At 40.4% G+C, this 220,594-nt stretch overlaps 13 protein-coding genes across 24 annotated transcripts; 5 read left to right on the top strand and 8 right to left on the bottom strand.

The window, feature by feature from the left end:
* Positions 1 to 3,077: 3,077 nt before the first annotated feature.
* slc25a18 (solute carrier family 25 member 18) lies at positions 3,078 to 10,119 on the top strand. Of its 2 annotated transcripts, none has more exons than XM_054619964.1 (10): positions 3,078 to 3,171; positions 4,287 to 4,614; positions 4,858 to 4,980; positions 6,045 to 6,100; positions 6,332 to 6,422; positions 6,566 to 6,681; positions 6,972 to 7,158; positions 7,683 to 7,846; positions 8,536 to 8,611; positions 8,706 to 10,119. In XM_054619964.1, the coding sequence occupies exons 2-10, from the start codon at positions 4,595 to 4,597 to the stop codon at positions 8,845 to 8,847; spliced, it is 975 nt and encodes a 324-aa protein (XP_054475939.1). In that variant the 5' UTR covers positions 3,078 to 3,171; positions 4,287 to 4,594; the 3' UTR covers positions 8,848 to 10,119. The 2 variants fall into 2 exon arrangements, with proteins under 2 accessions (XP_054475939.1, XP_054475938.1); XM_054619963.1 differs by having other exon boundaries at positions 4,855 to 4,980.
* Positions 10,120 to 10,167: 48 nt separating this feature from the next.
* atp6v1e1a (ATPase H+ transporting V1 subunit E1a) lies at positions 10,168 to 14,789 on the bottom strand. The gene is made up of 9 exons (XM_054619965.1): positions 14,612 to 14,789; positions 14,110 to 14,175; positions 13,905 to 14,014; positions 12,835 to 12,901; positions 12,308 to 12,397; positions 12,145 to 12,213; positions 11,896 to 11,990; positions 11,660 to 11,747; positions 10,168 to 10,621 (listed from the first exon to the last, which is right to left on the bottom strand). Exons 1-9 carry the CDS (start codon positions 14,642 to 14,644, stop codon positions 10,559 to 10,561), a joined length of 681 nt encoding a protein of 226 aa, XP_054475940.1. The 5' UTR covers positions 14,645 to 14,789; the 3' UTR covers positions 10,168 to 10,558.
* Positions 14,790 to 15,718: 929 nt separating this feature from the next.
* On the top strand, positions 15,719 to 31,303 carry bcl2l13 (BCL2 like 13). 2 transcript variants are annotated; one of them, XM_054620008.1, is made up of 7 exons: positions 15,719 to 15,867; positions 16,835 to 17,040; positions 18,887 to 18,964; positions 19,769 to 19,925; positions 20,946 to 21,018; positions 21,168 to 21,296; positions 28,506 to 31,303. In XM_054620008.1, the coding sequence occupies exons 2-7, from the start codon at positions 16,899 to 16,901 to the stop codon at positions 29,517 to 29,519; spliced, it is 1,593 nt and encodes a 530-aa protein (XP_054475983.1). In that variant the 5' UTR covers positions 15,719 to 15,867; positions 16,835 to 16,898; the 3' UTR covers positions 29,520 to 31,303. The 2 variants fall into 2 exon arrangements, with proteins under 2 accessions (XP_054475983.1, XP_054475984.1); XM_054620009.1 differs by lacking the exon at positions 15,719 to 15,867 and adding an exon at positions 16,337 to 16,445.
* A 142-nt stretch (positions 31,304 to 31,445) lies between these two features.
* bida (BH3 interacting domain death agonist) lies at positions 31,446 to 35,039 on the bottom strand. Of its 3 annotated transcripts, none has more exons than XM_054620580.1 (4): positions 34,962 to 35,039; positions 34,306 to 34,572; positions 33,076 to 33,209; positions 31,446 to 32,008 (listed from the first exon to the last, which is right to left on the bottom strand). In XM_054620580.1, the coding sequence occupies exons 2-4, from the start codon at positions 34,553 to 34,555 to the stop codon at positions 31,790 to 31,792; spliced, it is 603 nt and encodes a 200-aa protein (XP_054476555.1). In that variant the 5' UTR covers positions 34,556 to 34,572; positions 34,962 to 35,039; the 3' UTR covers positions 31,446 to 31,789. The 3 variants fall into 3 exon arrangements, with proteins under 3 accessions (XP_054476555.1, XP_054476556.1, XP_054476557.1); XM_054620581.1 differs by lacking the exon at positions 34,962 to 35,039 and adding an exon at positions 34,769 to 34,944; XM_054620582.1 differs by lacking the exon at positions 34,962 to 35,039 and adding an exon at positions 34,774 to 34,944.
* Positions 35,040 to 35,642: 603 nt separating this feature from the next.
* Positions 35,643 to 40,021, bottom strand: wee2 (WEE2 oocyte meiosis inhibiting kinase). Its single transcript, XM_054620144.1, is given in 13 exon segments — positions 35,643 to 36,117; positions 36,264 to 36,412; positions 36,561 to 36,731; positions 37,124 to 37,209; positions 37,286 to 37,390; positions 37,496 to 37,609; positions 37,612 to 37,641; positions 37,766 to 37,887; positions 38,012 to 38,181; positions 38,527 to 38,584; positions 38,898 to 39,106; positions 39,204 to 39,488; positions 39,934 to 40,021. Coding segments are annotated over 12 exon segments (1,656 nt in total). The 5' UTR covers positions 39,480 to 39,488; positions 39,934 to 40,021; the 3' UTR covers positions 35,643 to 35,951.
* A 72-nt stretch (positions 40,022 to 40,093) lies between these two features.
* Positions 40,094 to 46,544, top strand: dennd11 (DENN domain containing 11). Its single transcript, XM_054620145.1, has 9 exons — positions 40,094 to 41,010; positions 41,517 to 41,616; positions 41,757 to 41,915; positions 42,826 to 42,979; positions 43,082 to 43,220; positions 43,358 to 43,489; positions 43,587 to 43,737; positions 43,909 to 43,977; positions 44,131 to 46,544. Exons 1-9 carry the CDS (start codon positions 40,626 to 40,628, stop codon positions 44,324 to 44,326), a joined length of 1,485 nt encoding a protein of 494 aa, XP_054476120.1. The 5' UTR covers positions 40,094 to 40,625; the 3' UTR covers positions 44,327 to 46,544.
* A 1,506-nt stretch (positions 46,545 to 48,050) lies between these two features.
* Positions 48,051 to 51,995, bottom strand: agk (acylglycerol kinase). Its single transcript, XM_054619333.1, has 14 exons — positions 51,720 to 51,995; positions 51,576 to 51,615; positions 51,397 to 51,476; positions 51,204 to 51,279; positions 50,984 to 51,109; positions 50,795 to 50,889; positions 50,564 to 50,633; positions 50,209 to 50,288; positions 50,067 to 50,124; positions 49,284 to 49,431; positions 49,071 to 49,168; positions 48,861 to 48,931; positions 48,667 to 48,751; positions 48,051 to 48,529 (listed from the first exon to the last, which is right to left on the bottom strand). The coding sequence occupies exons 1-14, from the start codon at positions 51,827 to 51,829 to the stop codon at positions 48,395 to 48,397; spliced, it is 1,272 nt and encodes a 423-aa protein (XP_054475308.1). The 5' UTR covers positions 51,830 to 51,995; the 3' UTR covers positions 48,051 to 48,394.
* A 390-nt stretch (positions 51,996 to 52,385) lies between these two features.
* nup205 (nucleoporin 205) lies at positions 52,386 to 68,581 on the top strand. Its single transcript, XM_054619332.1, has 42 exons — positions 52,386 to 52,445; positions 53,601 to 53,743; positions 53,910 to 54,081; positions 54,325 to 54,469; positions 54,593 to 54,752; positions 54,925 to 55,153; positions 55,316 to 55,480; positions 55,610 to 55,785; positions 55,935 to 56,051; positions 56,204 to 56,341; positions 56,502 to 56,652; positions 57,018 to 57,223; positions 57,346 to 57,528; positions 57,859 to 57,909; positions 58,297 to 58,506; positions 58,637 to 58,874; positions 58,965 to 59,154; positions 59,374 to 59,494; positions 59,953 to 60,034; positions 60,211 to 60,375; positions 60,476 to 60,600; positions 60,724 to 60,838; positions 61,129 to 61,278; positions 61,629 to 61,700; positions 61,881 to 62,038; positions 62,145 to 62,225; positions 62,569 to 62,760; positions 63,075 to 63,276; positions 63,376 to 63,474; positions 63,645 to 63,793; positions 64,360 to 64,551; positions 64,671 to 64,792; positions 65,119 to 65,251; positions 65,622 to 65,748; positions 65,891 to 65,964; positions 66,085 to 66,213; positions 66,477 to 66,603; positions 66,879 to 67,051; positions 67,252 to 67,381; positions 67,561 to 67,689; positions 67,849 to 67,925; positions 68,075 to 68,581. The coding sequence occupies exons 1-42, from the start codon at positions 52,418 to 52,420 to the stop codon at positions 68,225 to 68,227; spliced, it is 5,979 nt and encodes a 1,992-aa protein (XP_054475307.1). The 5' UTR covers positions 52,386 to 52,417; the 3' UTR covers positions 68,228 to 68,581.
* Positions 68,582 to 69,169: 588 nt separating this feature from the next.
* On the bottom strand, positions 69,170 to 117,470 carry fgd4a (FYVE, RhoGEF and PH domain containing 4a). 5 transcript variants are annotated; one of them, XM_054620104.1, is made up of 19 exons: positions 111,908 to 112,008; positions 94,368 to 94,447; positions 90,321 to 90,401; positions 81,624 to 81,776; positions 80,837 to 81,041; positions 77,864 to 78,281; positions 75,344 to 75,433; positions 75,055 to 75,200; positions 74,667 to 74,823; positions 74,242 to 74,380; positions 74,103 to 74,161; positions 73,855 to 74,001; positions 73,312 to 73,484; positions 72,934 to 72,964; positions 72,745 to 72,825; positions 72,533 to 72,658; positions 71,824 to 71,961; positions 71,555 to 71,695; positions 69,170 to 71,452 (listed from the first exon to the last, which is right to left on the bottom strand). In XM_054620104.1, exons 1-19 carry the CDS (start codon positions 111,931 to 111,933, stop codon positions 71,183 to 71,185), a joined length of 2,661 nt encoding a protein of 886 aa, XP_054476079.1. In that variant the 5' UTR covers positions 111,934 to 112,008; the 3' UTR covers positions 69,170 to 71,182. The 5 variants fall into 5 exon arrangements, with proteins under 5 accessions (XP_054476079.1, XP_054476080.1, XP_054476081.1 ...); XM_054620105.1 differs by lacking the exons at positions 94,368 to 94,447; positions 111,908 to 112,008 and adding an exon at positions 117,345 to 117,470; XM_054620106.1 differs by lacking the exons at positions 94,368 to 94,447; positions 111,908 to 112,008 and adding an exon at positions 111,735 to 111,779.
* Positions 117,471 to 121,848: 4,378 nt separating this feature from the next.
* On the bottom strand, positions 121,849 to 150,639 carry bicd1a (bicaudal D homolog 1a). Of its 4 annotated transcripts, none has more exons than XM_054620003.1 (9): positions 150,424 to 150,639; positions 132,205 to 132,417; positions 128,997 to 129,149; positions 127,721 to 128,218; positions 125,290 to 125,682; positions 124,387 to 125,142; positions 124,096 to 124,247; positions 123,743 to 123,953; positions 121,849 to 121,896 (listed from the first exon to the last, which is right to left on the bottom strand). In XM_054620003.1, exons 1-9 carry the CDS (start codon positions 150,637 to 150,639, stop codon positions 121,849 to 121,851), a joined length of 2,640 nt encoding a protein of 879 aa, XP_054475978.1. The 4 variants fall into 4 exon arrangements, with proteins under 4 accessions (XP_054475978.1, XP_054475979.1, XP_054475981.1 ...); XM_054620004.1 differs by having other exon boundaries at positions 124,387 to 125,139; XM_054620006.1 differs by lacking the exon at positions 127,721 to 128,218 and having other exon boundaries at positions 124,387 to 125,139.
* A 2,416-nt stretch (positions 150,640 to 153,055) lies between these two features.
* On the bottom strand, positions 153,056 to 155,152 carry LOC129107922 (intestine-specific homeobox). The gene is made up of 5 exons (XM_054619532.1): positions 154,939 to 155,152; positions 154,776 to 154,832; positions 154,525 to 154,673; positions 153,733 to 153,846; positions 153,056 to 153,324 (listed from the first exon to the last, which is right to left on the bottom strand). Exons 1-5 carry the CDS (start codon positions 155,150 to 155,152, stop codon positions 153,157 to 153,159), a joined length of 702 nt encoding a protein of 233 aa, XP_054475507.1. The 3' UTR covers positions 153,056 to 153,156.
* Positions 155,153 to 159,681: 4,529 nt separating this feature from the next.
* slc23a4 (solute carrier family 23 member 4) lies at positions 159,682 to 167,921 on the top strand. Its single transcript, XM_054620461.1, has 12 exons — positions 159,682 to 159,770; positions 160,557 to 160,697; positions 161,249 to 161,406; positions 162,998 to 163,157; positions 164,853 to 165,034; positions 165,553 to 165,673; positions 165,756 to 165,912; positions 166,041 to 166,294; positions 166,415 to 166,579; positions 166,676 to 166,784; positions 166,882 to 166,977; positions 167,203 to 167,921. The coding sequence occupies exons 1-12, from the start codon at positions 159,723 to 159,725 to the stop codon at positions 167,469 to 167,471; spliced, it is 1,860 nt and encodes a 619-aa protein (XP_054476436.1). The 5' UTR covers positions 159,682 to 159,722; the 3' UTR covers positions 167,472 to 167,921.
* Positions 167,922 to 168,180: 259 nt separating this feature from the next.
* On the bottom strand, positions 168,181 to 173,112 carry LOC129108882 (protein FAM180A-like). Its single transcript, XM_054620805.1, has 3 exons — positions 173,034 to 173,112; positions 168,609 to 168,706; positions 168,181 to 168,510 (listed from the first exon to the last, which is right to left on the bottom strand). The coding sequence occupies exons 1-3, from the start codon at positions 173,110 to 173,112 to the stop codon at positions 168,181 to 168,183; spliced, it is 507 nt and encodes a 168-aa protein (XP_054476780.1).
* Between the last annotated feature and the right edge of the window lie 47,482 nt (positions 173,113 to 220,594).

Here is a 220,594-nt window from a genome sequence, read left to right as displayed (position 1 = left end):
TTCAAGGGCCCCACCCCGAGATGATGTCACTTAATTTACACCCATTATATTTAACCCAAAACTGAGGCAAAAATTGTAATGCTGGCGCTCAGGGTGGCACTAGAGGAAGGGCCGTGAGCTTTGTTAGATCACAAGGTTTTATGTTCTTGGAGGCATGTGATCAACAAATTTAATGGCATTAAATTAAATGATCAGATTCATGAGATATCTTGTGTACAAGTTTGGGCCTAAAGGTGGTGCTAGAGGAAAGCTTATGATTTCTCTAAAACACACACACACACACACACACACACACACACACACACACACACACACACACACACACACACACACACACACACACACAAACACTCTCATTTACTTTTGGTCTTTTGGTCTTTACTTGTGGATTCACAGCATGTCACTGTTTCATAGAAATGCATCATAAATGCTTGTTTCTGTAGCAGCGTTTACTGTCAACAACTGAACCTGGACCCAAGCCGTTTCCATCGTAACACAGTTGTGTAGAGTTTAAAGCTTTAAAAGGTCAATATAAGAAAGAACAATGAACAGCAGCTTTCATGATTCTTGACAGTTACAATCACATCTACACCCTTGTAATACATATGGGTGACAAATCAAAATGACCTTGACATATATTTTACAGTTCTCTGAACTCCATTCTTCTAAAATATATTCATTTTATGTTTTCAAAGTTGGCGGTGAAAGGCGCTGTCTAGCAGGTTGTTCTGGGTTGAGACGTGGTGACCAAACAGGTGCTTCTAAAGATGGATTTTGGTGCAATCTAACTAAATACATTTATTTCTATGCTGGACTATAGTACAATTTTGACATACTATACATGCTATCTTATACTCATACATAAAATATAAGATCATTTCATTAAGTTTGATGCACTTTACGCTATCTAATTGTATAATAAGTCATTAGAATTTGCTCCACCTCAAGCAGCTACATTTAAATGCTGTTTATACATCTGAATATTAACAGTTCAATAGCCTAATATTCAAAAATAAAACACAGAGAGGTTCCACTCTGTATCATGAGTACTTTGACTTTTGATACTTTATGTACATTTTCCTAATAATGCTTCTGTATTTTAATCAACGTAAAATTTGCAATGCAGAACTTTTATTTTTACACTTTGGTATTGTTACTTTAACCTGAGTAAAGCATCTGAACACTTCCTCAACTACTTCAGGACACCACAATTATCAGGTTTAGGTTTTATTTCCCAATAGAGCTTTTCATTTAAAAAGTGTGCCCTCCTGGTTTTGTAACACATACAATCGGGGATGGAATAGTATGTGTGTTTGCACATGGGACTGGGAAAGTTGGTCTGTCTACATGTTAAGCTTTACACTATCTATTAACTTATGGGCTACTTTTTGCCTATTAAACTTAAAATAAATGAATTGTCCTCCAGACGTCCTTCTCCCCAGCAACACTTTCCAGCTCCTCCTGGGGAACCCCGAGACGTTCCCAGGCCAGACGAGATATATAATCTCTCCAGCGTGTTCTGGGTCTACCCCGGGGCCTCTTACCAGTTGGAGGTGCCTGGAAAACCTCTAAAGGGAGGCGTCCAGGAGGCATCCTGATCAGATGCCCGAGCCACCTCAGCTGGCGAAGGAGCAGCGGCTCTACTCCGAGCTCCCTCCGGATGTCTGAGCTCCTCACCCTATCTCTAAGGCTGAGCCCAGCCACCCTACGAAGGAAGCTCATTTCGGCCGCTTGTATTCGCGATCTCATTCTTTCGGTCACTACCCAAAGCTCATGACCATAGGTGTGGGTTGGAACGTAGATGGACTGGTAAATCGAGAGCTTTGCCTTGCGGCTCAGCTCCTTCTTCACCAAAAACGGTCCGGTCCCAACCCAGAGTACACAGGACTCCCCGAGGGACACGGTCGAAGGCCTTCTCCAAGTCCACAAAACACATGTAGACTGGATGAGCAAACTCCCATGCACCCTCCAACAGACCTGCAAGGGTAAAGAGTTGGTCCGCTGTTCCACATCCAGGACGGAATGGATATTTTAATATGCTAAGGTATTGTATAATGAAAGGAGATAACTTGTATCTCTGATCCACCTATCTATATATAGTATAAAATAGTTATTGCTTATGTTTCATGCATTTTTTAATTACAATTTCACAATTTCATTCCTCTGTATTTTTCCAGTTGTCAATTAGAAACCATTAATCATTTTATCCTTTAATAAAGACTTATTTTCTTTATTCTCAGTCTAGATAGTCTTCTAATGCAAAAGTGGCATGGACAATCCTGTACTGACTGCTGACCCATTTGCTTGGAAACAGAGGCTGGCACTCTTTCGCCAAGGTAAATGCTACATATTGATACATAGGCCACGAGCAGTTTTCCTTTTTTCACCACAAATAATCATAAAATAAATTTTTTATATAACAGTGCATGGTGTTACCAAATTCTTCAAATATGAAAAAGAACCTAGAAAATAGCACCTTTAATGAAAGTTTTCCCAGCTGATGAGTGACATGATCACTGATAGTAATTGTTTTTCCATCAACAGGAATCAATACATCAATCAATGCTCATGAAAAATGCTGTGGCAGTCACATGCTCTTTTTGTTGATGTCCTTACATAACTTTCTTGTTCTTTAATAATTACCTAACTTAACATATTTCCCAATATAAATAAATGAAATGTCCCAGACAGTTATAATCATATTGTTATATCACTGTAACTTTGGTAGTGTTTGTAAGTCTGTTAACATTTGTGGAATTCAATGTGCCTAGAGGTGTTATGTAACACCAGGATTGTTGAATAGAGCGCTCATTACTGATGCTGCTTTTTTGTTGCTGTTCATGCTGTATATTAGCATATATTCTTAGAAAAATACAGACAGAGCTATATCTTCCCTAACCTTGTCTGTTGCGTGCTTTGTGCCAGAAGCAAGAGTTTATGTCGAGTTGTGTTAGTGTCGAGCTGTGTTGCTGGGGCTGTGTCACACAGAAGGGAGTCACCACAAGGGGGAGGGACTTAGGCAGCAGGACAATGCTGGTGTTTGTGCAACAGCCCCTGAGTGGCGGCTGGCTCTCTCAGATCGCTCTCGCTTGACTACCATTGCTGCACACATTGTTGAAATGAAAGGAAAGTGGACAGCTTGATCCTGTCTGTGGGGATGCACCGACAGAGGTAAGACCCACTATTCCCCACTGCTATATCTCTGTGATGGTAGAACATTTAGTTTTTTGAAAGATGTCACATGGGGACTTATGCTGTGTGAACTGTGTGAGCCGAGTGTTCCAGTGCAGTTTTTTGATGGAAAAAGGGGTCTGAGAGCTGGAGGTTGGCTTGGGGTGAGGCAATCTTGTCTGTGTTTTGGCAGGGTCACTACTGTGTGTGAATGGAGCTGAGCTGAAAGAAAGTTTCACAGAAAGAGGCTCAGTGAAAGGCATGTGTAGAATGTGACCAGGATCCAGCAATGGAAAAGACAGTGTATGAAGGGGACATATAGAAACAAAAATGATGAGATGAAAAAGTTGAGGTGATGGAAAATTATACAAATCAAGACGAGAAGATGAACAAAGCAAAAGAAAAACAAGATAGTTTCGGTTACTCCAAGAGGAGAAGACAGACGGGGATAGAGTGGAGGTTTACAGTGGTAAAAATAGAGAGGGTATGGAGGTGGGGAGATTAAGAGAGAGATTAATTAAGGAGCTGAGGGAAGGGGGAAGTCAGGAGGAGAAAAGGCAGAAAAAGAATGGAAGAAACAGAAAACATATTAAAGGAAAGCAATTGCTGTGAAACCAAGATAAGGTTTAAACGGCCTCCAGATCATATCCCTGGGGCTAACAGACAAATATCGTCCTTCCAGGATGAACACAGAAAGCATTATGTCAAACTAGTTTTTCCAACTTCTTTTCAAATCTCCTTTTCAGTCCTTTGTTAAATGCTGGATTCCAAATGTGGTAAATGAATACCGTTAAGCCCCTCATTTTCAGTTCGGCCCACCTCGCTAGATCAAATACTCTTATCCCTTTTAGCTGGCAGATTAGAGAGACTCAAGATGTTCTGTCTCAGTGTGGTAGTCCTGGTATATGCCGCTATTCACATTAATGAATGACTAAATCTGGATTTGATAGGGTCTTACAGTTAATGTGAGGTGTGTCAATCGCCATCACAAAGATACACTCATACACAGGGCTTTGAGAAAGACAAGAGTCATATAGAAAAGAGAAACATTGGTCTCACTTGTACTCTTTCAAATGATTTAATCCTTAATAATTGCATATGTTTTGTGTTTCCAGGTAGGTGGAGATTCAAGAGTGGGTTTTGTTGTGAGGTACAACAAAGCAGAAAGGCTTGCCAGAAGACACAGATTCAACATTGGTGGTTTTGGCCACAACAGAAAAAAGGACGTCCACACCCGCCGATCCAGGCAGTCCGTTGCTGCCACATTAGAAGAAGCAGTGAGCTGTGGTGACAACATTTGGCAGCGTGCCGAAGTGTTGGAGGAAAGAGGAAGAGGAAAAAGGAAGAGAAAGAGGAGGGGTAGGTGGAGGAGGAGGACGAGGAGGAGTAGTGGTCCTGGGCCTGGAGCTCAAACACAAGCAGGATGGCGGAGAAGAAAGTTAGGTAGGTATCTTTGCCATGTTTGTTTAGCTTAATGAAGGTGGATCAAAATGCATTCATATTGTGGAAGCAGCAGCTGGGTTAACATTGGGCATTTACATTCTCTTTGTGTGTCTGGTTGGTGTGCTTGCTTTATTTGTTTTTTTGTCCATGAATGGATATGTCTTTTGCATGGCTTGTGTTGGTGACTATGTTTAAATTGGTCCATGGATGTATGTGTGCCTGTCTATGTTGATCCCTCAGCAGCCTCCCTGCTAAGCTGATTAATGGGGGCGTGGCAGGCCTGGTTGGTGTGACATGTGTATTTCCTATTGACCTGGCCAAGACCCGCCTACAGAACCAGCAGGGAGTCCAAGTCTACAAAGGAATGTGAGTAAGGCTCCTCTGGCCTGAGTTAACCCGATACATGTATGCATTTTGTCTGAGCATCCCTAAACAATACTTTTTCATAGTTGTTGTTGAGAAAAGCCTTTATCTGTAAGTTAGGGAAGAAAGACTAATCTCTCTTTCTGCATTCGTATCTAACCAATGCCAACTTTTCTGAATTGTAAAACCATAGCAAAATATTTTCTGGTGATAAATGATAGCTAAATATGCTCTCTGCTAAACATCACTCTCTAATTTGAACTTCAAACAAGTCAGAATTATTTACATGATGCCAACATACTTTTCTACTGAATCTCAGAGGGTGGAGCAGAACAGATAAACACACCCTTCCCATATTTGGCCCAGTGTTTTTGTGAGTTTGCACAAAACTCCCTCATGGGGTCATATGAGTTGAGGGAAAGACTGTATACAGTGTGTGTTTTGATGGCCAGCCATGGTAACTTCACCAAAACCAGACAAAAGTTCAAACGAATGCACTAAAACTATTTCACATTCAATTACTTGAGTTTGTGATTATGTTTTCAAACAGACACAAAATCAAGACATGCAGAGCAAAATACAGATGCTGTGTCCTTAAAAGACACACCAACCCTGAATTTTGAACTGCGCACATCTGGTGGGCATTCTTTTTTGCTACTTTATTGGGTGTGGCCATCCTGTGTTAGCCACGTTCAGACTGCGGTCTTCCACTGTGAGTCAGACATGGAAAAATAGCTTGGATAACTTCCCTTCAAGGCCCAGTCACAAGATTGGGTTTTCATGTGCTCTTTGCAAGTAAAAGGAAGAGAATTTCAACAGAACTAATACAGAACATTGGCAGCACTGGTCTCTGTCCCGTTTGTTGTTGTGACAGAATAGAGGGTCCTGAGGTATTTGGGTGAAGGCCAGACTCGTGATGATGCTTGTAAATAAAGCATATTATTGACTTGACCTAAATGTCTGTCAGTAGAATTAATAGTGAAATATACGAATATTGTTATCGTTTATTCCATGACCTTATGAAAAAACAGACAAGATATAAATTGCCTTCTTTTTGGTCTTTAAAGGAGGGACTGCCTGGCAAAGACGGTACGCTCAGAGGGCTATTTTGGATGCTATAGAGGTATTTTTTGCATTTCTAATCCCCGTGATAAACAACACTACAACTGGGCTTTATTATAATTTAATCTGACCATTTACGCTCTTGTTTCTCCTGCGAGCCCTCAATCTTATTGTCATAACAACCAGTGACTACTGCTATTAGACTTGATCCTTAAGCTGCTGTGTAGATTTGCTCTATTTGTGTACCTCAGCGGAAACTGTTGTGTGTCATCAGCCTGTTTGTCTTTTCCAGGTGCAGCAGTGAACCTCACTCTTGTTACACCAGAAAAAGCCATCAAGCTGGCTGCCAATGACATCTTCAGGCAGAAGCTCTCTAAGGATGGGTAAATAGATGTTTGCCCTTCAATGATGCATCACATAATGAAGCTACATAAAAAGCAGCTAGACCTATGTAATAGATCCGGCAGAAATGTACTCGTTGCATTACAGTAGATGTGTTTTTTTAATTAACAATGCCTGTTTCCAGGCATTTACCCCTGTGGGGAGAGGTACTGGCAGGGTGTGGGGCTGGGACCTGTCAGGTGGTAGTCACCACTCCTATGGAGATGCTTAAGATCCAGCTGCAGGATGCAGGAAGGCTCGGTGAGTTGGTTACTGGATTTAATGCTTTTTTTTTTCTTGCACAAAATGAAGATGCAGTGAGTCAAAAAATGTATGTCAGCGTAAAAGGATGCAATTAACTGAAATCTTGGAAAATCCTTTTCAGTAAGTAAATGAACTTTGAATAATGCACCTTTTCCCCGTATTTTTACTAAGATTGATTTGGTTTAACTTAGGTCATACATGCTTTGCCTCTCAGTAATAAAGACCTTATGTGAGCATTGTTAATGAGAATTGCTGACCGTCTGTCTGTGTCTGTGTTTGACTATCAGCTGCCCAGAGGCCTGTTCCAACTCCAGCTCAGGCTGCTGCCCCGGGTCCAGCTCCCTCATTGGTGGCCCCACCACCAGTGCGACTGAGCCCTTCACCTCGGACCTCGGCCACCAGCATCACAGTGGAGCTGCTGAAGACTCGTGGACTGGCGGGCCTCTACAGGGGGGCAGGAGCTACCTTAATGAGGTCATACACACAAAGAAATAAACACACTCACTCCCCCAGACACTTTCAATACATGATATCTGTTTTACGTTTAGTGTACATGTATGTGTTGACTTCTTATTTTACAACGAAATAAAAAAAAAGAGCAAAACCATAGTTTCATATCATTCACAATCAGTAATTCTCTGGAATTTTGATATGTCCTTGTCTTCTTGATTTCAGTGGTTTTACTCAGTCCATGACATTATGCTTTTTATACTTTTTCAACTCCGTCATCACTGCTGTAATGAGTTGATTCCTCATTGCATAACTCACACCGCGTTTGTTCTAATTCCTGGCACATCTGACAATCAACACTGATCAATAGAATCCTGCAGCTATGTCTGGCTGCTATACTGCAGTTTAATGGGGCCATGTCTCTTTCTCTCTCCCTTTTTTTTTTAAGTCCATCCAAGTTCTTTCTCCATGCCCTAACAGCCTCCCTCTCTGATTATTTCCTTTCCATCTTTCCTTCAATCTAACATTTTTTTAATCCTTATTTTCAGGGATGTCCCCTTCTCAATGATCTACTTCCCACTGTTTGCCAACCTAAACGCGCTGGGCCGGGAAAGAGTGGGTGATGTGCAGGCCCGGTCGCCATTCTGGCAGTCCTTTATGGCAGGCTGCGGCGCCGGCTCAGTGGCAGCTGTGGCTGTAACACCACTGGATGGTAAGTGGGAGGAAGAAACAGGGAAAGTAAGAAAGATGGTAGGGTAGGATATTAAATGTAAATGGGGATTTTAGCCTCTGCTTCTCACTAAGGTAGCAGGTGTTTATACACACACAGTTTTGCAATGTTTCATTCCAATTTGGAACAATATAATGAAATACTTTTAAGCAAAACTATGTCACGAAAGATAGTACTGATAAAACTAATCGTTAATCTCTGTGACCTGCTCAGCACTTGTGGTCTCAGCCCAGGGCCTACATCCGAAAATTAGCTTTATCTGGTACGATGTATGTAAAGTGAATTGTCCCTGCTAACTAAAACATAAAACAAAAAAAAAAACACAGTCTTCATCTTACTAATGAAAAGTTGCATTCATAAAAAAAAAAACACAACCACGCTCAATTCAATGCACTCAACGGTTTCGTTGCTTCAGCCTCACTTGGTCTGGTATGACCATTAGCTTATGGTCGCTACGGTTAGCTAATGTTGGCTTACTTTAGATATTTGTTGTGTCTGAAGTGACTTCCTTGTTCACTCTTTCTCTGTTCACTATATATAATAGATAGCCTACTCAATAGTTCACTTAATAGAGAGCAGTACATTTGTCACTGATACATAAAGTAAATATATATATATATATATTTAGATCTTTAATCTGATGATTTACTGTGTTTTTAATGCCTGTACAGTCATAAAGACTCGTCTGCAGACTTTGCAAAAAGGTGAGGGGGAGGATACATACAGAGGAATTGTTGACTGCACACGGTAAGAATTTAGCCTATAAGCAAACATTTGTTGCCTTAATATTATATTAAGTGGACAGAGCCATGTAACATTTTCTTTCTGTGTGCTTTTGCAGGCGCATCATGACGCGGGAGGGCCCATCAGCATTCCTGAAGGGTGCTACATGTCGTGCTCTGGTCATCGCCCCTCTTTTTGGCATTGCGCAAGGTGTCTACTTTCTTGGGGTAGGGGAGATGGTGCTCGGTTTGCTGGAATAGCAGTGCTTGGCATTGGTGGCGGTGGATGTGCTGTTCCTGCTGCTTCAATCTGCAGTGAATGAATGACACAACTAAGTGAACGTTGAATACAGAGGGAGGGAAATACGGCCGCTGTCTGCTATCCAAAGGAAGAGGAGTGGTCTGACATGTGAAGAGGCTCTATTTACTAATATTTGGACCGATGGGTTCACACTAATCATGTGTCACTAGGTTTTTACATGCTGTCAACCGGGTTCTGTGGGTTAAACAGGGTCCTGTGTATGTGTATGACTAATCTGAGGATATGTGTCCCAAATTGCCGGGTTATCCCAGGTGCTTGCTGCCATATGTCTGGGGCTTTTTCTTTCACCTGAGAGGGATTATTCTGTTTGGTTAAGAGAGAGCTGCTGCATGTTGTTTTAGGCTGTTAACTAAAAAGCCAATCTGATCATTTGTATGGTCATGTCGAAGAACTGTGCACCATCCTATGTAAGTGACAAATTGCCCTTTCAATCTTTATCAAAAACTAAGAATGCATCAAATTAATTGTCAGAATTTGAACTGACGTCAAATGCCAATCATTTAGATTTAATGTTTGATGGTGCTTGTCTGGAAAAATGAGCTTAATCTCCTTCTGCCTATCCTGTTATGTGTTCCTCCCACTCCACCCGTGAGGTCTGAGTTGTAATCTTGGATTCCTTCAGTGGATGGTTGGCTGCCAGAAACTCTAAGGTCAGTTGTTAATCTGATGGTAATGCTTTAATCCCGGCATTAACGCATACTATACCCTAACACACAGCTCACTTCCTGCCTAAAGGCCACAGGTTAGACTGCTGGGCCACTGTCTCGTAGCCTTGACTTCCTCTTCTCCACACAGCTTGGTTTAAATAAAGCCTGAGAAGCGTATATTACTGCTTAGTTACACTTAAAAATACATTGCTTCAATTTATGTGCGCACAATAACGGAACAAAAAATGCAATTAAAGCCTTATAATTGCTAATAGTTTCTAAATCATCAAAACTGTATGTCTTAAATTAATTCAGTGGAATTGGAAGTGTTGAAACATTGATTTGGTACTTGAGTCCAACTTAGCGAGGACAATTATATTTGTTAGACCCATGGAGGGAGTATGGCACCTCGTCTTGCCAACTGTTTGCCACTACTTAAATCCACTGGGTGGCACTAAAAGAATTTTTTTTTTTTTTACATTTTTAATGAAAGACACATTTTGCTGTGGCCATTGTACCTAGGCTACTACATTTTCTTCATTGTAGAGTGAACATAGCCTGAGTAAAATGTTTGTTTACAAGCTGTAAATAAAGATATCTCATACATGCTCGTTTGTCAGTGTCACACACATTTATTTATTAATTTGGCTTTTGTATGCTAAGTGCCTCAGGGTAATGGTAAACATCCTTTCGCTGTCCGCATGCACACGCAGTAAAACTGTTTTAAAGAAGGAATACATTTACATTGCAATTGAATGCAGTCCTTTAGAAATCATCTGGAGAGGTACAATATAAGGCACTTACACATAAATAAAAGTGCACTTGTGAATTATTACGCAGTCAATTAGTGCAAAAGTAAAAAAGATATATCAACACATCAGTAGCATCCCAGTAAGTGAATGGTGAGTGATTGTGCAGACTCGTGCTCAGTATGATAAAGGTCTTTGGTCACCTTATACAGTATTTACCACCTGTGTCCACACTGCTCTCTTTGAATCCGCTGTTAATCCGTGAACTTGCGGTTTGGATTGGCTCCAAACAAGTCCTGTCTAATTTCAGGCATCATCTGTCAGGTGTAAAGTCAGGACACGAATAAGTACAAACAAGCAACTAAAAGGAGGATTGAATTAATTATTGAAGTAAACTAGTGGAGAAACATGACAAACAAATATGCTTCAATAGTTCAAAACTGCCATTTTTTTCTTGAATGGCAGTTTGCTAATAATATTTATAATCGTGAAAGTATCTAATTTCCTAAAAGACAAATAAACAAACCAAAATGTTATGCCAATTCAAACATGTTGTGTCTCTATGGGAGCTGTGCTGATGGAAGCAGACAATGAAACAACCCTATCATCTAGATTGTCATGTGCTTTTACACACACCTGATAATTTGTTTATATCTAAATCTTCTGTAAAAAATCATGTTACTCATCTTACTTCTACCCTCCAAAAAAACCCTACAATTTCCATGAATAGCACTGGAAATGCAGAAGTCGTGTGCTAAAACTTAAAGATAAGTGAAAGGTTCTTGCTCGCAAAAAGGGAAAAAATATATAAAAACATATTTTGACAAAGATGTTTGGTCTTGCTATGTGCAGACATGAGGTTTATTAAATTATATCGATATACATCTTATAGAAGATGCCTATGTAGTGTTAAGGCTCTTGTCTGCATCAGCAGCTGTGTGTAGGAAACAGAAACCATTTATGGAAGCATGCTGAAAACAATTCCTCTCAAGGTTTATCTGCAACAACAGCTGAATTAATAAAGTTTAGCTATTTACAAAGCAAAACAATAATGACTGTAATTGGTAAAAAAAACGATTATCCTGCCGCACCTGAATCTACAATCCAAGCAAAGAGAAGAATCAGTGTTTCCCCACTCTTAAAAAGATTGCTCAATTAAGTAACACCCAATCAAATTCAGTTAATTTGTGTGTAGCTCGACAGTCTTTACCAGTCTTAGACAATCTGGCTCACTGGAAAGACAAGTGGTCTCTGCTGCCCTCCACAGGCAAACAGCAGGAACTTCATTCAGAGTGTTATAAAGGTGTGTGTATTTACAGATATGGATTTTAGATACATTATCATAGTTACTCTACCTGTTGTGCCGTCAGCTCAAGCCTGTTCTCCAAAGTGTTGGAAACCTTGATCTTCCCGTTGTCATTATATACTTCAATCCCTCCGCAGCTGTTAAAACAAAGAGTATACATAATTATGAGAGAACCCAACTCATTTTAAGTTTGTCTTTCTCCCGTTTTTCATAAAAGACTTATCTGACAGTACATTTTAAATCAAAGACTAAGAGTTGTTCTTAAAGTCCATAAAGTCATCTTACATGTCTGAATGAAGAAAGCGTTCCTGGTCAATTTTGACGACTATGTTGCTCTTCACTGCCTCTTTGTAAATAGGGATGTTCTTATTAACTGCAGCCTTGACAAGCAATAAAACAAAAATGAAAAACACAACACCACAAACAATCATGAATTCAACCAAGGATGAAGGGGCTGATGTAATTGCCTGCGCTTTTCTAACTAACTTATTAAAATAATTACAACATAAAGCACCATATTCAGCTCAAACTCACCTGAACCATTTCTACATCCTGCTGTCGGCATCGAATGGTAACTTTAGGTTCCAGCAGTTGATAGAAACCCTAAATAAGGGAAAAGCACACTCAGAAAATGCAGAGAACCAACAAACCAATCAGTTGTTTATTAACCTGTACCCTCCCATGAGAGCGACTTTACCTGAAGCACCAGGCCCTCCAGTAAGGCAGAGTATCTAGCAGGGTCCTTGGCAATCTCTGCAAGTCTTTGACGAGCCTCATTCAACAAATCCTGAGACAGGAACAAAAGTAGAAGACAGAGGTTTTACTGATTCATTAAGATTACTTTAAAGACATCAACGTGTTGCTCATGAACTTGTATTCAGATACAGTGGAATAAAGACAATTTATATAACAGTATAAAGGCATTACTGTGTAAATACTTGTCTGTAGTAAAATATTTTTTCAATGATCAGAGGACCATATAATAAGCCAGTCACCGAGAGTGTATTGGGTTGTTGAAACCCAGCACAAATGAAGGTGTTTAATTCAGTGGTGACTAGAAAAGGACAAAACATTAGCACTAATGAACCTAACGTTAGCTATAAATAAGATACATTGAATAAATCTATCGATATACTGAATACAAACATGAGACAATTATGTGTCAATTGTGTGACGTGAACTGAATTTGTGAATATGTGTGAAATATGAGCATTGATCTCTAACCGTGATCATGTCGTTGCGGGCGTTCAGCACCTTTAGCCTCGCCTGGTTCATCAGGTTGGACATCCGGCTGTGAGAGTGGAAGGAAAAGTCAATGAGTAAATAATCAGAAGACGTGAATATGTAATGCAGCATAGGCTGTTCCGCATGATTACCAGTTCTCTGAAACACACTGATTTAAAGACCCCTTTACCACCACAACTGGACTGACCAGGCAAATATGGTAACGTCCATGTCCAGGAAGGCAATGTAGTTACAAATATCTATTTCAATTTAACTGTAATGAGGACTTTACCAAGGCAACCGTCCTTAACTGAAGGGACAAGGAGATAGCAAAGAACAGCTCAGAACAACAAGGCAACAGAGCAACAAAGTGACTGAATGACCTTCTGGGAGGAAAAAAAAACGACTTATCTGGTAAAAATTGATTTAATATGTTGACGCAGCTAGTATATTAGTTCAACCACTTGGCTCTCAATCCATAGGAGGACAACTGAAGACTGCCAAAGTCTCATAAAATGTAAGGTTGTTAATACTCAAATTGAAGAATTTGGATGAAGTGTGTGAAAAACGATAAAAAACGACAAAAAATGCAAACCCGTAAGAATTCAAGCCTGTTTTTTTGTAGCTTTATCTCCAGGCCAATGAGTACCTTTACACAAATTTTAGGGTGTGATCCTTGTCTGTCATGTAAAGTCCATGTCCCTGAACAGAAGACATGGGAAAGCTACTAATGTTTGTCTTTATTTAGTAAAGCTTCAAAACACCCAAAGTTGCCTCTACTGAATAAATACTACTAAATAATTACTCAAAGGGGATGGAACAATAATTTTAATCATAAATCCACTTGATTTATACTACATTATATAGTTTTTTCACTTGACCAGTGTCAAAAACCTGATTACATCAGATGTGATTAAATTTAAAAAAAAATCATGAAAAGCTCCAACGGGCAGGCTCTGTATATGCACTGCTCACAATTCTAGGTTGTGTAAAAAAAAGTACAAACGACACCCCCCTCTACCAATGGCATTTTCTTCCTTAAACTGGCAATAAATGAACCAACAACTAACATTTTCTTATGTTGATCAATCTGCTTTTCCTTCTTCTCATAGTGTCCCATGATTTTCACCCTCTGAGTCTGAACCAGACGCCCCTTCTCGATGTTGAACTCTTCCTCCGCCTGTAAACAGATGGGCATGACGAGGCCTGTTACTGGTCACTGCAGTGGGAATCACAAGACTGGAGGACAACACAGACTCAACTGCAATTAATTACCTTAGCATCGATTTCCTCAACTTTCTCACTGGCCTCTTGTTCAATGAAGCCCATCATGTGCTTGATCTGCGAGAAAAACACACAATAGTTTGTTTAAATTCGGAAGTCTTACTTCTTTTGTTTAACATTAACGTTACACTGCCAGACTATATGACAGGGAAGGTTAGTTATTTAATTATTGTGATAATATAACAGCTAACGTAAGCTAACACAAATAAATCAAATGACCACTACACGAACTAAATAGGTTGCAACGTCAGCGGGTTTACTAACAAACCTCGAAAGTTAAAACGAGAGTTTAGTGCATAATAATGATTAAACTACCGTAAACACGCTAGTTACACGCAACGTTGACTTACTCCAGGTTTGAGCTAGTGTTAACGTGTGTTATATGTATGTTAGCTCGCTTTTTTTTTAGCTAAAGTTATAACTAAGTGAGTCACTGGGACATATGTGGTTAAACATAGAGACTAGTTCAGAGTCTGACATTGTCTAAAGTTACCTGTTTCTGCACGTCAGCATCTGTAAGCGCCATGTTTGTCCTTAAATAATTATGTTTATTAAAAGACTGTAGGAAAAAAAAAACACAAGTCTCCTCGATCACTTGGACAGTCCAGTTAGACAGAAACAGTTAGACAGAAACAGTTGGGACAACATGCGTCTCCTCTTGTGCAATAAAGTCCGGCCAACGATACAACATCCGGTTATGACTTTCAAAATAAGACACGTCACTGTTTATAAAGGCTACAGACCAAAGACCAAGGACACCTGCCACAATGTTTTCAATAATTAAATTGATATAACTGTGAGCGCAATACCACATATATAGACACACCTTCTCATTCAACTACTCTGAAGAATCTAAAATATAAAACATATTCTGGTTTGTTGAGCATTTGTTTGTTTACCACATAATTACATATGTGTTCCTTCATAGTCTGGATGTCTTCAATATTAATCTACAATGTAGAAAAAATAATAATAATAAAGAAAAACCATTGAATGAGAAGGTGTGTCCAAACTGTTGACTTGTACTGTACATATTTATTTATACATAATGAATCTCTTAACGTTATAATGAAAAACTGTGTTGCACGAGAATCACCCCTCACAACTGTTTGTTTGCACATGGAGAAGGTTTGCGTTGCAGGTGATCTCTTGAGGTTCACTCAATAAAAATCTGCTCGGGGAGATTTAAGTAAAAGATCATGATTTTGATTAAAAAGGACCTTCTTCTGTTTCTGCCCGCTTATTGAGTAAAGTTTCATAGTACCACACGTTATACATGTGATGGTATGTCACATCTTTGAGGCTCATGATGCTAGTTATGGATATATAAGTGTGACCCTCTTTGGGGAGGTCATTTATTATAACCATGTCCGATTATAATGTTAATTTGCGTGAAGTCACGCTCAGCCCTTCTGTAGCTCAACTGACATCCTTTGCGTGCGGTTGCTAGGATACACTGGAACTATTAGTGTTCTACATCTAACACAAAGGAAACCTGACGCTATCACATGAAAAAGTTATAACGGCGTCCGTGTGCTGACGAGAGTTTTATTTTGAAAAGGTTCGACCGGAAGGGCGGGGATGTAGTGTCGCCAGCTTGTTTCGCCTCCAGAGCACACACTGTCCTAGTGCTGCTGCCGCCTGCCAGTGGTGCTCTGCTCTCTTCAGCTGCTGCTGCAGGGGACTGTGTCGCATATTTTCCATTCAACCTGTCGTCTGTCTGCACCTGTTTGCCTTTGGTCAGGGACGGTAAGAAGTCGACTCCACTTTGTCTTCATTTAAGTTTCAATGAAAGTTTGCGTCACCGAAATGGCACCTTAAACGTGAAACCTTAACGATAAGCTAGCTAACGTTACAGCTCGCATGTGTGCGAAGGTGATCCCGTGAAAAAGACTAAAACACGTACTTTTTCAGCGTAGCAGACAATTATGAAATGTGTCAGGTTAGTTTATTTGATATCATACGTCCGGTGATGAAGTCATTGATTATGAGCTTATAACGTTATGTCGTAGTCTGGTGGAGCCATGCTGTCACTTTTGAAGAATGAACGATAGTAGTAGTGGTTTATATTTAATTACTATGTAAGTTATACAATCATTATCTGAAAGTAGAGACCGTAGTATCCATAGGGTAGCAACGTGTTTTATTTTGACAGTTCAAGCCGGAAGTTTCTTTTTAATTCTTCGAACTTGACAATTATTTCACTTTTGGTCCGCATGTTGTAACCTCATCTCTGGAGGACAATGTGAGCTGATCTTGAACTTCCATTGAGCAACAGTTCAGTAACGCCGCTTACCGTCTTTAACCACCCCCACTGTACACCACGTGTAGGTTTAAGTACCCATTTTGAGATAAATATGTTTTGTGTCTATCTACCTCTGTGTTTTCAGTTAGCTGCCATGCAGCCCCAGTGGCAACGAAAATGAGTGATCAATTTCAAACCCATCCCCCCATTTGCTAGATTAGATGGGGAAAGTAACCATGTGCACTTGGCACAATGACCATATGACATGTTGCTATCATGCCTGTGATGACACTGAATGGGACATAGATTTCATCCACCTAACAGCTGTTTTACATATGTCATTAGGACGTTTGACTCTGATGTGAAATGTATTTTATTAATGGGTGTTTTGGCCAGATTTGATTGTACTACAGCAATCATGATTTGTCAAATCAACATTAATTTTCCTCCTCTGACTCTGATTTTCCTCAGGTGAGACGTCCAGCAATTGACTGTAAAAACGCATGTGCCTGAGAGTCTGGCACACGTCTGTTCAATGGCCACCTCAGGCCCCACCTATTCTGCCTCCATCACTGCCGCTGTGCCTGAGGGTTTCCATTATGAAACCAAGTACATTGTGCTCAACTACCTGGCAATGTTGCCTGCTAGTAGATCACATGCGCTAACCTTTTCTGAAGGTGAGAAGAAAGACTTTAGATTAGTGGGTAAATGTTCTTTTGATTCTTAATGTAGTTAAGTGTAACCTGACTTAAGGTATTGCTTCAATCTGAAATTAAAGTGCAGTAATAAAATGTCGATAGGTCCCAGAGAGAAGTACTGTCAAGGCCCCCGTCTTTTACTGCTCTCTACTGTCTCTTCACGTTGTTCCCTGTGTGACACATATCTTAAGGCAAACCTCACTCGAGTATTCACACAGTACACAAATAGAGTTGTGTGCACATGGCCACATGGCAGTTCCAAAAAATATTCAGGGTGTGCAGGCAGGTTGCCACCTGTTTTCTTGCTCAGTTTAGCCTTTGACACTGGCACAGAAACGCATCCCAGACACTGTTGTGCCCATTTAATCATGACCGTTATAAAGAACCCACTGCTTGTAAACAAATAGATCTCATGTGAAGCTACCCTTAAGCCCAGCTACAATCAATTCAATATGGTGTCCAGAGTAGCTGAAGGCTGATCTGTCTTTAGAGAGGCTTTTATAGCATGTTGCACCATGACCTCAGGCTTGCAGCATGCTGTTTTTTCATATTGTTCCCTATGCACCTAGCATACTAAAAACACAGAGTAAAGTGTTTTTTTTTTTTTTTTTACAGTGTTTGACCTATTTGAAACATATAGACATGTCTAATTTGTAATTGTTTAATCATCTGTGTACTGTTAGAGACTTACTTTGTCATCATAAGGAAGCCATGGCCACAGTGTGTTAGTGGTGTAAAGAATCTTATTGATTACAGTTTTGCAGGAGGACTGTTTTAGGCCATGCGTGTCATTCCCTCTGTAGAACAAACACAGATCTGAAAAAAATGCGTAGGCATTATGAGCAAGAAAAACAGAAGTGAGAGATGGTAAAAAAAAGAGGGGCGAGGGCTCTATATTTCCTGTCCTTTTTTTCTTTTCTTTTTTTTTGTTGTGTGAATGCTTGGAATGGGCGGAGAAGGGCAGATGACTGGCTGATCCCGGCTTTCCGCCTGACCCGGTCCAATTTCTGACAGCTTGTCATGTGTAATCAATGTAGGATAACTCACGCCAATGAACCAAAGCACAATAGTTGGCCGGTTAGCTGTCTGGCTGAATGCTGAAACAGCACCAAGCCCAGGAAAAACCAACAGTGGTCAACAGGGGGTTCATGTGTAAGCTGCAGGCACACAGACAGAATGGGAAAGTGGTTGACTCTGTGTCCTCTCACTTCCTCAATGAGGAATAATACCAAAAGGGTCGCTTATGTTTCTTTTCTATTAGCTGATAGTCCCCACTTTGGTTGTGGCAAAGTAGTCCACATGCCATGATAGTGGATATAACCAATGTCTTTGAGTTGAGTGTGTGTGAACAGAAAGGAGTCTAACCAATGCTGGGTCTTCACACACTGATGGCTACATTCTGAATGTGCTTCACACTAATGTGATGGCTCATATTCATTCACCAGCAGCCTTGTTTTTCTTATGGTTCATTATGCCCCCAGCAGCGCAGACTGAATCTTATAACAATAAACTTCAGCTTGAGCTGTGCATTGGTGCCCTCGATGCACGTTTATGAAAGAGCACCATTTCAAACTATATCTCATTTGAGTTCGGCAACATCATGCTGAGGAGGAGCAGATAAATGAGTTTAAATGAGAAGGCGTTGGTATTAGGAGCGCCTAAGCCTTCTCCCCTCCAGGAAAGTTTGTGTTTATACGTGCACAAAATGGTTTGTGGTTGTATAGTATTTGTGAAGAATCTTTGTGAGGAGTCTGTCTGTCTGTGTTTGTGTGATAGAGCAAGAGAGAGGCCGTTGTTTCATATGCAATGTGTTTATCTCTCTCAGGAGTTTCCCAAAGTGAGAGCGAGAGGCGCACAATGATAAAAGCGCATGATGAAAAGCTGGACGATGAAATCGCTGCATGTAAGTGGACACACACACACACACACACACACACACACACACACACACACAAATAACCAGTTCCAGCGGCTGTCATCTGTTTTTGTTATAAAACACGATTAATATTCAGGTCTCAAATCTCTTATTTGAAGTTAACCATTGAGGAGTCAAGTCTCCATAATATATTAGAGAAAAAAGATATAACGAAAATATGGTTCTGTGTAGGCATTTTAGTGCAGAGATATATGAACTGCAATTCTTAAAAAAAAAAAAAAAAAAAAAAAATAAAACATAGATAAATGACACACAAAACACACAAAAACCTCAATATTGTAAAACTCTGTCTTTTCTTTGCGCCGTTCATTGTTCATGCAAACAGTCGGCCTCCTTGCGTAAAGGAATGTATTAACCTGAAATGTATGCAGTGAAAGAGAACTTTGGTTTCTTTACATAACCACAGTTCACTGAGTAGCATGACATGAGTGAGCGCCACTCCCCAACCCTCCTTGCTCATGTCTAGTAAGGAAGAGGTCAGCTTTTTGAATGGGGGATGGTTTGGTTTAAACCCAATTTATTAGGGGAGAATCCCTTCTTTTCAACCAACATTCTTTGTTTGTCAATGGTGCTGTGCGAGACACTTATTCTTGCTACTCAGATAACTGTAGTTACATAAATAACCCAGACTTTTGGAGTTATCACCAGGGCATGTGTGAATTTGCATTAAATATATGAAGTTTTCTTTTATTGCAATGGGAATAATTCCTAAAAATGAACTGCACTTCCTGTCTGAAATAACATTCTCTCCTGTGTTCTGTGTTTTTTCAGCTTTTTCCACAACAGGCTTTGACCGGCACACATCACTGGTGTTTAATCCGACCTTCCCAGAAACCTCTATTGAAGACTGCCTTGCTGCAATGGGAGACCGAGTGTCCGCGGAGCTTGACACACACCTGGCAGCAGCTGTACACACACTCCTTGCAGGGTCAGTTTATAACTCTCTGATTTTTACAACATATTGTAGTTGTCTTGGCAACACTGGTGTAGATTTGCAGCATCACTGCTCTGAGATGACCTCTGCTTTTGTTGACTGCTTACAGATGTTTCATCTAAGATTATATTTCACATGGAAACAGAATACTCAGTACTGATTTAAAGTTTTCCTCACTATGCTATTTCCACAATTTATTCATACAGTGAGAGATAAATGTGTTTGTCCACAGCGTGAGAGTTATAATCTTGTAGGAATGACAAAGTCAATGTTTGGGGGGTCACGGTCACGTCACCTGAGCAAGGCATCTCCAGCTGTTCCTGGAGTTGCTCTATTGCCAGCAGATAAGATTGTGGTTGTACTGGGCAACGTCCAACTGTGTTACTGGGTAAGCAGTAAAGCAAAAGACCATTCATGCTCAGGGAAGTACCCCAGAGAGTAAAAAGCAGCTTTTTGGACGTGCTCCATGGATATTCAATCATAGGCAAAAAAAAAAAAAGGAAAGAAACCAAGGCACACAAATTTCCGACTGTAGTAAAGTGTTTAATTTTAAGCACTTTGTACTAATTTTACAAGACAACACACATTAACAGTATATAGCACAAAGCATAACACAAATAAATGGCAGGTGTGTGAATATGATCAAGGGGGAAGGCGTGGCTTCACTGGCACACAGGGGGATCATTTAGAAAATTTAGTGAGTACCAACCCAACATAGATCTGACTTTATGAAAGCAGATTTTAACAGAAATTGCAGTGAAGCCCTGGACAAAACACATTTTCAATCTGCTGACATTTTAAGTTCAGAACCCCAGATAGTTAAGAAGGCAAGTCTAGTCTTGGGAACTAAAAAAAGGTTGATTTAGCAGCTCTTGGCAAGTAAATAAAAAAAGTAAATGTGGGATACCCGAGTATGAACAATTCTTGTATTCAAGGCACATTTAAACTATTCCTAAAAAGCGACATGTAAACCTCATGTTTAATACCAGTCATTATGCCTGTGTGTGTTTTCAGGCCTCTGGACTACCAGAGATTCAGAGACACAACGCGGGATCTCTCCATACACACAAAGGGAGGCTGGAGCAATGTGAGTCAGCCATGAGTTTTATGAAAGCCATGCAAAAAAAGTACAACATATAATCTGCCATTTCATATATTAACTCTGCCGCCCTTCTGTTTATTCTTTTGTTTTTCTCCTCTCATCTGTTAACTTCTACGTCTACTCCTCTCTCCCAGGTGCTAGTACCTTTGGTGCTGCTCCAGGCTTTACAAAGCGAAGGCCAGTCACTGACAACTCTGTTACAACTGGGGGTGCGCTTCCTAGAGGAGGACGAAGCTGGCTACATCATCCAGCAAGGGGGATGGGTGAGTTTTTAGCAAACAGTGTAGGAAAACCATTATGTGTTATTTTACGCTTAAAATTCATGCTTTGTCCCCTGGAAGTCAAAATTGTTTCTGTAGTGCATATTTCAATGAACAATGCCTGCACCATGCTTTAATAAGTAAAGCCAGATGAGGGCATCAGTGAGCTACCTGTACAGATGTTTCATACCAAAGAGAGACCATGCTACTGACACTGTTTGGTCTTTTTTTTGCAATATAAAACCTAGAAAACCACTTGCCCCTGTCCTCCTATCAGCCAGAAGGAAGTAAATGCTTCATGCAGTCTTCTTTTTAGTCATTTACAACTTAAATATCCATATTTTGATGACATTTTATAATGTTTTAAAATTGGATAGTATTTGTGTTTTATTAGATATTGCTGTTTCAATGGGGGGGGAAATGAATTATTGGCATATTTGATGAAGATAATATGCTTATTTAGAGGTATGGAATTCGAAATTCAGAGCATATCTATGATTGAGGGTTTAACTCAACATGGCTCTCAAATCGGCGGCTTACAGCTAATGGTGCCAGCAGCACGAACAGTGCCATCAATGGCAACACTGCTGATGGAGCAGTGTCACCCTTGGGAGGCATCGGAGGGTGTGCGTTGTCAGTCGTGACCGCCGTATGGGCACAATTCTGAGTGGTAACCATTTGGTAGCCTTTCAAAACATTGAAAGTGTGAGCATCATATCAATCATATTGCACCATGGCATTCATATGCATATTATCATATGCCTGCAACTTTTCTAAGTACATTTTCAAATGAATGCGCTTTTATAACTGATAATATGGGCGAGCATTTAGTTGTCCTATGTTGCATTAAGTGTAAACACTGTGTCACAGATGGCTTCTGATGAACGAGGTCATGCTGCTTAAGGGTCACATGACTAGACACGTTAACCAGTCGCCATTACCTCATTGTCATGCTACTCTGCCAGGTTTCATGCAAAGTAACGTGAATATAATACGATGGCTTCCAAACAAAGCAACGTTCTTGCCCCACGTTATGTCACAGAGGATGACTCGATGATAGGCCGGGTCAGGACCAGCTATGGAGCGATGGAGAGAAGGAAAGGAGGAGGGAGAGAGAGATTGCATGAAGAGACTGGCGATAGGAGGGGAGGGAATTTCGAAGGAGGGAGGGGTGAGAGAAAGAGGGTGGGCCTGGTTAGCCAGTGAGAGCAAAGTGAAATCTCCATTGGTTTGACAGCTGCCTGCATGCACACTTCTCCTTCTCCATCCACTCCATGCACCATCCCATAGACACTAGGACTGCCTATTGTTCATTCCACTGATCCAGGGTTTTCAAGACTTCACATTGAGGTAGGATGATTTACTTGTGATGTTGAAGCAACTAGCGAGCGAGTTCATTGGTCTGGATGTGTTTGCGTGCGAGAATGTTTACTGTGAGAAAGAGTGACTGTGCAGCAGTGACAAACTCTTGGCAGCTGAAAAGGTCTATCCCCTCAAGAAATATTTCTAGTTCTGGTCATTGTCGAATGATTGCGTGTAAACATATTGTACAGACATATTTTTTTGTAATTGTAGCACAATAATCGCGTTTCATGAAATGTGAACTTGAAGAGCCAAAAAATAGAACATTTCTAGTAAATGAGGAACATGGAGTACTATTAGATCAGAGAAGATGGAGAACAGAAAAATGTTTTGTTTATCAAATTCATCAAATTTATTTATTAATCCGTTCCCCGCATTTATTTTGTTAAAGCCGCAAAAAAGAAAATCTTCAATGCACAGATTACTAGCGGGCTGGTCACTTTGGTGAAGTTGCTAGATTCGGGTGCCCCTCATGATGCCATTGTTAGTTACGTCAGAATACAATAAGGATTGTTGTGACCCTAATGTGATGTACACTTCATTTGGCAGGAACAAAACCAGCAGCCCTCAGACAGTGCACAGCCAGGGGCAGGTAGGAGGAGGAGGAGGAGGCCGACATGATTAGGGGGGGAGACGAGGGGGAGGATGAGCAAAAGAAAATGGCCTACATGGAGAAAGAGATTCTGAAATTAAAGAGATATACTAGAAGCTCTAAACTGGAGACTAGAATTATTTGGTTGTAGTTAAGTTTAGTCACTGGGCTGTCTGTCAGTCTGTGTGCTCGCGTGCGATGCTCCGTCTTTCCTGATGAGGAATCAAGACAATCGTCCTTCAGTGAAAACTGCCGGACCAGAGCTGAGTGTGCACAACAGCCATTTCATATTACTGTCCTTGTGAGTGTGATGTCATGCGAGGTTTAAAAGTGACGCACTGACAATTGCACCTGACCCATTAGCAAAGAGATAATGGAGTAATATATTATTTTACTGCACTATATATGATAATAAATTGATAGTCAAAGCGGCATATCTTAAATGGCAATAAGGCCAAAAATGATACAGGCCCTCATTTTTACATTGGCGATTGCTGCTTTTGCTGCTGCCTCGATGGTGATGGTGTAGCGATGACATTTTTTGGGGGTGATAACCGGGTGATTTTAAGGGTTTCAGACTGGGCCGTGTCACGACACGTCACGCTACACCCTGCACAGTGTGCAGCAGTTCTCCTCCATGTTATGTAAGCACCCTCTCTCCAGCTCCAGGGGGAAACATGTGCATCACTGTGCCACTGCATTGGCATGAGACTGGACCAGAGTAGACTGAGGAAGCCCCCAAAAATAACTCCTAATCCTCATCATCACCGGGGGCTGGACTGGCCCACTTGTAGCTTGCTAAATAACTTGTACAGCAGCAGCACACTGGCTGCCTGCCCAGGTTTTATACATAGCACCCATCCATCCTCTCTGTTCTCCCGTCTATCCGTCAGTCGCCCTGCTGTTACAACACTGTTTATGACGACGGGCCAAAAACCAATATTTACTGATGCAAACTTTCAAACTGCACAGCCGACTGTAGACGCCCAAGGTGGAGCGGGCCGTCGACTATGATCTTATTCAGTCCTCAAATTGTTTTGGCTTCTGTCTGTAACCTAAGGTGATGGTGTGTCGGAACATGATTATAGAATATAAATAAATGCTAAGAGTGTATTTGCTTTTCCGTTGTTGAGTCAAAGGCTACTGTCAGAGAAAGAGAATTTGTGAAATAGTTTGCATCGCTTCAATTTGTAGATGATGTAGTGAGATTGGTTTTCAGTACATGTGGGCACTCACAACTATAAGTGTATAGTAGGTATCCTAGTTACCATAAGTATATAAAACATGGAGAAAAATGACCAGTGTTAGTGGTGATGAAATTCTTCCTTCGGGGAGGTATTGGATTTTTGCATGTATCTCAATGTGAAAGAGCGCTGGCCTCAGTTTGCATCTCCATTCTGGGTGATGATAACTGACCAGAGTCACCCTGAGAATAAAGGTACAAATAGATGCTGATGAGTAGTACCGCAGTCCCTCTCAGTCAGCTGCTGTGTGACCTCTAGCAGTGCTCGTCCATTAGGAACAGTGATGACATAATCCTCACATATGTCAAGAGTACATATGAACCAGTGAAAATAGTCCGGTTTGAATTATCATTCAAAAACTGTAAAGCCCTGTTTGTTTTGTATTCTTGTGAATTTGACATTTTGTTGATTTGGAAAGTATGCCTTTTGTTACATCCTAGATCTAATGTTTGGATTTGCAAAGCAGCAGTATGTAGCAAGTACTTGTAACTGTCAAAAGAATGTGGCAGCCGTTTTCGTCTCCCAAAATAACAGTGTTTAGAGATATTTTCAGTTTTTTTTTTTTTTTTTTTTTTTTTTTTTTTTTTTTAAGAGGTTCTTTCGGGCAGTGGTTTCATTACTCGGCCCTCCAATGTTAGGGATGCCTGTCGGAGTCAGTGTTTGATATCCGAGCGGTGAAATGTTGTGTTACAGTGAAGTATTACCAGCTCAGCGAGAAAGAAAGGATGAAGCAAAGACTGGTAGACTCTCCGCCATCGGCTTTACTGCTGGAATGTGAACTTGTTTTATTAAGTTTGTGTTTGCCTTGGGGTGAGGGTGGAGAGCTATGGAACACGCCTATCAACAGAACAAAACGTAAAAAGATCAGTGCGTTTCCTAGCTTCAGCAGTGCTGGAGGACAACAACATGGAGCATTAGAGAAAGCGCGAATATAAGGATAGATTCAGGTGTGTATTTTTCATTATTTATGCTTTAAGATATTGACAAAGATTACATTTTTTTGTTTATTGATATATTTTTGTGGTTTATGAATCCTTCTTTGTTAAGTTGTATTATTATTCATCACGATGAATCTAGCTGTAGACTTCAGCTGGTTGGATAGCAAATTTGTCAGGGATTATTCACGCACTATGACGACTACGACCAAATTGCATGAAAAGTTGTTGAACAAATTCTTTATATTTGGTGCGCGTGTGCTACGGTTTGTGACACCCAGTTGGTACTCTTTTTGACAACCTAATTTTTTTTTATGCGGCACTCGAGTCTAACTTTATTTTTGGGGTTTCTTGTCAGTTACATTTTTAGATCACCGAGGACTTGGTAGCAGCATAAACTTGAAACTTATTGCAGGCAAATGATTGACAGTTATTGTTCCTGTGGGCCATCAGCAACACTCCTCTGTGAGGGCGAAGGTTTAGTGAAATACTCTTGCTCTCCCGCATGCAAATCAGCTTACGGAGAGAGCGAATGTTGGATAATGATGGAACGCTGTGAGATTTAATCTCTTTCCTGCCTCACTGGATGAAGCCAACGTCGCATCCACTCAGTGTCCTTGTAAGGAAAAATAACCTTCACAGTCGTATTTACACAGGTCAATAATCGTTTACATACTGTATACTACCTAAGAAATGAAATGGTGTGTGTGTGGATCAGATGCAAATTGGCAGACAATGCCCTCTGTGAGGAACATGATAACATATTATCATGTTTTATAAGAGACTGTGTTGCTTTGGGAGCTGATCTTTGCTGTCAGGACCTTTTTATGTCTGCTGCACTGACACAGCAAACGCCTCTGTGCCCGCTGTCTGTTTGAATTTCGTCCTCTCCGGAGACACCTCTGTGACATGCAAAGAAACACGACAGAGAAGCCCGATCAGGACAAATCCAACATTTCACTTCAACCCAATCAAGCTTGGTACAGCTGTAGACCCAGATGAATTGTTTAACATATACCCAGCCTACTTTAAGCATTTTTATTTTTTGTCTCTTTGTGACTATTTTGTCTTTGCTAAAAATATGGATTCGTGGATTACAGGTTGGTCTGCCGCCGGTCGACCCACCACTTTGGTTCAGAATGAAATATCTCTGCTGGTATTGGATTGATTGCCCAGAAACGTTATATGGACATGCATGGTCCCCAGAGGATTAAGCTGACACAATTGATGATCCCCTGACTTTTCCTCTTGCACCACCATGAGCTACAAATTTGTGTTTTTGACTGAAATATCTCAAAAAATATTGGATAGATTGCTGGGAAATTTTGTACAGTACCATATTTATTACTATTTAGCATTCAACCCAAATAGCGTGGCTATTAGGCTTGTGTGCTTGTTGTGTGCATTAAGTAGGATCGCAACTACCTAAAGGAAAACATTTGGTCATCATTTTTGAGTTCTGTGCAATGAGTTATTTTGCATTGTTTGGACATAAGATGTGGACTGCCCTTTTGTGATTTTAAAAGGATGAGATTTTAATCCAAAATGAAGGCCTGTTTAAACCTGGCGTCACAGGACTGTTGTGTGGGCAGTGTTAGGTTTAGCTGCTGCACAAAGTGAGAGGGAAAAAATTCAAAATTCAAGTGTAGCACACTGCCATCCACAACAACTTCCTATGGACCTTTTTCACAGAAACCATTCTGACATGTCATAGCAGGTTAAATACAGGCGTAATTGATTAAAAAAAAAAAAGATGGCCACATTGTATGTAGTGTGTAACAGTAAGTTTAGTGAGCCAGCATGCACAATGCCTTGGCTGACCTAATTGGAACAAAGCCATAACTAATGTAATTAATCATACGTGTGTTTACCCTGCAATGACGTGAAAATGGCTGCTGTGAAAAGGGGCCTATTAATCTCTTTATTCACACAGAGTTTTTTTTTAACACGTATGCCCTCAAGACAGTGAGCATGTCAGTGTGAACACCCGCCTATTTCTGAGCCACGTACTGTGAATTTTGGATCACATCACTGCACACTCAGCAAAATGGAAAGACGTGCTTGGCATGGTCATTCTCTCATGCTAGAATGTTTTTGTGTTCCTTCCAGTTATGTGAAATGCTGCAATGAAAAACTAGCGTTGGCAAAAAGAAGTTTGACCTTTTTTTATTATTCTGAGGTCAAATTTGTATTTGGTTTAGCCGCTTCTACCGTTTGATTTACTTAAACATATATTTTGCTTCAGCAAGCTGACCTCTGTGTCGGTCACTCATACCCACATGATCATATTAAATGCGTGTTACATAATGGGAGAGGCTTGCAGATGGCTCCAGATCTATTGTTGATTAACAGCTGTGTACCACTAGATGGCGATGCAAGGATACCTTTTAGGGGTAAAGCAGTGCAGCGTCACATTGCATGTAGACTGCTGCACTTTGGATGTGTCAGTTTAAAAAAAAATGATTGAATGTATTCTTTACTCTGTTTTGCGTCATTGTCTAATCTATACTAGAGACAGGGTGGAATAATCCTCCATCATGTTGCACCCAAAGAGCAAACTTTTTTTTTCATATTACTGTCCTTGTGAGTGTGAGAATTGCACCTGACCCATTAGCAAAGAGATAATGGAGTAATATATTATTTTACTGCACTATATATGATAATAAATTGATTTTATTTTGTAATGTTTTTACAAAATAATACATTTACACTTTTGCATATAAGATAAAATAAAATAATCCTTTATTAGTCCCACAGTGGGAAAATTTGCAGAATAACAGCAGCAGAGAGAATAGTGCAAACAAGAGACATAAGTTAAAAAAAACAAACAAGATCAAAACAAGTATTATAAATACGCAATAAAACAGTAAAGAATAATAAATAAGTTAAAAACTAAAATATTGTATAAACAGACAGAATCATTTAAGTATTGCACAGTGGATGCACAGACTTTTTATATTGTCAGTTTTTTGGGATGTGTGGTCTATTGGGAGCAGAGATGGTTGTGCAGCCTGACAGCAGCAGGAAGGAAGAACTATACAGAATATTTATACTCTCTGTCTCCGTCTGTCCACCACAGGGTGAAATCTTCAGCCTCGAGCCAGAGGAGGACCGAGGTGTGACCATCGCTGAAGACAGCAACGACATTTACATCCTCTCAGGGGACCAGCATCCGGACCAGCTCAGCCCCCCCTCCTCGCTGCTCTGCTCTGGAGACATCAGCAGTGAACAGAGCTCCTGGCAGACAGAAAGCTTACCCGTGTCTCTGGCCGGCCACGAGTCTTGGGCACAGGTCGGTGTGATGGACCCCGAAGACGTCAAGAGCCTGGACAGCAATGAGGGCGCGGCTCTGGCTGAGGAGCGCAGCGAAAACAACTCCTCCAACTCGGACATTGTCCACGTCGAGCGCGAAGATGCGGAGCTGCTCGACGAAGGAGGTGACGTCGGAGCAATAGACGAAAGCATGATGAGTGTTTTGGGCACAGAGAGTGATCTGGCTGAGCTCAGGGAAGAATTTAGGGACCAGACTCCACCTGTTCCAGTGTCAGCGGAGGCAGACCCGGCCTCCCTGCTTTCACTAGAGGACCCGGTTGTAATAGAGACGCCTGCAAGCTTGTCGGCGGAGCCCTCCCACGTCTCCTTAGAACCAGAGCTGCCTCCCCCTCCCTTTGAGCCCGAACCAGCAGCCCCTTTATCTGTTCCTGCAGTGGAACCGGAGCCTGAGCCAGAACCAGCTGCTGAAACAGCCCCAGTGTCTGCTGAGGTGGCACCCCAATCTCTAGACAAGGAAACCCCAACAGCACCAGCAGAGCCCGATGCCACCTCAGAACCCGCTCCTGAACCAGAACAGGAGCCGGAGCCTGTCACAGTGCCTCCCCAGCCAGAGGAGCCAGAGCCAGAGAGCGTGGCAGAGGCAGAGGCCCTGCTGGCTGCACACGTTGTCCCGGAGGCCCCTGTAGAACCCCCAGCTGAGGAGTCCCCACTGCAGCCTGAACCAGAATCAGAGCTCGAAACGATGCTTTATGGAGGTGCTACACTGGTGGTCCTCGCTGGTCTAATGGCATATGGTATCATGAGCTACAGGAGGAAGTAGAAAAAAATCTTTCTCAGGGTTGCAGAATGTAAATTACACAATGTTTAAGGTAGAAATAAATGTATTAGTACACACAGGGTGGGACTCTTCTGTTGGATTTACTAATTGAGGCTGCTTTATCTGCTATCCTTTTTTGAAGGTTTTAAATCTGTGAAAATGCCCCCTAAGGCAACCAACATCTCCTCCTCATCCTCAAGCTTACTGCTGTGACTCTTGGTTTGATCCACTGCTCCAGGTGCAAACACAGAAAGAGGACAAACAATGGCCTCCATTGTGCTCCTTACTTTTTGGTGTTTTTCTTCCTTCTTGGTTCTTAAGACCTCAGCCCTTTATGTACTTTGTCCCCCTTCTGCTTGTTTTGGTTTCTGTTGTTTGTTTCTTACTGTTAGGACTGTTCTGAGTCAGTGACTCTATATGGAAAAATTCACTGATAACTCTCCATTAGCTCATGTAAACCTCAACGCCCACATGTACCGTTTCTGTGAGACTTCTAGCTTCCTCTCTTTCTATGCAGCAAAGTGACATTCATTTACATCTGTGATGACTAATTCTGATTCTTTCCCTGATTAACAAACCAAATGTATGATAAGAAACTACTCTTTTACTACTACTTTTCAGTTTGAAACAACTTCTGACAGAGCATGCATATTAGCTTAGATTTTTGTTTCGTGTTTCCATATTGCACTAAAGGATTTGTATCACTTTACAGACAGATATTTTAGTTTTTGTGTATTGAAACAATTATTTTGCCCAAGATTGGATGAAAATCTTTAAATATTAATAAAAGATACCGTTTTGCATCATTAGTAGAAATTGCAAGGAATGTGACTGCAGCACATAAATTAAGTCATCCCTTTACTGTAAACACATTTCAGGATTGAATTGACTGAATTGTGCTATGCCACTTCCTCAGTTAAAAACACATTTTCTCTTAAGTTTCTTTCCAGTCTAAACTTTTTCTGCTAGATGTCTTTAGTTCTTATTATTTGTCTTTGTACCCTTCACTTGTCTTGCTCCACTGCTTATAATGTACCTGACTCATGCCACACCTTTCCAATGGCAATTGCATCTGTCCCAGTTAGTTTGTTTAATCTGTTAGGATATCAAATGAATACCCTCCCCGAGTAGAATGGGGTATTGATGGCAAAAGTGGATTCTTCAGCGACAATCAAGACGGCATCAACATGTTTGTATGGTTTCACATCTACATAGGGAATGCAGTAATAAAGATTTGGTTTTCGAAAGAAAGTTTCAACCTCTTGTGTTGCTATGAAATAAAATAATTTGCATGAATATCACCCAGCAAAAAATCCTTGCGGTTACTAGTGAGCCAATATTCAGTGCAGTGCAAGAGTTCTTAAACAGAAACTGAACCGTTCTAGAGGAATATCCCCTGGCCTGCTCCTCATTCAATGGACACAAAATGATTTGTCCTTCCCTTTTAAGAACTTAAGTAATTGAGTGAGTCATCAGTAGCACAATTATTAAAAGGTGACAAACTGGGTTTTGTCCACTGCTGCCCCTCCACTTGTATATTTTCTCTTTAAAAAAATGTGGGGATATTGTGGTTAGTTTTATCACTATGAAAATTCAGGAATGGCTTAAAGAACATTGTGTTTGATAAACTATTTCCATATATGTCAGTCAGTGTTACACATTAACTTCCTGATTTCAAAGGAAAACCATTACAGTACGGAGCAGGGTGTATGGCAAAGGTCCCAAACATGACACTTTGTACCTTGAGTTTCCTATGATGCACTGTTTGAGATTACAATAATAAAAAAAATATAGAGAACCTTTCTTTGGTGGTTTGTTCTAATGCTTTAGTGTGTACATTATAATTTTTCATCGGTGAATCAACACACAATGTTTAATGAATATAAAACACAATCTCAAAGTATTTCAGATTGAAATTAAACTCAAGATACCGGGAAAATATATTTATTCATATAACACTATATAATAGCCATACACGTATATGCCAAAAGGAAATTAATCAAATACAAAATGAGCATGTCTTTCAAGTATAAAATGCATTTTTAAGCAATAGCAAACAGATCAAGTAATGTAAATATTCAGGTCTCAAAATCAACCTATTTCCCTGTTTTCAAAATATGACTGTAAACTCAGATAATACATCGTCACTTTCCATAGTTTGAAAAAGTGTTTTTACTTCTGTATGGTCAACACAGCTCCTTTTCACAGTCGATTGGTCTCGAGGAGCAGATGCCAGTTTCAGATTCGGCTGTTCTCCACCACACGTTTCTCAGTTATTTCCTCTCAGCCTGCAGCTCAGAAGTCACCTGGAACTTGCAGAGTTCAAGTACTGCGTTGAAGAGATTTCGGAGCAGCCGAGGGGTCTGCTTGCACACTCTCTTCACCAGGGTGAGAGTAAGGGCCATGATGACACGCTCCTGGGGTAGATGCTCTAGACCCACGCCCTGCCTCATCACTCTGTCCACCTCCCGCTTAAGGTGATCTTTCCACTGCTGGATACACAAATGAACAAAGGGATCAATTGGTACATGAAGACAACTTTGGTAATCGCAATTTTTTAAACACCTTAAATGTTTTCAATTAATTCATGTAAAAATAAACAGAAATATGTCTGATTTTGCAGTGCTAATAAAGCATTTGCTACAAGCAATTGCACATGTGGACATTCCTTTATCAAACAATTAAATAATTAAAATTGAATTACCTTAATCCAGCTAATCTCACCATAAACATTGCTTTATTACAGAACTCAAATGTGTAGTTCTTGTGGCAAAAATAACATTTAGCAATGGACACTTTTTTCGGGGGCTTAAATAAATTATTTGCATATCTGGCCCACCTGGGAGCAAGTATATCTGTGAGGTAACTGTGTTATTGCAATACAAAACATTGTGGAGCATAAAATGAATCAGTCATGGACATTGGTCATCACCTACCCTCAAACAGAAACCACCATTATAAAAACGGAGTACCCTTTAAAGTTACTGTGAGGGACTTTCAACTGGTTATAAAACAGTTGAAAGTCTGCACGGAGCAGACTGTAAGACCTTGCTGCAGTAAAATGAGCTTCTGATCTGAAAGACTCACATTATTGTCGTCAAGAACCGTCAAATACAACACAGAATTAAAGTCCCTTGTAGTAACTTTTATTGAATATTAACTTTCAGGGGCAAAGAGCTAATGCACTTTTTAACACAGCAAAGGCCATGTATTAAGTGACTGTGGCTATTAACTTAGGCCATCATCCACTAACTGAACTGATAACAAGATAAGGAAGTACCTGGGTGGCCTACTGCCTCAGCTAAACCATTTTTAAAGTGGAAACTGTGGACACATTGAATAACAGTTAAATAATCATCATCATTTTACCAGGAAAAAATACAAAAATTGCAACATACTAAATCTGGTTGCGGTGATCTCATTATTAATCACCGCTGTACACAGAAGTTGTGTTTTTTTCTGCCTCTTGGTAACTGACTCTATAATTAACTATAGTCTTATCTATTACAGGGAATGACCAACACCACATCAACATTTCCTGTGATCAGAGTAGACTCACTCCAGGGCAGGAGGTTGATATGTTCCTGCTGAGGTTCTGGGTAGCATCAGCTACAACATCGTGTTGAAGCTGGTCTGCGATTTCTCGCAGCTCTTCTCCAATCTGCTGAAGATCTGCTTCCTCTCCAGGGTTCCCTGCAGGAAAACGAGATTGTGCAAACATTAGTACACTTTAGTGAACATTGTGAAGGAATTTTCCTTATTGTATGTTAAACTTCCCTCTTGTAGGTTGAAAGGTAACTGTCTGTAGGTCAGGTCAACTGTCTGTCTCTCTTTGCCAGTCTCACTCTATGTGCCTGATAGGGCCGAGCTGGCTAGGACAGCTGGTAGGCCAAGGAGACGCTGGATAAGAGAGACTGTACAGAGGCTATGTTGTTGCTAGCACAGCAACGGTAGATGTATTTCCTTGTTTCGATCTTATATCCAATAGAATCCTCACACATGCCAGGCTGATGTAGAACTAACCCTATTTGGATATAGCTGAACTTGAAATGTTACTGCTTAAGACATCTGGGTCTGCCGAAACTACCGGTACTTCTGTCTCGAAGGAACTAGCTCTAAGATTTCCATCACAAACGTAATGTTTGTTTCTGTGTTAAATAGCATGACAGATGAAGAAATATACATTTCCATAAATTAATTCTTATCAATGTACCTTCATTTAACCATTTCAATATTTTACACAACAATATCCCACATTTTACGGCTTTAGCCCATATCATTTGATGATGTTGGTGTTAAAAGGTTTATACAGTGACCAAGTGAGAGATGCGTGAATGTGGATCTAAGTTTGCATCAACTGAGACAGTGATTACATGAAATGGTTGACAGCTGTAACTTCCTGCTTTGCCCGTTAAGACACAAGTCGTTTCATTACTATAACTGGAGACAACGTTGGCTGTGATAAAGTGGGATAACTTCCACATCACACGAGTTCACTGGTGTTTTATAAACTACATGTTTGAGTTTGCCTGTTGCCTCAAACTGGTTTTTTTACAAGGACATGTCTTTTGACACATCCAGCAAAAAAAAAAAAAAAAAAAAAAAAAAAAAAGCTTTCGTTTTGCTTTCAGGAATAACCCCCACAAACAAGCCTCAAAGACAAACGTGAAACAGATGATAAGATACGAAAGTGTGTGGTGTGGTAGAATGACATTGACTCTGTAATATCAACTGTATATGAGCACAGTATAGTTTAAAGCTAGAGTCAGTCAGTCAGTCACTCACTCACCAGGCCACTGCAGCTCCACTGAAGGCTGCACATCTCTGATGATGCAGCTGGACATGTGACCATCAGTTTCGAGGTCTCCATCGTCCAGCACGTCTCTCCTGGGCCCGTTACGGTTGATATCCCCCCGATTAAAGTCCTTGCCCAGGGAGAGGAGCTCCTTCTTGTACTCTGAAGTTCCGCAGTCGGCTTGAAGGAAGGCCAAAATGAGAGCGGCGCTTCCCCCGCTGGTCAGATTCCCCATGTTATCCATCGGTAATGACTCTCGGTCTTCGACAAGAAGAAGAGGATGACGTCAGATGTAAGAGGCGATGAAACAAACAAACTCACGCAGAGGTAGCTAACGTAAGCTAACACAGTCACAGAGTTAGAGCTGATCAAAGAGCAAAGCGGTTTACGGTAGAGGACTAACATACATGTCATTTAACAGTATCAACTACAAACCACAACAACAACAACAACTAACCTTACATTTACGGAATAAATATGACGGATTGCCGGGAAAACTGGCTATAAATATATATATATATATATATATAGCTAAAGCTAACTTAAGTTCTCAATGCTACATTCGCTAACAATACATTTCAAGCATACATGTAACGTAAAGCAGAACTACAACTGGAGATTTGTTTGTTAGTATGTCTAATTACACTCACAGTCGCTTCTTTACGCCGGGCGCCTCAGCTTTTAAGTCCTTCAGACTTCCTATTAGCGATGCATGCTCGAGCCCCGACCACTGGAGAGTCAGCCGACCAATGACAGCAGGTCTGAAGGCGGTGACGCGTTATGGGGGTGTGTGTGTGGGTGTGTGTGTGTGTGTGTGTGTGTGGGTGCGTGGGGGGGGGAATAAGCCCTCAGCTGTTAAATGGGGACTTCCTTGGATTGCCAAGGCATATGAAAGAACATGTCCAGTGTGTTTTTGATTTCAACATTTTTTACTTTATATTACTGATAGTTAACCAATGTCACTAATATGGCATCTGTTGTAAAAACAAACCCAAATTATTGCAGATACTATGGATTAAAAAAAGATTAAGCAAATTACTGCATTGTCAAAGAACAGTGTATGATCATGTATCATGTATCCTGACCGGTTTTCAAAAACATTGAATATGCAGTATGATGGCTCATACTTCCTACAACCCTAATTTCACAGTTGTCTGCAGTTCCAGATAAGAGGCAGTGGAAATTCCCTGTGTGGCTCAATCCAACAGGCTTTTTACTGTGCTATATGAATGATATTAAAAATAATATGAGTTAAGGGTTGCAAAGCTAACTCAAATAAGAAAAAAAAAAAGGAAGTCCATCTGATAAAATGATTAAAATGTTTATTTACAGTTAAAAAAAAAAAAAAAAAGAACATTGGTCTGCAGCAGTTACACCTTGCCTCTGCCAGAAAATCACTTGAAAACATGCATGAGTGAGTCAGATAAATCCTTAAAAACCCACAAACCACAGCGCTGCATCACTCTGAAGATTTATAAGTCTTTCAATCCAGTTTTGTCCAGTTATCAGTTGCCTCAAAATCTTTGCTGTATGCTCGTTCCTCTCCAAGAGAGATGCTACATTTTTACCACAGCCTGGTTGCAGAAGGAGTCCCATATCATCCGAGCAAAGGACAGGCATGTGGGTGTAATGACGTTCCATCACACTCCATACCCCGAGCAACCAAAGCTCATGGATCGCGCAGTCTTCCCACCCACAAGCCTCCTTCCTGCTCTGGGTAGGGACCCCATCTTAGCAGGGGGTTTCAGCCCAGGACAGAGGTACTGCTTGGGTGACAAAGCTGCCTGCCGAGCCTCCTGGAGCTCTCTGTGGAGAGAAACGGAAATAAATTAATGCTTTTAACTGGCATCACCATGAACGTTTTAAGACTGAATGGATGAAGAAGAAGACAGGGGCCTGAAACCCAGAATTGGCGATTCATGTTAAATTATCCATCATGTGTTCCCCCTTACTTTTCAAGCATGGCTGTCCTGAACTTCTCTACATTGAGCTCTCTGCGTAGCTGAGCAGCCACCCTCCCAGTCCTCTCCTCCCGCAAGACTGTGTGCTTGCAAAGCTCCCTGGCAGACGGACGCTTCGACAGGTCTGGATCCAGCAACAACTGACAAGAAAAAAAAAAAAGAAAAAAAGCATTTTCAAAAAGCCTTGCAAGTGAGAAGTGTTTTTGTCACAGGTATCAACTCAAAAATCTCTAAATTATCAATAATCAAACTACTTTACAAAAACAATCAGCCTTGAAATAAGAGCACCTGAAGTAGGCCTCTGAAGGGAGGTGATAGCTCCATTGGCAGCTTAGGGAGTTTCCCCTCTCTAAGGCTGTGCCACTCATCTCCATTTTGAGGCAGAGGGGGAGCGCCGGCTGCAAGCAGAATTGTAAGGCCCAAAGCAAAGATGTCTGCCTTTGGCAGGTGGCTGTACTCCTAGATAGCAGAGAGACAGCTGAAATGAATACTTTAAACAATGCAAATACAGCAGAACAGAGTGTTTTCTTCAAAAGTGCAGTGTGTATGATTTGGTTGCATCTAGCGGTGAGATTGCAGAATGCAACCAACTGAAACTTCTCCTCTGTGCCAAGCGTGTAGGAGAACTACGGTGGTTGATATACAAACGTGAATGACCCTATCTATAGCCAATTCTTACTGTCAGAATATTATACAGAAAAGAAAAACATATTTCTTACATTTTGTTCCATTTCAGCCAATAGATCCCCCTAAATGCTAATGACTGGCACTTCAACCTACAGTACGGTGCAATCAACTCAGACCCCAAGCCCACTTTTCCTTTGACACCAATTGCTTTGCAACATTTTTACCTCATGCAGGACCTCTCTGGCCAGAAAGCGGCTGTCCCCTTCCTCAACTTGAGGATTGCTGGATGATGTCACATGACCCAGATCCCCTGCAGAAAACAAGACTCAGACTTGAGAGCCAACAACGATGTAAGGTAGAAATGTGTCCAACATTAAATACCATACCAATTTTGAAAATGACTCCTGCTGAAGTGCTTCGGTCATCTTCCTCCTCGCTCTCCCCTTCACCCGCTGCACTTGTGCTGGGACGCTGGCAAATGAATATATTACCTGCAATGGGACAAAAAAATAAAGTTTTTTTTAGGCACAATAGACTTAAGGTTTAGACTGGACCATACAAGAATTGTAAACTGGGAACTGCTCAATGAGATTTACTTGGTTTGATGTCCAGGTGTACGAGGCCTGAGCTGTGGATGTATTTTAGCCCCAGGGACACTTGTAAGAGCAGATTTTTCAACTCAGCCTCTGAAAACAGCTCACCCTGCACCCCTTCTTCACAATGACATCACTGAGGCTTCCACCTGGCAGTCAGAAATTGACAGTATCAAGACCACATAGTTGAATTTAGTTAATCTAAAGATATTTTGAATGTAATTTCATTTAAGTCGTCCTAAATTGTGCTTTTTGTGGTAAGGGGAAACCTACCATCACAGTATTCATTCTGGATAATCATGTGATCGTCTTCTGCCCATGCTGAATAATAGCGAACAACATGTGGGTGGTGCCCAAGAACGGCATGCGCGTACACTTCCTTTAGGGCCAGCTGCCTGAGAGGACATAAAAAAAAATAAAAAATAATTGGTAAGATGAATTTGGATCAATTCAGGAAGAATATTTAAAAAGAATTAGACTGTTCCGTCTCTGGCACAGAGTGACATGCTGCTGACTCACTCATTGGCAGAACCTGCCAGGGGTCGGCGAGAGCGTTTTATGGCGTACAAGCAACCATCCAGCCTCTTCACACACTTGTAAACTGCCCCAAACTCCCCCACACCAATGCACTCCAGCTCCAGGAACTCACTCTCATAGCGTGACAGCATGAAGGCTTGGACAGCTCGCCTCTGCCAGATAAACAGATGGAGAGGCCTTGTGGTTAAATCAAATACATTTCTAAAGGAGGAACCAACGTCACAAAGCTCAGTCTTGAGTGGGGTTGTCTTTGTGTCACCAAATATGGTAGCACTTCCACAAGAAAAAAAGATTCTGACGGAACTTGTTTTGTTTTTTTTGTTGGGAGAATCCTTAGAGAAATCCCGGAAGTAGGATTTGGCAGCATGTAATTTTGGACAAAACAAGAAGTGAGGAGGCAGACAAAGATGACAAAGCCTGATGATGGAATTATAGCAGAAGCATCTGAGAGGGGAGGGTTACATCCACCAGAAAAGCACAGATAAAAATAGTTTTACCTTTGGTGGGAGAAAGGCTTCATCATCCTCCTCAGATGACGCTAGGCTGTGTTTCAACCTGAAAGATGAAAAGACCTTTTAGACCTTTATATACTCTGAACAGAACTACATTAGTCAGGGATAAAAGTCAGGCCTCTATGTACTGGCCCTAAAGAACTGATAAATCAATGACGACATTCAATTATTTGCTGTAATTAAATAGCTCTTATTTTGACACCTACTCATCCCTGTGATGTGAGAAGTTCTAAATTACACAATTTGGCAATTTTCCACATACTATCATCACATCCCTATCTGTGTGTAAAAATGCTGGGCGCATTTTGGCTCTTACGATGCCAACAGATCTACAATAAAGCATGGAGCGTAGTTACCTGCGTCCATAATCATCATCATTATCACTTCTACAACGGTTCTTCCACTGCTGCTCGCTGTTCCTGCGGACTGTGTCAGGGGTGAAAGGGTTCACATTGACGGAAGGTGCCTGGATGAGGTTAGCAGCAGATGAGGCGAAACACAGGGTCCTCTGAGGGCGGCCTATCTTAGTGCTGGAGCAAGGCTGGGACGACTTTGATAGTAGGCTCTACAGGGGGGAGACAAACATAATTCATCCCAGTGACTCTAAACTGGTTTAGACCACAGGGGCGCACTAAGGAATATCAATCTGAATTATTCCCCACCTTTGGTGTGCTGGGAGAGTCACAGAGCCTCAGTTTACTCCAGGAGGCGTACGGTATAGGGCTGGTGCACTGTAAAGGGGAACTCAAGGTGTTGTTTCTACCACGGTGGCGTTGCACCCTGGGGGTCCTGCATGCAGAGCTGGGACTGCGGATCCTGGGACTGCGGATCCTAAAGATGCAGTCATCGGAGCTGTTGTCACTGCTACTGCTGCTCCCCTCCTCTCCACAGCTGGTGAAGTCCAGCTGCTGGCTGATCTCATCAAACAACGTAGCCATGTTTGGGGCCTGAGTTTTGGCAGAGGTTTCCCTTAAAATGATTAATCCAACATTTGCCTGCCTTCACCGTTTTAAATCTGGGATTTATGTTGTGCAATAGATTATTTGACCTGCATTTAAGTCTCTTTAGAGAAATGAGAGGAACAAATTATAGTCAATCTCTAAAACAGTAGGCTTACATATATCCAGTATGATAAAGGGTAATTTCTACTTCCACAACATAAGTCCCATTATTTAATGAATATGTAAAAAAAACAACAAAAAAAAACTTATTTTTATTTCTTCAAACCAAATCATGTAGGGCAACTAAAAAGCATAATCCCTGTCAAGCTTGTATGTCATTTGTTTAGCTCATCTGAAAGCTTAACAGGTGCTTCATGTAGTGGTCATTAACACACACATCAGTACGTCATTTAAGTTTGAGTAATAACGTGTGTTCATCATGTATACTCACTAAAAAGTCGCATCCCTCACCACCACCACCACCATGCTGGAATTCCGCGCCTTGTGTGTAGATTACTTCCTGTTTAAGTAAACTATACCGCTAGGTTAACACAATCTAGCTCTCTGATTGGCTGAATTGTTCATAAACCACACACCTGACTTCACAATGGCTGTTAATTGAGTAAACAACTTAATACGGCGTTACCAGAAAACTATGAAAATCTACCTATACAAAGCATGTTGATGCCTATGTGCATGGATAATGTCATTACCAGAGAGGTTCAAATTCACATTGAAATTAAAACTAGATCCAATTCAAATATAGTGAAGGATTAAGTAATATATTTTGAACAAAACAGGCTGAAATAAAGTGAATGTGGAATTTATCATGGGCAAAGTGAATAGCCCAAAAATTAGGTCACTGTATGCAATAGTAATAAAGACACGTGGGCGGAAGTTAGCGACGTCATCAAAACAGTGAGACAGGCGGAGGAAAAGCAGCCCATCAGTGGATGTGACACGCTTACAAATACATAGAAAACAACCCAGCAAGCAGCAGGACACCATGATCCGGGTCCAGCATCTTGCATAGTTTAATCGTCGATTCAACTGGACAGCGAAGTTTTGTGATATCTTTTCTTCTCCCTTTCCCGAGTCGTCTTCGTCGTCGTCGTCGGCAGCACCAGCAGCACCACCACCATCATGGTGAAGCAGTCGGACCGAGCCCCGCTGCTGGACTGGGAGGAGATCCCACCGCCCGATCCGAACCAGACGGCCCATCCGCCGCCTCCGATGCCGAGAGAGGAAGACGCCCCGAAAAGTTCGCAGCTAGCCGGGCGGCACGCACCGGCTGGCACTGGGTGGAGCCCCAGCAACGTTAGCGCAGCGGCGACCACCATCACCTGCAGCCCGACGAGGAGTGTGACAGCTGCGGTTGCCAGCGGGAACGGAAGCCCGGGCCGTCCGCGAACAGAGCCACTCGGAACAGACCGTCATGTTCCCTTCCCCGGCCTGTCGGCGAGGGATCAGTGGGAGGAAAAAGACCAGATCGTGGCTGTGTTTGTGGTTACCTTTGATACAAGATCAGGTAAGCAAATCAGACTGTAGCAAGAGATCCTCTATCTCCCATGTTTAAATGTTCATTTGGGGACTAGATGACTAAATGTCCTGAACTGTTATTATCTTGGAATGTCTGATGTTCTGTAGTGCATTATACTGAGTCATGGGGGTGAAAGGGGGGTATGTTGCAGTCAGTCTAGGTGGAGTTGTCAAACATCTCAAATGCCGAGACCCTTATAAATAGCTTCAATCAACCCACTGTGGTGAAATAAGCCTAATTTAGTTGGTACCAAAGCTGATATTAAAGGAAAACCATCCCATCAGAACAGACAACAAGACCAGGATGTGTGTTCTTCAGCTTCATACATGGAAGTGTTCAGTGGAAAGAAAGTAACTGAGTCAGAGTTTTCTCTCTGTCCATGACCTCTTGCTACCCCATGACTGAAAAACAGAATTAGAGGAAGTCACAGGGGTGAAAGAAGCCAGAATGGAAAGTAACTTGGTGGTTTATTTTTGTGTGTGTTTGAATAACAGGGAATATGGTCGAGTGGTCCCTGCCTCACGACATCAACCTAGATGGAGTTGAATTCAAGTCGATTGCCAGCGGTTCCCATCGGATCACCAGTGACTTTATGTATGTACTCCCAGTCTCCCCCCCCACCAATCAAAAAGCATTAAAATCCACTCTATAGAGGAACATAGGCGTGTTTATTTTGTCTGCGTGGAATCTGTCAATCTGTGTTTACACCTGGTCTTTGTTTTGCCTCTGGCTAGATATTTCCGTAAAGGCTGTTACTTTGGGCTGGCCTGTTTTGCTAACATGCCTGTGGAGAGTGAGCTGGAGCGAGGAGCGAGGATGAAGTCAGTGGGGATTCTGTCTCCCTCCTACACTCTGCTTTACCGCTACATGCACTTTCTGGAGAACCAAGTCAGGTAAGACGTGCTGTGTGTCATGCGTGACTGTTCTTTTTTTCCTTTTTATTGTCACCTTTATTTCCCTACTTACCTTGTTTACAGGCTTCTCTTTATGCGCCTACCTCATGCCATTGCTTCTTTGTTAAAATGTTTCTCATCTATTAAACATGAACCCAGAGTCCGGGTTACAGCAATCGTCACAAGCAGTTTTTGTATGAAGTCTAAGCACGGAGGTGGAAGACGCCTTGACAGCCTCTGTTCTCTTCGGCAACTCTGCTCTTTTGCATCAGTTCTCTCACGAAAGCTTATCTCCTCATTGACTGTGTCTAAATATATGACACAGTGACAGTTTCGGCTTACAAATTCATATGAATCAGGTGGCTGCAAAGTACAAGTGGATCTGAATTAATCTGAACGGAGTCTATAAATCTAGGCTACAGTTTAATTGTGGTTACTGTGGCTTAATTTTTTTCCTACAGTAGGAAGCGGATACCTCAAATGGTGTTAGATAAAGATGTTAAGCATGAGTACTGGATGGTTGCGGTGGTTAAACCACATAGAAAAATTGCATCTATGGACCGCATGTGGCCTCAAATGGTCCCACAATTAAATTTAAGATCAAGTGATCGTGTCATTTTGCATTATCCTAAATGGTGTCTGATGCTGAATACAAAATGTCTTCACATAGACCTCCATTTGCATTGTATAACAAATAGCAAGCTACCCTGCTTTAGCAGTTGTCTTTAATCCTTCTGCATGAGCTGTGAGTGTTCATGGTCGAACAACAATGACAGATAATGAGTATGCACTCAAGCAAGCTTTATCTGCTCAGTGATACAAATCAGAAAAAGGTTTGGATGACTCATACATGACATTCATCTTCTTTCTCTCTTCTCCTCCCCGTCGTCTTCCTGTCATTGCCTTGTAGACATCAGTTGAAGTGTCCCGGCCATTATTCTCCGCTGGAGGCCTTCTATGAGGATAAGAAGGCCGTCCTTCCTCCTACAGGAAATGGTCTGGTCACCGCTTGCCCGACCTGGAGTGTTACCACCATCAACCGCTGTATGCACCCAGAAATGAAGGTGTGAAAGCAGCAGAGCACAAATTAATTGTTGGTGATGGCAGGTTTTTGCACAGAAACGACAACAAAACAAAACATATTTGTAAAAATAATTTCTCTGCAGATCACCCACCCAGCTGGCTGCATGTCCCAGTTCATCCAGTTTTTCGGGGAGCAGATAATGGTGCTGTGGAAGTTTGCACTGCTGAGGAAACGGATCCTCATCTTCTCCCCTCCACCCGTAGGTGTGGTCTGCTACAGGGGTGAGAGGCTCTAACGCACACTTGCACTGTTTTTCTTTACATAAACATGTCAGGGTTTAATAAATGTAGAAATGTTAAATGTTATTTCCTATCTCCATGGAGATGTTTCATTCCCTATGTTCTCGTGCTTCCCTCAGTGTATTGCCTTTGCTGCCTGGCCAATGTCTCTCTACCTGGAATTGGTGTCTCCGTTCCTGAATTACGGCCTTTCTTCTACATCAACATAGCCGACATCCCTGCCCTGGGAACAGAGCTGTCATACGTGGCCTGTGAGTGAAGCTTTCACTGTATGTGAATGGTTGATTGACCACTGTCTGTAATCTATGGAAATGACTCATGGATGAGCATGTCTTTATTGCGTTTAAGGCACCACAGAGAAGATTTTTGAGGAGAAGAAAGACCTGTACGACGTCTACATTGATAACCAGAATGTGAAAACGCACAGAAGCCATTTGCAGCCGCTGCTCCGACTGAACGCATCAGATAAGGAGAAGTACAGGAAACTGAGTGAACAGAGGTACAATACACACTGTAAAATACTGTATATTTGAACTGATTTTCAAATGTGCTACATGCATCAATATTTGACAGTTGTGTATTAAAATAAGCCTGCAAAATGATCATGGCCGCTCACAAACACTAGCCAGTGAGGGGCAAAATTATTGATGGATGATGGCTTGTTTTCCAGGCAGATGTTGCTCTACTCTCAGGAGGTGGATGGAGACTGCACTACAAACGAAGAGGATCTTTTCATTCTGTGAGTCCTAAGTGTATTCACAGCTCCTTGTGTACTTGAGTCCTAATTATAGGCAGAATGTTTAGGGAGAGTCGTTCAATTCTATTGTCTTTCTCTGTTTAATGTGATGCAGAGGACCATAGCATGACGCACTTGTTTTCAATCCTCTTCCAGGTTCTTCATGGAGCTTAATAACCGCATCTTTCAGACCCTGTCGGACGTAGCAGGGAGCACCGATCCCTACCTCACCGCTGAGCACGTGAGGGCCATGGGGCTGGATCCCCAGGGCGATCGATACTTCCTAGCGGACCTGCTGGAGGTGTACGGGATCGACGTCACGCTGGTCATAGACAACCTCTGCTGCTCCTGAGCCCCGACAGCCTTGGACACTCTAAACGCCACTGGATATTTGTGCCTTCAAGGCCCACTTACACTAAGACAATGTAGACACTGCCTCCACCCTCGGACTTCCATCCGTCTCTTGCTGTCCCCTCTTGGGTGTCTGTTTTCCCTCTTTGTATGTCTCATCTGACCTGTGGAGGCCGTTTCCAAACATCGTGGATGATTAGGACACTTAACGTTGGTGCACTGGTCCACGGGGGCAGAAAACATTTGCCTCGTAAACAATTCCACCTGGCAGCTGCATGGTCTTACAGCCATTCACATCTTACGTCGCTTAGTGCTGTTTTTCTAAATACTGGTTTGCTTGTGATCTCTTGTTTGACTTTGATTCCAGCGGAAGTGACCAGGGCTGGAGGTCTTGATTTGGTCTGGTCACTGCTGCAGGATGATTGGTCGTTCTTCACTGCACCCATCACAATGAAGAAGGCATTGAAACATTCACAATCCCGCAGCTTTGGGGTCCACATACTATTTGTCTGAAGAGAAGAATTCACCTTATGTGGGTTCAGTTTTACTGCTGCAGATAAATTTGTGTGCTACAAATAGATTTTATAGAGGATTCTAGGTGTCATAATGTACAACAAATTCCTCCTGCTGTATAACATACTTGGATGATAATATTTAGTGAATCACATGCTTTTTGACTATTTACCTTTCAAAAAGGAAGCAATAGAAGTCTGTAGTTGAAACCAGCCCTCTTCATGTATATGTGTTTTTCTAGTTTTTTTCTATTTCTTTCACAACTGAAAGTGAGCAGGGAGGATGTTTGCTAATGAGTGTGATATCCTCTTTTTATTATGGGGATGGTTAATTATTATGAAGCTTGTAGAGTGAGAAGAGAAAAGCAATTAAATACTTTGTTCACATTTAATGCACCTTCAGCACAAGGTAGGTCTGATAATGTGTCTGTGTGTTTGATCACAGTCAAATGTACCAGTGATGGAGGCGTTCTGTAAACTTTTGTGTTACATGTTTTTAACATAAACTGAGGTTATTGTCAATGAATGTAACTCTATACCACTAACTCATCATGAATGCTGCACCATGTCAACCACTGGAACATTTCCATAATCACTGATGCACACAGTGATCATGCTTAACTGTACCTTTTTACATTATGTTTATGACTAACAGTCTGTGTTTTTGGAGATCTGCTGTTGATCACAGTGAATGATGGGCAGAAGCTTTAAGAGCTCCCGCCCCCCAATCTGTTTTAGATTATTAGATTTTTTTTTGTCTTTTCTTCACAGTCCCCTTGAGTGAATCCAGTTCCTGATGGGCCAACTGTGTCTTTTGAATTATCCTGGCAGACTGGTTAATTTAATTCATCACTTTGCCAATCAGAGTCATAATTTGTTCCATGTTGGAACACACCAGGCTGATGTCTCGTATAAATTTGGAGCAGTGGTTCTCCGCCTTCTCGTGAACCCCCTTAAGCAAGCTAAAACACCAAGTCGTTTTTTTAAACATGTCCTGAATCTTCAAATATTATTTTTTAATTTGTTATCACATTCCAAACATGATCTTTCTGGGTCGGATCCATATGTTGGCAACTGCTGTCCTTTGACATGAACCCCAAAGATGTTTTCTGGGTTGGTTACAAAATTAAAAAATTCTACCAAGTATTGTATTCAGAAGAGCTTTGTTGTTTAAACAGGGCCTTAAGGAAATGTGACTCATTACTGTACGTACGTCAACCGTATTTGCTGACAGCACTTCTGAATGACCTTACCGTGTCCAGTTAAACCTGTTGACTCTGACTGGTCTATTTACTTGTCAGCAGACGTAATAATCTTAGCTCTGACAGTATTTGCTTTACAGGTGTTTGTTAAATGTAAAATGGAATGTACACAACACATACCACTGTATACAATGCCTTCTTTTGTGGAGCCGTTCACAGATGTGTACCAGCATTGGCTAAGTGAGTCGTTTGTACAGCGTGTCACTCTACTGAATGTCAAAGACAGCAAAAGTATTGCACACATGCAGCAACACATCCAAGTAGTGTAACTGTTTCCTTCTTGATTGTGATGTAAATCAAGAGTGTTCACACAATAACAAAATAAGTCTTCACCTTTACTAATGTGAAACACTGTAAGAGATGTCAGTAATGTACACATGAACTCAATAGCATGAGCAACTGTTCATTTCACTGTACTGCCATTGTAAAACAATAAAACATTGATACAGTTAAGTTGTTATCTAATCCTCTGCTTCTTACCTTGCATAACTATGTTCCTCTGTTTACTTCATCATCCTGCTCTACCTACACGTTTCCTCTCCCCTCGCTGAGCAGGATCACTGCCTTCATTGCTTTCTAAGACACAAAAAACTTTCAGGATGATCTGATCCTCTTTTAACTAATATTTAGATCCTTTACATAAAAGTAGCAATACAACAGTGTAAAATGTTACAAATAAAAGTAATTTGTATTCAAAATACTTTACTACTTTGATAAAAGTATGAACATAAAAATGTATTTCCATTATTAAAGTGGAAGTACTCATCATGCAAAACACTGTTATTACATACTTTAGTTTAAAATCTTTATTATTTGCGCTTTAACATGTAAGCAGCATTTTACTGTTGTTGTTGTTGTAGATAGAGACAATTTTAACTACTTTATTTGCTGGTTCATTAAAAGGGCCTTCCACGGACAATATAACAAATAAGGTTTAGTTTATTTGTAGTAAGGAGTTCATCTCCAGCCTGTGAAAAAAGCTGTATGTCTCCTATGGCTCTGGAAGAATCTTTCTAAAGTCAGAAAAAATGGCCCTGCTGACATCATCAGGGTAATTTTTTCTATCTAGGCTTGAGACTTTTTGACAGAAATTCTGTGTTCCAAACTGTTGAAAAGAGGTGACCATTAAGGGAGGGAAATATGATCTAATTAAAGATGCTACCCAGGGACATTATGGGAAACGTAGGATACAGCACTTTTAGAGCATACTAGTTAGCCTCTGCGCCTCATCAATATTATCTGACTCTTGTGAATCAATCAAACACAATTTACCATGTTTCATGTTAAATTTGAAATTAAGTTGATCTTTGAATGTAGAATCTTAATATAAAAGGTACCTAGTAAGCAAAGCTGTCATATGAATGTAGTGGAGTAAAAAGGACATTTCCCTCAAAATATGAAATTCTAACTTACAAGTTCCTTTAAAATTGTACTTATGCAGTCACTGCCATTCCCCGACAAGAATTTTAAACCACAAGACACACAACAAAAACAAAAACAAAGAGCCTCCCTTTGTGTTTTACTGAACAAACAAATAAGATGTGATGCAGCCACTTGCTTAATCCTGCAGATTTGCTGTCTACACCATCTGTCGGATCACACCCAGCCTCACAAAGGAGTCTGCCACAATCCTGGTATAAGATCTTTTGCAACATTTTCAGAATGCTGCAGCATCCCTATATTCTTCTGTATTCATTCATCTATACACCTCAAACCTATACATAAACTTCAGAGAACCAGTGGCTTCTCACAGCCAGCTTAAAGCATTTACGTAAAAAGGTTCTATAGAAGGTATATTTTACTTTCCCTTTCTGTCCATCACATCTTCTTTGCCCACTGACCTATAGTCCTACAACCGACACCTGCTCTCTTTATTTCAACAAGGCATTGGCTAGCCGCTTAAATACTAAATGTCAAACTGGTAGGAAAAAAAATAACAACTTTGTCTTGATTTGGACAGAAATAATTTTTATTGACCAAGATCAAATGTGATGGGAATAGTAAACCATTCAGTAAACATAAAATCATTTTGTAAGACAACCGATACACGGGTTACTGGCTTAAAGAAACAAAGCCTTGGTCCTTTAATATCCAACAGCATTTCATGTATTCCTCCTTATAATTATTCCACTGAATGTTTACATGTAGTAAACATTACATGTAACAGCTGGCAAAGAACAAATCCGTCTGACTTCAGAATCTCATGGCATCCTGTTCTTTGCTTTAGTGTTTCTCTTGACTCAATCAGTTTTTGTCTCGCTGTTCTTGTCTTCTTTCATGTTCAATGTTTTTTCATCACTGCATATGTGAGAGAAGCTGCTCCCTGCGCTCTGCACTGATGAAGAAACGTAGTTTCCGTGGCAACAGCCTTACTTCTACGGGCATGGCCTCATACTCCTCGTTGTCGATGCTGTAGAAGCCAGCGGCACCCTGCGGGGTCAGGACATCAAGTTACACAAATCTTTAGAAAGTAAACTTAACAATATTGACACAATCCTTAAATAGTTCAGATTTTCTTTAACGTGGCGTAATGAAACAGGATCAAGTCACTTAAACGGGTCTCTTACCTCTGGCAGGTGAAGCTGGCAAACACTGGCTTCCAGTTTTGTGGAGTCTTTGGTGAATACGGTTGGATCCTTTTCCTTTTTACTTCTATAATGAGGAATTTACATTGACATTCTTTTACTTGAATGTACCAACTTTTATATAATGTATATCGATTTTGTTTGCAGCAGACTAATAAAAAACTGAATCTACTAACCCGACAGTGATGTACTCGCCCACTGTGAAGTTGTCCGGTTCTGCACAGATCATCAGGGAGTCATTTATGCGCTGCAAGATCAAATAAATGGAAATCAAATATATTTTTTTGTAACAATCACAGAGGAAAACAAGGCACATTAGTGAGATCATGTCATCATTTTATAATAACTGGTACAAGGTTTAGAAAATGCAATTATTTTGGACTGACCATCTCCACTGGGTTTTTGTTTTGCGTTTGAATAAACAGCTCTAACGTCGACAGATGCTCCTCATTCCACTGCTCTGGCTCCTCCACTTTTGGAGGCTCTGAGCAAAGACACACACAAACCACCAAAAAATATAACTCACAGTCTTGACTGTTGGGATTCGGTGTCACGTTTTCATGCTGTGATCAATGCATCAACACAATGACACATACTACCTTCGACAGGAGGGTTCCAGCGGTTTTTGAGCCTGCGGACGATGCGGTAGAGCAGGTTGGGTCTGGGGGGCTTATGAGTTGGCAGGTCAGGGGGCCGTAGGCTGGGAGCCAGGTAGGACACTGAGACCTCACGGATCAGGGGCCACTCCTGAGAGATTTTACAACAGCGTAAGATTAATATACATCTGCCGCCACAGAATAAAGAATCAGTGACAAGGAAACAGGGGAAGACATGAACTACAGCAATAACCTGGAGACATCTACTGTATTTGATGAGATAATTATATGTTTCACTGAGGCTAGATATTCAATATTGAAACCGTTTAAAATAAGAAACGACAGCAGTATATCTACAGTTATTTAGTGTCTTACTCAAAAGTATACAGTATATTTTTATCAGGATGGGAAACTTCTACAGCACCATTTGTATCACTATAAGATACAGGGATTGCACTGAAACCTACACTTAAGAAATATCTTTCACGTTAACAGCTGTTTAAGTTCGAATGACTGAATACAACAAACAATTAAGTATTCAATGGCTGTAGAAAATAAGCGATAAATGCCACAGACCCTTCCTTTGAAAGGAAATATACTTAGCAAAGTCCTAACTTGAGAGTTGCATAAAGGAAAAACATGCTTGAAAGATTATTTTCATAACAGGGAGAAACCTCTTTTACATTAGCTGACATGTCTTTCCAATAACAGATATTTTCTAAAAGGCCAACACTGGTTTGATAAACTGTTCTTACCCAAGCATGTTAAGAAAATATATTGCCTTACCCGTAGAGTACTAAACCAATGTGCTGCATTTGTCTTCAATGGCCCAAGGTACCAATATCTATGAGGAAATATGGTTCATTATTCTTTTGTATGGGGAATTATGTCATGGTTATAATGAGAGTGACCAATTGTGTATTCTTACTTGCTGATTGTTGCAGCCACATCTCTAAAAGCTCCCCAACGTAGTCCCGTCAGAGCGAAGACTGGCTGCTCTTTCTCTCCCTAGAAACACACACAGTTGAATTTCTGTCCAACCGCTGACACATAATATCTCACTGCATAGCAAAAACAAAACAATAACTGTTCATGACAATTTAACTTCATAATCCAATTTGACGAAGAAAGGCCTATTATAAAGAGTGAATTCATACATTTCTTTAAATATTTCTTAATTTAACTAGAGATCAAATACTGACATAAGCAAGTATCTGCATTCAAGACCAACACTATGACAATAAGTTTGAGGCTTTGTAGATTAAACAGAAGGAGTTTCTCACTTTGATTTGCAGCACATCCAGAGGTACTGTTTCTCCCTTTAGAATGGACAGTGTTGCCGATGTAATGTCTCTGGAAAGGTTGGAAAAAATGGGTTTAAGTTACGCATGTGGAAACGCATACCATACCCGTATCCATGTATATTTACTTGGTGAGACATCCAGTTCAAAGGTTAGAAGATTATGTGATGATAAAATCTGAAACTTTCCTTATGATATTGAAGAGATACTTACTTGACCTTGTTGTCACTGAGGAGGTGAAGACTTGGACTCAGGGAATTGTGAGAGCCCAGTGGAATGAATCCAATTGGTGTGTTACAGACTGTGTCCTGTAGTAATAAAACGTCCATCAGTGACATCAATGAAAGAAAAGTTTGAATCAAGTCATCTTGCAGATCAACACAAAAACCGTGTGCCACCTACTTGATCTGGCCTTCGCAGCAAACCGGTGACGACTTCCTGCAAGGTGCCATCCCCTCCGGCTACGATGAGCATATCGGTCTGTTCCATGAGCTCAATCAGTTTTTTTGCCTGACCTTCATAGTCCGTCTGTAGAGGAAAACAGGCAATATATAATCACGGTGCACATGATGGGATCCCTACTAGAGCCACTTATAGCAATGATTGTTTTCAAGTGAAATACCTTTACTATAGTAATCTCCACACCAGCCAGGTGTAAAAGTGGAGCAGCATTCTTTTCAAACAGGTTGTTGGCTTTCCTGGGGAAAATTGAGAGAGGAAGTTGTAAATATTCTGAGAGAGACTGTTGTCTGAAGTCCTGACAAACCTGTCGGTGAGAGATGTTGAGGTGTTGTGGTGTTGATGAGTCTGCTTACCCACTGCAAGCTGCCGGGTTCAAGATCACTGTTGCTTTCCTCAGACGCTCCTGTGGTGCAATCAGTTGGCGCCCGAATTCCTACCAGAAATGATGACGGTGGTGAGGACTACAGGCCCTTGAAGAGGGTTTTTGTTTAAATACTGACAACATGAAGTGCAAGAATAAGTGATGTCTTACCCTGGCGGCGAGACAAGCCTCTCTCCGCAGAACACTGTCACTGATAAGACACAGGACACAACATGTGAAACACACGAACAATCAGTAGCACAGACATGTATGCTTATTCTAATCTGAGGAAATATCATAACCGGAAATACTCACCAGTGTTTACCATACAGCCAGTAGCCCCCGTAAGACAGGACGCAAGCAGCAAAGGTGGACTTCTTCCAGTTGTTCCGCAGAGTCCGAAACACTTTCACAACGCGAGCCATACTTTCAATTAAAATATCCCAAAGCCCTCGATTTAAATGCGCAGCTACATTTACGGCGGCATCGAAGTTTTACATTCATGTATGACACATTTCCATTTTAGCGGTCACGGATCCAGAACTGTCAAACGTCGCATGGACATGTTGGTGTAACGACATAACGGTACCGGTCCTACACAGGGCGGAACCAATGTTTGTACATGGTATGGTTTATTAACTTGATTCGATGTGAAACGAGTATAGCTTTATTAAAATGTCATAGAAAATAATATTTGAAACAGAACGGAATTTATTGAACCCGTGTGAGTTTCTATTGAATTAGTACTTGAGTTAATCTGCATTAGTAGACTACACTTTTCCATCCGTCTAGAGGAGTCCTCCGGTCCGAGGACCTCGCCTGATTGAATTACACAGAATCTACAGCGATGTTTAAAACATTTTACCGACACAACAAGACAGTATTTACATTTAAATACAACTGGTGAATTGCACCAGATAAATGCTATCATAACATGTGCATAGCATTAATCATTTATAATTTCACACCGGCACAACACAGGACCGGTTCCTGTCCAGTTCTCCGGGTGTATCATGGCGGCGCAGATGGCGGTAAATTCGGGTATGAACTACATTTCTTTCATTAAGTAGCTTCATTGTGTTAATCCCTAGCAGTGGCTATTGATTGTTTTCTCACAGATAAATAAGTGCTCATTATCTTTTTGAGAGCCAGTTTGATCGCGTACCATGTTTTGACCACATGGTGGTAGTCACTCAATTGCAGCCTGCTAAGCTAAGTTAGCTCATGTTGCTATCACAGTTATTCTGCGGGTAAACAAGTTTAGCGTTGTACTTAGTGGTTAAAGTCAGCGTTAACGTGGTTTTACGTCAGAATAAATGGCATACGGCAATATGACTTGTGTGGCGCAACAACTGTCAAATGGGTCAGCAGAGGAGTTTACTTCACGTTCATGAAAAGCAAAACTGAAACAAACTGAGTTGGAACAAGCAAATACATATTTTATATCACTGCCTGGCACACTGTCCTTGGTTTCAATAGTTAAAACTATGGAAGTTTGTGTATAACAGCTAAGATAACGTCCAGACTCAGTCCAGCCTCTGGTTTACAATACACCTGTCAGTGGACAATGAGTCAGGGACAGTTGTTTACTGGAGACGTGGATCAGATGTATTTGTACAAACCTGGTTGACTTTGCTTTAGGAAGCCTAGGGGTTTGTCATACAATAATCAATACACTCAAAGTATAATTGAATAATGAGGCTTAATCTACAAAAACAAGCCTAACATGTACAACTCTTATATTTAAAACTGATACAGGTAATGTAATGTTAAGGTCATTTCTCTGGTCATCTTGTCTTTCATCAGTCGTATAAATCTGTATGTTGTTTATACATCAGCGTGTGTATTAGTTACTCGTTGGTGCAGTCTGAGGTTTAAAATGTCAACATCATGAAAAAGTCACAGGCTCAGCCCCATCATGTCCTGTCAGTCGTTTACATTCGATATTAAAGAAAACAGTAATTCACATAAACTTCAAAAAATAAAAAATTAATGTCAGAATCGAATTTGACTTGCTAAATCTGAGTTTAATTATGAGTGATAAATCAGTCATGTTGCATATATGAGATACTCAAAATGCATAAAGCCACACAACGCCAGGTGTGGTTATAAGAAACTAACACAATTGTAGAGGGAGAATCAATTCTGTGTATGTGTGCCAATACAAGACCTTTGGTAACCCATTCACCCACACAGGAGCCAGTCTGTGGGGGCCGCTGAAGGAGTTGTGGGAGACAGTGGACGGGGCGGTGTTGCGGAGACAGCCAGAGAGCGTCCACCTCCTTGACCTGCAGCTGAAGAAACACAAACCGCACTTTCTGTCACTCTATAAGAACCCGGTGAGATGCTGTGCAAACACATCTTTTGTAATGACTGCCGTAGTTGACTGTTTATCTTCCTGTGTATTCAACAACTTCCTTGGTGCAGACAGACACATTTTCATACACAGTGTGTCTTGAGGCTCTAATGTTAATAGGATCTGGTCTTTTCTTCTTTTTTTTTTAGCCAAAGAGTGCTGAGCAGAGAGAAAAGGTGCGTAAAGCCAGCACAGATGGCATCGCCATCCAAGGTCAGCAGGGGTCACGGCTGCTTCCAGAGCAGCTACTCTCAGAGGCCTTCATCCTCAGTGATTTGTTTGATATTGGAGAGTTAGCAGCTTTGGAGCTTCTGTTAGCAGGTAAAGTGGACATAAGAAAATACATTACTTGGAAAGCAAAGTTACAAATCAAGTTATGTAGTAAATTTGGTGCACGTGTAATATGTGGTATGTGTTATAGACACATATGTTTATAATGGCTATTTTGTTTTAGGTTTGTCTTAATCGAATCCATGATTTGTATACAAAGCCTTGCACGACTTTCCTTAGAAGACATTGAAGTTTCACACAACTGATTCTCTGAATATATTCATCTGTCTCCAGGTGAGCAACAGCAGCCCCATTTTCCAGGTCTGACACGAGGTCTAGTAGCTGTGCTGCTCTACTGGGATGGAAAGCTTTGTGTGGCCAACTCCTTGCGCACACTCATCCAGTCACGGCATGGCAAGACTTTCACCCTGGACCTGAGGTAATTATGCTATCCACAAGTAGCACATACAAGCAATATCATGTGCATTTATGCTCCACATGATTAGCATGTTATTGTCCTACTTGTTATTGATCTGTACTGTTGTTTGTTTATGTCATTCAGTGGAGAGCTGGTGGCTTTGACGACGCGTTTTACAGATGAACTAATGAACCAGGGTCTCACCAAACGCATCCTAACCTTGGTGTCAGAGATAAATGTGACGCGTGAGTTTGAACGCCTGCAGAAGGAGCGCGGCTTGGGCAATGAGAAGCACAGGAAAGAGGTGGGAGCAAATCCTTTGTGTTGATTAGAGACAGAGATAATTATCTTTGCAATATATTCAATCTTACTCAACTAGTGTAAAGCCAGTAGCTTTTGTTGTCACTGAAGAAGAAGAAACATCGAGGAGAAGAATAAAGGGATGGAAAACATTAAACTCCCTTTCTTGTCCCAAGGTCTCTGACCTCATCAAAGAATCCAGACAGGCCCTGGCAGATAGCCTGTTTTCATGGACCTGCCAATCACCTTTGTCTAAAGATGACACTCTGGCTCTTATCGGCCACCTGGAGACAGTGACCGCTCAAGCTGACGGCTCATTGGACAATGTGAACCTGGCTCTGGTCATGGCACTACTCTACTGCTTGGATGTCAGCTTCGTAGAACAGGGAACAGAAGATAGAGAAGGTGAGAACATGTTAAATACATTTAATGTGTATAATTTAACTTTGTTTGAAGTTACTTGTCAAATCCACTTAAACTTACTGCTTGTTGCTAGGCATACGATTGCTGTTAGTTTAAGTGCTTTTCTTCTACAGCTGGTTAAGCATCGTCTCTGTGTTCCTCTAGATCTGATCCAGACCCTGCCGTTGCTGACCGAGAGGCAGTACGTGGCTGCAGTGCACAGCCGTCTGATGGACGGCCAGCCGTGGAAGCTTCCAGGTCTGCAGGCCGTGTGTCGTCTGGCCTGGGCTCTGTCTCTGAGGGTCCTTTCTCAGCTGCCACAGGGATGCGGTAAGGTTCTTATTTCTTGGATATGCATTAAATATGCTTTCTAGCTGTTTGAAGAAAACTTTTTGAATGAGTTCTCAAAGTTGGTAGCCATTTAACAGGAGAATATTTTTACATTTGTGTGATGCGCAGCCCTGGTTGAGTTCACTGAGGCAGACGAGGCTCTGGCAGACCAGGCTCTACTGGGAGATGTCTTCCTGTTTATGAAGGAGGGCATCCTGGGATGTGAGAGTTTTGGCCAGGAAGAGTTTTACATCCGCCGCCTCCATTCACTCATCACAGACTTCCTGGCACTCATGCCAATGAAGGTAAGAGATGCCACAGATGTCCACTACAAATGAGTTTGACTTGTGTGGATGTTATGTTGTAGTGTTAGCTTGTCTCTGAAAGATTATTGTTTTGTTAGTTTGCATATTGATTAAATCTATTAATTAACATATTTTTGCTGTATTTGTAGGTGAAACAGCTTCGTAACCGCGCTGATGAGGATGCCCGTCTGGTGCACATGTCCCTGCAGATGGACAGCGAGCTTCCATCATCGATACGCAAGGACTTAGACCACCTCATGATTCTCGTCAGTGATTTTTGGCAAACACATACACCTATCAACCTCAGCAACATCGCTTTTCACATTTTAAGAGTTGAACTGATCATTTTCTTGAAAATGGAGGTACTGAGCAGAGGTAGAATACCAATTGAGTGTTGGTTACTGCTTTGTCTTTCCAGATAGGAGAGTTTTACAGTAAGGACTCATTTGGGCTGGAGTTGGGACTGGAGTTCTGGTGTCCAACAGAGTCTCTCCAACACACCTCCCTGCAGGGATCCTACCTGGGAATGGCACTGCAAAGGCCTCCACATAAACAGGTAGGAGCTGTGTTTTCTGGTTGCACAAAAAAAATCTCACACCAAGAATTCTAGTAGGTTAAAAAAGGTAGAGAAAGAGCAAGACATTTTTAAATTGTTTAATTTGTATAACAATGGCTTTCTGTTGAAAGAGTTTCTCTTTTCTTATGCTTTGTTGTAGGTTGTTCTGTCCAAGTTTGTGCGTCAGATGGGAGACCTCCTCCCCTCCACCCTCTATATCTCCTATCTCCGTATGCTGAAAGGGCTCGCCAATGGTCCTCAGTGTGCCCACTACTCCTTCAGTCTGCTTAAAACCAACGGAGCCACGCACAGTAAGAGCAGATTGTTGTTATCACCAGAAAGGATCTGTAAATTTGTGAATGAATGAACATATTTTCTAATCGATATCTGAAATTGATACTGTTCAACAATTAATGTGCAGTTTGGCCTCTTGGCAAGGACAATTTTATTTGATTTTGGGGTAATCTGGTTTGGGAATTAGTGTCCTTAGAGTATTGACTATTTTTGTGGTATGTTTCTGTTCAGTAGTCAATATGAAAGAAATATAGACACTTTCAAATCCTTACTAATAAACCTTCAACTTAAGGTGATCTGAACATCAGACTCTAAAAACGTACTGCTTTAGTTTAATACAGATCCAAATGAATGCCAATTAACTTCACGTTCATGTATGCAGGTGACAACATCCAGGGAGTTTCAGGCAGCCCGGTGTCTTGGGAACATTTTTTTCACTCCCTTATGCTCTACCATGAGAACCTGCGGCGAGACTTTCCAAATCCAGACGCATCACAGTACCGCCACCCATCACTAAGGGGCATCACCCAAAGAGAGCTGGATGGACTCACCTCATTTTTGCAGTTGCTCACCACCATCATCACATGGGTACAGAACAAAATTCACGTGAAGGATGGGCGTCTTTCTTAATGTGCTCGCATTACGTGGATTATACAACTTAAATACTCACCTTGTGTCTTAGCATGATTTTTTTTCTTTTTGTTCTCTAGAGTGAAAATGCTCGACTGGCTTTGTGTGAGCATCCCCAGTGGACCCCAGTTGTAGTGATGTTGGGGTTGCTGCAGTGCAGCGTTCCTCCCGTCCTGAAGGCTGAGCTCCTGCACTGCCTGGCAGCCTTCGGGAAGTCACCAGAGATCGCTGCTTCACTCTGGCAGTCACTGGAGTACACACAGGTTAGCCTTTACTTAATCAACAGAACAATTTAGTAGACAATTTTATAAGAAAAGTCTGCCAAGTTTAAACATAATTACTGAATTATGTTCTTTTATCACGCTCAGAATATAGTCTGTGAAGTTCTCTCATATTGCCAGTTATACTAGGCTAACAACAAAACTCTGACATGCACTTATTATCTGAGTGCATGTCAGATTTTCTGAAGTGGTGGATGTATTCTCATTTTTATCGAGCAGTCTCTATTCTTATAGTTCAAAGACAATGTTTTGAGTGTTGAAGTTTGTTGTTATTTTAAGTTTTATAACTTTATAACCTTTCTTTTACCACAGATCCTTCAGACAGTGCGAGCCCCAGGACAGAGGCAGGCAGCTGGAATTGAGGTAAGATGTTTTGTGGTTAGTGAATTTGATGCTCAGTCAACCAAATTAGAAGGAAGGTTTTGTATTAAATCTCTTAACGGAACATTAGGCAAATAAGAAGGTTCATTAGTTGGCACAGAGAGAAACTAGACCACTTGGGGCCGCCAGGACCATTTTTAATTTGTTCACTTTAAGATAACATTTGAGTGATGCCCAAAGGGATTTTTTTAGACTCAAATGTGTTGTGATGCAAAAATAATGCTGACTGGAAGGGATTATCTTTTTACTGAATTAAAGCTGAATCTTACAAAGTAACATTTAAAGATAACAACTCAGAGACTTGACTTTGATCTCTCATCAAAGTGAACACTTCCTGTTCAAAAGTTGTATAATGAATTTTTCTCTCAGGTGGAGCTGAATGAGATCGAGTCGAGCTGTGAGGAGTATCCCCTGACACGAGGCTTCTGTCATCTGATCAGCACATTGGTCGAGAGCAGCATGCCCACTAACTTAGGGGCGGGGCTACGCGTGCCGGGCTTTCAGCCCTACCTGAACTTCTTGCGGGACTCTGTGTTCCTCCCTTTCCCCACCAGAGCATATCGCCATCCAGCTGAGAAGGTAAAGTGATGTGTAGTGCTCTCCTGGCGTCCTTTTAAGGTTAAGACATGTAGCTGCAGTATGCATGAATGCTCTTTAAACTACACATACATCTGTTCATTTGTTTTTTTGAATATGTGTCATCTCTCAGTGGGAGGTTGCTGATGCTGTCCTGGAGGTTTTCCACAAGCTGCTGCGGAACTACGAGCCGCAGCCGTCAGACTTTGTCCAGGAGATGGTGGAGCTGCAGGGTGAGCAGGTCGCGGCCCACAAGCCCCCTGGTCACAGCATCATGTTCCACCTGCTCAACGACTCGCCCACGCTGGCACTCTGCCTCAGCCTGCTGGAGGAGGGTGTACGCCAGCTGGACACCTATGCACCCTTCCCTGGTGAGAGAACATCTGCTGCTGCTGTCGGGTAAAGAGAGATCGCTTGTGTGTTTGTTCTGACTATATGCTCCGTCGCTCTTCCCCCTCCAGGTAAGAAGCACTTGGAGTCGGCGGTGCTGTGCTGCCTGTGCCTGCTGGACTTGGCTCTGCAGAAGGAGGTGGTGTTCATGGACCTCCTCAGGGAGAGCCAGGCTTCCATGCTGGTTTCCCCCTTGGAGCAGCTCCTCCAGGGGGTCAGTCCTCAAACCAGAAGGGCAGATCACATTGTCAACATTGCCAGGTAAGGGCATCAAGGTTTGAATACAAACTGTGGTAATGAAGCCATGGTTGTGATTTTTGTTGTCTGTTTTCTTGTACATGTTCCTGTTTACTAGTTAATGGAAATGAAATGTTATAAAACCTAATCTTCAGTCATTGTACGATATATTTTAAAAACCTACTTTTTAAAAATGTGTTCAGAACGAGTGTACCTTAATGGCGGCCTATGTTGTCCTTGCAGGTATCTGTACCACAGCAGCTCCAACCCAGAGGCTGCCTTCCAGAGTGCAAAGATCCTGCGTCGTATCGCCAACTACCCAAACATTCAGACGAGGCTGGTGGGAGATTTCACACATGACCAGGTATATTTATATTAAGTCTTAACTTTTACCAAATGAAAAAAAAGAAAAATCCCAAAAGATTCACGATATTTTACAAAATGATAAGCATTTAGCAAAAGAACAAGAAAACCAAAATATTGTACAGTAGCTTTGTATCTTCTTAATTACGCATTTAATTAGATAGAATTAATTCCTGGAGGCCAATCTCGTTTTTATATAGACCCTTCAATGTGGATCACATAAACCCAAAATGTGTTTAGTGAAGTATAAACACTGCCATTTTTCTCTATGAAATTATGGTGTGATAATCTAAATCAAAATGTATTTCTATCTGAAAGACTTGGAAAGATGCTTCAGGAAAGGTGTGTTTTTTTACTTGATTCACCGAGGTGCGTCTGTCTAAGGGATCTTCCCTGTGGTGATGTGTAAAACTTGTGTTGTGTTTGAAGTTGAGACCATTTTTTGACTTTGTCTTTTAGTCTGTGAGTGAAAAGCTGATGGCAGGCTTTGTGGAGTGTCTGGACAGTGAAGAGGCAGAGGAGGGAGCAGAGAACGGAGATGGTGAGAGACAAGTCTTGTTGTCTGTAAAAAAATATATATTATTTAATTAGCCTGGAAACTGTACCATCTTCTGCATTTGGTTTAAATCATGTTGTTTTAATACTGTAAAAGTTAAATCTGTTTATTATAACTGTCAGACTTTAAACTCACACATGTTATTACCCCCAAACTTCCAGACTCAGACCCACAAAAGAAGGTTGCAAGAATCCGACATGAAACTCAGATCCATATGCTGAACCTGCTCATCACCTCCTTGGAGCTGAAGACACCAAATCTGGCCTTGTATCTTTTGGGCTATGAAGTCAAGAAGCCTGTGTCCTCCACCAACCTCCAGGACCCAGGTCAGAAAAACAACCTTTTGGCATTGGATTCTAGCAATATTTTAGTGGTTCTGGTTTGTATGGACAAGTTAACAGATGACGGTAAATGTTTGTGTTATAGGTGTGTTGGGATGTCCACGAAGCTGCCTGCACGCCATCCTGAGTCTGCTGCAGAGAGGCACGGAGAAGAGATCAGGACCTGTACTCACACAGCAGGCCCCACACCTGGCCGAGCTCTGCTACCAGGTACTGTTCATCCTCTACTCTCTACTACTTGCATTGTCTGCCTTGTAGGTTAAAGGTATACATGGAATTTGTGTGTGGGCTGACCATTTTTCTTGTTTGCATGTCATTGTCTCCCTCTCTCAGGTGATCTACCAGCTGTGTGCCTGCCCAGACACGTCTGGACCTACTATGCGCTATTTGAGGACCAGCCAGGACTTCCTGTTCTCTCACCTGCAGCACCTACCCTTCATCCTGCCTAGTGAGTACAGTATCCTGGCTGATCCCCTTTGTCCTAAAAATATATAATAACAAAAACATATTAGGGATGTTATGAATGAAAACCCTTCAACAAAGAGGCAGAAAATGTAGAACACTAATGGAAATTAGTAGTTGTTTTGTATTCCTGCTGAAAGGCTACGTAATTATTGCCAAGCTTTGTCTCGGATGTCACTGTTAAAATGTGAAGGTGGGTGTGTGTTTATTAAAATACAGTGAAAGTACATTGTGTTTTCTTTTCATTGATTCGTTTCTACTATCTGCTCTCCTCAGGTAATCAGATCGCTGCCCTCTCCCAGATGTCTTGGCTCATGAAAACAGCTGCCATTGAGCTGAGAGTGACCTCGCTGAACCGCCAGCGTTCACATACACAACGCCTTGTCAGCCTCCTGTTGGATGACCAGCCACACACTCAACATACAGGTATTCAATTTGTTCACACTTTTTTGAAACAAATGAAGTAATTCTGGCAACCCCCAATTTCCAAATATGAAATTAAATATGGTAACATTTTAAATGAATGAAGTTAGTACGGCACAGTGCAAATTCTGAATCTAACCCCGTGTGGGTCCTTGTAGCTGCCTTTTAAGTTAAGTGTTAAATGTTTTCTTTGATTTACTGCCTGTGAAACTAGTTTTTGAATCTATGTATAATGTTAATATGTTTAAACTAATACATATTTTAATGACAAAAAAAAACACCTTCAAACTCCCAATCACATTACCGGTCCTTCATTTATGATCCTAGAAACTCATCATTGTTCTTTTTACCAGATGGGGAATCAGGCATGGAAGAAGAAACCAGATCAGTCAGCGGGTTCCTGCATTTTGACACAGTTTCTAAAGGTTTGTGCCACATCAGTACACATTTAAATCAAACGCTGTAATGTAAATCCAGTCAACATTTAAGGACTCTCCACACACTTGGGTAATTTAATTTAGCTGCCATTTAAGCCTCTTCTTTTAGAATTATACCAGATTGGTCTTTACTTTTCCTCTCATCTTGTCCTTGTTTGATGCCATCAGTGCGCAGGAAGTTGCTGAGTGTGCTGGACGCCATCGATTTCAGTCAGGATATGCCTGAGCTGCTGCAGCTGGACTTCTTTGAGCGCACTCAGATAGAGCAGGTGATCTCCAACTGTGAGCATATCAATGAGCAAGGACACACTGTGTGCAACGTTAAGGTGGGTTTCCAGGTTGAACAAGTAAACATCCCATTTATGTTGATCAACTGTTTTTTTCTGTTTTAGCTTCCGCTGATGTATCATATTTTGTTGTAATTTCTCACAGTTGCTACATAGAGTGCTGGTTGCTGAGGTGAATGCACTGCAGGGAATGGCAGCCATTGGACAGAGGCCCCTGTTGATGGAGGTAAGTTAGTTAAAACTGATCAGACTTAATTTAGCAGCATGTGGTGGGGCCAAAATAACCAGAAAGAAGCAATCATCCAGAGGTAACTTTTGAAATGTGGTTTCCAGTTTCCAATAAAGTTAAAAAAAATTACTCGCTTTGACTAATGCTTTGATTCTAGACTCTTTTAAATCAAATCTTAAAACTCACCTGTTCCTCTCTGCCTTCCCCTAAGGTCTTGATAATTTAGATTGCTTGTGTTTGGGTGGTTGTTCAAAAGCACTCAAGCATTTTCCCATCACTAATGCAGTGAATTTCTTTGAGGTGAACTCACTCATATTTGTCCCTGTGTGTATCCTTCTAGGAGGTGAACTCCATCCTGCAGCAGGTGGTGGAACGCAATCGTGTCCGTAGGAGTTTGAGTGCAAAGCGCCATGCACTGCGGTCCTGGAGGAGCCTGGTGGAGACGCTGCTGACCGCCTGCCCCGCCGATCTCATACCTGCTGATGACAGGCAGCTCATCATCAGAGACTTGCTGTTAGACCTGCATGATAAGGTCAGTGAGGATGTTTGTCACATGGAGGGTGAAATTAGTGCAGCAATAAAGTCAATTTTTACTGTACTTTGGATGCAGTAATCTTTGAAAAGGTATGGCTCTGTACAATTTGAATCACCCTATACTCCTAGTAAGCAACATCTTCAAGAGTGTCATTGCTTTTATTCAGTGGTCATCAATACATGTGTATTAAATCAATCAAAGTAGAGAAAAACATGATAAATTGTTTATTCCTGTAAGAGCTGACACGACAATTACCTAAATCTCCAGGCTGTTCTACCAACTTAATGTAAATGTTGACGTGCATTGCCCAGGTGTTGTCTGAGGATGCTGCAGGAGAACTGATGCCAATTGTAGCTGGGGCAGTCTTCACTCTGACAGCCCACCTCAGCCAATCAGTCCTGTCTGAGCAGCAGCAGGGGGCGGGATTAGAAGCATCCTCTGGCTTTGCCTCCATCGCCAACTCAGCCCTGCACCTGATTCTCCGCAAGCTGCTGGACTTCATCCTCTGTACTGGTTAGTGATGACATAAACCCACATTTCTTACATGGGATATGTTGCTATGATAAACCTTGGTGTGGAAAGACTTTATAATATCATCTTCCGCACTTTAAGGAGGTGGATACCAGCGTCTGCGTGCACACTTGTATGGCTCCCTGCTGTACTACCTTCAAATCGCTCAGAAACCAGATGAACCAGACACTCTGCAGACAGGTACAACACAGAAACATGAATACGGAAAATATGCAGAGTGCATTATATTCATGATATGGACCTCTTGTTATTTCACAATGGAAATTGGGTTGTATGAATGCTGTTGGGAAAATGTTTACAGATACGTCCTTTTTGATGTTGTTTGGTAACTTCATTCTCCTTCCCTACAGCAGGGAAAGCAATGTGGGAGCGTCTCACGGCCCCTGAAGATGGTTTCTCCAAACTGCAGAGAGAGAACCTCGCTATCATTGAGAGCTACGGCAAGGCTCTCATGGAGGTGGTGTGTCGGGACGCCTGTGACGGCCATGAAATCAGCAGGGTAAGAGACAAACTATAAGGTTCATACAACAATATGACCCATGTGCTTACTCTGACATTTACAGCCTCTGACAAGGGGTGGGCGGTGAAGCAGTTTCATTACCATCAATGTGTCATGTTCTGCTACAACCTGGATTTTGCAATACAACAAATGCTTAGAAAAAATAGGTGACATGCTGAAACTCTAGAAGAGGCACCCTACAGCTGTCCTTGTGTCTTTTGTACAGTACTGGTCCAAAAGCATCCACAATGCTTATTTCTTTCTTCAATTGGGACAAGATGTAACAGCTTATGTCAGATTTGCATTTCTTCAAAGATATTAATTTCTTAAGTGTAATATTCCCATTTTGGAGAGGTGAAAATACATAAACAACCAAAAGTACTATGTTATATATTTTCAATGTTTTTTTTGCCCACCAAGTTTCCAAAAACAATTTTTGGAAAATGAAGCACTAAAATTGACTTTATTGTAAATGGAAATTACAAAGGTCTGTTGTTTTTGCTTACCTAGCCAGGATATTTGTTTTACTCTCAGTGCTTGCTTTGTCTCCTCTTCCTGTCTGTCAGATGTTGGCTCTGGCGGTGCTGGACCGGATCCTTTCCATAGACCGCCAGAATCAGTGGCTGGTTTATGTCTGCAACAGTGGCTACCTGCGGTCGCTAGTGGAGAGCCTGAGGCAGGATGATGTAGCCCTGCAGAGCCTGCTTACACCTCAGCCACCACTCCTCAAACCACTTTACATCTATGAGAGCAAGATGGTAAGCACATGTGCACTTATACTTGTTTTCCCCCAAAGTCTCATAGGACCAGTAGCCTTGGTCTAAATCCTCTACAAGTACAGGATTATGAAGGTAGTAACTCTGCTGTGTGTTCTCAGGCTCTGCTGACTCGTGTGGCTAAGACCGGTCAGGGAGCTGTGGAGCTGCTGCGCTGTGGGCTGGTGGCACAGCTGATAGAGTGTCAGGTGTTTGACATGGTACCCGACAGCGATGCACACAGGTATGGATGTGGAAAGTGAAGGAAATATTTTATTAATATAAAATTGTGATTGATAAAGTGTTTTCAAATTGGTTATTTTGGATAAAATGCCCCCAGAATAAGTCAGTTTCTTCCACTCAGACCTGCAACACAATTTATAGCTTTCAAGTGTTTATAGTTAGTCAGCACCTTCTTCCTCAAGAATTTTAAATAAAAGCTTTTTTTTTTTTTTTTTTGCTTTATCCTGCTGCATTTAACTGCCTTTCTTATTCAGATGACGTCTGTTCTTAAGGTGCGTATTAATAGCATTTTTCCTAAATTTTTGTTTGTTCTCTGGTTGTCAACAGGGTGATGAGGGACCCATCAGGCTTCATCCCCAGCCCCATGGACCGCTACAGGCAGATTCTCCTGCCAACCTTGAGGCTCTTTCAGGTGATCTTGACCTCTACCACCATGAATCACCAGCAGGGGGCGGCACAGGTAAGCACACAACTATCGATATCACTAAGACTATTCTCTTTCTGGGATTCTTTGAAAACGTTAACCTTGAAAACCCTAAAACTCAGTAAAGTACGTTGATGATAATTTCATTAGGTCATAAATGCTGCCTTGCATCTGTACTTCCTCTGTAGATTCTAGCTGGGGTCAGTTCTCATTTGAAAAAGAGTGCATCTTGGACAAATTGTACTGTATTGTATCTGAGAGCTATGAAGAAGAGTTCAGTGTGTGCACATTATTGTTTCGTTAAAAGTCATGGACTTGTTTGTGAAAGTTAAAAACAGTTTTATAATCTTTACACAAGCAACGTTCTCATTTATCTGTGTTTGTGTGTGTGTGTGTGTGTGTGTAGGTTCTCCAGTGGCTGATAGTGCATGCCGACACCATTCAGTCCCTGTTGCGCTGTCAGGAGCTCAGTATGGGAGCTCTGCAGGAGCTCTCTCTGCTTACTGGCATCATCAGTAAGACTGCTCTGCCAGGTACAATACCACAGTAACTGTAACAGTAACTCTTATTTACTTTGCTATCTATTGTATTTATCTATTTCCATTGTGCAAACCACATGACCACATTTAGAGTGTGTTGTGAATGGTGGTGTTCATGAACTGCTTGGTCTCTCAGGTGCCCTTGAGACAGGTGGGGAGGTCAACAGTGCTGCTCTTATGGAGTTCCAGGGACACATCAACAGATTTCAGGTTAGACTGCTCCCTTTGTTTGTCGTATTGATGTGTTTTTTTGCTGTCCTCTTCTTGCTAATTCACACCCATTCAAATGTGTGAATTGTACAGTTGATAATGTGTCTGTTCATTTTCCAGCGTCTCTGTCTGTCGCTGCTTGGCCGTCTGGGGGGGAGCGAGCGGGAGAGGTTGCTAAAGCAAGCTGAGATAGCTGCACCCGGAGACTCAGCAGACAAACGAGAGGAGATGGAGGTGGCCATGCAACAGGTTAGTAGTAAGAGTTATATGTTTTGTTATTCCTTCAGCAGTTTAGTTTATGTGAGCTTGTCTCCTTGAGATGTAAGTAGTATCTTCCTAGTGAGAAGTTCCCAAGTACACCTTTTGCATATTCCAACAGTAAAATGGACAGTGCGAGGAAAGAGTTAAAAATGGCACTGAAACTATGTTTGTTGAGTCTTGCACGCACAGTCGTGATTATTCATCAGTACTGCATTGTCGGTGACCTTAAAGGTGCTGTTCTCTGTCCCCAGGTGTGTGCTAACATCATGGAGTACTGCCAAACGCTGCTGCTGCAGAGCTCAGCCCAGGCCCAGTTCAGCATCTGCCTCTTCAGCCCGTCAGGCAGCGAGCCAGCTGGCAGGGATGGAGGACGCTCAGGTCAGTGATATTCTGCCAATACCCAAGAGGGAGGAAAAATACTTTAACTCATGCAGCTGTATATTGTGTGAACAAGAATACTTTAAAACTTTTTCTTTTACAGTATTAGTCCTATTCCGTCTGTGAATTGTCCTTTCAAAGAATGACATTTTTTTCAGTGTCTGCTCTAGCTGATTCAATTATTTTAGCTTCTACCACAAATTAGCTTTTAACTTCCAGCAGCACTTATCTACTTATGCAAGTATGAGACTGAACCGCAGCTCTTATTTTTTAAGATCTTTCGACCACTCTGCCATCAATGGCTTACTCCCGGGCCCCCAGCCTGGGTCTGGTCCTGTACCTGCTGAAGAACAGCGCTGCAGATTTCTTCCGGTTCCACCAGAGTCACAGACAAAGCCTGGACAAGCTGCAGACCCTGGATCAGCTGCCTCCTGAGGAGCTGAAGGAGGTAATGATGGACCAATACACCGTTTCACTCGGTCTCACACTCAACACACTGCTGTACATGTTGTGAAAACTGTTTTACTCCGAATTTTAAAATCGGAGTTAAACTAGTATAAATTGAGAGAAACTGTTCTTTATTTCCTGCACGTTTTGGCTCCAACATGCATTGTCCTCAGTTGTAACCACAGACTTTCCTTTTTTCAGCTGTGCCAAGGCCTGGTGTCGGGCCCAGGAGGGGTGGAGAAAATCTCATCAGTCCAGAGGAGCTTGCTGGCCAAGAGACGACTGGTCCAGCTTATCAACAACAGAGCCAAGCTGCTGTCCCTGTGCTCCTGTATCCTTTGACCTTATGCAGGCACAGTTGTAGTCACAGGACTCGCATATTGTCCATCAGAATGTCCTTCTATATTTATCATTGAAAGTTCCCATCAGTAAGTTGAAATACCAAGCTAGACACGTAGAAATGCCACATCTTGAATTGCCTTAAAATGCCTTGACCTGCCTCTTCCTCAGACGTTATCGAGACATGTTTGTTTGTGTTGTGGCGCCACCTGGAGTACTACCTGTTGCATTGTACTCCCACCGACCCCAAGGACTCCCTGATGCCTGGAGCCAGTTTGTTTAGATCTCGCCTCACAGACGGTGAGAAAATATGTCACAGATAGATGCAAAATAAACCGGACATAATGAGCCGTTTGCAGAAAACTCAGCTGCACAGCTGTTGTTTCAAGTCCCTCAGTGTGGAATTGAGTGAATTTCTCTTTTATGCATTTAATTCATTTAATCTTTTATGGTCTTCAGACTCGTTTGGCGGGTTGCAGGCAAGTGGTGGTCGTGGCCTCGGTCTATCCAGAGTCAGCCAACAAGACCTAGACCTGGTAAGAAATGGCAGACGTTGGCAAAATGTCATATACACTTTGAATGTTGCTCTGACAAACATCATGTTGTGTGAATATGTTTACATATGTGTTACCACCTATATTACTCCTGATCCCTCTTGTCTTGTCTTCTGTTTGTGTGACTGCAGCTGAAGAGCGACATGGCCGCAGGTTTCGGAGAGGCTCTGCAGAGGAAGCTGCTGGAGGTGGAGGGTTTGTACAGCCAAGTTCGCTCCCGCTACACCTTCATCCAGGCCCTGGTTCGCAGGATCCGTGGCCTGCTGCGACAGCCCAAAAGCTGAGACGGAAACACTCCCACAAAGACTGTCCAAAACCCAAACTCTCTGTTTAATATTGACTCGAAACTTCTGCCAAGCAACACCAGAAAACTACTAAGGATTCCAACTCTCTGTCAGGTGGCTTTTTGCTGACATCACCCCTTTTCACTGACCTGTTGCAGCACCTCTGCTGAGTATTGTGAGATGTAAACGCCATCAGAGCACACGGTGAATTCTTGGTGACCGATCCTAATTTTGTTTGACTAGCACTGGACAAGTAGTGTTTCTCAAAGAAGCCGGGAAGAATTAACTTGCATAACACACTTACGAAACTTTTACTCATTAAGATCATTTGATATTATTATTGTTTGTTTTTCTCTTTTTTTTTTTTCTTTCTTTTGTGAAAATAAAACTTTTCTAAATCTGTTAAATACTTGTTGTGTGTGTGTGTGTGTGTGTGTGTGTGTGTAAATTAGACAGCAAAGCCCCTTAACCACATCCGTAATTAGCAGAATGGATTCTATTGTTGGTAATGGCAAACTGGAGTCACTCTGCCGCCATGCACTCGGATTGAGACCGTGTGTAAACTATAAATAGAAAGGTTCTTCCTGTTGATGATGATTCTTTGTTCCACTTCGCTGGTTTCTCATTACAGGAGCTACAGATTACACCATTTTTCTTATGGCTTAATTTATCACATCTTCATAGTGTTAACCACTTCTGACAAAACAACAACTACTGACTTACTGCACCTATTTGTACGTGCATGTCTGTGGTGACTCATTGTGAAGAACATCTTATCGGGAGAAGCAAAACAAGGAACTAAAACAAAGCATTTCTCTATGAAAGTAGTATCACAATGATTGCCGTAACCAGAGGTGTCACACTGGTATAAACTGCTATGACAACACATTGTAGGTAAAGCAGCAATATAACATTACAAACAAGCAAGATCCCCATGCTGTATTTAATCTTGTTTTATTTTTCCTTTAAGGTACACTTCATAAGACTGTAAAGTGCGTAGATTCTCAAACGTTTGAGGAGGGGGATGAGAGGAAATACAAATCTGGATTTACATTCAGATCCTAAAGATGGGGAAGTTTTGTGCTCTTGCTTTTTATTTGAATATTGAGGAGGGGAAAGAATTAACAGGGGTGAGACTCAGGTGAGCACCAGCATTGAGCAGGGAGGGAACTCTGGCAAACATCAAAGTGAATGAACACAAGTCAGTCCAGCGCCATGACCGGTCGCTGTCACACTGAAGAACCGGGTTGATGTGGGTTAGTGGAAAAACATCTGCTCTCAGAAAAAAAAACCCAGATCTACCTACTGCACTTCTTAGTTGACAGTCGAGGAACAAATTTGTGCTACTTTTTTAACAGATCATGCTCATCATACTCTATAAATTACTTTAAATAATACAATTAATTACAGCATTAAAAATACATTTACATTTCTCGCACCAGCTTGCTTAATCTGATTGTTTTGCATTCTCATTAAATAGAAAACCTGATGGTCCCCGTTCATCTCCCTCCACATGAATAACAGTCCATGAATGTCCTGTAGATCGACAATCATTTACCTTCACCATCGATCAGTTATTATGCCATACAGAATACATGTGATTGCAGCGTGCTATTTTAATACAAACTGCACTGTCAGGGCCATAGATTTGGGCAATTTATGAGAATTCATATTGTTAGATCAAAGGGATTTGTGTAATTATACTTTTTTTTTTTTTTTTTTTTTTTTTTACCCAGATGGCTATACCTTTACTTATCATGGAGAGCTTTACTCAATCTATGGAAACAGTCGTATAATGTATTGGGTGGCTCTACAGGGAACTTTCTAAATCCTCATCAACTCAAGATAACTGTGATGTCATAGTGACATCATCAGGGTTATCTTGAGTTAGGCTTGAGACTTTGTATATCTGACAAACCTTGGTCATTTATCTGGCCAGGAAAGCCTAATGTAATTTGCTGTTGAGTTGCATTATGGGAATTGGAGGCACCAGTGTGTTTAAACTTGGTTATACTAGGGGGGTTTCTGAATTAAAATATAAAAACTCCACAATCGATCCCTTCTATGGGCAGCTGCCTGAATATTTAAAAATGGTTTGATTAGCAGACTAGTTCCTTTGCTGCATAGAAAACACACTGTAGGACAGGGACAACCAAATGTAAAGCATCAGATCAGCCAACGTGCATCCAGAGTTTGATCAGCATAAGACAGATGATAAAGTTTCACAGAGGGATGAGAGCGGGAGATGAAACCATCGTTATTCTACCACATGATTATTTTCCCCCAGTTTTGAAACCATCTTCTCAAGCAAAGAACTGGCAAAATACTGTAAATACTTTATATCATACTTAAGATGTTTTTCTATGTTATCAAAACAAAGTTTGGGATTGATTTCTTTACATAAAAACACAGATGTTCCTTTTTGAAAAGAGAAGAAAAACAAAACATTTATACTGTACAGGTACGCAGAGTTGAGTTACAGCACCAGCAGACTTAGTTTGGAACCGTCCTTGCACTTTGATTCACATCCTGTGGGGGGGGGGCGCTGTGTACGTCTGTGGTAGTCCACTGGCTCAAGAAGAGCTGACACAGATTAAAAATCTACGAAGACTTTGAGCTGTCATTAATGGTTCCTGTTTGAGGGAAGTCGATCCGTCCTGAGGCCCCTCTGCTCTAGTGTTGATTGCACCAGACATGTCCTTTAGTAATCCAGCACAGATCTAGCAGTGACTCAGAAGTTCTTTGTGTGGGTTCATGACAAAATCCAGAAGGGAACTGGGAAACAGGAGAGTAGCAAGGAAAGGCAGCTTATCCAGCACAGATTTTTCCACTTGTCTTTAAGGTCCAATGACAACAAGGAGAGTGTTCATTTGTATTTTGTACATGTCTTCACATCCTGTCTTTCTCGAGCAAACCAACAGCATCTGGTTTGTAAAAAAAAAAAAAAACACGACCTTATGAGCTATCAGTAGCCGCTTCTTGTGTGTTGTTGTTGTCCATCATGTTGCCGTTGCCCCCGTTGGTCTGAGGGCATTCGGGCACCTCTCCCGTCACCGCCACTCGGATCACTTTCAGCCAGCGCTGCTTGAGATCCTCAGTGTCAGCTGCAAAGTTGTGGATGGACTTGGACTGGGAGAGGCGGAAGCTGGCAGGAGGGTCTGTGGGCCGGGCGCTGTCATCCACAGAGTAGCCCAGGAGGGGGATGGAACACTGGGCCTTCACGTCCTGAGGAGAACAATCAGGGATGAAGAGAGAGTCATCTGTATTGCATAGATTAGAAAATCGTTTTGTGAATCAGATTTTCCCTTCGTGTTCTTGGTGTTTTACCTGCGGAGCACCGTAGAGATAGAGCACCAGACACTCCTTCTCGGGGATGACGCACCACACCTTCTGCCAAGGTTTGTTCTTCTCACAGTACTGCAGGAAGCCGCACATGATGCTGCTGTCTGTGAACTGAGCCGCCTCGATCTGCACAGGGAGGACGACCGCATATTAGCACAAAATCATAAAGCAACTCTAGCTAAAAAGCGGAGTAAGTGACGTCAGTATGTTTATGCCAATATGAACTAATGTATGCATCAGTATCTCCTCTTCACCTCCAGGATGCCCTTCTTCTTGCCCTCAGCTCTCGTTTCTCCAGTCAGGATGGAGTAGCAATCTCTGCAGACTTTGTTCACCTTGTAGCCGTCGTATTGAAGCGGTGCCTTATTGTCTGAACACTTCCAGCACACCACCTGGGAGAGAGAGAGACAAGATATTTTAGAGTCTACTTTTTTTAAAGGAAATATCTTTAAGATCATCATTTAATCGACTGTGACTATTCAACTATGACCATGACTATGCTCTATTATTATTTTATTGTTGTTATTTTATCTTATTTAATCATCATAGAATATTTTGGGGCATTTTGCTTTTGATTGGCAGCAGAAAAGGTGAGAGGGAGGAAAACGAATAGCTTCTCAGAGCGCTACAATTATAATATTTCGGACAGTGTGACTAGAACATGACTGAAGGCCAACATATTAACCATTATCCATCAGATGTATCTCAGTTGTTCGATAGGGACACTGGTAGAAACTGTAAAAGTTTATGTCTAAAAGTAAGGAGTGGGTCTTTCATTCAAAGGTGACTAATCTCATTAACATTAGTGTTCTTTGGTAAAAAAGTTATCAGGATACATTTTCTCAGGTTTGAACCTTTGAATGTGGAAAGTTCCCTGTTGTTCTCAACTACCCGTATGGAGGCTCTCTCATCCACCTTCTGTACATGCATTATTTATGACATAACAGCATCAAGATTACTTACATAGCCGCAGGCCCTGCAGTGGTGCCTCCGTCGTGTCAGAGCATTGAAAGACTCCTTGCACTTCATACACATTGTCACTTCATTGTCGCGGATCCAGCGAGGGGCACGCTTCCCCAGCTCTGCATTCTGTATCATAAATAAAAACATACTCAATATGACGGCAAAGAACAGTGACAGTTTCAACTGTGCGACAGCATTGATGTAACACTGACCGACACTTCCTCCACATCTCTCAGTGCATTCTTGAATGACTCGTTTTTCTGCTGGAAGATCTCAATGGTCTCCTGGAAAGCCTGAAGGACAAAAACAATATTAGACTCATGTGTCAGTCATTCTACATGGTGTTCAAACACATTTAATCAATTAATAAAATAAAAATGTTTTGATTGTACTGTATGTACCTTAATCCAGTCTGCCTTGTCCTGCTCTGAGCTGAGGAAGATAAATAAAACTATAAGCATTCAAACGTATTCATTCATGTAAATTAAGCTATAACTGTATGTTATAGTCTTCCTGTTCGTATTATAACACCAAGTCATACCAACATAGCAATTAGCTGTGGTCAAAGAGTATTTAGAGATTTACAGGATTTAAATGGAGTTTGGGTGTGCTTATAAGTGGTCTTAAATGTATATGTTAAATGACTCTGTATAGGGTCCAGATTACATACAATTACATACTTCAATGTGGGAGGGGCTCAGATTTAGGGAATTTGCAAAAAGGGCATTTTTAAATGACCTCCTCTTGTGTTATTTCAAATAATTCTGCATGAAATGTACCTGGCCTGTAGCTCCAGCATCCTCTCCTTCCCTGACACCTGGAAGGTATGAGGGTAGTCCTCGTTGGTCGTTGCCAGGACCTTCATGCCGTCGATGCCGATCCGCGTCCTCACCGTGTACTTCGTTCCTCCCAGACTGAATTTGGGCACGCAGTACAACAGCATGTCGTTGAACTGGCAAGAAAAAAAAGAAACAAAAAAAGTTTTTCTACTGAGCATGGATCAGCGCTATTCTAGTTTAGGTTCCTGGCATTATTTTGTACCGAAGGGTGCAGTGCTCAACTCTGCAGGTGATCTGAAGTACACAGATGGGAGACATTCAGCCTGAAGCTAATAAGAAACAGCTCGGACGTAATCACATCATCTGGCAATATCAGTAATTGAGAGATTTGTTCATGTGCCCCTTAAGTCTCCTAACACGGAGGTGTTCCTGGCTTGAAATGATTCACTTGTTTCAATTGACTTGTGCAGACGAAGACTCGCCTCAGCACGTTCCCCTCATAAGATAAGAAGATATTTTTAATGCCTGAAAGTTTTCTCTCACCAGGAAGAGGTATCTCTCCATGGCTGAGGTGTTCCTGGCCGCCAGCTTCAGGATGTGGCCCTCTTTGATGAACTCGTTAGAGGGGTTGACAATGTCTTCCTCCTCACCCAGAATCTCATATATCTCCATCAGTTTCTTCAGATTCTCCTAAATGACGAGGGGACAGTTATGTTAGTTGGACGCTAATGTGTCTAAGAAGTTATGTCTTACAAGTCTAAATGAAAATGGTTTAAAACGTCCGGACTTACAGATTTTCGAATGGCGCTGTTGGAGTGAGTAGCTGCTGTGGCGATAATTTCTAATGATCCTGGGGGAAAAAAAGATGGGTTACCTGAATATACTGAAGTAAAAAAATGACTCCTAGGAGTTGGAAGTCTCTAGACTTACTCTCTGAATCTCGTCGGTCAGGGTCGTCCTGAGGTAGCTTCTTCAGATAGTCTTTAAGCAGCATCTCATAGCGAGGGACTCTCTGCACGGGCTCCAACATGTGGTGCTGAAGCGTCAGGCAGCCGCAGACCTCCTGACTCTGTCCAGAAAAAAACCCCAAAAACTAAAATTACCGCCAACGCCAACCAGTCAAGTTGCAGTTTACATCCATGTCTCTCCAAAATCATTTTATCCTATTAAACATTTGTGTGAAATTGTCATAATTAGCATGTGAAGTTATCGCCCAAAAAGTGTTTTGTGAGGTCATTGTGACCTTGACCTTTAACCTCTATCTCAGCATGAGTGTGTGCTCTTTCAGTAATGCTGACCTCTTTTGTAAAAATAAAAAATGCAGTTTTTCTGGACTGGAATTCGGCGTGCAGTACCTGTATCTCCTGAATGATGGCCTTGAATTGAGGAGACCGATCAATCCATTGTTTCAGCAGCTCCATGGCCTTGTCGAAATTCTTCACGTACTCTGCGTACATCTTGAGGAAGGGTGTGAGTTTCAGCAGGATGTCTCCGATGCGAGGTGTGGACGCCCTGAGGGTAAGGAAGAGAAGTGAAGTGAAGGAGGTAAACATTATAAGCATAATCATCTGGTTTGTATTTGTTGTTGCATTTGTTATTTCTCATCCTCATGCTTATGTGTACATGAGATTGCAGCAGTGTTCGAGAGTTGGTTTCAGTACAAAGAGACAATGTGCAGGCAGCTTCAGCTTGATACAGAAACCCATTGCATTTATTGTCATTTGGTTACAGGCTGAGGCTCACCATTCTCCCATGCGTTTCTCCAGATCTGGAAGCAGAAACTGGCTGTGAAAGGCGTTGATGGAGCTTATGTTGGAGAAGCTGTTCTTTACTACTTCAACAGGAAACGTCCCCTTATTTGCCTCCTCCATGAGCTTGGCACAGAATACCTGAAACGAGCCGAATACAACACAGAACTGTTATTAATTATTGAGAAGTGAATAAGGTTTCCCTGCTGTGTTATGTAAACCCCTTCCCATTAGACATGGTAAAAAAAACAGAAGTGAGCCGTAGCTTTCACTGAGTTCCTCACCTGGTCCAGCAGGTTAAGTCTCGTTACGTAGGCCTTCTCTGTGTGCAAGAGCTCACTGGCGATCTTAAACAGCTTCTGTTCATTTGTCTCCTAAAAACAGAGGGTACATTAATAGGAGTCTCTACACGTGTTGCAATCTTAAAATAAATCTGGTCATAGATAAATGAGTGAATTATAAAAGAAAATGAGATTATTCTGTCGAGCCAGAGAGTCTGTAGTTCGTATAATGACCGTCTCATACTTCTCTAATGAGTAATTATTCTTAAAGGTTTTCAACACAGCGACTGGAGTTAAACTGAGCTGACTGAGAATAATGCAGAAGTGTTGGACAAAATGTCTGAAGCGTAGTTATTCTGGTTCAGCTCGGTGTTCATTCCCCCATCATTGTCATTTGCAAGTTCCCGTTAGTTTCAGGTCACTGCTAAATATCTGAGGATCAGCATGTTGCATTTCCAGTTAGATAATGTTGACTTTAAATCGTGCATTTATTGTATGAATCACCCTACGCTACGCCTCAGTGACTAGTCTGCTGTTTAGTAGCTGCCTCGTGTTGAACCTCTTTTCACTGTCGCTGCATACAGCAGCATGTAGCACTGATGTGTGTGTCCTTAACACTGAGCTGATGTAGGGTCTGGCTGCGGTGCATGAGGAGCTCTCAGAACAGGAAATGAAATTATGGAAGAAGGGAAATGACACCAAATCAAACAAAGACATGTTTTGTGTAACAGCTTAGAGTGAGAGGCCAATTGATGTAACAAACAATAACTGTAGCCTCAAAATGTAATACAAAACATCTCCCACACGTTCTCATTAGGATGAAATGTGTAGTTTTTGTAGCCAGCCAGGGCAATTTACCCTCACAATGACCATGGCAGCAGAATATCTCACACTATATATAACCACAAGGAAGCAATATCCTTCTCTCAAATGATCTGACAGCAATCAGGCTCATATTTCTTCACAATTCATTTGTCAATACAGCCACAATCTTCCCAAAAATATTTTGCGCGTATGATAAGCTTTTACAATGCATTGTTAAGTATGAAACCAGCTGTTCCCTATCTTTTCGACTTGTGACCCCTTATAGAGAAGCAGTGTGTGATTGGGGTCCCTCCTCATGTTTCAGATGTCTATGAGTTGTTAGCAGTTCACAAGTGAAACTTTTCAGATTTCAGCACCTTCTCACTGCCAAAAAACAAATAAATATTCAACATGAAAGGCAATTATTAGAGAAAATAAATCTAAAATAAGAAGCAGAACATTGCGTTTTCTTCTTTCCTACTCCAATAATCAGCTCACGACCCCTCAGGCATATCTTGTGATGTATTGAAGGGTCCCGCCCTTAATTTGGGAACCAATGGACTTAACTTTATTTGTCTGCAGAATAAATAGCCAATTTTTTATCTGATAAATTGCCTCAAGTGATGTCACTTCATTCGGCGTTAGTTGGAGCTGAACAAGACATGTTTGAAAATAAAATAATCTGGAGGTGTGGAGTAGCTCAGTCCTCATCTCTACTTGAAGCTAATGGCTCAACGCTACATTAGCTGCTAGCATAACACACCTGAATCTCTGAACAAACTGCCAGGGGTCAATTTGATTTGTGGGTAATGAAGGTGCCAGGTTTTGACAAGGAAGAAGAACGCCTGAAATACAAATAATGATATCTCTGGTTCTGCTCCATCTATTTGTTCCTTTTTTAAATGTCCCTTTTAAATAAAGTTTGCAGCTAATACTTTGGTGCTTTTACTTAAATGCAGGACTTTTGCTTGAAGGTTCTTTTACATGGTTTTATTGATACTTTTGCTTTAGTAAAGGATTTGAGTACTTGTTCCACCAATGCAACAGACACACATGAAGGCGCATAACCTGGCAGAAGTATCTAAGAAGTTGTTTTGTACCAGCCGACACAAAGAGAAGCTATACTGCATGTTGATTAAATCTACTTACAAACAATACAAAAATTAAATAATAATCAATAATTGGAAAAAAGCTACTCCAACAAAAGATTGAATTGATCACATACCTTGACTAGCTATTAAGCTTGTCAAAGGTCCATTTAAAGCCAAACAGCACCAGTAAATGACGTGTTGTTTCAACTGAACATTGGGGTGAATGAAAGCACTGCTCATGGCTCTTCCTCTGCCATTACACCTTGACTGTTGTTTTCAGCACTGCTAAAACAGATATATTTATAATCTGTATTGGGGGAGGTTGCCGAGGCGTGAGCTCAGCTGCCCAAGCGTTGGACATCTGTTCGGCTTTCGTAGAAAATAACCCCTCTGAGACAAACACACACTGGCTTGTAACTCTACCCTTGCGAGGTTGAAGTGACCCAGAGTTGAATTAGTTCAGAAGATTTAATATTGAAAGCTCAGAGCATAAATAAATGCTGACTGTTTGTCTTTCAGAGACTGCAGAGTCAGAGCAACGAGGCAGCTGTCAGGCTGTAAAATGTATAACACAAAAGGATGTAAATACACAGATCACTTGGGTGCAAGGGTAACAAAGTAAACGTACCTTATGGTCGGTGCTCACTTCTTCGTTCTTATGCTCGCTTTCGATTTTAGTTCCACTGTCCTCCTTCTCAGTGTGGCTCTCTGTAGCGGTTTTGTCTGTTTCTGGAGGTGAAAGATCACCAGTCTGTTCTGGGCTCTTGCAACCCATATCCCCGTTTACCAGCCCAGCAGTCTCTATCGTCACACTGTCATTGTTCGTGTCTGGGTTATCCACCTGGTTCTTGTCCTGCTCCATCTGAGCTAGTGTCCCGTTAGCCTCCGGTTTGTGGTCATCCTGTGGCGAGGTGGGTGCGGATGAGTGGTTCTCCTTAGTCCCGGTGGTCTCCGTCGGCCTCTGGTAGGTGCGGTGAGCTGGGCTGCAGTTGGACGACTTGCTGATCTGTTTGAGCGGTGAGCTGTCTCTCTTGTTCTCTGAGCTGCTGGAGGAACAGAGGGGAAAGGAGGAAGTTGGTCAAAAGCACACATACAAAGAGTTAACTAACAAGAGCATTTGAGAAAAAATTACAGGAGTTGGTTCAGCAGCTGCTCAAGCCTGCGTGTTGGTCGGGGAGTGTGGACATGTCGGTAAGCAGAGAGCTTTTGCACTTGAGTGTGAGAGTTAAAAATAAAACTGGAGATGCACAAACTTCCTTCTGTCTTATGAGGCTGCTTAGAACTGGTGTACTGCAGAGGAAGTGTGTGTGTGTGTGTGTGTGTGTGTGTGTGTGTGTGTGTGTGTGTGTGTGTGTGTGTGTGTGTGTGTGTGTGTGTGTGTGTGTGTTTGTGTGTGTGCAGAGCAAAGACAGAATGGAGGTACAGTAATGAGGAGGACAGGAGGAGGAGGGGGAGAGGTACAACACTTCTCCCCAGAGGTAGCTGCTGTCCTACTTCCAAGGAGAACCCATATGATATATTGCACTGTAACATCTCTACCATTCTTTGCCTTGACATGAATGAAATGAAACTGTTTGCACGAAACAATTTGAAACACAGCCCAGGAATGGAAGCTAGATTAACACAAAAACACACACACACACACACACACACACACACACACACACACACATGCATGTACAATGTCACCATTCAGCTGCTCTACATCCTGTACCGGTAGTCAGTCCAGCTGTTTCCCTGTAAATTACCCTCCAGACCTCCAGTCTAACAGCAAGCAGCAACCTACAGCAGCTACTGTACCTTAGCTCCGTTTAGCTGCTCTCACTTCTCTAGTTCTACAGGTCAAAAATGACATCTATGCAAATATGATAGCACTTTCTATTTCTAGCAGAAAATAAACAAAATACTATATATGTGATCTAACCTTTACACAAACATCAGCCAAGCAGGTGAATTCTTAGCCTCTTCGACGTTCACTGTTGTGCTTATCACTGTCCGGTAGAAACAGGAAGTATGTATAAATAGAGGAACAACAGCAGGCTGGTGAAACACTCCACAGATGAATCACTTCTGGCCTGTCGAGCCACCTGAGTGTGTTTGAACGTAAACCGATATCATACACAGGAAGACTGTTATACCACGATAAACTGCCAAGAGATCGTCTACTGTTTTTGGCGAACACACACACTTTGCAGCGTGTAGGTGCAGTTCCTTGCTGCATATAAATAGCACAGTAAGCGCTCCAGTACATGACAGAGTTTTAAAATAGGCTGAACTGGACTAGAATTAAGAACAGCTTCACTTGCCATGTGGCAGTCCTCTAAGGTGCCTTTAAGGCAGCCAAGTGCCATGTGAACCAGATTAGTATATTAGTAGGCTAATTCTGTTCTCGGAAGCTGGGGGCCTTTCTCTTCTCTCTGTTCCAAGGCCACTAGAGGGCTAATCCCCACAGCCCTGCAGAGTCTGAATGAAAGGGATACACCCAGTTTCTCTGATTAACCTCCCTTCAACACTGGTTAATGGGATGAAAGGTGTGGGGAAACCCTGGGATTGTCCTTAGATTTTGTAACTCTGTTTTCAGGGCTCCAGACCAGAGATGAGTTTGAATATGAGGCTACTAGAGACTGAAGATACTGAGTGAAATTTAAGTGGGCCTGCTTCTGCTGCAGATCGAACATTTTTGGGCTCCACTGTATGAACAGCTGGGACAAGGGCACCATTGTTGTGCCTCTGGCTGCTTTCAATGGCCCCTCTCACATAGACAAGGCTGCAGCTACAACCAAAACTTACATGACTTCAAATAAGTCAAGATGTGATGCACCAAAGAAAGGGAGGAAACACTGGTAAGCGTTGTAGATACTTTGTCCTGTATTAGAATTAGTATTGATCTGGTAATAGATTGTGTAAAAGCAAAGCCAACAGAATACTTAAATCCCCATGTAACCATGAGGCAACAAGATCAAAGTAGAGGCATTAAAGTTGAGACAGTTAGAGATATCCTACCTCATTTTCCTGGGCTTCATCTCGCAACACTGAGTCCTGTCCCACAACTGAATGAGGAGCTGTGTTTCCTCTCGCCTGTACAAATCTCCTTTCATCCCCTTTGCTAACACTCGGCTTGTGAGGAGGCAAGGCGCTAATCTCAGTCTGTTCTGTCTACGGCTCTCATCTGTACCTCAGACTTTCAGTGAGTCAGGCTGTAGACTTAAAATGAGGTACTTCTGCTTTTCATCCCTGAAATAACCGGCATAGGAAACATTAGGAAAGACAAAGTTTTCCGTCACTGGGATTACGACAGCCTGAGTGAGGTTGTGTTGTTACAAAAGCTATAGTGTGGCGTAGATGGAGTTATTCAACCGGAACTAATATGTCATAGTAAAAAAAAAAAAAGCTATTCTGGCCACAGGCTGTGTGATAATGTGTTGAATCAACCACTTGCACTGGATAACATCACAGATCGAATGAAATGAATAATTCCTTACACAAATCCTCCAGTCCCATACTCAACTCAACTTTCCTTTTTTTACAGCATATCCTCTTTTTATAGTTTCTCTGTGTGAAAGTAAAGCACACACACCAACAGAGAGTAAAGAGCCCCTACCTGTTCTCCTCAAAGCGGTTGATGAGGTCTGAGACTTTGGAGTGTTTCTCCCTGACTTTCTCCCGGTTCACGGCTCCTCTCCCTACTCCTCCTGCTCCTCCTCCTCCCTCCTCCATGCCCAGTTTTATTGGTGCTTTCTGGATGCGGCCCAGCGGGGACTTGACCTCCGTCACCGGGCTCTGGAGATGTGGTGGCTTTGGAGGCACTGCAGAGAGGACAGAGGAACACTTTGCACATTAGAGATTATCTTGGATGCTGGTAGATGCAGATGATTGCCTTGTATTTTTCTCATGAGGGAATATGTCTCTGCAATGTCTGTTTGGACCTGAAGGGGGCGGTATAAGCTTCCCCAACTATTACCACACACAGGGCACAGAGCTGTATTTAACACCCTAAAAATGACAAACAAATGACCCAGCTCAGCATAGAATAACTGAAAAGTTTTACCTGTCACACATACATGATTTAGGAATCAAATTCCCTGCATGATTTACAGCAGCAGAAAGAATGGACCTATGTCTCTCGTCTTATCTGTGTGGAATGATTTACTTAACTCAAATAAAAAAGGCTCAAGGTTCACCGATCCCAGGACAATTTTCTTTAGTCTATTCCTGTTTTCACTGTTGGCTTATACTGTAAGTCATCAGGCATGGCTATACCAACGCACAGTCTCACATCAGGAGAACAATCAGCGGTCAAATATGAATCATAGACCGATACAATTGTGTCCACTGAACCTCCCACTCTGTATTGTCTGGCCAAATCGTTGTGAGCTTTCGTTGTGTACCTTTTGGTTTAGACAGCAGCCGGGGCCTGCAGAAAGAGCTTCTTCCATTGACCCCTCCCTTGCTCTTGTCACTTGTCCCACCGCCCGCTCGTCTCAGACACGCCTGCACACTGGGTTGGTTGCTTTTCTCGCACACCGGGCTGCTGCCGAGAGCTGAAGGACACAGAGAGAGAGAGAAAGATAGCACGTCCATTACAACAAGAACATCTAATCATCTCTTGTTCACTGTCAACAAAATGAGAGTGATGATACAGATTATAAAAAGGCTCTTTATATGACAAAAACAATATTGTTACGTTGACAACAGGTGACAACAGGTGGCAGGAAATGAGACATAGTGAATGACTAAGTACACGTCCCCTGTTGGGCCCACACCCACATGACCTAGGCACACCAAACAACACTCATTTTAACCCAAAAAACACATCAGCAGGTCCGCTTACACAAATGACAATATACAAATATTTAGCAACATCCATCCATTTTCCGTAAATGGATTTTATCCAGTTAAGGGTCGCTGGAGCCTATCTCAGCTGTCAATGGGCGAAGGCAGGGTACACCGTCTGTCGCAGGGCTGACATATAGAGACAAACAACCATTCACACTCACATCCACGGGCAATTTTAGAGTCTTCAATGCACCTAAGCTGCATGTCTTTGGGCTGTGGGAGGAAGCCGGAGAACCCGGAGAGAACCCACGCTGACAACATGCAAACTCCACACAGAAGGTTGTCCAACCCGGGAATTGAACCCCGGCCCCTCTTGCTGTGAGGCGACAGTGCTAACCACTACACCACCGTGCAGCCATATTTAGCAACAGTTTAGCAACAGTTTATCTTTATTCCAGACTTCAAATACCATGAAACTGTTCTTCTTTCTGCCAGTTCTTCATTTTCGCAAATGACAGTATGACATTTACACCAAGTTGGAACTTTCCAGTTGATGCGTGCAGACGTATGAAAAATAAATGTTTTGTAATATTTGACCTACAGTAAGTGGTATTGCAGTAGTAAAGGATATGTTGTAAAACACTTAAGAACCTAGAATAAACTAAAACAAACTAAGTATGTCCTATACACTGAGAAAGAATTCCTCATGTATCTCATACCTTCATACTACAGGGTATACTGTACATATTCATTGCTGCAAATATGCTTATGATAAACAGCTGCAGGCTAAATATTAAAGAGTGTCAGACAGTTCAGTTGATTATCCAGCTAATGATCCAGTTGATGATAAGCTCCAGCGGGACTTTTACCCAACCAGCTGGCCGCAGATGGTTCAGCATCAGTGTTTAGATAGAGCACACAGACTGATTTAATTGCGCTACAGACACAGACTGGCAGTGTTTACAGTCTCTCTCATAACTCACAATACAAGCACACACACATGAAAGTGAAACATGTGTACTTAGGCAAATCTCCATATATGGTACTATATTGCCAGGAATCAGCCAGCCCTCTCATTATTTTACAAGGTATAAGTCCATTAGTCTCCATTTAAGGCGTTCACTTAAATGTGTGTGTGGGATTTAACAAGTGGCACTGATGTATGAGTCGGATGCAGAAATCGATGCAGCTTTACTTAGCTGGTTAACAGGTATGGATAAACAGTGTGTGTGTAGTGGAATAGCTGTAGAGTGGAGCTTAAAGGATTCAGACTTACACTTAAACTTCTGAATATTTGTATATGTATCTGCTCTATTTTCAAGGTCCACAATACACGGACTGGAAAGTTAGGTCCTCCTCATCTGTTTGGCACTGATGCTAATATTGAAAGAGACATTTTCCATCCCTGTTTTATAAATCATTGATAAGAGGTCTAAATTCCTTGATAAGACACGATTTCATGTCCAAAAATAGATCAAAGTAAAAGCATCTGTACTTTGAGAAGAACACATGTAAATAAGATGAGTCTCTTTCAGAAAATGATATTCTACTATTCCTAACAAACACATCCAGATTAAATGAGCTGAAATGACAAGTCGATTAATCGATTATTCAATTAACAGAAAATTCTTCGAATGACTATTTGAAGATTGAAGAACAGGTATTTTTCATAATTCATTTATAATTAAATAATGTATTTTTACATTTTACAAGAGAAAAGATTAGTGGGTTATTCGAGAAAATAAACTGTATGTTAATTGAAGTAGCAGCCCTAAAGTATATGAACAACACTGATCAACATATGTACTATATATATAGTGTTCCCTTCCAGATGCAGTTTGTTTACTGATATTTTGCTTCTACTTGCCAAAGCACCGCTTGGGGCCCCTTATCCCTTTTCCCTACGGTGATCTTTATCTTACCAATCTTGGAACAGAAAGAGAAAACAACAACCACAGAATCACATAGTCACAGTTTCTATTTTTGCAGCCTGACCCTAATTAAAGACAACAGCTCTAGCAACTGTCTGACTGAAAACGGTCCCACGCTGTGTTTGGGAGAGCCGACTCTCTAAACATGGCCCCTAAATTACCAATCAATGCTGAAGTCGGCCTCAGGAATTTCTCTTGATTATGTGCTTGGCTTCCCCTCGTGGCCACATTAAGAGATCATAAGAAAATATCCCGCAACAAGTTTTGCACCCTATACATATATGGCTAAAAATGAAATCTCCTCCTGCAGATTGTGCTCCGCATGCAGCATTTATCCTGGAAGATTGCAGAGGGTCCTCTCTCCACAGCCTGGCCCTGTCTGCTAGGGTTGTTATTAACTGTGTCAAACACCGGTCCCTCAGCTTTAAATCACCTCTGTGCTGAAGGCTTTCACTTGAACCTGAGCAAACTGCAGGTATGTTAAGTGTTACTGTCAAGGATAAGAAAAAAAGATGTAAATAGAGATACAAATATGTCTGGAGATGCAGACTTATTTAGCTTGAAACCACATGACAATTCTTCCGTCTATTGCTTTAAAAATATTTTGAGTTAAGATCAGATCAACTATCTTCAAGCTCTTATCTGAACCATTAAGGCAAAGAAACACAGCCAGTTCTGTCACAGTTCAAACAGGAACTTTACTTTCTCAGAAGCGGCGTGCCTGACAGGAACTGCAGCTCCTGGCAACAAACATTCTGGCATCTTCTCATAATTATAGCTGGCATTGGCACAAGTGACTGATCAACATGTAAATTAGTAGCAGCCAGCCACCACCCTGCAGAAACACTTTGATTCTCCACCTCCATCTGTGTGACGTTGAAGGAGCCCTGCTGTCTGAGACTTGTTAATGTGGATGAAAGAAACAAAAGAGGAACTTCTGCTGGACAAAGAATTACTCTATGTGGTGTTACTAAATCTGTTTGAATCCTAACTGATGGCATGACAACGGCTCTTTCTACCTAGGTAATCTGCTTTGCATAGAAACCGAAACACCTTTGCTGAAGTTGAGGAAGCGGGGAGTAGACAAGTCAAACTAAGACTAGACCTTTGCCCCTGTTCTTGTTGGAGGATGGTAAGACCTGCTGCCATGGCAACTAGCCCGCTAACTTTGGAAGATTGACTTCACTACTGAGTGGACTGAGCCTGAAGGCATCTTATTCGATCTCAATAAATTCAAAACCGCACAGCGAGTGCTTAAAAGGAGGGATGCTCTCGTAAAGGTCAGGTGTCAGCAGCAGTGTAGATGAGAGAGAAAGACTTGTGAAAAAACTGCATCTTTTGAATCACAAATATCCTTAATGTGTGGGTCTATCAGTAACGAAGACATCAGAGCAAACCCATCTCCTTTTCAAAGAGAATTTACTTTCCAAGGTTTACCTGAGAATGTGTGTATGTGTGTGGCCAACCTTGTGGCCCTTGTGGCCCTCCAGCTCTGCCAAATCACAGCAGTAGAGGAATGAAGCTATATAATATTCTTCTCTGCAACAAAAAAAACAGTGTCCGAAAATAGTGAATTATCCCAACTAGTACCTAAAATAGCTTGACCCAAGGGAAGCCAAGCTCCGTTGGTTTGTTGGTCAAACACTTTGGTCCACAGCGAAATAACTATTGGATGGATGGCCGTGAAATCAATTGTGTACAATCATGACCTATACAAAGTTGTATGGCAATCACAAAGTGGTGAACCGTCAGACCAATTACGTTACAACCCGGTTCTGTAATTAAGGTTATGTTTTTGAGTTATTTCCTGTTTTATTTTGGTAATCACTTTTATCTTATTTGAGATACCTCACTTCCTCCCCTGTGTGTTTCTCCCTAGTGTGATTACCTACCCCGCCCTGATCAGTTTCACCTGTACCTAATAACCTCCCTTGTGTATTTAATCTGTGAGCTCCCTTTGTCTTTACTGTTTGAGTGAGCATTCCAGTAATTATTTCTGTTTTTCTCGTGTTTCTGCCTTTTTGGTACTGTTGTCTATCTTTATTGGTTTGTCTCCTGTGAACTACTCTGTGTTTTAGTTCAAGTAAGGCCCTTTTGTCTCCAACTTCTGCTTTTGAGTCCATTTCTCCCTGTTTGTCCGTGTAGACTGGTAACCTGTAGCTATGCATAGCTGAGACATTTCTACCTTCTGACATCACCACCTCCCTGAGGTGTTGTCACCTGACAGTAGGCCTGCCTTACCTGTCTTTTACAGATCCCTTGACCAAAACCCCCTTTGGCAAAATGTGTGCTAATACTTCAGTGTAAGAGCGCCAGGTTAAAAAACAAAACCAAAAGGCACACCTCTCAGTGTTTTGCAGTGTGTCCCAACCCTGCGAGCAGCGAGTGTGTGACACAGTTTAAAAGTAACGCTTTGTCTTCTCGCCTTGTGGCCCCACGTTCATATCAAAAGGAATGTCTGAGAGGGCTTCTTACAAATTCTGCTTCTTCTTAATACATGGGTTGGCATATTAAAGATCGTCTGGTTGGCTTTGACACAGCTGCGGCTAAATCATAAAAAAATGAGAGAAAAAGGCGGATAGAGCAAATCTGAATGATCTGAAATAAAACAGCCATGTCCAGAATATCTTCACAAACACAGACTTCAGTTGGCCATACATCAGCTTGTAACTGTTGCATCATGGTTGAAGTACAAATGGGTAGAAATTATATAAGTGCTGTGATCTGTCAGAGACTGTTGAGAAATATGTAAGCTATAATATGAATCGATCTGCTACTGTAGTAAAGATTGTCAGATTAACGTACGTCGGTAGATAAAAAGACATGAGAGCATGCAAGCTTGTTTTAGACTTTACTGAAGTGTGATTTGATCTAAAATCAAAGATAAAGTGTGAGAAGCTAATAATCCCAGTGAATGAACTCACCCTGAACTTTGAGACAGACAGGAAAACAATTGTAGAGTGTATCCTTATTGAGGGACCACGCAGTGTTTGTGAGAGTGTGTGAGTCCCAGAAGAGCACTACATTTAGGTCCCATGCAATCTTCCCAGGCAGCGCCACTGAGTGACTCAGCTCAGGAAGAAGACTTGCAGAGCAGCACTAGACTCCTCCTTCACTCTCGCTACACCCTATTTAAGTGTTTTATTAAAAAAAAGTACACACACACACACACACACACACACACACACACACACACACACACACACACACACACACACACACACACACACACACACACACACACCCCAAGTTGACAACACACACCTCTAAACGGACAGGATCTGCACATTTACACTTTGAAAGCTACAAATCTAAAAGCAGCTTGTATAACAGCCTCTACACTTCTTGTTTAGTCTGATCAATGATTAACAATCGCCACAGTAAGGCAGCCTGGAGTGCCACGCACCAGTTCTCTCATCTGCCTGCTAAAATCTAAATGAAGCCCAAAGCCTTTTAATCTATTATTTCAAACCACCATCCCATCAACTTCTCATCCTCTGGCACATTTTCTGTGCAAATATTTGACACATAAAAACCAATAAAAACCAGTAGAGAAACGTCCACACAAACAAGTGAAAAGTATTGCGAAAGGTGCATCTGATAAAAGCCAATAACAACATACGAGTTGAAGAAAATGAAAAAAAGATCCAAAAAAGGGGCTACTTATAAAATAAACTTGATGTACCTTTTGCAGAAGTCAGTACAGGGAACTGCGACTCTAGATTCTCCATGTTCTGTTTCTATCCTCTGAGCAGAGCTGCTACTGGTGTGACAGTCACGCTCAGAGGTGCTAACTCTTTTAAATAACTGCTGTAATATACAGTGTCGATTTTGGGCAATCGCATGGTAACAACAATGCGATTGCTCAAACCTGCACAGGAAGCCTTAATTTAAGTTTAACTGCTATGATATGGGATAATTTCTTGTCAACTTCCTTTTTGCGAATATGTTAAAGCTTTGTGTGTGTGCTTGTTTCGCATGTATATACTCACACACATTGTTGTTCAACACCCGCGTGCTCACTGATGTGTGTTACGTGTCACCGGACCAGGATTGAAAGGAATGATAGGCATTCCAGTAAACCAGTTTGACCAGTAGAGATTCCGTTCACTAAATTCCCTTAAAATAAAACCTGTACATGCAGCAGCACAGAAGTTCAGGGCCAATTTCAGATAAATGCAGTAAACATCTACGTTTTAAGCACTGAAGATTAATCTTCTCGGAGTAGAAAACATCCTGAATGACAATGCAATGGTGACCAGAACTTCACTCTCATGCTCACATCTCAGTGGTGCAAAGAGAAGTCGGTGCCAACAAATGATGCAGCTGACCCTCCTGTAACCTTGTTGTTGGCAGAGTCTCACGTACATTCAGGATTGATTGGTGTCATCAGAGATGCTGCCAGTGGCATCTGACCTCTGACCTCAAACACTTCCTTTCACTGACTTTTATAGAGGAAATCCAGGAAATGTATTCACAATATAACCCTTCTGTTTGGTAATCCGATTTTCAGATTTCTGCCCTCAATGTTTTAGATATTTGACTCTGCTTTGAGGTGTTTTTTTGTCAGAGCATTTGGACAGGGCTTAATGAAAGGATAGATTCTTTAGTGAAAGAGCACATGGTTGAATTTCAACATAAACCAGCTGTTTTGCTGGAGAATTGTTCTATTTATCTATTTGAGTAGATGCATCTATTGTAGCCACAAGAACACATCTCTTTTTTCACATTTTATTCTCCTTCACATGCAACATCAAGATGCGTACACAGCAAAAGAAGCCAGGTTTCCTTAGTGTTAACCCTGGTTCTCACATCATGATTAAAGAGATCTGGTTCCTCATTAAAGATACTTTTTTTAAATAAGACACCTTACATTTCAATGCTTTGTTGACGCAGTAGGTGGGAAAATTGTTTCAGAGGAACGTACAAGATACTAACTGCTGCTTTCCATCTTACAGAGTCACACACAAACCACAGTTTCTAACCATTTATGGTGCCGTATATCACAATGAGATTAGAGCATGTAGTAACAGTTCATGTCTGGCTCTTTACTTGTACACAAAGCGTTAATTGTGTCCATCATGGTAGCTCAGACAGTGTGTGTGTGTGTGTGTGTGTGTGTGTGTGTGTGTGTGTGTGTGTGTGTGTGTGTGTGTGTGTGTGTGTGTGTGTGTGTGTGTGTGTGTGTGTGTGTGTGTGTGTGTGTGTGCCCGTGTGACAGACAGGGTGACAGACAACTATTACCACCAGTCAAGGGGGTATTAGCTGTTTCTGTTCGACTAGCCAGACTTTCTTTAGATTAACCCTGCCTCATCCTCTAATCCAAGGGCCAGCGTGAGATTAGAACCCCGGTTTGAGCTGAACCAGGAGGCGCCCATCACATCCCCCAAAACTTTCAGGGGGGTTGTGATGAAAAAGAAGATGAATTGTGGTAGAGGTGAAATAAATGGAGAAAAGGGAAGTGGAGACTGGGAATTGTGTAAAGAACAGGACACTGCGGCGTTATTTCTCAGCAATGAGCTAAAGGCAGACGGTAAGAAGAAACAGTGCTAAATAAAAATAGGATAACAGGAAATAAGGAGTGAGAGCGTGATGAAAATAGACACAGTAGCACAGAGAAGACGGACAGATGGAAGAGGGGTGAAAGGATACAGGAGAGAATGAGACTGAACACATACAGAAGAGGTAAACTGATACAAAAGTGAAAAATAGGAAGACACTGGGGGCTGGAGGAATGCATCCATTCATCACACAGATGCAGACTGTGAGCTCCACACTACACACACACAGGTTTGATATAAAAATAGAGCAGAGGCCAGCAGATTTCTTCACACCCCTGCTGCAGGGAGGAGTGCTGTGCCCTTCACAGCATCATCCTGCATCCCCTCTCTGCATATCAACCCTCACTTAAAGTTCACTCCACTGCAGCAGTAGAAGAAGTAGAAGATTTAGCCAGATTTGGTCAAGTTAAAAGATGAATGAAAGGCTTGAAATTCTCAGAATGATATTGACTTCAAATGCAAAACATGTGCAGCCCTCCCGCTGTGAAATCAGAGAACTGACAAGTAACAAAGCTTTGCATCTTAATTCAGCTCATGGCGACGCTTCTTCTCACAAGTCACAAGATGAGGATGGAGAAGAAGAGCTTAAAAACAGTGACTGCGTTAACACTAGCCCAAAAACAGACAGACAGGAAGCCACAGAAAATGAACAACCCTCTCACACAAGTAAGATGTGAGAAGCTATGCCCTTATCAGTTGAACCACCAGAGCTGCTTTATGGATAACATAATCATCAAACAAACAGCTGCATTTAAAAGAAGTTGATTTAAAAAAGCAGGGAGACAGCTGTGAGGTCAGTGAAGAAGTTGCTGCTTACCTCTGGAGTGTTCGATTTTCACCGCCACGCAGGCCTCATCAGCGTTCTTGGACTGGAAACAGTCAGTTTTGCCTTTGTTCTCTGCAACAACAAAACACAAACACAAAGTTACTAAAAGTACGAGCAGATATTTTTGAATGCTCATCTGAGGCAGGAGCTTCAAGCATGTTTTATTTAAAAAGGAGCACCGACTCAGTTGTAGAGAGTGAGGAGATGAAGAATAATTCTTATTTTCCAATAGCTGAGACAGCATGTTGGACATGCATGAAGATGGAGTTATTTGCGGCGAAAGCTGCCAAGGTTTTGAAGCGCTCTTCTGGTAGCTGCATTTATCAAGATCAGGGGTAGACTTGTGTTTGTTTTGAGAATGAAGAGGGATATACCTCCCCTTGGAGATGGAAATCCTAATTAGTCTGTCTGTGATATGTAGGGCACAGTCCGTAGGGAGAGCGAACACTCTTTCAACACAGCCGTTTAATATGCACATAAAAGATTAAAGAGAAAATAACAACGGTTGTAAAAAACAATGATGGGCTCACAAACACACACACACACACACACACACACACACACACACACACACACACACACACACACACACACACACACACACACACACACACACACACACACACCAACAAATGCTCTTTCTGATTTATTATGAAGCATCAGAGCTGCAGGATGATGATCAATGTGGCTGTTGACATGCAGCAACATGTGCAAGTGACAAGCGGCACAGCTGTAAAATTGTTCAACAAATTAAAGTTGAGCTGACTTCATTTAACTTATTCTTTATACCCATCGTGCTGGCAATGACATCAAATTGATCATGACAGTGAAAAACCTGTTTTATTGTCTATCAGCGCCATTCCTTCCTGACGTTGTGACTTCTAGCTTGATTTTAGGACAAAGAGTAGGTTTAATTAATATGAGCAGACTCTGAGAAGTCTTAGCATGGCTGTAGACCATTAGGGGCCAGATTAACTGAAGCTATATGTGACGCATTCTGCCCCAAACTAACACATCTAACATACATGCACCAGGCAGGAGTCACAGTTTGCGTGTTGTTTGTGAGTGTCTGCTCACGGTGAGCCTCTCTTCTCATTGCATATGCATTAAACGGTGTATTGAACGAATAAAAGGAGGACAAATGTTAAAAGACAATGATTATGTATTCTGCTAGATTTACTGAGTACACGCTACTTGTGACCATCACTTGCAGGGAATATTCTCTGCCTCAGAAAAGGCGGCGAAACAGATGGGATTTACAAGAGCCAGAAGGAGGGCTGATGTGTGACATTTATTAAATTTAGGCTTCTATAGATGACAGAAACTTGATTATTAGAAACACAAATGAAGAAATTACTTTATTATCAAGGAACACAATATTTGATTACATAATGCAGACGAATAGAGGGAGGGGAATTATAGTTTGTGCTCCTCAAACTTGAATTTGATTTTAACCATCAATGAACTGTAGAATCACTACAGGCTATGAGTCTATTTATACACATTTTGTCAATTAAATCATTATTAGTAGACTGTCTATGAGTCACTCACCTTTGTTTTCATTAATACACTGAACAATTATTGGCAGTGAGTATTTAGCACAGTGTCAGTTGGGATATATCGACACAGCAGTAGTGAACTGAGGCCGACATAATGGAGGGTGGATAACGCCACGTAAAAGAAAAGTGGACAAACTCAGTGTGGGGTCATGCAAACAGTTGAGGGGAGGTACAGACTGTGTGTGTGTGTGTGTGTGTGTGTGTGTGTGTGTGTGTGTGTGTGTGTGTGTGTGTGTGTGTGTGTGTGTGTGTGTGTGTGAAGGTGGGGTGTGCATGAAGGGGGGTATAATATCCTGGCTCAGGGATTAAAGAAGGGCTTTCTCCACCCACCATCTGGACTCCTCATGACAGGCCTGCCTGCTGTTCACACACACACACACACACACACACACACACACACACACACACACACACACACACACACACACACACACACACACACACACACACACACATACACACGCACACACATAAATAGTACATAAATTGTACCTCAATCTGTTATATAAGTTCTCTATTCAGAATATACTGTAATACACGTAAGCAGCTTATCAAAAGCATTACCTACATATCAGACACTTCTCTATAAAGACGACCCTCTAAGTCAACTGTGACCCCCCTCAGCTGGCCATGTGACCAGAGTCATCACACACCTATTGTTTCCTGAAGTGGGGGGATGTGTGAAAGGTGGATTGAATGCATTGCTTAGATGTGGGTGTGGGGTAGACTTACTTCAGTATGATGGGGAGAATCTACTGGTCTCGCTACTGGCCTGACCCTAAACTTCCTCTTCCTGTCTGTCAACTTCCTGTTTTTCATATTCTATAATCTTGAGTTCTCAACTCTAAGCAGACAAACACCAAAGCACGAAAGAGAAACTGCAAGAAATCACATGTACATATATCAACACGCGCAGTGGACACTGGTTGTCAGTAAGGCAGGCTTTCGGAAGTGATGTGAAACAGTTAACGATAAGGTCTGAATACTGATAATGAAACTCAGAGCTGCATCCAACCTTGAAGCAGTGATCATGACATTTTTAGTAAATAGGCTGTTGCAAAGGATGCATCCAATTTTTATGATCCACTCTTATAGTGGAAAAAAAGCAGTCCAAGTGAATTGACTGATCCTGTAACACAAACCGCACAGGAGTAGGTGAATATAAAGGTATTGACACATTTCTGTCATGTCAGATTTATATAAAACAAAACCAACTAAATAAAAATAAATCTTACATCTGTCCCCTGTATGTCTTTGGGTGAGTTAAATCTTTTGCTTCTCTTAAGTATGACATAAGAGTGGCCACCGTTCTGATACCACTTTCAGCTGTTGGTTTGAGTTTTATTTATATAAAGCCGTAAGATAGGGGCTGATCAAAAGCACAGGAGCAGCTTCTCCTTGGCAGATAAAGTCAGTAAATGAGCTGTGACATTTATCAAATCATCCGAACTGTGTGTGTGTTTGTGTATGCAGTATTTATCTATGAAAAGTGTCGCTAACAAAGCTATTATATCACATTGTTCGATCTGTCAGCTGTTGATAAGCCTTGTCTCTGTTTACTCTATCTATAGCAAAGAGAAGACTGACAGGCAACTGCCGTGTCGAAAACCAAATGAGTTATGACCCGGGTCTGACTTGTCAACAGAATAAAATAGTCACTGTCACTGCTAACAACACTTCTAGCCGCTTTGAAAATTCACATCAAATTATATGGAATTGTGCCATTTAACATGTTATAGATTATGGATGCTCTTGATTTAGTAGAACCAGATGCCAGCCACAGAATAAATAGTCTGCTTTTACCCTTCATGGAAGTATCCCCCCACTAAGCATGAGTAAAAAATAAATACATAAGTATCTTTAAACATATTTTTAAGTAGTCAACAAATCCTATGAAAAGTCCACAATTAATTGATCCTAATAACAATTATTCAAAACGCAACTGAGGTAGACATTACTTCCCTAGATCTTTAAATTGATAAAAGTTGTATACTACTATATACATGCTCTGCATCCTGTATATTGCATCTTCAAATCAATCAATTTTCTTCATTACCATCATAATGGGCGTTGTTCTGTGCTGTACTAATTATTTTGACACATACACCATTCCGCTGCTGTGAATACAAAGCAGAGCAGCAAATGTTTATTTATCTGCAACTGAAATTGCCATACCTGTAATACAGACTTTGTCTGATTCACCTTTCTCTAAGTCATGAGTAATGATCTACATAGTTTCTCCACGACAGATAAGATGCATACTTGAAATGTTATTTTTTTTGATGGCTGCACCCACACTGATTGATATCCTGTCTGACAGCACCTGTATATGTCGGTTTTAGTGTTAAAATCAACGCTTCCTCCGGGGCTTTCCTCAGCAGTTCACCGATAGCTCATTGTTGAAACCAAAACAAACTGTACTTTCTTGATGTTTTTGAGCTGCTTGACTGTTTAACAAAAGAAAACGTAACAACAGTACCTGTGAGCACTCGTCTCCAGTACAGCTGCTTTTCCGCCATCCTGGCAGTCACACGACGTTTATCCATCTTAGAATGTCTCCTAAACAAGTTGTATCAGCATCTATGAGGAAATTGAAGTCCCTTCTTCACATACATGTTTCTCTGTCGCCTGGTTACTTCATGTCTGTATTTACCCATCAAACCCTTGGAGTACCTGCCTTGACACTGTACAAACCGGTTCCCCGGAAACCAGAGTCAGCCGGTGTGGGAGAGACTATCAGAGTAAGGGAGGAGGGTGAAGTCTTACTTTAAGATGTTGATCCACCTTTATTAATTACAATATTAATATTTAAGGGGTTATCTAGCACTTAGGGGAAAGTCATCCAAGGGTGGGAGGAGGAGAGAGAAAAAACAAAAGAAGAGGTGGAAACACTGTAAACTGCTTAGCAAAGGTGGAGAAAGGAGGGGAGAGGAACCGACTGAAAGGGAAGTGAAAAAGATGTAAATAAACCGGCCGTAGCAGTTAATATTTAACCATCTGCAGTCCTGCCAAACAGTCTAACCACTCATTATTAAACACATTTTCTACTATGATGAACCACGTTATTTATTTCCCTATGTTCTGCTCCTGTGCTAATGCATTCTTACTGTATTTTCTCACATGCTAACTGTATTACACTGACTCTGCATCATCCCACCCAAAGCACCATTTTAACCAAATTTCAGCCCAGATATACTGCAGCAGAAATGAAAGAGATTCTGAAATGAAAATACCCAAATCACAGAGGGGAGTCTGCACTTATCATCTTATCATATAATGATGAGAAACAGATACTATTAAATGTAAAAAAAAAAAAACCTTTTTCTGCCTATAAGGACAGAATAACCTCAGCTTCATTTGCATGGCTGCCCTAGATTGAGATAAGTATTCAAATGTAACTCATAAATAATGGAAAGGAAAGAAGGTATTAATATGCCAAGTCACACCCCTTTAATCATATTGAGGCTCATGCTGGTGATAATGTGTGTCTGCGTGTGTGTTTGAGCACATGTCTGAGGTTTTCATGCTTGACACATAAGAGATTGGCTATTGAAAGAGACCAGATGCGTCCGTCTCCATTCTCTCTTGTTCCTCCATAATGGACAATTACCAAAGAGCTATGGTTTTCTGCCACAAACATAATAGAGTGAAAATTAAAAGGCCTTGTACAGCTTTTATGTTGTCAAATCAACCAGATGAGACCCCAGTTTCCAGCTCATGGAGCGAACATGGACATATGATGTAGTTTACTCTCCATCTAACGTTTTAGCTCGGTGATAAAATATTAGGCTAAGAATAAGCCAGTTAGCAAAGTCTTAAGAGTATATTTATGGCTCTCCTTTTAGCCTTGTTTTGGTCTAAAGACTGCGAGCTGTGGCCAAAAAAAAAGTGTCCCAATTTGGAAAGCTGCATACTTTAAATGCAAACAATGAGCTGCAGAGTCAGATGGTAATTCTCTTTGGCTTCATCAACAGTGACAACTTTACATACTAATAGTCATTGAATCCATATAGTAAAACAAAAATATTGATTATAGTCACTTTCATGCAGTAGTGCACTACAACAAGCTGCAAAAACAACATTGACATATTATACTATAGAGTTCATATGGAAAATGTTTGACTATTAACACATCACACAAACACACACCAACATTAGCAATGCGAAGAAATCCAACATTCACACTCTTTTTAGCTCATTTTTGGTCTCCACCAACAGATAATGGAAATAGCTTTATCTTTAGCTGCTAAATGCTCCACTATGTTTAGCAGCTGGTCACTAACTTTGTCTGTGTGAATGGGTTTGACGAGAGTGTTAGGAGTGAACCAGAAGTTAATGCTACCAAAACAAGCAGTTAACAGACACTCAAACACACCATAGAGCTGAGGCAGTGTGTCAACTCACTCTCTGTGGGTTTGTCACTACAAGTGACTCCTTTCACTTTACATTTGAACCATTGGAAATATGAAAATGGTAATTCGAGCAGCTTTTTAATTTTTTGCTTTACCTTTTCAGGCCTATAAAAAATGATGCGAAATGCTCACGGTCATGTTCACATGAATGCCATAACTTGTAAATAAGTAGTCAAAATGTTGGAAACCACTGATCTAGAGGTCTATCTGGTGTGTGGGTCTTCCAAAGCAAATTAATCCTAAGATTCCTCCAGAAAGTCTTCCTCCTCAGCTTCCTCACATTACACTAACTTAAACATGTGCTTCATAAAATTCGTACATCATGTACAGACACTGTCCATCTACCGTCTGATTCACAGCGTGCTCCCCATACTGCCTCAGCATGTGAAGGAAAGCTTTTAGTATGATCTGAACATGCTCTGTGGCCCGTGTCTAATGAGGGCAGGCCAAGTGGGAGACTGGGCGTGCTGCGATCCTGAACCTGAACAGCGGCCTCCCGTGTTAAACACTTCCTGTCCTTACTTCAGAGAACACATAAAGAAAGTGAGAAAGAGAGGGAGGGACATACAGACATTTCCTAGTTGTCACCACAGCGATAATAATCATTCAGACCATAACTGAATATCTAATCGTGATCTGGATATCAGATGGCAAACACATTTAGTTCCATAACTGATCTAAGCAGGCATGAAACCTTGTTACTAAAAAAAATAGTAGCAGAGAGAAAAAAAAAGTCGAGAGTCCCGTAATTTAGAAAAAACACTAGTGTGGAAATAGTGGACTCTCGGATCACTGGGCACTGGGTAAGGGATCGATTGTTGGAAGTAGAGTATGCGATAACATTGACAGGCCAGTCATTCTCTCCTCCTCTATCTCTCTTACGTCCTCCCTTTCACCATGCCTCTTTTCTTTTCTCTCCTAGCCGGTTGTCTCTTTCTCTATAACCTTCTTTCTCCTTCCAGTCCCTCCAAACCCCCCTGTGACCTGCCCGTCTACCTCGGACAACAGCTCACAGCTGCTGGGCAGGAGCTCCCAAATGTGTCAATCAATATCCTGTCCACCCAATCACCACGTCTGACTGGGCCCCAGCAGGCCAGTCTGTTCATAAATGAACAACAGTGCTTATCCACAGCGTGCTCTTTCATGATAAGACTGAACCAAATTGTTTTCAAATGTCTCACAGATCAAGTGCAGATATGTGGAAGGGACGTATCCAGCATAAAAGACCAGTACTCTGTGTGTGAAAAAAAAAGATTCTGAATGTCACTATAAAAAGCAATAAACTATGGTCAACTCAAGCACACCAGCTGCTTTCTCATGTTTGTAATAATTCAGTGAAGTGATGCCCCGAGGATATTTCTTCCTGTAATTGAGTTTCCATTCAATGCAACCCATTTCTTAGGCAACATGTTTACAGAAATATCCAAATTTAGCTCCAAAAATAACCCCATGAGAAATTCTCACAATCCAATGCTGATGAGTGAGTTGTTGTTAGTCATCTGATGCTGGCAACAACTCCTGCTGTATGAAGATGAAAACAAAGAAATGCACTTGGTAATATTCTAATGCACTGGGTAAGAGGCATCGAGCTACAACAGAGGCCTTGTACACAAGAGGAGTGACAGCATGTGGCATTTGTGAAAGGTTGTGGTGGAGAGATATCTTGTCAGAAACATTTCAGAAGCTGATTTCTAACTGTTATCCAGTTTGTTTGCAGGGATGATTATGCTAAGAGGGTTTTACTGTTTGCCATGCAAATACAGCAAATACTGAAATTGTGATGTTACAGGACTTGATCCATATTGACCTGCCAAGTTCCTCTGCCAAACAGCAATTGTCCAATCATATCTTAACAACAGTAACGTAACACAGCAGGGATGTCAAGCTTTTTTGTTCTGCACATGTTGAAGTGATGCCCATGGGGCTGTAATCTGAACAATGTATATAAAGATTTGGTATGTTTATCTGCTCTAACCATAGACTGTATAAGGCTTTAACGTAAGCTGTAAATGTTAGCGTTGCCTGCTAACTAGCTTACTACCAACAGAAGTAACGCTACTTCCAAGGCCTAGGATAATTTCTTACTTTGGGCAGTTTGAATTTATGTTTAAAAAAAAAAGCTTGGTGTAGTATTTTCACATATAACAAGTAACTCTGTCGTGCTCTTTATTAGTTTTGAGGAAGTTTACAAATAAGCAACACAAGCAAAACTAGTAATCCGAGATAGTGTTGCGTTCCGAGTTCCTCACTAGCTTTACAGTTATGTTTCTTTATTTCTGTGTCTTCTACGTGGTTCATCATTTTACCTCGGACAGCCTCAACATCAATCTTTTAGCTAAATGTCACGTTTACATTGTAGCAATCAAATTTTGAGTTCTTGATTTCAGCTTGAAAATAACAAAAATCATCTGGAAACAATGTTTTCTGCTTGTGCAAATGCTAGAGACAGTTGAACATAGTTGCCGGCTAGAAATTAGGAGCTCGCTTTCGTCTATCTCCTTCTGAAATCAAGGACCCATTCTTTCAAAAATTGCTTTTAATTTTTAAACAGTAAATCTGCAGAGAATGGAAAAATTGACAGGCTTAGCAAGAGAAAGGATGAGGGCCGGTGCTTAGCAAACACTCAATTAATGCAACACATCAAATTCAATTCTTCATTTCGATCCATCTTAAATGTCTCTTTGTTTATCTCCTTCTTTCTATTCCAGTGCTTTGAGGAAACAGAAAGCAAGCGATATTCATTGATGCTAAACAGATTTGACTCAATGCATTATGTATGAAGTATATAGATGCTGAATATAATGCCAATCAATCAGCGTGGGTAAAAACTTGTGGCTCAAACAGGATCATTGTACTCGGTATGAATGAACCCCTCTGACTGGAGGCACTGGTGCCCATATTCTCTGTGCAGAGCTGGAATGCACAGAAAACCCTGCAATCCCAAAAGCGGGCCTGTAAGCAAGCCTGCAGCCAAGTTTGGTGCACTAATGAGCCAGAGAGGGAAAGAGTGAAACTAACATTTCATATGAAAACTTCCTCTTTAACAGTTCATGCTTGAACAAAAATGATGGCCACGCTTCCTCATTTCTGTCTGCTTGTTAAAAAATCTTCTCTTAAGCCAGATCTGCTCATTAAACCCACAGTGAGTCACCTGCTTTACTGTATCTCTGAATTCACACACACACACACACACACACACACACACACACACACACACACACACACACACACACACACACACACACACACACACACACACACACACACACACACACACACACACACACGGTGTAATTAAGTGTCAAACAGTATCAGCATTTCTGGTCTGTGTCATGGGAGGCTCAGCAGAAAGACAAACCCCTGAGAGGACAAAGTTACAAGATGTTTGGCTGCCAAATACCGAACCAGTGATGCCTGTGCAAAAATGACACAGCACTTTTTAGGCATTTAGAGTAAGAAGATAAACAAAATATTTAAAAGAGGTAAAGGGAGAGAAAGAAAGCAAGGAAGGCGAAGAGGATCAATCCCACGGTGATTAAACTGCAGTTGCTGATTCGGATAGTAGGGGGGGGGGGCTTACAGACACACTTGTACACAAAAACCTGCTAAAAAATGCAAGAACAAGTCATACTGTGAGGAAGTGAGAATTCTTAGAACCAAACTGTAAAGTTTTTTGAATTAGTATTCATTGTTATGAGGCTGCTATCACTCCTTCCTCCTTTCAGCTTCTCTTTAGAAACAAGCTCTCTCCATTTTAATAACATTTTTGTTAACATCACGTACCTGGCCCCTGCCGCCTTTATGATAGGTTCCCTTTCCCCCCTGAGCGGTGATACTTCGAGCTAAGACGTAACCTCTGTTACTCCGTTAGTTACCCCATTTCCACTTCATCCGCCAACAGTTAGTGAAGGGAAAGATGATAAAAAGGACATGTTAGAAGTCATCAAACCTACAGATCTGCCTTTGCCCACTAATCCACCTAATCCACCACAACGTCCACCAGGGTCTGTTTATTAAAGCATGTTAGAGTAAAGCTTCAATCTATGCTCACTGGCTCACATACTGGCACTTAATTCATTTGCTATGATGAAAACTATTAAGGTGACAGATAGAGATCTTTTTCAACACCAAACCCCAGCACTCCATGATAGCTTTTACAGCAACAACGAGTCTCCCCTTAAAATCCCAATCACTGATTTATATTTGAGCCAAAGAGGCCTCTCCTCTTCTTAACCTCTCTTTGTTTCCACCTGAGCTCTCAGATTTGTTGCAGGGACTAGCTTGATCCTGGAGAAGCCCCCCTCAGGTGATGTCCCACACAGACCCGGCCAGGAGCCTCATAGTATTAAGGGCCGCTGAACGGTTGCCTCCATCGCAGCATAAACAGAAGGATAACACCCCTACCAGCGCCTGCCTGTATGGGAAGCCAAGATCAGAGAGCGGAAGAAGCACAAGCACCACAGAAAATATATTGCTGCAGATAAAGTTAATGGTTTCAACTGCAGAGATAGCTCGCCAAATGAGTTCCAGTGAGAGCACGCAACGGGGAGATGCAGTCGGGATATAGAGCCTAAAGAGAAAAAAACCATGAGGCCTATTTTCTCTTTTATTTGTCCGATAACAAAAAGGTTATTATTGCAAAAATGTATCATTTTATAATTACAATTTAAGAAGCCATTTTCCTTTGATGCTGTTAGGAAACAGGATAGAGTGCAGCAACTATAAGCAGTTAGGATTATGTCTATCATCAAGAGATTGTATTACAGCTGTAATGACAAGGTGCTTTTAAATCATAGTTTGAAGACGGTTCAAGCACATCAAGACACAATACACACACACATTCTTGCATATTTTCCCACAGCTCACTGTGGACAGCTGAGGCCGATTACGCCAATCATGGCAAACAGAGTTAACTGAAATCAGAAGCAGTAGCCTCAACGTGCACTAGCATGTGTGTGTGTGTGTGTGTGTGTGTGTGTGTGTGTGTGTGTGTGTGTGTGTGTGTGTGTGTGTGTGTGTGTGTGTGTGTGTGTCTGTGTGAGTCGCAGCTGTGAATATCTTGAGACAGCCTGCCGCTGAGAGGCTTAGTAAACAACGCCTTAAAGAAAATTAATAGTTCCCTCCAGCTAATACAGCTCCCACTGCTTAAAGTACCCACAGCTCTCTATTACACACACCACAGTTCACACGCACGCACACACATACACACACACAGCCACTGCCGCCACACTTAGCTACAGCACTGGACAGAGGAACATCCTGTGGTGAGATCCAGGGTTTGTCTTTTGTGATGTGTGCTCCCCTCTTTGTTAACCATCAGCCTCAGCATGCGACGTGTGTCTGTGTAGCATAGCAAATGGCTTTTCAGTGGCTCTGTGGTCATGAACCACCCACATTTTCAGCCCCGTCAACCCAACGCCCCAACGGCAGCATTGTGCACTCGATGGATACGGCTCTCTGGTGCTGACTGGTAAACCGGTCTTAAAAAAGAGAGAGAGGCACTAACCTGAGTGGAGGTTGAGTCCGCTGAGAGCAGCGAGGTGGAGTCCAGTGAAGGAATTAAAATCCACTGCTTCAAAAGACCTCTCCCTCCTCTCTCTCTCTCTCTCTCTCTCTCTCTCTCTCTCTCTCTCTCTGCGCTCTGTCGCTCGCACTGTCAGGTTCAGGCTTGTGTTAAACTGCTGCCTCGCTGCATTGGTTGCATCCTCTTCCCTTCTCTCTCTCTCTCTCTCTCTCTCTCTCTCACACACACACACACACACACACACACACACACACACCACACTCTCACGCTCAGTGACAGACCGACTCGCCCTTTCACTCAAACTCCCGTCTTGCCTCCTCAGATGCTATCCTTCTTCTTTTTACCCTTTCCTCATTCTTTCTCTACGGCGAGTGAAGGTAATCACATTCCAGCGGAGATATGGCGGGGGAGCGACACTCAGCCCCGGAGTAAAGCCCCCTCTGTGTGTGCGTGTGTGTCGCATGGACAATCAGTCCCATTGTGTTGGGTGAGGGGAGGGCCGGTGAGAGGGGAAGAAGCCAATGGCCGTACTCATCTGCTGTCCCTGCTGCTGCTGCTGCTGTCGGCTATTGCATATATAGGTGCTGAGCGTGACACAAAAACAACCCCCTCAAGGAGGAGAGGGGAGGGGGGTGACACAAAAAAAGACAAGGCATCTGGAGAGAGGGATGACGAAGAATTGATTGGTGTGTGTTATAAGGTAGAGGCCTGATGTAGAGGTTTATAGATCAAAATCATTATAAAATCATTTGTCATCTTCACATCTCTCTGTTAGCTTGTGTGATTAAATGCTTTGAACTTCCTTCTTCAAGGATTCACACTGAGTGGCACAGTGCAGGTTTGGGGTAGTTGGAGAAGTCAAAGTGAAGTCCACCCACTCTTTTCACATGAGAACCAAACAGTGGTTACGTACTCCTTAATGTAGTCAAATGGAGAAATATTTAAAAATAGAACCAGATATTCAGATGTTGTTTCAATCCAGATCCATGCGGTGAGAGCCAGAGCTGTCTATAGAGGTCAATTCCCAAGTCCAAGTCAAGTCACGTGTCCAAGCTAACAGCCCTCATAGACCAACTGCAAGTCTATTAAACTGACCATTGAAATTAACATTTTGCTTTCAAGCTGTGTTAATATTCTATTTATACAAAGCTCAAACCATTACAATCGATCCATAGGTCAAACAATAAAATATTCTACACATGGGGCTATGCAAGGTCTGCATTGGACAACATATTTATTTCTAGCATGAATGGCTATATGGACGCCAATGTGGGTCTGTTGGTCGGTCCGACACAAGATTAACTAGATCAACAACCTTTAAATGGATTGCTATGAACATTTTTACCGACATTCATGGCTCCGAGAGGATGAACCCTCTGGGGTCCAATCACTTTCTCTTTGGCGTCCCCATGAGGTTGACATTTTTTATTGTTATTCAGAGTAAAATGTCTTCACAACAGCTGCATAGGTTTCCATGAAATTTGATGCAGACTTTCATGTTCCTCTCAGGATGAACTGTAATAACTTTGATGATCTGCTCACTAACATTAGAGCACCATCATCAGGTAAAAAAAATGTAGTTGTCTAATACTTTGGTTTATGACCAAATACCTTCAAAACTGAAAAATTGTCATCACTCTACTTCTTCTAATCTTACCACGCTATCTAGACTAAGATGATGGACATATAATCATTATAACTGTTAAAGATCATTGTCAAAGCATTGCCATTAAGTGAGCATGTTGCCATGGTAGCGTTACCATTGTGTCCGTAAAACAGACTGAGGAGCTGGCAGGGCACAGTCTCTTTTAGACTTGTGAATTACCAAGGACTTTAACTGCTCAAAACTGTACATATCTATGCTTTTGATATGAATGCTTTAAAGCCAGTTCTGTAAGGCAAGTCTCACAGCAGTCAAGTCCAGTTCAATCATCAAGCCTGTCTGATTCAAGTTCAAGTCTCAAATGTACAGCTCTTGTGAAATACTCTAAAGTGTCTCCATTAAGGAACTAACATGTTTTTTTAGCAGTGATGACAATGCATGTTTTTTTTCCGTCCTTCATACTTGGGGTTTTGAGTTGATTTCATAAGCCCAAGTAGTCAGACAATGTCACCAACTCTCCAGCTAAGGGGCAAGAATAATAAAATAATTTAAAAAAATCTGAAGATCTTTTTGGATCACTGCATGAGTCTTTTCATAAATAAATGCAGTAGATGTATCACTATTTGCGTCTTCTCCCTCCATTGTCACTCACAGCTGCGCTCACCAGCAGAATGAAGCGGACAACAGAGCAGACAGATCTCTGTGGTGGTTGGCTGGAGTGGTTGAAGTGTTGACATGGTGAGAAAGGGCACTCGGTTGTTCTCAAATTGACAAAGATGTGTGTGAAAATGACCTGCGGGCCCCGATAAGTGTTACAGTGGCACGCAGAGAGAAGTGTTGCTTTCACAAGTGGTGTGATGAAACATGCTTATGGCTAAATACGATGCAGACAGTTACACCTCGTGCACTCGCCTGAAAAAAATCTTCATATCAAGGAGCTTCACTCTGTCCATCTCTTTTCTAATTCAGACTGGCAGTCATCACAGTCCTGACCTCTTTTCTATTCTCCTCTTTGTCATTGCATCTTTTTTTCCTCTTAACCTTATTCCTCCATTTATTAACCAGCTCTTCTTTATAATAATAATAATAATAATTAAGCCTTTATTAGTCCCACAATGGGGAAATTATTTCTCTGCATTTAACCCATCCCGGAGGAGCAGTGGGCTGCAATGAAGCGCCCGGGGAGCAACTTGGGGTTAGGTGTCTTGCTCAAGGACACCTGGCATGTTGCCGGTAGAGAGATTTGAACCACCAACCTTGTGGTTACGGGACAAGCGCTCTACCTCATGTGCCACAGCCGCCCTACTGATCTTCTTTTCCAATTTCTAATGTTTTACAGCAGCTGGAAATTCAGCATGGTGCTGGTGATTCTCTGTATAATGATCAAACGAACCCTTTATTGTTAACCAGACATGGAAGCCCATTAAAATGAAATCCATTTGGCAGTTACATGAAATGACTTGGTCACAGCCAACATACATACGCACATATTATCACACACACACTTTGTTACACACTGTGAGTCAGTGCAGGCCTCGTTACACAACACAGTAATTAGTGACCGGAAGGCCCAGAGAGTCAATAACTATATCCAGACGTCACCATCAGAAGCGGTATGTGTGCTGCCTGTATGTCCCTTTGGACTGTGAGAATGTGTGTAAACCACATGCAGGATATCAGGGTGCTACAGAAATAACTGCCTCCTCGTTTTCTTTCTGGCCATTTCCTGCAGAGCCATTACCACGGACAGGTCAGTAATGCTACTCTAAGGTCAGACAGCCTGCAGTCATGCACTCACACACTCCCAATCGCATGAAAACACTTGCTGTTTGAGCCTCGAGGGGGCATGCTTATAGCTCATTAGGACCCATAGACTGTACTGCAACAGTTAAAGGTCCGCCATTAAGGAGAGTAAATACATTCAGACAAAAGCCAGAGGAGAACCTAACTGTGAATATTGTGCACGGCTCCACTTTGCTGACTTTAACTCCATAGAGGATGGTTTATTAAGTAGCAATGCAGTTTGTTAAAAGGTATCTAATGAAACAATTTCCGAAAAAAATATCCCTCTCATTCATCAATCAAGAATGTGTTGGTGTCTGTATCTGCAGAAACTCTCACCTGTGCCTGTATTTTTTATTTTGCTGTGTTCGGGACTCTTCTGGGCGTCAGCAAAAAGCATTTTGACCCCCGTGAATTGTATAACCCCCAGAGTGTGTAGCCTGACAATGTGACTACATATTATACCTTTAACCGAAAGTGACAAGTGAGGATATTAAAAGAAACCCTTTAACAAAGTAACTGTTACATTTATCCTTATGTACTGTCCCTGTCAGCTTTTCAGCCTTATTGGTGCTAATTCTGTTAAAAAGTCGCAGGATTTATAAAACATTAGTGAGCCATTTGCAGAGGAGCTGCTGAGAGAGCAAATAGCTCAGCAATGGTCAGCCTCATTTAGGACATTTAGGAAAAATATGTTGCTATAATCTCAAAGTAACATTCACAGAAATAATATAAATACTCAATAAAATTACAAAATCACCTCTGTCTTTTTTGACAAAGCTTGCCAGTGGAAAGAGCTGAGCACTACTTTACCAGGAAATGGCTTTAAGAAGAACGTACAGCATCTGGGGTGTGTTGAACATTTGAATATTATGTTAGCAAATCATACCTCTTATGTGGCAACGCATTCAATGATTACTATCTGCAGGATGGCATATTGTTTCCATGGTGACACTTACAGAAGTATTGGTTTTCAGACAGAGAGTAATGGACCTGCTTAAGTATTCTCTATACAGTCTGCAATTTTATGAGTGCACAGGAATATATATGCACAGGCATTACCGTCAAGCAGGTATGCATACAGTATATGAGGATAGCCAACAAATCCATGGATTTTAGAGTCCCTAGCTTCATGCACTAACTCATAAATACACACCGCTTGTATGACCCTGAAGGTCTGACATGCCCCGACATGTAGACATCCTCATACCTCTGACGGTGTGGTCTACTGCTGGCAGAGAGGAAAGATTTATCTCTCACTTATCAGCGCTCTGAACTCACATGCATGTGCATTAGATGGACCCACTCAGGCTTGTTAAACTGTTGAAAGTATAATCTAATTATACATTTTAACTATAATTTAAGCTTGTGTTAATCAAATCAAGCAAAAAACTCAGACAAATCTCTTATCCTCTATCAGGGTGTAAGGAGATTTGGCAAACGGCATAAAATCTACTGTCTTCAGACAAATTACAGCCTTTAATTAGAACTGTTCTGGGCAGTAGGCATTTCATAGACATGGATCAAACCTATTTTTACCGTGATCCTAATTTAAATTTTTAAAAATCATTCCTTTCAGTTTTATGGAGAGGGTAGTCAGATCGTCAAGCAAATCAGTAGGTGCACATTAAACGAGAACCAGTCCATTAAATTATGAAAAACGAGTCTCTCTCATTAAAGGATCAATCCTGCGGTGCATAATAGCAGTTATTTAACGCAGGATTTTGGTCTCTTTCTATGTCCCTACAAGTTTTTAAATATTTTTTTATATACAAAATCGTATTATATGACTTTTACTTTTACATATACCTAATGGGGGTGTAGTTAAAACAGTGTCTCAGTTCTGTTTGTACTGCACTGATACTGGCTTTCATAATGTTAAGGAGTCGATAGCTGATTCTTTAAGTAGATACTAAGCAACGAATCTCACCATCTCATCACTACGTGCAATTCTTTGGACATTACACAACAAATTTGATTTATGGTAAGTATTCAAATATTGATTGGTGTAGCTTTAAGGCACTAGTCCAAATAATTACCTTTTCAGGCCAAAAGCAACTCGGTTTGTTTGTGCAATTTTCAACAGTTTCCTCCTGGATACACTCTTTCTTCCTGTATGGCTCTGCACAAGTGTGATATTCAACCTGTCAAAACATTTTAACCCTCCAATATTTCTTGGCTATGTCAGCAGAAAGAAACAAATTCAGTTCCCATTGGGTTCAAAGGATTCCAATTTGATTCTGTTGGCTTTTAAACTTAATCTCGGTGCATTGCAAACGGCCATTTTCAGTTTTTGTCTCCCCTCTTTCAAGCATGAAACAACATAATATATGTGCATATATTTTCTTCTGTCCTTTTTCTTCCTTATGCCTCACCACCTTCCTCCCACTCATCAGAGACACACACACACACACACACACACACACACACACACACACACACACACACACACACACACACACACACACACACACACACACACACACACACAGTGCCCACTTCCTTCTTACCGCTGCAGCTGGCATTTCCCACTACCCTCGCAAACTCCCCCACCTCTCCTCCACATCCACCTACCACTCTGTTACTCTAGTCCATCCCTCCCTCCCTCTCTCTCTTTGGCCTGAGAAGAGAGGAGAGGGGAGGAGAGCAGCATGGCTTCAGGCCATTACCCACCACATCTCTATAAGCATAGAACCACCACAGGCCTCCCACACACACATCATTAATTAAACCCACGTCGCTTAAAATGCATGCACATGTGCACGTTCACCAGTACACACACAGACATTTGGCATGCACACGTCGCATTTGAGCCCCGGCCGCTTTCATTGACTCCCCCATCCTCCCGGCGCAACTCTTACATTATGAAGGTCAATGATGAATGATGGGTATTGTCTGCTAGACACACACATGTTCATAGACACACACATACAAGAACAAAAGCTACAAAGACACAGCAAACAAGGTACAGGGGCTGAATCTCCATCTCTACAGCAGCAGGGCACATCTGTCATGAGGGCAGAGCAGGAAACGGGTCGGCATCTGCCCCGCCGCATCAAAGGAACAACCCACCTTGGATTGGTTCCCATAATCAGCCTGGCAGACACACACACACACACACACACACACACACACACACACACACACACACACACACACACACACACACACACACACACACACACACACACACACACACACACACACATCAAGCCATCCCTGCTGTCAATCTGGCCATGGAAAAAAGACAACAAACTGCCAAAATGAACGCTGACTGCAGATTCGTTCCTGAACTGCATTGTGAGACGGATAATGATTTCTAGACACCAAATATCTAGACACCAAATTGATTACACAATTAGTTTTCCATCTCAGCACAGAAGGCGCTTGGTTGACTTCATTACACACCTTATCTTTCTCATCTTTCCTCGCAGTAAACACACAGAAGAAATCCCTGCTATAATCCACCGTGAATTCAGAATAAGACTCGAGAGCCATCACTGAGAACGTACTTCATTATTTTCATCTTTGGGAGTGCACCAGTGACAGTGTGTGTATGTGTGCATGAATGTACAGTACACACATGATGAAATGTACATTATATATGGAAGGTTGTAGCATGGGCCAAGAAATAACTCATTACATTTTGGAGCACATCCGAATCAAAGGGCATATACGTGCATTGTTTTTCACTTATGTAAACGGGTTGGCGGAGGTCTGCGCTCCCCTGAGGGCCCTTTGATCTTCAATACTGTTTTTTCTTACCTTGTAAGATTTCAGTTTATCAAGTCATGTGCCATTTCAATCACATAGCTTATGAAAATCATCATCTATTATTGATTCACCTTTCTTGATCAAAAAAGTGCAATACTAAAATAGCGCTGTAAGCATTCACTGCCTGAACTTTGATTGCTACCTCATGCATGTACTCACCTTTCTACTCTGCCTGCTTGAATGAATTATATTCTGTGCAGATTTTATAAATCACATCCCGGCTGCGTCCCCCTTTACATTATTCAACGCTCTAACAGAGCAATCACATCTCAGCAGACTGGGCTGATGGGATGCTCTGTTCTGACTGACAACAGGAAACTTGGAAGGCTGAGAATTTATTTAAGCAAGCAATGCATATTTATGGTGCAATCTCCAAATTATCAATCTGGTATAGGGAAAAAAACCCACTATGGCACTCTTTGTATTTCTTTAAACCAATCACAAACGTCTAGGGTGGCACTAAGCACAGGATGCCCTTGCAAAATAGATGCAGCGTAGTGCAGACAGCGGAAGGGGAGGAGAATGCCGGTTGTAATAGGCTATGTTGCCGCTTACACCTGCAGTCTACTTCTGGTGATTCAGACTAGTAATATGCAGAGATTGGTTTTCATAAGGGGTTAATACAGTTGTATTACAGCTTGTAAAAGCTGATTATTGAGGGTAGAGATATTGGCACAATCACACATAAGCATTGGTAGGTTGAACAACAAGAAACACTGATGGTGCATCGGTGCCTTTGATTAGCTGACAAGCTTGTTGACAACCAGCCCTCCGGGGGCCACAGTCAAAATGACAGGTCACGTGATCCCTTCTGACCAGAGAGTCCTTTTTTCATTCAATGTCCTATCCATCTTCCTTTAGTGAATTCTCAGAGCGAAAGAATATAATTAATGCATGACCGTATTTTCTAAGTGTATCTTAGTGACAAACATTTTTTCATTGTGTCTGTTAGTGAGTGTGAGCAGGCATCTCCTGCCACCTGTCAGTAAAACTATCTGAGAATGATGTCAGGACTCAGGCATGCCAGGAGGAATGCTAATCAATGTACACAGAGAGAGAGAGAGAGAGAGAGAGAGAGAGAGAGAGAGAGAGAGAGAGAGAGAGAGAGAGAGAGGAGCTTGAGGGAAAGAAAGCGAAAATATGATGGAGGTATAAGAAAAGAAAAATACTTCCTGGAGGCACCTCCTGTAGAAGAGGCTGACAACCACACAACAAGACTTGCCAAGCGGTAACAAATAACATTACTAAATGAAGCGCTAATCATAATCATCTTCACATGACTACCTGACTTTCACTGCACACACAAGGAAGTCACAAGGGAAATTAATAAGTAACCATGCTAAAATCAAACATTCAAGCCGCTACAGGCGACAGTTTTCACAATACAATACAAAAGAGTGGATAGAAGGGTGATAAGTATGTATATGTTTGTGTGGGAGGGGATGCAATGTAAATAGTAAACCTGTAAGGACTACTTGTATTGTATGGAATTTGGTGATGAGCAATTCAACCTGAAATTGTGAAATGTTATTCCTTGTGTTTGAATATCTGCACGATACCCTGACCCTTACTCACTCAATAAAGAAATTCTAAAGAAAACTAAGATGTAAACCCCCCAATACTGGACCATAATCCATCTTAAAAGAACAGTTCTCTTCAAAATAACAATTCAGTCATTATGTGCAAGACCACCACACCCTCTCAACAATTTCCCAGAACTGCGGGAAGATCTTTGGAAGGCTAAAATAAAAATAGAACAAAGCTAATCCAAACATATGAGTGTATACACGCTGATCCTGAAAAGTTGTTACTGGTACTTGTGACACCCTCTCCCACGTTAAAACAATGAGCGTGGTGAAAGGACTCGGGGCCTCCTGGTGTTCCCAGCCTTTTCCTTCCTGCCCATGAGAATGAGAGCAGAATGCTTCACAGTGTTTCCTCTCGTCTGCTATTAAATAAGGTTGACTCACCCCGAGCTCACCAACAATACACGGCACCCTAAGAAAGGTGCACAGTTGAGGGGTTGCAATGTTACAACACACAAATACTCACACATCCGTTGCCCTACGCTGCCTAAAAACACACACAAGACACACACACAGTTGGGTAATGGGCCATCAGGGACGTTGCCAAAAGGCCAGAGTGGTTAGAAGAGAGTCTTAGAGGGGGGAAACGGTTCCCAGGCCTCTGGGAACAAAACTTTCTTTTTTTCCACCCTGGTGGATTTAAATACTCCCTCACACAGCAGCAGGCCGGTCCACATGGAGACCAATACTGCGACTCAGTGAATCAACTATTCACTCCAAGTTTGTTCACTCTATCTGGCAAGTAATCCTGAAACAAATGCATTTACAAAACACTCACATTGGTAAACCACTGACTGCTAATCTAATGGAAAAAAATAATTACACATATACTGCAGAGGGGAGGGAACTATTTCAGATAAATTGCCAAAATAATAATAATTTGGAACAGCAACACATTAGCAGAGTGTTTAATAAATGTTTTATGAGGGAGAGCAGCCAGATGATAACAATAGAAAATGGATCCTGCTCGCTGGTAGAAAACAGAGATTAGAATAACAGAGCAGCAGGGGTTAAGCAAGTCAAGCGATTGTGTTATGGTAATGATGAGAGATGACTCACAGGTGATGTTTGTCAAAGGATGGGCAGACATCTTTTTGGAAAATAATTTTCGACTCATCCGTGATTTTTCAGAGTAAAGCCAAACATGGAGTCCCACATTTCTTACCATAACAGCAGAGCAGACACATCTTTGCGTTTTTACCTTTCCGCCTCCAAAACCAGTACTTGCGCCGCCGTTTCATTCTCAGTCCAGTGTCTTGTATTTTGAAAACGAAAATACCAACCTACGGTCCTCTCCAAACATATATATTATTAACTAATGACACGGTTCATCCTTACTGTGATGTCCAGTCCGTAAGGATCATCTACCCGTGGAATCGTGTTTGAGACAGCACCTCCAGTAACCGGCAGCCAGGCAGTCTATGCTGTGTCCCAGCCGGTGGACAGAACGCAATACAGACAGTAGATGAGAGAGAGAGTGAAGTGGATGGACAGACGAAGAAAAGTAAGAACAACTAGCACTAAAGTTTCAATCACTACATAAAAGCGTTGGCCTAAAATACACCTCCGTTTAGTACTTTCTCCCCTTCCTCCCTCTACTCCCACCCATAAATAAAGAGGCAGAGGAGACCTCCTGACAGGACGATATGCTGAGACCTACTACACTCTACTGCTGAAGAGTAGAAAGACAGCGCTGTAGACGAAGACGAGTCATCCAAACACCTTCACATCTTTACGTCCTGTTGCAGATGGGATGTCCGTCATTTCGCAAAGGTGAGCAAAAAAAAAAAGGTTGGGTAACACAATTTCCCCACATCTTCCTCTCTGTAAAGTTGCTTCCTCATCTCAGTCTGAGCTTGTTAGGTACAGTAGCATTCTGGGAAGAGCCTCACAGGCTAACAATGGGAGTCAGGAGGGGGAAAGGACACACACTGCAGTCAGGAAGCCCTGGCTGGTGCATGGATAGGAAATCATGTGTCCTGGCTGAAACTAAGCATACATTTAGGCTTCTACTCACTCATCATGTTGCGATACAGGCCAGCAAACACCGACAGTGTTTATCAGTGTATCAAACCAAGCTAATAAGATAATAAGAGTGGGTGACACCGACAAACACATAGAGGAAGTGTCAACAGACTTTGTTCTTACCCCATAATTTTTTTCAGGAGAAATTTTACACATTTCTATACAAATATTATAAAAGTAGCTCATTTTTAGTTTCCTCTCTTCACCTCATTATTTTTTCCAGAAGGCATCCTTGGTTTGCTAATTGTCAGTTTGCTTGTTTTTTAAATGATGTATTAGTGAGTCAAAATGAAATAATTAAAAAAGCATGATAGTGTGCTCTCAAATGGGAGGACCTCTTGGTTTTAAAGAGACAATCTAACGAAACTGATTGTACGTTGATTGTTTTCTTATTGATTTGGGATCAACAGCAGCACAATATCATGCCAAGATATAGTGTATGTGGATGGTTGCTTTGTTGCAAAGTGGTACATGACTCTGCATGAGACCACATCACACGCTGAGCACTAAGTTCCACCTGCTGGTTGATGGGTAAAACATTTCTGAGCCTGTACCTCCACCTACTGGAACACTTGCAAACTGGAGCGCTCCAAACTTGATCCTAAATACTGGCGTTTGTTAGAGCATGTTTGTGCAACCGCTGAGGGATATCACATGAACAAACTCATGTATTATTATTCGTTTCCTGCTGAGAGCAGCGCACACCCACTGTGATTATCAACTGAGCAATACATACCACCTCCACACACAATCATCTCCAGTCGCAGACGTCCCTACCAGACACAGTGTAAACACTCAGAAAATACTCTAATACTGAGGAGGACTAATTCTGCGTGCCTCAATATGATAAATTTACAAAGCTTACAAAGATATATATCTACTTGAGGAGTCAACTTTTTTGGTTGTTGACCTTTTGCTTTGTACACATCAAGGAAACAATCACAGTGCAATAATCACAGTTGGAACATATGACAAAATAAAGTAATTGAGGTTATGTAATAAAGTCATGAAGTTCAAGTGATGAAGGTAAATACATTACAGCTTCACTTGATACCTATTTATAGCCTCCATCAGGACAATACTTCCTCAAACGGTCTAATGTCGGGGTTAATGTACCAAGAACAATGAGGGAACAGGATATTGAGGATATTGTAGGAGACCACAGCTAACTACAGTAAACAATGGAAAGAAATTAATGCCAAAAGAAATTAGTACAAATATGTTATACCTGAGGCACAGTTTAAGACTGAACTAAATCCCATAAACCTGAATGCATTATTGAATTAAAGCTCGTAAATTCAATGATAACATTCTAAATAAATTGCATAGTCATTTTTGTCAATTGTCAACAAAAATATTGTACTAGTACTGTTTTAATGAAATCATTCTTGATAACCACATTTTACTTTCGACCAAAATATGCACATTCACTTATTAAAACAACAAAAAGAAACATTGGATTATTTGGTACGCTCGCTACGCAAGTTGCGTAGAGACCCGCAAAATACGCAGGAATCAATGTTTACATGAGAGGACGACGCGAAACAATCCTTCTGGTCACAAAAGGACGAAAACAAACAAACACCGTGACAGAGAATTGCGGGACTAATTGTCAGGTAAAAGTGTGATGCCAGCAGACAACAGTAACGTTATAAAATCTCGTTGTTAGTCGGTGTTTTATTTGGTCGACAGCCACTTCCAGGGCTGCTGTAGGACTTTGTGCCTGACAAAAAGAGCAAAAGGCAATTTGTTACGTTTTCGCCAACGGGGAACGGTGTTTACAAACTGCAGGGGAAGAGAACCGCGACGCGCGTGAACACGCGTTCATATGCGCGTGCATGAAATGAAACTCTTGCTTTAAACATTACAGGTGATATGCGACCATAGCCTATGAGCTTATGATATGTCTTATAGCCCAAACTTTTACGTAACATTGTGGAGGACTGGACTAATTACCAGGCACGAGAACCAAGCTCAGTGTTATATCTTATTACTTTATTTTGTTTTCTACAATTTCTAATTTAATGATGGTATTCACTAATCTCAAGATTATATATATATATATATATATAAAATAAAAATCATTAAATGTTCCATTATACCTCATTCTGTTTTATATTGGTTTACTTTCTTGAGACCAATAGATGGAGAAAACTGTTTTAAAGGAGGGAGGATTGTAGTGCGAGCACTGGGTTTCAGGTGTGACTGTGGCATGGCAGTGCAGAAAAAAATGATCTTAACTAACTATAAGCTAATGTGAATTGTAGGTACCCCTATTACTGAGTAAGTCACTATGTTTACTAGGGGGAGAGAGAGAGAGAGAGAGAGAGAGAGCGTTGATGTGATTAAAGCAGATTTGGGGGGCGCCCATTAACTTGAACTTTTCAGGTGCCAAGACATTTCTGTGGTCGGGCCTGATCACACATGAAGCAGTGCGTCTCTATACCCTGGAGCTATGATTGGTGGGTACTGGTGTATTTTGATGTGGTACAGCAATGCACGGCATATAAAAAATAAATAATCTTTAAGCCATCATGAACTGGGCTGCACAGGGGAACCACTATTCCCTCAAGTGAGTTAAAACCAGTAGAGGACAGTGAAAGGGTTCAGCTCAGGATGAATGGCCACCAGTGCAGCAGAACAATCCCAGAAGCAGTAGGCTAGCAGGCCACACAGCGTCTGATTCATACAGTCCCACTGCCTTTGTCTTAGCAGACCGAAAACAAACAGGTTCATTGTTGTAGATTGATACAGCTGTCCTCACAATAACACCGGCTCAAAACTACAAGCCCCTGAGCTGTTTGTGCTATAAACAAAAAATAAATTCCCCTCCACACGAGTCATAATAACATAGATACTTAGGGAACTCTACTTGCACATGAGAGAGAGAGACAGAAACAAATTGTCCAATTTGAAGTGTATGATGATATCCAAAAGGAGTATAGTGTTCATATTTAGATGGGTAATGATGTATTGCAGCTTACATTCAAAGATGACTGGGCTGAGAGGACAAAGTTTTTTTTTACTTGCTATTTTCTAACTATTTGTCCAGGAAGAATAAATCAAAATTCCCATATAAGGTAAAAAATCTATGTCAGCACAATCAGGACGGCCTAAATATCCCATTTTATACTACTCCGGTGAATCTTGTAAAACAGAGGCAGACGTATAACAACAGAGAAGGCTAGATCATTCTGAGTGTAATACAGTTTCTCTACTGATATCATTATTCAGGATCAGCCAGCCACGACAGATAACGAGATCATTAAAGTTTACATTGAACCAAGTGAAACGGAATAAATGACGTTTTAACTGTGGCAGAGGAAATGTTGTTATGCTTATTTGTTCTATTGCTTTCTCTTTATTAAATCAACAGAGGTTCATGTCAAGGTTAGTTTCATCTCTGCAAATACATCACAACAGATATGTTTACAGTAGCTCAGTAGTGAAACAGTGGGACTAGGCCATTTAGACTGGGAAGCAAAAACACAATGGGATTACCAGAAGAAATAGTTTCTGGAGCTGTGATCTATGATAGAAAACACATATCTAATGAAGCCAATATTGCACAGTACGGCACTCCTACACAATATGTATAAAGCATTCAATATATTGTAAAGTATATTACCGAAACTAGTGATATTGTGTGCAAGACTGGGGGCAAATGATGATGAACATAATCTATATAAACTTCACATAGTAGATTCCAGTATTGGTAACATACAGTGATTCACTGACAGATAATATCCTAGAATATTCTAGTGTTTACCCCACTTCCTGACATACAGCTCATGACGTGAGACGCGTGACCGAGGCTGACTGCTGGCAGAATATTGTGTTTTATGAGCTGAGAGCACCATGCCTGATCTTAACCACAGGGCAAAGTTCACATCAAACCGCCAAGTGTAGTACAGTGTCCTCGGCTGCATGTTAGTACAAGCACTCTGCAGAGTTGCAAGATAAGACGAAGTGCCCTCCTGTCTCAGTAGGTCATGCCCAGACAGTACACACTGCAGGAGTACTGACTTGTATTTGGATCCCAGTTTTTCGCATTTTATACTGCTTAATTGGAGTAAAGCCCTTGCAAACTTTCAGTTACAGCTGCGCAAAAATCCATCTGGAAACCTGCAGGGATGCAGATCCCAGGAATTGTTTTTTTTTTGATGAGGCTTTTAAAACTGATACACAGAACTGCACCGGGACCTGTCAGAGAATTCATCTTTGTTATGTTTCTGAGAGTTGCATCCCGAGCAGATAAATTCTCCTGATGGAAAAAAAGATGTGCCCTCCAGCACAACAGGCTGGGGCTTGCCTTTGAAACCTGCATACCTGCTGAGCAGCCAGACAGTCAGAGGTGGTGTGTAAACAGGGGCTATACCGTAGGTGTGTTACAGTCAGCCATTCCATGCTTTCCCAACCAGACGGACAAAAACACGGTGGCTAATACAAGACCTGTTACAGCAATAACAACGAGTCGCAAACAACCCAGTTTAAGACTTAACAGCCTGTAATAATGGTATAATTGTAATCAAGGTTTTTACCTATGCTCTTACTGCACAGGAGAGAACTATAACGTTTACATAAGGACTCCTATAACATGTATGTATGTATGTAAAATCAAGTCAGAAAACATATCTTAATGGTATTGAGACGCACTTTGTTTTTGAAATAGTTTGTCACATATTTTTGCAATAGTTTAGGTATGTTTTCGTTTTGAAAGCTGTCTCCCAGCATTCCCTAAAGAACTCACCTGCTTCCTCCGGCTCCCCCGTGTCCAGACTTGGTTGTTTCTTGCGAAAAGCGACTCTCCTAAAGCCTTCCATTCTTCTACGAGTCGTTGGCCCCTCCAGCATTGAGATCCCAAAGTGAAACGCATTCAAAGTGACCGGATATAACTGATAAGAAACGCGATCCCCTCCTGACGGCAAAAACTCTCTGTATCGCGTCCAGCTGCTTGGCGGTCAGCCCATGTGCGCCTGCGCGGGTCAATAAGTAACATCACATAAACAGCTGTACACATGTGTTTGTTGACTCGACATCATTCCACTTCTCTTTGGAGAAAAAGTCACCTTGATGGGGGGGGAGTTCTCCAAAAGCCCCGCCCACCCCCTCTGTGCGTACTGACGGTGCAGACCTCCTTATTATTACACCCACACAATGTCCGTACTGATGACCCCCCCACACACACACACACACACACCACAAAAATATGACCATTTTGTATGATGAAAATATATATTATTTTATTCCATCATGGTGATAATCTTTTATCTTTATTAGTTGAAGATAAGAAGTCACATGTTTAGAGTTAAGTAAAAAGTACGATATTTGCCTCTGAGATGTAGGGGAATAGAAGCAGAAAGAAGCATAAAATGGAAATACTCAAGTAAAGTACAAGTAGCTAAAAAATGTACTGAAGTACAAGTTAGATTCCACCACTGCTAAAGTAAACAGCTATTTTTTATTTATTCAAGGGATCCGTCAGCAGTAAATACGTGATCTAAAATATATATCACTGTATGTTGCTTGATATTCAGTTAAGCAGATCATGATGGTAGAGCTTCTACTGTACGCAAATAATGTGACCTCATCATAGGTAATCGGATAATAGTTGAGTCTGAGAATTATTAAGTATGACTGGACGTTACAGTAAAGCACATCAATGATGTGATCATTTTTATTTCAGTTGTGATTATATTTACCTATCTGATAATTAAGCCTAAAAGTTTGGGAATTCAAGATAGGACCCAGGAGACGGAAATGAAAGAGAGACATTTAAGTAGAAGAAGGAAACAGCCAATTTGATGATGACTTATTATGTGTACAATACACTCAGTAACAAAACACACTGATGACCTTCTTACCATCTGATATAATAAGCTGATGTCTCCTGTTGGCTCATCCTCTGTCTGCAACAGATTGCTTTATTTCTCTGTACTGATTAAATCAGTCCTTTTGCTTTAAAATAATAGATTCTCTCATACTGTAAAAAGTACTCTGTTTAGGATGATGCAGAAAACAAATTATGAGGATCAATATCTCTGGTGCTTTTCTTTTTACCTAATGCGTGCTGTCAATGTGAATGCATGGATACAGAGAGGTAATTTATGTCTAGTTTGTTGATGAGATAGAGAAACAGACTCAAACACAAAGTCACATACAAATCCAAGGACAGGTTTTTTATTTACTTGAGTAACCAATTTAACACAGTTTTAGATGGAGGAGAAACTGCTAAACCCACTGTAGTACAGCTATTGTTCTTTTTAACCCACTTGTCTTTTCTTTCACTGGATTAGTCTCTTTCCATCCACTGCTATGTTGTGCAAACAAACCAAGAGAGTTAGGTCACCAATGAGCCTGCGTGGGTTCATAAGCTACTTTTGGACCACGAATATTTGCATCACTCCATAGTTGCAAAAGTAACACACTGTTAACAAAGACAAATCCAACAAATGTACACACAGAGAACAGAAAGAGCCCACTCATTCATTGTTGATGTAACAGAAAGGTTTTTATCTGTCGTAACAACATTATACTGGCTATGTAGTTTCAGTTTATCTGTTTCATATTCATCTGGCAAAAATATGTGTTCAGTGCAGGTAGGAGAACATTAACATTATAGACATTAATATGAGGGTATAACGACTGAGAAATGGGACTTCCATTATGCAACAAACTTCACACATTACATCCATCTCAGTCAGACTTAGCCCCATTCCTCTATGATCGAAACAGTGTTTAAAAAAGAAACAATCTTGGTTGTGTCCAAATTTTTGGGGGATAAACTCTTGCTGTCTTATGTTTCTTGCGAACCTGCTGGTTAGTTCATGGTGGCAGAAATGGTTGAAAGATTGAGTAAATCTCAATCAGATCAGTCTACGACCGGAACTAATGTATTGCTATAATGCATAGTGCATAATTGTGCTTGGACTGAACTGCATACTGTTTGAAGGTAGAATGTAGGGACAGCTGAGCATGGAGAAATCAAGATGACAGACAAGTGTACCTTGGGATATTGAAAATGTAATTTCCGTCACTTTCAATAGGAGGATCTAGGGTTGTTAACAGCAGTTTCCTGGGGTTGTGGCCATTAGAGTGAAGGAGCTAACACTTCATGGTGAGAATACAGTTGTTGACATCACTCTGACGGTAACTCTAGATGAGGCACACCTTTGCTCTTAACTAATGTAAAAAAAGATGGCGGTCAGTTCACTTCATGGTCACTTAAACCTGTGCAATTCAAAAAAGGCAAAAAACCCAGACCAGCAGCCCTAGTCCTGATCTCAAACACTCCGTCTCTCGTACATCCCAGTCTCTGAAGAGATCTGAGCTACATAACAGTCACAACCATGTCACTAGAGTCTGCTGTAATAGTAAATAAAAATAATAGGAGGTATAAAATAAATAAGTAGTCTTTACTGTATGCACATGGTTTGCAAAAAACAAAATTTCTGTATAAAAAAAACCCAACCAACCCCAAAAAAGACTAGTGATGTAATAAGGGTAATTGATATCCACCCATCATCACCACAAGAAACAATTTCATACAATATAATGTTTTCCTTCCTTAGTCTGTGTGCAATGTCAAACTGAACTCCTGCTGTATGAAAAAAAAGTGGGATACCTATGTTTTGATAACTATATTAAAAATATCTAACACTTTAAATGGCGTATAGTATGGTTAGGCAACTTTAAACCTGTTCATTAGACCAGAAATAACTTTTACAGTTTCTGGCTGTGGTTGCTTTGGTTTTCCTTTGTCCAGGAGTACCGGCCATGTACAGTAGGGAATGTGTTAAATTGTCTGTGATCACTGTCCTCACCACAGCAGTAAAACACGTCTTGATTTCCATATCGAAGAATAACCAACAATACAGAAAAAAAAAACATTCCAGTAATAAATATCTCAGTCACAAATCGATATGTAAATAAATAATCAATAGAGTAAATAAATTATAAATAAATACTAATACGAATAAGGGAAAATATTCCCGTGACTTGTCACTTCAGTTCAGTCCTCTCCAGGACATGATGTCACATCCAGAGAAGAAGAGAGTGTCCTGCTCTTCTTCTGCGACCCAGGTAACCAGGAGGCCTAGCTGAAGGCCGGACCATGTAGCGCTAAGGAGGGGGGGTCACGGAGTCCAGTAAGCACCAGGTGGGACCGCTAGGTTGGGGTGGGGTGGGGTGGGGGTGGGGGTGGGGGGGGGGGTGTTGACTGAGGGAACCCCAATCCAGAGTGTCTCTGTCTCTCAAGACTCCTTCCAGACTGAGGCCAGAGTCTGGACCGGAGCAGCGAGGTTAGGTGCCGGGGGGCTGCAGTTGCTGGGCCAGACAGTTACAAGGGTCGCAGGGGGAGAGAAGGCTACTGCTATTGGACAGGACTGCACCGTGTTCCTGGAGGTCTGCCAAAAATTTAGCACTGTAATAATGCAAAGAGACAATGAAGAGAATTAATAAGACCAACAAACAAAAATGCAACATGTGATGAGGCCAAAAAGGCTGACCTGGTTTTCTTAAAGGAAAAGTTCATCTTTTTGGGGTATACACTTTTTCGCCAATAGTTCCCAAAAAGTCAAACAATTCTTTTAAAACCACAAGGAAACAAGGAACGAGGAAAGGGCTTTTCATATAACATATTTCTTCAAGATAACATATTTGTTAAAACATCTAGAACAAAACAGAATTGGGGAATGTTGGCTAAACAGCAACACTAAAACCAAACACTTCCTCAGATCTGTCAGCAGTTTCCTAGTTGCCTTGAATGAATGTCTTGCAAATTTCCCCGCTGCGGGACTAATAAAGGATTATCTTATCTTATCTTATCTTATGTCTCAGTCCATTGACAAAAATAAAGACGGACAACTTGTTGCCCAGTCTCTAAGTTAACATCATGCTTGTTTTTTAAAATCACAATTATAAAAAGTAGAATTGTCGTTAGATATATCCGGTTAAAGCAGGTATAGAATTCTACCATGCAAAACTTTACATGCAAGTAAAAAACAAAAGTCACATCCATCAGCTGTTCATATCTAGCTAATGTAAAGGGTGAAAACTGAGAGCATTCAGAACCATTTAACTTCTACAGATACAGGTGTGCGACCAACAGAACTTGTGTGAATTAAACAGAATGTGAATACCGTGTTTATTATGGCGTGGAGTGGATAGATGGACCAATGGATAGATGTCAATGAGCCTACTACTAGCAGGTTGTACAGCGTTTTACCTGCGAGCTAGGGAGGCTCTCCCTCGCCTTAGTTGTGGGGAGAGTGACGGTACTGAGGCAGCAGGCTGCTGACAATCTACAAGAGACTGATAAATTAGACAAATATACAGAGTGGTGACACTCCGTGTTAGACAATGGGACAGAGAAAACACGGAGGACAAGACGGGGGGAAGACCTTGTCAGAGACTAATACTGGTTTGCTGCTACAATGACACGTTTACATATTGTAGGGGAAAATCATCCTCATTTTGTTTTAATTGGATAAGAAATATGATTCCCCAACTTTGGAAATCAGTGTTTTTTGTACTACGTCAATGATATACTGCCTGTCAATTACAGTATTTGCTTGCATAGTTGTGAAGGTAACTAAACCAGTAACATCTGATCACATTGACAGGACCAGTCTCTGCACCACTAGACACTGGAGGTGGAAACAAAGAGACACAGACATGGATTATTTACACAAACACACTTGAAAAAATCCAATATGATATTGATTGGTAAAGCACAAAGAGGGAAGGACACACAGAGTCAATATACTGCTGAATAATCCAGTCCGGCTCAACTCCAGAGCACCTGCTGCCCACGGCTCAATCATATTCATATACGGCATTGTGTTATCTTAAAATGTTGTTTATGCTGTTTTGCTTATGCTATATTCTTTTATGATTATCTGAGGTAGGACAAAGGAGGGAGAAAGAGAGAGGTCGAACAGCATTTGTCTGGAAAGAGAATGGAAATGTTCTCAAACACTGCCATCTGGTGGAGAAAATTGGGAATACTGTGGGAGAGGTTTATTGAGAAATGGATCTAGTTCATCACCCTCTGCTTTTCTTTTTGGAGTCTACACATAGGCTAAGTGGAGAGGTGAACAAAGGGACAGTCAAATAGAAGGTTGATTAACAGAGGGGAGGTCTGACTGGTTTCCATATTACTCTGGACAACATATCAAAAACCAAATAACACTTTTAGCCTGTCAAAATCTTTTTTACAGAACGTTAGATGTGAAAAATAAGGCATGCAAGAACGAACTGGATGAAATATCATTTAACAACATATAATAGTTTTATGGAATAGAGTAGTTAAATTACATTTGAAAAAAAAATGTAAAAAATAATCCTTATAACATGTCATTAATAGAGTCAACCACAGGGAGTTGCTGTGAGTCACTGTATGCTGAAGCAGAAGCTGCAGCCATTTTTTGCATTGTGTTCACTTTGAAACACTTCCCAGTGCTCTAAGAGATGGATACTTAATGTCACATTTTATCGTAGGAGCTTTTCAGAGAAATACGCCTGATTTCGCATTCATAATGTGTTCATTAGAAAAGTCTATGCAGTCCAGACCTTAACAATAAGAAAAAGGCTGTTTTTGAGGTTGGAGCAAGCTGTCATGGGCTCCTTCTTCCTGAGTGTTGCTGCATGTTTAAACCATAAACATGTGAAACCAGTTTATCCTCCCCTCTGTGTCCCACATTATCCAATGCCTTCTGTGAACTGTGTACATAGTGGATATCGGTGTGGGGTGCGGGGTGCAGGGAAGTTGATGCGTCATCGCCTTCGTCGAAGGTGAGGAGACACTGAGGGAGGGCTACCGGCGCTGTGATTTGGCGACAGTCGACCTATGTCTTGTCTCGAATAAATTAGTCGTCTGAACTCTAAGGTAAGCCGCTCAGGGTCTGCCATAGTGGGCAGGGGGCCGAGAGAAAAATGAGGGTAACTGATGTTCGGTGGAAAAGTTAAAGCTGACTTCTGGATTGTTTCAGAAAGTGTGTCGGAAGGCCACGCGGACATGGATGGACAGGCGGTTAGTTCTATAGAGGGAGGACTGGTGAGGGTCAGGGAGGTGTGGTTGGTGATAATGGAGGGGCTGTGGAGCCTGGTGGGACTGGAGGGAGCTGTGAAGGCGCCTCTGCCACTTACTTTGGGCGGGCTGCTTTTAATCCTGGGCACTTTAGCTCCGCGGCCACGGTGAATCTGCTCGTGGTCAAACTCCAGGTCCTCCAGCCGTTGGGTCAGGGCCAGTTTCTGCTGGATGGCCATACGGAGGAGGGAGTTCAACGTCTTTTTCTCGTCCTCTGCTGCCGCCAGCTGCCTCTGCATATCATCCAGCTGAGTAACATACTCATCACATCTACAGAGAGAGAGAGAGAGACAAATGTACAGAGGGAAGAAACACAGATTCAGTCTGTAGCTCATGCATACTCTTTTTATATTTTAAGGAACATTCAAATTTTCACTTTTGCAGCTGAGAGGCCTCGTACTTCCGCTCTCACCTTGTGGCAAACATGGCCCTGAGAGACGAGAAGGTGGCGGCATCTTCTTTCAGAGCCTTCAGCTCGTTCCTCAGCTTCATCATGGTCTCTGTCACCATCGTCTTTTCATTCTCGTACTTGCTCTTCAAATTTGCCAGTGCACCCTCTGCTGTCTGCAATGAGGACAATGTCACATTTTATTACAGTATGTTGGTCTAATTCAGATCTCTGACAAAAAAAAGGTTTCCTTCAGTTTGCATGAATATTACATTTTTCATGGTATATTAAGTACAAAGTAAAATTCTCTTTCACCTGTTTATTGGCCTTCAGCACTAGCCTGAGTGTTGCTATCTGCTCTCTCTTGGTACTGAGCAGGGACTTCAGTTTGAGGATCTCCTCCATGCACAGCTCCTTGTCTTTGTCAAGCATTGGCGCCAGCTCCCTGGCCGCGGCCCTCTGCCTGGACAGCTGCAGCGAGCGGTCCACCGCCCTCTGGAGGTGTTTGATCTGGTCTCTGATGATGGCGTTCAGGTTGTAGATGTTCATGGGCTCCTTCCGCAGGTCCCCGCCGGCCTCTGAGGGCACTGGAGATGGGCAAGGAGATACGCTGATGACTGGGGAGCCCAAGGGGTTGCGGGTTGGGCTGCTGTGACAGGAGTCCACTGTGTTGGGTTTTGTCTCATTGTGATGGGCGTCTCTGGACGGGGAGTCCATGGGACTGCGCGGGGGATCGGGGGAGCAGGCTGCGGATGCTGCAGCGAGGCGTCGGGCCAGGCGAGGCGAGAGCAGGGCCCGATGGTCGTCGCAGCCCTTCAGGCTCCCACTGCGTGTGACGCGGCTCTGGCGGTAGTAGTCCAGCATGACGCGGTTGGGTGTCTCGTTGTTGCACAGACAGACGTGGTGGTACAGCTGTGCCAGCTCCTCGCTAAAGGTCACCAGCTCATCCTGTGCCGTATTCAGCATGCCCTGGCTCTCTGTGGCTGTGCTCGCGGCTGCTCGCAGCTCTGCCTCCAGGCTCGCCACCCTCTCCCTGCTCTCACGGTAACTATGCTCCAAATGAGTCAACTGCTTGGAAGAAATCAGTTGGACATTTGAAACATCACAGGGTGCAAAACAGAACTGAGTGAGGTTTATATAAACGATATTCTGTTGCAAAGGTTAATGTTACTATTGATGCAGTTATAAAAACATACACTTTATGAAATAGTGACAAACCTGTTCACTTACTGCCTGGACCCTGTCGTCCCCGTGGCCGTCCCCCTGCCCCTCCACAGCCAGGTTGTACTTCTCCTTCAGGGCCTTGAGCTCTGCTTTCAGGTCGATCACCTCCGTCACCGCCACCTTGTACTTGCACTCCAGGATTTCGAAGCCATGGATGTCTGGATCATGGTGACCATTGGCTGGTGGTGAGAAGGAGCCACCGTCAGGTTTCTCACTCTCCTGTGGGTCATCGAGCTCTTTGTCTCCATTGAGACATTTCATGCTGTTGGCGTGCTCCGTGAGCCGATGGACCCGCTCATTCTGCTCGGTCAGGGCGCCCTGTGTGTGCTGCAGCTGGGTTTGTGACTCCTGCAGGTTCATGAGCAGTGCAGATTTCTCGCGCTCCACCTGCAGGACGGGAGACACATGAGAGGCAGTCAAGACGGTGAGGGAAGACTGCAACGCTGCATATATGTTTAATGTGATGCATGTTCATAGAACCAATGTCCAAGGCCTTTGTATATTCTTATATAATACTGCATCGATGCGTTCTGTCATGTTAACAGATCAGACATATTTGACTTAAATCATTTCCATGCAAAAAAAGCAGCAATATTCAGGAGTTGATAAAAGCTACAGAATAGCAGGACTCCGTTAGGCAAATGTGTAATCAGTATGACCTGAATAACTCAGATAAAGACACTGTACCAAGCAGCCATCATTATAAGGCTGCAAAAGAACAAACACAAGCAAATCATGGAATAACAATGTGTCATATCAGTTGACCTGTATTTCCGACTGTACAAAAGTATGTGGTGTTAGTAAAGACATTGGGAACTAAAATGAGGTGCTGTTTAGTTACTTCTTGTGGAGTGTGCTCCCCCAGCGCTGAAAGGGTTAAACTTTATTGATGCAACTCTTCAGTCGGCGAACGAAGCTAAGAAAATACTTACAACAAATTCAATGATGATTAATACTTAGAGTAAAAACCTAAAATGGAATTGTGTGCAATGGTATGTTCTTTATATATTGAGAAAGAAAAAAAAAATCAACTGGCAATTAGAAGCCTGATGCTGCTGGCGTTTACGTCTTTACCAGAATAATCTACGTGAAAGAGAAAATTGATTTGTGAGTAATTGTGTTTACAGAGAAAGCCACACTACTAATATAGCAGCGGTTAATCTAATTGTGTGATTCCCTGAGGAGCTCAGCTAGGGTAAAAATGAACAGTAATGACTTGATTAGATTTTAGCATGAATCTAATCTACCTTTGATTTTTATGCAGTCTAACACACTGTTCCTCTTGTGAGATGTGCCTGTTTATGAGTGTCTGTTGCACTTAGGTGAGAAATACAGTTCCTATACTTTATTATATAAGCCCTATATGTATACTCTATTAATGGATATAGCTTATCACAATGCAAAGTTTGAGCTAATTGTGGTATAAAAGCACAGTTCTTGTGGAGAAAAAAAGTAATATGATATTGTCTTTCCCTCTTTTGGTGTCACTTTCCAGTTAGGCCTCGTTTCTGACCCCTTGTCTCTAAGGTAAAAGCAGAATATAGTCAGTTTCTGTCTCTGTATTGCCTCTGCCTCTGCTCCCTGTTCCTATTTGATGCTTATTACCCTGACAGGTCTCCTTATTGCACACGCAACTGTACTGCCTCTACTGCTGGACGGGGTTTGCTTTGCTAAGGTTCAGCTTCATCACTATGACATAAACACATATGTGAGTATACATTATATACAACACATGATCTACAATTCATCTGGGCATGGACATAGGCTGTTGCCACTATCACTGAATATGTTTGGTCCATCACTTTCAAAATAATTAATTAATATGTGTTTCAGTTGATGCAAATGTGTCATAACAAAGTTTAAATGCTGTTTTGTATTTTTGTTTGCTAGGACTATCATACAGTGAAACCTGTAGTACTGTGTTTCCTGTATTTCTTCTCGACCCCAAACTGTCCTCACCTTGTCATTTCCTTGTCATTACCAGTGACAAAAAAACAGCTTCCATCAGTGCAGCACTGAACACTGAACACAGAACAATTTGTATACCGAACAAACACATACACAAACCCACACAGAATGCAGCAGGAAAATATATAAGATGACTCAGTCTCTCTACTAAAAACTGAACTGTGGATCAATACAGCTAGTCTTATAATGTGCTTCGGGCTGCAGTAAATTGTCTTGAGGTTAGCGTGGTAGCAGCTTTAAAGCAACTGAAATCTTTCAGACGGTAACTTGAAACACGACCAATGTGGTATTTAAGTAGCGTCAGTGCTGACCTTGAAAATAACAGTCAATGATACAAAAGAACAAAGAATGCATGCTTTCGTGCATCTGCAGGTCAAGACTGATGGTTTTACTTTGGTTAAATCCTGGGTAACTTAATTTAATGACGGATTTACTGCTATATTTTCTTAAGACCCACCTGCAGCAGCTGCTGTTTGAGCTTCTGCATCTCCGACAGGTTGAGCTCACTGAACAGGTCTGGCACGGGGTGCAGGCCTTCTCCTTTCCGGCCTGGTCGGTAGTCCCCGTTCATCTTAACCGATCCGGTGCCTGTGTGAACGTGGCCGTTGCGGCGATTGCTGTCCTCATTGTTGCCGTTAGCAGCAGGGATGGCGCTGCCGTTGGTGCAGTTGGTCCCGTTGGTCTCCTCTGGGAACTTGAGGCCCTCAACGCCAGTGACAGTGAGAGCCAGATGGGCCCCTGCTCCGTAGACACTGTCACTCAGGCTGAGGTGGTGGGCCAGCTCCTTTCTCAGATTGTTCTTCTGCTCACGCTCACTCTTGAGGGCATCCAAGGCCTCCTCCAACTGACCCTCAGAAATGTCCTTCAAGCGTAATGCGTCTTCCAGCTGACTGTTGAGCAGAACAGTCTCCTCCTCCAGTACCTTGATTTCATGTTTCAGTCCCTCATACTCCACCTGAGGAACAGCAGGAACAGGAAAGAAAGAGTAAAAAAACAATTAATTGAAATACTTAATTACATTTTAAAGCATTTAGTCTGTTAAGGACTTGGTGGCCCAATCCCTAGTCACACTTGAGGGGACACAAGGAAGGTGTGAGTAAAAAGAATTAGCAGCAGATAAGTTATGAAAGGACCTTAATAAAGTGTTTTCCCCTTTAACTCTTTGTTTAAATTATTTTAATATTTTTAGAGCAAAGGCGACTTAAACCAAAGACTAAACTTCTTTTGACTCAGTATTCTGTGACAACATAGTATTTTGGTTATGATCCGTGGTTTCATAGAATATTCATTCTAAAAACAAGCTGGATGATGTGGTAAAAATGTTGATGTAATCTTTGATGTAATCTACAGTAAGATCAGCAGTATTAAAGTCTTACATTACATCACAAGACATATGACGTTATCCTGCTCCAGCACAGGTATTGGACAGAAAGTGACTGAAGCCCACACAGAGACTGTATGACTCTGCTTAATTGGACAAGGGATACTGTAGCACCTTCAGGCAAATAAAGGATGATGAGCAACGAGCTGGGAGCACTGTTTGACTCAGTGCATCCTGGAAGTGAAAACATAAAGGGGTTACGGAAGTGTTCTCAGAAACTGAGTGTGAGTCATTCATCTCCACTGAGAAGGGGTTTGGTTTCCTATCATTGAAGGCGATGACACGTCGGCATGAGGCGGACTTGCTGGTGTTTGGTGCATTTGAGAAGTTAGTTGAATGAGCTGATACTGACCTGGCTCTGCTTGAGCGTAGACACCAGTTTCTGAAGCGTGATGTTCTCCTCTTCCAGCTCGGTGTAATCCTGAAGCAGTCTGGTCTCTCTGAACTTGTACTCCTTGACCTCTTCCCTCATCCGGGTCCTCTGTAGCTCCAGCATCTCATTACTCTGGAGCAAAGAAAAACATGATGAAAAGACAAGGAAGGGGGGAGAGAGATGGGTTCAATGAGGAGGAAAAAAACGGGAAGTCAGTTTATAACCTAAAATCTATGCTTTAACTGTCACATAGTTTGTTCACAGAAAGTATTATCACATGTACATACTTATAGTCTACACTCTCAGACCCATACTGTACATACTTCTCCTCTCTGATAGCACGAGATGAAGACATTTATCAAACAATTTCATTATCTTAAATGCAATGAGTCAGCACGTTCAGACTCTCTAAAATATCCTTATTTCGGGGTCACCTGCTGAGCACAGATTAAAACATGAGCATCTGCTGGACCAGATAAAGTGTCAATGAGAGGAATGCACTGGCCACAGAAGTCATAAATCTAAGTAGTACCACTGGGAATATATATTGAGACCTCAGCAAAACCATCACACACAACTACTAGTTATAAGTTGTATTCCAGGGAATAGGGAGATGGATGAATATCCTCTCTATTAGCTTTGAAAGAACTGAACCTGTTAAGTTACTAAATTACATGTTGATAGGGGTTGTGTAAGAGGGTTCATTTATTCATTTTCTCAGACCAGTTCACTTTGAATGTATTACTTTGTTTTTACATTGGGCAGTCTGGACAATTGTTCCCTGTATTTCCTAAAAATGAACTATACAGTATATTATTATTGCATAACATTGCTTTTACTCTGCCCCCTTATGACAAGCAGATTAGGAATGATGGTCTTATTTTTAAAACAAAGATATGAGTAAATGTGTACAGTACAATGAAACTATACAGGACTGAAGCATTGTATTAAGTATGGAATAGAAAACAATAAACTATTTATAATCTACATGCTCATGTGTGTCTCACTGCAGTGCTGCCTGCGGCTCTCCTGCAGCTCTCAGCGCATATGGCAGAAGTGCTGACCCAGAGATATTGTCAGGAGTGGGTGGGTAAACACACAGGAGGAAGAAACTCAGAGACCTGAGACGCATGGTCTCTTCTGTGCTTTGAACCCCGAGAAGTTCCTAATGTATATGTGCTTTTAGAACTGGCAACTGGACTGAAACTAAAGAACATTATGATACACTGAATCTTTTGATTTGTACAGTAGGTGACAGCAGCTCCTATACTTTTAGAGCTAATGGAGCATCGACTGCCGAGTACATAGAAGTACAGTATGACTGCACGGAGGAGAACAAACCTTATTAGCATAAATAACAAATCAAACTATAAAACATCTTTGGATGACGTATAATGACCTTCCCTTGCAACATCTTGTCCAGTTACATATTCATGACAGTGCAGGGAATTACACTTAGCTGCGTATGAAGTGGACCAGATTAGGGGGCCAATTATCTGTCGGTGAGGTTCTACAGAAGCGTAGCTGATCAGGGGCTACAGATGCCGGGGTCATGGACAGTGCGGCACACAATAATGGCAATGAGCCCGCCACACAGGGCAGAGTGGGGCAACTCACCCCCAATCGGGACTTCACAGCACAGATAGTGACTGGGACAGCTTTATTGGATTCATGATACAATGGCAAATATGGCAGAGGTCCAGCAATGTTGGAGTCATTCATCATTACCTACACTGTTGCTGCGGCAATGAGGAATAAATGCAAAGTGTAAACACAGGATGGAGACTAATAATACATAATATTTTTTTTTTTATAAGAAAAGGCAGAAGTCAAGATAAACTGGTGGTGTTTACTGCATAAAAATGTATTAATCCTTTCACGTTCTGACTTAAAACTGCAGACTAAACACAGCTAATTAAAACTTTCTCTGGTATTGAGTAAAACTTATTTTCCCATACCATATTTCTTGATGAATCTGTATATGTTGATAGTGTTAGTGAAAGATTGTTTGGAACCTTTTGATTAGACCCCCAAAGCGGCTGCAACACCTGCTTCTCACGATGAAAAGGCGACTCCTCCTCATTAAGGCATCGCTTATGCAAATGAGGATTTCAGAGTGAGCCGAAAGCCATTGATGAACACATCATCAAAGAGCCATGATAGTGATGCAGACAGGTGACATGTGTGTGTGGGTGAAGATGAGCAACTCGTGGTGAATATGTCGACCACGCTCATCAGTTAGTCAGCTTCCCTATTGAAAATATTACGCTACATAATGTGAAATATGTTTGACATTTCTCTGCTCACATTCACATATGTGTCATGTTCAGAAATGATGTACAGAGAGTAAGAACTCAACCTCACGAATCTCCCTGATGAATAAAGTGAATGAGAGTGTGTGTCCTTTGGGTGCAGTGCACGTTGTGGGATGAGAGAAGCCTGGCTCACTCTGTCCCGACACATGTGCCGAGCTCAGGGCATTTCACTTATTCCCCAGCTTAGCACCGGATTTGCCCCCCACAATGGGGTCGTGGCCGCGGCGTCTGACCCCAGCTCGAACTCCTGCGCCGACACAGTGGCTGCAGACATGTTTAAACACCTAAGCGCACGCTTTGCACGTACGCACGTGCATATTGTTTTCACTGTGTCAGGTTTGACCCCTTTCTGTCACTGTGACTGTTTGGCCTTTATCAGACACACTGATCTTATGTAAGTTAATAAAAGTCAAGAGATTACAATTACAAAGATGCAAAATTGGAGCTGGTTTGTTGCACTTTGCTGACAATCCTGATTTACCGATTTCTTTATTTCTGGGACACAAGATGGATCCTCTGACAAAACATTTCAAAATGAAGGAGATCTTTTACTCAAACTCAACAACCACCAAACCTCTATGTAACTACAGATCATTTTGCACTTCTTTAATCTTCAGCTTTTTCCCATTATAGTTTAAGTGTTCCCAAGGGTTTTTACAATATAACTTTATTACTATCCATACAAAAAATCATCTTAAGTAATGCAATACATTAATATCTTAGAGAATTTAAGCTACTAAAATGAGTGTCCCAATCTACTGTCAGCTAATAAGATGCCATTTTCCCACATATACAGTATATATTGTTTTCCTCGTCTAGCATGAACTGATCAATCGTCTGCAGACGGTGTACTCTCTTGTTGACAAGCTCACCTCTCGTAGCTCCTGCGTGAGTGCGTTGAGCCTCTCGTTCTCGGACTGGGCGTTGGACGCCACAGAACGACTCAGGGTCATCTCCGTCTGCAGCACCAAAATACGCCCCATGTAGTAGGCCTCCTTGGAGGCCGACTCCTGCAGCAACGTCTCCTCATTGGTCTCCCCATCCTCTGCCACCTTACGCTGGTTGCTGTAAGCTTGGCTGAACGCCTGGAGGGGAAGAAAAGAAGGGTCAGAGGCAATGCTGCAATGAAAAAATATATAAATATATTTGTAACGACCAACAGATATGTTTTGCGAAGTAAAAATTGAAGTGACACTGATCCAAGTCCTGTCATGTAACATAAACATCCTAATCTATCTGAGGTATTTGTACCCACTGTGTAGAGTGAAGCCAGCACATCTCTCACAGTTATGTCCACTAGGCGTACTCCTGCTGTACTTTTGACCACCGGCAGCACTGACAGAGTACTTGCAGAGGCTGTCCCTCAAGGATACCTGCTTTATGTCTATGTGAGATGATGTTTCACTGTGATCAATAGACACACTGTTCCCATTTTCCTGACACAGGTTTTCACGGCACTGAGAGCTGACTTGTCATGATAAAGGAGCCAAGGCTTGATTGAGAAAATCAAAGCACGCATCAACAGCAGAACAGGCCTCCCCCATTCTGGGCCGACTGTACCAAACTAGTGGTGTAACAAGTGAAATGTAGAGGTATACTGTTACATCATGCAAGGTTAAAAGACTAACATATCATTTATATTGTATGAACGTGCAATCCTGCACTATATCCCTGACAAGGTTGCCTGAGTTTCATGATTTGTAATGGTCCACTCTTTGACACGCATGCAGCAGCTGCATTATTGGTTCAATAAATACTATGAACCATCCTTCAGTTTCTCAGCAGATCAGCACGAAAAAATGGTTATGTTGCTCAGGGCGGTCCCTCAGAGACATAACTGATCAATACTGCTGTCTTAGAAAACAATTTTTATGGTTTACAATGGCCACATGAAACTGTAAACAATTCAGCATGTATAGTTATTATAGGATGCAGTTTGTGGTCAGAGTTACCCGCCCTAATTGTCAATGCAGCCTTAAATTATAAGGGACCTGTATATTTTGGACGAGAGTATTAATAATTCACAAAGAGTCTTCTCGACTCCACCTTAACATAATAACAACATTTTCTATGTTTCTCTACAGGATGAATCATTTATTAGGTAAAAGAATCCATTATTTGGAGAAGACGTGAGCTCCAGTGTGCAGCTGTCTTTTCTTCCCACTGCGCTATTTTTCTATTTATGCTCATGATTCATTAGTTAACTTGACTGCTTTAGTAAGCAGCGTAATTTATTACAGCCAGAAATCTACTTGGCGTATATAGAGCAGGGGCTTAGAGAGGAGGTGTTCAGAATTTTCAGAATGTTCAGCTATAATGATAAGTTGTGAGTCCGCACTTCCATGTTGCTGCTAAATAAATCAGTGTGTAGTTCCGTGTGAATTAATAAGATTAGCTGATTTACCAGCAGAGAGATTTTAATGTCACCTAATTAGCTTAATTGACCACCTGCCCCTGTCACATCTGGCCTGCTGTTTGAATACTCATCAAAGCAGAGCAACAGTAAATGCTGGTTACACAATAGCTCCATTAACACTGTGCTGTCCTAATGATTGCAGTTATGGTCAAACAGTTCAAATAAATGAAAATGATGCAATTTTGCCATCCTGTCAATATAAACTCATCAGTGATTGATTTACATTTGATTACATTTACATGCTGTAAATCAGGTTAATTAAGCACTATTTATTCAAAAAGGAACTTATATTTATTGTAATTCAACAGACCCTTTAAATTTTCCCCCGTGAAATACAGATGTAACAGTTGGCATATGAATAAGAGCCAGTAATAATCAGTCCAGTAACGGCTGTAAATACACAGAATTTTTCGCTACTCAAGCACAAAAACAGTCCTCAAGGACTTGCTTTATAATGACTAGAAAGCACTAGTGCAAAAATACTGTATTTTAATAGCCTCTAATTTTCCCTCCGTCAGTGCATCTCTTTTATTTCTCGCTCTCTTGTTCACTCGACCCCGTGCCCTCTCTTTCTCTCCCGGGAGGCACAGTGTGATTGTAGTGAACGATTAAGAGGGAGGGCCTCAAGAACAAAAAAGCTGATTAATTCAGAGCACAGTGTGACTGAATGAGCTCAAATTCTCGCTTTAGTTGGGAGGCTGTCAATGTCCGAGCAGGCCTCACAGCAACAGCTGAGCCCTGCAGGGGGACGAGCAAATATTCTGGACCCACAGGGTCCAGCTGTTGGAGTATAATGAAGTTGAAGGAGAAAGCTAAGATGTACACTTACTGTACTGTGACTGGTGGCCAATTCAAGACAGAAAAGGCTCGGTATTGTTTAAACTTTTTTGGTTTAGTTTGAAGAATATAAACATATCTTAAGCAAAATATGCCAATCTTCTTAACGCAGAACGGTATTCTTAGTCACTTTCTTGTTGAGAAAAAGATGAAAAGATTGACACTAAATATGAAGCTTAAGCCTGCAGCTAATTTGCTTAGCATAATAACTGATAGCAGGGAGAAACGGATAGCCTTGCTCTGTCCAAAGGTGACCAATCCATCTACCTCGCAACTCTAAATCTCACAAATTGACATGTTATATCTCATTTGTATAGTTACAAAATCCGAAGTGTATTTGCAGGTTTATTTCTTGGCAGGGAAGAAAACCCCTCGAAGTGTTCCCTACAGTAAGTTGCTGCTCCTGACCAATACATATTCTGGCACAGAACCCCCGTAAAACCTCAATTTGTGGTTTTCTTGTACAGATTAAACAAATGAGATATAAAGTGTTAATTAGTGAAGCAGAATACATTTTCTTTGGACAGAGCCAGGTTAGTTTCTTACTTATGATAAGTTAAGCTACTCATAAACAGGATATTTCACAAAATGTCTAACTATTTTTAACAGGATCAGGTGTACAAAAGATTTCTACAAAAAAAAAAAAAACAACACTTAAGAAACTTAATGTATGACTTAGTTCAGGAGATAAACGTGCCAGCTGACGAAAAGGCTGAAAAACAGACACACAGACACAAGAACTGTCACTGCTGCAGGCCGCTATTCAGAAGCCACTCATCCATGGACAATCGCCTGGTTTTGGATGCATGAGGAGAAGCAGATGGTTTCATAACAACCCGCCTTCATGGGCTGAGCTGTGCTGTTAGAAAGTCCGCTCTCTCCATCTGCCTACTGGTCCTCTTAAAGGAAGTCCCAGAGAGCGTCACTGATGGCTGAGGCTCAACATTCACACATAAATGAGCACACAGTATGCTCTGTTCCTCCTGACGCTGGTGCACCATAGCTTCATGGTGGGCTAAAAATAACACTGTGACAGCTCTGCTGCTCAGGCTATTTACATGAACATTACTAACGATACAGCATGCTGTAACATTATAATGATGGATTTGCATTGGACCTGTATCTTACTCGAGCCAGATAACGTGAAGAACAGTGAGGAAGATTAAAATGTAATAGCATTTCCTCAGGTGGGTTTCAACATGGAGTCACTGATTGGCAGCCTGCTCATTTTTGTGTACTGAAAACCCCGTAATGCATTCAACCTTGAGGCTCCTCGGCCTTCTGTGCCTCAGTGGATAAAGTCCAAACAATAGAGTCCCTCTCTATAGATATTCATCCCTGGGGCCAGGGAAAAAGGGAGTAGACAGAAGGGAACAAACCAACCGCTGCACCAGTGTGAGAGGAGGAGCATGTGTAACCCTGAAACCCTGTCCTGTATGTTGCAGCTCCTAATTAAGAGTCAGGGGAGGACCTGTCAGTGTGTGTATATACACCAGGAATCTATTTTTATACCCAATAGGGAGAAGAAGAGTGAACTATTTTTACACTAGCGATTAATCTTCAAACTTTAAGGATTAAGTGGACGTACCAGGTCGTCCAGGTTGAAAATCACTGTTAATACAAGTTTATTTATAGTACTGTTAACATAGCGAGGGTTCTAGACTTTATTACATTTTCAAGGTCAGAGAGCAAATATGAACACAGACAAGAACAACTTCTGTTGATGTTCCCCTGTGTACTTAAGTTCTAATTAATGTGGATTTTAATTAGAGGATTACCTAATAAAAATAATAATGACCGTGACACGTATATCCTTAATTAATTGTTTATCACTGTACACTCAGAAATTAATTTAGGGATAAGCTGACAAATAATGACGTAAAATTAAGGATTTCAATTTTAGAATGATAAATGTGGCAGAAAAATCAATGAGTTTTATTTGTTGTTTACATTGATATTTTATGAAAGTACAAGATGAGCAATGTGACACTTTTATTTCTAATTTTAGAGACGGAACAGCCTTAAATCTGGATCACAAGCCTGATTTTAATATCAACCAAAAGCCATCTTGCTCTAATCTCTGTCGGCTACTACATAATTTTGATAAGTTATGGGAAAGCAGAAATCAGGGTATTAGTCAACTCATTAGAGGGAACATTCTGATGAAAAACTCCAACATACCCTATTAGACATATACACAAAACACACACACACACACACACACACACACACACACACACACACACACACACACACACACACACACACACACACACACACACACACACACACACACACACACACACACACACGAACACACACGAACACACTGGAGTTTCCTGTCCAGATGGTCGGCCCAGCCAACCACATCAGGGATTTCAGTACCATGGAGAGAGACATGCAGACATGCAGCGTCATGAAGAGAACTGTGTGTATGAGACTGGGTGAGGGCAGACAGATTGTTTATTGCTGCATTATGTCATTCACTTACTTGATGATCGGTACCTAAAGCATGCAACGCCACTGTCACGATTGTTTGAGACCAAGCCAAATAATCAAATAATAAATAGTCGCAGAAGAAAAGCATCAAGAGCAAAACAAACGGAAGGGACATAAATCAGAAGCAGCCTGCGATCTGTCAACCTCTTCACAACAAGACAACACATACAAATGCACTTTGGCCTGAGGAGAGTGGAGAAATCACAAATATACAAGATTTATTCCTGACTCTCTCACTCCTTTTGACAATACACGTTTGACTGCAGTACACAAGTCTGGGGAAGTAAACAGAATGGTAAAACGGCAGGAAAAAGTAGATTTTCCACTGCAAACATTTCTCTATATGGTCTGTTAGAATTGAAATTAATTATTTGGTTTCCCCCAGTTTGGTTACCTTTACCAAACTGTAGTTATGTACATATATGTTAAAAAATACTTTACTCTTGTATGAATATTCACTTCCTACATTTCCCACAATGCAACCCATTAGCGTCTTTCATTAGAGTCTTGTCTCAAAGCTGAGATAACCCTGATGGCATCGCAATTACATCGCCTGACAAGCTCCCTCCAGGTCCACAGAAAATGTAAGGAAGTTTTGTACACACAATTCCTTTTCCATTTAATATATTAAGTACCCTAAATAAATGTGTACTTGTGTGATGTACTTAAAACCAGTATCCATGATGAGCCACTGCTGATCTGAGCTGGTTTACTGGATGCATTGCCCTGGGATACATATCGCCCTTTCACAAGGACACAAAAACGTCCCCATGTGCTTCTCAGCCACCGGGTAAAAGTGCCAAGTCAAGAGATCTGTCATCTATAAAAACACATAAGCACATTTTCAAAAGCAAGGGGGAAGCTGGGTAATCACAGCCCAGCAAGAATGGAGGTCAGCCTCACTAACAAAATTAACAAATAAAACAGATGATTAGAAGTAATTACATTATTGAAAATACATTTGAAACAAAGCATGTGTTTAAAATCTGAACTGTGAATGCATACAACATGTAGTGTAGTGCGAAGCTGAAATAACATAATGATCATTAAGTAATTTAAATAGAAAAGATACAGTTTAAAATTAGGAGCTACAGTACACAGGAGCTACAGGACAGGCTTTGCTTTGTGTGTGTGCTTTTAGCCCGCTACTGAATCAGCAGGGATGTTTATGGTTTATCATAGTAATGCTGAGGGCCCAGGCATGCTCTACTGCGCCCTTTGAACCCGAGTTTCATTTTCCCAGTTGGTAGAAAGCTCTTCTATTCATGAATTACAGTCTACATAAACATTGAGCTGCAGTGATATGAACATTTTATAGATAGTAGAATTGCCCTGCTGAAATGCAATTTAGCACAGGGAAGCCTTTTATTCCTCTGATAACAAAATGCTATTATGCCGACACTCAAGGAAAGAATATAATACAGGATAATAGCTGTAAAAGGCCTCAATGTGCTTTATAGTGGAAAATCATAAATAGCGCCACGCCTGTCGCTTTCTCACCGACACAATGTGTACAGTTCATGCTGTGTGAAGCTGAAAGCTCAGCCGGGGGACAGGCTGTATTTAGTTAAACGATGTGGCTTGTTAAAGTGATTCAATTTGACTAAAGTCTGCTCTTGATAAGAAAGATGCCTGGATTATTTCCCAGAATGCCTATCACTTATGTGTGCTCAGTCTGTGCCTGGCTGAATGGACGTTGAAAGCGGTAGACCGAGAGGCAGCTGGGAGATAGATTTGTCGGATCCTGAATGTCTCTTTATTTCTTATCTTTTCTTCTCAAATCGATCCTCCTCTCCTCCTGACTCCAACCATATCATGATCATAACTTTGGCACACTAAGCCAGCGCTGCCTCGAATACAAGCCATTTTATCTTCTGCGGTGTATATTTTGTCAGAACTTAAAATATAGGAGGTCACAATATACAGGATTTTATGCTTTGTCTTTATTTAGGAAGCTGTGATCAACTTCCTACATAAACCCACTAACAAACTGCTCAAACTCTACCAGCTGTAACTGTGTCATGTGTAGCTGTCTCTCTGTTTGGTAATGTGCCCTGCAGGAGACCATCAGCAAGTCAACCACAAACAAACATTGCTTACCCTTCAGGCCAATTCAGTACACAAATACATGTTAAAAAGTACAAATAGCTACAGGCACACTCGTACATGCACTTGACAGGAATTCATCTCCAACTACTGCCATTTGTTTGTAGCGAGAACAAGAGCCATTTGGCTGAAGTGAAAAATATAAAAAAGCACTGAGTGAGACGGAGGAGACGAGGCTTTAATTCAGAATGCCCTTGACACAGACAGACAGAAGGAAGGAAAGAAGAAAGGAAGACTTTATAAATCTATTTAGCAATTTAAAATGAAATATTAACGAGAAAACAACAAATCATCATCGTTCATCAATCCTTCTTGAAACACAATGTGTTTGCCCTAATAAGTTCTTACTTTACATTATAAGGAATGTAAATTATGAATACTCACATTATAGAGTAGCTAATTGACAAACAAATTTCAAAAATTGTGAGAAGATCATGCCCAAATAATTCAGTTTACTATTACAGAAGACATGAGCATTATTCACATTTAAGAGGCTGATATTTTTAGTTTTTACTTAAATTACCTTCAAAATGAACAAAATGAAATTAAATGAAATAATTGTCAGCATAAAACATTAACAGTCCAGTTCAGCTGCTCTCATTCTTCCATCACAAATATCGGCTACTTAGTTATATTCCACCGCTCTTGCAGACCAAACCCCAAATAAAGTAAATGAGCATCAACAATGTTAAACACATTGAAACACTTAATATACATCTTTAATACATTTTGGTGGACTGACTAGTTACCTAATCAACTAATCGTTTTAGTTCTGTTACAATCAGCCAATTAACACATCTGCAGCCCAGATTGGCTACTTTTGTGTCCGAAGGTGCACATGATTGTGTGTGTAGATTTGTGTAAATATGCGGGTAAATAAATGTGCCAATGCATGAAGGTAAAGCTGTGTCTCGGACATATATAAAACCCTGATAAACAGTGATTCATGGACACCAAATGAACAGAACAAACCAGGCTAACTGGAAGATTTCAGCGACCATGATCCCACAGGTCGAACAGCACATGACCTATTTTTACTTATTCACTAACTTCCTCGATTTTCTTGAATCCCTATTGCTTTATTTATGCCGCTAATCTCTCAAAGGACAAATGTTTTCAGTTGAAATACTTTCATCCAACCTTGTCCAGAATCCTTTAAGTGGTTTCCGCCTCCATCATAATCCTCCTAAATGACAACAGACCATTTCCATTACGAGCCTCAACGGAGTACCAAGTTTCCACAGTCAGTCAAATGTTCAGGGACTCTGGGCCTGGGGTGAAGAAGAATTAGAGCGCTAATGTAGGGAGGGCGGAGATCGACCCACTCTGTTCCCTCTATGCTGCACACTTCTCTCCCTCCTTCCCACAGTCCCTCATTCCTTTGTTTGACTAAATGGCAGAAAAAAGAGGGAAAGTGAACTTGGAGGAGTGTGCTGAGAGTAATAAGCATGGAATTGAGAAAAAAAAAGATGGAGGTGTTTGAAAGCTCACAGGCTGATCGGTATTCTGCATCAGTGCCAGCAGACGCACTGAGAGAGGAAGCCAGAGGCACACAAGAGAGAGAGATAGAGAGGGACAGAGCGACAGGAGACAGATTCAACTGATAACATTGTCTCCTCTCTCTGTAGTGGGTCTCTGCTGATAGAGAGGACTCGGCCAAGCCAGACAAACAGCGACTACAATGGAAAGGCTAGTCTGCACACAGTGACCCTCTTGGTATTGACACATGGGGCCTCTGGGTGACTCAGGGCTTTTGTGCACCACAGGAGAGCCCCCATACCAAGGCCGCAGACCTGTGGGAATCCTTGTAGAGGCTAATAATTAAAGTGATGTCAGTGGTAGCATTTCATCAGGCTCATGGAAGTCTTTACAATGCTCTTTTCTCTCTGATTTTGTCTCTCATCTATGTCTAACAATGTTTGTTCTTCTTAATCTAAATTTTCTTTAGCTATAAATCTCTTTCTTTATAAAAGTAATGTAAGATTACCTTTGGACAAGATGATCCTTCATTTAAAGCTGTTTGGAAAAGGGCAGGCACTACACTGGTGCACTGTGCTAAATGGTAATATAAATATACGCTCACATGTGAGCGTATATTTACTCTAAACTCTAAAAAACTGTGGTGTTACTAGGTCTAGAAGATGAAGATATAGTTCACTGGATAAATACACAACTAACATGCCGGTGCAATTAAAAGGGCGCAGGAGGAAATGGCAAAGTCATTAGAGTCACTACATAAATTCATGGCCTTCCATAAAATAGAAGTTGAAATGTTTCTGTCTGGACCAAACGGAGACACCAATGAACTAAAAAAACAACATGGCCATTACTAGAGTCATGTCAAGACTTTTACTTTTCCAACTTTCAAATATGAGGATTTGTTACATGTCTGTTTATATTGTATCAAATTGAAAACATGTTGGTCACCCAGGTCTTTTCGGAAATGTAATATAATTTTTTTGCATTTTGTAGGCTAAATAATTAATCATAAGTGAATAGTAAATTATTGACAAATTAATTGATGAATGAAAATAATTGCTCTGCTGACCATACAACAGAAATGCAGGCAGGCAGCTTGGTCACTTTAATTTATTTTTCAGCATTTTCCAGAACCTTTCAAAAGCCGGCCCACAACAACATATATTCATCCTTCCTCTCAGCTCTTTCGGTTTCATGACCTCATGTGACATCAGGTCTCATGTGATGGAGGATAGGGTTAATTAAATGGGTTAACTAGGGGATGATTTAAAACCGGTCTAATCATATACATACCCCTAACAGCATAGAGTTGACAAAGACAGATCATCTGACCCTGATTCAGTGTCGCACACCCATTATAAGTGCATGTTTGGGTGTGCACGTGCTCATGCATGCCAGTGAGTATGTGCACTGTAATTGTGATGAGGGGGGGAGGCAGGATCTTCAGAGGATCATGCTCGTCTTTGCTTCTCTTTCCCCGGCATACAGCGATGATAAGCAGGAAAAAAGACTGGAGCTGAAAGTAAATTGCATTGTCTAGACACAAAAAAAGGCAGAATAACTGAAGCCAGTGAAGCTTTGAAGCACTGATTTGTGGGAAGAATAAAAATATCACGTGGACAATAACAACAAATATAGGCAGCAGATGGCACAACCATAGTTATGAATTCACACAAGGAAGGTGTCTTTGGCTTGCAAAAACAAAAGTTTTTCTCGAGAGGCCAAGCTGCTTTTTCTGCTTTCCTTTCAGAGTTTGCAGCGCACACAGCTAAAGTAGACGACTAATCAATACAGCAGCCTGCAGGCAGGGGAGTCCTGTTCCCTCTCCCCTCTTACCCACTACTGTATTTCACTGCAGCAAAAAGGAGCTTTCTGAAAAACATAATCTATTCAGGGCTGGGCAGGCCCGAACTGTTTCTGCAGAGAGAACAGCTTCACTAAATCCTGGTCTTTATTTTTCATGTGAGGATCATGAGATTTTGAGAAACAGGGACTAAAGCAAAGAACAAGGGGCAGAATGAAATAACTACATATTCTTTTTGAGCTCTGTTGTGTAAATCATCCTATATGCAGAGAACAGACACAACTTTCTCTCCCCTTCCCCGGTCCTCCATCAAGTCACCCATAAAAACCTGAAACAACAAAGAGACCACACTGATGGTCTAGAGTCACTCACCACCACCACTCCATCCTGCTGCCCCACCCTCTCTGGTCTCAATCACAACATCCGCAGCCAAACCCCCCCCCCCCCCCCCTCCTGCTACACATACAGACACAGAAGAGAAAAAAAAGGAGGGGCCATACACACACGCAGGAAAAGTGGTCCTGATGTGTGACTCTGCTACAAAGACAAATGACCTTCCCTTCAGGTCCTGACAAAACACACATATCAACCACCCCCATAAAAAACAGCACGGGCCAAACGCAAGGGCAGACAGGTCCTTATCTGTATGCTCAACATGCATCCCTGAGCCTGTTGCTAAGGTCACAGGTCAACACCACCAAACCTGCAGCTCAGAGGATCAATCCTCCAAACAACAAAGTCATTTAAACTGAAGGAACAATGCAATAATTTGTTAATGGCTACACTTAATGATTTTAAAAGACAACATTCTTGAGTGCGCCAAACACATTTCCTCAATTGTTTAAGTGTTGTTAAACCTGATTTGGCTTTATTTCCATGGCTGACTGCCACCCAGCAGACACCCCAGTGTCACCTCTAATGAAAGCTTTGTAAGTGACTGATTCAAAAGCTGCTTTGTATGATCCACTTAGAGGAACACGGAATCTGTCAGATGTGCTTTCCCAACATAAACTGATTCCCGCAATGCACGCTACAGTATGCACAATAGTGCGCAGCTTAGCTCACAGAGACAGAAATCAATGCATAATTCCCACTTCACTCCAGGGAGGGATCATAGGCGAGGATGGGGAGGGAGGGAGCGCCACAGGAGATGAGGAGGGGGATGGTGGGCTCATGGTGTAGAGCACAAAACCGAAAGAAAGGAGTAACACCATCTCATGCGATATTGATTCTGCCCCTCCATCCATGTTTACTGCCCTCACCTCGAACCCCAGCTAATGTAAAAGAGGAGCAAGCAGGAGGAGAAGGAGAAGCAGAGGGGAGAGACAACTGTAATGTATCCTTTCTCCTCACTCAGGACAGATTGATTTACAACCACAGCTGCTCTCTTTTTCACGACTGTTGCTCTGAATTGGTCAAACACCCCAAGTTAATAAATGCTAAGACGTAGGTAATTCTTTTATTCAATGTTGATTCACCACAAAGGAAAAAAACGCCAGATGTGTCCCCATACGTTAACTCTTAAGTCTTCAAATGAAACTGCAGCGTTCAACAGTCGTTGGGGGAAATATATTAACACCTCTGGAAATGTGGCTCCTCCTCTCTAATAAATTCTGGTTGTGCTGTTCTTTGCTGTATGAGACACAGAAGGTTCAACCACCAGTGTGACTTTGACAGGTACTTCACTGGGCTTCGATATTCACTCTGAAGGAGGTCAAGACAAACAACAAGTTAACACCCTCATCACTGATGCCTAATGACCGAGCAGTCACATGATATTAACTTGACTTATTCAGATATTTACTGTGGAGAGAATCCCAGAGGGAATAAACTGACAGCAAATCAATCATCTACAGGACAGTCGAAGTGTGTTGTTGCTTTTTGACAGCAGACCCTTGAGAATAATACACGTTTATAACATACTTTGAAATAATTTGCCAGCAAAGAAGAATTGCAGTGTTATCCGTTTTATTTTTATTTTTTATAACAAACATACATTAAAACACTGAACTGTAATTACAACTTCACTTCCTAAGAGCCTCTTTGCTGGTTGGAGACTTGTAACCATGGTAACCCGTGCCAATCTGATGTGACCAAACGAGAGTAGGGAGCTGAACTAATATATAAAATAATACTGGAATCTCATACTTACACTTACACTGAGTGTTATTGATGTTACAGAGCCATCCGCAACTGTGTTAGGAACGTATTGAATTGTGGGATAATTATGTCAGCGTTGCCTCCAGTGATGCATAGAGCTATATTTTACCGTAAATAGTATTCAAATCGTGTAGTACTAATATAATTTCAAGGTTTCAAAAAATCTTGTATTAGTAGTTTGACATTCTGGGAATATTCTTTTCATGTAAGAAGATCCACTTGCTGTTTGTCCCTGCTTACTGTACTACTAGACTATAACAGATTTTATAACTCTAAATAAACAGTAAAATACTGTCATATACTCTAAATCACTGTAAAACCCAGTTATCCTTCAGTCATACTGTAATCCAATATACAGCAATAAACTGTTAAAATAAATTAGAGTAGATGCCCTGTACAATTAAATGACAACAAGAAGATGCCGGTGGCTCTACTGCCAATGTTTTACTTTTATTTAACAGTCAAATTATTTACTGTGAAAACAATCCATCAACTAGAACCTCTTAAACTCACTTAATAACACATTATATTTAGTTTGTGTGTAAAATACTCCAGGAAGTCTCTTCTCCCAGAAATAATATTTACACTGAGCCAAATTAAGCTAAAACAAACTATTGGGCTGCTGGCTCTAGCTTCAAATTTAGTGTAAAGACATGAGTGGTATCAATCTTCTCATCCAATTATCAGCAAGAAAGTGATTCATTTTCTAAAATGACAGACATTGTCAATAATAAAATATTGTCCCTAAAAATACGCTCTGTGAGGGATAATTTCTCGTCAAAAGCGTATTTTTCTACCTATGGATGTGAAGAGACTGACCTTAAGCAGTAACAAAATACACACATTGATATCAAAGTACTCAACTATAAGACAATCAAGTTAAATAAAGTTCCAGAACATTTTTAGCGCCTGCTCAGTTTTCTGATTCTGTTTTTTCTTGCGATGTCCATGACACCAATTAATCATAACAGACCATGTTTACTGAAGTGGCCAACTACAGTTATTCTCAAATTCAATGCTAGCAAATACTGTGAGTCATAAAAGTTGGATGTGCACTGACAAAAGCAGAGAAGGAGAGGGATGAATACACAGCTGCAAGGAACAAAGAAACACAGTCTTGAAGCTGAAGATTTCATGGTGATCTGATGAATCATGACTGAATCTTTCTTTTCAGGTATGTGAAGAGATTTATTTTGGCATTTTTCTCAGCCTAAAGTCTTGAGAACAGAACTGACCTGTGAACTGCCTGTTCTCAACTCATCACAAATGTCAATTCCTCTACAGACTTGTAATTTGAAAGGGCTGAAAAGACGAGTTATGACAGAAGCTGATATGACTAACTTCTTTTTCACACTCCTCTTCAGACCTATGAGTTACAGAGATGTTTTCTTTGTATGGGAGATTCAAAAGACTTATTAGAGAGAGAGCTAAGAGAGATTAGACATGGAGACTAACTATTTAGTGAATATGTGTTAATTTCAGACAAAAATCAAATGACTCAATGGAACAAAATAAATAAGCCTGGCATAAAATGACTTAATGACGACGAGGATGCTCTTCCAGTGCTCTCCATCTTTTAACAATTACAAGCCTTGTTGACAGTGTGATGAAGACATCGCTGTGAGCCATATGAACACACAGCTCTTCCTGCTCTGCAGTGGCGGCATTCTCCTCCTTCCGCCTCTACAGTGTCCTAGCTGAGGTTGATCTGCCCAGAGACAGCACTAAAAAGCCAGAACCACGATGTAATGGTGTCCTCGTCACTGCTTAGGCAGCTATCCAGAGACATGCATACACACAGGGATACAGGGAATGGGAGAGTGATGGGGCCGTCAGGCAGAGAGAGAAAGAGAGAGAAAGAGACACTGAGGGAGGCTGAGTGAAAGAGCTGGGTGAATATATATAGGAGGGGAGAAGACACTACAGAACAAGTAAACGCCTCAGCTTTCAGAACCAAAACGCTGTACAAATAATAGTAAGAAAATACTAGAGAAAATAGTAAGAAAATCATTCCATTGATGAACATCTCAAGCTTTAAATTTACTTGCGAAATGTTTAAGACAGAAAACCATCTCAGATCAAGGAAATATTTTTCCTATTATGTTCTCTTTTTATTTACATTCAGGTGACAAACAAAGATGCCATCTGTATCTTTGTCTGTATTTTAGAAAAAATACTTTTCACCTCTATTGGTTTTGGACTGCTGGTCATTCATAATAAGCTTTATGAAAATGTCACCTTAGGTTCTGGGAAGTTGTGAGAGGAGAAAATAATCGGTAGATTAATCAATAATTCAAACATTTTCCACTGGAGGTTGTTGGTCTCTTTGTTCCTATATGGCCCTGTGTAATCATTCAATTGTGGCTGATATTAAAAATAGCCAGATACTAAACACAACCAGATACAAATGTATGTGTGTGTGGTATGTATGTGTGTCTGAGTGTGTGAGTGTAGTACAAGCAGTGCTCTAGTCAGTTGTTCTCCATCAGCTGGGCCTCCGTCTAAGGGCAGACAACCAGCACGCGTGGAACGTATGTGTCAGCACAGAACATAAGCAAACACAGTCGGAACACACATGCAAATCTGGTCAGCTTGCATGTCTACACCTGCATGCATAAGCAAATCGATGAAAAATACATGCGACAGGCATGAAGTGATTCTTTTTACATCTATGATGCAGCAGTCCGTCTGTTTAGTGCAAATCAATATATAACTCTGGTAAGACGTACTCACTAAAAGTCTAGAAAAATGAACACTGACTGGATGAAACAGATGATACAATCTACTCTCAAATAAAATAAAAAAACAGATGCTGAGATTGATTTTTGGTCTTTCATAGGAATAACCCATTCAGGGATCCTCAGACCACTCAGTCCCAGAAGCAATTCCGATTTCCATTTGCAGTTTCCATCCCTTCTTTTTTTTTGCACTCGGTCTGCCATTCGGTCTCATATTCATAAACGTACGACAGCCAGACAGGAAGCCGGACGTGTTTTTCAGTGGAAGTAATATCACCTCCGGAAAATGTTCCCTCTCTCAGGCGAGAGAAAGGACAAGAGAGACAGACAGACGGAGAGACAGGCAGGTGGGGAAGCAGAGAACACAATGGGAGCAGATGTTAACGGATGACAGATCACAGCAAAGAGCACTGCTGCTTTAATGGCAGAGTTACAGTTGACATTTCTAGAGCTATGACAATTGAAGTTTTGCCACACGGTTTGAAAATGATTCAAAGGTAAGTGAACTGTTAATGAAGAGGCTCAAAGCACCGTATTGAAAGTTGAGTGACTACACAATCCTCCAATAGTGAGAAAATCCAGCAGCTGCTACAGAAAAGCAGGCACATCTATTTTTTTTTATGTGAATGGTTGGTGGTATCTTACATTTTAGTAGAAATATTAGGCAATAAAACGATCTTTAAAGTCAGATCATTTTCATATGGTCGCTTTGTGTTCTGGCACGAAAATATATAAGACAAAATACTTACTTATAAATACCTATACTATAAAACAAAATGCTTTGTTTTCATTATACTATCATTCTGAGCCATTTCCTACACAGACACAATGTTTGATCTCTCTTCTTCTTTCTCCTCTCTGTCTCCTCATATTCTCTGTATTATCCGCCACATCAGCCATCATCCATAATAATCCATAAGTGTGAGATATCAGCTGGACAGTGCTCTGCTGCCGGCTTTACAAGGCTGTCTCTTTGTCTTAACATGCTGCTGTGAGCCGCACAAAGATCATTCTGATCCTGCATGCGAGTTAAAACAAAATGCTCAACTAGTCAAGCGGCTGAATAAAAGGGCACAAGGAAGAAAGTGGAAGATGTAAATATATAACCACGCATGCACAATGCATGCCACATAGGCATGTGATGGTATCATGTTTTTTTTTTATTTGGCCATCACACACACACACACACACACACACACACACACACACACACACACACACACACACACACACACACACACACACACTCAGATAAACGTCAGTTTATATTTAAAATGTAAAATACCACCCTTAGTAAAGATTGGTACATAAATATAAACTACATTTTCATGAGATGTTATTAGGAGAGGAAATACAAAAAAAAACAAAGTTCTGCTACACAGATTTAATTCATAATTTTTTATCTAATCTTGTGTTAATAATTGGACGTTGAAAGGAACTGCTAACAACTCATAGACATCTGAAATCCCAACTACACACTGTTTTTACTTATTATGTCAAGATCCAAAAAGGTTTAATCTACAAAAATGCATTGTATTTTATAAGTGTAACTTTTTTGGTAATACAATAAGTACAACATTTTCTTTTTAAATGTAGTGGGGTATAATTATACTGTATAGTGCTATAAAATGGAAAAATAATCAAATAAAGTACATCAAAACTGTATTTATTTACTTTCCACCACTGTCTGCCAGGTAGGCAAATTGATAAAAGAAAACAACACTAACACACATTCCCAGAATAGCTATTGACATACTCCCTTTCTTATGTTATTCTCTTGTTTAATTTCTAACATGGAATTCAAACATGTTTAAACACTTGCTTAGAAGAAAATAAATGAATGCTTTCTCCAGCATCTTCTAGTGACTGAGCTTTTAATTTATACCAAACTGCCTGGTGTACACATGATTAGAGATGACAGTGTGTAAATAATGATGAGAATGGAAGTTGATGAAAGTTGGCAGCAAAGAACAAATGTCCCCTCTCTTTGCACATACACTACACACACACACACACACACACACACACACACACACACACACACACACACACACACACACACACACACACACACACACACACACACACACACAAAAACGTGGCCTTCAGCTCGCTCTTCTCTTGGACTTTTGGCTCCAGCATCACTATAAGTGACCTTGAGCTCTCAGCCCTGTCAGCATCCGCCTCTTGTTACTATATGCATGTATGCATTAATAACTGAATCTATTAACACGGCCAGCGAGGAGGCCTATTATTCACATAGCACCTTTCTTGGAATGTGAACTTTTTAAAGTTGTTGACTCCTGGCCTTCAAACTTCAACAGCACAGCGTTTTGGCACACCAGTAAATGCATGTGTAATCTAAAAAACCTCCATCCCAGGAAGTCTCTGTATGTCTTTGTATATTCTCACACTTCACACTTCCTGACATTTAAATCAGTGGACAACTGAGCCACCGGACAAACTGTAGTGGACTTGCTTTGAAGATCCAATTACTGAGGGACTTCTGGGAGAGAAAAAAAACTATCTCGACAAAACAGCAAAAGGCTCTGAGACCCAGAAGAGTTGCCTGAAAGTAATGACTGTTGCTATGCACACACAGGGAAGGAATCTAGGAACAAGCAAACACAATGGTGTGGGAGGTCCTGAGCTTGCATTACAGATATTTGCAATCTGCTGTTGTCTATGGATTCACTGCACAAAAACTGCATACATTATTCAGTTTTTCAGGATAACTTATTCATACAGGATGAAAACCTATAGCATTATGGGTATGGACACTGTCACTGACACAATTAAAGGATTTTCAACTAAATCAAATGTATTTACCCCTCCCATTTTGCTGGTTCCCACTCCCCACTCTGACTCCAAAGACACCCGATGTGTGTATATTAAGGCATTCAACAAGACATCTCTCTTTTTTTAAGGTGAGGTGGACCCCCTCAGAGGAGATGCAGCTCCTCTCACACCTGCCCGCAGTGCGCTTGCCCCACCACCACAGTGTCAAAAATTAATAAAATAAATAAAGCAAACAGAAAGCCTCTCCTCTTACCTCCTGCAATTGTTCCAACTCTTTCCTGAGAGTCTCTTGGTCGATCTCCAGGTCTGCATAGCGCTGCTTCAGAGCCTGGTTCTCCTCCAGGACAACCAGCCCGCACTCCGCAGCCCTGATCTTCTCCCGGTTCGCCTCGGCCAGTTCCTGGGTGAGCCGCTCCAACTCGGCCCGGTACTGATCCATCGATTCCCCGCATACTACATCGGCGGCCATCGCCCCTCTCTATCTCTCTATCGTCTCTGTCTGTCCCCCTGTCGGTGTGCAGGTTCAACACCAGCCTCTCCACCGCTTAGGAGAGAGCCACAGAGGCGGGCGGAGGCTGAGAGATGCTGAGTATCCGCCCCCCCCCCCCCCCCCCCTGAGAGAGTCAGAGCAGGCAGTGGAAACACACAATAATAAATAAATAATACTTCCCTATAATATTATGAATATTATCTAATCGCAGGTAAATATCAAAAATAAAACGTCCATAACAGCTGAAAGATAAAGCCCTGCGACATCAAATCAGGTCAGTGTGTTGTCTTCTGTGTGACACTCAGAACAGTTTTGCTTATTCATGGGTGAAAGGGCGCCACCTACTGTGAGACATAACATTCACATCTTCTTATAGGAGGGACACCTGCATCTGTGCAAGATAGATGGCTCTCTATGCTCTCTGTATTCACACCTACCCACATGCAATGGTTATGGCTTAAAACCATAGTATTTGATAAAAAAATGATAAATGATACTTCTCAATGGAAGAGGTGTGTTTACCACTTTCCATGTACAGATCTGATTAGCAGTCTTATGGCGGTATATATTTGTTTTCAGCTTTCGTATTCATACTTGCAATTACTAATATTGCAATATTTTTAAGTATAACTTTATGTTTTAAACAGTGTTTCCATCATATAAAGTAAAATCTCCAAATGTATTACTGATAAATACAGACATTATAACAAGGACATATCAAATATTATTTGTTTAAATATTATTAAAAATGACAATGATAACGATAATAATATTACTAAGAACGATAATAATAACGATAATAATTATTATAATAATACACCTTTCTTTATAAAACAAGTAACAAATATTATATATATATATATATTTATATAGAATTTTAAAAAGGCAATAAGCAAATAGTTAAGTAAATATGATACCAGATAATAAAACAACAGTAAAATCAATACAAAGCAAGTCTAAAATAGGGAGTTTGTTTAAGTGACTTAAAAGAAGACAATGTGTTAGCTTCCCTGATCCCGTCCACCAGGTCATTCCACAACTGAGTTGCCCGAACAGAAAAAGCCGGGTCACCTTTAGTTTTAATGTTTGATTGAGGAATGACCAGTAATGACCTACCAGAGGATGTTGCATTCAGGCTTGTAGGAGAAAAATAGACAACTCTGATCTCATTCTTGAGTTTCAATTCATTCTATAGAAGTCAGTTTAACTGATTTCTTTTTATTATCTACAATAATGAAATATCTTTATTTTAGTGGTATCTTATGTGTTGTGTTTTGGCCTTCAACATAGACAACGACAGTGAATGTATGGTCTACCATTTCTACGTCATGAAAATGATTGTTATCGCAAATGTCCAAGTAAATTGTGCTATCTTGGTTCTCTCCAGATAAATCACATCTAGCAGTTCAGTTTGCTTTGTTTCCTACTAGACTGTTCCTAGACGCTGGTTTGTAATCGCAGTAGCATTACAATGTTCGCTGTAACCCTGCTCCCTGCAGCCAGGAGAACAGTCGATCTTACAGCAAACACAAGCAATAAAAGAAGATATGACCGGGGTGAAAAGTTTAACCGCACTCAGAGGCTTGTTGAACTTAATCAGTTATGGTACTGTCAAGTGAGTTATGGCATTGATAGTGAAGTCAATGCTGCGTTATCGTTCTTATAATTGATGATTATTTGAGGGATGGCCTTCTCAGAAAGAAGGGGGCATAAGCGGTTCATGTTCAACCTTTTCACAGAACAATATCACTGTAACAAGAAGCGGGTTTAGTACATGTGGCTTTACATTATGACGGGAAAGGGTGTGAAATACATTAAGAGTAGCCTGGTGTGTTATACAAAATAAATATAGATGATTAAAGACATCCAGTTATTTGTACTTTTTCTTATTTAAGTTACAATTATTTACATATTTACAGCGCCAGCGCATAGTTACTGTCTGTATCTTCAACTGGTATTTCTCCTTTGATCCTTTTCAACAAGTCCTCTAATTCCCCCAAGCTGACCTGCCATTAACACGGATTTACGAGCCCAAATTAAGATAAGGACAGGTTGTCAGAAAGTCAAACAGATGAACAGTTTATGGTGGCGCTATATCTTATCGCTGACAAGGAAGTGTGGTGTCATGACAAATTCGAAATGCTCTCCTGCACAATAACACAGCTCTCTACCAAGAATCAGTATCCTCAAATCTTGACTTGTGAGAATACATCAGTACAGACTTATCACAAGGTCCTTTATTATAAAGAAAGCCAACTGCTTTCAGTAGCCGCGCAGGATACTCATTTTTAAAGGTCAACTTTATTGTGAAATTTAAGAAAAAGTTCAATTGTTAAAATGCAAACTTTATTTCATTTTGTCAACACAGTATATACAACACATCTGACAGTTGAACAGGCAGTCATTATAGTTCAGAGATTACAGCGTGCAGTAGTTTTGTGTATCACCAAAAATCTCGTTACGATGGTGTCATCATTTGTAAGAATACTAAAGTTGCTATCTGTCTGTCCCCAGCGGGTCAAAATACAGAGTCCTTTGATTTGGGGAATGTGTGTTGGTCAGCAAGCCAGGTGTTGATGTCGCTCTGAGGAACAGCCTTGATTGGAGGGGTTTAGGTAAGTATGGCAGCCAACACGCCGCCTGCAGCTGGGCCTTCTGTAAGAGCTGGGAGAGAACATAGTGATGAGAAGCTACAACAACAGAGGAATCACTGATTTTATCACTTTTGATGAGATTCATGCTCTAGTCAGCTTTCCTGTAAAAAGATTGATCTTAAGTCTCTTTGTACTTTTCTTGAGTGAGCATATGATTATGTACACTACTGGTTATTGTGCTGATTTGTGCTGCTGGTGCTGTTATATATATATATATACATACCCCCTTCTAAAATGTATTTTGTAATCATTTAAATTCTCAGATCTTCTTTTTTTTTTATCTGTACAGCACTTTGAGCTCAATTAAATGCATGAAAAATGCTGCATGGGACTATAATGGAAACAGATGTATGGTGCAATTGAACAAATAATTCTCATGTCACAAATAATATTTACAAAACCAACAGTCTTGTGTTACCTCATAAGAAAGCAGGTGATGACTGGCTGGCTGAATGTGCTGTCTGGTCATCAGTTCTATATCCTTCAGCGTTTCAGCCTTCCTCCATTTGGCTCTGCGGTTCTGGAACCAAATCTGAAGCACAAACAACACATGTGAAACACATTTAATAACACAACTTAGCCATGTATATGTAGCAGAGTAACTAAAAACCTACAGTCTTTTGTTATCTCTTTCCTCTGAGAACAAATCATCATCAGTGAATAATCAATGTTTTGGTAAACACTTTTATCCTGTAATGTGTCATTTATCGTTGGTGAGGTGCCTTAAGAAAGCAGCTGACCAAAGACCTTTACTGTTGTTCCATTGACTACTATTTAGCATAATCAGCCTTTTGTTTCAGAACGTTCAGTTAATTGTTAGTTTGACTTATTGACTCCTCCAAAAATACCTAATATCTGTGGTCACTGGTTGTTGATTTGACCAAACCTAATCATAAGAAAAATACAATGATGATACTGGTTTGACAAGGAAAGCTAAATTGTTGCTATTGTACAGATTTTAATGACCGCAGTATACTTTTACATTAATGAATATTGCCTCACATAAATATCCTGAATAATGCAACATGTGAGAAAAACAATAATTAATGTAACATGTAATACTGTCATAATGATTCTTTGTAAATTCATGCAAACAAAAACTCATGGACAACATTGCTTGCTCATTTCCTAAGACTGGGAAATACTATAAAAAGCCAAAACAAATACACTCGAGTGAATTATCACCAATGATGAACTAAACGTGTCTTACCTGTATTCGGCTCTCGGTGAGGTGCAGGCGAGAGGCTAACTGGTCTCTGCTGTTGACATCTGGATAGTGAGTCTGCTGGAAGACTTTCTCAAGCTCATGCACCTGGAAGGGTGTGAAAGTGACCCTTGTTTGCCTCTTTTTCCTCTGACCTGTGAACAATGATTGTTATTGACATCTTCCTCATCAGCATCATTTAAAAAACATTTATTCGTGTTTCTTTTTCCTTCTATTTCATAAATCACAATACTCACTCTTGCAGCCTGTGGTCACTTTTGGAGGCTCTTCGAGTTGTCTGGTTTGTTGAGTTTCTATTGGCAGAAAGAAAAGTTTTCTTTTGTAATCCTACTTTAATGGTAACTAAGATGTAGCAACTCCTTTTGTGAGATTAAAAAAGAGAGTAATAAAACCACATACCCGAGAGCTGGTTAGATATTCTGGTGTTCTCCTTGATTACTGACCAGTCACGATGAACTTCTTTCTCTTTTCTGAAACATGTGGGCATCCTCAGAATTTCTTCAATCGAATGTGATAACTTTTTGCGTGGCTGAGATTCCATTTCTAGATCCATACGGGACTCTTTCTCTGCATCTCCTCTATTCCATATTTCCTGCAGTTTATCCCCCGCCATAAGCACCTTAGTCATCAGATGTATTGGTAGTACAGACTTCAGGAGCTCAAAATATCCTCTGATGACCAAGTCTCAAGAAAACTGCTGTTAACTGACTTCTTGTTCTCCTCCTCTGGTATCTTTTCTGAAAGGTGAGGACAGTTAGGTTGTCCCCCCCTCCCCTGTCAGCCTGTGTTCGACCTGCATCACATGGTCTTTATCAGGGAGGAGCGACTGGCAGTATATGTAGCTTCATACCTCTAGGATTTTTCTTTCAGTGTCTAATAAGAACGTTTGAGGTAAGCTCATTGTAAATATATGAACTTGATAATATTATCTGCCCTTATCCCCCAAACACACACAGACTGAGTTCTTAGATTTACGCTGAGGTTTTACTGTCGTTAATGTAACCACCATTAAAGCAAATTCTTGCTCTGTAGGGCCAAGCTCGGACAAAATATGTGCAGGCTTTTAGTTTGATTAACACCTGAATAACATTCAACCATAAACCATATTTAAACTGTCGCTTCTCTTTCTTATCACAGGATTTATTGGAAGCCTAATCTTTATCACCTTGGCCGCTACATGCCCTCTCACACTTTAGTTCACCTTTCATTCACATGGGAAACTCAACACTCTAAGTGAGTCCCTGTGGTGTGTGACAATGTCTCCATCTATTGGTGTTGGCCCCTCAATGCATTCACCTTTGATTCTCTGACTGTAGGAATGGAACATTATGAGGTCTTCCTGTGTGTCACATCAAAGATCAGGTGATTTTAATAGACCCTTTTCATGGAAGACATTTTGACATTTCATAGCAGGTAAAGCACATTTTCCTATTAGAAGAGGTCCTGGTGAATCACTTGAATAGCTAACTTAGACACTTATATGACCTGTGCCTTTATTGCTTTGACAAGTCAAAAAGTTTGCTGTGTAAAAAGGCCTATTGAGTGGATGTGTAAGGTATTTTTTAAAGATGAGATTAAAGGGTTAGTTTGAGGAAGATAAAAAACAATGGATCTTTTGTGTTTTAAGGTTAAACACATAAAGGGTGAGGAAGATTAGAGTGTAATGATGAGATATTTACTGAAAGTAGAATGCTAACCAGTTAGCCCTGGCCCATCCCATCTTTCAGTACACCTTGCAACTCCAGAGGCGATTTTCACTACCTGTAGTGTCCAGTCTGCCCTCATTGACAAAATTGATTGAACTTAATATAATTGAGAAATGCTAAATGCATGTCAGAATGCAGGGTTAATATTTTGAGTACCCTTATGTACTTCAAGCATTTTCAAATATGAAAATAAAAATGTCACAGACAAAACACAGAGAGACATAGCAGTCATCGTTTAATAATTGATTAGAAAAAAGCTACCCTTTAGCTACCCTCTAGATGGCACTGTTCTCTACCTCTCTGGGTTATCATGAGTCTCAAAATGTGATCCATAAGTGTCTCTTGGTTCTGTATGTAAACTGACATGTGTGCTACCCTATACAGTATGGTGAAAAATACAAATGTTATGAATAAAACCTTTACTCTCTGTCACAGATGAGCGTAGAAAAAAAGGTTAAGCTTATTGTAAGTGAATATTTAAATTCACCCAAAGTCGCATTCTTTGGAAAATTAGCAGGGCCACAAGATGCATTTTGGTGCTTTTTCAGTGATAAAATATTATTTATATCACTGTTTAGTGCCTAGTTAAACCTGATCTGTCTAGCAGAGGATCATTTTTAATGTTGAATACTTGACAGGACAATAGCATTACAAAGTCCTCTAGTGTGAAACTTACAGTAACTATATATTTTTTATGCTGTTCAGAGTCATTATAAAATCTTTGTTTACGTACACCCAAGACAATGCAGTCTAATTTGTCATACTGTAGCAAACTTTTCTCATGTCTCATCCAAAGCAAACCAGTGTATTATCATACAATGAATGTCTGAAAGATACTGGTTATCATAAGAGAAAAATATCTATAGCTACAGAAAACTTAAAATCTTCCTAAAATAAAAAATACATTATTATTATTTTGTAATACTGTTAAAAAAACATATTTTTACAGTGAAAAGACAAAATGCTGGGTCTCCATAGAGATGATAACAGCAACTTTGCATTAACAAAATATTGGGCATTTGTTCTAGTTCCCAAAAAATAAGATGACCAAACCTTAACATTTTTTGTGCACATCAGCTGCCCCTGAAAAATAATTTTGAGGAAGAGAAAATGCGTTTATGGAGTAGTCTCACAGACACACATTAAAAAAAAACTTCATCTATCTGCTTACACTTGCAACACATTATTCTTATTCCCTGTGCACTCAGCTGCCCCTCTCATTCGTTTATGGAGTAGTCTCACAGACACACATTAAAAAAAATACTACATCTCCGAGGCTTAATCTGATCATGTGTCTCTGAGTTACAGCTTGACGCAAACACTCAGATGTGACCGATGTGGTCAATACTGTAAAAGCTGTGGTTGAATCCAGATAACAAGAAAGATAGACAGTTCTTCCTTCTTTCTTCACTACATTGGCTATGTTTGGTGACTGGACACACACACACAGGCGATTCATGTTTGTACAGTCAGTGCTTTGATTAGCAAGCTTTAATTAGCTGATGACAACAATGGATTTACTGCTTATTAATTCCAGTTCAAACACAGGCTGTGATGTTAAAATACGTTCATGGCTCATATTTAACATACACATGCCTACCATGATTCTGTCTTAATTCAGCTTTCATAAAGTGATATGAAAGAATATTAGCACCAATCCCAGGCCTTCACTCCATGCCATGTGATGCATCCTTGTATCGTATGCTGAATGCAGTCACATGCACACAGAGCAGATGCCCTCATGATGTCCCCGAGCTGCCTCTCTCTGTGCTTTGCAAGTTTCATGTGAGCTCAATTTCCTTCAACTATTCCATTTGGATACATTTTTCAAGCTTCCTTTCCTTCTTTTTGAACAGTCCATAACAGAGAAAACAAACTTTTTCTAATAGTATTATTTCACAACTTTTTTTATTTTATTCTGACTCTATGAGGAGAACATCAATGTTACAGATAAATATCACTTGTACTTTCCCACTGTATGATATCTTAAAGCCAATTAGCTTCATTTCTGTCAGATTCTTGTGCTTTCAGCAATGAATGGCAATGACAACTGATTTATCGGCTGTTTGCTCCACCGGATTGGTTCTGATGGAAACATCTTGACAACTATTTGATGGGTTGGCATGAAATTTTGTACTAACATGAACCAGTCGACAAATTCTGCTGATTCTGATGATGGCCTGATTTTTTCCTCGAGTGCCACCATGAGGTTGACATTTGTGGTTTTGATTGAAATTAATTGAATAGATTTTCCTGAAACATTGTACATTTATATTCTCAGCTAGCGCTACATCAGGTCAGTTGTAACATTTTAAAGCTGCATATTTAGATGTGAGCACAAGACCCTACAGCTGGTATTCTGTGGACCGAGGATTTCATAAAATGCTCTTTTTAATTATTTAGTAAATTGCGGAGGTAATGGAAATAGTAATAAAAAATAGCACTGAAAACTTTCAAAGAGGCAGCTGAGGGATGTGACTGTGTCTGGGATTATCTAAAGTGAGGTATTCCTTTGATGAGCTTTGTTCTTAAATAGCCTATTCCCAGCTTCCTCCTGGTGTCATGCAGCTGCCTATCTGTGACCTGGATCTTCACTTTGAAACAAGAAGAGATGAAGTGGATAAAACCGTGTATGGATGCCAAACGTGTGAGATATTACGACTTTACTTAATGAAGTAGATGTGGACTGCTATCAAACTCTTAATTTAGACTAATAATATAATTAAAGCTAATATAATTTAGGGGAAGTAGAAATTTACAGTAAATGAGTAAATTAAGTTATCATTTGCTGAACATTGACCCATCATCAATAAGAGATTAGCACCATGTGACAGCATGAGATAGTTAGGGAGGTTTGCCCTCCACAAAACAAATATTTGGTGTTAGAATAAGAAAAAAAAGTAGGCTGGAAAGGGCAAGACATAACTGAGCTATGCCCTGAAGACTGGATTTCAACTATTCAGTACCTCTGACTACATAAATGTGTCTTTGTCATAAAACAACAGCCAAAGAGAACAGTGTATTACATTGAAGGCTCTGCTCTTTCAGCTAAAGAGTCCTAAATACCACTATCAATGCATAACATTTTTTGTAATGCTCTTCCAACTTCTTAAAGGACTCTTGTTATGAGATTAGGAGTGTGTTTGAGGGAAACCGAGAAGGGAAAACAAATGTCATCTCCTACCTACCAGAAGCTGGTTGGTCAGCTGCTGTAACTGTTATAATTGAGCTCACATGAGATGCTGGCAGGACTCATTTCAGTCAACAAGCGCAAGCAGTCTCAAGACTGAACTCTGCTCCTTCATTTCAAAATGTACGGCTCACCCATACTCCCACCTCCTGCCTCTCTCCCTTCTCTATCAGACTCTCCCATACCCTCTTGATGTGTTCCCTCCCTTCTCGCTGATGTTTTTTCACTTTCCTGTTTTGTATTTGAGCTCAGAAGATCACCACCTGAGCCTTTAAGCTGAAGCTGACATGGCTCCAGGAAAGGACAGTAATGGTCTTGACAACTATGCATTTGCAGTAAGTATAACCTTTACTTAATTCTTAATTTTTGAAAAGATGACAAACTTAAAATGTTCTTGTAAAGCTATTCAGACAATTGTAAAGCCAGTATATGGTCATGTAAAAATCCAATGATTTCCTTTTAAAGTATGTGAATGTGGACACATTCTGGTTGCATTTATAACTATTACTTGGTGATTTATTTCTTCTCTATCTGCACTGGGTAATCTTTTATAAAGCGGATGTTTTGATTAGTTAATAATTGACAACCGATAGATTAGCTGGCAAAGTAGTGTCCTGGAAACATGTGAATGTACATTCTTGCTCCTCCATGCATATAAACCCAATACTGAAAAGATAAGTGACACACTGTTTAGTCAGAGAAACATGAGGTTTTAGTACAATTATTAACTATATACAAAAGTGATGATACTTTGTCTGAAAAAAGTAGTCCAGAAAACAAAGAAAAGAAAGAGAGACAGTATAACATTTAGTCCTGCTGTTGAAATTGTGTTTCTTATCTGACTGTAACTTTTTGTTTTTCTCGAAATGAATAGGAAGGCTTGAGCTAACAAGTACTAAACCAATTTCCCTTACAAGGAATTGTCAGGTCTATGGGTATCCCAAAGTTGTGCTGGTTGAACGAGTACTAAAGCATTCAATTGTGTTATTGTTGTTTTGAGATTTGACCAATAGAGCAAAATTACAGATTGCCATAATCCAATACAAAGATCTGAAGCATGTCATTATTTCATGTGTCTCTTTTATTGACCTCTGTCTGTTTCTCTGTCTGACTGATTGAAGCTTGAGGGACGCTTTTGTGATCTACCTGACACAGAACGTGGAGAAGAAATGGACTCGTCCATGGAGGGGGACAGCAACAAACTAGCATATTGTGTGACAGATGTACCTCCCTGGTACCTGTGCATCATCCTAGGCATCCAGGTACGTCAGCAAAGGGGTTTTAGCCATGTTTGACAATGACGCTCTAGTCGTTTCCTGATTAAAAGCCCATGGAGCATAAAGTAGCTTCTGATTATTACGTAAAAATGCAAACATGACCACAGTGTCACATGAAAGCTTCCTTTTAACGTTTCCTTCATGCTTGGTTGGACTTGGTCTTATTTACATATACCTGATTGTGAAATTTGCTTCAGATACAGTTAAGACGGTAAAGTCAGCAAGTTTTTTTAAAGTGTTTTGTAGTTGTGATCAGTCAGACTTTCCTCTGAAGATGTAACCTACTTGTATTTGCCCATATAAACTATTTCTCATTTACACTTTCTACCATTACCATTATTACAGCATCGATCACGGGTCATTCCAAGTATACATGTATTCCACTGACTTGCTACAAACTTGTAAAGATTAGCTTGTGTTTGGAGAATTATTCCCCCCCAGCATATGACATATTTTACTAATTTCTCCTTATGTACATCAGACATGAACTAAATGTATCTCTTGATATCTTTCCCCCCCATCTTTTTCTCTCGCAGCACTGTTTGACGGCATTTGGGGGAATCATCGCCATCCCGTTAATCCTGTCTCAGGGGTTGTGTCTGCAGTTTGATGGCCTCACACAGAGCCACCTCATCAGCACCATCTTCTTCGTCTCTGGTATTTGCACTCTGTTGCAAGTGACCTTTGGCATTAGGTAAGGAATCAAGGAGAGGTAGTTTATTGAGCTGGAAGAGTGATACATGGTTAGTTGACATAGTTGGTTTCTATGTCAACCTTATCGCACACCGGATAAGATAGATCTGTTCAGTGCTTTTCTCATGCTGTGTTGGTTTGTGATTCAATCAAAGACTGTTTATAAATCCAGGAGTACAGCAGGGAGCATTAAAGTGGAATTAACCATGCTGCTCCCTCTGATTTAACAAGCAGAGCAGCTTTCCTTCTTAACCTCTTTTGAACTGTGCAGCCTGCCAGAGTGAACTATGAACAACAGAATATTTTACTGTGTTAGTGGGCACAGCTTCTATTTAAGGGATTACCAGGAGGAATAAAGGAGAGCTTCTACATTAGTATGCTTTCAAATGTTAAAGTACTGTTGGCTGTGATGAGGAACTGATAGAATAGATATCCGCACACTTAAATCAATGCAGAGAACACAGCAGATCTGTGATTAGGAAAAAATGGGTAAAAGAAAGAATCACATAGTGAGATATCTAATGTTTTATAATACGTCTTATCTAATTGTTAAGTAAGATATATAGCCTACAGCATAATACGAATACAAAGTCATACATTTTGATACAATATGATGCAATTTGATGATGTAGATTACAACTTCTTCTCTGTTGCTGCAAATGCCAGAACAGAGTACCCAAAAGAAAAAAATCAAGACTAGCAGCACACCTTCACAAAGTGTTAAAGCTTCTCAATGGGACTTGTCTCTTGTGTGCAGAGACATACACACATGGAGAAATGATGCAATGGCTGTTTTTTGTTTGAGCGCCCTACACACTTCAACCACGTTTTGCTGCTCTGAACTTGCACTATGTTTGTGTAGACTGGCTGAATATTGGTGTCACAGTAGGATTAGGGGAGGAATTTCAATCTTATTATGTTTGGAATCTAGCTATTGCTAAATCGGCATTCCCCTGGCTTAGCACCACTGCTGCTTTCTTATCTCTCTCCAAAAAATACCTGGAGGTCAGCGGTAAGGAAAGCAGTCGGTATGTTAAACGGCCACTGTTCAGGAGAAGCCAAAATAAAAAAACAACACAAATCATCTGTATCCCTTAGGATGACCACATTATAAACTCGCATCAAATTATGTGTCTTAAATATTCCCTTGACTTTTCCATGTTTTCTGAAAAAAACAAACTTCTGACTATTCTGACTTTCTGTGAGACATTCTAAGTTTGCTACGGTCTGATGTTAATTGTTGACAGTAATTTGAGGAGCATCGAGGATTATTAGATAGCGAATTACTTTACCTCAGTTAACCCTGGATAGAGCACATGATTTAAATCAAGAACATTACCAAATGAGTGTAAGAAACAGGGACTGTATATAGAGAGAGACTCGATGTCGACTTGAAAGGAGCCGCACTTTTGTCAAGCAAATGTAACCTTTTTATTGCCTTAAAGTAGTATGGTTGTTGATATACCCTTTGCCCCAAGCTATCTTGCATAACATCTGACATGATAAAAGATCACAAATCAATCTATCCTGACTTCATATCTGTCTGGCTCCCTTCTCTTAATTGCCCCATTATTTCTCTTTGACATTCCCAGACTTCCCATTCTCCAAGGTGGTACATTCACATTGCTGGCTCCTTCCATGGCAATGCTGTCCATGCCAGAGTGGACATGTCCTGCTTGGACCCAAAATGCCAGCCTCGTCAACACCTCCTCCACAGAGTTCATAGAGGTGTGGCAGAGTCGAATGAGAGCAGTAAGTAAACCATGTAATCTTTATTATAACGACTCACAGCGTAACTCACTGAACATTTTCTGCAGATGGTATTTTCTTCACATGTAAATGGCCACTTGCCATTTTTGAACCTGTGGACCCAACGGTATTATTCAAGTGTAGAAGCCATATGATAATCTGACAAAAGACTTCCCGTTGCAGCACCTCTCTTTTACTTTCTTGTTGAGCTCTCTCCAAATCCAGACAACTGGGAAAACACTCAGTTTTATAAGTGGAAGCAAACTTATAGATCGCTGCAGATAGTGATAAAACAGCATCAAAACCTCTAAACCAGGCAAAGACAACTTCTTTTAATTAGCTTAAAGCTGCACTAATCAATATTTGTATACAACCAATAGCTGAAATGACCATGTGTAATGTGTACAGTGCATGGTGAAAAACAGCAAAAAGAATCATCCAAATCAGCATTTCCTCTCATGTCTACAGAGAGCTTTAACATCTTTCAGTTCACATTTTTTGGTCTTACGGCCTGCAGCTTAATGATTTGGTTCAGTCTTCCTGCTCAACCTTGTTCCCAGGCAGCTGTTTTCACTGAACAAAAACAGTGTGCTACCAGACCAGCACCAGCCACAAGTATATAAAGTTAGCGACTAGCTTGTTGTCAAAACTGAAATGTGATGATGAAAAAAAATCTTTAACTTTAAAATTTTAACAGATAAACTTTGGTTTGGTTTACATCCAGGGCACTTATGGTGCTAACTGACAAACTCTAAGTTAACATCATGGCCTGGATAAACTCACAGAGGAGAAAAGCAGACAAGATGATGAAGCACCATTCTGACCACCTGAACCAGTTTATTGAATTAGGACTCCTTCACGGGTTACGGACCCTGAAGTCTGACTTCTTTTAAAAGGCTCAGACGAAGACACTGTGAACTCATGAGGACCAGAATGAAATCTAATTTTCCCAATAAAATGTACATGAATTATTGTGCCATGCTTTACTATTTGAAAATTATGCATTTATGCTTTAAATGTTGAGGCTCACAAACTGGAGGGTTAATACTTAGCTGCAGGCTGGAGTTTTATGACCCCCAATTGAAGACCCCTAGCTTACACTCCTCTGGTGTGGCTCTCAAAATCACATAAAGATACACACACACAAAGACACACATCCAACTGTGAATGAAAGACTTGAGGATGCAAAATAATATGATCCTTAATTTATATTTTATACTGAGCTCACGTGTTTAGCAGGAAACGTGCTTTGTCGAGTTGGTTTTGGACCTCCTGTTGACCTCTCTCCCATGGAATGATTCCTTGAGATATAATCTACATGTAAACAAATACAAAATTGTAATACAAAATTCATCTTGGATTACTTACCTACTAAATATAGTGTTTCTTTATAGATGAATTGTGCAACCGTGAGGTTTCAAAATCTCTAAATTTGAAAACATCTGAGTTTATAAATATGATGTATTGTTAAGTTCATGATAACCAACTCTGTTAACAATTATTTTTGGTTTTCTGTCATATAAATTGGATGTTGAATTGAACAGTACCACTGGTCTGAACAGCTATTGAAACCAAGGTGTAATTTGCATATGGTAACAAAATTGTGACAATGATATTAGCTATAAAGCTCCTCTCTGGTATACCTTTGTAATTGGTGTGATGCCACATTTTGATGTCATCTTACCTGTCTTTCTTCAGCTACAGGGGTCCATTATGGTGGGCTCACTCTTCCAGGTGTTTGTCGGTTTCTCCGGCCTCATCGGCCTCTTCATGCGCTTCATTGGACCTCTCACCATCGCTCCCACCATCTCTCTCATTGGACTATCTCTGTTTGACTCAGCTGGTACCAGTGCTGGCAACCACTGGGGCATATCAAGCATGTGGGTACAATTCCCAAATAGGTTCATTTTAGGGTTTGGGATAATTCTGATGCGTAGTGCAAACAAAGCAAAAACAGTCTTTTTCAAGTCTGCCATTCTATTATTTTTCTAACTTTAAGATCACTTTCTGATTATCTTGCATGAAACCATTATCTTGTCAGTTTAGTAAAATTCAATCTTCGCTCAACTGAGATCTCTGTAAGAAGAAGTTAATGTAAATGTCATGCATTAAGTAGGTTATGTTAAATCTTCCTCCCCTGCCTTGAGGATTGTCAATTTATTTATTTTAGTTTTTTAATAATAATAGACTTTAAATCTTTTAAGTAGTCCTTTAAGTCTAAATATCTTGGCTGTGCAGGAAAACATTTTAAAAGGTTCCTTGCCAAATAACCTGTTAGTTCCTCTACTTTGCTTTATGTTGATTAGAACTAGATTTAGCAACAAAGTAGTGCAGTTTTACTTGAACTCACTGTGACATTTATAATGTGAATTAATGTCTTTGTCTCTGTCTCACACAGGACCACGGCCCTGATCATCCTGTTCTCACAGTACCTCCGTCACATACCTGTGCCCTTTCCTACGTTCAGCAAGGAGAAAAAGCTGCACACCTCCCGTGTCTACATCTTTCAGATTCTCCCTGTTAGTATCATCAAACAAGTTGATTGAGATTAAATTATGAATTTCATCTTTACACTTCATTCTTTTTTCTACGTGTCCTCAGGTTCTGCTTGGAATAACTTTGTCTTGGCTCATTTGCTACATTTTGACAACCTACAATGTGTTTCCTACTGACCCAGACCAGTACGGCTTCCTGGCCCGTACTGACCTAAAAGGAGATGTTTTGAGCCAAGCTCCCTGGATCAGTTTTCCGTACCCAGGTAAAAGGCTGCCAATCTATCACCTGAGGTGACTTTTTCTTATTAAAACAGTGAATAGTAAAATAAGGGTTTGCAGGTTATATGCACTGTGTCATTCTCTGTTTCATTATGTTTGAATCCAAACTTAGGTCAGTGGGGGATGCCGACTGTGAGCCTGGCAGGGGTGGTTGGCATATTGGCTGGTGTGATTTCCTCCATGATAGAGTCTGTAGGAGATTACCACGCTTGTGCCAGGCTCTCTGGGGCTCCGCCTCCTCCTAAACATGCTATAAACAGAGGTATTGGTATTGAGGGACTGGGCTGTTTGCTGGCTGGAGCCTGGGGTACAGGAAATGGTACCACTTCATACAGCGAGAATGTTGGAGCCCTCGGTATTACAAAGGTAAGACCAGCCTGAGTGTACCTGTAAGTTATTTTCTCGAACTGACACATTAAGCATAACCTTTTTGTTTAAGACAGTTTCAAGAGTATCTTTTTTCTTTTCTGTCTTTTCTTTCTGCAGGTTGGCAGTCGCATGGTGATTGTTGCCAGCGGATTCTTAATGGTTGCCATGGGTGTGTTTGGTAAAGTGGCTGCCATATTCACCACTATCCCAACACCTGTGGTTGGAGGGATGTTCATGGTTATGTTTGGCGTGATCGCTGCAGCAGGAGTTTCTAATCTGCAGGTACACACTATTAAACCTTAAGCATTTTGGCAAACATGTTTTTGACATTGATCAAAATGTTGGTTCAACTTTTCTTTTTTTTTCTCCTATTCTAAGTATGCCAATATGAATTCTTCTCGAAACATCTTCATTTTTGGCTTCTCCATGTTCTCTGGTCTGGTTATTCCTAACTGGATATTTAAGAATCCCAAAGCTATTGCCACAGGTACATGAATTAAATATCACTATATGTCTGTAATTTTCAGATAAAGCATCCATCTTTTACTTGATTTTTTTAAGTATGTCCATTGTGTTGTGTTCAGGTTTCGTTGAACTGGACCATGTGCTGCTGGTACTTCTGACAACCAGTATGTTTGTAGGAGGTTTCCTTGGCTTCTTTCTGGACAACACAATTCCAGGTATTTTTTTTTTACTTTGAAATTGTTTAAGTAATCTAAATCCTCATCTTAATTAAGTCATTATATTGTCATAATACTAACAGCAAAACAACATTGTAAAAATATATGATATGCAATCTTGGTGATTAGACCAAAGATCCAGCACAAATGTCACGTGAAGAGTCAAAAGTGTTTTCAGTAGACCAGTAATAGTATGGCTTAACACATTTAACATGTGTCTAACAGGATCAAAGCATGAACGAGGCATCCTGGCGTGGAACAAAGCTCTCGAGGATGAGTCCAGCAGCACGCTGGATATCGGAGAAGTCTACAACATTCCCTTTGGAATCAGCTCTTACTTGTCTTCCTCCTCCTGGCTCCGATACGTACCTTTCTGTCCTCCTGGTGAGCCCAGCTCCCTGGATGGATGCACAGCAGATACTAATGCCCTGGAGCCTAAGCAGCAACTTGGACATCCGGAGCCTTCACATATCATTATTGGAGTTGCTCTGTGAGTTGTGTACCCACTTCAGCATGCCATTTTGGGAATTAACCAAAAACACACCAGAGGCGGCTCAGTTGGACTTCCTTTCCTTTTTTAAATACACTGTACTGTAAAGAAATGATGTGACCATTTGGAAAGACATTTTGCATAAGATTGATTAATATATGGTTTTCTTTAGGGAGGCACTTAATTACCTGATTATTATTAACTATTATAACTTATATATAATAATAAATATATACATCTTACAGACATTTTTCTGTACAGTAATTTGTATTCACAGAGCATACCACTACACGTAAAACTACTGAATTCTTTAGTTTGCTTGATGTTTTGTTCGATTTATTTTGTCTTATCAGTTTTAGAATGTCATCACAACCAGGTGCTAGTGAACAAAGACTGGAAAGACATGTGAATGTAGGGAGATCCAAGATGTTTGTTTTTGCATACAGCATATAAATCCTACAAAGCGTTACATATTTATGCAGTGCCTTATGTTTGCATTAACTTTGCTGTGACAGTAAATATTTTAATACTTTTGTCATTATCACTTTACTTCTTTGTGGCAACAATTTCTGACAGGATTGCTCTCCCAGGCTCCTTACAGTCTGCCATTGTTTCCCCAAAGCACAAACCAAGGCTACCCACTAATCTCTATGGATCTTTTTCATATGACTATATCAAACATGGAGCCATTGGGCGTCAAAATCAGTATCTTCTTAGTTTTTCTCTGTCAGATCCTGCTTGAGGACTTTGTACAAACTAACAAAAGACTCGGCCCACATGCTTCGTTGGTTTTCAGTCGAGGAATTGACCATCCCCTGGGCGGTGTACACCAAGGTCAACAGGGTGCGCTCAAAATCGTCCTGATGCAGGTGACCAATGTGGTGTGAAAGGTCAGTGATGAGCCTAAATACGTCTGATAGCTTCTTGGGAATGATCTCCTCACAGATGACTTCCAGGTTTCTTGTCTTGCGGAGGGAAGCCAGCTCAGCATCTTGGACTGAAAACTCTCCACTTGCCTCAAAGTTGATGCCAGTCAGCAGGATCTGGTAAATGAAAAGAAGAAGAACTGCTCAACGTTCATTATTGAGGTTTATTCGCTGTTTTTACACTTCAGACACACTTATGGATACATGTGTCTCACCTCAAATAATAGATGAACGTCATCAAAGGAGTTGTGGAAGGTGGGGTTCACCATATTTGTCGCCCCTCTTTTGATTTTGCTTACACCTGGGAATAATTCTAGTAGGTAAAGAGAGATACACATTGAGAATGAGGGATTGTAGAAAAACAACGATAATGTCCCTTGAAAAGCATTTACCTTTCATGTTTTTGTCTTGTAATTTACTACTGTGGACCTAAAAGGCTTCTTGAACGTGTTTAGCTGGAAATCCATGTGACAGGGCTCTCAGCCAAGCCAAGTTCGTTGGGCTCTCACCGGGAGATACTATGATATGCGTTTCAAACTCTGTGATCTCTGACTTTACAGATGACTTCTATCTGCAGGCGGTGAGACGTGACCTCAGACTTCAAAGGCAGCAGATGAATGAAGGGCGGTGTAACACACAGATCGTACAACAGGCTCCAGATGATTTTAGCATGCAGTGTATGTGGGCTCAGTTTTTTAGGCTCATTTTCACATCATGGGTAAAGCAAGGTGTCAACCACAACAATCCTATGCGGCCTTAGAAAGCTCACAGGCGAAAACCTTTGCCCTTGTTTATGATTAGAGCATGAGGAAGTACAACCATAACTCATTTGTCCAGACATTCCTCAAATACTACGCAGTCACATTATCCATCCATCCATCTCCTTCCGCTTATCCGGGGCCGGGTCGCGGGGGCAGCAAGCTAAGGAGGGTCCTCCAGATGTCCTTCTCCCCAGCAACACTTTCCAGCTCCTCCTGGGGAACCCCGAGGCGTTCCCAGGCCAGACGAGATATATAATCTCTCCAGCGTGTTCTGGGTCTACCCCGGGGCCTCTTACCAGTTGGACGTGCCTGGAAAACCTCTAAAGGGAGGCGTCCAGGAGGCATCCTGATCAGATGCCCGAGCCACCTCAGCTGGCCCCTTTCGACGCGAAGGAGCAGCGGCTCTACTCCGAGCTCCCTCCGGATGTCTGAGCTCCTCACCCTATCTCTAAGGCTGAGCCCAGCCACCCTTCGAAGGAAGCTCATTTCGGCCGCTTGTATTCGCGATCTCATTCTTTCGGTCACTACCCAAAGCTCATGACCATAGGTGAGGGTTGGAACGTAGATGGACTGGTAAATCGAGAGCTTCACATTATGTGAAATACTATTAATTGTGCAGAAACAGAGCTCAAGACCTATATACAGCGATGCTTTGAGCTAAATGCTAAATGCTCAAAAGGTCTATGCTAACATGTGCATATGTTTGCTGTGTCCCAAATCTATTCTACATACTTTATATTCCTTTATTGATCCCCATGGGGGAAATTCAAGTGTTGCAGCAGCTCAACTACACAGACACAGACAATAAATACACATACTATACAACAAAATACGAAATAGAACAGGACAACAACGAACAAAAATAGCAGAAAAAATACAAAAGTAGCAAAGCTGGTAGAGAGCTGCTGCGACAGGCTGCCGACCTCTGGCGCCATGGCTACAGATTCTAAGTAGGAAGCAAACACAGAAGTACTTTTTTGCCCATTCACTGGGCGAGCAATTTTCATTTAAATGACCGGACTGTATCTTCAGGTCCAGTATTGAATACCTATAATGCATCCATGGTATTTGCTCATGTACTGGACAAATTTAAATTTTTCAACTAAGATCAGCAAAGTTGTTAGAAATCATTGTGAGGGGCAACGTGAAAGTCTGTATGTAACGAAAATCAATTCAATAGTTGTTGTGACATTTTACATACACCCACACGAGGACACTACTTTAAAAGTCAGGGGATCTACAAAGTCATTTAGAGTAATAAGGGACCATGGATGTCACCTGCTGGTGGCACTAGAGGAAAAGTCAGGAGATCACAGAAAGCAGAGGGTATGCTCTGCTGGGGAATATTCATTTCTGTATTCCATGGCAATCCATCCAATATTTGTTAAGATATTTAACTCAAGACCAAAGGGGTTGGACCCAATGACGGACTGACATTGCTATTCATCAAGATAAAGAAAGTGGAAACGGACAGAAAGAAATCCAGACCGGTGAGAGATTAAGGCCACTGTTTTCAATTACTGTCCAGTACGTATATCTCCAACAGTCTTTGCTGGCTGGTTTTATTAAAGCACGTTATATCTGGAGCTCAGGCAGTTTACAATTCATATCGTATAGAGCAAAGTTCCCAAACGTTTTTTGTGGGGACCTACTTTTTAAAAATGATAAAACATCGCGACCCGGATCACAAAGGACCTTATCTATAAATAATATAAATATATATTAAAAAATATATATATAAAACTGCCAGCTCTGTATCACCTTACATTATTTTGTATAGACAAGCCAGAGATATGCATTTGATAAATCACAACTTAGTTTTATGCACGTTATTGAAAACATACTTGAGACCAAATGAGACCCAATCAATAATTTATGGCCCTACACAACATGCTACTCTTTCATATTACACTCAATGTTATAAGTAGGCAAAACTAATTAATTGTCCTGTGGCTTGCTGTACCCAAAAGGGGAGGGAAAGACAAACATTTAGGGGGGCATGAAACCAGAATTACTCATGGTCTTCTTGTATAAAAGCCACGATAACCACATTTTATATTGAACCAAAGATAATCATCATTACTTATTGAAACAACAAAAACAAACACTGGATGTATTGTTGCTTTAGTAAAATGTCAAACTACAAAATTTAAATTTAATTTTTTAAAATTTATTAAAAACACTACAGGTAAGAGGAAATTATTTGTAAACTGTCCCTTTGAGAAATCAGTTAAATGTGTAAACCTCCTCACCATCCACTTAAATATCTGGATCAACAAGTGCAACAAGTTATTTGAATAGACATCTGCAGGATCTTTTTTATTATTTTCATTTTTTGTTGCTTTTTCAGACTTCTGCAGGAACAGTGCATGCACACAAGTCAGTCATAATGTTTAAATAATGATGTCCAGTAATCTAAGTTCAATAATGCCAAAAGGTCACGCACTATTTATCAGGATTGTCTTTTCCTTCTGGTCAGTCTGCTAAATTAGTATGATTATATATATTCTATTTCCTCAAAGCATACCGATTAAATGCTCATATCATCAATATCTGACCAAAAACATCTTTCATCATCTTTGCTTACTCTTCCATCGAACTGCATTACATTATGTTTATTATTGGAAGCAAATTGGATGAGCCAGGCTGTAATCACACAGTGTTTACTGATTCTGATGGACAGTTTTCTCTGGATGTAATTGGTAAAAAGAAAAGAATAATGAAGATCATGAGCTTGCCGTGCTTAGATCACATGGTTTATGACCTTCGTCACATGCTTGGCAACTCAAGCTTGCAGTCAGAGGTCAAAACTTATCAACACATCAGTAAACTGCACAAAGAAGTCACATGTTTACCAGCTAAAATTGAAGTCCAAATGTGACCTACTGGTGACTCCATTTTTTAATGATGAGGTGCTTCTTATTTATGCTTGGATTTAATTATATAAATTTGACCTCCTGGCAATGGAGAAATGTCCAAAGCCAGAACCAGAAAACTCAACCACCAGAATTGTTTCACTGTGGCCATCAGTGCATCATAACTTCTGTTCATGTCTTTAAATGTTTATTTTTATTGAGAGATAAAACTAAGATAACTTATCAAATCACAAAAGATCCGACCTTCTGAGATGAAAGGAATTCCCTAGACAGAGCTGGTCTGAATATCTCACAGTATGCTTTTCATTCACTTGAGGATATGAGTTTCCTCTCTCAGATCACTTTTGGTCCCTCCCATTGTTTTCCTATTAGAAACAGGTGCAGATGACATCTGAACCTGGTTGCTTGATGAGGGTAGAAGGGGAATTTGCTGTAACTAGAATGACACAGTATCAATGTCTGTTTGAGATGGCGATCATTTTGCACAATTAAATAAAAAAATGTGTTACTCTTAGTATTGTTCCTGAGAAAGAGGATTGGTTTCTCAAGACAAAGCATGGAGGGGGATGCTTTAGTTTTGATGAATAACAGGGAGATGTCTGAGATAAACTGGCCATGGTTTTCATGGCCAATTCATATAATGAGGTCATTCCTGTTACAAAACCATGCTAGTACATTCTTTTGTTAATCTGTTTTCAGTAAAAACATTGGAGATGAAAGTTTGAGTTTGACAGTTTCGAGGCTCTTTTTTTTCTGGTTTAATATTACAGCGAAATCAAGGAACATTACAGCCAAGACTAATTCAATCACAGCTCTATAAAATAGTTTTTAGGGTTTTAGAAATTAAAATATATTAAAAGATCCACCAACAAGTTCTTACAATTAAATAGCATTGCTGCTACATATTGTTTTTAGCTCTGTGAAGAATCATGTAGAAATAAGAACAATCTTGCAACAGTTTGCTCTTTCTGCACTAAAATACTGAGTTCAGCTCAAGTCTTACCTGTAGTCTGATGTTGCGTGACACCTGCTCTGATGCAGCAGTAGAAAAGACCAACGACGGCCATCCTCCAGGGCAGCATGGTGGACTGATCACTCGCTCAATGTTAGTTGCATATAACTGGAACTGGTCAGGAGTCTCAACTTCTACCTCCACTGCTTGTTTCTGCCTGATAGCACCCTCTCCTCTGGCATTTCTTCCGTTCTCTTATAGTTCACCTTTTTCATCCCTGCTGTTCTCTCACTCTGTCTGTCCTCAGGGCTGCTTTCTCTCCACCTCCCATCCACATCTGATCTCTCACTCTCTCTCTCTCTCTCCCTCTCTCTCTCAATCTTTCTCTGCCCCTCAAAAGCTGACTCCCTTTTAATGCTTCATCTGGTTGTCATCAGGTTTACACACACTCTCATTTTTAAATCCCTTAACCATTCACAGGTATCTGTTAAAGACACTTCATTGTCCTTGTCCTATCATCAGCATTTTTATCTTTAGTGGCAACATTTTTCTTCGTGGTTTATATTTCTTCTACTCATTGTCTTTTCCTCTATATCAACATATTACTTCATATAATACTTAGTTTATTTGTCCTTCAGTCAAAATCTTAAATCTACTACTTTTTTTAATGCAACTTGTCAGTTCATCCCGTCATACTTTTGCAAACCATGTAATACACTACGCGTTTTTTATTTTGTCGTTTAAAGACTGTCCAGCCTTGGAAGAAGCTGATATTTTGTTTCTGTCGAACGTAAAAACAATGTGGGAGTGCAAAGTGTTGAATTATATTGGCTTCTATTCGTGGGCTGAAGAATTGAAGAACTGAAGAACTTGGGTAAGAGAGCATATTTATTGTCCCCTTGGAGCTGTGTTTGTGTACCTATAAGGTCAAAGTTAGTTCTGTTTTTACTGAGGGACCAATCTGTTGTTTTTACCAACAGATTGGTCCCTCAGGGGGTTGGAGCGTATATGTGACGGTGCCAGGATGACCTACGGCAACCAGCTCAGTTTGTGTTCTTCAGGAGGACAAATGTGGAAAACTTTCACTCCTAGGTGATTATTTCTAATTATTCAATGCACACACCCAAAGTACTGGACAGCAAACGTATGTAGAAACCACAAAGAAAGACTTTGTTCACTGCTTGGCAGAGTTCACCTTCTCCACCAGCCTTGAGAACAGCAACCAGAAGGGCAAGCGTATAAAATACCTTTTATTTGTTTTAACACCATTTTAACATCAATTTCTTTCATTTGGGTTTACAAGCTGATGCCAACATGTGAGCACACAGCACACGGTCAAATTTTCTAGAGGTCATTTCCATACATCTGGCCAGCAGGAACTCACGTGTTTGTCCGTGGAAGTCAGAACTGGACAAATCTGTGCCTCGGACTGAGACGTAGCAGTCGTCCTGCTGCAGAGGAATGCAGGCACAGACTGTGCTTGAACTGGCAAGAGACCTGTGTCCTCTGTTAAACCTCCAAGATTACAGCTAGGGAACTTGAACAAATATATTATCCTTTCAATTGGTAAATTCAATGAAAATGTTATTCTAGGCTGTACCCCAAATCATTTGCTTTCCTACATTGGTATAATTACTGAGTGACTCACTGGTGGATAGAGCCCTGTGTTAGGACTGTGTTTGTACTTTTGATTATATTCAATAAGATAGACAATGGATGATCTCCTCGTCAGCGGTAATGTGCCAGTAATTATGATCAGCTTTCCTGTGTACAGTGTGATGTCACACCTGAACTTCTTCCTTGGCATTGCTGAAGATAATACAAGTTTAAGGCAGGAGAGCAGGACATGCCTGTGGCCTGACAGCAGTTGTTAGCAAGGCAATGTCACCATTATATCATATATTCCATGCATAATGATGCAACTACATGTATTCTTCCACGTTTTACCACAAGTGGGACTTTCCGTTGGCCCAATCTTTACTGTAGAACTGTACGTAACTAAAATCTGCTGTTTTTGGTGAAAATAACATTTGCCTTGAGGAAGTTATTTTGGCACGAAAATAGATTTATTTCAGTCGCTAACTGAATGTAAAATGTGAGGTTTGACTGCTTAATTTCTCCATTAATACCGGAAGCTGAGTCAAGGTGCGTTTAGGTAATTTTGATTTTTTTTTTTTAAACAATATCACAAGGTTTGAGTTTTCCTCTATTTACCACATATAAAGGACATTCCAGTAGTTTTACACATTCAGTTCAGTTTATTCGTCATGAAGAATCCTACAGTGTAATGTTTTTCAGAACCGTTCTTGGCTGTGGAGGCGAATCTTGACCTTTGGATTTAGTGTGAGAAAATAACCCTGATGATGTCATCTTAGTTTTGGTTAGAGATTTTACATTAAAACAGAAAGCTAAAAACTGGGTTTGGAGTTTACAAGATGGGACCGGTTATCAGGAAGTAATAGAAAGACAGTTGCATTATGGGAAATGTAGATTCCAAGCTTTTTGGGAGGCATTACAATGAAGGCTGTCCTTTGCTGCTTCGATTTTGACCATCTTTTTTGAAATATGTTTTTCACAAGCCTCACAACTTTATAGAAATGCAACACTAAATCACTGATGTCCTAATGTATAGATTGCTACAGAATATATACAATATTTCACACTGTAATATACCATTAACAAAGGCATTGAGCCTCAACACAAATGCAAATTCATCAGATTATGTGTGACAAAATATATTTACAAAAGTTCTCATGTTAATATTGGACTGACACACATAATGGGGTTTAAAATTAAGGCATATGCCCTGACCATTAAAAAAAACACAGATAAAAGAAAATATGTAATAGCTATACCTATCCACTAGATGGCAGTGTTTATCTACTTTTACTTTCATCTTCGGCAGCCTGCATCACAGTTGGACTGATGGACTACCCAAACACTAATAAGATAAATATGGAAATTAACTAGTGATGTTAATGTGTGATATATATTGGCACTGTTTGATTTCAGGTCTAAAGTCTCACTTAACTCAGGAAAGAGTTGGAATTTAAATATTTCTCCAAACACAATCTTGGCAAGCTATTGTATAAGTTTCATTCCAACACTTCAGCATTTTCTCTGCTGGAGTTTGGAGACATTGTATGCAGCATCCAAACACCCTGGGCAGTTGCCATTTCACAGCCTGGTACTGCAGACATCCCAGATTTTTCACAGACCATCTGTCATCACTATGCAGTTGTATTGTGTGCTGTTGTCTACAGGCCAACCCAGTTTATGATCCGTTCAGCCACCCTCCTGCTTTTGAAATGATACTTACTTTATCATTTCTGACTTCTGGGACATGGTGCCCGACCAGATCTTTTGCTGGTGTAGTAATGTGTCACAGAGTCAGACTGTCGAACCCTTTGTCCATCTGTTCCTCATAGACACAGAGCAAAAGAGCGTAGCCTTGACTGTAATTAGCTGCATGGGGAAGTTCAAAATCCCCACAGACTGCAGTCGAAACGTGACTTTCTGGGACAGTCTGCATCAAAATCGCAACCGAAAATAGCATTGTGGGAACAGAACAGACTTTGGATTCTGGACAGAACAGTCATGCTGCTTTGACAAATGACCTGCGCTTTTGCTTTTGGGTTTAAGTTGCAACAAATATCCAGGGCATCAAAACAGCAACGGCATTGTTTCACAACAATGAGAATAAAGTGATCTGATGGTATTCTTTCTCTCTCGGGTTTTAAGGAGACACAAAGGCAGTCTGAGCAAGAAAGAAAAAAAAACTTTAACAGCTCTTTGTGTGGAATTAATTTCAGATGGTTGAAATCTGTAGAGTATTTATGTATACAAGAGTTGATTTTATGAATGCTATTCACATCTAGGACTGGCGTGGTAAATTAAAATCCTTAAATACATTTGAAATTTGATTTACCCTATGTGTGTATTTCATTTTTAAGTTTATACATAAACCAAGGTCAAAAGTAAAATTAAATTAAAACAACAATCAATAACAAAATTTGAAAATGCAAATGCAAATTGGACATCAGAATCTTGACTGTGAATTTGAATGATCTCCTTTAAATGTATTATTATATCTTACATTTTTATTTCAATAACAACAATCACCATCAAATAACACCCAATTTTTCGTGAGATCTAAAGATTCGGTTCAGGAAGCACATTGCTGTACATGTCAATTTGAAAATGCACTGTGGTACGGCATTATTATGCTAATATGGATACCAATACTTGTCATTTGAGATGTATTTTTAAAAATACAAACTGTTTTTTATTTTAATTTTAAGGTGTACCATATAGACACGTGGTTAAAATAAATTACAATCCAAATGAATGGCCTCTGTTTACAGTAATCCACAACTTCTACATTTTACATTTTACAGAAAATGATTGCAAACAAATCCTTAAATACACTTTTGCATTATTGCTTATTGTTTCATCCAAGGAAGTTATTCAAAGATCTAAATCTTGAACGCTCAGCCTGCAGACAAAGACACAATCTGCCTCCCATTCTGGACCCATCATGCCTGAATCCTCCTCTTATCTCTGAGGACGACAGATGAGCTGTCTGCAGTGGCAAGGCCTTGAACGTGGCCCTCATCACTCACATCCAGTTCTCACAGTCTTTGTTTTAGTTTGTGTGTGCATGTGTGTCGACTTTTATTAGAATATACTATGAGTGTCTGCACATCCTCAGCCAGATCTAAATAGTGATCTATGTTAATCCAAGGTCTTTTACTCCTTCTTACAGTATCCCTCTTCCTCCACATCCTCTTCTGCTATTTGTGATTTTGTCATCTCCTCTCATCGGCTTCAACCTTGACTTTTGCCATCTACCTTCAGCTGTCTTCCTTAGAGATCAGAGGAAAAATGTAGGGCTGTACTGACAATCACGCAAAGTCACACATGAAAAACATAATTTTTCTTTCAGTACTGTACAGGGAATACTTCAGTTTACAACCAGCTCACTTCCATCCCTTTGAAGCCAGCTTTGTTCCACCTCCTTCTCCTAGTTAAACTGTAGTAATGGCTCAATAATCTGGGCAAGTGACCGTGGGGCTTTGTTTCAGGCTGTGAAGACTCTTGCAGTTCAAGGCCATTACCTCTGTTTTAACTGCAGCTCCTGCTGAGAGCTGGGAAGTGGGTCGGCGTATCACCCTACAGGCCAGAAAGGAAATCATTTATTTAATCATAAAACAAAATATTACAAAGGAAAAGAAAGGAACCTGTGAGTTACAATCTGTAAGACTGCTGTGCTACATTAAAATGGTATTTTTATACATACACAAACTTTCAAACGTTTTGCTTATGCCGGCATGTGCACACTCTCAAACAAGCCCAATAAAATGTCAATATGAACAAATTAGACTATGAGGCTGATGTTTATGTTGCTTCAGTTTATTTGACATGGCGATCAATATCCTAATGGACCTAAGTATCATTGAAGTTGTAATTAAGGCTAGTGACTTTCTATAAGAGCTCTTTCACAGGCTAATGGAGATCATATTTGTCACCTTTAGTTTATTGACTCCCTCACTCTGACTTCTACCTCTAATCCACTTGATCTGAGCTCTCTCTCTTTCTTTTTTGCATTTTCCTCCTGTGCTTTTTAGCCATTCTAGTGGCATTACATAGGGGTGCCGATGGCAGTCTCAGTCAGTCCACCACTTAGGTCCAGACTGAAATATTTTAACAACTACTGGATGGATTTCAATTTGCACAGAAATTCCCACAACAGGATCAATGCAACTGGTGATCACCTGACTTTTCCCTCTAGTGCTACCATGAGGTTGACATTTTGTTTTTCAGTGAAAGGTCTCAACCCCTATTGGATAGATTGCAATGAATTTTGAACAGATGTGCCTTCCTCAAACTGTAATAACTTAGTTGATGTTTTAAAGGAACAGTGTGAAGCATTTAGGGGGATCCATTGTCAGAAATGGAACATTATCTTAATAAGTATGTTTTCTTACGGGATAATAACCTGGAAATAAGAATTCTTGTGTTTTCATTACCTTAGAATAAGCAGTTAATATCTACATACGGAGCGGCTCCTCCTCAAGGAGCTGCCATGTTTCCACCGTAACCCAGAACAGACAAACCAAACTCTGGCTCTAGATAGGGACATTTACATCCTCCCATTGGCCACCATAGTTAACCAACATGCTCGGCACACAGAAGTTTATGTTGGTTGCAATCGGCCACCTCCCTCCTGAACCAATACTTTAATTTTATGGATTTAGGAGGATTAATCCCAATTACCTTGGTGATCCCCAGGCAATTTATCTAGTGCAGTCATCAGATCAAATTTCTAATTTGTCTAATACTTTGCTTCATAAAAATACTTCAGCCACTTGGAATTTTCAATTTCTATTGATGACACTTGCTTTGTGTTTTGCATGCTAGCATACTAAACTAAGATGGTGATCATGTTAAACATTCTACCTGCTTAACATCAGTATATCAGCATTCATTGTGACGTTAGCACACTGAATTTAGCCTTAAGCTCAAGTATAGCCTCGTGGAGACGCTAGTATGGCTGTAGATAGTCTTTCTTTATATCTTCTTCCACTGTGTGCGAGTCTCACTGAACTGATCTCTGTTTCTGTGCAACAGGTACAGTTTAGTATGACCTTGGGCCTTATCTTGTCAATCTGATAGATTTCTTCCTCAGGAACCCAGCACACATAAGAAGGCAACTCAGACCTTCATGTGTGAACATACAGGTACAAGCGAAGCACAAGCACAAAATGATTTTAAAGTCAGTAAGACTTGGGATAGATATGTAAAATGATTGTTTTCACAGCTGTGCACTTAGCGCCGATGCTTTAGGCTGGAGTGAGTGGTATGTACAGTATCAGGCAAGCTGCGCTCTGAAGGGGGGAAAGGTTCTCGGAGTGTGCTGTTACAGTGAACAGGCCGGGTTGTGCTGCAGCGTACAGGGGAGATGAGATGAGGGTTAGTTGCAGGTGATTGATGGTGTTGCCTGCAGCGCTGTCATTGAGTAATTTACCTGAAGTCATCTGAGTTGTTAGTATTGAATCAAGCATCTGTAATGAAATCATAGACCCTGGCAGTGCTAAACGCAGGGATCCAGATCTAATGCAGCAAGAGTGATGAGGTTACTGCCGCACTCATGTTTCATGTCCCTGTGTGCGGGTATCCTGGTTGGACGTTAGTGGGAGACACACAGGAAATAATATTCTGTAATATTTAATCAATTTTTATATATAACAAGCTGATTAACTGTATTTATTTTCCCCAAATTATTGACAGAATAATAGTTTTCATGCTGTGTAATCTCTGTATAAAGAAGCGTGAAGAGAGTTGTATAGACGGATGCAGTTTTTGTACAGTGGTAGAAGAAGTACTCTTTTATTCTTTAACTTAAGTACAAGTAGCAATACCATAGTGTAGAAACTACTCTGTTACAAGTTAAAGTCTTCCATTCAAATGTTTTTATTAAGCTACAAATATATTAGCATCAAAATATAGTTAAATACCTAAATTGAAAGTACTCATTATGCAGAATGCCCCTTTAAGAATAATACTTGTTATTGGATAATAATTATAGATGAAGTCATATATACATTGCTTTAATGTTGCAGCTGGTGAAGGCGAGGCTAATTTTGATGACCTAATGTACTTCTGGATAGCTTGTGATTTCCCCCCGACTATCAATAAAGGCTCATCTTATCCCATAATAATACATCATCATTTATTTGTTGATTATATTTTGCATTATTAAATTAATCTGCAAAGTAACTAAAGTTATAAGTGAAATTTAGTTTTCCAAATGTATAATGCTGTCCAACGCTGGTGGTTCATGGGATATAGAGAAAATGCAACCATTAAAATGACCAAAAATGTAGATGACTAATTAGGTTGCAATGTATCAAATTTAATACATAGACACATTTACAAACAAAACTTACAAGTGACAGCAGTGCATACAGTACATAAAGGTCTGCGAAATGCAGTATTTTGTACATGGTCTACCTCTGTTGAATTTTGATGCTATACACAATACTGTATTAGAAAACAAAATGTACAGATCTGACAAAGCATTCAAGGTAGACTACTAATATTAAAAGTGCAGCACTTGGATGACTACACTTGCCTCGTGGCGAGACTCATTGTTTTACTGGAATCAGATTTGTGCAGTCTCAGGGATAATTCCTCCATCACATGCAATACTGTCTCAATCAAAACAATATTCTGGTCTACGGGAATGTTGGATGGGTGGCTCACTCCCTCTGTGGTCTGACCGCTTACTGTGTCACGCACTAAAAGGATGGTTTGGTTCAGTTTATAAGCAGGTATTTAGTTCTTTGTGGTACTTACCGAAAATGACCGTCTTGAGTATCCCCCTTAATTTCATGGCCTCAGGGAGCAAAATTGCTCTACTTCACTTTCAGTGCTTTTTTCTCGCTCTGCTATTCTCATATGCAGTGCATTGTGATATTTTTTTAGGAACCAATAAAAGTATCACAAGGCAAGCAATATATTACACAAATTACAGAGTACATATTGATTTTGTAGGCCGGCAAAACAGTATTATAAACAATAACAGATGGACACCATGGACATGAGTCTCCCAGTGGGCATAAAGGCCAAGTGCTCAACAATGTGACTCATGGTTTGTCAAAGGTAAAAACAAGGATATGAGCAACAGACTGATCGTAAGAACGGGATCTCTGACCTCTGGTTACAAAATCTCTACTGGCTGGAAACAGATAATGCTGACTCATTGGGAAAGACAGCCACATGTATAATACAGAAAGACAATGTTTTGATCAGGCTTCAAATTGATCTGAGGATATTAGCATTGCAGATACTGATGGATTCAAATAGGTTGCAAGCTTTCAGATACAACAGAGCTGCACTTAGCTAATAACTAATAACCTATGATTTACTTGGTATGTGTGTGTAATTTAATGGAGATGAGGCAACATATCCTCTTTGCAGTCAGTCATTCTTCCAACATGCAAACTATATTACTGTAACTTCATTGTCTGGAAAAACAAACAAACAAAGCAATTATTTCTTGGTGCAATGGCCTCATCTGATGCAGAATGTCATTAATCAGTACACTTGGACAGGTTGTTAGTTACAAAGAGGGTGGAATACTTAAGATAATGATTTCAAAACATAATGCAATATCAAATCAAGGCCAGGTTGTCTAGGTTGCAGTAATTATAAAGATGATATACCATTAGAATACAATGATTCGGATAACTATACACAATCCAATAACTTTCATTTCATTATTTCATCTCCTCTTTTAGGAGGGAGCAAGTAGCGCCTCACTACAGTATCATTAAAGGATTCCTGTGGGTTATTGTAGCTACAAAGGTATTTGTTTTTGGTAGCTCAATTATCATTCTGGGGAAGGCTGTAACATTTCCTCCCTGACTGCATCTACATGGACATTAGGGGGCCCAGAGAGCTACTCTTTTGGTGTGGTAGTGAAAGGTGATATGGGGGAGCAGCTGTTTGGTCTCCACGTCTCGCTCGGGCTTCCTCCCAGCAGCTGATGTGCGTGTGTGTACACATGTGGATGTGTGTTACAGAAAGCAGTCATCACATAAATCAACCATTATGCTACAGATCACCCCGCATCACCTTGTTGTCAAACCCCAACCATGCTTTTGTTACTTCACATTTTCCTTTTTATTTGCATAGTAACTCTGTCTGTTAAGTGTTCGGATGAGGTAAAGAAAACACAGAAATGACTCACACAAGTACATTTGTGTGTAGAACACAGTGGATTAAATGATAGAGCAGATTTTAACCATTTGCATGATTTAAGGATAGTGTCTCTGTAATTACAGTAGAATTTGTCTCTGAAGAAGTCTCGAGGAAGTAGTTACGAGAGTTTCACTGTCTGTTTAGACACAGACTGCAATAAAATCCAGACCTCACGCTGCTTAAATCAAATTCTGCCACGGCCTGGCTTCCCACCAAGTGCATGCTGGGACTTAGTCCAGACCCCTGTGACCATGAAATGGAGTGAGTGGGTAAGAAAGAGAATAAATAAAGGAAATACATTTTGCCACATTTATTTGTTTTTTTCTTTTGTCTGTGTTCTAAAACCTCAAAATGTTGGAAGTAGTGCTGGTCATAGGCACTATAGGAGAAACAACTGACTATGTAAACAGTTACTGAAAATATCCCTGCAGCTATAAAATCAACTACGCGATATCCCTGAAATGTTCAGGAACATTTCCTGCATGTGTTCTTTGGAGCAGGGATCGATATCACTGAAATCTGTATCGCCAATTTCCCATCTTAAGTCCTCTGAACATATCTGGGAAAAATATGTTACTGCTGTGCTGTGAATAAAAGCATTAACATTGCAGGAACAAGCATGTGAAGGGTTACAGCCGTCCTACGAAAGACGCTTATATGTGAGCAAGCGAACCAATCACAAGGCTCAACCGATGACGTACTTGAATCTGCAACTTGTTAGTTTAGCTGAACATATTTTGAATATTAAATACATCACAATAACATTGGCACCAGACAAAAACAGCATCTGGCTCACCATGTTCCTAAAAACAATGGGAGACATCTTCCAACACACGTACATGCCCTATCTTCTTCACCTTCCTTCTTGTTGAGTTTTATGGCGGTTGGCTTCCATAAGTTTTGCATTACCACTTTTAATACCACTTTTCTGTTAGGGTAAACTTCACAGATGTTAACAAACAAAATGATAATATATTAAGGCAGAAATGTCATGTTGATGAGACACAATACTTTGAGATAGGGGCTCCATCCATTATTTCATTCATGACCTTTATTTAAAAGTATTTTCCGCATTATGAATATACATATCAGTATTGATTTAGAGTTGAAATGATATATCTCCAACAAGGGAGGGAATGTACAGTAAATTCATGGTTGAATTCAGGGTCATGGAGATGAAAGTTTAATGATGTGTTGATTCTGGCCTGGGATGCAAATTAGATATTGCTCTGGCTTTCCTGTCTTCTCTGTCACTCTGTATTGTCAACTAAGATACTACGAGGAAGAAAACTACTTTGAAAAGTTAATGCAAAGAGTACATTTACATCTTACTTCTTTTGAGGATTAGCAAGAATTGCCAGAATTCCCCGATATTTTGACTTAGGTTTTTGTTGGCTTCACTTAGAGCCAAATGTCAGATGAAGTTATTATATAATTATAAAAATTTGTCAGACGTTTAATAACAAAGCAGTCTCACCTTTTCACCCTGACCCTTTATACTATATTAGGTAATTCAACAGCTAAAGACAAAGCTTGTGTTATTCCAGTATTTGGGGGAAAAATCCCTACTCAAAATGTTTCTGTATCATTAAATACAACCCCAATGACTCAAAATTGTTATTAGTATTACAAAAGACAGAGAAATGCATTTAAGTTTTATATGACCACATTTTGTAGTAAGCAAGTACATCTATTTAGGAAAATGACTTTTTGCCCTCTTAAGACTGAGAATTGTCCTCCAATAAAGCCGCTGACCTTCCCTACCTGCTGGTGGTGCGAAACATTATCAACACTGCAGGTATAGAACACTTTATTAGATCAGGCCATGCTTCATCTGTTGTGAAACTCCACCGCAATTCTCTCTCGCTGTGCCGAGCTCTCCGCACCAGTCCTCCCTAAACATGATGACTCTCACCCAATGCACATTAGTCTTAATTAAACTAAAGTGTTTTCTCTCTCCAGACTGCATCCTCCCTCTTCCCCCCCCACTTTCCTCCTTCACTCCTCCAACCCTCCCTTTTCTGTCCTTTCCCATTTTTTCCTCCGTTATTCCAGCAAAGCTTCATCACATTTAATGACTTGGTTTCTCGCGTCTCATGGGAGGTGCAACCAGTTTACATTCATTTATTCACAACTGTAGGCAATAAAGAAACAGACTTTCAGTTCCCAAACCAACGAGATGTTTCCAAGACATGTGTGATGACTCTCTACTGTAAATCACTGGCTCCATTTTCAGTGTGTGAAAAGCATGGTACTGATCTCTCGGCTCTTTGTATAGTACGGCAAACATGTAGTTTTGTTCTGCACTCTGCATATAATTGTGTTCATGTATATGGATGACTACACTGGTTTGACATAATCATCACTCAAATTGTGTTTGTATGAAGAATGTTATGCATTTTAAACTGACTTTAAACAGCTATGATTCCAAGACTTTTTTCTAGAATGCACCCTGTTGGAAGATGAAAAAAAATGGAAAAGATAAGTCTGGCAATATTGTATGTTTTGTCAAGACACACATATACATGAATATATTTTGTATCTTATTCATGTGTACCATAGAGCTCCACTACTAGAAACACATCAAGTACAAGTAAGCCACACCTTGACATGTTCCTTCATTACCATGAAAAAAGGGAATTGTAGTTTATTTTGAGTAAATCCCACGTATAACGTTTCTCTGTGAATACTCATTAGCACATCAAATTTGCAATAATCTATCCCCCCAATCAATACGCTCTTTATTCCTGTTAAAGAATAATTAAGTTAAGTAAACCTAGAGCTGTTTTAGGATTTTTTTTTAACCCTTCAAAAAGAAAAAAAGCATTTGCAAGCTGTTTTTTAGTATGTGTAGGTATGCTTTGAGGGTTTTAGACAGTGTAAAGAAGTAGGAAGGTATTGAGAGATGGTTGGAGTAACACATATTTGGTTTTAATCTATTCATTGTCCTTAACAATAAAGAAAAACACCAGACTTATCCTTAAAGCTTATTTTCATTTATGTTTCCCTTTAGTGTCTGTTGTGAAAATGAAAAATGCTGGTTCAACTTCCCCCAAACCTGTTAAAGACGCAAAGATGTACATGTATGGGCTGCGAACTTGTTTTAAAGTGTTTGATTGAGGAGCATTCCTTGTTTTTCTTGTCTTCTCTGTCAAAAATCTGTCCATCTTGTACTTAACATGTCATTTAATTCCTAAATTAAATCTGTCAACCTGCATCTAGATAACCTTGTCAGCTTCAGAGAAGTCATGTTTATTCATTGTCTACAAATGAATCAGATTCATTCCACTACACATCCCCTGTAGATGCTTCTAAAATTATAAGCAGTAGTTGGAAGGTAACCTCTTTCATAAAGATCACATAATCCATTTTCTGGAATTCTTGCATGGATTCCCAAAATAGGAAACCTGAATATAAAAACTGACTTGTAATAATAAAGTATGAGGAGGTGCTCAGAGATGATTTTCTAATTCCTGTAGAAAACAATTAATCTCATTATCTGTGGCTGGTTTAAAAACAAAAAAATACCTCCGTCCCAGTTTGGCGCTGTGTCCGCCGGCTTCCTTCCTGTCCCTGACCTCACAGGTCAAGGCAGCATAATGAGCGCACTCTCCAGTTTCTCTCTAACCTCTGCGCTGTCCTGTCACTGTGCCTCTTGCAAAATATCACCGTCTCAAAGTTGTTCCGCTTATGCTGCTTCAATATGACCCCCTGACTGTGAGTTTTTCCACTTGTGTATATTCAGGGACAAACAGCCAACACGCATGACAGTGACTTATGGCGAATGGGAAACAGGACTGGCTGCAGAAATATCCCTGATTATGATCAACGTAAACACAACTCAGCTTTTAGCTGAAGCTCTGCTGTGAAACAGTCGTATATCAATGTCTCACAGGCTAATGTACAGTACACCGCATCAGAATAGTTTGCTGTTGCCATCCACGCCAGACACCATTACCTTATCCATAATGCTCCCAATACGATTTAAATAATCACATATGCTTGAGTATTAAATAGCGTCTCAGCCGTACTGGAGACCACAATACCTTTGGGCAGCAGAGTTTGGTAAACCTCATTAATGTTTCCCAGAGAGAAAAGCCCTTTTTAAAGCCTCCAAGTGGACTGTAAAAGGGACTGGGTCAATAAAGTCTTTATTTGTCTATACTCCGGCTGTCAGCAGACTCTCTCTGTTGTTTTGCTGGGAGTCACTTTTGATTTAACATATAATCCATTCTAATACAGAGCGGCGAATGCAGAGCAGTGAAGCTTAAGTTATAACTTGAAAGAAAACTATTTGCCAAGGAATTGCACGGAGTGACTCCATTTAAAATGTCAGTGCACACAGTCTGAGAGTAAGATTAGATTTGGCAGCGCTAACTCTGCTACTGTTACTATTTTTTTGTCACAGCCAAACAATCATCTTAAAGATTTCTATGAAATTTAACCAAACTTTAGATTTTTTTATTCTGTGGTTAGCATTTTTTTTCTGCAGAATTCATAAATGTAATAAGGATTATGTGTTACATTAACACACCTCTTTTTGGGCTTTTATCTCTGTGCATAGCACATTATTTTGATTATTAATACTGTGAACCCTTTAACATCCCCTATAATATATATTTTGCACATTCCTGTGTACTTCTTTCCATTTTCAAAGGTTACATTGCAAAAATAATTTTACATTTTATTTATTTGAATCTTACCTTATTTTTTTGTATTTTTATTGTTACTTTCTCTATTCTATATTTATGTTTCATGTCTTTTTTACCAGTACACCAAAGCAGATTCTACATTAAAACCATTCAACTGGCAAAACATAGGGTTGCTTTTACTGTGTAGACGCCAAAATGTTTTGTACCCTTTTTAGGCAGTGGATCACGCTTAAAAAAAGCCAGTTTATTTGGCTGCGCTGTAAACATATACAACAGTTTCTATTCAGTTATACTTTTGACAAAGTAGCTTCTCAGTGTGTTTCTGCGGTAGTATTTAACTAAACTTGCTGTTATTGGGTGGTTACCGAAAATTGAAATCTTAAGGATAAAACTTCAAATCGCTTTACAAATAATATTCATAATATAAAATGTCCTCAGTTGAGTTTGAGGCCTCATGCTTTGCGAGCAATCAAATCAGTCACGGCTCATTTTGACAAAGATGAAACCTGATAGAAGAGAGCTTCACGGTTTCCGTAGCAATGCATGTGCTCGTCTGGAATGTCTCTATGTGTGCTCGAAGCTCTCCGTCCCACTGTGCTGAGAAACCACTTGGTCTCTCAGCGGTCCTGCAGACTTGCTTTTGCCTGTAGCACAATTATATTCTCATTTTTTGGCAGCGCATAAAAGTGCTGGCTGCGGCTGCACAACTCATCACAGGCTGCCAACAAAGGGTGAAGCTTGGTGGAGGAGGGCAGTAGCCTGCTGGTGGATATAAAGCTGCAGTGTGCACTGTAAATTACACATCCGATAAACCTCTATCTGCCTTCAAGGCTGTGGGAGTGTGGGAGTGGTGGTGCAGAGGCTTTTGTGGTTCTCTGTGAATAGCAAGGCAGCTGAAGTCAAGGAGGTGCAACACACGCTGAGATGTGAAGAGGAATAAACTGCTGATGAAGAATTGGGGTTTTATTCTAGAGGAGGTATTAGAGAGGGAGGGTGGGCAGATGGATGAATTAATAACTTGTTTGTATTTTCTCAAATAAAGGGGGCTAGTGTTCCTGGTGGAAGAACCATGGAACGCTTAATCAAAAGCAGACCTCACTACAAGAGCAGGCATTTTCCCCCCATCTTAAAATGATCAGCTGCCACTTTCAGCTTTTTGTCTGCACTTTGTATCTCATCTCTCACCTCAGCTGGATCAAGCTGGAGGTCTGGCACCAGACATCCTGATAATAAGGAGAAAATGAGAGAAGCGGAAGCTGTGAAAGGAAATATCCTTCAAACGTGCCCCTTTTTTTCTCTCCTCAGCCTCCGCTCCCTCCTCTCTGTCCCCACTCCAACCTCTCAACCTCTATTCCCAGGCTGCACACCATGGAGAGCAGGAAGCTGGACTGGGAACTGGGAGCCCACTGTCTCCAAGCCAAGGCAAGCCGGTATGTCTGCTAGGAGAAGGTGGCCACTTTCCCAACTATGAGCCAGAGTCAAACTGACAGCTATGTTCAAGGGGGGAAATTACCGAGTCTCCAAAAGCTGAGTGCACGGGGGCACAACATGAAAACCAGCAACCCGTTGGATGAACATAATAACACACATTGTGCTCACCGGGCCCTTCATATGAGGAACAATTAAGCAAATCTCTATCTGGCACACAGAGAGCCTGGGAAAGATTTGCTGGGCTCATGTATCTTTTGGGAGGCTTGGTAAACCACAATCCGGATAATTTCAAGAATCCCAAGTTTTGTCACCAAGCAAAAACCACTAAACTTTACAACTATGATTACAGATGTAAATAACCACTTGTTGTTGCCTCCCTCATGTTTTATTGATGCAATATGTAGTTCGTACAATTTTTCTGAATGTAATTTAGTTTGTTGTTGTCAATATGAATGATGAATGAACATACAAGGCACTTTCTCATACAATTAACTGCTTTGCCACCACAGTATGCAATGATACTGAAGTGCAGTAACTGTTACTGTGGCATTTTATTTTGTCAGATCCCACAAAAATTTACGTTTTCCTTGAGGAAGGGAGCATATTTTTTCATGAAAATCCAGTAGTCAACAGTCAGCTACTGAAAGTTGGACACTTGGGACAAGCTTCTCCAACCGTCTGATTAGCAGTGGACGAACAAAGACATGTTTTATTTTCTAAACTGCAATTCATTGAAAAGGAGCACTATGTAGACTCCAAGACAGGCAGCTAAATGAAGCAACCTACGGTCAAGCTGGTTTCATATAATTGAAAACACCCTGCTCACTTACATTCTTGTGGCAGAGAAGAGGCTTGTTTTCCAGAGGTTAACCTCTCTCTTTTTGTCCTGTGTGTGTCCTGAATTATAGTGAAGCAAAAGAGATTTAACATCTTCCATTCTGTTCTCACCCTGAGAGCTCCTTTAGGATGTTTTTAACCGCATCACCATTGTGGAATTTCTCAAACATTAGTTTGATGCTAAGAAATTGTTTTTTAAGTGCGGTGGAGAGCTAGTTTTTGTGTTTGGTCCAACTCGTTTCCATAAAACATGTCTTGGATTTGAGTTGACTAAATATAAGCTCTGTGGGCATATTGGGTTGATTTAGAAATAGCCATCAGATGTTTATTCAATACATGTACAGAAAAATAAATAGAAAATAGTTAAAATAAGAAAGGAGATTAAGACATTCACTATTTCTAACTATTTGAACGAGAACAGCAACAACCTTCCCCCAACTTCCCCTTAAAGGCTCAGGTCACCCAAAATTTCTCACTTTCTGTACATGTAGTACTTAGCCATGAATGTTTGTAAACTGTCTTTACACCTATCGGATGCATTGCCATAAAATGAGGTACCGACATTCGTTTTTCCCTGATGTCAATTGTAATTTCTTAACTTTCCATCTAGCACCATCATCGTGTCAATAATGCAATCACCTCATTAGCAAATGTTAGCAGACTAGCCAGCTAAACTAAGTTTGGTAAGTATCATATCTGCTAAACATCATTATGTTAGTATCGTCATTATTAGCTTGTTGGCATGCTGTTCAAGTAATCTAAGTATGTAATTGAAAAAAACACAATCACAAATAGGTGTGATAAGCTATTTCTAATGAATATAGTGGATGGGAAGATTTCATAATATCATCATGTGTTGGGTAAAAATATTTGGAATTGAAACTCAAGAAGAACAGCGGGGAAAGGGAGAGGAACATTAAAATGGTTGGCAAGCATGGAATGCATATTTTAACATTTATCAAAATGAGATCATTTATATCATATATGATATATAATTTAAACTGTTTATAATAAATGTGCCAGACGATTAAACTATTACTGAAGATAACAAGCTGGTGGGACCTGTGTGAAAAGCCCAGCTGGTTGATAAAGGAAGCAGGCTGCGCTCCATTGTGAACTCTGTGTTGTTTGAATGTAATGCTTCTATGCTGTCAGCACCTCCATTGATTATATATAATTATTGAGATATCCTTCAGATACTTAATCTTAAAACATGGGTTACTAAAACTATGTGCATGACTAGATAGGCTACGACTAGACCCTTTAACTATCATATAGCCTAACATACCTTCAATATCACATTTATATTCAGTATCTGCATTATCACACTTAATACTGCATTAAAAACAAGAATTTGTATTGTTAGGGCTGCACAATTATCTGTTTTGACTGCCTGACATTTTTTGTACTTGTTTGTTTCGCATTGTAAGTAATCAAACCAAAACAATGGATTTGTGGGGTTGAATGGCATCAAATATTAATCATTTACTGGTTACTTATTTGCAATTGCTCTGTGTTAAAAACAGAAGTCCCATGTCTTATTCCTGCACTTCTTCTTTCCCTCTAGCCGTACAACAAATGATTGATCATCCCATAATGCCCTGTGAGAACTGACGGCTGCTCCCTTATCCCCTCGGTGGCCTTGCTAACCATAGAGCTGTTATCATTTTTGACTGGACAATATCTATGAGAAGTGCAGGCTGAGGACAAGGTGTCCTGGTTGTGTTGTGATAAAGATATTAAAGGAATCCGTCTTCACCTTTATCTTGAGGGAGTTTTCTTTTTAATCAACTCAAAGAAGGATGGCTGGCCCAGTGTGCTCTTCCTCTTATAGAACATTGAAGAATGGGAGCCTCACACTCATAAAGGAGAAAGAGAAGAAAATCCAGTTTTCTTGTTTGGAATATTACAGTAACAAATTCCAGGGTCATGTAATACATGCTGATATAAATAGCTGAAATTTTTCCCTCTCAATACTTGAGGGTGTTTTTTTTTTTTTTTATCAAAAGATATAAACTTTGCCCTTTTCAACACAGAGTCGGAAAGTTTGGAATGAATAGTAACAAAATAAGTTTGAGATAAAAACGTGCATCGGAAAGTAACACAGAGGTTCCTGCCTCAATTTCGTTTTCGAATATCTTAACAACTACATTGATTATCTTTGCTCAACACAAAAACTTCAGCAGATAATTCAAGAAAGGATTATCCGTAATTTAGAGTTTACAGCAGCAGCACAGCAGCAGCACAACAATTGTTTTTCTGTCATATATGTACTAATATATAATTCAACAGTTAATGACTCTGTATCTTTTTAAAAAGATTTTAAAAAGTGTTATCCAACCTCTTTATAGAGAGAGTGAGAGACATACAGTTGAGAGAGAAGGGAAAGAGGAACCGGATTACAGCGTTAGGCATCATTACAGATTGATGGATCAGTGCGAGTGGAAACTGGGATTAAGCCTTTCGACATTGGTGTTTCATGCCGGAGTCTTCAGATACTGTGACTGTGGGACTATCTGACTGTTCCTAATATTTCAAAGCCTCTTACTTTATGAGCGTGACGTCCTGGGACGGGCACAGGCTTCGTGACGACTTCAGACGAGCTTACCACATTAAACATCCAGTATTAGGGATTTGGCTTGATCTGCGTTGGGACTGAAACCAAAAGTTAGATTGCTACTCCAGCACATGAGTTTAGTTTGATTATCAAGACTCAAAAAAAGCTGGCACTTTTAATCATTAAGAGCAAAAGTTGAAGTCTGGAAAAGCAACTGGATCCGCTCTGAATATCATCCCTGTCCTTCGGTTTTACTGCCAGACAGATGGTTTGTTTGCTCTTTCCACGCTTTATGGTCATGTAACCTCCATGTGTATGAATATATAATGACAGTGCTCCACAGACTCAGAGCAGTGTTTAAGCAAGAAGCGATAAAGTTCTGTTAGAGGGCTGCTGTTATCACAGAGGGTGGCCTCAGCAGAAATAGGGTGTTTTTTACATCTATTTGACTTTTACAAGGTCATGAAAGTGGGGCACAATTATAAATTATGTTATGTGGGACAAGAAAAGTCTTTTAAAAGAGGCTCTATGTTGTAATGCATTGTAATATTACCTTTCCCAGGGGAATTTTCTCAGTTTATTTTTCTCGCTGGTTTTCTTTTTTAAATGCACCCATGATTTTTGTGATCTGCTGGTTAGTAAGTTATGATATTTCCATTGATCCAAACGTGCAAAAGTCTGTTTTAATTTTCATTTTAATGCATTAGGATGTATTATTTTGGTTTTATTGCATTGTTTCCATTATAGCACAGCATCAAAAAAGATATTTGTAGTGATGATACTGATAAAATCTGACGTTATTATCCTTATATGCGCCCACGCTGCTGAAAAGAGTGACACCAGGAACATCATAAGATAAGAGAGAGATAAGATAATCCTTTATTAGTCCCGCAGCGGGGAAATTTGCAGTATCATGGTAAACTACTTGACCTCTGAAATCGTTGGATGTAACTTCGATATAAGAGGTACCCTACTTACGCAGGGATACGGAAGGCATAGCCAAAAAGTGCAGTTTTCTGTACGGACTGCAGTTTGGATTTGGATTTGATTTGATGAGGGACCTAAAAATCCAATATTACTCAAAGACTATTACTGGTAAAGACAGGTATTAAAAAAAACAAACTATTATGCATTTCTTCTTCATGCCAGTAGAGGGATACATATTGCCTACTGACGTTTTCAATATGATAAAACTTCAGACAAAAAAGGCAATTCTCTGTAAAAAAAAATGTCCCTGTGGGGAAGGAAAGTTTTTTATGTTTGGTTCTGCTTCAGATGTACAACATCAGAGGTAAATGGGGGTTGCTAAATAGGGTCTGGAAGGTCCAGCTTTGAGCATTTTTTGATCAGTACAACCAGATGAGACAAACGTTGTGGTAGTTGGGTTTTTTAGGGGAAATAAATGTAGATCCAGTTTTCTCTCTTGGGTGGAATGATGGTTCTGTCATCTGCTGCATGCCATCCACTGAGCACTGCATAGCTATACCTAAGGAATTCAAAGCATACTGTATCATTTATCCTTTATCTATTAGCATACACTATCAGAATTGATTAAAACTTTGGTATATGCTCACAGGTTATTGCAATGCAATTTATAAAGAAAAACGTAGAAACTTTCCTCTACACTTTGTAACTGTATTTCCCCCTAAAACTGGAAGACTAACGATACTCAGGGTTACAGGAAATAATTGCTAAGGCATGCAATATTAGAGAAACCTATTTTAATTTTAAGAGTACAACTGTATTGTATAATGACACTGGGTCTCTAACTAATGACAATTTATAATCTACTGTCATTTAACACATCCCTTTAGCCTCTCAAACAAACAGATGCTCACAAGTCATTTGTTTCAAATCCAAGACAAAAATCCAGATCTCCATCTTTGAATTTACACAGTTGGTTTGAATATTTTAGTTAAAAGGCTTCTGCATGATCACTTTAAAAAAAACTGTTATTCTATGTTATCTTTTCTTCTAAATATCTGATTACAGGTATTGATCATGAAAGTAATTCATTTTCAAACAGAGGAAGAAGTGGAGGAAGGTAAATACAAACACAAAGCCACAATTATGCAACACCTTAGTACATTTATAAACAACTCCACTTCAACATCAACTTCACTGATGCAAGAGTTGCCAATTCTGATGTTTCCTTTTTCAGTGTAACTTTACTTTTTGATTCATGGAGCATTGCTAAAGAATGTTCCACATCGATTGATATCACACACCTGCCCTGAATTTATAATATTTATATTCTAAGCTCAGATACGAGAATAAGCTCTGCTATAGATCTTTGGCTCAACTGCTCCTATGCCAGCATTTCACAGACTTACTAAGTAATTGACTTGGAGAGCATGCAGCCTCGTCCTGTCGCCAGCATGAATATACCATCTCAATTATGCCTGTGAGATAGCAGTGAATACATGAATCACCCTTTAAAACATTATGTAAAAATAATGCAAGCTATGTGTGCTTTCTGCATTAACAGAGAATGCATTAAATCCTCTGGGGTGCCGTCGTCCTTCTGTGACTATCTCCTCAACCACAGTCTGGCCTTCTTCTGTTCCTTTTATGTAAATGTGCAATGAGGGGACCAAATACATGTGAACTTACAGAGTCTGCAGCTGCAGGCAAGAGCTGCCACTGAGGTGCAATTACTCAGCTGGAGAGCTTCAGAGCTTTGACTTCAGCCAGGCCTCGAGATGTTTGATGAGACATCAAACAAGTTCCAATAAAAACTTGTGAATGTGACGATTCTCCGACTTCTGGCTTCTCTTTTTTTTTCTGTCATGAAACGGTTGAGGTATATAATGAGGCAGACCTGAAGACACAGGTGGTTTGCTTCATTTGTTTCCATCCAGATGTCTTGTTCTATATTCATTACATCAGCTTTTACTGAAACCTGAAATCCCAGCTCTCCTCTCTTCTTTCTAACTTTCAACATAAGCTGGCTTTGCTTTAAGTGCCAGTCATCCAAGAATTCAAGAAGGGCTTCACAATAGTAACACTGTTAAACCAAACACGATAAAATCGGTAAAAAGAAACAAATAATTAACCAACAGACATTAAAAACTCAAAATTGCAAGCACTTTACAGCATGATAGACACAATGTCCACTTTGCACATCAGCAGTAATAACCCTGTAGTAATACCCTGTTTATTAGCACTTCTGTCTTATTTTTTTCTAATTGAATCAGACATACAGACAGTACTGTCCAACTTCTATCTGTGGACTGTTGCTACTATGATTTTAAGCGTAAAATACTGGCATATTCCATTGTTATCAACTGGTATTGCTACTGCTGTCACAAGGGCTAACCTGGCTGGAGCAAACCTCATTAAGTTTGACTTACTAGAATGCAGTGTGACGTTACTCCCAGCTCCGACTTTCATCCTAATGACATTATATCATTGTCTGCTGTTTTAATTATTGCTTTCTAAATAATAATTGTAAACACCAGTGTATTGGAATCCAGCCTATGAAATCTGAATAGATACAATAGAATATATACAATATACATTGTTTGCCATGGGTCCTGATTTGAGTATGACACAGTACCAAAGGGGAGGTGCACTCTGTCATAATTTCTAAGGAAAAAGACACCTCATGTTCTTTGTCTATTTACATTTTACACAATAAGCTAATTAACTGTTACTGTCTGCAAATAGGAATAATCAGTATTGTTTTGCTAAGAAATAAGTCAACATTTTGCAATGATGGTTGTTTCTTACAGTAGTTTATTATTTGGCTCCCCAGATGGATAAGGGTTCAAATGAAACCTGAACTTGATGGAAAGTCAATGTAAAGAAGATAAGGTGGGTGTGAGATGTGTTCTGGTCAACAACCTTGCAGCAGCGTTCTGGTTTATTTGTATATGGTCCAGGGACAACTTGCTTAGGCAGGTGAAAAGGGAATTGCAGAGAGTGCCTTGTTCTTTGCTATAAAGTTGCAGCTGTTGCTCATTTCCTCTTTGCCAGCTTCGCTACATCAACAAACCTCTACTGCATCCTCCTTCCTTGATTCTGAGTCAACCCACATTTACTCAAAAATATTCTTTTTGCACATTTTGGAACTTGAAGGATGAGGTTGGAATAAAGGGAACAATAAATGAATTAAAAGCAAGTTCACAGATATTGAAACAAGCCCACAAAGTCAGCCAGGGGCTTGTATGAAAACACTACAGCAAGTAACCCATGGCAAATTTTCTGCTGTATTTGAGAATCTAATATTACACCGCACACGTTCTGGGATAGCACCCGAAGGCTCAGACATGTTGAGAAGCTCATTAATCACCAACCTGCAGTCATTGCGTTTTGTGTGATAGATTGCAGCCTGAAGACAGCGTACAAATGACAAGGAGGAGCCTTAGTCTCTGTGTCTGTGTGCTATGATACCACTATGTGTCTGTCCAGCTGTGTAAGTGTGTCAAAGCTCACATTTAACCCTTTGCTTCATTATGAATGACTTGACAGCTGATGGCGCAGTGTGACTTTGCACAAACACGGCATGACTTACCAGCAGGGGCGTGCGGAGTGGCCACCTCCAGGCAGATGGCATTGATTCTGTTAACATCTGCGTCAGGCTGCCCCTGCTGTAAAATAAATTTCCCCTCTCAACCTGAGACATGACTTTGTCTTCGGGAGCGTTAACATGCCATGTAATCACACTGCATCTGTGAATGCCATCAAGCTCCCTTTGAAACCTGTAACGGAATAAGAGGAAAGGAAGCTTCTCTTTTTAAAAACAGGTGTGTGCATGTTTGCTTCCTTCAACTCCTGTATGGTTTTTAAACTACAGACTGCAGTGTGCCAGTTATTTTCATAATTCACATGAAATCAATCAAAAGAGTGAGCCAGATCCAGGAATGGTGCACTCTTTCTCAAGGACCTTGTGCTGAAGGCTTAATTATAGAGTATATTTACAGTAGCCACTTCAGCAGCCATATACCTTACAGTGTATGAAACAAATTGTGATTGTACACTAATGAGCCTTGAAAGAAACCATATTCCACATAGGTTTACCTTTAATTTGTCAAGTTAATGCTGCATTCAGCAGAACAGGTCCCGCAAGGACTGGCCTGGCAACCTACAGCCCTTTCCTTTCCCTCTCTGTATTTTCTTTTCCTTTTCTTTCTTTACCTGTCCATCTCCTTTCTTTCCTTGTCCCTTCCATGTATTTTTCCTTTCTTCCTAGCCATTTCCTTACCTTTCCAGTCCCTATTTTTATCCTTTTTCTTTCGATTCCTTTTCATTCGATTCCTTCACTGTTCTTTTGCATTCTTCTCCTGTGCCTTTTACTTTCTTTTCCTATCCTTTTCCTGTTCTTTTTCCATAATTTTTCTGGTTATTTCCTTTCTTTTGCCACCAAGTTGGACTACTAAAGTATTCCACAAGCGAAATAAACTTTCCTTTTTTTACTTCACTTCTCCTTTGGCTTGAAATTTACGATGCTGAGGTGCAGCAGGGGTGTTCGCCCTGAGTACTAAAGGGAGATCCACGGAAAGGGCATTTTTTGCAAGCTGTCCTCTGACACACCACCCACACAGTCCTAAGCAGGGTCTTATCCTCTGCCATAAATCACTTGGGTCATTAAATCACACCCCAGACACTCTTCTGCCCTTTCTCATCACAGTGGTTTCTCTTCATCTTTATTCAATTAGGGAGATTAATGGCCCAGGATACAGCATCCAGGTTGACATTCTGTTCTGGGGGACATGACTGAAATGTCACAGTCTGAGGAGGACAGGACGGGATGTGACAGGATGGGCAGGGGACGCTAATTTACTTTGGACACATGGTGATAAGCCGCACTGAGGGGGCTCTTTATCCCTGTTTATGGATACACTTGTTGCTACTGGCTTGATTTGGCTGAAAGGAAACATTTCATGAGGTAATCAGAGAACATTTTTACATTTCTGTGCATTGTAATGTAAAACGCAATATCAGATTTTTTTAATAGTGTTTTGCACCTTTAAACACTGGTTTACAGTAAGGAACACACACATTTTTGTTCATCTGATTACAAGAAAAGTTATTTCCTCATGAATGAAACAGTCCTCTTTTCAATGGTTTGTGACTCTTAATATGAGCGCTGCTCTGCGAAGCTATGACTGACCTGGAGACAGCTCGCTCATCACCTCAGCAGCTGCTAGAACCCGCATACTTCACTACAATAGAAAAGGGAAATGAACTAGGGACTGAACAGTGTTTCATCTGTCAAACAGTTGACCACATGTTAATAGAAGCCCTGGGCAAAGGCTTTGAAGGCTTCTTGTCAGTCTTGCCACTAGAAACTGCCACTGTAATGTAAATTATGTGAACAAAAAACACCCTGTTATGGTAGAAATATGGAAATGAGAGACACTAAGTGGAAAGAGCACTCGTTTCTAAATGTATTGTTCTGTTGCTATGGAGAGCAGAGAGCCTGGGGGATACTTCATCACGATATTATCTAAATATAGATTTAAAACGCATATTTTATACATTGAAAGGCCTTGTATAAAGCTTCTGGGATTTAGATGATTAGCTTCTGAGTTGAAGGGCTATAATGGTAGAATAAAGCCTTTCATGTGCTGTCAACTGAAAATTTGAACTAGCTGTGTCAGTGTCTGGCGTATTGCCTTCATGATAGAGAGAAGGGCACACTATGGTGGAGAAAATGGTATTTTTGTGTATGAGTGAATGAGTTGTTTGTCGCATGAGAGCAGCTACATGCCAATGACATGGCTCTAGAGATGGTAATGTTGGTCTGTAGTGGATTGGTCCATTACTTTATTCCAAATATGTCTGGAACCATTGTATGGCTTTCTGTGTGTTTTTGTACGGACATTCATGGTCCCCAGAGGATGAATCCTAATGACTTTGGAGAATCCCCAACTTTACATCTACTATCATGAGTTTGACATTTGTGGTTTTAAGTGAAATGTCTCAATAACTATTGTATGCATTGTATTAACTATTTATCTAGCGCCATCATCATAAAATTGTCTTTGTATATAAAACTAACAACATTCCTATTAGCTTTATGCTGTACTTTGGGTTTAGTGCTGATTAACAAATGCTAACATGCCAAGGCACACTAAACTAAATAGGTGACCACATGGTAGTCATCATGAACATCGACATGTTAGCATGTTACCATGCATACATCAGCATTTAGCTCAAATAACTGCTCTGCTGAGTACAGCCTCACAGAGCCTCTGGCATAGCTGAAGATTTTTGTCTTGTTGTTGGGATTAAAGATGTTCTCATCTTTAGTTTGACTGATTTATATATATATATATATATATATCATTTTCACCATCTTCACTTCAAAAAGGTCATGTTGTTTAATGTGTATTCTGCTTGTAAAGTTAGTTACTCTGACAACAGAAGAATAATGATCTGGTCTAACATCTGTGGACACTCACCAACATGTTGTACAGTGCACTTACAACATTAATTGTCTGTGCAAGTGTTTTGCGTAATTCCTTCTACCTCAAATATATATATGAAATTACTCTCTGTAAGGACACAGGGAGAGTCTGTGAGGTCTGAATGTCAAGAACACTTTCTGAAATGTGCTCTGTGGTGTTGTATTTCGCTTATCAAAATAAAATGGTTATTATGATTTCAACATGCTTGTTTTCATTTCATTAACTATGCTTTCAATATGAGAAAAAACAAAGGTTAGAATGATTTATTATAGAAACTGTAACAAACTAAGAAATTTGAAATCGGCATCTAATGATTATCAGTTTTCCTGCATCTGTGTGGTTCCTGCATGAGTATCTCATCTACAAAAAAAAGTAGTTTTGCTTTTGTAACACGTAACTTTCTTTGACTTCACATAGAGTTGGAAGCAGCTGGGGGAGTAAGGACGTAGCTCAGTTCTCTCATCATAGCCTGGAGTTGACTCAAGCTGTTGTTGGCTGGTTCATCTCTGGCGTCATCTGGCAGGTGAATGACAAGAGCAAACACTCAGCCCGCCTCGGTATTGTTGATGGGAGGGAAATCTCCTGGGAACCCACAGCAGACCGCCCCCCCACCCACACATTTACAAGTCCTTGCAGACACAGACAGGATTGTCTACCATTAGTTAGTATTCATTTCTTCCTCTTACTGATTGTCAGGCTCTCGGCTGCCATTGTTCAGGTTGTGTAGTGTGGTTTTAGATGTTGTGTAACGTGACAGTTATTGTTAATGAAGCTGACTGGAATCTGGCAAGACGCTGGCTAAGGAGGAAATAAAATAAGATTTTGTAACAAACTAATAAAATTATACGATAAATGCTTATTCTACAAGGAACGAATATAGCTCTTTAATTCAACATTTTATCGGCAGCTCAGGAGTCCTTTGTGCACTGCTTATATAATTAACCTTTACTCATCCGTGCAAGCCAAAGCCCATTGGAGCAAAACAATCAGGCATTTGGCTTCATGCTCACAGATACAGTTTGTCTCTGATGAAATGAGAAGGAGTGTAAAGATCCTGACATGGGAAGTAATATGATTATGCAGGGACTCGTAGGTGTAACGTTTCCAATTACTGCTGCTCTCAGTTTAACCAAATCACAACCTCATCACCATACATGCTTATGAATTGTAGTTTAGAGGGTTGTTGTTTGCTTAAATAATAATTGACTGTCAATGTTGAATTAACATTAAAATCAGTCATTCTATACTGTATCCAGTCCAGAAAAGTATGTTTCCATAGCAATAACAAAACAAGCATTTTAGTTTAGGTTTTTCATGAATTTGTTGATTTGATTTGCCTGATTATATGGTGTGATTTCCAGCTTGGCACTAGTTGCATAGAACCAAGCTGTGAGCATCAAAGTTTTGAAATGATTCCAAAGCCAAGACAAACAATAGCAACTGACTGCAGCTTATGGTAATGACACTGAGCACTTGCAAACAAGCAGACAAAACAATTGCTGCCACATTCTCACTTTCTGAACACAGTGATAATTATACTGCGATATTTTCAATAATCATGAGTGAAAAATGATTTCATATTTGCCATTTACAGGTTACACACATAGCACAAACTATTGTAAAATTAGGTACTGATAGAAAATATTTAGAAAATTGCATTGCTTTTTATTTTTCCAGCAAAGAGTTGGCAATTTGACGATTACAGCATAGTTGCTCCCTATCTGGTTTCAAAAAAGATGTTATTACTTCCTCAAAAGGATGAAAGATTACTCCACCGATATGGCACTGCACTCCATAACAATGTCAGTCTTACAATGAACAGTTAAAAAAAGGATGATGCAGCAAAACCAGAGATATTATTTTAATTCCATGCATTCTTCTACCTTGTCAACCCTGGCCCCTACATTACCCACAATGCAACATAGCTGTAGACAGTAAGTTGGGAAATTCAGGTGCGTTATGCTAGTTGTGGCTAATGTTGATAACAAGCCACTAGCCTCCAGGAGAGAACTCATTAAGTTATAACTCCCCAGATATTTCTCATTTTCAAACTTGAAGTCTTGAGCTCCCACTTGCGCTGCTCAAGTTATAAGGCTTCACTCTGGAGCCACAAAGGGCTTTATACAACTATATCCTATATGCAGCAGTACTCCCAAATAATTGTAAACAGACTTTAATATGTACAGTCAGTGGAGTTCCCCTTTAAGACCAGAGAAAGGAGAGTAAACAAAGAACTTGCATTCCCCAACAAACAGCTGGTGAACTGAGGAAAGGCACACATAATAGAAAAAATAAATAAATAAATAAGGCAACAAAATGGTTCAAAATTACTTTTTTAAAAAGCAAGTTGTTTTGCTGAATGCATGAACCATAAAGATGTTACATACAGAAGTTTTGACAAAATGTTAAAAAGCTTAAAAGCATAAACAGCTTGCCGTAACAGTGGTGGTTGGTAGACTCACCTGAGACACTGGCAGTGTCTACAGCCTACGTACTCAGCGGACAATGATAAATAGGTTAAATTTTATGAATATTTCAAAATAGGAGTGCAAGCTGATATGTTAAGTAAATATAGTCTGCTGTTACTCTTTCTGGTGCTATTTTGAAGGTTAACTAAACACTATATGACATTAACAATTGGTTTTGGGTGGAAATACACCAATCTGTATTACATGATAGTAGAAGTGCCAGTAAAAAATGGGTTCCTCGTTTGGTTTTCCAATGTGGCCACTGCTGTGGAAGACTCAAGCACAATTACACTACTCTTTTCATTAAATGGCCTTCTTTTCACTATGAAGAAAAATTCTGGTCTTCGTGCTGGCAAATGTCTATACGGGAGCTTTTTCAACTGTCTATGTGGCCGGCAGATGACAAGGTGTGACCATATTGTCTGGTGAGAATTACAGAGGTCTTCAGTATGAGTGTTTCAATGCATTTATGAAAGGAACATGGACTCAATCAGACCACCAGACTTGGCAAGTACAACTTAAAGGTTGATAGAAAATGTTGGACCTCTTTTGACAGAAGGAAAATGCACCTTCATGCCAGACTAGCTCATATTATGCTCTGTGGCTGCAGCAACATAAATGAAGTCATACTGTCAATATAAGATGAATTACACTGTGGCCAATAACTTGATTGGATCTCAGAAAATTACTCTAGGCTTGCCCGCCAATCCTATGCTCCACTTTAGCAAGAAAAGCTGACTGACAATAAACAAGGGTTCTGTTATTTCATAGCCAATTGTTGTCATCAACTTTGCACTGCCTGCCATTTCTCAGGAAACCTCAGATTCATGGGCAAATGTACACTCTGAATCTGCGCAGTGACGCTTTCACTGTCGCATTCTTCAACAGGATTGATACTTAGTAGAAGCGGAGGCAAACGAGCAGCTTGGCAACTCCATTAGCATAATTGCATCATTAATTGTGAATCGCTTTCACTCTGAGAAATAGTTGCTGGTACTGGGTGCAGCTTCCAGTCAAGAGAAAGGCTCCACACACAGCGGGTTGTTACGAGCCAGAGAAATGCCTGCTGCCTCATTAGTGCTAGAGCCCTACAGGCCCCCTTCGCTTTATACAGGGGGGTCTGACGCCTGTGAATGACAAACCCATGGTGTTTGGTAGAGTGGAGGCATTCAGGTGAAAGTTATTACACTTTTCTTCCCACACTCAGCCGCATAACTCAGCTTTAGTGTTTCCCCCACAGGGACACTCCTGGGTCGATTGTATCTCTCCCAAGAAAAGACGCTACCAAACTTGTGTTTGAAGAACTATTCCAAACTGGTGTCTCCTCCATAATGAGGACGCTCTCCCAGCATTCCTGCCTGCTGGTGCTGTGAACCAGAATGGAAGAAAGACTGTGTGAAGAGGATGAATGAGTGAGTAATTAGGAGTGTAAGGCTGATCTTGAATTAGCAAAGGAATGACAAGTGTGAAAGCCGGCTCTTTATTTTAGCACAGAGAGAATCCTAGTGAGTGGGCAGAACATCATTCACAACAGGCAGTGTCAACTGCATTCAAGACACAATGAAGAATGTGTAAAATGCACGCTATTAAAGCTTTTTCACTTTACTACAGTAAGAGGCTTGTGAGATGTTTCTGATTGACACTAAGTTCAATTAAAGGAATCGTTTGGAATTTAGCCAAATATGCATAATGACTTTGTTGCCAAGAGTTAGATGAGAGGCTCAATGCAGCTATTACTTCTGCACTAAGCTAAGCCAGCAGCTGGTTAGCTTAGCTTCGTATAAAGACTGGAAATGGGGTAAAATTATTCTGGAACATGACAGACCATAAAACAGTGAATTGTTGTTTTACACTTTATATGGACTAAACAAAAGAGGGAACATGCTAATAATTGAGCTTTAGAGGTGCTAGTAAATGGATTTTAATGATTGGAGAGAGCTGGCTAACTGTGTCCCCGTTTTTAAGACTGATATCATGCTCATGATCATCAACAAGGAAATTCAAGGTACTTTACATAAAAAAATCAATAGCATCTAGACAAGGGCAAAATAAACACACCAAAGAAGGACATTTGGTTCAATTAAAACACTACTTAAAGAGCCAAGAGAATAGTAAATTAAATAGAATTAAAATACAAGCATACAACTAACAGTGCAGTGTAAGAAATCAACAATTATTTGATTTAATAAAAGTAAGCGGCAAACAAAAAAGTCTTGAGGGCTTACTTTTAACCTTTCATCATTGGCATAAAAAATAACTACCACAGTTTTATTAAGGAAAATTCTGTGCTTGTATTGGATCATACCATAAAGGCTTAAAACAGGGGGAACAGCTAGCCTGACTATGTTTTTGTGGTAACAAAATATTTAAAGGACTTTTTATCCTTTAAACACACCTTTAAAGCTCTAGTTACCACGTTAGATCTTTTTTGTCTTATTAGTACAAAAACAAGTGTACACATTACATGTTTGGGATTTACAGGGGGTTTTGTGGGACTATGCTAAACTATGCTAATGGCTGTGGTTTTAAATGTAACAAACGGACATGACAGAGGTAGCAACCTTCTTATCTAACTCTCTGCAGAAAAACAAATGTGAAACTATTCCTTCAAGAAGATGTTTCTTTTCAGACAAAATATGGTACAATGTTGTAAAGAAAACTGACAGCATTTCCCAAAGCACTGTTTGGACTTCATGGGATGTTCTCACTCTCCCTTTTCCATTCTTGGATGAATGACAAATGCGATTAAATAAGGGGAAATGCAGTAGCAAATTATCTTGAATAAGCTGCTCAACTGACCACACCCTAAAATGTCTCCCAGATGAAAACAAGCCAAAAGTATTAATGTTAAACTGGTCTTTCATGGCGCTGTAAAATGGTCTCTTTCAAAAGCAATTACTGGGTACATTTCCTCAGCCTGTAAGGTTGAATAATTATTCAGCAGCAGTGTCAAAAATGGCAAGGTTACATGCAATAAGACTCACTTCAACAAGAATAGACGTGAATATTTAAATCATTTTCGGCTTTCAATTACAGCATTCAAGACTTTATTTTCCGGCAGTTTGTGGTTTTAAAAGCAGAAAAACAAAGACAAATGAATAATCCTCTTGCTGCCCTAAACTGAACTGTTCACATATTTGTCTGATATCTCACAGGGTTGTTGTGATGTTCAGTTCATTATTCATGAATGATAAATAATGCAACAAGTATCTCAATGGGTCAGATGCACCGCAGTGTGTTTTTAGTGGAACATGAAGGGTTTCCCACAGTATGCATTTTTAATATAATGTAGCTTTTAGTTTTCAGTCTGCAATGGAAATTATTCTGACCTTACTTGTTGATGTGGAAATTAAATAGCCTTCTACAACGTATCAAACGCGAGGGAGAGGAGCGAGTTCAAAAGCACAAATCTATTCATAATGAACTTCATGGAAAACCAAACACACTAAACGGTTTGGCTGTGTCTTTGTTGGATGGTGAAGTCTGTGATGAATGACAAGAGAATTATGATTTTTGACAGTTTGTTACCAACCAGGTGTGGGTCAGAAACGAAAGATCCCTGAAAAATGCTCAGAAATGCTATGATTGCGGTCAATAAGTCATGCTCTGTTTATTTTAAATGTCTAATGCTTAAATAGTATGAATTGTTTAAATAGTCATTGGTGTGTTAATATACCTTCCAAAGCATAATAACCTACATTACAGCACTTGAATTTGTGGTGCCTCACCCACAGCACACCCTTGTTGAAAGGGGAAATAGTTTTACTATGACTCAATATGAATATTTAATATCAAGTCATTCTGCTTCAAGACGATTGTATTTAATAGTGAGTTTATATTCTGTCTGATTCGCACATCACTTATCATTATGGCAATCATTTTGAATTACTTTTTGAAAAGCTCCCTAAGAGTGAAACAAATGCGCTTGCAACAAAGAGCCAAATCAATATTACAATATGACTTATGTCTTTCACCAGATGAATTCAATGTTTTAGAGTCAACATGTAGCGTCACATGTTTTGAGCATTAAATTACTGAATGCATAATACAGTTAACCACAAAGCAGAATTGATTTCTGGATTATCTTCACAGGCAATTGGTTTTCCAGGCCAGGATATATTACATCCATGTACTGCTCAGAATTTTAAGAAAGTAACTCCAGGTGATTGTTGATGTGACAAGACTAAGAGTCCATTGCAAGTTGCTCTGTGGGCCTGTACTTAGGCTTTGAACTAAGAGCTAACGTTAGTATGCCAACATGCTCGCAATAGCAACCCTATCATGCTGATTCTAAGCAGATATAATGTTAACCATTTTCCATCTTAGTTTTAGGATATAAGCAGGCAACATTAGCATTAGCAACATTTGCTAATTATCACAAAACAAATAAATGAATGTGTGTAATAAATTACATAAAAAATGCTTTTAAGGAGACAAGGTCAATGCAAGATACAGCTCCTTCATTTTTAGACATGTTGCAATGTTACTATAATTAGGTGTTTCAGTGCTCGGATTTATGCAGAAGACCACAAACATCAACTTTTTTTTTTCAACCAGGGAATATCACTTTTACTTGGAAGTTTTACGCCACTACTAAGAAGAGTTGGCGGCAGAGACACATAAATACAAACTGTGTTTAAATGTAGCTGATCCACTCACTAATACACTCACCATCCTGGCAAATATCACAGTGGAGAAAACAGGAAGACCAATCACATCAGCATATTCGGCCACTGTCTCCGCTGTCATACCATGGCATGATGAATGAGCGCTTCTCAGCAATGAAAATCAGTTCTAGTTTTTCATGTATAACAAATGGAGCATCCTGCCCATTGGGAGCTTTTTCAGTGATAAGCTGCATTTATTTCTCCAATGCTTTTCTTTCTTGGTACAAAGCCGTGGACATCTGTTTTAGCTGATTATAAAACCAGACCTGTTTTTTCCTCCCCATGTCAACCTTTGGGATTGTTTATCGAAAAAATTATGACCAGTGAAAGTAGCTATCCAGGGATGGATTTATGATAAAAAAAACAGATGGTGAAGCATCAGAGTCTTAATAAAAAAAGTTAGTAGTGCAAACAAGGGTGTTCAGGTAGGCAACAGCTTACTGACTAAGAATTCATATATTTGATTCATTTAAAGGGTTGCATGCTGTTGACCGAATCTTGATGAGAGTGTAAATCATGCTGGATTAAATTCAGAGCTTGAGGTCACAGCATAGAATATATGTAAGAAGTGTCCTTGAAGAAGTAACCATGGCATCACCATTTTGTTTTTGAAAGTTAGGCATTTTGGCCATCGCCATCTTGCACCTTTTTCGCTAGGTACAACTAAGTAGTAAACAATGAATTCATATTTTTTAGGCAACTAAATTGTTAAATTACCTTTCAGGAACTGAAAACACATGGTGAAAGGGTTACATTTTTAAGATAAAAATACGGACAACTCCCAGAATGTGCAAAGTTGTGGTTGACCTGTCAATCACAAGGTAGCCACAGCCTAAAGGATACCCTGCTCATCTATTTGACTCTAAATGGAACCATAATTAACCAAAACAACATCATGCTGCATTAAAAAAGACTTAGTGATTGAGATCATAAACTTATGTTAACAATGTGTACTGAGGTAATAAATCAAGAGGGAAGTAGGGTCATTTTCTCATAGACTTCTATTCAATCAAACTTGTATTTTTAACCAGAAGAGTCGCCACTTGCTGGTTATTAGGGAGACTGCAAATATACGGCACTTCAGCGTTGGCTTTACTTCTCAGACCAGAAGGTTGCCACCTGGTGCAAACCAGTATACAATAGGCTACCCTCATTTTACAGTCCCACCTTTTGTAAGAAAGTGCAATAATAAAGAGTACTTGTGTAGAAGTGTCTAGATCTAAGACTCACTGCTTGGAGTTGGAGAAAAAAAATGTTATTGCCAGCTCCCTCTTTGTTTACTTCCAAATATTCTGCAGGGGATCATTTGTCCTTTTAAAATAAGGTGCTTTTTGTTTAAACCTTTGTTCTTCTCATAAACAGCAGTCCCAAAACCACAACCACCCTGCAGCAAATATTTACCACCATGCCCTGAGCTCAGAACACTCCTCCATTTGGCAAAATGTTAAGCCTCTACAATACATAAACAGAACCCAAGCTCACATTTCTTGAGCATAAACAAGCACTCAAGAATACAACATTTGACCAGAAAGTAAATGTAATTGTGTTTAAGTATGATGCCTAAAGTAGAGAGGCCTATCTTGTGAGCAGAAGAGATGATTACATGGTGAAAATCTATAATCATCTTGGATAGGTCTGCACACCAGCAGCGATCCATTTTGGCTCCGTGCTGAAGTTTCAAACAAACTCATGCTCTTTAAGTTGACCTAAACAAAGCTTCTCATACCTTGGATGTTTTTCCAAGGCTCCCTTTGATCACTTGTTGGATAACCTTTGTTATGATCGGTTAATTTGTCCTGGGATAACCTCAAGTACATGTAAAAACCCAGCAGTGGAGGTTGACATGGTGGCATTGTAAGTCGGGGAGATGGATGTTATAGGGCAAACCTTGAAAACAATATCGGAAAAAGTCATTCAACATGTCATTGAATGATAAAAAAACAACATAGGTTGTCTTGATTCAAGTCTTTCTCTGCAACACCTTCTCCCAGTCCTTATTTCCTTCATCTGCCCAACTTCTCCCCCCTTGAGGCGGCAGGCACTGCAGAATGTTTGTGTTTACCTTACAGATTTACACTATAATCTTTTCTACTAAATGTGAACCATTTGAGTTGGATTGTGAACAGAAGATGGTTTGGATCATATTTGACTGATTGCAGTGTTTTGTTTCCATAAAAGCAAACAGTATGGTCACATACCATTCGCATACAGCGCATGATGTTTATAAAACAAGGCCTGTGAATTCATGCAATCAACTTGAGTCTATTGTTACTCTCATATCGAACTGCAAAATTCAGCAAAACCAATGAATACCTTCTCTGACAAGGCTTTTAAACTCACATATAATCAAAGATTGCGGTTACACCAAAATAACCATGGTTGAAAGAGTAATCCACCAATTATGCATTGCAGAGATATAACGAAAGAGATGTATTAAAACGAGAAACGTATATTTTCTATTCCATGCATTATTCTCCCTACGTTCCCACAATGCAACTCGACCGCTGACGATTGGTTTGAGTGTGGTATGCTTGTAGCTACTTATGATGAATCAAGCCGCTGGCCTCAAGTAGATCTGAGGAGAGGGCTGCAGAAGTCTGGGAAGCTCACTTCTTTCTAAATCCACATCACCAATTTTTTATATTCTCAAAGTTGAAGTCTTCAGCCCCAACTGATGCTGACTCAAATTCAAGGCCATAATTTACAGGGGGTACATAGGGACATGTCCCTTCCACTTTTTCAGAGGGCAGTATTGGAGCAATCAAAGTTTTTACAGTGCGGAACTAACGTTATACAAAAACAAGACAGGAGAAACAGCACCAGCTCAAACTTTAAGTCCCCTTCCAGCTCTCCCTCCTCTCTCGTCATGTGCCATTCAAACCAATTCAAACAGCAGCCAGCAGCTCAGCTGAAATTGAACAGAAATGTTAGCAATGACTAAACCCACCCAAACTACAGAATATGGAATACATGAGACATTTTTTGTCATAAAAAGAATATGATGTCTTCAGACTCACTTATTGTAAATAATTTATTGTCTGTAACTCGGCATTGACAGCTGCCCCTGTCAGGCCAAAAAGTGCTGTCTGCAAAAAACAAATTGCCGTTAGCAAGTGCTCTCGCAGCCTTTTTAAGCTGTTTTGTCCAGATATTGGTCTACGGCTGCTTTTATCTGGATCAAACAGTCATGACTGTATGTCTGTGGTATAATAGCGAAGGTATGTATTTATGAAACTTGAATGTGTCTTGTAACCAAGTAATCACGATTGTGGCCAAACAGCCGTAAGTAATCACTCATTGTGCAATACGTGACATTAGCAATACTATTGTTTACGATAATATCTGGATCAGCACTTTGCAAAAGCAATAAGTGCTCAGGCCGTGGATGTTAAAGAAACTTGATACAGCATCGGAGCATCATTCCCATGAAAAGTTGCCTAGTGGAGCATGGAGCGTGAAAAATTCCAAGTATAAAATGACCCAGATTTTGCGATTTTTACGCATCCATGGAGCCCAAAGAGCAAGCACACTAGCATTTCCTTTAACCCTGCCTCCCAGTCCACAGCTCAGTCACAGTGTTCGGCCTGGAAAAAAATCCACTGATTTATATATGTGTTTTTCTCAATGTAAGTCTCTGAATAGAAGTATTTTCCAACCCATGGCATAACGTGATGGACTTAGAAGTTGTAATTCAATAGTTTGGCAACGATGTAAAAATTAGCTACATGGCCCAACACTCTTGGGGTCTTGGTAAAGACTCATGAACAACAACAGGAGGAAAGATTAAGATAGTGGCTGATGGGCAGAAGGGCAACAGCTAAATATAAACATAATATTCACAATTAGTGTAAGACTGTAGAGGTAAAGTAACAAACTTACTTTAAGATACTGTGAGTAACTTTTCACTAGTTATGAAATAGTCTCAATTTATTTATTCAATTCAATTCAATTCGGTTTATTTTGGATAGTCCAAAATCACAAATTACAAATTTGCCTCAGAGGGCTTTACAATCTGTACACATGTGACATCCTCTGTCCTGGAACCCTCACATCGGCACAGGAAAAACTCCCCTTAAAACCTTTAACAGGGAGAAAAAAGGAAGAAACCTATGGGAGAGCGACAGTGGAGGGATCCTTCTCCAAGGAAGGACAGAATGCAATAGATGTCATGTGTACAGAATGAACAACATAACAGTTACAACACATTCAATGTATATGACATAAATGATTCATATTATCACAGTAGTAAGAAGAGTAATGAAGGAAAAAATTTAATTGAAAGAGAGTTCATCAGTGCAAATATCAAATTTAAAAAGGTTAGTTTGATTGTGGGCAACATGGTTCAACTTGAAATTAATGCAACTCAAAATTGTGATGACTTTATTTATTTATTTTCATTGTATAGACAGTTGCCATTGGACTGGTGCTTACAGTGTCTGTGATATTATGGAAGAGGCTTCAGGTTTGTCCAAATCCTGAATATGTTTTTTATCATTTTATTAATGAATATTATGCAATTCTTCACTCTCTGTAATACACTTTTCAGTGTTTATGCTTACTATGAAGATTGAATTGAAGTACAAGCATACAAGCATACAAGTAATACAAGTGTATCATTGTTGTATATTTTTTACTTTAATTCTAAGTTGTGTTGCATATTAAGACTGGTGCTTTTATTTGTCACAAAATTGTAGATATGCAATCGGATGACATCTGGTTAGAAGAGCAGTGTTATACAGACTAACTGATCTTCTCTGTGCTGAAGCTCTGAGGTAACCTGTTCAACACTAAGGTAACATTACCAGCTGCGTTGTGTTTGATGTTGTTAATTATTGAAAGCATACCTACAAACAAACACATTTTAAATCAAGTGACCTCTTGAGCTTCAATATGAACCTCTTAAAAATTCATGAAATCATAGAAAGTGGTCTGTAATAGAAATGGAAATTAAGACTTCATTCAGTGATTTACACTTCCCGAGTATATCATTGTCTCTGATGTACAGAACTTCAGGATACCTGATTGCAAAATAACAGCCCATTTAAGGAGCTCATTTGTCTTCTTGTTAGTTCTCAGAGAAAATACACAAGGTTTTGTGGTTAGAGCGGCAGACTGGATATAGATGAGGACATGTCTCTTGTGTGCACTTTAACTCTATGCTGCTGTAAGCCTGCAAATTTCCCCGCTGCGGGACTAATAAAGGATTATCTTATCTTATCTTATCTTATCAAGGTCAGGAAAGGTGGAACTGAAAAACACACTGTTTGTACACAGCTGGAAACTGCAACAGTCCATTGACATGAATTTTAAATTTGGAGGAGCAGAGTGATGAAACACCAGTGAAGAAAAATATCCTCTTTATACTTCGTTTAAATGTCTCAGATTTATTATTTGTTTTTTAAAGATATTTATCCAGCATTTTAACCATTTTTCATTCATACTTAACAATGCAGAATATAACCAGGTGAGTCAATAGTATGTATCAATACCACTTGATTACCTGGACATGCATGTTTTATTTATCTCTATTTGGATTTTAATGTATTATTTGTTAACTGTTACCAAATTAATGGACTGACATACAGTAAAGGTCTCCATTTAATCATTGTCATTTTTGTGTGACTTTAAGGCCTTTACATGTTGTTAAATGTAAGTAAATTTTAACCATTTGTCATCATAACATAAGGCACATGTTATTACATGATCAGATTATCAATGTATTAGCGAATCATTTTTTTAAATTGTTGCAGTTGTATCATAGAATAGTATGCCTTAAAAAATAATACTAAGGTATATCATACACATATAATAGTATAGTATGCCATTAAAGTGTCATAAAAAAGGGTAGAACAGCATGATATCAATTTCATGAAAAATGTATAAATATAAAAGTATACTGTGTCATAGAATTGTCATTTAAAGGTCATACGAATATTATGGTATATTATTTCAGACAAATGTCATAAACATACCATATTATAGTATGCAAAATAGATTTAGAATTTTTGTTTTGAAGATTATGCCTTAAAAATGTCACTCCAAATTCCATAGTATTTTTTGCCATTATATGACATTGAAATGTCATAGTATACTGTGCCAGGAAAGTTTCATAAAAAAGTATATTATTTGGGATGCCATACAAATGGCATAAAAATATAATGGTACACTATGTCATAAAAAAAGTCATAACCAGTTATATATAATTGTTGTAAAAAATGTCATTAAAAGTCATATTATAGTATGACGGGTAAAATGTCAGTCAAGAAATCGTATGTCATCAAAAGTCATAGTTTTCTATGTTTAAGTTAAAATGGTATAGCATAATTATTTTTTAAGAATTATTTAAATTTTTTTTTAGAAAAATGTCATAATAAAGGATGTCATAAATAGTCATTGTAAAGAATGCAGTTAAAATCTTATGAAAAAAGTCACAGTATACTGTAATCAAAAAAACGTCATAGAAAGTCCATACTATGACTTTTTATGACTTTGTTCGACTTACTAAAGTCAGACTTTTTATGCAATTTTCGACATGATATACCTTGTCTTTTTTATGACTTATTTTGATGTACTTTTTTTCGACATGCTATCATATTATTTTTTTATGACAATTTTTACATATTATACTATGAACTTGTTTGACGCATTATACTATGATTTTTTTATATAATTTTTTTCGAAATACTATTACATGACTGTTATATTTCTTTTGTGGACAAACTATATTTAGACTTTTTTTAATCTTGGACATACTAAACAATTACTTTTTTATGACTTATTTTGATATACTGTGCTTCAATTGTTTTTCAACATTGAATACTATGGCTTGTTTCAACAAACTATACTATGACTTTTTACGACACACTATACTATGACTATTTTCTACATGTATACTACAACTTTATAATTACTTTTTTTCTTCATACAATACAATGATGTTTTACAGATTTTTAACAACCTCCCATAAGATGACCTTTATTGACATCTTAAAAAGTACTTGTAAGCCCCACCCACCCCAGCATCCAACAACACATGCAGGATTTAAGTCTACGTTCCCTGAGGGATAAGTCACTATCAGCACTCCAGAATCTCTGCTGCGTGGGACTTAGTGTGCCCTAATGGGGAGTGACGAGGTCAGAGCCTAGATTTAAAATATACTCTCTAAGCATATTCAAAAATCTTGTGATGCTTTTTTTATCTCACCTGTACCTTTTTGTTTAGTCAGTTGTGAATCACCAGCACCTTTGACATGTGGTCTCCTGCACTAAGAGTTGTCGTTAAGTGTGCCAAATATGGCCCCCAGATGTTCATTTGAAGGGTAATTTGCTGTTGATGTTTTATTAACACAAGTGTTTAGTTGACTGATCAAACAGTGATATATGACCTCCCGGGAATTCCAGGAAACTATGGTGAGCATGTAATTGCAGGGTAACATTTTAAGCACCTCGCAGTTCACTGGACATTGTTGTCCGGTCAGAGGCCTGGCATCCAGAGTGCAACTTAAATTAAAAAAAGATTGTTGGATGCCTGTGATGCCATAGCTTTGATTTCTTATTGATATAATCTTAATTTATTGGAGAGACCAGTGCAGTTTCATGTAAATATTGTTTACATACTGTCCAGTAGCTCATTTGGCCCAAGCAGGAATATGAATAACACAGTAAATCATACAGAACAAGAATGCGAAGTAGAGTCTTTGAACCACAGAGCAGTCCTTCCTCTGCACCACCTCCAACTTTCTTGGCTCTTTCCTCCAGGTGTCCATCACACAAAGAGCTGCTCTGTGAGTTAAACAACACCTGGGGTCATTACAAAGCAGCACTCCCACAATTAAACTCTTTGTCCAGGTGCCGGATGTTTTAGTGCATTTAAAGAAAAAAGATATAATGAATTAAGAAAGGATCACAATAAAAGTATGGCAATACATATAAGAGGTTACATCACAACTTTCATTTTGATATCAAATAAGTTGTGGTGTGTGTGGCACTGTATGCAAAACAAAGAGCCTAAAAAGAACCATCTTTGATTCATTGCTGTTATTAAACCATTATGCTTTCCTAAGGCTGGTTTATTGCAGTGGACAAGCTGAGTGGATCCCGCTGAGGTCCAAACAGTTAATGTATGTTTCTAACTAACAGAGCTCTTTGGGCTGGATGTAATTTATGTATGACCTGAATCAATTTCTTTCTTTTGAGTCATAAAACATCTAATCCAAAGTCGTCAATTCAGGCCCAGCTGTTAGAAGGTCTGAAACTAATCTGCTCCTGTTAGACTGATATTAAAGCAGCATTCAGTCTTATTTTTAAAACCTCGTTGAGTGGTTCAAAACAGAAAACAGATCTTATTATTTGTACAATCTGTACATAGAAAAAAATCGACTGACTAAAGCACCTCAAATTTCAATTCTATCTTCACAACCCAAAACAGAAGGCATAAAGGAGGTTTAACACAATCATATCTGACCTTTTGTGAGACCTGACAAGAACCAGATAATTTCTCTGCTTATTTTGCAAATCGAGAGGAAATCCACTTTGACCTTTGTGAACAGTAATGATTTGGCTTTATGTGCCCATGGGGAGGTTGAATTCATCTAAATGCCTCTAATTAATTTCCTGAACATTTCCAGCTCACACACTCACATCTGCTTGGACAAACAGCCAATCATCCGATACTTAATAGGATCTGTATTCAGCATTATATATCTAACATTAGTTTAATGAGTGATCGGTGTGAATCTGATTTAATGTTTTTCATTATACTTAATTTCATTCAAAATTAAACTGTGGTGGTCCTGTAACCCAAAGGCTTCATTTTCACCCATTGTAAACATGGTGTGAAATAAATACCTTCCAATGGTTGTGATGTGAAAAAATTAAACATCTTAATTTTCCTTCATAATTATACTTCTTTACTTTCAAATCTTGGGCTGCCCTTGACAAGCTGAGTCAGCTGTGATTGAAACACTCCATATTACTAAGCTTCTTATGTTAACTGATAGGAAATAACAGAACACAGTTTGCTTTGTCAAAAGTACCAGTGATCATTCTCTCCTGTAATGCATGTTGCAGCTTAAATGTGAAAATAATAGAAAGATAATAAGTATTTTGCGTGAGAAAACACTGTAGAATATGCAAGAGAGTTCTCATGGAGAATATAGAATAAATAAAATGTATTTGGCCCACATACAGTGAATGACATGGTCAATACTCACTACAAATACATGCTTACTATGTTACATTGCATTTAGTGTAAACCCAATTAACTCCATCTGTTCATGTTAGATAGCTGGAAAGAGTAGAAAGGGAGAGAGTAATTTTGATGAAAATGTTAACTTATGCTAATTACTGTATATCACTAAACCTCAGCACTTGTGTTGGACACAGTAGCAGCACTTCAGCTAACTATAATCAGGCTAGCAGTTCTGGTCAAAACACACCAACAAAGGATTTAAAAACTCAAATCCACATTAAAGTAAATGCTAAAATATCCAACACAATTGTTATAGACCATTTTAAGATTGGGATTGCATCAGCTGTGACGCCAAATTGAGCTACCCCCTTACTTGCTCTGACTATACCCATCTTCAAAATCGACATAAACATTGTTAAGTTTTGTTGCTGCATCTTACATGGTTGTGATGCTATCGAGATGAGAAAATCTGACCACAGACAAACACCTGGCAAAGTACTCAAAATGGCTTCTGTAGTAGTTCCTTCTACAGTAAGTGTCTCCAGGACCACATTTTGCTATGATGACACACCCACACACACAGTCAAAAGGTGAAACAAAACCAGCCACATGTTATCATGGCTGGTAATAAAGAGTGAGGACGGTCATGATGCAGCACATAGTTGCCAAGACTCTCATCATTAAAAGCCTTCAAAGTCCAGTAAAGCACTGTGGTTCAAGCTAATGAAGAAATATGGCTGGGATAAAAGCTGACAGCCTACACTGAAAAAAATGTTTTGTTGGATTTGCTTAATTTCTTTCAGGTACGTGGTTGCACAAAATAAATTTATCTAAATCCATATATAATTTTTAGTTGATTTAACTTTTTTTTTTAAAGTAAATTCAGTTAACTTATATTCATAATTTTACCTCAACCATTTTGAGTAAAGTTTACTTACTAAAATCATGTTCAGTATACTAAAATGAATTATGATTAGTATTTACCTTTTTTGTTTTTGTACATTCAGATCAATTTGATGGTTTCATTTCTACAAGCTAAAATTAAGTTGGATCTAATTAAACAGTTTTAGCTATTACTAGTAGCTTAACTTTCAATAAATTCCATATTTACACAAATGAAGCAAACTAAATATTTTTAAACTCACTTTTAACAACTTTATTATCTCTTTTTTTACTCACAAACCAGTAATGTAAATAGGTACATTTACTCATGTATTGTACATTTATGAGGTACTTTTACTTGAGTATTTCCTTGCTCTACTACTTTCCACTACTCCTCCAGAACATCTCACTACATATATGATAGTAAAACACTGACAGCGAACATTTTACTGCACAATAAATATTTGTATTTACTTGGCTGCGATAGCAAGCAGTTAACCACCAGCTGCCTCAGTTCCATTTTATACTCAACATTAAGTGAATATCATTTTGCAAAATGTATAAACATCTTCTGATTACTTCCAGAGCTCCTTTTTGCTCTTTCCACTAGAGTGGAAAAAAATGCCAAATCCACTCAGTTGACGGATGATATGATGAACGAATAATGGTTACTGTTTGGTACCTCTGGGTTAGTGACAGAAAAAAATGTAATCACTACAACAGCAGAGTCAAACTTCCCACAAAACAACGTTTGAATCTGAAATGAGGTAAGTCAATAGTTGTGTTTTTTATTTTAGAGGAATTCTCTATGTGTGCTATGTTTGAAATAAGTTTAGAAACTCATTTTACTGGGGGATTACAATTCAGACGGTTGTACACACAGCTATTATACTGCATACATTTGTCACAAACCTGGGGGTGTTTACAAGGCTTTTCCTCATTAGTCTTACACTCTGCTGTAAATGAACAACGTTTTTGCTGCTTGTCTCAATGGAGACTTTGTTCGTTTTCTCCACTGTCTGGTTTGATACACAACAGAAGCAGTTGTGCGTGCTGTTTTGGGAATTTCTCCTCGCATGCCGAAGGTCTGTGGCCTCAAGCTAGCGGCGTGGCTGTGTATGGCAGAGCTTGACACCATCAAAGGTATCAATTACAATCAAGCATGTAATGGGTCTATCGGCATTGTTTGAAAAAGAGCTGATTTGGGGTATTTTTCGATAGAAGACACATTTGCGTGTGAGTGGAGAGACTCCACATGTGTGTGAGGATGCGTTTAGGCTGCTTAAACAGATGAAAAACACAGACAGGTCTTGGCAAACAGTGAATTACAATGTGGCCATGTCTGTTAATTATTTTCACAGCACTGAATGTAATCCAGCCAAACACTTCATCATGGCAACAAAGTCAAATTTAGGCTGCTATTTTCCTTCATCAGCTAGAATGTTTAGCATTAAATGGATTGTGCATGCTCATACCCCAGAGGGGCCAGACCCAAAAGCATATCAACAGTCTGTCATATGAGCTGAGTCCAAGAGAAAAATGTTGATGGTAAAAATGAATGAATGCTAGACTGATTTCAGCTTTAAAATCAATAAATAGCATAGCTGCATTTCATTGCCTCAGTTTCCTTAATAACCTTTGATGTCAAAGGATGGATTAGGATAAACTCTAACTTCACTTTTGCAGGAGTATCAAAAAGGGGAAACATACTGCCTTTATCAGAATAAACAGCCCCCAGGATTCTTCTAGAGCTAAGTCAGCCCACTGGTAGAAGACCAATCTGCAGCTTTGAGAGATTTTCCATTGGAATTCGTATCGGACCTGTCAGGGGGCCTCTAGGCTGGAGCCTGGTGCTGAGCGTCCTGAAGCCTATTTCCAAATTACCTCCTTCACAAAGTCGAGGGTAGAATAACACACAGCAGCCTGCTGCCTGTCCAAGACCAAGCTACCTGGGTCAGCTACCGCGGGGAGAAGCGATATGTAGCAGGACCAAGGGGGATGGGGGGTGTCAAACCTGGCTAACCAAACCCTACTGATACGAGACCTGTTGCTCCTTCCACGCTCGACCACTGGTGTCCCATTTCTGTGATTATGGAAGTTTTTTAAAGGAAGTGTCCAGAGTTGTCAGCAGCAGACTTTTTACGGGGTTTTGACATGAGGGTATAGTAAAGCAGACTGAGGTAGACCTGAGCATGGTGTTCCTGTTCTACATTTGCATGATGGATGGTGGCAGTGGCTGAGAGGGACAGGTTGCCTGCTCTAATGGGTCTCTGAGGAACTTAATCAGCCATTCCTGCAGCGCTAAGGATAAATAACAAGCCGGACCACTGTGCTGCAGGGGGGGTCCAGCCAAGAAAGAGCTGACTGATGGCACTCCAACAAAAAAATAGCAAGAGATCCCTTTAGCAAGATAATGAGCTTAATCATGAGTGAAGGCTGAGAAACTGAGACATTAAAATACATTTATCTGTGTGAATCAATCTGTGTGCGCCCATGAGGAATCTAAATCTGTCGTGAAGGAGAGTGTAAGGTGTGTTGGTTCTTGGTCAAACCACATATACAAGCTCTAGTCACCTCGCACAGCAAAGTCATACTATATGTGAGAAGAACTCCACTGCAGAATGCTCATTTTCAGTGGAAACTGGCCTGGGTGCAAAGAATTAAACTGTCAAGAGCCCTCAGTATATTGTGTATTTTTAAACAGCCAGACACACTGCCATCCAGGTTTCTGATAAATATTCTCTTATGGAGCGAGATTAGTACATTGACATGATTAAGAACAAGAGCATGGCCGTGGCAACTTGAAATACACGGCAGCAGCTGTCAAGAATGGGTTGATTGAGTGTTTAGAAATGTTCTGCAGCAGATGGTTGAAAACAGCAAAAAAGGGGAGCCGAGTAGACTGCATCCACTGGCTCATGAACTCAAAGTATACAAGCTAAAACTGAGAAAGACAACAAACAGTGTTATTTAAAGTTGGATATATTTTATATATATTACAGACTTCCTCCTTTTACCTGATTTAAATAATGCCACCAGAAGAGCAATGTTGGAAAATATCAAATTCCAGCTGTGTTTAAGAAATGAAAGAAGCTCCGCGAGATAAACTGTAGATTTCAATCCAGTTGTAAATATTAATTATTGTAAATACCACCTCTTCGTGGGATGACAATTTTCTGCTCCTGTAACAATAAGGTAGACGGACTCCAACAGCTACTGTGTGTAGAGGGATTTTGAGATCAATTAGCTGTGCACTAATACTAATTAATGTTTCGTCTGACACACACTCTGCCTCCGCTTTCTACGATGCTCTAATGAAGTCAAACTTTTTATTTTCTGATTCTGCTCATTACATCCAACAAGTAGGAACTTGTTGCACCTCAAGTCCAACACCTTCAATGTCAACATGCTCTCCAATCCACCACCTGCCTGGACATCACGTTGAATACAACATATGAGGACATCATTTCCATATAAAATGTGAAAATGAATGATTTTCTGCAAATTTTAGACGCTTTATTGATTTCAGTCATCCTTCCTTCATTTTATCCTCTCCTGATGGAAACTGAATGTCATTGGCATTCAGATTTTGTGCTTATTTTGTAATGTTTGGCTCTCTGATCCATCAGGGCTAGTGGTTTATACAGATTGTGTAACAGAGAGGTGAAAGATGGGCAGAGCAGTGCAAGCTGTGTTATGGGGCGGTGCGGGAGGGAGTTGGAATGCTGTACTCCATCAACATGGCCAGA

Source organism: Anoplopoma fimbria, chromosome 19 (genome assembly GCF_027596085.1).
Source record: "Anoplopoma fimbria isolate UVic2021 breed Golden Eagle Sablefish chromosome 19, Afim_UVic_2022, whole genome shotgun sequence".
In the NCBI taxonomy this organism is placed as follows: Eukaryota; Metazoa; Chordata; class Actinopteri; order Perciformes; family Anoplopomatidae; genus Anoplopoma; species Anoplopoma fimbria.
The sequence above is the reverse complement of the archived record's forward strand: the minus strand, read 5'-3'. Positions and strand labels throughout refer to the sequence as shown.

Excerpts from the sequence above, each read along its gene's own strand:
- slc25a18 (XM_054619963.1), top strand. The coding sequence starts at position 4,595 with ATGGCGGAGAAGAAAGTTAG. Across the intron at positions 7,159-7,682 it reads GCAGGAGCTACCTTAATGAG|GGATGTCCCCTTCTCAATGA; the intron begins GTCATACACACA and ends CCTTATTTTCAG. Across the intron at positions 8,612-8,705 it reads GGAATTGTTGACTGCACACG|GCGCATCATGACGCGGGAGG; the intron begins GTAAGAATTTAG and ends GTGCTTTTGCAG.
- atp6v1e1a (XM_054619965.1), bottom strand. The coding sequence starts at position 14,644 with ATGGCGCTTACAGATGCTGACGTGCAGAAACAG. Across the intron at positions 14,176-14,611 it reads ATGCTGACGTGCAGAAACAG|ATCAAGCACATGATGGGCTT; the intron begins GTAACTTTAGAC and ends TTTTTCTCGCAG. Across the intron at positions 11,748-11,895 it reads CGCTTTCTTCATTCAGACAT|CTGCGGAGGGATTGAAGTAT; the intron begins GTAAGATGACTT and ends TTGTTTTAACAG.
- bcl2l13 (XM_054620008.1), top strand. The coding sequence starts at position 16,899 with ATGGCCACCTCAGGCCCCACCTATTCTGCCTCCATCACTGCCGCTGTG. Across the intron at positions 19,926-20,945 it reads GTACACACACTCCTTGCAGG|GCCTCTGGACTACCAGAGAT; the intron begins GTCAGTTTATAA and ends GTGTGTTTTCAG. Across the intron at positions 21,297-28,505 it reads TCATCCAGCAAGGGGGATGG|GGTGAAATCTTCAGCCTCGA; the intron begins GTGAGTTTTTAG and ends TGTCCACCACAG.
- bida (XM_054620580.1), bottom strand. The coding sequence starts at position 34,555 with ATGGATAACATGGGGAATCTGACCAGCGGGGGAAGCGCCGCTCTCATT. Across the intron at positions 33,210-34,305 it reads AGTGGAGCTGCAGTGGCCTG|GGAACCCTGGAGAGGAAGCA; the intron begins GTGAGTGAGTGA and ends GTTTTCCTGCAG. Across the intron at positions 32,009-33,075 it reads TATCAACCTCCTGCCCTGGA|CAGTGGAAAGATCACCTTAA; the intron begins GTGAGTCTACTC and ends TTGTGTATCCAG.
- dennd11 (XM_054620145.1), top strand. The coding sequence starts at position 40,626 with ATGGTGAAGCAGTCGGACCGAGCCCCGCTGCTGGACTGGGAGGAGATC. Across the intron at positions 41,617-41,756 it reads CGGATCACCAGTGACTTTAT|ATATTTCCGTAAAGGCTGTT; the intron begins GTATGTACTCCC and ends GCCTCTGGCTAG. Across the intron at positions 43,738-43,908 it reads AGGAAACTGAGTGAACAGAG|GCAGATGTTGCTCTACTCTC; the intron begins GTACAATACACA and ends CTTGTTTTCCAG.
- agk (XM_054619333.1), bottom strand. The coding sequence starts at position 51,829 with ATGGCTCGCGTTGTGAAAGTGTTTCGGACTCTGCGGAACAACTGGAAG. Across the intron at positions 51,110-51,203 it reads TGGAGATTACTATAGTAAAG|ACGGACTATGAAGGTCAGGC; the intron begins GTATTTCACTTG and ends TTTCCTCTACAG. Across the intron at positions 50,289-50,563 it reads TGGATGTGCTGCAAATCAAA|GGAGAGAAAGAGCAGCCAGT; the intron begins GTGAGAAACTCC and ends GTGTGTTTCTAG.
- nup205 (XM_054619332.1), top strand. The coding sequence starts at position 52,418 with ATGGCGGCGCAGATGGCGGTAAATTCGG. Across the intron at positions 56,653-57,017 it reads AACCAACGGAGCCACGCACA|GTGACAACATCCAGGGAGTT; the intron begins GTAAGAGCAGAT and ends TCATGTATGCAG. Across the intron at positions 59,495-59,952 it reads GAGATTTCACACATGACCAG|TCTGTGAGTGAAAAGCTGAT; the intron begins GTATATTTATAT and ends TTTGTCTTTTAG.
- fgd4a (XM_054620104.1), bottom strand. The coding sequence starts at position 111,933 with ATGATCCTTACGGACTGGACATCACA. Across the intron at positions 74,824-75,054 it reads GAGAAACGCATGGGAGAATG|GGCGTCCACACCTCGCATCG; the intron begins GTGAGCCTCAGC and ends CCTTACCCTCAG. Across the intron at positions 74,002-74,102 it reads ACAGCGCCATTCGAAAATCT|GAGAATCTGAAGAAACTGAT; the intron begins GTAAGTCCGGAC and ends CTCGTCATTTAG.
- bicd1a (XM_054620003.1), bottom strand. The coding sequence starts at position 150,639 with ATGGCCGCCGATGTAGTATGCGGGGAATCGATGGATCAGTACCGGGCC. Across the intron at positions 128,219-128,996 it reads CTACGCTCAAGCAGAGCCAG|GTGGAGTATGAGGGACTGAA; the intron begins GTCAGTATCAGC and ends GCTGTTCCTCAG. Across the intron at positions 125,143-125,289 it reads TCCAGGCAGTAAGTGAACAG|CAGTTGACTCATTTGGAGCA; the intron begins GTTTGTCACTAT and ends ATTTCTTCCAAG.
- LOC129107922 (XM_054619532.1), bottom strand. The coding sequence starts at position 155,152 with ATGGCGGGGGATAAACTGCAGGAAATATGGAATAGAGGAGATGCAGAG. Across the intron at positions 154,674-154,775 it reads AGTGACCACAGGCTGCAAGA|GTCAGAGGAAAAAGAGGCAA; the intron begins GTGAGTATTGTG and ends CATTGTTCACAG. Across the intron at positions 153,847-154,524 it reads TCACCGAGAGCCGAATACAG|ATTTGGTTCCAGAACCGCAG; the intron begins GTAAGACACGTT and ends TTTGTGCTTCAG.
- slc23a4 (XM_054620461.1), top strand. The coding sequence starts at position 159,723 with ATGGCTCCAGGAAAGGACAGTAATGGTCTTGACAACTATGCATTTGCA. Across the intron at positions 160,698-161,248 it reads GCATCATCCTAGGCATCCAG|CACTGTTTGACGGCATTTGG; the intron begins GTACGTCAGCAA and ends TTTCTCTCGCAG. Across the intron at positions 166,295-166,414 it reads GAGCCCTCGGTATTACAAAG|GTTGGCAGTCGCATGGTGAT; the intron begins GTAAGACCAGCC and ends TTCTTTCTGCAG.
- LOC129108882 (XM_054620805.1), bottom strand. The coding sequence starts at position 173,112 with ATGCTGCCCTGGAGGATGGCCGTCGTTGGTCTTTTCTACTGCTGCATC. Across the intron at positions 168,707-173,033 it reads CACGCAACATCAGACTACAG|AATTATTCCCAGGTGTAAGC; the intron begins GTAAGACTTGAG and ends TTTACCTACTAG. Across the intron at positions 168,511-168,608 it reads ACGTTCATCTATTATTTGAG|ATCCTGCTGACTGGCATCAA; the intron begins GTGAGACACATG and ends TTCATTTACCAG.